This window comes from Planococcus citri, chromosome 1, assembly GCF_950023065.1.
Source record: "Planococcus citri chromosome 1, ihPlaCitr1.1, whole genome shotgun sequence".
NCBI classification, from domain to species: domain Eukaryota; kingdom Metazoa; phylum Arthropoda; class Insecta; order Hemiptera; family Pseudococcidae; genus Planococcus; species Planococcus citri.
This window is the reverse complement of record NC_088677.1, coordinates 11,022,672-11,311,029: the sequence shown is the minus strand read 5'-3', so window position 1 is coordinate 11,311,029 and position 288,358 is coordinate 11,022,672. Positions and strand designations below refer to the sequence as shown.

The following is a 288,358-nucleotide window of genomic DNA, read 5'->3' as shown; positions in this document are numbered from 1 at the left end:
AAATTCCTATTAGAGGAAACGACAAACTTTGAGATACAGTCTTTAGCGGTTGGTGGCAAAAAGTTCACACAAGTGTACCTACCGATCAATCCACCAATTTGGGACCCCAGAAAAAGGAAACCCAGATCGATGGTTCCGCCTGTTTCTTTAGCAGAAGGTAAATAATTTAGCCTGGTTAATATGTAAAATATTCCTTTATTCATGCTTTGCTGTCCATAGATCTCATGAAGGATGGGCATGGTAACGCCGCAATTGATCGAAAAAAGCTCTCGATAATGGAATTCAAGATGATTGTGCATAACGGTATCAAAATTATGTTTATATGCTGACGACCTGCTTCCACGAGTCATTTTCTGATTGCGAAAGGGTCTGTGTTTTGACGCCGAATACTTTCAAGTATGAGTAGCGTGACGAGTTAAAAATAAATAATCACGTTAGTTTAAAATGAGCACAACGTTCATAAAATGGCGGCACAAGAAGTACATATTTTGAGTTCATATTATTCCACGTACGAGAAATGAATTCTGGGTGGTGAGTCATTCCAGAAGGGAGTTTCAGGGGTTCCCATTATTTTTAACTTATTACTATAGGTGAATCGATGTAATCTGTAGGTTGATCTGAGGTTAAAAAACGTGAAAAATGACATGAAAACCGACTATAAATATTATACACTCGAGGTTAATGGTCAAGATTTGAAAAATACGCATTTGTGGCACTCTTCCATTTACTTAACCGACATGGTCTCCGTGGATTTTGAATTGGTGTGTTGAAAACATATTATCCCAAAAGAATCCGGAAAATCTTGCAGACATGGATATGGATTTGCTGATTGCAAGAGGGTTTCTGTTTTGATACGGGATACCCTAGTTTCAAGTTCAGATTAAAGTGAGCGGGGAAAATCCACTATTTGACAAGATGTGTATTGAGTTCATATTATTATACTATGTAGAAATGAATTCTAGGTCGGTGAGTCATCCCATCCCAGAAGGGAATTTCAGGGGTTTCCATTATTTATAACCTACTATAGGTCAATGGGTGTAAGTTGCAGATTGATCTGAGGGTTAAAGAACGCTCAAAATGGCATGAAAATCGACCTTACAGTCAAAAAAAAAAAAATTACAAGGTCAAGGATCAATTGATCTGCGGGATACACATTTATGATACTTAAAGAACCAAACTGACTTTGATACAAGAACTTCTAAACAAATAGAGAAACCATTATCTATTCGCTGATTGCAATAGGGTTTATGTTTTGACACAGATGGGATTTTCAATCAGTGGAAGGGGGAGAGCTACAGTCCAGTCTATGAAGTCATTGAACATGAGAATAGATTCAAGAATGGGGTTTATTATCAATCCAGGATCAGGATAAGAATCAAATAGTGTCTGAAATATGTACATATTACTTGTGTGTATAAAAAATGAGCCAGTTCTATTTGAAACAGATCAATTTGAGTAAATTTGAAATTTTTCAGAAATTTATCTGTTTCAAAACTTCAAGGTTGCATAGATCCTTCAAAAATGAAGATAGGCCAATCCCAAAAATTGCAATTTTCAACTAAAAACATTCTCTATACTATGTAGTTTCCTAGGTCAAACTTTTCATTTTGACAAATTTTCATTTTTTGGTTTTGCTCATTTTCTAGACTTTAGACGCCCGTAGTTTCTTCCCATGAGTAGATAGAGGGGCTTGTAGGTAGCGCGCCGTGTTCGCCTCGACGAAAGCTACAAAATGGAACTACTCCCTGGAAAAAATTTAAAAAGAAACCGCTGTTTAGTTTCTTCATAGGTAACTGAGAAGCAACAAATTGAGTCACCTCGCCCTACTGGAGAAACTATCATCTATTTGCTGATTGCAAGAGAGTTTCTGTTTTCACGAGAAATTGTTCCAAGCGAAGAAATTGAAGGGGTATCCACAATTTGAAAATTCAACATTTTTAATATCTGTGGGATCACAAAGTTCCAAGAACATTTAAACATCACAATAACGTCGAGAAAAATCTTTTTTGGAAAATTGAAAATAACTGATAATTATTATATTTAAGTGATCTGTATATCTGTGCAACATTAAGTAGGTGCATAATAAAATAACTACAGTAAAACTCGTGGTTACATTTTTCAGAGACCAGAACGGATCATTTATCCTGCAGCAATCTACCCTACCAAAACTAGGCATTAGAGGTTTCAATGTCATCAGAGCTTTTAAAATAATTCATCAGAAGCTGCAAAATATTCGCTGATTGCAAAAGGGTTTCTGTTTTGACGCCGAATACTTTCAACTTCAAGTAAAAGTAATACCTAATCACGTCAGATAAAAATGAGCAGGAAAATCTTGAGATTTTCAACGTTCATGAAATGGCGGTACATTAAGAAGTATTTTGAAGTTCATATTATTCCACGTACGAGAAATTAATTCTGGGTGGTTAGTCATCCCAGAAGGGAGTTTCAGGGGTTTCCCATTATTTTTAACTTGTTACTATAGGTGAATCGATGTAATCTGTAGGTTGATCTGCAGGTTAAAAAACGCTTAAAAATGGTATGAAAACCGACTTTAGAGTCAGAAAAACATAGAATTACAAGATGAAGATTTGCGGAATACGCATTTATGTCACTCATCGATTCTGCACTCCACAATATTATGGAGAAGACATACCATATTTTAAATTAAATCGTCTATTCGCTGATTGCAAGAGGGTTTCTGTTCAGACGCGGAATAGTTTCCAGTGAGGAGCGAGAAAGAAATATTTAATCACGTAATTTGAAGATGAACAGGAAAAACCCAAGATTACTAAATTTTATGAAACGGCAGTAAGTAAAAGACGTATTTCAAGTACATACTTTATTATTCTATAAAATGCAGACATTTTTTCACATTAAAAGAATTTCATATTTAGGTAAGTATTAAATTGTGAAAAAAATTGAGAATTTCAGCAGGTTGTCCAGTTGGAGCAATTACATAATAGAGACAAATACTGCCGAATGTTCGCCTTCCATTCCATGTAGATCAAATTAATATGTAGGTATTGTAAGGCGTTTCAATTATTGTATGCAGCATGCTACAAATCATTCAATTGACTCATCAGACACAGTAAGTTAACATACTTACGAGTAGATTGATGAAAATTTTAAAAAACCGAGCAAAATTCTAGTAAAATTGCTTAAAAACTCTTCAAATTTCCATTGAGTATGTACCTGAAATTATTAAAAATGACTGATTTAAAAATTAAATGTAGTTATGTACGAAAGTACATATCATTATGAAATTTTAGCAGATTTCTACAAAAAATTTCCAAAAATGATCGAAATTACGAGAAAAAAAATCAAGTATTATCAAAGCGGAATATTAAACGTTGCAAAAATTGAATTGTTACTAAAAGTGTTTAAAAATAAAATCATCCATTCGCTGATTGCAAGAGGGTTTCTGTTTTGACGCGGAATAGTTTCAGGTGAGGAGCGTGATGGGTAAAAAAGAAATAATCAAGTTATATAAACGTGAGCAGGAAAAAGCTACGATTAGGTATACCAACTTTTATGAAATGGCAGTAGGTACAAGACATATTTCTATATTTCAAGAGGGTACATATTATTCCAATAAGGTGTAGACATTTTTTCACATAAAACGGATTTCATTTAAATTGTGCAAAAAATTGAGAATTTCAACAGATTGTCCAATTGGAGTTCAGTAAAAGAACGTAAAACAGCATCACCATTTGATAGAAATGCTCAATCTGAGAACAAACTCCCATATAGATCAAATTATGTATTGTAAGGCGTCGTTTTCATTTTTATTATTTCTTTCTTTCCATTTTTGGGAGGGGGGATTATTGTACATATACCTACTTTTACGAGTTGATTATGAAGTGATTCGATGTACTTAATAATTAAAGTAACATGTTACGTACATGTTTGTCTTTACTTTTTATTTCACTTCTTTAGCAACTGTTGAAATTACTCATAAAAACAATTGCAAACAAAACTAGATCATTGAAAATCACCAACAATCAATTTGTATGTAGTGCGATACAAATCATTCAACTGACTTATCAAATCAAACACTGTAAGTTATCGTAGATCGATAAAAAATCAAAAAAAAAAAACGAGCAAAATTCCAATAAAATTGCTCGAAAACTCTACAAAATTTCCATTGAGTAAGTACGTATGTAGGTACCTAAAATTGTTTTTTTTATTTTGTTTTTAGGTATTAAAAATGACTAGGTATTTTCAAATTTTGTGCTTCTCAATTGTAAAACAGCATGGCCTTGATGAACAAAACATAAAATTGACCAACGATTGACAAAAAATTTATAATTCGCATAAAAAAGGGGGAAACCATCGTCTATTCGCTCATGGAATTCCAGTTAAATCATCCAATTGACAAAAATGAAGAAAAAAACGATTTTCTATTCTACTCAGAAAAAAAAGTGATCTACCAGCACAACAAGAACCCAATACTCAGACCAACCGTCATCTATTCGCTGATTGCAAGAGGGTTTCTGTTTTCACCACAAATATGTACCTATTTCAAGTGAGGAGCGTGATGGATTAAAAAGAAATAATCACATTAGATAAAAATGAGCATGAAAAACCAACGATTTTCAACTTTTATTAAATGGCAGTATACAAGATGTAACTACCTATTTGGAGTTGATTTATTCTTTGTAGAAAAGAATTCTGGGTTGGTGAGTGATCCCAGAAGGGAGTTTTTGCCCATCATGTGAATTGAAAGAGTCACGTGCTTCACAAAACTTGAAATTTACTAATTTTTGAAAATTCATCGCAAATGAGAAAATATTTGAATTATTATTCAAATCATGCTCATAACCCAAAGCCAAAGCACTCGAGTGGAGGAACAAAAAACATTTTTAAGACATATTGCACATCTTCAAAATTGAAGGGGCAAACTTGTTTCAAAATTTCCAAATTTGGGAAGCTCCAAATTCTGAACATTTTGAAGTTTCAAATTCTGTTTGCTGCTATAATTTTGAAGATAAGCGATTTGTCATAATAGCATTTTTTGTTTGTCCATTTGAGCACTATAGGTTGTTGAAGTCAATTTTATGATGCAAATATTTTCTTACTATGTATGAATTTGAAGTCCCGCCGTTTTTGGCCATAAATTTACAAATTTTGAAAAATTTGCTAAAAATGAGAAAATTTTGGATCACTCGAGTGACTTCACCAACTCATAGTACTCGAGTGGACGAACTAAAAAAGTTACTATGGCAAATTGCCTACCTACAAAATTGAAGGCGTCAACACAATTTGAAAATTTGAATTTTCAAAATCCAGGGCACAACAAATTCACAATTTTTTCGATTCGAGTGCTCTTGTGCTAGAACACTTGAGGTCACCTGATTTTCCTAATAGCGATCGAGACGCATAATTACCTTAAATTATGTACTAATATTGTAAAGCGTTCTTTTCATTTTTAATATTTATTTGGGTGGGAGGTAATTATTGTATGTACTTATATAGGCACATTTACAAGTTGATCATCAAGTGATGGCAATAAAAGTATAACACATTATATTACTTTCCTTTACTTTTTTTCACTTGTACGTACTTATATGCCATTGTTGAAATTATCCGTAAAAACAACTGGAAACAACACGAAATGAAACACATCTCGAAATTTGAGCAAAATCTCCTCCAACCCCCCGAAGAAGTCGCCTCATTAATCATTGAAAATCACCAACAATCAATTACATGCAGCACACTACAAAATTAATCATTCAACAGATTTATCGCACACTGTAAGTTATCGTAAATCGATGAAAAAAATCACAGTTGTAGATCCTTGAAAGTTGGCGAGAACATTTTATGAAGATTTCAAAGTCACCAGATCTTTTTAGCTGTAAAATTTTCCCAGATCAAGAATTATAAAATGGAATTTTTGTCAGCAAGAAGTAAGGAGCTATATCACAGATTCGAAAATTCATTAATTTTAATTACCTAATCAATCCCCATTAGTTAGGTACAGTTCTTTTCTTCTTCCATTGTGTTTTAGGAATAGTCAAACTTTATACATTTCCAAGTCGCCTTTACTGCAGTGGAAAGAATGCCCACAATGCTGAGAAACAAGTGGAACTACAGAACAAAACAAACCTTTGGTAAAACACGTCCAGAGTACTAGAAGCACTGAATATGCTGCATGTGGATTTGGTAAAGTTACTTTAGTGCATCAAAGACAAAGACATGATCGAAAAAGTTTACTGCCAGGAAGATATCAAATAGGTACATGAGCGAGCGTCAGAGTAAGACATTACTTTCCTTTTAAATTGAACATGGTAAACTGTTGTGGACATTTTTTAGGGTTCCCCCACCAAGGGGAACCCTATTAAAATCGCTATGAAGAATTCGTTGACGCGCCACGTTATCAAGAAAGATGTCTCAAGTGTTGCGTATTACACCACACATAAGACACCTTTATACTTGCCAAGTCACTTTTGCGTTCTTCATCAAAGCTGTCTGCTAAGCATTTTCATCTTCGGTTTTATCAGCCAACAATTTCTAGGGTTCTCCCAATTAAAATCGAAGATAATTAGTATTTTTTAATTATTGTTTCGAACGTTTGTTTGAAGGTTTGAAGTCAAATAATTCGATCAATTCTTTGAGGTCCTAAGAGGACGCCGTATAATGTTGAAAAAAATTATACCTACTACAGATTAAAAAAGGAATATGAATTCAGCGTTCAGAAAAATAAGGTTTGGGTAAGTATTCATTTCTGTAATTAATCGTATACCACATTTTTATTATTTTATTGGTATTAAGTACTTAATTTAGCAATCAGTGTGTACATGAGACGCCATAATTCCCACCAATGATTTCCGCAATTAAGCACAAGGATGATGATTATGATATTAGTGGAGAGGAAAGTGAGGAAGAGTAATGTGGCAGGAGGTTGGACCATTCTAAACTGACAAATGAGGTTTCTTAGATTTTTTTTTAGTAGGTAAGTTTACTTTTAAATTAATTTTATTAGGTATAGGTAACGAGTATTATTGTTAAAACAAATTTATTGTCGAATCGTTTTATAGACAAGCCATCTTCAGATCCAATCGGCTCACTGAAGCTGGAGGAACTGGTGAACACATAAGAGAACACCTTTACTGCGTTGTACTACGTAACGACTAAAGTAATATGTAAATACTAAATAAGTACATACATAAAAGAAATTTTTGTAAGTAACTTTCATCACTGAATTTGATCAAAAATTGACGTTTCTTTGGGGTCAATCCGCCCAAACTGAGAATTTGAATACAACAGAAGGCAAGCGAAAAAACATCGGAGTAGTCAATCAATATCTGTGAATCACATTTGTGTAGTAAAAGCATGGAGATTATTGAATGATTATCTACGTCAATATTTCATACCTAATCATTCAAATTCACAGAAGTAATTTTTTCCCTGGGTAGTTTCTATCGCTTCATTCTGATCTCTTCTCTACTCTATTTGAGTGGCTCAACTCAGAGCTCTTCTTTTGAGTATTTCAACATACTGTGGCATGCGTGCATTCAGATTATAAAAAGATCAGATATTTGCTGATTGCAAATTGGCGGGTTTCGCTGTATCATTGTTTGTCGGTTGCTTTCATTCAACATCTTTTTCTTAGAAGCTTTTGCTCCAGTATCAATTTCATTTCATGATAAAATGAATGATGTTCTACCAATTACCGTATTGAAAATTATCATCAACTGATAATAAATCAACGCAGTGTAGTTGAGCCAAGTTCTGGCTAAACTCATTTGAAATTACCAAAGAAAATGAGTAAAATACCAAAAAAATGCTAAAATATACTCACATTAAAAATTGTCCATGTAAGTATTTAAAAAAAAGACATCAGCTATTCGCTGAATGCAAGATAGTTTTTGAATTTGCTTTCACCATATTATGTTGATGGTTGCATTAGTTGCTAAGTTTGATTTTAAGTATCAACTTGAAGCTGATTTTTCATTTCTTGATCTTTTTTTATAATTCATAAAGTAGAATGTACCTAGACCTACTAGGGTACCTACATAATCTCATCGATGAAAAATAAAAAAAAAAACGAGCAAAATTCTAGTAAAATTCAAATTTACATTGAGTAATAGGTAGGTACCTGAAAGTGTTATGAATGACTACGGAATTTTAAAGTTGAGGCACACTCCATAGTGCAATTTCAGCAGATTTCCACAAAAAACAACAAAAAGTATTTAAATTACAAAAAATAAATAAAATACCCGGGGAAAAAATTTCAAACTTGGCCATACATGATCATGTATGACGACTTCATACATGATCATACTAAAAAATTGTCCCCCACATGCTCATGTATTGATCATTTGTATGAAATTGCATGTTTTATATCATACATTTTATTCTATAATCTGGAAAAGTGTCTATAATCTGGAAAAATGTCTGAAATTCATTTATCCACATTTGTCTTGCATTCTTAGCACATCTTATGTACTTATACCATTCAGCAAATCATCTCATATATTTTATACTGACGTTCATTAATCAATATTTTTATTATAAAAATTCATACATTCTCGAATTTAAAGTATGATCATACATGTTCATGTTAAAAAAAATCCCCGCATTTACACATGATCATGGTTACCTACACTAAATCATACTTGATCATACATGATCATATATGACATGTATGATCATGTGGGGGACAATTTTGTAATATGAGCATGTATGGAAACATCGGTTTGTGTTTGATCAAAATTGATCATGTATGATGATGTATGCTCGAACATACGTCATCATACATGATCAATTTCGATCATGTATGGTGGATGAACTCGAGCATACATGATCATACATAAACAGAAGTTTCCATACATGCTCATGTTACAAAATTGTCCCCCACATGATCATACATGTCATATACATATGATCATGTATGATCAAGTATGATTTAGTGTAACTATGATCATGTGTAAATGCGGGGATTTTTTTAAACATGAACATGTATGATCATACTTAAAATTTGAGAATGTATGAATTTTTATAATAAAAATATTGTCAGTATAAAATATATGGGATGACTTGCTGAATGGTATAAGTACATAAGATGTGCTAAGAATGCAAGACAAATGTGGATAAATGAATTTCAGACATTTTTCCAGATTATAGACACTTTTCTAGATTATAGAATAAAATGTATGATATAAAACATGCAATTTCATACAAATGATCCATACATGAGCATGTGGGGGACAATTTTTTAGTATGATCATGTATGAAGTCGTCATACATGATCATGTATGGCCAAGTTTGAACTTTTTTCCCCGGGCGGGTATTATCAATGTTGCAAAAATTCAATAAAGTAGGAACGTATTTGCTGATTGCAACAGAGTTTCTGTAGGTATATTCATGAGAAATAGTTTCAACCGAGGAAATTGAAGGGGTATTCACAATTTGAAAACTCAGAATTTTCAATATCTGAGGGACAACAAATCCCTATTAGGTACACTTGTTTTTTTCTTCCTTGTGTTTTGGGAATAATAGTCAAACTTTCTACATTTCCACGTGGCGTTGCCTTTACTGTAGTCGAAAGAATGCTCAGAATGCTGAGAAACAAGTGGAACTACAGAACAAACCTTTAGTAAAACACATCCAGAGTACTAGAAGCACTGAATGTGCTGCATGAGGATTTGGTAAAGTTACTTTAGTGCATCAAAGACAAAGACACAATCGAAAATACAAAAAGAAAAATAACTGAGCAAGCATCAGAGTAAGACATTACTTTCCTTTTAATTTGAACATGGTAAACTGTTCTAGACATTTTTTTTTTTTTTTTTTAATGAAAAACATCAGAGAACTGAAAACACATCTCTAATTCAAGCAAACTATTACAAAAGTCATTTATATTATTGAAAATTACCAATTCATGAATTGCATAATACATAAAAATCATTCAACAGAACGTCAGATAAAATGTACCTAATAATTACACATTATCTATGATCGAGAAGGGATAGTGACTTCTTCATGAATGCTTGAACATTATGAAATGCCAGGGAGTGCTGCAATTTGACTGTGTAAAGCTTTTCAAAGTGGTTGATAAACCTATTTCGATATTTCTGCAGAAAAACAATCGTACTGCTAACCTTTGTAGGATGTAACTATTTGGTGACAAATATCGAGAAAGAATATCCACGGAGTGATAAACAGATTTGATGGGTGGATTGTAGATTATCTGAACTTATGTGCTGTTAAAAGCATCTGTGTTCCTTTCAATTCTTGTTTCTGTCATTTCAAGCCTACTTGATAATATTTCCCATATTATGTACTTTGCGTATTCATGCTCTGTTTTTTCGGGTTTTTATCGAGACCAGCGAATCAAATTTTCAAAAAATCGCTCTGGTCCACCATTTTCACACCTTTCATGATTTCATTTTGTGAAGGGTCTACCATCAATATGTTTATCCAAAAATGGAGCATGGGTCCAATTTTTTTATCACAACTTTTTTGAAAATTTGCCCCCCAAAAAGGGGTGGGGTGCTCTTTGGGCATATGCTTTCACTCATTCAGTACACCTAATGATACTATATCATTCAGTTCCATGATTGACCTCATTGGGGTTTTTGCTTTCTCGGTTTTCAAGGAAAATTAAATAAATTGGTATGGCTTTTACGAGACGGCTTTAAGGGGCTGGGGGGCAAACTGTGGGTTAAAGTGATGCTTGTGATGATCTAATTCAGGAAATTGAAAGCATTTTCACACAACATCTCAGGATTAGCCTGGGTCTTTAAGGGTTAAAAATGAGCAAAAAAAAACCTAATTGTAAGATTTCCACAACTCTCATTGAATGGTGGTACAAGAAGTATTTTGCGTTCATATGTATTATTCGACGTACGAGAAATGAATTCTGGGTGGTGAGTCATCCCAGAAGGAAGTTTCATGGGTTCTCATTATTTTCAACTTATTACTATAGGTGAATCGATGTAATCTGTTGGTTGATCTGAAGGTTAAAAAACGCTTAAAAATGGCATGAAAACCGACTTTAGAGTCAGAAAAACACAGAATTACAAGATGAAGATTTGCGGATTACGCATTTATATCTTTAGAAGCCAGAATAGGTATGTTTAAAATTGAATCGACTATTCGCTGATTGCAAGAGGGTTTCTGTTCAGAGCCGGAATAGTTTCAAGTGAGGAGTGAGACGGGTTAAAAAGAAATATTTAATCAGGTAATCACGTAATTTGAAGATGAGCAGGAAAAACCCAAGATTACTAAATTTTACGAAACGGCAGTAAGTACATGACGTATTTCAAGTACATATTATTATTCTACATAGGTACCTATATAAGATGTAAACATTTTTTCACATTAAAAGGATTTCATTTAAGTATTAAATTGTGAAAAAAATTGAGAATTTCAGCAGGTTCCCCAATTGGAGCATTTAATAGAGACAAATACTGCCGAATGGACTTCTGTAGCTATTGTAAGACGTTATTTTCATTTTTATTATTATTTCTTTCGTTCTTTCCACTTTTTTTTTTTTTTTTTTTTTTTTTTTGAGAGAGGGCAGAGAATAATATTTTACTTTTATGAATATATTTTTTCGTTACTTTTCATTTCACTTCTTTACCCATTGTTAAAATTACCCATAAAAACATTTGGAAACAACACAAGGTAAAAAAAACAGCTCGAAATTTGAGCAAAATCTCCTTCAAAAAATCGCCTCAATCATTGAAAATCACCAACAATCAATTTGTATGCAGTACGATACAAAGTCAATCGGTGTAAGTTGCAGGTTGATATGTGAGGGTTAGAAACCGCAAAAAATGGCATAAAAATTGATCTTGCGGTCGTATACGTAGCATTACAAGGTCCAAGTCTTGAACAATGACGATCTACCAACTAGATGATTGGATGAGCAACGAATTTGGAGGCAGCTTCATTTCCAGCAACAAACTATCTCATGAAGTGTCCCTTCTGGATTTGGATGGAAAGTGGTCTCACTGGTAACTCTTGGCCCAAGTACCACACCATTTAAACTTCAGCTGACAGTTTTGAGTTTAGGCTCCCACAGTAAAATGTTAATCAATTAAGAGAAGAACTTTTTGGAGGAGTTTTGGTCGCTGGAAATCCAGCAAGAAGCATTAAATTTCTTTAGGGAACATTTGACAGTTGCAAAGAACATTCAAAATATGTCAATGATTTTTTAAAAATGGATCGATTCCATGGAATACATGGAAGTTTTTGCTTATATCCAGGGTATTATCAAAACTACCTAAGAGAACTGGTGAGTAAGTAACTTTCAAAATTCTTCGACTTTTTTGTGGTGGGGGGGGGGGATGGGTCGATCCACCCGAACTGAGAATTTGAATTCAACATTGGCGGGTTTCGCTGTATCATTGTTTGTCGGCTGCTTTCATGCAACTCTTTTTCTTCATAGCTTTTGCTCTGCTATCGTTTCATTTCATGATAGAATGAATAATGTTCTACCAAAATTATTGAAAATTATCGCTCATCAACTGATGAAAAATTAACGCAGCTTAGTTGAGCCAAGTTCTGGCTAGACTCATTCAAAGTTACCAAAAAAATTGAGCAAAATACCACAAAAATGCTCAAATATACCTACTCACATTTAAATAAATTTTTGCATCTATCTACTTACATAAGTATTAAAAAACAAGCCATCAGCTATTTGCTGATTTCAAGATCTTTTCTGCATTTTAAATATCAACTCGAAGCTGATTTATCATTTCTTTATCTTTTTTTATAATTCATAAAGTAGACTAGATATCTACTTTTATTGAAATGAAGTCAAAGTAATTCCAGTTAAATCATATAATTGACAAGAAATGAAGAAAAAAACTGCTTTTAATTTTCTTTTCCACTCAGAAAAAAAAGTGAAAGACCAGCAGAACGCAGAACAAGAACCATATTGTGTAAATCAACGCTAAGAGGAAAAACATCATCTATTCGCTGATTACAAGAAGGTTTCTGTGTTCATCTGAAAAATGTAGTTTCAAATGAGGAGCGTGATGACGGGTTAAAAAGAAATAATCATGTCAGATGAAAATGAGCATGAAAAACCTACGATTTTCAACTTTTTTGAAATGGCAGTAGGCTACAAGATTTTGAGTTCATGTTACTCTATGTAGAAAAGAATTCTGGGTTGGTGAATGATCCCAGAAAGGAGTTTCAGGAGATCCCATCATTTTTAACTTACTTGAGCATGAAAGACCTACGATTTTCAACTTTTTTGAAATGGCAGTAGGCTACAAGATTTTGAGTTCATGTTACTCTATGTAGAAAAGAATTCTGGGTTGGTGAATGATCCCAGAAGGGAGTTTCAGGGAATCCCATCATTTTTAACTTACTAGGTATAAGTAAGTAAATCGATAATATAAAGTACTAGATGTACTGAATATGCTGCATGGGGATTTGGTAAAGCTCGTACTTTAGTGCATCAAAGACATTAAATTCACGTAGAAAAATACCGAAATGTAGGTACATGAACGAGCGTCAGAGTAAGACATTACTTTTCTTTTAATTTGAACATGATAATCTGTTCTCAATAGTCAACATTAAAAAAAATTGAAAACATCAGAAAACTGAAAAAACACCTCTGAATTCTAGAAAACTCCCGCAAAAGTCACTTACATACCTAAATTATTGAAAATTACCAAGTAGGTACCAGAGTGCGAAGCGAATGGTTTTTCTTCTTGGTAATTTACTTCTCAGTCACACAGCCTATAACGATTGCATTCGCCAATACCATAATCTATTCGCTGATTGCAAGAGGGTTTTTCTGTTTTGAAACAGATGGGATTTTTTTATCAGAGGGGGGGGGGAGCTACAGTCCAGTCTATGAAGTCATTGAACACAACGAGAAATGATTCAAGAATGGGGTTTATCAATCCAGGACCACGATAAGAATCAAATAGTGTCTGAAATACAGACCACAAAGTTCTAATAACATTTAAACATCAGATAACGTCGAGCAATTTTTTTTTGGAAAATTAAAAATAATTGTTAATCACTTTTTTTATTTTCAAAATATAATGTTTTAATTTAAGCTATAAAAATTAAAGATAAAAAAAATATTTTAATTTTAAGTTATAATTACCTATGTTTAATTGATCTGTATAGCTGTGTAACATTAATTAAGTAGGTAGTATAAATAAACCACAGTAAAACTTGATCATGGTTAAATTTTTCAGACACCAGAACGGATTTATCCGGAAGCAATCTACCATACCGGAACCAGGCATTAGAAGTTTGATCAACAAAATTTCAAAGTCACCAGAGCTTTAGTTGTAAAATTTTCAAGATCGAGATTCAAAAATGACAACTTTTTCCAGCAAGAAGTAGGTAAATACTTACATCACACATTCTGAAATTTGTTTGTTTAATTAATCGATCCCTATTACATATGGGTAATTCTCAAAAAAAGTTTAAATTTCGGTACTAAAATTTTTCAAAAATTAAAACCTTTTTTTGATTTTTTTTCAAAAGGGACTTGATTGTAGGCATACCCAGGACCCCTAAAATGACTTCAGGCCCAAGTCATCCTCAAAGGGGGCGGGGGCAGGGGCTTCAAAAAATCGGTGTCACGCATGTTGGAAAAAAAGGCTGTTCACTACTTTTGGGTTGGTATAGGTATAATTGGAGCAGTTATTGGTAGCTTTAGCTCACAAAAAGGTCATCAAGTAGGTACCAGGTACCTTTTAATGGGAGTATTCGAACACAATAGGGTAGGTATTTTCCTTCGCCGTGGACAAAAAATCACGATAGCCACGACGAAATACCAAACTGTACTATCCACGACGTAAGAAAAAAAAACTAAAATTTGTTTTACTGGTAATGGAATCAATAATTTTTCAATTTTCAAAGTTGTGTTCATCAAATACTTACCATTTGAATGTTTTCTTTTTTTCAAGAAAAAAAAATGTCTCTTTTAAAGTGAGAATGATAAGCCACGGAGATGGATCTGAAAAATGGTAATCTGTACAATTTTCACAGATTACCATTCGGAGAAGGGGTTACTGTATTTCCTTGATGGTTGTGAAATGGGCACAGCATTGCTATCACTGAAACAATACAGTGTAGCCTTTTCACCGCAAAAAAAGTCGAATAGGAGAGCCAGGAAAAAACAAACAAAAATTGGCCACGGCGATGGACAAAAAACTGATTACATCACTTTATGACCTCGGTTTCAGGGTATTAAGTATCATTCCAAAAATTTATATCAGTTCTGTCATTTACTCTCATATCATATAATAATATGTACCATTTTTTTTTTTTTTCAGAAAAAGTGATAGTGTAATTCACTTCTTAAGATGAAGTTGAAAAATTTAAGTCATTACAGGCCACGACGATGGAGTTTTCAGGGTTTGGGGGGACTTGACCCATAGTGGAGGGGGGTTGGGGAACGTTAAACTATATGCACGTGACCCCTGAGTTGGTATCTACACAATACCACTGAAAAAAAATTTCAATTGTCAATAGTATTCAAGTAAACCACCCATTACATGATTTTTAAACTTTTTTTGAGAATTACCCTCATGCTTCTTTTCTTCTTCCTTGTGTTTTAGCAATAGTCAAACTTTATACATTTCCACATTGTCTTTTTCTGCAGAGCCAAACATTATGAGCGTAATACATGAGCGAGTGTCAGAGTAAGACATTACTTTCCTTTTAATTTGAACATGGTAAAAATATTCTAGACATTAAAAAAATGAAAACATCAGAGAACAGAAAACTCATCTCTAATTCAAGCAATTTTCTTTACGTTTTTTTTTTTTTTCACTTCTATATAGCATGCGCAAGACAGACTTGAAACCAGTCAGAATGATACAAAAGTTGTAGATCCTTGAATGTTGGTGAGAACAGTTTATGGAGTGCTACATAGTTTAGTTATTCAATACTTAATTGAAAAAATAATTGGAAAAAATTTACAAAGAAACTGCTGTTTAGTTTCTTCATAGGTAACTGAGAATATGAACTTATCAAGTTGATTCATTACTGGAGAAACTATTAGCTTTATTTGCTGATTGCAAGAGAGTTGCTGCTTTCACGATTCAAGAGGAATAGTTCCAAGCGAGGAAATTGAAGGTGTATTCACAATTTGAAAACTAAAAATTTTTCAATATCTGGGGGACCACAAAGTTCCAAGAACACTTACACATCTTGATAACGTCTAGAAATTTTTTTCAGGAAAATTAAAACTGATTGATAATTACTTATATTTAATTGATCTGTATAGCTGTGTAACTATATAAGTACATATAAACAACCACAGTAAAACTCGTGGTTATTTTTTCAGAAACCAGAACGGGTATATTTCTCTTTTTCTTTTATGTGTTTTAAGAATAGTCGAACTTTATACATTTCCACGTCGCGTCGTCGCCTTTACTGCAGTGGAAAGAATGCTCAGATTGCTGAGAAATAAGTAGAAGTACAGAACAAACCTTTGGTCAAACACATTCAGAGCACTCGAAGCACTGAATAATGCTGCATGAGGATTTGGTAAAGCTGCTTCAGTGCATCAAAGATATCATGTGAAATTTGAAACAGTTATTATTATGAGCATAATACATAGGCGAGCGTCACAGTAAGACATTACTTTCTTTTTAATTTGAACATGGTAAACTGTTCTCGACATTTAAAAAAAAATGAACACATCAGATAAATGAAAACACATCTCTAATTCAAGCAAACTCTCGCAAAAGTCACCTAAATGATTGAAAATTACCAAAACTTGAATGGCATAATATCATAAAAATCATTCAACAGAATGTCAGATATTGTAATAATACGTTTCTTTACTTTTCCCCACACTTTCATAGCCATTTGTTGAAATTACCCATAAAAACAACTGGAAACAACAGGAAGTGAAACACATCTCAAAATTTGAGCGAAATCTCAACAAAAAAATCGCCTCAACCATTGAAAATCACCAACAATTTGTAGTATGCAGTACACTGCAAATCATTCGAACAACTTCTCAGACACTCTGTAAGTTATCGTAGATGGATGAAAAATCAGAAAAACTAAGCAAAATTCTAGAAAGTTGCTACCTGAAACCGTTAAAAATGACTAATTTAAAAATTTATGTACGTATATCATCACGAAATTTCAGCAGATTTCTGCTAAAAATTTCCAAAAATGATTGAAATTACAAGGGAAAATAAATAACAGAAACGGTATTAACCGCTGCAAAATATTCGCTGATTGCAAAAGGGTTTCTGTTTTGAAACCGAATAGGTACTTTCAAGTGAGAAGCGTGACTGGTTAAACAGAAATGATCACGTTAGTTAAAAACGAGCAGGAAAATCCTAAGATTTCCACAAAGTTGATAAAATGGCGGCACAAGAAGTATTTTGAGTTCATTATTCCCTGTACGAGAAATGAATTCTGGGTAGTGAGTCATCCCGGAAGGGAATTTCAGGGATTCCCATTGTTTTTAGTTTAGGTGAATCTATGTAATCTGAAGGTTGATCTGAAGGTTAAAAAACTCGAAAAATGACATATAAACCGACTACATTATACACTACAGGTTCAAATTATGTATTTTGTAAGGCGTTGCTTTCATTTTTATTACTTGGTTCTTTCTGGTTTTTTTTTTGGGGGGGGGGGGGGTGAAAATGATTGTACTTATACATTAACGAGTTTATGATGAAAGTAATATTTATTCTACTTCTTGATTTTACTTTTTTTCACTTTCATAGTCATTGTTGAAATTACCAATAAAAACAACTGGAAACAACAGGAAGTGAAAAATATCTCAAAATTTGAGCAAAATCCCCCCCCCCCCCCAAAAAAACACTGATCACTGATCATTGAAAATCACCAACAATCAATTGTATGTAGTACGATACAAATCATTCAACTGACTTATTAAAGAATGCAAGTTATCGTACCTACAAATTTTGATAAAATTGCCAAAAATGAGAAAATGTTTGGAATATAGTCAAGTGACTTCATCAACTCATAGTACTCGAGTGGATGAACTATAAAAGTTACTGTGACGAATATTTCCTACCTATAAAATTGAAGGGGTTAACGCAATTTGAAAATACAAAATTTTCAAAATCTGGGGCACATAATCATAAAATTCACACTCATTACCTTATATTACATAATGTACTAATATTATTGTAAGGCATTCTTTTCATTTTCATTATTTATTTGAGGGAGAGGTAATTATTGTATGTACTTATATAGGTACATTTACGAGTTGATGATCAAATGATGGCAACAGAAGTAACGCATTATATTACTTGTCTTTACTTTTTTTTCACTCTCCTACATATATACCATCGTTGAAATTATCCATAAAAACAACAGGAAACTTCACAAAATGAAGCACATCTCGAAATTTGAGCAACCCCCCCCCCCCCCAGATCGCCTCGATCACTGAAAATCACCAGCAAACAATTGCATGTAGTATGATACAAATCGTTCAAACGACCTATCAGACACTGTAAGTTATCGTAGATCGATGAGAAATCACAAAAACCGAGCAAAATTCTAGTGAAATTGTTCAAACCTCTTCAGAGAATTGCCCTACCATAAAAGAAATCATCATCTAGATATGCATTTGCTGATTGCAAGAGAGTTTCTGTATTCACAAGGAATAATTTCAAGCGAGGAAATCGAAATGGTATTCACAATTTGAAAACTCAAAATTTTCAGTATCTGAGGGACAACAAATCCCTATTAGGTACAATTCTTTTCTTCTTCCCTGTGTTTTAGGAATAGTCAAACTTTATACATTTCCACGTGGCGTTGCCTCTACTGCAGTAGAAAGAATGCTCAGAATGCTGAGAAATAAGTGGAACTACAGAACAAACCTTCGGTTAAACACATCCAGAGTACTTGAAGCACTGAATAGCATGCATGGGGATTTGATAAAGTTACTTTAATGCAACAAAGACAGAAGACATAACCGAAAATATGTACATCTACAGGATAACAGAGTAGGTAAGACATTATTTTCCTTTTAAATTGAACATGGTAAACTGTTCTGGACATTTTTTTTAAAAAAATGAAAACATCAGAGAATTGAAAACACATCTCTAATTCAAGCAAACCCTCACAAAAGTCATTTTAATTATTGAAAATTACCAAAACTTGAATTGCGTAATATTATAAAAATCATTTGACAGAATGTCAGATAATTGTACCTAATAATTACTTTTCTTTGCTTTTTTTCCCACTTCTACAGCCATTGTAGAAATTACCCAAAAAAATAACTGGAAACAACACGAAGTGAAACACGTCTCAAAATTTGAGCAAAATCTCATTCAAACGCGACCATCAGACACTGTAAGTTATCGTAGATCGATGAAAAATCAGAAAACCCGAACAAAATTCTAGTAAAATTGTTCAAAAACTCGTCAAATTTCTATTATGACTAATTCAAAAATTCATGTACGTATCATCATGAAACTTCAGCAGATTTCTGCGAAAAATTTCCAAAAATGATTGAAATTACAAGAAATAATTAAAATGAAGGGAGGTTTTTCAAAAGGGAATACGTCAATTTTTTTTGAAAATTGAGTTTTTCACACCATTGTGTTCTATAGGTTGTATCTCACCTATTTAATGCGTAACCTACCCAAAATACCTATTTATTTACGCGAAATCCACCTTTTCCATAAGTTGCGGATTGCAATCGTTTTCCAAAAACACAATAAGTCATGATTACTTCGTTTTTGTTACTTTTATAGCCAAAGTAGAGCTGTGAACATTGTTTTTTTAATGGATAGTGCTGTAATATCGCACCTCGAGAGTAATAAGGTTACATCTCAAAAAAAATTGATTTTGACGTTTTTGTATTTTTGGGGTTTGTATGACCCCCCTCAACCAAAAATAACAGTTTAAGTTGGGTACATTATCTAGATATTGTAAAAAACGCAAATGGCCTAACTCAAAATCCCAACAACATTGCAAGTTGTTTGGAGTTATAAGGGTACATCTCAAAAAACTCCACCTTTTTTGAGCAAATTTCATACATACAAAGTGTTAACAAACAGTTTTGATTGTTTTGAATGTTTGTCAGTTAGAAATACAGTAAAACCTCGATAAGTGCAACCTCGATAACTGCAGATTTACGTTAAGTGCAACAAAAATGTAATCCCTGGTCCCTACAGTCAATTTATCATGTTTTACTTTTATAAGTGCAAATAGTAACCTCGATAAGTGCAACAATTTTTTGGCAGTAGAAAGCACTTTCACCTCTATAAGTGCACGTTGCTGTATGTTTCACCTCTATAAGTGCAAAATTACCTCTATAATAAAAATTGTAGGAGAATTTAACCTCTATAAGTGCAAGTTGCTGTACGTTTTGCCTCTATAAGTGCAAAATTATACCTAGACAATAGAAATTGTAGGTGAATCAAACCTCTATAAGTGCAAGTTGCTGTACATTTTGCCTCTATAAGTGCAAAATCAAGTTTGCAATGGAAATTGCAGGAGGATTAATTAATCCTTTGTGAACTCAGTAACTTGATAAGTGCAAGTTATAGAAAAATAACCTTGCTAAGTGCAAACCTTTTTAAGTAAAAAACTTGATAAGTGCAATAATTATTCCACTCCCTTATTTGCACTTATAAAGGTAAAACATGGTAAATTGACTGTAGGGACCGGGGATTACATTTTTGTTACACTTAACGCGAATTTGCAGTTATTGAGGTTGCACTTATCGAGGTTTTACAGTAGGTAGTCACAAGGTGTGCATTTTTAATTGGTTTGTACCAAATGGAAAAATTTTTTTAAATTTATCACTTTTCTTAAAAATGAATTTGCACATATAATGAAATTTTAGTTTTTTGAGAAAAACTCAAAAACTAAGCACTCTAGAAAAAACCCAACATTATGTCGATTGGAAATTTAATTCTCTACAACTTTGTTATCATGAATTTTTTTTGGATGCTTCCTTTTGCCTCCACATCAACTTTAATGAAAGGTTATAACTCAAAATGTTTTCCAAACATTGAAATATTTCCTCTTTAAGATTCTATTTTTCAAAGTGTTCTTATGCTAAATGAAGGTAGGATACCAGATCTTTAAAATGAGGTGCTATTCATTCCTCACAATTAATTATAAGTTGATAAAAATAATGAATCAAGTTTAAAAAAAAAAGAAAATCACTCTCCTGTAAAATTTCACTTTTTAGAGATGTGAACTTATTACTCCCAAGGTGCGATAAATACTTAATTTTTGTCAATTTCATCACTGAAATGATGATAAACAAAATTTTTCACTCAAATTTTTTTTTGGTAATTTTATTGCCGAAATAGTAGTAAGATTTTTTTTTTAAATCAAAAATCTTTTTTTTCAATTGATAGTAGGTATTGTAATAGGTACTTAATTTTTGTTAAAAATGCAGGTAAAATTTTTTGTAATCAATTTTTTTGGTCATATACTTTTGTATTGTGAATTAGATTTGACTTACATCGATTTGCAACACTGGTTCTATCATATAAATGAAAACAAGAAAAATTGTTTTTCCAAAAGGCGATAAGTCAGTTTACTTTTTCTGCCGCAGAAGCGCTGCAAACTTGAGTTACACCATGAAAGCAACACATATGTGTTGAGGTAGATCCTATACAACATGCAGGATAGGTGGCATACTCCAAGTGCATCACGCCTTGGAATGGGCACTAAAAATGTCATTTATCTCGAAATCATAATTTTTGAATTATTGCTTTTTGGAAAACACCCTTCAAATAGTGAAATAGAATTAACTGAGCTGCAAAATGTTCGCTGATTGCAAAAGGGTCTCTGTTTTGACGCCGAATACTTTCAAGCATAAGGAGCGTGATGGGTTAAATAGAAATAATCACGTTAGTTAAAAATGAGGACTGAGGAGGAAAACCCTAAGATTTCCACAACGTTCATAAAATGGCGACACAAGAGGACAGCGATAAAAAGGAAATAACTCCCTTGTGAATCAAATTATGTAATGTAAGGCGCTGTTTTCATTTTTATTATTTGGTTCTTTCTCTTTTTTTTTGAAGGGGGGGGGGAGTTGAAAATTATTATACTTATACATATATTAACGAGTTGATGATGAAAGTAACATTTATTATTACTTGATTTTACTTTTTTTCACTTTCTTAGTCATTGTTGAAACTACCAATAAAAACAATTGAAAACAACAGGAAGTGAAAAACATCTCAAAATTTGAGCAAAATCCCCCCCCCCTCCCAAAAAAAACACTGATCAGTGAAAATCGCCAGCAATCAATTGTATGTATAGTACGATACAAATCATTCAACTGACTTATCAAGCACTGCAAGTTAATGTACTTGGGTCGATAAAAGTCTTTTTAAAAAAACGAGCAAAATTCCAGTAAAATTTCTCAAAAACTCTGCAAAATTTCCATCAAATATGCACCTTTAAATATTGTTTTTTTTTGTGTGTTAAAAATACTAATTCACTAATTTAAAAATTTATGCTTTTCAACTCAGGAAACAGACCCCCGGGTGTAAGTACAATTTGAGTAAAAGGAGAAACCAGCATCTATTCGCTAATTGCAAGAGGATTTCTGTTTTCACGCGGAATAGTTTCATGTGAGGAGCGTGGCAGGTTAAAACAGATAAAAATGAGCACGAAAAACTTAGGTACCTACGATTTTAAATTTTCATGAAATGACGGTATCAGATGTAGGTACCTATTTCGAGTTCATTATTCTATGTTGAAATGAAATCTGGATCGGTGAGTCATGCCAAGAGAGAGTTTCAGAGCTTCCCATTATTTTTGGTGAGTTGCAGGTTGAACTGAGGGTTAAAAAACGCTTAAAAATGGCATGAAAATCGACCTTAGAGTGAAAAAACACAGAATTAAGAGGTCAAGATCTGCGAAATAAATGTACGTATTTATGTAGACTCTGCGGATCTTGGATCGGGGGGAAGGGGGAATTACTACACTTATATAAGTACGTTTACGAGTTGATGATCAAGCGATGGCAATAAAAGTAACGCATTCTATTCCTTCTCTTCAATTTTTTTCCCATGCCTACGAGTATGTTCAAAATTGAATAATCTACTCGTATTCGCTGATTGCAAGAGAATTTCTGTTTAGACGCCGAATACTTTCAAGTGAGGAGCGTGACTGGTTAAAAAGAAATATCTAATCACGCCATTTGAAAATGAGCGAGAAAAACCCAAGTAGGTAAGTACAAGACGTATTTCAAGTACATATTATTCTATAAGATGTAGACATTTTTTCACATTAAACGAATTTCATTTATTAAATTGTGAAAAAAATTGAGAATTTCAGCAGGTTGTCCAATTGGTGCATTTAATACAGACAATTAAGTATCCACTACCTAATGAACAAAATAAATTGAACTTCCATGTAGATCAAATTAATATGTAGCTATTGTAAGGCGTTATTTTCATTTTTATTATTATTTCTTTCGTTTTTTTTACTTTTTTTTTTTTTGAGAGAGGGCAGGGAATAATTTTACTTTTATGAATATATTTATTCTTTACTTTTCATTTCACTTCTTTACCCATTGTTAAAACTACCCATAAAAATATTTGGAAACACCACGAGGTGAAAAAACATCTGGAAATTTGAGCAAAATCTCTTCCAAAAAATCGCCTCAATCATTGAAAATCATCAACAATCGATTGTACATGATGTAGTACGATACAAATCATTCAACTGCCTTATCAGATACTGTAAGTAATCGTAGATCGATTAAAAATCAGAAAAACCTAATAAAATTCTAGTAAACTTGAAATTGTTAAAAATAAACCAATTTAAAAATTCAGATACCTAAGTACGTATCATCACAATATCTCAGCAGTGATGTCAGCGAAAAATTTCCAAAAATGATTAGAATTACTTACTTACGAAAAATAAATCAAATATTGTACATAAAAGCGGAATTAAATTCTGCAAAAATTCAATAAAGTATCCCAATAATTTGTTAAAACTACAAAATTTGCACAAAAATCACAAATTCGAGAGTGAAATAGTGCGATTAAAACTTGTCAAAACCATACACAAGATGTAGATCCTCGAAACTGGAGGGGGGAGGATTCATACAACTCCAGTTAAATCATATAGCTGAAAAAAAAAAATGAAGAAAGAAACTGCTGTTAATTTTCTCTTCAACTCAGAAAGGGAACCGATAAACGCCAACCAAGATGGAGTTAGCGCACTGAAAATGGAGAAACCATCATCTACTTGCTGATTGCAAGAGGGTTTATGTTTTTACCCGGAACAGTTTCAAAATAAGCGGCGTGGCGAGTTAAAAGAAATAATCCCGTCAGATGAAAATGAGCAGGAAAACCCTATGATTTCCAACTTTTCTAAAATGCCAGTACTAAGTAGATGTATTTTGAGTTCATATTTATCCAGAAATGAATTTCGGACCAGTGATTCATCCCTCGGAAGGTTGTTTCAGGGTTCTTATTATTTTTAACCTACTGTAGGGTCAATCAGTGTAAGTTGCAGGTTGATATGTGAGGGTTAAAACGGCGAAAAATGACATAAAAATTGACCTTGCAGTCGAATGCGTAGAATTACAAGGGCCAAGTCTTACAGAATGACGATCTACTCGATGATTGGATGAGAAACGAATTTGGAGGCAGCTTCATTTCCAGCAACAAACTATCTCATGAAGTGTCCCTTCTGGATTCGGATGGAAAGTGGTCTCATTGGTAACTCTTGGCCCAAGTACCACACCATTTAAATTTCAGCTGACAGTTTTGAGTTTAGGCTCCCACAGTAAAATTTTAATCAGTTAAGAGAAGAATTTTTCGATGAGTTCTGGTCACTGGAGATCCAGTATAAGAAGCATTACATTTCTTTACGGCAAAACTATCTCAGAGAACTGGTGAGTAAGTAAGTAACTTTCAAAATTCGTCTGGTATCGTTTCATTTCAACGCAGCTTAGTTGAGCCAAGTTCAGGCTAGACTCATTTAAAGTTACCAAAAAAATTGAGCAAAATACCACAAAAATGCTGAAATATAATCACATTTAAATAAACTTTTTCATCTTTCTATGTACAGAGTATTAAAAAACAAGCCATCCGCTATTCGCTGATTTCAAGACAGTTTTTGCATTTTAAATATCAACTTGAAGCTGATTTATCATTTCTCGATTTTTTTTTATAATTCATAAAGTAGACTAGATACCTACTTTTATTAAAATGAAGTCAAAGGAATTCCAGTTAAATCATCCAATTGACAAGAAATGAAGAAAAAAACTGCTTTTAATTTTCTTCTCCACTCAGAAAAAAAAAGTGAACGACCAGCAGAACGTCGAACAAGAAGAATGTATACAACAACGTAAAGTGGAAAAACATCATTTGCTTTACAAGAAGGTTTCTGTTTTCACCCGAAATAGTTTCAAATGAGGAGCGTGATGGGTTAAAAAGAAATAATCACGTCAGATGAAAATGAGCATGAAAAACCTACGATTTTCAACTTTTTTGAAAGGGCAGTACAAGATTTTGAGTTCATGTTTGTGTATGTACTCATAGAAAAGAACTGTGGGTTGGTGAATGATCCCAGAAGGGAGTTTCAAGGGATCTCATCATTTTTAGGTTACTATAATAAGTAAGTGAATCGATAAGGAGTACTAGAAGCACTGAATATGCTGCATGGGGATTTGGTAAAGCTCGTACTTTAGTGCATCGAAGACGTAATGTTTATTCGGAAATATCCGTAAGTAGGTATACATAAGCGAGCGTCAGAGTAAGACATTACTTTCCTTTTAATTTGAACACGGTAAACTGTTCTTAACAGTCAACATTAAATAAATGGAAAACATCAGAGAACTGAGAACACACCTCTAAATTTCAGCAAACTCTCGCAAAAGTCACTCACCTAAATTATTGAAAATTACCCAGTACTAGAGTGCGAAGCGAATGGTTTTCTTTCGTAGTAATTTACTTGACATTACCGCCCTACCAATTGTATTCTCCGAAACCATAATCTATTCGCTGATTGCAAGAGGGGTTCTGTTTTTACACAGATGGGATTTTCATCAGAGGGGGAGGGAGCTACGGTCCAGTCTATGAAGTCATTGAACACGATGAGAAATGATTCAAGAATGGGGTTTAATTTTTTCCCCATTTTTCGTCAGAACAAACACCCTGAATCGTTGAAGATCGTCAACAATCAATTTGTATATATGCAGTACGATACAAATCATTTAACTGACTCATCTAACACTGTAAGTTATAGTAGATCGATGAAAAGTCAGAAAAACTCGATCAAAATTCTAATAAAATTGCTCAAAAACTCTTCAAATTTCCTTCAAGTAGAGCGTTAAAAATGACTAATTTAAAAATTTATGTATGTACGTACGTACGTACCATCGCGAAATTTCAGCAGATTTCAGCAAAAAATTTCCAAAAATGATTGAAATTCCGAAAAATCAATCTAATATTATCAAAGCTGGATTAAATGCCGCAAATGATAGATTAATGTTTAAAATTGAATAATCTATTCGCTGATTGTAAGAGGATTTCTGTTTAGACACAGAATAGTTTCAAGTTAGGAGCATGACGGGTTAAAAAGAAATATTCAATCACGTCATTTGAAAATGAGCAGGAAAACCCCAAGATTACCAACTTTTATGAAACGACAGTAAGTACAAGACGTACTTCAAGTACATATTATTCTATAAGATATAGGCATTTTTTCCACAATAAACGGATTTCATTTATTAATTGTTGAAAAAATGAGAATTTTAGGAGGTTGTCCAATTTGAGCATTTAGGTAATAGAGACAAACGCTTCCGAATGGCCTACTATACAGATCAAATTAATATGTAGCTATTGTAAGGCGTTATTTTCATTTTTATTATTATTTCTTTCGTTCGATCTACTTTTTTTATGAATATATTTTTTCTCCACTTTTCATTTCACTTCTTTACCGATTGTTAAAATTACCCATCAAAACATTTGGAAACAACACGAAGTGAAAAACATCTCGTATCATCACAAAATCTCAGCAGATGTCTGCGAAAAATTTCCAAAAATGATTAGAATTATTTACGAAAAATAAATCAAGTATTGTAAAAGCGGAATAGAATTCTGCAAAAATTCAATAAAGTATCCCAATAATTTGTTAAAACTACAAAATTAGCTCAAAAATCACAAATTCGAGAGTGAAATAGTGCGATTAAAACTTGTCAAAACGATACACAAGATGTAGATCCTCGAAACTGGAGGGGGGAGGATTCATTCAATTCCAGTTAAATCATCGAGCTGAAAAAAAAATGAAGAAAGAAACTGCTGTTAATTTTCTCTTCAACCCAGCAAGGGAACCGAAAAACGCCAGCCAAGAAGGATGAGTAGTCGGGTCGGAAGTGGAGAAACCATCATCTACTTGCTGATTGCAAGAGGGTTTATGTTTTTACTCTGAACAGTTTCAAAATAAGCAGCGTGGCGAGTTAAAAGAAATAATCGCGTCAGATGAAAATGAGCAGGAAAATCCTATGATTTCCAACTTTTCTAAAATGGCACTATTAAATGTATTTTGAGTTCATATTATTCTGAAAATGAATTTCGGACCAGTGAGTCATCCCTCGGAAGGTTGTTTCAGGGTTCTTATTATTTTTAACCTACTATAAGGTCAATCGGTGTAAGTTGCAGGTTGATATGTGAAGGTTAAAAACCGCGAAAAATGGGATTTCCGAAATGGAAATTTCAAATCTAATTTTTCAGCACAATCTTAAAGTATATGGAGACATGGACGATAAAAATACAAGCCATCATGATATTCGCTGATTGTAAGATAGCTTTTGCATTTGCTTTCACCATAAATTGGTTGATGGTTGCATTAGTTGGTAAGTTTGCTTTTAAATATCACCTTGAAGCTGATTTTTTATTTCTTGATCTTTTTTTTATAGTTCATAAAGTAGAATGTACTACATTTTTAATTTTATTAAAATGAAGTCGTACGGGTAGATCGATGAAAAATCAGAAAAACTGAGCAAAATGCTAGTAAAATTCAAATTTACATCGAGTAATAGGTACCTGAAAGTGTTAAAAATGACTATAGGTAATTTAAAAGTTGAGGCACGCTCCATCGCGAAATTTCAGCAGATTTCAGCGAAAAAATCTCCAAAAATTACTTAAATTACAAAAAATGAATAAAATATTATCAACGTTGCACGAATTCAATCAAGTACCCCTATTGGCTATTATTTGTTAAAACTTCAAAAATGGCGCAAAAGTGCCTAAAAAAGGATTACAAGTGAGATCAGTCAAAACGATACACAAGTTGTAGATTCTCAATTTTGTTGGTGGGGTGGGGGGATGGGTCATAGAATTCCAGTTAAATCATCCAATTGACAAAAATGAAGAAAGAAACTGCTGTTAATTTTCTTTTCCACTCAGAAAAAAAAGTGAACGACCAGCAAACTGCAAAACACAGATCAAGAACATTACAGCACAATAACGTAAAGTGGAAAAATATCATCTATTCGCTGATTACAAAAGGGTTTCTGTTTTCACCCAAACTAGTTTCAAATGAGGAGCGTGACGGGTTACAATGAAATAATCACGTCAGATGAAAATGAGCATGAAAAACCTTCTGAGTTCATATTCTTCTATGTACTCGTAGAAAAAAACACTGGGTTGGTTAATTGATCCCAGAAGGAAGGTTCAGGGGCTCTCATTATATTTTTCAACTTGCAAACCGTCATAGACTCGTGTGGATTGTGAACCCTGTGGAGGGGGCAGGGTGAGGACTACAGTTCAGTTCGGAAGTCAATACTCAAAAATGTGGAATGAAGTAACTCCCTTCTGGATCAAATTATATATTGTAGGGCGTTTTTTTCATTTTATAATTTTTAGTGTTTTTTTTATGGCGGGGGGGGGGATTACATATTGTATTTATACATTTACGACTCGGTGATGAATGTAACATATGTACCTATCTATTATATTTCTTGACTTTGTATTGTTTTTTTATGTTGAAATTACTATCACATAAAAACAATTGGAAACAACAGGAAGGGAAAAACATCTCGATATCCCCCCCCCCCAAAAAAAAAACCACCTGATCATTGAATTGAAAATTACCAACAATCAATTGAATGTAGTACGATACAAATTATTCAACTGACTTATCTAAACACTGTATAAGTTATAGTAGATCGATGAAAAATCAGAATAGTCGAGCTGAATTCTTCGAATTTCTATTGAGTAAGTACATCCTACCTGAAACTGTGAAAAATGACTAATTTAAAAATATCGCGGAACTTCAGCAGATTCCTGGGAAATAATGTAGCTAGCTAGTTACCTACAACACAAATGTAGATCAAATATTATGTAGCTATTGTAAGGCGTTATTCTCATTTTTATTATGTCTTTCTTTCTATTTTTTTTAAGCGGCCGAAATTTTGAGACAACTGCTTAAAACTTGTTGAATTTGTCGCAAGACCTGTTGAAAAAGGCTCTAAAAAATTGAAAACTACAGAGAACAGAAAACCTACCTATCTTTAATTTAAGCAAACTCTCCCAAAAGTCACCCGAATTATTGAAAATTACCAAAACTTGAATGGCATAATATCATGAAAATCATTCAATATGTAGAATGTCAGATATTGTAATAATTACTTTTCTTTACTTTTTCCCTCACTTCCATAGCCATAGTTGAAATAATTTACTCATAAAAACAACTGGAAACAACACGAAGTGAAATGCATCTAGAGATTTGAGCAAAATCTCCCCCCCCCCAAAAAAAAATCACCCGATCATTGAAAATCATCAACAATCGATTGTACATGATGTAGTACGATACAAATCATTCAATTGCCTTATCAGACACCGTAAGTGATCGTAGATCGATGAAAAATCATAAAAATCGAGCAAAATTCTAGTAAAATTGCTCAAAAACTCTTCAAATTTCCATTTAGTAAGTAAGTACCTGAAATCGTTGAAAATGACTAATTTAAAAATTCAGGTAGGTACGTAAACGTATCGTCACAAAATTTTAGCAGATGTTTGCGAAAAATTTCCAAAAATAATTGGAATTAGGTACACAAAAAATGAACCGAATATATTAGGCATTAAAGCGGAAGTAAATTCTGCAAAAATTCAATAAAGTCCTCCTATAATTTGTTAAAACTACAAAATTGGCACAAAAATCACAAATTCGAGAATGAAATAGTGCGCAAAATACAATTAAATTTTGTCAAAACGATACACAAGATGTAGATCATCGAAACTGGAAGGGGAAACCGCTGTTAATTTTCTCTTCAACTCAACAAGCGAAGCGAAAAACTCCAGGCAGGAACAAAAGCACGAGGACATGAAGTGGAGAAACCACTTGCTGATTGCAAGGGGGCTTATGTTTTCACTCGAAACAGTTTCAAACAAACAACGTGGTGGGTTAAGAAGAAATAATCACGTCAAAAGAAAATGAGCAGGAAAACCCTATGATTTTCAACTTTTCTAAAATGACATTAGACATCACAAGATGTATTTCGAGTTCATATTATTCTAGAAATGAATTTCGGACCAGTGAGTCATCCCAGAAGGTAGTTTCAGGGGTTCTTATTATTTTTAACCTACTATAGATAGTAGCTATTGTCAGATTGTTAGTTTACATACTTTATTTGTCTAAGGTTTAGTTTATTATGTTTGTTGTGCATCTTAGTTTATAAACCAAAGTGTAAGAAATTTGATGTGATATTCCCCCTAATAAACTTGCCATACCCCGCCAGCAGGTTGGGGATTGGGGAACCCCCCCCCCAAAAAAAGGCTAATCAGTGTACCATAAGTTTCAGGTTGATCTGTGTGAGGGTACAAAAACGTGAAAAATTGCATAAAAATTGACCTTTCAGTCGAATACGTAGAATTACAAGGTCCAAGATCTGTAGAATACTCATTTTTGACACTCTTCCATTGAAGTGTCCATTGTGGATTTGGATGGAAAGTAGTCTCACTGGTAACTCTTGACCCAAGTACCACAACATTTAAATTTCAGTTGCCATTTTTGAGTTTAGCTACCACAGTAAAATTTTGAATTTTTAAATTTTCAAAAATCGCTACCCCGACGCTCAAGTTTTTTCCACGGTACTGTCGTGGGAAAATTCTAATCTACGCGCTGGCACGACGGACTTGTTTCATTTTCCCATTCAACTGAATTTTTCAAGTTACCATATTTTTATCGCAAATAAAGAATTTGAATAATCTTCGAAAAATATAACATGAACAATTTAGTTATGATGGGAAAATAAAACATGCCTTCTGGTCAAGCACGTGGGTCTAAATTTTGCCACGACAACGCCATGGGAAAAACCTCACCATCGAGGTGGTGATTTTGAAATTTTAAAATTCAAAATTTTACTGTAGTTAAACTCAAAACCGGCGGCTAAAATTTTAATGGTGAGGTACTTGGGGCCAAGGGCTACCAGTGAGAGCAGTTTCCATCAATTCTTAGAGATTCATAAAGTAGAATGTACTACCAGATAATTTTATTAAAATGAAGTCGTAGATCGATGAAAAAACAGAAAAACCGAGCAAAAATCTAGTAAAATTCAAATTTACATCGTCGAGTAGATAATAGGTACCTGAAAGTGTTCAAAATGACTACGTATTCTAAAAGTTGAGGCACGCTCCATAGCGAAATTTCAGCAGATTTCCGCAAAAAGTCTTTGAAAATTATCTAACCTTAAATTATTACAAAAAATAAATAAAATAATTATTATCAATGTTGCAAAAATTCAATATAGTACCTCCTATCATTTGTTAAAACTGCAAAAATGGCACAAAAGTGTCTAAAAAAGAATTAAAATCAGTAAAAACGATACATAAGTTGTAGATTCTCAATTTTTTGGTGGGGCGGGGAGTGGGTCATGGAATTCCAGTTGAATCATTCCAATTGACATCAATGAAGCACAATAACGTAAAGTGGAAAAACATCATCTATTCGCTGATTACAAGAGGGTTTCTGTTTTCACCCAAAATAGTTTCAAATGAGGAGCGTGACGCTGATGGGTTAAAAAGAAATAATCACGTCAGATGAATTTAGTTCATATTAGAATATTCTGAGTGGGTGAATGATCCCAGAAGGGAGGTTCAGGGGCTCTCATTATATTTTTCAACTTGCTATAAGTAACTGAATTGATATAGAGTACTAGAAGCACTGAATATGCTGCATGGGGATTTGGTAAAACTCGTACTTTAGTGCATCAACGACTTTAGACAGGAATACTCAATTAGGCACATGAACGAGCGTCAGAGTAAGACATTACTTTCCATTTAATTTGGACATGGTAAACTGTTCTCGACAGTCAACATTAAAAAAATTGAAAACATCAGAGAACTGAAAGTACACCTCTAAATTCCAGCAAACTCTCGCAAAAGTCACTTACCTACCTGAATTATTGAAAATTACCAAGTACTAGAGTGCGAAGCGAATGGTTTTCCTTCGTAGTAATTTACTTCCCATTATGACCGCCTTTATGGACATTGTATTCGCCAAAACCATAATCTATTCGCTGATTGCAAGAGGGTTTCTGTTTTGACACAGATGGGATTTTTTATCAGAGGGGGGGGGGAGCTACAGTCCAGTCTATGAAGTCATTGAACACGATGAGAAATGATTCAATAATGGGGTTTATCAATCCAGGACCAGAATAAGAATGAAATATAGTGTCTGAAATACAGACCACAAAGTTCCAATAACATTTAAACATCACTTTAGTTTACTTTTTTCCCCACTTCTATAGCCATTGTTGAAATTATCCACAATAAAAACAACTGGAAACAACACGAGGTGAAACACGTCTCAAACTGTGAGAAGAATCTCTACAGAAAAAAATTACCTCAAATCATTGAGAATCACCAACAATCGATCGTATGCAGTACGCTCCAAATCATTCAAACGACTTATAAGACACTGTAGTTATCGTAGATTGATGAAAAATCACAAAAACCGAGCAAAATTCTGGGGAAATTGGTCAAAAACTCTTCAGATTTTCATTGAGTACGTAGTACTGTAGAAACCGTTAAAAACGACTAATTCGAAAATTCGTGTGCGTATATCATCATGAAATTTCAACAGATTTCTGCGAAAAATGTCTAAAAACAATTGAAATGACAGAGAAGGATTCACCAACATTATGGAAAAAGAATTAAACGCTGCAAAATATTCGCTGATTGCAAAAGGGTTTCTGTTTTGACGCAGAATACTTTCAAGTGAGGAGGAGCAGGAAAATCCTATAATATTTCTAACTTTGATGAGATGTCGGTACAAGAAGTATTTTGAGTTCATATTATTCCACGTATGAGAAATGAATTCTGGCTGGTGAGTCATCTCAGAAGGGAGTTTCAGGGGCTGCCATTATTTTCAACTTATTATAGTATAGGTGAATCGATGTAATCTTTAGGTTGATCTGAGGGTTAAAAAACGCGATAAATTACATGAAAGGGTCAAGAGCTGTGAAATACGCATTTGTGGCACTCTTCCATTCACGTATAACCGTCATAGACTCGCGTGGATTGTGAACCCTGTGGAGGGGGCAGGGTGAGGAAGTAACTCCCTTCTGGATCAAATTATATGTGACCGTCCGCAATAAAACCGACCATCTGTCGCAAAAAATTGAAAATTTTTTTTTCGCGAATTTTTGTTCCCTAAACCATTTAAGGCCCAAAAATAGGCGAAAAAACATTTTCGATTTTTTGCGACGGATGGTCGGTTTTATCGCGGACGGTCACATTATATTGTAAGGTGTTTTTTTCTTTTTATAATTTTTAGTGCTTTCTATTTAGGGGCGGGGCGGGGGAAATTACATAATTGTACTTATACATTTACGAGTTGGCGATGAAAGTAACCTACATATTATATTTCTTGACTTTACTTTTTTCACTTTTTTAATCAATGTTGAAATTACCTACTTACACATAAAAACAATTGGAAACAACAGGAAGAGAAATACATCTCGAAATATCCCCCCCCCCAAAAAAAACACCCGATCATTGAAAATCGCCAACAATCAATTGAATGTAGTACGATACAAATTATTCAACTGACTTATCTAAACACTGTATAAGTTATAGCAGATCGATGAAAAGTTGGAAAAACCTAGCAAAATTCTAATAAAATTGCTCAAAAACTATTCAAATTGTAGGTACATGAACCGTTAAAAATGACTAATTTCAAAACTTGCGAACGTAATACATATATCACTAATTAAAGTGGAGAAACCATCATTTATTCGCTGATTGCAAAAGGGTTTCTGTTTTGACGCCGAATACTTTAAAGTGAGGAGCATGACGGGTTAGAAAGAAAATAATCACGTCAGATAAAAATGAGCAGGAAAAACCTAAGATTTCTAACTTTTTTTAAATGGCAGTATAGAAAGCATTTTGAGTTCATATAGTTCTAGAAACGAATTTAGGGGTGGACCGGTGAGTCATCCCAGAAGGTAGTTTCAGGGCTTCCCATTATTTTCAACTCACTATAGGGCCATGGATGTTGCAGAACAAAAATGTAGATCAAATATTACGTAGCCATTGTAAGGCGTTATTTTCATTTTTATGATTTCTTTCTATCTATTTTTTTAAACGAGGTGGGGAATAATTGTACTTTTATGAATATATTTTTTCTTTACTTTTCATTCCATTTCTTTAGCCACTGTTGAAATTACCCATAAAAACAATTGGACAAAAACACGAGGTAAAAAAACATCTCGAAATTTGAGCAAAATCTCCTCCGAAACATCACCTCAACCATTGAACATCAACAATCAATTTGTATATGCAGTACGATTCAAATCATTCAACTGCCTAGTCTTCAGCCCAGTGGGCTCACTGAAGCTAGAGAATGCGACTTTGGGGGGGGGGGGGGGGGTCGATCGACCCGAGTCCTGAAGAACTGAGAATTTGAATTCAACATTGGCGGGTTTCGCTGTATCATTGTTTGTCGGTTGCTTTCACGCAACATCTTTTTCTTCAAAGCATTTGCTCTGGTATCGTTTCATTTCATGATGAAATGAATGATGTTCTACCATAATTATTGAAAATTATCATCAACTGATAAAAAATCAACGCAGCTTTGTTGAGACAAGTTCTGGCTAGACTCATTTGAAATTGCCAAAAAAATGAATACTTCATTCATCTACATTTAAAAACAAGCCATCAGCTATTCACTGACTGCAAGATGGTTTTTGCATTTGCTTTCACCATGGTGGTTGATGGTTGCACTGGTAGCTAACTAAGTTTGCTTTAAGATATCAACTCGCAGGTGATTTATCATTTCTCGGTCTTTTTTTACAATTCATAAAGTAGAATATACCCTAGACCTACTGGATACCTATTTTTATTAAAACGAAGCCAAATAAATTTCTCGTAAATTGGAACATTCGACTAAATAAAATGATTCGTACATGAATAAAAAAAAAATTAAAAATTGAATTCCACACAGCAGATTTCGGTGAAAAATTTCGAAAAATGATTGAAAATTACGAAAAATAAGTCAAATATTATCAATGCTGCAAAAATTCAATAAAGTACCCCCTATCAATTGATAAAACTACAAAATTGGCACAAAAGTGCGTACCTAAATAAGAATTAAAACTTTTCGAAATGATACACAAGTTGCAGATCCGTAATGTTTTGATAAGGGGGGGGGGGGGTCATGAAATTCCAGTTAAATCATTCAAATTGACATAAATGAAGAAAAAAAATGCTGTTAATTTTCTAATCCACTCACAAAAAAAAAGTGAACGACCAGCAGAACGCAGAACAATTAAGAAAATCGATGGCAGAACAACGAAAAGTGGAAAAACATCATCTAGGTATTCGCTGATTACAAGAAAGTTTCTGTTTTCACCCATCACCCGAAATAGTTTCAAATGAAAAGGGGCGTGATGACGGGTTAAAAAGAAATAGTCACGTCAGATAAATATGAGCATGAAAAACCTACGATTTTCAACTTTTACTAAATGGCAGAACAAGATGTATTTTGATTTCACATTATTCAATGTAGAAAAGAATTCTGGGTTGGTGAATGATCCCAGAAGGGAGTTCATCCGGTTCCCGTTATATTTTTCAACTTGCTACATATAAGTAAGTGAATCGATATGGAGTACTAGAAGCACTGAATATGCTGCATGGGGATTTGGTAAAGTTACTTTAGTGCATCAAAGACATAATGGAATAGGTACCTATATACTCGGGGAAAACGCAAATAGGTACATGAGCGAGCGTCAGAGTAAGACATTACTTTCCTTTTAATTTGAACATGGTAAAATGTTCTAGACATTGAAAAATTGAAAACATCAGAGAACTGAAAACACAAAGTCACCTAAATTATTGAAAATTACCAAAACTTGAATTTGCATAATATCATAAATATTATTCAACTGAATGTCAGATATTATAATATGTAATTACTTTTCTACTTTTTTTCCCACTTCTATAGCCATTGTTAAAAATAAATTACCCATAAAAACAACTGGAAATAACACAAAGTAAAACACATCTCGAAATTTCAGCATAATCTCATGAAATGACGATACAAATTGTACCTATTTTGAGTTTATTATTCTATGTTGAAACGAAATCTGGATCAGTGAGTCATGCCAGAAGGGAGTTTAAATGCTTCTCATGATTTTCAACTTACTATAGTAGGGGAATAACGGATTTCATTTTATTAAAATTGTGAAAAAAATTGAGAATTTCAGCAGATTGTCCAATTGGAGCATTTAACCTTGTTATAATTTATTCGTTTTGATTTGTTGAATTTTGAATTTTGTTGATCTTTGTTAAATCATGTTATTATTTTTGTTGAATTTTCGTTATATATTTATGAATTTTGCTATATTTTTGTTGAGACTATTTTGTTGTTATATTTCTATTATTTGTTAATTTAATTTCTGTTGTTGGTTTGTTGACGTTAAAGGGCAAGATGCCGGACGTCATAAAATAAAACTTTTTGATGATGATGACAAAGACAATTATCCACCAGCCCATTTGAACTTCCATGTAGATTAAATTAATTGTAAGGCATTATTCTCATTTTTATTATTTCTTTCGTTCTCTTTATTTTTTTTTTTTTTTTGTTTTTTTTTTAGGGGACAGGGAACAATTGTACCTTTATGAATATATTTTTTCTTTACTTTTCATTTCACTTCTTTATAACCACTGTTAAAATTACCCATAAAAACAAATTGGAAACAACACGAGGTAAAAAAACATCTCGAAATTTGAGCAAAATCTCCTCCAAAAAATCGCCTCAATCATTGAAAATCACCAACAGTAAATTTGTATGTAGTACGATACAAATCATTCAACTTCCAAGTCGTCAACCGAATGGGCTCACTGAAGCTAGAGAGCTGTTGAGTAAGTAACTTTCAAAATTCGTCGACTTTTATTTGGGAGGGGGGGGGGGGGTCGATCGACCCGAGTCTTGAACTGAGTGACGGTTGCTTGCATGCAAAATCATTTTCTTCAAAGCTTTTGCTCTGGTAACGTTTCATTTCATGATGAAATGAATGATGTTCTACCATAATTATTGGAAATTATCATCAACTGGTACAAAATCAACGCAGCTTAGTTGAGCCAAGTTCTGGCTCAACTCATTTGAAATTGCCAAAAAATTGAAATTTTTTCATTTGACAACATTAAAAAACATGTCATCAGCTGTTCGCTGACTGCAAGATGGTTTTTGCATTTGCTTTCACCATGGTGGTTGATGGTTGCACTGTTAGCTAACCAAGTTTGCTTTTAAATATCAACTCGAAGCTGATTTATCATTTCTTGATCTTTTTTTACAATTCATAAAGTAGAATGTACCTAAACCTACTAGATACTTTTATTAAAACTAAGTTGAATTTTCTCGTACATTGGAACATTCAACTAAATAAAATCAATCGTAAGTACATGAATAAAAAAATATTAAAAATTGAATTCCAAACAGCAGATTTCGGTGAAAAATTTCCATAAATGATTGAAAATTACGAAAAATAAATCAAATATTATCAATGCTGCAGAAATGCAATAAAGTACACCCTATCGTCAATTGATAAAACTACCAAATTGGCACAAAAGTGCGTACGTAAATGAGAATTAAAACTTGTCAAAATGATACATAAGTTGCAGATCCTTAATTTTTTTGATACGGAGGGGGGTGTCATGAAATTCCAGTTAAATTATTCCAATTGACATAAATGAAGGGGGGGAAATGCTGTTAATTTTCTTTTTCACTGAGAAAAAAAAGTGAACTACCAGCAGGACGCATAACAATTTAAAGTGAGTGGTACGACAATGCAAAGATGAAAAACATTATCTATTCGCTGATTACAAGAAGGTTTCTGTTTTCACCCGAAATAGTTTCAAATGAAGAGCGTGACGGGTTAAAAAGAAATAGGCCTAATCACGTCAGATAAAAATGAGCATGAAAAACCTACCATTTTCAACTTTTATGAAATGGCAGGACAAGATGTATTTTGAGTCCATTATTATTCAATGTAGAAAAGAATTCTGGGTTGGTGACTGATCCCAAAAGAGACTTGAGTTGCAGAGGTTCTCATTGTTTTGAACCTACTATTGTCGAATCGATGTAAGTTGGCACGTTGATCTGAGGGTTAAAAAACGCAAAAAATATTGTGCAATTGATTTTTCAATCGCTGCTTCTGGTTCCGACGATATTAAAAAACACGTTCAGAGTAATTGGTCACTTGAAAAAATGTTTCGGGCTCTGAAAATGTGTGCCAAATAGATCAAATGCCAAAAGTTTGCTGAGAAAACTAACCAAAAAAAGGCGAGTTCGAGAAGCTGAAATTAGGCTCACATCGTTCTTATAGTTGAACATAACATTTCCTTCAATTCTGCTGATTAACTAACAGAGTGTAGTGAAGAAAATTGCTCCTGATTCAACCATTTGCATTATTAAAAAAAAATAAAATTGTGAGGAACGAATAAGGCAACCCAGGTTACTCGTCAATCTGTGAAACTTGAAAGGTGCCGAGTGATGAAATATCTCAAAAACTTTGCAGATCCGAATCCGGATTTTTTTCAATAAATAACGTGGTTTATTTCGATTATTTCAATCAATAGACACCGATTAACCCAAAAATGTGATATAAAACGTCATTTCTCGAATCCGCGTCACATTTTCGGATTCGAATAAGTAATTAATTTTTTCCCATCAAAGAATAGGTTTGATCCTTGGACCACCAGCAAACCTGTCCTGTATATACGAAGCGTCGGAGTAAGTTTTTTTTTCTTTTTATTTGAACATGGTAAAAGATTCATTGACATTAAAAAACTTGAAAACGTCAGAAAGTTGAAAACATAGCTCAAAATTCTAGCAAATTCTGGCAAAAGTCACCTAAATTATTGAAAATTACCCAAACTAAAATTGCATAATATCATCATAAAAATCATTCGAGGAAATCTCATATATTGTAACTTATCGTGGCTTGATGAAGATTCAGAAAAAATTTAGCAAAATTTTGGGACAACTGCTCAAAACTTGTTGAATTTGTCGCAAGAACTGTTGAAAAAATCTTTTAAAAGGAGAGCCAGGGCTGGTGAGACAATGAATCAAATATTATCAAAGCGGAATTAAATTCTGCAAAAATTCAATAACGTCCCCCAATAATTTGTTAAAACTACAAAATTGGCACAAAAATCACAAAATCGAGAGTGAAATAGTGCGCAAAATACAATTAAATTCTGTCAAAACGATACACAAGATGTAGATCATCGAAACTGGAAGGGGGAGGATTCAATTATTCATAAAATTTCAGTTGAAAAAAAAATGAAGAATGAAACCGCTGTTAATTTTCTTTTTAACTCAGCAAGGGAACCGAAAAACGCCAGCCACGAAAAAGAACAAGCACTCTATCTCAAGTGGAGAAAACCTCATCTACTTGCTGATTGCAAGAGGGTTTATGTTTTTACTAGAAACAGTTTCAAATAAACAACGTGGTGAGTTAAGGAAGGAATAATCACGTCAGAAGAAAATAAGCAGAAAACCCCTATGATTTCCAACTTTTCTAAAATGGCAGTATTGGACGTATTTTGAGTTCATAATATTCTAGAAATGAATTTCGGATCAGTTATTCATCCCGAATGGTTTTTTCAGGGGTTCTTATTATTTTCAACCTACTATAAAGTCAATCGGTGTAAGTTGCAGGTTGATATGTGAGGGTTAAAAACCGCGAAAAATGGCATAAAAATTGACTTTGCCGTCGAATACCTACGTAGAATTACAAGGTCCAAGTCTTAGAGAATGACGATCTACTCGATGATTGGATGAGCAACGAATTTGGAGGCAGCTTCATTTCCAGCAACAATACTATCTCATGAAGGGTCCCTTCTGAATTTGGATGGAAAGTGATCTCAGTGGTAGCCTTTGGCCCAAGTACCACACCATTTAAATTTCAGCTGCCATTTTTGAGTTTAGCTCCCACAGTAAAATTTTGAATTTTTCAATTTTCAAAAGTTGCTACCCCGACGCTCAAGTTTTTTCCACGGTACTGTCGCGGGAAAATTCTGATGCACGCGCTTGACTAACGCACTTGTTTCATTTTCCATTCAACTAAATTTTTCATGTTACCATATTTTTATCGCAAATAAAGGATTTGAATAATCTTCGAAAAATATAACATGAACAATTTAGTTGCATGGGAAAATAAAACATGCCTCTCGGTCAAGCGCGTGGGTCAAAATTTTCCCACAAAAACGCCTTGAGAAAAACCTCAACGTCGGGTACGTACCATAGCGATTTTGAAAATTTTTAAATTCAAAATTTTACTGTGAGACCTAAACTCAAAACGGGCTGCTAAAATTTTAATAGTGTTGTACTTGCGCCAAGGGCTACCAGTTAGACTACTTTCCATCAATTCTTTCAGGTTCTAAGAGGATGCTGTAATACTGGAAAAATTATACCTACTATACTTAGATTATAAAATATGAATTCAGCATTCAGAAAAATAAGGTTTGGGTAAGTATTCATTTCTGTAATTAATTTTATACCACGTTTTTATTATTTTATTGGTATTAATTTAGCAATCAGTGTGTACATGAGACGTTGGAATTTCCACCAATGATTTCCGCAGTCAAACACGAGGATGATGATTATGATATTAGTGGAGTGGAAAGTGAGGAAGAGTGGTGTGGCAGGAGGTTGGACAATTTCAAACTAAAAAATGAGGTTTCTTAGGTTTTTTTTTGGAAAATTAACTTTTAATTTCATTTTATTAGGTTATTAGTATTATTATATTAAAACAAATTTATTGCTGAGTCGATTTATAGATGGCGCGGCGTCTTTAGATCCAATTGGCTTACCCAAGCTGGAGAAACCAGTGACCACATAAGAGGACATGTTTACTGTATTGTACTTCGTAACGCCTATATTGTAAATCCATTACATAAAAGAAATTTTTGTAAGTAACTTTCATCGCTGAATTTGATCAAAAATTGACCTTTTTTTGGGGTCGATTCGCCCAAACTGAGAACTTGAATACAACAGAAGGCAAGCGAAAAAACCTCGGAGCAGTCAAGCAATATCTGTGAGTTCACATTTTTGTAGTAAAAACTTGGTGATTACTGAATGATTATCTACATAGTTACGTCAATATTTCATAATCATTCAAATTCACATGGGTAAGTAATTTTTTCCCAGGGTAGTTTCTGTCGCTTCATTCTGATCTCTTCTTTACTTTATTTGGATGGCTCAACTCAGAGCTCTTCTTTTGAGTATTTCAACATACTGCATGCGTGTATTCAGATTATAAAAAGATAAGATACCTATTTGCTGATTGCAAATTGGCGGGTTTTGCTGTATCATTGTTTGTCGGTTGCTTTCATGCAACATATTTTTCTTCGAAGCTTTTGCGCCGGTATCGTTTCATTTCATAGTAAAATGAATGATGTTCTACCAATTACTGTATTGAAAATTATCATCAACTCATGAAAAATCAACGCAGTGTAGTCGAACCAAGTTCTGGCTAAACTCATTTGAAATTACCAAAGATAATAAGTAAAATACCACAAAATGAAAATCTATTCACTCTGGATTCTGGATTTTTAAAAAACCATCAGCTATTCGCTGATTGCAAGATAGTTTTTGAATTTGCTTTCACCATATTAGTAATGGTTGCATTAGTTGCTAAGTTTGATTTTAAGTATCAACTTGAAGCTGATTTTTCATTTCTTGATCATTTTTTATAATTCATAAAGTACTAAGTAGAATGTACCTATGAAGTCGTAGATCGATGAAAAATCAAAAAAATCGAGCAAAATTCTAGTAAAATTCAAATTTACATTGAGTAATAGGTACCTGAAAGTGTTAAAAATGACTAGGTAATTTAAAAGTTAAGACACGCTCCATAGCGCAATTTCAGCAGATTTCCACAAAAAAACTCCAAAAATTATTTAAATGACAAAAAATAAATAAAATAAGTAAGTATTATCAATGTTGCAAAAATTCAATGAAGTACCCTTTCATTTGTTAAAACTGCAAAAATAGCACAACACTGCCTAAAAAAGAATTAAAATCAGTCAAAACAATACATAAGTTGTATATTCTCAATTTTTTGGTGGGTGGGGCCGAGGGTGGGTCATGGAATTCCAGTTAAATCATCCAATTGACAGAAATGAAGAAAAAAACTGCTGTTCATTTTCTATTCCACTCAGAAAAAAAAAGTGAACGACCAGCAAACTGCAAAACGCAGATAACATCATCTATTCGCTGATTACCAGAGGGTTTCTGTTTTCACCCAAAATAGTTCCACCTGAGGAGCTTGACGGGTTAAAAAGAAATAATCATGTCAGATGAAAATGAGCATGAAAAACCTACGATTTTCAACTTTTTTGAAATGGCAGTACAAGATTTTGAGTTCATATTCTTATATGGACCTACTAGTTGAAAAAAACTCTGGGTTGGTGAATGATCCCAGAAGGGAGGTCCAGGGGCTCCCATCATACTGAATTTATGCTGCATGGGGATTTCCTAAAGCTTGTACTGTGGTGCATCAAAGAGTTTACGCAGAAATAACTACACCAAATAGGCACATGAACTAGCGTCAGAGTAAGACATTACTTTCCTTTTAATTTGAACATGGTAAACTGTTCTCATCAGTCAACATTACAAAAATTGAAAACATCAGAGAACTGAAAACACACCTCTAAATTCCAGCAAACTCTCGCAAAAGTCACTTACATAAATTATTGAAAATTGCCAAGTACATACTAGAGTGCGAAGCGAATGGTTTTCTTTCGTAGTTAACTTCCCATTGCCGCCCTACCAATTGTATTCTCCGAAACCATAATCTATTCGCTGATTGCAGGGGTTCTGTTTTGACACAGATGGGATTTTCATAAGAGGGGGGGGGGCTACGGTCCAGTCTATGAAGTCATTGAACACGATGAGAAATTATTCAAGAGTGGGGTTTAATTTTTTCCCCATTTTTCATCAGAACAAACACCCTGAATCGTTGAAGATCGTCAACAATCAATTGTATATGCAGTACGATACAAATCATTTAACTGACTCATCTAACACTGTAAGTTATAGTAGATCGATGAAAAGTCAGAAAAACTCGATCAAAATTCTAATAAAATTGCTCAAAAACTCTTCAAATTTCCTTCAAGTAGAGCGTTAGAAATGGCTAATTTAAAAATTTACGTATGTACCATCGCAGAACAGCAGATTTCAGCGAAAAATTTCCAAAAATGATTGAAATTCCAAAAAATAAATCTAATATTATCAAAGCTGGATTAAATGCTGCAAATGATAGATTAATGTTTAAAATTGAATAATCTATTCGCTGATTGTAAGAGGATTTCTGTTTAGACACAGAATAGTTTCAAGTTAGGAGCATGACGGGTTAAAAAGAAATATTCCATCACGTCATTTGAAAATGAGCAGGAAAACCCCAAGATAACCAACTTTTATGAAACGGCAGTAAGTACAAGACGTACTTCAAGTACATATTATTCTATAAGATATAGGCATTTTTTCCACAATAAACGGATTTCATTTATTAAATGTTGAAAAAATGAGAATTTTAGGAGGTTGTCCAATTTCAGCATTTAGGTAATAGAGACAACCGCTTCCAGATGGCCTTCTATATAGATCAAAGTAATAATATGTAGCTATTGTAAGGCGTTATTTTCATTTTTATTATTTCTTTCGTTCATTCTACTTTTTTTTTGTGAGCGAGAGGGCAGGGAATAATTTGTACTTTTATGAATATATTTTTTCTCCACTTTTCATTTCACTTCATTACCCATTGTTAAAATTACCCATAAACACATTTGGAAACAACACAAAGTAAAAAACATCTCGTATCATCACAAAATCTCAGCAGATGTCTGCGAAAAATTTCCAAAAATGATTAGAATTATTTACGAAAAATAAATCAAGTAGGTATTGTAAAAGCGGAATAGAATTCTGCAAAAATTCAATAATGTATCCCAATAATTTGTTAAAACTACAAAATTAGCACAAAAATCACAAATTCAAGAGTGAAATAGTGCGATTAAAACTTGTCAAAACGATACACAAGATGTAGATTCTCAAAACTGGAGGGGGGAGGATTCATTCAATTCCAGTTAAATCATCTAGCTGAAAAAAAAAATGAAGAATGAAACTGCTGTTAATTTTCTCTTCAACCCAGCAAGGGAACCAAAAAACGCCAGCCAAGATGAAGTTGCCGGGTCTGAAGTGGAGAAACCATCATCTACTTGCTGATTGCAAGAGGGTTTATGTTTTTACTCTGAACAGTTTCAAAATCAGAACACAGAACAAGAACAGATGGTAAGTTCGGGTCATACCTATCTGTGTATCTAATAAATATTAATTTGCGTGTAATGTATTGCTTCAGTGTTTTTATTCAAACTCACACACGCGTTATAATTCTACTTCTTTTAAACAACGCAAAAATTTTTAAAAACAACGTTAAAGTGGAAAAACATCATCTATTCGCTGATTACAAGAAGGTTTCTGTTTTCAGCCGAAGGCCGAAATAATAATATGTAAGTATTTCAAGTGAGGAGTAGGTATGACGGTTTGAAAAGAAATAATTATGTCAGATAAAAAGGAGCATGAAAAACCTACGATTTTCAACTTTTATGAAATGGCAGTACAAGATTTCAAGTTTGTATTATTGTATGTAATGTAGAAAAGAATTCTGGGTTGGTGAATGATCCCAGAATAAAGTTTCAGGGGTTCTCATCATTTTCAACTTACTATAAATAAGTGAATCGATATACAGTACTAGATGCAATGACTGAATATATGCTTCAACATTGAAAAAATTGAATAAGTAAGTACATCAGAGAACTGAACAAAAGTCAAATCTATTTGCGGATTAAACAAGGATTTCTGTTTTCACCCAAAATAGTTAGTTTCAAATGAGGACTGTGCTGGGACGGGTTAAAAAGAAAAAATCACACCAGATAAAAATGAGCATGAAAAACCTATGATTTTCAACTTTTATGAAATGGCAGTACAAGATTTTGAGTTCATATTATTCTATGTAGAAAAGAATTCTGGGTTGGTGAATGATCCCATAAGGAAGTTTCAGGAGTTCCCATTATATTTTTTAACTTGCTATAATTAAGTGAATTGATATAAAGTACTATAAGCACTGAATATGCTGCATCGGAATTTGGTAAAGCTCGTACTTCAGTGCATCAAAGACATAATAGAAAAATTACGCGGAAATGAACAAATGAAATACACATAGGCACATGAACAAGTGTCAGAGTAAGACATTACTTTCTTTTTAATTTGAACATGGTAAACTGTTCTAGACATAAAAAAATTGAAAACATCAGAGAACTGAATGACACTCTACTGGATGATTGGATGAGCAACGAATTTGGAGGCAGCTTCATTTCCAGCAAGAAACTATATGATGAAGTGTCCCTCCTGGATTTGGATGGAAAGTGGTCTCACAGGTAGCTCTTAGCCCAAGTACCACACCATTTAAATTCCAACTGCCATTTTTGAGTTTAGCTCCTGCAGTAAAATTTTGAATTTCTAAATTTTCAAAAATTGCTACCACGACGCTCACTAGTTTTTTCCACGGTAATGTTGTGGGAATATTCTAATCTACGCGCTGGCACAACTGACTTGTTTCACTTTCCATTCAACTAAAATTTTCATGTTACCATGTTTTTATCGCAAATAATGAATTTGAATAATCTTTGAAAAATATAACATGAACAATTTAGTTGAATGGTAAAATAAAACATGCCTCTCGGTCAAGCGCGTGGGTCTAAATTTTCTCACAACAACGCCGTAGGAAAAACCTCAGCGTGAGGGGTTGGTTTTTTGAAAATTTGAAAATTCAAAAGATTACCTACTGTGGAAGCCTATACTCAACACTGGCGGCTAAAATGTTGATAGCGTTGTACTTGGGCCAAGAGATACCAGTGAGTCCACTTTCCATCAATTCTTTGAGGTCCTATGAGGACGCCGTAACGTTGAGCAAAAATTATACTACAGATTAAAAAATAGTCTATTGATGAAAAAGCAACGCAGCATTGTTGAGCCAATTCGCTGATTGCAAGATAGTTTCTGCATTTGCTTTCACCATATTGGTTGATGGTTGCATTAGTTGCTAAGTTTGATTTTAAATATCAACTTGAAGCTGATTTTTCATTTCTTGATCTTTTTTGTACAATTATTTTAAGTACATACCTCGAGATTTTACATACATACATCTAGTGATTGATAATGAAGGCAGAAAAAAAAAATGCATCGGAATCGCTGATTGCAAGAGAGTTGTTGCATTAACTTGTTGCTCATTGACTGCTTTAATGGTTCACACTTTTTAATTTTTGTGGAACGACATGGAAGGCATAACCAACATGCTGATTGGCCATGTGTTGACATTGACAATGTACCACTGTAAGAGTAGGAATTATATGCCTTAAAGCCACTACCGATATATGCCAATATATGTGTTTGCGAATGTCAACCCTTTACCAATTAGGTAACAATAGGCGTGGTCAAGGTATTCTTTTGGCTAAGTAGCCAAATTAACTACCTAGAGTCGTCGCAGTTCTACAATGACAAGTCGCGAGCTGACAAGTTAATAATACCAGTAAATTCTTGGGAGCTCAGGCCCTAGGTTAAAATGGTTTTCCAATAGGTTTAATATTTTATTTTGATTAACCTGAACACAAATCTGAATTGAATCGTTTAATTACACAAGTGAAGAATGAATTAGCAGAATTCAGGTATGAAAAATTTCAAAATTATCTCTCTCAGATCGGTACTGATAATAACGAAATTTGGAAGGCTACCAAAAATATCACAAATCCTAAAAAACCTTCTTTTCCTATAACTGTTGACAATAATGTAATATCCTCAGATTCTGAAAAATGTGAAGCTTTCGCAAATCACTTTGAAAAAGTTTTCCAAAACAAATTGTCTTCTGATCCTCTTCGTGATATTCCTTCTTCAATAGATAATTTACCGACAGAAAAAATTAAAAGAACAAATGAGAGGGAAATTAATCACTTAATTAAAAAATTAAAAATGAGAAAATCTCCAAGTTGTGAAAACTGAGCCAAATAAATGAAATTGATTGATTGATTGATTGATTTTGATTAAGTTTTAGTTGTGTTAAGTTTTTTCTTTGTAATAATTCGTTATTGCACTGTATATTTCATTTGTGTTAATACAAGTGATCAGTATGTGTGTATGTGTATTGATTTACTAATCTATGATAAATAATCGCGGAGTGAATCGTTATTCTTGTGCCTTTTTGGTACGTTTACGGTAATTACCATTTAGAGTAAAGTAGGATTGTATACGTTGATAGGTAATTGTAACGTTATTTTAAGTTATGGTTACTGTTAACGTTTAATCTGTATATATGTTCGACTTCAACTTTTTTTCAAAAGTTGAACTTTGTAAATTGTTATATTTGTTGTTGTATTGTAATTTGCCTGATAAAGATGGTAAATTGTTCGTGTCGTCTACGTTATTAATTCTAGTCATTTCTGAGTATATTTTTTGCGATTTTAATTTGATGAATTGAGAATCTGCGGTAGGTAATTTGAACTTGTATTTTAACATTTTTAACAGTTATTACGTGCCTTGCTGGGGTAAGTGTTGTTTGATAGCTTAGCGCATCTTGCAATTACGTGATAGGGATTCCGGTGTGTTTACTACTCTATGTGTTAACCCCAATCGTATGTAGTAGATACACTGTTAGCTATGTTGCTTTCACAACAACCATTACAATTTTAGGTACCTGCAGTTTCAAGTTCAACTCCCACACTAGAATTTCAAATTTTCAAATTTTCAAAAACCTCTAGGTACCTCGATGCTTAAGATTTACAGCGGCGTTACTGTGAGAAAATGTTGACCCCACACGTATTGACCAACGAGTATGTTTTATTTCCCCTTTCAACTAAATTTTTCATGTTATATTTTTCGAAGATGATTCATGTTTTCTATATTCCATGAAAATTTGAATAATACTTGAGAGATGTAATATGAAAAATTTAGTCGAATAGGAGAACAAAAAAAGTCCTAGTGCAAACGCGTGAGTCGGAATTTTCCCACGAAAACACAGTGGAAAAAACTTGAGGGTCGGAGTAGCGGATTTTGAAAATTTTAAATTTGCAAGCGACTGCCTGACGATTTTTTCAAACGATTCTGAAGACGCTGTCATCAACATAGAAATATTCATAATCCGATTATACTGTTTGTAAGTAATTTTTCTCTTTTTTGTGTGTATTTTATAGAATGGAATTGGAAGGTAAGTAATGAAAAAAATAACATACCTAATTTGGTATTCTGGGTAAACCATGCATTCTAACAATACAATGTCGATATTGCATATTTCGCATTTTTCGGCTTATAAATGCATTATAAAGGACCAATATTTCAGGCTTTCTGAATGCATATCTACATATTATTTTATGCGCATAATTCGAGATTTTTACATCTAGTAATGATAATGAAGGCAGAAAAAAATGCATCGGAAGCAGACGCATCTAATTTCTCTGCAAAAAAAAAAAATCTCGTTACCTGTTTATCGTTAAGGTGGACGAAACGTCACAAAATGATGAAATATTTTAAAGGGGAAATAGGGTATTTCAAAAATATTTTAATAACAATTTTTTCAAAAAAAAATTTTCAAAATTTTGAAAATTCTGTATATTTTTCTTCTTTTAGAATCGATTTCCCAAATGGAAATTTCAAATCTAATTTTTCAGGATTTAAAAAAATAAACGGTGAAAAAAAAATTCTAATTTGTTTTCCAGGCCCCTATTGACAATTTCAAGTGGCAGAATGCTAGCAACAGTGCTAGCATGTTGAACACCTTTCCTAGCATATCTGCTAGCAAACTGTTGCCAGCACAATGCTAGAAAAATAGTACTAGCACCACGCTAGCAGCATTTTTCTAGCATTATGCTAGCGACGGTTTGCTAGCAGATATGCTAGTACAGGTGTTCAAAATGGTGCCATGTGAGCTAGCATAGTCATGCTAGCATATTTCTAACATATGCTGGCATACAATTGGCATAATTCTAGCAGGGGGACTAGCATTATGCTAGCGTCAGTTTGCTAGCAGATATGCTAGTGCAGGTGTTCAAAATGGTGCTACTGGTGCTAGCATGATCTTGCTAGCTTTTTGCTAGCATGTGTATAATAAGTATAATGCTAGAATAAGTGCATTAATTTCCTTATGTAAAAGAATAGGGTATTTTTAATTATGGTACAGTATGTTCCCCAAAAATGTCCAAAAATGGGCAATTGCCCTACAATGCTAGTTTAGAACTAGCATTGCACTAGCATCTTGTGCTAGTATAAACTGAGTGATTAGTTTGCTTACTTCACTCTTCTTAATTTAAACAGGAAACTGTATTGAGCTTATATTCGACTTGACTACATACTTCATCTAAGAGAAGTTAAGTGTATCATGATGAAGAACAAAGCTAGCAAGTTGCTAGCATTATGCTAGCAACTGGATAAGAAGTCTTTTAACAAAAATCCAGCACCATGCTAGTACTTTGACTGCTAGCATTACTAAGGTTAGAATAGCACTAGCAGTAGACTAGTGCAGGCATGTGCAGGTATACCCGTGATTGTATTTCTAGCATGTAACTATCAGATTGCTAGCATGCCGTTTGCTAGTTCACCTCATGCTAGCGTCATTACAGGGTGCTAGCAATGCACTAGCAATATGCTAGTATTGACTGCTAGCTTTACTAGGTGGTTATGCTGCTAGCATGTAACCACCAAATTGCTGGTCTGTCTTTTGCTAGTTCACCTCATGCTAGCATCATACTAGTTCTATGTTAGGATGAATTTTCCAATAAAATGTCTGCTGGCAAAGTGCTAAGTGCTAACACCATTCTAACTGGTAATCTGCTAGTTGATTCCATGCTAGTACTGTGCTAGTATTCTGCTACTAATGCTAGCATTCTGCTAGTAAAATTGTTGATAAGATAAATATTCTGCTAGGATTAACTAGTGTATGGATAGTGTACTTTTTACTAGCTCATATCATGCTAGTAACATGGTAGCTTTATGCTAGGAGAAACTGCCAGCATCGCTCAGTAATTATGATGCTAGGATATAACTAGCATGTTGCTAGCGTACATTGTGCTGGCTCATCTCAGGCTAGTATTATGGTAGAATTTCGCTAGCAGGAATTGCTGGGATCACTCGATAATTATGGTGCTGGGTTTTAACTAGCATATCCCTAGTATACATTTTGCTAGATAATCTCACATTAGCAATATGATAGCATCATGCTAGCAGGGACAACTGGCATTACTAGGTAATTATGAGGCAAGGGTTTGACTAGCACATTGCTCGCATACATTTTGCTAGCTCACCCCATGCTAGCGATATGATAGCATCATGCTAGTATGAACTGCTAGCACCTCTTGGTAATTAAGGGGCAAGGGTTCAACCAGCATATTGCTAGTATGCATTGTGCTAGCTCATCTCATACTAGATATATGATAGCATTTTGCTAGCGGAAAATGCTAGCTTCATTCGGTAGTTATGTTATGTTGCTAGCATGTAGCTAGCTCATTGCTAACATACTTCTTGCTAGTAATAAGCTGGCATTATGCTAGCATGTTATGCTAGTTCATTTCATGCAAGCATAACGCTAGTATCATGCTAGTTTCCTGCTACTCATGCTAGGCGGGTGCTACTAATGCTAGCATTCTGCTAGTAAAATTTTCCCTAGGGGCTACGATTTTCAAATTTTCATCGATGAAAACCACTTACAGCATGAAATAAATTCCATTAAGTAGAAAAATGAAACGTGAATTTCAAAATTTTCATTTTGAAAACCTGATTAAGAAACTCATTTTTTTAAAAGCTCTTGTAAAATATACTTAGATAAAAAAAAATAAACCGTTGGTAACAATAATTCTAAAATCGATAAGGTATGATTTTTAGAATTAGTTATTAATATGCTGTTTGTAGCTTTGTAAGTAAGTAATTTTTCTCGTTTATTTTTGTTTTATACAATCTAATTGTAAAATATGAGAAAAAAAAACGAGATTTATTTGATAGGGAATACAGAAATGACCAATTTCAATGAAACGATACAATTTTGATTATTTTTTTCAAATTCTTGCAAATGCTGATTTCAAAATTTCAATACACAAAACTCTGAAGCAAATGTGACCTCTCTTAAGCGAGAAGGTACCACAAGTCGAATTTTTGAAAATCGAGTTCATCATGTTTGTGACAGTTCATTTGATTTTATCAACGGGTTCGATGAATTTTACGATGGAGTAACAGTCCAAAAATATAATTATGGTGTGCTGGCCATGCGATGACTTGCTCATCTGCCTCGACTTAATGGTGTGAATCTCGTCTTAATGCTATAAGTAATTAGATTCAAGTCTTCAATATAGTCGAGGTAAATGACTCAAGTATTCAAAAACAATAATTTAAGTGATCAAGGTAATGATTCGTAATAAAATTTATTATTTGAAATAGGAGGATGCAACGAAAAATTGCGAATAGAAATATGTAATCGAGGTATCGATTGATACTCATTGCAAGAGAGTTTCTGCATATACTCATTGCTTCTTGACTGCTTTAATGGTTCACGCTTTTAAATTTTTTTCGTTCAATAACAAACTTTTGTTGGCATATCCGAAATGATTTGGGCATTTAGTTAGCATCAATTTGAAAATTTAATTATTCTGATTTTTTAGCTCCGCGTCTTCTTCTTGTTCATAGAATGATGTCTGATTTCAAAAAATAATTTATTGTACCATTTAAGGCAATTTTTGTTACGAATCCTACCTCAAAATTTCAATTCATCGTTGACGAAAACAACTGCAGGTAGCTTATTCGAATTCGGTTCAAAAATATTATCGCTTTGCATTATAAAAATACCATACTCGTTAATTGGCTATAAAAAATGAAATGAATCCTGAGAAAGAGGACGGATTTTCGATGAAAACTTTCAAAACACAACTTTGAAAATGTGTATCAGAATTAAATGCCGAAGATAGCGATTTGAAATTTATGATTGAAGATGCGAATAATAAAATTTCTCTAGATACGTACATTCAACAGATAGCTGAAATCCTATAGCTCCAGTTTTTCGATGTAAGATCAGCAAAGTGAGAAGTAAGTAAGTCGCCATGTAATCATTTTATTCTATAGAAAATTCATCCGAACTCATCATTATTGTACTGTTAGGTGTACCTACCTGTAAAAGAAGAAAAATTGACATTTTATCATGAGAAATTGAATAGTCATAGGTAAGTGTAAATAAAAATAGGTATATTATAAATAGGTAAGCAGAGAAATTTGATGAGGTGTTTGTTTGTTTTTTAAGAATCGCAGAGATCAGATCAACGATCATCCAGCTGGAAAAAAGACCCGGTTTCGATTCCAAAATTCTACAACAGAGCAGGCTCACAAAAAGTTCAACTTTACACTATTGAAACACTAAGCGAATATACTTTTAAACCCACTCTCAATCACCTTCTCAAAAATCTACAAACATTTACAAATTGCAGCAGCTCTCTCTCAGCAATTCTGGCCCCAAAGTTAGGTATCAAGACGTGAAACTCCGATCGCTAGGAACGAACACAACTTCACCTAAACCTGTCCCAAGGGTGGCGAGGATCAACGAAAGCGATGTACAAACTTCTCAAATGTAAAGAGCATTAAAGTGTACAAAATTGTAAGTATTTTTTCGTTTTCAAATGGAATGTTTTGGCACAAAACGAACAGAAGAATTCCCAAAACCTGAGAATTTTACAGTAAGGGCCACGATGAAAATCAATGTTACCGCTACCGTACACAATCTGCAATATTCAGAATTCGATTACACTTTTGTAAGTAATTTTTCTCTTTTTTTTGTGTGTGTTTTATAGAACCTAATTGAAAAAAAATAAAATTACGTAATTTATGACGACTATTGAAAATTTTTCTTTCGTAATGTCTGATAAAACAACGTAAAATTCAAATACCGCAAAAAAAAACTGAAAATATCAAGATGACGAGTCAATTTTTTTCAAAAAAAAAAAAAAAAAACTCTCACGCAGTAAGCGTGAGAAGACCGACTTTTCGTGAAATAAATATCTTTTACAAACGAATTGATCCACTTTTATTTAAACAGTGATTCGCGAACGAAACTGATTCGTATAAGTGACTTGTTCGTGAACAAATTGATTTGTACAAGTGACTCGTTCGTGAATGAATCGATTCGTATAAATGACTCGTTCGCGAACGAATCGAATCATACAAGTGACTCGTTCGCGAACGAATCGAATCATACAAGTGAATCGTTCGCGAACGAATCGATTCGTACAAGTGAATCGTTCGCGAACGAATCGATTTGTACAAGTGAATCGCTTCGCGAACGAATTAATTCATACAAGTGAATCGTTCGCGAACGAACCGATTCAGACATGTGATTCGTTCGCGAACGAATTGATTCATTTACTCAATTTTCAATGAATCATTCGCGAACGAATTGATTCGTATTAGTGACTCATTCGCGAACGAATTTATTCATAAATTGAAGATTCGTTGGCGAATGGTTCTTTCAAAAAATTGATCAATTCGTTCACGAATGATTCACAAAAAATTGAGGGTCGTATACTTAATAGGAATCGAGCAAACCTAGTGAGATTTCAAGTTTCATCGAAATCAGTACAGCCATTTCCTAGGTAATGAGTTTTGAAAAATTCTGAAAAAAAATTTTGTCGCTCGACAAATTTGAAAGCTTTGAGCTTTTGAAAATTTTGTTTTCGATTACGCGCGAAAGCTACGAACTTTTGGATCATGTTGCAAGTCTGGCATCATAGGAATGGTGATGGACTTGTGATACTTCAAGTTTCAGAAAAATTGGTTCAGTCGTTACTCAAGGTAATGATTTTTAAGTGAAAAATGTCGAAAAAAAATTTTGTCGCTCGATAAACTTGGAAGCTTTGAACTTTTGGAACTTGATGATGATGGCGAAATCTCCGCTAAGTAGTGTAGTTCTTAAATTTCAAATTTGATCAAAATCGATTCAGCCGTTGCTGAGAAATTAAATTTTATGTGTAAATTCACCTCATCACATACGAGTACTTAAATATTTAAGTAAAGACTTGGCACACGAATTCATTTAAAATTGAACTTTTAAAAAATCATTTCTCAGGAACGGTTGAACCGATTTTGATGAAACTCAAAATGTCAGCCCTTGGATACTAGCCGGACAATTTGTCACCATCATCGTGTTTCAAAAGTTCAAAGCTTCCAAGTTTATCGAGCGACAAAATTTTTTTTCGACATTTTTCACTTAAAAACTCATTTAAAAATTTATTTCTCAGGAACCTTTGAACCGATTTTGATGAAACTCAAAATGTCAGCCCTTGGATACTAGCCGGACAATTTGTCACCATCATCGTGTTTCAAAAGTTCAAAGCTTCCAAGTTTATCGAGCGACAAAATTTTTTTTCGACATTTTTCACTTAAAAATCATTACCTTGAGTAACGACTGAACCAATTTTTCTGAAACTTGAAGTATCACAAGTCCATCACCATTCCTATGATTTCGCACTTGCACCATGATCCAAAAGTTCGTAGCTTTCTTACGTAATCGAAAACAAAATTGAGCTTTTTCAAATTTTCGGGGGGTGACTTTGCACAAAATTTTTTAAAAATTTAATTTCTCAGCAACGGCTGAACCGATTTTGATCAAATTTTAAATGTCACAACTAGGCTACTAGCCGAACATTTTGGCATCATCATCAAGTTCCAAAAGAACGCAGCTTCCAAGTTTATCGAGCGACAAAATTTTTTTTCGAAATTTTTCAAAACTCATTACCTAGAAAACGGCTGAACCGATTTTGATGAAACTTGAAATCTAAGTAGGCCTCTACGATCTCTATAATTTCGCATATTCACTTCGATCCAAAAGTTTGTAGCTTTCGAATTAAATCAAAAATTCAAAAAAAAATTGTATATATATATATATATATATATGGACCTAAGTATCCTCGACGTCACCGTACATAAACAGTACCTTTTCGTCACCAGGCTTTAAAATGCCTCCAGCGGTGTATTTACAGCATATTCTTAACAGGCACAGTTGTTATAGTGCTTCCACTCTTTTCCCCACTTGATTTAGATGAATTTAGTTTATACAAAAAAATTCACAAAAATGGTAGCAATTCACCTCCGATTCTAAAGCGATCTCTTCCGTGACCTTGTGTATTTAAAAATATATTGACTATACGTCTGTGTCACCTGATGCCTTGCCTAATAAATTACAACTGTGCTGGCTACGAATACGAAAATACAACACAACTGGAGGCATTTAAAAAGCGGTGACCAAAAGGTACTGTTTATATACGGTGACGTCGAGGGTATGTCGGTGTTGATGGAACAAAAATTTTAAAATCTGTATACAGTAGGTGTATACAGTACCTTTTCGTCACCGGACAAAGTTTTGCCCTTTTACGTTTCAGGGGAAAACAAACCGTTTGAACTTGTTATACACAGGGAAACGTCTTCGTCACCGGCAAAACGCCTCCGTCACCGAATTCGGTGACGAAGAGAACGCGTGAGTATATAAAAGGTGACGTAGAGGTACCATTTGCATATCTATATATATATATTTGCTAGCGACCAGACATGTCAACTATGCTTGGCATATATGCAGAAAAGTGAACAAAACTTTAAAATTGGTATAATTTCTGTTCTAAATCACTTATTACCCAGTTGACCAAGTGCTAGCGGATTGCTAGCATTTTACTGACGTTTTGGGAAAGTGCTAGCATTTTTCTAGCTTTTTTTAGCTAGCATTAAATCTTTCGCAAAAAGCTAGCAATTTGCTAGCACTTTTTTTCTGGCAAATTATGTTCTAGCAATTCTTTAGCAATTCTCTCGCTTTTTTCAGCTAGCATTTGTATCACACTAATTGTGCTTGCTTAATGCTAGCGTTTTACTAACGGATAATTGCTTGCTTTTCTACACTAGCAATACGCTTGCATTTATCTGCTTACATTTATCTAGCAATCTAATGCTAGCAAAATGCGAGCAGATCTCTAGTCTCTCTCGTCTAGCTTTTACTTTGCATTCTAGCAATAGAAAAACGCTAGCTGATTGCCCTCACTTTTCAGCTAGCTTTCTGTATGGAATTAGATTCTAGCAAAATGCGAGCAAGTATGTGGCATTTTTTTCCTAGCATGTTTTTCACTGGCATTTCCTTCATAGCCTACTCATGCAAGTACAGAAAAACTTCAGTGAATCTCTTTCACCCATTTTTCAGAAAAATACTTCCATATCTTCATTTTTTAAATGGAATTTTTAAATATTTCTAACAGATACCTAAATACGTAATTTTTCGTTTCTCAATGATTTTTTTATTTTCATTTTTAAAAAAATTTCAAATTTGTTAATGCTTTTCATTTTAACAGGTAGGTATTTTTCCTTTCCATTTTGGCTACTTTTCAACTTTGAACAATAATTTTGAAGAATATTCCATTATTGAAAAATCATTCTTGTAATTATTTCATTTTTTATAATGTATAATTTGTTCATTAAAAATGTTGTTCAAATGTTTTTGAAATTTCTTATTTTTAGTTTGTTTGATATTTCATTTTTAAATTTTAAATTTTGGCAATTTTTTAATTAAAAAAAAAAAAAAACTTTATTTTTCAATAAAGAGACTTCTAACCCAAGCGCTAGCTTAATGCTAGCAAATTGCTAGCGTTGTTCTCTCTCATGGTATACTTTGCTACTCTTAGATAAAGTATGTAGTCAATCTGAATATAAGCTCAAGGTAGTATTTTGTATGATAGTAAGAAGAGTGCTACCACTCTACTTACTCTGGCACACCTCACTAGCGCTATGCTAGCGGTGAGCTAGCGTAGGAGGTCAGTTGCCTATTTTTGGATATTGGAGAACTACCTTGACCTGATTGAAAACACCTCCTAGTATTTTTAAAAGTTAATTAGTAAAAATAATTTTCCTGATAATCAAACTTTTCCTGCGCTAGCAAAATGCTAGCCTCATGCTAGCAAATTTTACGCTAGCACGAATGGTGCCGGAATTTGAGACACTTTTTTTAAAAATGCTAGCAAATCAGTCGCGATTTAGTCGCATTTACGTAGTAGAATTGCAAGCAAAGTGTTAACAAAATGCTAGCTTTTCGCTAGCTTTATGCTAGCTATACCCTAGCTGTTTGTGCTCAATTCTGCTACGCTAATGCGACCTAATCACTACTGATTTGCTAGCATTTTTAAAAAAAGTGTCTCAAATTCCGGCACCATTCGTGCTAGCGTAAAATTTGCTAGCATTTGGTCAACTGGGTAAAATTTTATTTGCAGATTCAGTCTAATATTAGAAAAATCTATGTTTTGAAAAAAATAATCAGATTTTTAGGCTAAATTTTGAAGAAAATTTTTGAAAATGGAGTCAAAGTAATTTGAATTTTAGGAAAGTTAAGACACCAAAAGAAAGCTTGAACAGCATAAAAATTTTTGATGTTTTTAAATTTTCCATAGGCCAATAAAATACTGAAAAATTTCAAGTCAAATTTGTTGTCGTGTACACTCAGGATCGATGTATTTGCATACATCTCCACCAGCACATCACATTCTACTCACTACAAATTGACTGTAGACCCTGCGTTCGTCCTCGCGCCTTGATTTCTAAGCCATGCGCCCTCTGGTGGAAGTTTCTGAAAACTCATAGTTGACTTGTATAGTAAAATTAACCCATGACTTGTCAACTATAGTTGAGAAGTTGGTCAGTCCACTTGTATAGTAAAATTAACCCATTCAATAGTTGACATGTCTGGATACTAATACCTATATATATATAAGTATATAAACCTTATATAAGGAAACCTGAAATTTTGGGAATGAGCCTATCGTGATCCCAGACCCTCGAAACGCAAAGAAAAGTCACTCCCCGACCCAACTTCCACTATCGCAACAAATCGCACCTCGGGAGTAATAAGGTGACATCTCAAAAAAATTGATTTTGATGTTTTTGCATTTTTGGGGCTTGTATGACCCCCCTCAATCAAAAATAACACTTTGAGTTGGGTACATTATCTAGATCATGTAAAAAACCCAAATGGCCTAACTCAAAATCCCAACAACATTGCAAGTTGTTCGGAGTTATAAGGTGACATCTCAAAAAACTCCACCTTTTTTGAGCAAATTTCGCACATAAAAAGTGTTAACAAACAGTTTTGATTGTTTTGAATGTTTGTCAGTTAGAAATAGTCACGAGGAGTGCATTTTTTATTGGTTTGTACCAAATGGAAAATTTTTTTTAAATTGATCACTTTTCAGAAAAATGAATTTGCACATTTACTGAAATTTTAGTTTTTTGAGAAAAACTCAAAAACTAAGCACTCTAGAAAAAAACTAACAACATTATGTCGATTGGAAATTTAATTCTCTACAACTTTGTTAACATGAAATTTTTTTTGGACGCTTCTTTTCGCCTCCACATCAACTTTAATGAAAGGTGCTAACTCAAAATGTTTTCCAAACATTCAAATATTTCCTCTTTAAGATTTTATTTTTCAAAGTGTTCTTATGCTAAATGAAGGTAGAATACTAGATCTTTAAAATGAGGTGCTATTCATTCCTCACAATTAATTATAAGTTGACAAAAATAATGAATCAAGTTTTTAAAAAAAAGAAAATCACTCTCCTGTAAAATTTCACTTTTTTGAGATGTCACCTTATTACTCCCGAGGTGCGAAATACAATACTCCACTTTTCTCCGAAAAGTCGGTAAAAGGTAACATCAGTAACCAAGAAAGTTTGAAAAAGGTGATCTTAAAGCAACCAAAACAAGTTATTAGATGTGAGCAAAACATTTCAATGTTCACAAAAAATTCAGAACATTTCAACCTCATGTACAACACATTGAAAATGGGTTTGAGAAGGAAAAAATCACAGGTGCAGTATTTGTTGGCCTAACTGCTGCATATGATACCGTGAATCACCACCTACTGTGCAAGAAACTATATGAAGTCACCCAGGATCACAATTTCACCACCATCATTAAATCTATGCTCAGTAACAGGATGTTCTATGTAACCCACATGGGAAAGTCTGGTTGATGGAGAAGGCAAAAAAATGGACTGCCACAGGGGAGTGTTCTTGCCCAATCCTATTCAATATATATGCAAATGACCAGCCAATTGGAGACCAGACCAGACACTTCCTGTATGCAGATGATCTAGCAGCAACAGCTCAGGGGCATACACACATAGAGGTACAAGAAATGTTGCAGGAAACTCTGAACAGACTGCAGACCTACTATGTGGATAATGCCCTCAGACCAAATCCATCCAAAGCTCAAGTGTGTAGCTTCCACCTGAAGAATGCAAAGGCAAAATGCACATTGAAGCTGGTGTGGGAAGGAGTGTAGCTGGAGAACTGTGAAAATCCCAAGTACTTAGGAATCACACTGGATCGAACCCTCACATATAAGAGACACTGTGAGAACACAAAAATGAAGGTGGAAGCAAGAAACAACTTACTGAGGAAACTACGTAGTATCAACTAGATGGGGAGCAAAGCCAAAGACACTGAGGACAACAGCCACGGCACTGTGCTACTCTACAGCAGAGTATCCCATACGACAATGACCATGCTAATTTCAATGTGAATGTCGACCCATCCACATCCGTCACTTTTGGATGCCACATGTTGATGTGAATTTTGACCCTGTGTCAAGCGAATTGTTGATGTAATTGTTTACTGATGTTGATCTGCATTCATGTCAACAATTGGCTCAACACAAGGTCGAAATTCACGTCGACATGGGGCATCCAAAAGTGACAGATGTTGATGGGTCGACCTCCTGCTTCATAAAATTATAAAATTTGAGTTTAAAAATTAAATTTTTTTTTCCAAAAATTATTTCCCTGATGAAAATGAACATGGGGTCATGGAATTCCAGTTAAATCATCTAACTGAAAAAAAATGCGGTTAATTTTCTTTTCCACTCAGAAAATGAAGTGAAGGACCAGCAGCACACTAAACGCAAGTGGAGAACCATCATCTGATTGCAAAGGAGTTTCTGTTTTCACCCAAAATAGTTTCAAGTGAGGAGCGTGACGCCATGACGGGTTAAAAAGAAATAGGTAATTATGTCAGATAAAAATGAGCAGGAAAAACCTACAATTTTTAAGTTTTATGAAATGGTAGTACACGATTTATTTGGAGTTCATATTAGGTATTCTATGTACCTACCTATGTAGAAAAGGATATTCTGGGTTGGTGATGAGTGATACCAGAAGAGAGTTTCAGGGGTTCCCAATACTTTTAGGTTGCTACATGTGAATCGATATAAGCTTCAGGTTTATCTGAGGGTTTAAAAACCGCTAAAAAAATGGCATGAAAATCAACCTTACAGTGAAATACATAGAATTACAAAGTCAAGATCTGCGGTACTCGCATTTGTGATACTCTTTTATTGGGCGGGTAACCGACTTAGACTCTGTGGATTTTGGTTTGGGGGGGGGGGGGAGGATTTAACAATCCAGGACAAGGATAAGAAAGTTTAATGATGCAAACATTTTCCTATCGACTACATATCTGTAAATTGAAAAAGTTCCACCATTTTTGGCCAAAGTGACTTCATCAACTCATAGTACTCGAGTGGACGAACTAAAAAGTTATTATAACAAAATGCCTACTTATAAAATTGAAGGGGTTCAACACAATTTGAAAATTTAAAATTTTCAAAATCTAGAGCACAACAAATTCTTAATTTTTTTCGATTCGGGTGCTCTTGCGCTAGAACTCTTGAGGTCACCGGATATGAGAATAATCGCTGAGTTAGGTTCCCAGAATTATGTATCTACTAAAGTATCTACTAATATAGTAAGGCGTTCTTTTCATTTTTATAATTTATTTAAAGGGGGGAGTAATTATTGTACTTATACAGGCACATTTACCAGTTGATGATCAAGCGATGGCAATAAAAGTAACGCATTATATTACTTTTCTTTACTTTTGTTCACTTCTATATGCCATTTTTGAAATTATCCATTAAAAAAAAACTGGAAACAACACGAAGTGAAACATATCTCGAAATTTGGCCAAAATCTTTCCCTAAAAATCGCCTCGATCATTGAAAATCACCAACAATCAATTGCACGCCGCACACTACAAATCATTCAAACGACCTATCATAGATCGATTAAAAATCACAAAAATCGAGCAAAACTCTAGAAAAATTGCTCAAAACCTTTTAAAATTTCAATTGAGTAGGTACCTGAAACCGTTAAAAATGACATTTAAAAATTTATCCACGTTCCATCAAGAAATTCAAGCAGATTCTGCGAAATATTTCTAAAAATGATTGAAATTACGAAAAATATGGTACACAGTACTTAATTCATCATCAAAGCGGAATTAAATGCTGCAAAAATTGAATGAAGATTCCAACATCCAACATCCCCGAATATAGAACATAAAGTATGGGTGAGCATTCGTAAGGCGTTATTTTCATTTGACTAGAATAGTTCTTCCTTTTTTTGGAGGGGGGAGGGGGTCATAATTGTACTTATACATTTACGAGTTGATGATGAAAGCAACATTTATTATTATGTGCTTCTTGACTTGACTTTTTTTCACTTTTTTAGTCATCGTTGAAATTAGGTACCAATAAAACCAAATCGGAAACAACAGGAAGTGAAAAACATGTCAAAATTTGAGCAAAATCTACCCCCAAAAAATTACTTGATTATTGAAAACCACCAAAAACAATCAATTGTATGCAGTATGATATAAATCATTCCAAAATTCTAGTGAAATTTCTCAAAAATGCTTCAAATTTCCATTTATATAGTAGGTAACTACTTGAAATTGTTAAAAATAAACTAATTTAAAAATTCAGGTACCTACCTACGTATCATCACGAAATCTTAGCAGATGTCTGCGAAAAATTTCCAAAAACGATTTAAATTACGAAAAATAAATCACATACTCGTACATGTTATCAAATCGGAATTAAATTGTGCAAAAATTCAATAAAGTTCCCCAATAATTTGTTAAAACTACAAAATTGGCACAAAAATCATAAATTCGAGAGTGAAATAGTGCGCAAAATAGAATTAAATCTTGTCAAAACGATATACAAGATGTAGATCGTTGAAACTGGAGGGGGAAGGATTCGTACAATTCCAGTTAAAAAAAAAAATGAAGAATGAAACCGCCGTTAATTTTCTCTTCAACTCAGCAAGCGAACCGAAAAACGCCATCGAAGAAATAGTTCGTGAAGTCCAATGGAGAAAACCTCATCTACTTGCTGATTGCAAGAGGGTTTATGTTTTCACTCGAAACAGTTTCAAATAAACAACGTGGTGGGTTAAGAAGAAATAATCACGTCAGAAGAAAATGAGCAGGAAACCCCTATGATTTTCAACATTTCTAAAATGACATTAAACATTACAAGATGTATTTCGAGTTCGTATTATTCTATAAATGAATTTCGGACCGGTGAGTCATCCCAGAAGGTAGTTTCAGGGGTTCCCATTATTTTTAACCTACTGTGAGGGTTAAAAAACGCAAAAAATGTCATCAAAATTGACCTTGCAGTCGAATACGTAGAATTACAAGGTCTAAGATCTGTTGAATACTCATTTTTGGCACTCTTCCATTCACCCATCTAACTTACAAAGTTACAAGGCAACCTCACGAAGTGATCTCTTTGTGGATTTGGATGGAAAGTGGTCTTAGTGGCAGCCCTTGCCCCAAGTACCACACCATTTAAATTTCAGCCGCCAGTTTTGAGTTTAGCTCCCACAGTAAAATTTGGAGTTTTAAAATTTTCAAAAATCGCTACCCTGATGTTCAGGGGTTTTTTCCACGGTTCTGTCGTGGGAAAATTGTGATTCCACGCGCTGACACGACGAAGGGCTTGTTTCATTTTCCATTTAACTAAATTTTTCATGTCACCATATTTTTATCGCAAATAAAGAATTTGAATAATCTTTGAAAAATATAACATGAAAACTTTAAGGCCAATTTAGCTCACCAAAGCTAGAGAATCGGTGAGTAAGTAACTTTCAAAATTCTTCGACTTTTTTTTTGGGTCAATCCACCCAAACTGAGAAATTGAATACGACAGAAGCAAGCGAAAGAACATCAGAGCAGTCAAGCAATATCTGTGAGTTACATTTTTGTAGTAAAAACCTGGTGATTACTGAATGAATGCCTACGTCAATATTTCATAATCATTCAAATTCACAGACGTAATTTTTTCCCTTGGTAGTTTCTATCGCTTCATTCTGATCTCTTCTTTACTCTATTTGGGTGACTCAACTCAGAGCCGTTCTTTGAGTATTTCAACATACCTACTGAACGCGTGTTTTCAGATAAAAGATCAGACTTAGTTGAGCCAATTCGCTAATTGCAAGATAGTTTTTGCATTTGCTTTCACCATAATGGATGGTTGCATTAGTTGCTGAGTTTGATTTTAGATATCAACTTAAAGCTGATTTTTCATTTCTTGCTTGATCATTTTTTATAATTCATAAAGTAGAAACTAGAATGTATACTAAGGTAGATAATTTTATTAAAATGAAGTCGTAGATCGATGAAAAATCAGAAAAACCGAGAAAAATTCTAGTAAAATTCAAATTTAGATCGAGTAATAGGTACATGAAAGTGTTAAAAATGACTAAGTAGGTAATTTAAAAGTTGAGGCACGCTCCATAGCGAAATTTCAGCAGATATCCGTGTAAAAACTCGAAAAATTATTTTAATTAGGTACGTACAAAAAATAAATAAAATATTATCGATGTTGCAAAAATTCAATAAAGTACCCCTATCATTTGTTAAAACTGCAAAAATGGCACAAAAGTGCCTAAAAAAGAATTAAAATCAGTCAAAACGATTCACAAGTTGTAGATTCTCAATTTTTCGGTGAGTAGGGGGGGGGGGTGGGTCATGGAATTCCAAATGCAGAACAATAACGTAAAGTGGAAAAACATCATCTATTCGCAGATTACAAGAGGGTTTCTGTTTTCACCCAAAATAGTTTCAAATGAGTAGCGTGACAGGTTAAAAAGAAATAATCGCGTCAGATAAAAATGAGCATGGAAACCTACGATTTTCAACTTTTTTGAAATGGCAGTAAGTACAAGATTTTGAGTTGATATTATTTTATGTACTCGTAGAGAAGATCTCTGGGTTGGTGAGAATGATCCCAGAAGGGAGTTAAGGGGTTCCCATATTATATTTCTCAACTTGCTATAAGTAAGTGAATCCATATAGAATACTAAAAGCACTGAATATGCTGCATGGGGATTTGGTAAAGCTCGTACTTTAGTGCATCAAATACGAAACTAAAAATTCACTCAACCATAAATAGGTACATGAGAGAGCGTCAGAGTAAGACATTACTTTCCTTTTATTTGAACATGGTAAAATGTTCTAGACATTAAAAAATTGAAAACATCAGAGAACTGAAATCACGTATCTAATTCAAGCAAACTCTCGCAAAAGTCACCTAAATTACTTATTGAAAATTACCAAAACTTGAATTGCATAATATAATATCATAAAAATCATTCGACAGAATATCATGTACTTTTCTTCGCTTTTTTCCCACTTCTATAGTCATTGTAGAAATTACCCATGAGAACAACCGGAAACAACACAAATTGAAACACATCTCGAAATTTCAGAAAATCTCTACCAAAAAAATGACTAATCATTGAGAATCACTAACAATCAATTGTATGCAGTACACTACAAATCATTCAAACGACTTATCAGACTCTGTGACTTATTGACTATCATAGACCGATGAGAAATCAGAAAAACCGAGCAAAATTCTAGAAAAATTGCTCAAAAACTCTTCAAATTTCCATCGAGTAGTTATGGTACCTGAAACCATTAAAAACGAATAATTCAAAATTCATGTACTTATCATTATGAAATTTCAGCAGATTTCTGCGAAAAATATCCAAAAACGATTGAAATTATGAATATACTTAAATCAAATATCATCAAAGCGGAATTATTGAATGCTGCAAAAATAGAATAAAGTAAATACCCATATCATTAGTGTTAAAACTACAAAATTGGCACAAGAATCACCAATTCGGTAAAAAAAAATGATGTGTAAATTATTGTAGATTCTTGAAAGTTGGCCAGAAAATTTCATGGTGGAATTCCAGCTTAATCATCTGACTGAATGAAAAGGTGTGAAGAAACCTTAGATGATCAAGAAGTGCTGAAACAATCATCTATATGTATTCGCAGAATGCAAGAATGTTCCTGTTTTCACGCGCGATACTTTCAAGTGAGGAAGGAAGCAAAACTGATAGAAAATGGAGGAAAATCCTACGATTTTCAACTTTTATTCGCTGATTGCAAGAGGGTTTCTGTTTTCACCCGAAATAGTTTCAAGTGAGGAGTATGACAGGTTAAAAAGAAATAATCACGTCAGATGAAAATGATCATGAAAAACCCGCGATTTTCAACTTTTATGAAACGACAGTACAAGATATTGTAAGTATTTTGAGTTCATATGTAGGGAGTAAAAATGAATTCTGGGTCGGAGAGTAATCCCAGAAGGTAGTTTCAAGGGTTCCTGATTCCCATTAAAGGTTGATCTGACGTGAGGGTGGCAAATTGACAAATGAGGTTTCTTCTTCATCAGGTAAGTTAATTTCTAATTCAGTAATTTTTAATAATTATTCAAAAAAATGTAGGTAAACACAAGTAAGTAATTTTTGTAAGTGACTTTCATCGCTAAATTTGATCAAAATTTGTCATTTTTTTTCTTTTTTTTTTTTTGGTTGATCCACTCAAACTGAGAATTGGAATACAACAGAACGCTAACGATTTGAATACCTACAACAGAACACCATAACGAAAAAAACACTGGAGCAGTCAACCGGCGCAAAATCAACACAGCCTAGTTGAGCCAAATTCAAATTTGCAAACTTGCTTTAAAAAATGATCGAATATTTTCTGTGCTTTTCAACTCCAAAAAAACATTTATAAAACACAGATGGATAAGAGGAGAAGAGAAATGAGAAACGAAAGAAACCATAATCTATTCGCTGATTGCACGAGGGTTTCTGTTTATACTCTGAATAGTTTCAAGTGAGGAGCGTGACGGGTTAAAAAGACATATTTAATCACATCATTCAATTGAAAATGAGCAGAAAACCCCCAAGATTACGAAGTAGGTACATATTATTCTATAAAATGTAGATATTTTTTCACAATAAACGGATTTCAATTATTAAATTGTGAAAAAAATTGAGAATTTCAGCAGGTTGTCCAATTGGAGCATTTAATATAGACAATATTATCCAATGAACATCAAAGAAATGTAATGTAGATCAAATTAATACGTAGCTATTGTAAGGCGTTATTTTCATTTTTATTATTTCTGAGCCATCCCGGAAGGTTGTTTGAGGGGTTCTTATTATTTTTAACCTACTATAAGGTCAATCGGTGTATGTAGGTTGCAGGTTGATATGTGAGGGTTAAAAACCGCGAAAAATGGCATAAAAATTGACCTTGCAGTCGAATACGTAGAATTACAAGGTCCAAGTCTTAAACAATGACGATCTACTCTATGATTGGATGAGCAACGAATTTGGAGGCAGTTTCATTTCCAGAAACAAACTATCTCATGAAGTGTCCCTTTTGGATTTGGATGTAAAGTGGTCTCACTGGTAACTCTTGGCCCACGTACCTCACCATTTAAATTTCAGCTGACAGTTTTGAGGTTAGGCTCCCACAGTAAAATTTTAATCAGTTAAGAGAAGAATTTTTCGAGGAGTTCTGGTCGCTGGAAATCCAGTAAGAAGCATTAAATTTCTTTAGGGAACATTTTGACAGTTGCAAAGAACACTCGAAATATACCAATGATTTTTGAAAAATGCATGATTGCTACCAAACTCATATCGAATGTATTATCAGAATTGGTGAGTAAGTAACTTTCAAAATTCTTTGACTTTTTTGGGAGGGGGGGGGGTCGATTCACCCGAACTGAGAATTTGAATTCAACATTGGCGGGTTTCGCTGCACATATCATTGTTTGTCGGTTGCTTTCATGCAAAGTCTTTTGCTTCAAAGCTCTTGCTCTGGTATCGTTTCATTTCATGATGAAATGAATGATGGTCTACCAAAATTATTGAAAATTATCATCAACTGATAAAAAGGTAACGCAGCTTAGTTGAGCCAAGTTCTGGCTAAACTCATTTGAAAATTAACAAAAAAATTGAGTAAAATAACCCAAAAATGCTCAAATATACTCACATTTAAGCAAATTTTTTCATCTATCTATACTTATTCTACCTATACTTGATAAATTAAAAAACAAGCCATCAGCTATTCGCTGATTTCAAGATAGTTTTTGCATTCATTTTGCTTTCGTCATATTGGTTGATGGTGGCATTGGTTGTCAAGTTTGCTTTCTAGTTTTAAATATCAACTTATAGATGATTTTTCATTTCTTGATCTTTTTTTAAGATTCATAAAGTAAAATTCAAAATGAGGTCAAATTAATTTCTTGTAATTTAGAACATTCTATTGAATAAAATCATTTGTACATGAATACAAAAATGTTAAAAATTAAATTTCAAATCAGTTCCAAATTTGGTTTTGAAAAACAGCAATTACTGATTGCTTTTATGAAGAAATACTGTCGTATTACCTAGGTATATACATATTGTATTGTTTTCTTTACTTTTTTCATTTTCCATATGCATTTTAATCATTGTTTAAATTACCCATATAAAAACAATTGGAAACAACACGAAGTGAAACCCCTCTCGAAGTATGAGCAAAATCTCATTCAAATGCCTTACCAGACACTGTAAGTTATCATTAGGGCAGAAGAACATATTCTCCAGCATATTTTTTTCTGTGCTATTAGGCAGGGAATATCAAACACATCTTTGCGAATCAAGAGAATTCAAGTCGACTGAGCCAATGTTATTTTGCATATTTTAGCATATTTTGACTAAAAATGCACGTTTTAGCATATTTTCACCTGTTTTAGCGCATATTTTAGCATATTTAGTCAATTTTCACAGTTTTTCTCTATTTTCAGGGAATATTTTTAAAAATCTTCAAAATTTGCTATTTTTGTAATTTTTTGAAAACAAAATTTTTGGAAAACGTAATTTTTTGAACACAAATTTTTATTTTTTTCTCATAAAACTTTGAAATCGATATCCTTTCCTTGCAAATACATCCAGGAATTTTCACTTTATCAAACTATCAAGGTTACCATTGAATTCGCTTTGTTTTTCCCTGTAAAACGATACCCATATTGTGTAGGAAATGGTGGGAATATTTTGGCATATTTCAACTTTTTAGGAAATTTTTTTGCATATTTTCATCAAAATGAGCGCATAAAATATGCGCATATTTTGGGTTTTTTAGAGCATATATTCTTCTGCCCTAGTTATCATAGGAGGTCTAGCAATTAAGTTCCGGGAAATGCTTCTGGGAGGTAGAAGATACAATATATACTGGTGTGCTCGCAAACACATTGTTGTGTAGATTAGACCTTCCTTTAATACTGTTAAAAGTTTCAATGCCGTAGGTTGTTCCATTTTCTTGATAGAAGTTTTTCAATGACTTTTTGTAGGACGTTGTGAAAAGGAGTGTTACAAATCACTTCTTGGAGGAATGGTCACCTCCTCAAGACATCTTAGTGTCTACTCACTATTTCTACACCCCAGATTTGACTCCTACGGACCTTTACTTCATTCTCAGTTGGTTTTTACCTGAGAATCAACACCCATTGCATTTTTGAGGAGTACTCAAAAACCTCCACTCAAATTTTGAAGAATTCATCTCTGAGAGACACAAAACAGTTTTCTAAATGGGAGCATTGAGTAAGAATATGATGCACTGAGTTGAAGGAAGACTACACTAACGACTTATGAGGTCAATCTCCTCTGAAAATTATTTTTTACTCACCTCAGAGGACATTTCCTCACAGCCATTTGGCAACAAGAATCTCATGGCCTACTTTTAGTGAGGTTTTGATCACCTGATCTTCCTCAAACATTTTTTTAATTTTTTTAAACATCGCGTTTCACCTTTCAAGACATTTTCCTTGTTCACTTTCGTCGTCGTCGTTGTGGTTCCATATCCTTTACAGGACATTGGAAATCGCATTAAGTGGTACCCTAACAGGGTGAGGCGAATGCCTATATGCCACTGCGATTATTCTAGGGAATCAACATTTTTTGAGCTAACACGTAGTAGTTTCCCATTGCTTTCTACGCTATCTACAAAGTAGCTCATACATCACTAGCCGGGTTTTTACAACCCTGAGTTCAGTAATCACTGCTACCTATAGGTGCTCAACCAGTTACAGCTTTTTGATACTGGCAACAGATTGCATGCATTTTTGTTACCTCTGCTGTACTGGTGCTCGGAGCTTAACGTGTAATAGATGTTAAATGCACTATAATGTATACATTACACATTAACGTGTTCACTTTAAACAGCTATAAATCCTGCAAAATTCACCCAATTGGCTTGAAACTTATACCAGTATTAAAGGAAGGTCTAATCTACACAACAACGTGTTTGCCAGCATACCAGTGTTGTATCTTCTACATCTCAGAAGCATTTCCTGGAACTTGATTGCCAGACCTCCAAGATTGATTTCAGCAGACAGAACTATGGAGCAGAATTAAACGCTGAAAATATTCGCTGATTGCAGAAGGGTTTTTGTTTTGACACCAAATACTTTCAAGTGAGGGGTGTGACTGGTTAAAAAAAATGAGTAATCGCGACAGATAAAAATGAGCCGGAAAATCCTATGATTTCTAACGTTCATAAAATTGTGGCACTCTTCCGTTCATGTAACTGACAGGGACTACGTGGATTTTGAATCGATCGGTATAATTATCATAAATTCAGACCTGTATTGCAAAGATCCTCTTAAAGAGTGCTCCCCTCAAAAAAGTGATAACCCTCATACCCTGTGTAGAGGTTTTGACAGTGAATCACAAGAAAAACAAAACCAAAGTAATTCCGTGGTGTCAACTTCTCGTTAGTTGGTTGTTTACGTAAGTCGTGGGAGATTTGAACTCATATACTGTTTAATGCAACACATTATCTGCTAATAGCAAACTGACTTGTCAGATTGCAAGAGGGTTCATGTTTCTACGTGGGACAGTTTCAAAATAAGCAGTGTGGCGGGTTAAAAGAAATAATCGCGTTAGATGAAAACCCTATGATTTCCAACTTTTCTAAAATGACAGTACTAGATGTATTTCGAGAGTGAGTCATCCCGGAAGGTTGTTTCAGGGGTTCCCATGATTTTTAACCTACCAATATTTTTATCGAAAATAAAGAATTTGAATAATCTTTGAAAAATATAACATGAAAACTTTAGTGTTGAACGGTAAAATAAAACATGCCCCTGGTCAAGCACGTGGGTCAAAATTTTCCCACGACAACGCCATGGGAATAACCTCAGCGTCGAGGTAGAGATTTTGGAAATTTTAAAATTCAAAATTTTACTGTGAGAGTTAAACTCAAAACTGGCGGCTGAAATTTTAATGGTGTGGTACATACTTGGGCCAAAGGCTACTATAGTGAGATCACTTTCCATCAATTCTTTGAGGTCCTAAGATGATGCCGTAGAGTGTTGGAAAATGTATTCAGCCTTCAGAAAAATAAGGTTTGGGTAAGTATTCATTTCTGTAATTAATTTATATATCATGTTTTTATTATTTTATATTGGTACTAATTTTAGCAATCACCCAGCATAAAAGGTACGTTAGCATTTCCACCGATGATTTCCGCAAGTAAACACAAGGATGAGATTATGACATTATTGAAGAAGAAAGTGAAGAAGAGTGGTAGCAGGAGGTTGATATTTTTAAATTGACAAAATAATAAGGTTTCTTCTTCAGGAAATTAATTTTTAATTTACTTTTGTTAGGTATTATCAAGTATATTCAAACAAATTTAGCATTGTTGAATCACTTCATCAACAAACTACTGTCTTCAAACCAATGGGCTAACTGAAGCTAGAGAACTGGTGAGTAAGTAACTTTCAAAATTCTTCTTTTTTTGGGAAGGGGGGGGGGGAGGTCGATCAACCCGAACTGAGAATTTGAATTCAATATTGGCGGGTTTCGCTGCATCATTGTTTGCCGATTGCTTTCATGCAAAATCTTTTTCTTCAAAGCTTTTGCTCTGGTATAGTTTCATTTCATGATAGAATGAATGATGTTCTGCCAAAATTATTGAAAATTATCATCAACTGATAAAAAATCAACGCAGCTGAGTTGAGCCAAGTTCTGGCTATAAACTCATTTAAAATTACCAAAAAAATTAAGCAAAATAACACAAAAATGCTCAAATATACCTACTTACATTTAAGCAAATTTTTCCAGCCATCCGCAATATATTGGTAGTAAAAAAACAAGCCATTAGCTATTCGCTGATTTCAAGATAGTTTTTGCATTTGCTTTCACCATATTGGTTGGTGGTTGCATTGGTTGCTAACTAAAATTGCTTTTAAATATCAACTCGAAGCTGATTTATCATTTCTCGATATTTTTTTATAAATTCATAAAGTAATAAAACGAAGTAGAATAAATTTCTCGTAAATTGGAACATTCAACTAAATAAAATCAATCGTACATGAATAAAAAAATATTGAAAATAGAATTTCAAACAGCAGATTTTGGTGAAAAATTTCCAAAAATGATTGAAAATTACAAAAAATAAATCAAATATTTAAATGCTGCAAAAATTCAATAAAGTACCCCCTATCAATTGATAAAACTACAAAATGGGCACAAAAGTGCGTAAATAAGAATTAAAACTTGTCAAAATGATACACAAGTTGTAAATCCTAATTTTTTTTGTTAGGGGGGGGGGGGTCATGAAATTCCAGTTGAATCATTCCAATTGACATAAATGAAGAAAAAAAAAATGTGTTAATTTTATTTTCCACTCAGAAAAAAAAGTGAACGACCAGCAGAACGCAGAACAATTATAAGGATGGGGTAACTATGTACAACTGGGACAACAATCAAAAGTGGAAAAACATCCTCTATTTTGCTGATTACAAGAAGGTTTCTGTTTTCACCCGAAATAGTTTCAAATGAGCTGAGCGTGATGACGGGTTAAAAAGAAATAGTCACGTCAGATAAAAATGAGTATGAAAAACCTACGATTTTCAACTTTTATGAAATGTCAGTACAAGATGTATTTTAAGTTCATATTATTCTGAGTAAAAAATATGAATTCTGGGTCGGAGAGTAATCCCAGGAGGGAGTTTCAGAGGTTCCCATTATTTTGAACCTACTATTGTCGAATAGATGTATGTTGGCAGGTTGATATGAGGGTTAAAAAAAGCGAAAAATATTGTGCAATTGATTTTTCAATCGCTGCTTCTGGTTCCGGCGATATTTAAAAACAGGTTCAGAGTAATTGGTCACGTGAAAAATGCTTCGGTCTCTGAAAATGTGTGCCAAATAGATCAAGTGCCCACAGTTCCTGAGAAAGCTAACCAAAAAACGAGCGAGTTCGAGAAGCCGAAATTACGCTCACATCGTTCTTAGTTGAACATAACATTTCCTTCAATTATGCGGGATCAACTGACAGAAGTAGTGCAGAAAATATTCGGCGAACCTGAACCCTGTGCTGTATTAGTACAAAGCGTCGGAGTAAGACATTATTTTTCTTTTCGTTTGAACATGGTAAATGAATCATTGACATTAAAAAACTTGAAAACATCAGAAAGTTGAAAACATATCTCAAAATTCTAGCAAATTCTCGCAAAAGTCACCTAAATTATTGAAAATTACCCAAACTTAAATTGCATAATATCATAAAAATGATTTAACTGAATGTCATATATATTGTAAGTTATCGTGGATCGATGAAGATTCAAAAAAAATTTAGCGAAATTTCGGGACAACTGCTCAAAACTTATTGACTTTGTCTCAAGAACTGTTGAAAAAGGCTTTTAAAAAATTGAAAACATCAGAGAACTGAAAACACACCTCTAATTTAAGCAAACTCTCGCAAAAGTCACCTCCAATAATTTGTTAAAACTACAAAAGTGGCACAAAAATCACAAAATCGTGAGTGAAATAGTGCGCAATATAGAATCAATATCTTGTCAAAACAATATATGTAGATCGTCGAAACTGGAGGGGGGAGGATTCATACAATTCCAGTTGAAAAAAAAAATGAAGAATGAAACCGCCGTTGATTTTTCTCTTCAACTTGGCAAGAAAACCAAAAAAAAAAAAAAAAACAGCCGTGAAAAGGAATCTGCAGTTTTTGAAGTGGAGAAACCCTCATCTACTTGCTGATTGCAAGAGGGTTTATGTTTTTACTACGAACAGTTTCAAATAAACAACGTGGTGAGTCCAGAAGAAATAATCACTTAGGAAGAAAATGAGCAGGAAAATCCTATGATTTTCAACTTTTCTAAAATGACATTAGACATTACAAGATTTATTTCGAGTTCGTAATATTCTAGAAATGAATTTCAGAACGGTGATTCATCCTAGAAGGTAGTTTCAGGGGTTCCCATTATTTTTAACCTACTATATTAGGTCAATCGGTGTAAGTTGCAGGTTGATCTGTGAGGGTTAAAAAACGCGAAAAATGGCATACAAATTGACCTTGCGGTCGAATACGTAGAATTACAAGGTCTAAGATCTGCGGAATACACATATTTTTGGCACTCTTCCATTCACCCATCCAACTTACAAATTTACAAGGCAACCTCACCAGTGGCAATAAACGGCAAATCATGATAAAGCTATGAAATTTGGTATGATGAACAAGTACAACAAAAGGAAATTTGTGAGCCCGGGAGCCAATCGCCAAGTCCCATAGGAAGGGAAGGAGGATGATTTGGGGGGGGGTTCAACCCCCATTTTTCAAAATGGGGCTATCGGCGCGATATTGGTATCAATTCCATATGATTGAACCCCGCTGAGTTCGAAAATACCATTACTTTCAAAATCTGAGGAAGAGGCATGCCTCAAATTTGAGATTTTCTGAGTAAAGTTTTTGCATTTTTCTCAAAAATACCCCAAAATTACAGTTTTTCAACCCTAGACGACACGCTGACCTTCCATCGGCATTTTTATGGTAATTTTCGGATTCTACAGGTCAATTACAATGCGAATCGATCATCAATACTTTCGCATACCTCTACCGCGAGTGCACAGAGGGGGGTCAAAAGGGGTTAAAAATTGGCGGTTTTTTGGCATTTTCTTACAAAAATCACGGTTTTTGAACTGTGCACCAGGTACAATTGGCGGAAGAAGGTTCTAATGGTGATTTTCGAATTCTACAGATCCAATACTATCGAATAAGGCTCAGAGGCACTTTTTATACCCCTCCTGGAAGATAGTAGAGGGGGTCAAATTTGACTCTGATCTTGCTTATGTGGAATTAATTTTAGAAATGTAATTATTATAAGTATACATTTGCTTACCATCGTGATAATAATGTTTGTATCGATGTTTTTCGTACCGCCGGACCCCAATTTTCAATTATTTTTTCGATTCCAGCCACGGGGGGGGGGCCATATGATGGGTGGGTCCATTTTTCACAAAAAATCGACATGTATATCAAAATGTAGGTTTTCGAAGACGCTGATTTCAAAAATGCTATTGATTTTTTATTGGTTCCGAGCCAAGGAAGATTCTGAACAACCACCTTCAAAAACTTACTATAAAAATCTACCATGTCTTACATTTTTTTATGATAGTCGGAACCTTACAAAGAAATATAAAACTTATTTTTTTCAAGTAAGAAAACACCCGCAAATTCAAAACATGAAGTGGAAAAACATCATCTATTCGCTGATTACAAGAGGGTTTCTATTTTCACCCAAAATAGTTTCAAATGAGGAGCGTGACAGGCTAAAAAGAAATAATCACGTCAGATGAAAATGATCAGGAAAACCTGCGATTTTTAACTTTTATGAAATGGCAGTACAAGATGTATTATGAGTTCATATTATTCTGAGTAAAAAATATGAATTCTGGGTCGGAGAGTAATCCCAGGAGGGAGTTTTAAGGGCTCCTAATTCCCATTACAGGTTGATCTGATGCGGGAGTTGCAAATTGACAAATGAGGTTTCTTCTTCAGTAGGTAAGTTAATTTCTAATTCAACAGTCTTAGATATTATTCGAACATACGTAGGTATAGGTAAATAAAAGTAAGGAATTTTTGTAAGTAACTTTCATCGCTGAATTTGATCAAAATTTGTCTTTTTTGGGGGGGGGGGGGAATTGATCCACTCAAACTGAGAATTGGAATACAACAGAACGCTAACGAAAAAACACCGGAGCAGTCAAGTTACATCTGTGAGTCATATTTTTTCAGTAAAAACCTGGTGACCACTAAATGAATACGTCAATATTTCTCAAAACATTGAAATTCAGAGACGTAATTTTCCTCTGGGTAGTTTCTATCGCTTCATTCTGAATTCTTTGTTACTTACTTTATCTATGTAAAAGGTGGCTCAACTCAACTCCGAGCTCTTCTTTGGTTTCACTATGCTGCATGCATATCGCATTCACTCAGATTATAAAAAGATCGGATATTCGCTGATTGCAAAATGGGTTTCGCTCTATCATTTTTTATCTGTTATTATTTCATGCTAAATCTTTTTCTTCGAAGCTTCGGTGCTCATATATCTAATGACCCATAATACTCGAGTGGACGAACAAAAAATGTTATTATGACCATTTTCCAAGAGGCAAACTTGATTCAAAATATCCAAATTTGGAATGATTCAAATTCTGAATATTTCAAATTTCCATATTGTGTTTGCTCCTTTAATTTTGAATAACGCAATTTGTCATAATAACAATTTTTTGTTTGTCCATTTGAGCACTATTGATTATCGCAGTCAATTTATAATGATACAAATATTTTCTGACTACCTATCTATAAATTGAAGAAAGTAGGTCATTTTTGAGCAAAAATTTATCAATTTTGAAAAATTTTCCAATATGAGAAAATGTTTGGATCATTCAAGTGACTTTACTAACTCAAAGTATTCGAGTGGAGTGACAAATGGCATACCTGCAAAATCAAAGAGCCAAACACAATTTGAAAATTCGACAATTTTCAAAATCTACCTTTTATTTTTCAACTCTGTGTTCTTTTATACCATCCCGAAAAGAAAATCGGTCAAATAGACGACATCAAATTCCACAAGGAGGAGCCAAAAAGAATCGATCAAGCCAGAATAATCTACGATAGTATTTTAGCGGGTTCAGTGGGTTGTTATCAAAAGTAAGTAAGTCAGGCATTGAACAAGTTATCGATGGATTCATTCATTTATTTACCTAATTCAAAATGTTTCATTCACCCAAGTTCAAATCAGAGATAGTGGAGCTGTGAATCTCTACAACACATCTGTTCGAGCCTCCCTACCAGGCGGCATTTTAGCTAGTAGATTTTATTCAAACGCATTTTTGAGCACAAAGATATTCTCTTTTCATTTCTCAACTCTGTGTTCCTGTACCATGCTGAAATGAAAATCGGTCAAATAGATGACATCAAATTACACAAGGAGGAGCCAAAAAGAATCGATCAAGCACCCATAATCTACGATATTCCAGCGGGTTCAGCGGGATTGTTATCAAAAGTAAGTAAGTCAGGCATTGAACAAGTTATCGATGGATTTATTCATTTACCTAATTCACAATTTTTCATTCACGCAAGTTCAAATCAGAGATAGTTGAGCTGTGAATCTCTACAACACATCTGTTCGAGCCTCCCTACCAGGCGGCATTTTAGCTAGTAGATTTTATTCAAACGCATTTTTGAGCACAAAGACATTCTCTTTTCATTTCTCAACTCTGTGTTTCTGTACCATGCTGAAATGAAAATCGGTCAAATAGATGACATCAAATTACACAACGAGAAGCCAAAAAGAATCAATCAATCCAGCATAATCTTTGATGCATGGATCAGAAGGTAAGAAGGCGAACATCTATTAGCTAAAATAAATCAAATATTACCTACCAAACCGGAAGCAAACCCCGTAATAATAGAATCATCAATAATATTTAATATTTAAAATACATAGAATCATCTATTCGCTGATTGCAAGAGGGATTCTGTTTTGACACGGAATAGTTTGAAGTGCGAATCGCTGCCAAAATTGAATAAAGTACCCCATCATTGGCTAAAACTACATAATTGGCACAAAAATCACCAATTCGGAAAGAAAAATTGTGCAAAATAGTCTAGATCCTTGAACGTTGGCGAGAAAAGTTCATGGAATTCAAGTTCAATCAATCTGATTTAAAAACAACGTAGTGTACCTTGAATAATTAATGGAGAAACCATCACCTATTCGCAGATTGCAAGAGGGTTTCTTGCAATATTAAAAATGAAATAAAATTGTGCGGAACGAATAAGGCAAACCTGGTTAGTCAATCTGTGAAACTTGAAAGGTGCCGAAAGATGAAATATCTCAAAAACTTTATAGATTCGAATCCGGATTTTTTTTTCAATAAATATAACGTGGTTTATTTCGATTATTTCAATTGAAATACACCGATTGAGCCATTTTCAATGAAATATCCCAAAAATGTGATCTAAAACGAAAAGTGAAAACATTCGAATCATTTCACAAATCCGCCTGGTTTTTTCTCGGATTCGAATCATTTCTCGAATCCACATCAGATTTTCGGATTCGAATAATTAATTCCATTATTTTAACGAACATTTTACCTGTCCTGTATAGTGAAGCGTCATAGGAAGACATTATTTTTCTTTTTATTTGAACATGGTAAAAGATTCATTGACATTAAAAAACTTGAAAACATCAGAAAGTTGAAAACATAAATCTCAAAATGCTAGCAAATTTTCGCAAAAGTCACCTAAATTATTGAAAATTACCCTAACTGAAATTGCATAATATCATAAAAATCATTTAACCGAATGCCATACACCTATTGTAAGTTACCTATCATAGAGTGGTGGCAGGAAGTTGACATTTCTAAATTAACAAAAATGAGGTTTCTTCTTCAGTAGGTTAATTTCTAATTTAATTTTGTATCCCATCCCAGAAGGACTATAGGTCAATGGGTGTAAGTTGCAGATTGATCTGAGGGTTAGAGAACGCGCATCTGTCATTAAAAAAATGGAGAAACCATAATCTATTCGCTGATTGCAAGAGGGTTTCTGTTTTGACATTTATGTAGATAGGATTTTTGATTGTGGGGGGGAGCTACAGTCCAGCCTACGAAGTCATTGTCATAGAACACGCGAAATGATTCAAAAAAGGGGTTTATCAATCCAGGACCAGGATAAGAATCAAATAGTGTCTGAAATACATATTATGTAAAAAAAAAATAGCCAGTTTTATGCATTGCCTTGGATGAGTAAATCCAAACCTGTACATGTTTTCCAATCAACTATTTCAAGAAGTATCTATATCACTCATTTAAACATTTATTTACGTAGGTATTTTAATTACCCAATCAATCGTCATTATTACTTCTTTTCTTCTTCCTTGTGTTTTAGGAATAGTCAAACTTCACACATTTCCACGTCGCCTCTCTACTGCAGTGAAAAGAATGCTCAGAATGCTGAGAAACAAGTGGAACTACAGAACAAGCCTTTGGTAAATAAAACACATCCAGAGCACTCGAAGCACTGAATATGCTGCATGAGGATTTGGTAAAGCTCATTCAGTGTATCAAAGATATCATATGAAATTCATCAGGAAACCGCAAATATCATTACCAAAATACCTACATGAGCGTGAGCGAGCGTCAGAGTAAGACATTACCTATTTTCTTTTTAATTCGAATATGGTAAAAATGTTCTCGACATTAAAAATATTGAAAACGTCAGAGAACTTGAAACACATCTCTACGTAAATTCAAGCAAATCAGCTCTCAAAATAAATCAAATATTATTAAAGCGAAATTACACAAATGCTGCAAAAATCAAATAAAGTATTCCTATAATTTGTTAAACGTACAAAATTGCAACTTATAATTTTCTGCCCAACTCAGCAAGAAGCCCGAAATCCGAGGAAGGACAAACCGGAGTGGAGAAACAGAAACCAGCTTGTTGATTGCAAGAGGGTTCATACTTTTACGCGGAACAGTTCCAAATAAACATCATGGTCGGTCAGGAAGAAATAACCATTGCCAGATGAAAATGAGCAAGAAAACCCTATGTTTTCCAATAACTTTTCTAAAATGGCAGCATACGATGCATTTTGAGTTCATATTATTCTACGAGCGAATTTAGAGGACCGGTGAGTCATCTCAGAAGGTAGTTTCAGGGCTTCCCATTATTTTCAACTCACTATAAGTCCATCGATGCGAGTAACAGGGTTATTTTCGAGTTTAAAAATACTAAAAATGGCATGAAAATGACCTTACAGTCGAATACATAGAATGAGGACGCCGTAACGTTGAAAAAAAATTACGTAGGTAAATTGGAAATGAATTCAGCGCTCAGAAATAAGGAATCCGTTTTTTTTTTTCAATAAATAACGTGGTTTATTTCGATTATTTCAATATTAAAAGGCACCGATTGAGCTATTTTCAATGAAATATCCCAAAAATGTGATCTAAAACGAAAAGTGAAATTATTCGAATCATTTCACGACTCTTCCTGGTTTTTTTGCGGATTCGAATAATTCATGCGATTCATGCAAACTGCAAACCTGTCCTGTATTAGTACAAAGCGTCGGAGTAAGACATTATTTTTCTTTTTATTTGAATGTGGTAAAAGATTCATTGACATTAAAAAACTTGAAAACATCAGAAAATTGAAAACATATCTCAAAATTCTAGCAAAATCTCGCAAAAGTCACCTAAATTATTAAAAATTACCCAAACCCAAACTAAAATTGCATAATATCATCATAAAAATCATTTAACTGAATGTCATACACATACATTAATTGTAAGTTATAGCGGAGTGGTGGTTTCTTCTTCAGTAAGTAAATTAATTTCTAATTTAATTTTGTTAGGTATTATTAAGTAGGTATTCAAACAAATTCAGTAGGTATTGTTGAATCGTTTCACAGAAAAGCGCTAATATTGCTAATATTGCAAGGGGCTTTCAGTTTTGACAATGAATAAGTTACCTTCTCATATATATGAAACACGATTTAGAAATTTGGCCATATGTGAAAATTTAAGAATGAAAAATATGCAAAATAACATTGATTTCATGGCCTCAAAAATTTATAACAAAATGCCACAGGAGCTAAAAAATATAGTACTCAAAAAAATTTTTTAAAATAAACTCAAATATTGGCTACAGAGATATGCGTTCTACAGTGTTGAAGAAATGTTGCAGCTAGATTATTAAGTTGTTTTCCTACTGTAATTTTTATAATTTCTTGTTATTTAAACTTTTTTTTTGTGTGCTATTTTATTTCAAACTTTCTATTGTTCTCACAAAAGAGTATTTTACTGTTTTTTCATGAGCTGTATCTCATAATATGTTTTTTTTTGGTTTTGTGTTAATTTTCCCCCTTTTTTTTATCATTTCATACTTATTTTCTCACAAAAGAGTATTTCTTAATATCTTGTATAATTTAATTACTTATCTGTATTTTCCATCCCCCCCCCCCCCGGCAGTACCTACTGTGTTGATATTGTAATTAATACTATTGACATTGTAAATACAGCTAAAGCTGTCCACTGCAATAAACGATTTGATTGATTGATAGTTTCAAGCGTGACCAGTAAAAAGAAATACAGTAAAAGCTCGTTATAACGCTCTTCAAGGGACCGAAAAAAAAGAGCGTTATAAGCCGAAACGCGTTATAAGCAAAAGTCTCGTTTTAACGCTGATGAGCGTAATACCGCGAATTCTCATTTTAAAGTAAAAAGAGCGTAACAAAAGAAGTGGAAACGTTGACTTAATTTTAAATTTTGAACAACTGGGGTACATACGTAGACCAAAATCCTTCTTAAATGCAGAGAATTGATAAAAAAAAAACTTTTGGTGACATTAAAAAGTTCAATCAGTTACCTGCAGTTGTTTGAAACAATTCAATTTTCATTATTTCAATCATTACAATTTCTTCTTTTAAAAAAACACATTCCTCAGTCACTTACCTGCCTTTTTTGTTAGAATTGAAATCAAGTTTCTATTGAAGTAGATTATCAAAAAATCTTACTTTTTTTTGGCCAAAATCGAAAATAATTTTACTGTAAGTTGAAAAACAAATTTTTTCACAAAATTTTGTAATAAAAGCTTTTTTTTACTTTTTAAAAAATCAAAACTGCAAAAATTGCAAAAAAAACTGTTGTTGCATCCAAAGTTTTCAGAAACTGAGAATTTTTTACTTGAAAGTATGCTTTTTTGTCGCAAAAAATTGGGTTTTTGTTGTCAAAATTGTAAAAAAAAGTGTGATTTTTTCTGTATTTTAGAGCGTTAAAACGCGATTTATAATCACTCATGAGCGTTATATCGCGATTAATTTTACATTGGTTTAAATGGGGTTGTCTAGGGACCAGAGAAAATCAGCGTTATAACGAAATCAGCGTTATAACCGAAAGCGTTATAACGAGCTTTTACTGTAATCAAGTCAGATAAAAATGCAATAGCAGTACAAGATGAGTTTTGAGTTCGTATTATTCTATGTAGAAATATGAATTCTAGATCTGTGAGTCATCCCATCCCAGAAGGGAATTTCAACGGTTCCCATTATTTATAACCTACTATAGGTCAATGGGTGTAAGTTGCAGATTGATCTGAGGGTTAAAGAACACTAAAAATGGCATGAAAATCGACCTTACAGTAAAAAAAAAACAGAATTACAAGATCAAGATCTGCGGAATGCGCATTTTTGGCACTTGAAGAAACAAACCAACTTAATCATCTATACGTATAGAAAAAAATGGAGAAATCATAATCTATTCGCTGATTGCAAGAGGGTGTCTGTTTTGACATTTATGTAGATGGGATTTTTGAATTTGGGGGGGGGCCTACAGTCCAGCCTACGAAGTCATTGTCATTGAACACGAGAAATGATTCATGAATCGTATCAATCCAGGACTAGAATAAGAATCAAATGGTGTCTGAAATAGGTACTTACATATTATGTGCATATAAAAAATGAGCCAGTTTTATGCATTGCTTTGGATGAGTAAATCCAAACTTATACATGTTTTCCAATCAATGATTTCAAGAAGTACCTACCTACGTATATCACACATTGAAACATTTATTTAAGTAGGTATTTCAATTACCTAATCAATCCTCTCATTATACTTAATTTCTTCTTCCTTGTGTTTTACGAATAGTCAAACTTCATACATTTCCACGTCGCTTTTCTACTGCAGTGAAAAGAATGCTCAGAATGCTGAGAAACAAGTGGAACTACAGAACAAGCCTTCGGTAAGTAAAACACATCCAGAGCACTTGAAGCACTGAATAAGTGAATATGCTGCATGGGGATTTGGTGCGAGTATAAAGCTACCTCAATATACCTATATCAAAGATATTCTCTATTATGCTCAAGGTTAGAGTAAAACATTACTTTCCTTCTAATTTGAACATAGTGAAATGTTCTCTAACATTAAGCAAATTGAAAACATCAGATAACGATAACGCTGATGTACCGGAAACGGAAGTGGAGAAACCTATCATCTATTCGCTGATTGCAAGAGAGTTTCTGTTATCACGAGGAATAGTTCCAAGTGAGGAAATCGAAGGTGCATAAACAATTTGAAAATTCAAAATTTCCAAAATCTAGGGCACAACAAATTTAGAAATTACGAATCAAGTTTACCCCTTCAATTTTGAAGATGAGCCATTTTTCATCGTTACATTTTTTTGTTCTTTCACTCTCGAGTACTACGGGTTACATGGGCCTTCTTTTGATTCGCGTAGGTAAAACAGATTCATTCGTTCGAATGAATGATGCATTTTCTTGATATAAATCGTATTGAATCTTCTTTGCTGATTGAAAGAGAGTTTTTGTTTTCATGATGAATAGTTTCGAGTGAGGAAATCGAAGGGGTATAATAAATTTGAATTTTCAAAATCTAGAGCAAAGCAAATTCACAGATTTTGAATCAAGTTTACCCCTTCAATTTTGCAGATGCGACATTTGTCATTGTAACATTTTTTTGAACGTTCACTCGAGTACTACAGGTTATGGGCCTTCTTTCGATTGGTTCGAACATTTTCTTATTCTTGGTGATTTTTTTTCTAAAGTAGTAAATTTCGAGTTTTGCGAAGCACGTGGCTCCTTCAATCATGTGAAAGTAAGGCTTTCGTGAACGATTCCTGAACTGATCCAAATCGTTTGTGAACGAATGGATAATTTTCTAAATATGCTGCATTGGAAGAGCTGAAGTGAGAGGCTTCGTGGAATAGGGGCCACAGTCAATTTTTTTCACTGATTTTTACAAGTTCAAATAGACTTTAAATTTTTTTCTACAAGCAAACATTTTCCAAATCTTTTTTTTTTTTCATGGAAGAACACTTCAATATCATAGCCCAGGCAAATAGCAGAAAAAAATGGGCGAACCCAAACATAATTCCAAACAAAGGTTTTTTTGGTGAATATTGTATAGGGTGGTGTGCTGAACAACATATGTACTAAAAGTCCCCGCCCCTACCCCACGAGCTAACCCCCCCCCACAGTGGATCAAAGCCCCCCAAAATCAGTTTTTCATGAAGAACTCCTGAAATATTGAATTTTGAGTAAAATGAGCCCAGTGATCATTTCATCTCCTCCCCAATACCTATCAAATGAGCTATCGACCAACACCCTAGCCGCAAGGGGGTGGCACTGCGACCTCTCAAAGTGATGTGATTTCAATAATTTTACATTTTATGATTTGGGACTTGTAACCTGTTCTAATTGATAAAATGAAGTCAAACTTGGGGAATGGGATTCTTTTGGGAGCTAGAGTTGACCTCTGGAGTGGGAAGGGTCAAAGTTGAAAATTACAGAAAGGTCATTTTTTTGGAGGGGCATAACATGACCCCAAATAGATGAAAAGGGTCCAAAATCATACCATCGGACAGTACCTTATCTGTGATCAACATATCCAAATTTCAGCTTCCTAGGTCATCCCCACCCCATTTAAAGCGGAATTAAGCTAAAAATCCCCTTATTTTGCCCCTATTTTCGGGTGTTTCCATCTGAAAAGGAGTGGGGATGACCTAGGAAGCTAAAATTTGGATATGTTGATCACAGATAGGGTATCCAATTGACAAAAATGAAGATAAAAACTGCTGCTAATTTTCTTTTCCGCTAAGAAAAAAAAGTGAATGTTCAATAGAACGCAGAATCAGAACCCGCAGCACAATCCAGCATAAATTAACATCATCTATTCGTTGATTACAAGATGGTTTCTGTTTTCACTCGAAATATAATTTCAAATGAGGAGCGTTACGAATTTCAACTTTTGTCTTTTATGAAATGCCATTGAGTACATACGTATTATTCTATGTAAAAAAGAATTGTGGGTTGGTGAGTGATCCTAGAAGAGAGTTTCAAGGGTTCTCATCGTTTTTAACTTACTATAGGTAAGTACCTAAGTGAATCGATATACAGTACTAGAAGCAGTAAATAGTGAATAAGCTGCATGGGGATTGGTAAAGTTACTTTAGTGCTCAAAGACGTAATGGAACATAAAACCAAAAATAGGTACATAAATGAACAAGGGTCTCAGTAAGACATTACTTTCCTTTTAATTTGAACATGGTACACTGTTCTCAACATTAAAAAATTTGAGACAATTGCTCAAAAGTTGTTGAATTTGTTGTAAGAACAGGAGGGTTTCTGTTTTGACGCAGAATATAATAGTTTCAAAGTAAGGATCACTGCAAAAATTCAAAAATCGCCAATTTGGTAAAAAAAAAAATTGTATAAAATTGTAGATCCTTGAAAGTTGGCAAGAAAAGTTCGTGAAATTCCAGTTTAACCGTCCAAGTGGTAAGTAAGCACAAAGATGTACTGGATAAGGAGAACCCTATAGGTTTGATATATCATCTATTCGCTGATTGCAAGAGAGTTTCTGTTTTCATGCGGAATACTTTCAAGTGAGGAGCGTGACGTGTTAAAAAGAAAATATTATGATGAGCAGGAAAAACCTACGATTTTCAACTTTTACAAAATGGCGGTTCAAGATGTAAGTATTTTGAGTTCATATGTATTATTCGCTGTACAAAAAGTGAATTTCGGGTTGGGTCGGTGAGTCATCCCAGAAAGGAGTTTCACGGGTTCCCATTGTTTTTAACCTACTATAGGTGAATCGATATGATTGACACGAGGTTGATCCACAAAATTTAAAAGTCACACCAGAGCTTTAATTGTAAAATTTTCAAGATCAAGATTTAACAATGGCATTTTTGTCAGCAAATAATTTTGTAAATTTATCAAGTAATTTTAATTAATCAATGATCCTGCGTCATCCCCACAGTGGAGAAACCTTCATCTACTTGTTGATTGCGAGAGGGTTTATGTTTTTATGCGGAACAGTTCCAAATAAAGATCGTGGCCGGTCAGGAAGAAATAATCACGTCAGATGAAAATGAGCAAGAAAACCATCGATGATTTCCAACTTTGCTAAAATGACAGTATACGACGCATTTTGAGTTCATATTATTCTACGAGCGAATTTAGGGGACCGGTGAGTCATCCCAGAAGGTAGTTTCAGGGCTCCTCATTATTTTCAACACACTACCTATACTTAGGTCAATCGATTCGAGTAACAGGGTTATTTTCGAGCTTACAAATACTAAAAATGGCATGAAAATCGACCTTACAGTCGAATACATACAATAAGGACGTCATAACGTTGAAAAAAATTACGTAGGTACGTATATTACAGATTGGAAATAAATTCAGCGCTCAGAAAATAAGGCATGGGTGAGCATTCATTTCCATAGGTAATTAATTTCATATTAGGTTTTTATTATTTTACACATTTTTATTAATGTACATTTGTACAAAAGACGTTAGAATATATTCACTGATTACAAGAGATGGTCTGTTTTGACACGAGTGAAGACTCTGTGGGTTTTCAACGGGGGGGGGGGGCGGTAACGTCCAGTCTTAGAAGTCATTGAACACGAGAAAAGACTCAAACATGGGGTTTATCAACCCAGGATCGCGGTATCAGAATCAAATAGTGTCTGAAATACATATAGTGTGTTCCGGAAATCATCTGCGAATTATTATGACTGGTTATCTATCTTGTGAATTGAAAGAGCCACGTCGTTCATAAACCATGCGGATTGCTTACAACCCATAATACTCGAGTGGACGAACAAAAAATGTTATTCTGACTAATTGCCTATCTTCAAAATTGAAGGGGCAAACTTGATTCAAAATTTACAAATTAGGGATGCTCCAAATTCAGAAGATTTCAAATTTTGAAATCTTCTGAATTTGGAGCATCCCTAATTTGGAAATTCTGAATCAAGTTTGCCCCTTCAATTTTGAAGATAGGCAATTTGTCATAACATTTTTTGTTCGTCCATTTGAGAACTATTGGTTATCGAAGTCAATTTAATGAAGCAAACTTTTTCTTACTATCTGTAAATGGAAAAAACTCCACCAATTTTAGGCAAAAATTTACAAATTTTGAAAAATTTGCCAAACATGAGAAAATGTTTAGATCGTTCAAGTGACTTCACTAACTCAAAGTATTCGTGTGGACAACCAGAAAAAGTTCATTATGACAAATTGCCTGCCTTCAAAATTAAAGGGGCAAACACAATTTGAAAATTCAACATTTTCAAAATCTAGAGCCAATAAATTCATAATTACTTCAACCAGGGTGCTCTTGCGCTAGAACTCTTGAATTGTAAGGCGTTCTTTTCATTTTTATTATTTATTTGGGGAGGGGGGTATTTATTGTCGCAAAGGTCTCCTAAATTATCGAAAATTACCCTAATCAAAATTGCATAACACGTACATATCATCATAAAAATCATTTAACTGAATCTCATACACCATACACCTATTGTGAGTTATCGTAGAGTGGTGGCAGGAAGTTGATATTTATAAATGGACAAATGCGGTTTCTTCTTCAGTAAGTTAATTTCTCATTCTATTTTGTTAGGTATATTAATAGTTGAGACAAGCGCTGATTGCAAGGGGCTTTCTGTTTTGACACCGCGAATAGTTATAGTTTCAAGCGAGAAGCGAAATAATCAAGTCAGATAAAAATGAGCAGGAAAAACTAATGATTTCTAACTTTCATGAAATGGCAGTAGGTACGATATGTGTTTTGAGTTCATATTATTATTCTATGTAGAAATGAATTCTAGGTCGGTGAGTCATCCCATCCCAGAAGGGAATTTCAGGGGTTCCCAGCATTTATAACCTAACATAGGTAGGTCAATGGGTGTAATTTAAATGGCAAGAAAATCGACCTTACAGTAAAAAAAAAACAACAAAATTACAAGGTCAAGGATCAAGATCTGCCGGATACACATTTATGGAACTTAAAGAACCAAACTGATCTAAATACGAGAAAGATGGGATTTTTGATCAGGAGAAGGAGGAGAGCTACAGTCCAGTCTATGAAGTCATTGAACATGAGAAATGATTCAAGAATGGTGTGTATCATAAAAATCATTCAACAGAATGTCAGATATTGTAATAATTTCGTCTTTTCTTTACTTTTTTCCCCACTACCACAGCCATTGTTGAATTTACCCATAAAAAACAACTAGCAACAACACGAAGTGAAATACATCCCGAAATTTGAGCGCAAAATCTCCTCCAAAAAAAAACACCTCAATCATTAAAAATCACCAACAATCAATGTTGCATACAGAACAATTACAAATCATTCATCAATGACTTATCAAACACCAGTTAGGTAACATAGAGATTGGTGAAAAATCAGAAAAACCGAGCAAAATTCTAGGAAAATTGCTCAAAACTCTTCAAATTTCCATTAGGTTTCCAAAAATTATTGAAATTATGACAAATGAATCGAATAATCATCGAAGCGGAATTAAATACCCTACTGCAAGAATATGTATACCAGTACACAAATAATCAGTTTATGTTAAAAATAGGATCATCTACCTTATTCGCTGATTGCAAGTGGGTTTCTGTTTTGATGCGGAGTACAGTTTCAAGTGAGGATTGCCGCGAAAATTCAAAAATCGCCAAACAAAATCGAATTTACGAGAGAAGTGGAGAAACCTATCATCTATTCGCTGATTGCAAGAGAGTTTCTGTTTTCACACAGAATACTTTTGAGTGATGAGCGTGACGGGTTGAAAAGTCCTACGATTTTCAACTTTTACGAAATGGCGGAACAAGATGTAGGTATTTTGAGTTCATATTATTCGCTGTACAAAAAGTGAATTTCAGGTCGGGTCGGTGAGTCATCCCAGAAAGGAGTTTCACGGGTTCCCATTATTTTTAACCTACTATAGGTGAATCTATATAAGCTGCAGATTGACACGTGGTTGATCCACAAAATTTAAAAGTCACACCAGAGCTTTAATTGTAAAATTTTCAAGATCAAGATTTAACAATGGCATTTTTGTCAGCAAATAATTTTGTAAATAAATTTACCAAGTAATTTTAATTAATCAATCCTCATTACCTAAGTAAGTTATTTTCTTCTTCCTTGTGTTTTAGGAATAGTCAAACTTTATTGTTACGACTTTTGCAGTTGCAAATTCGCGAATTTTATTTTTAAATAAAAATAAAAAAATACGTTTTTGACGCGAATTGTTAGGTAGAAATATTCGGCTGTAAAATTACGATTATTTTAGCGAATACAAGTGTATTTCGCCAAATCTCGCGATATTTACTGGCTGTGTCCAGTTCTAAAGAAAAATACGCGGCTATGTTAGAATTTAAGCGTTAAATTTTTGATTCTGTCATTGTATACGTTTAGGGTTATTACTCCTTGAATTTTTGATGCGTAAACATCTTCGTTCGTTATGTAAATCGCTATACGTATGAATTTATGTTTTGAATTTTTTATTGAAATTTTTTATTTAAAATAAATTTCTATTTTATCAAATTGGAAAGTCTATCCACGTCTGTTAATCAATTTGATCGATTGTTTCTTGTTACGTTACAAGTGAAAACGTAAGATTTATACATTTCCACGTCGTCGCCTCTACCGCAGTGGAAAGAATACTCAGAATGCTGAGAAACAAGTGAAACTACAGAGCAATTAAACCTTCGATAAAACGCATACAGACCACTCGAAGCACTGAATAATGCTGCATGGGGATTTAGTAAAGCTACTTTCAGCACATCAAAGATATCATGTAAAATTCATTAACAAGCAGCAAATTTTCATCATGAGCGTAATACATGAGCTAGCGTCACAGTAAGACATTACTTTCTTTTTAATTTGAATATGGTATGTAAAATGTTCTCAACATTAAAAAAATTGAAAACATCAGAGAACTGAAAACACACTTCTAAATTCAAGCAACCTCTCAAAATAAATCAATAATATTATTAAAGCGAAATTACATAAATGCTGCTTCAAAAATCGAATAAAGTATTCCTATAATTTGTTAAAAGTACAAAATTGCCACTTATAAGTAATTTTCTGCTCAACTCAGCAAGAAAGCCGCCAACCCAGGAAGATCCTGTGCCAAGTGGAGAAACCATCATCTACTTGTTGATTGCGAGAGGGTTTATGTTTTTACGCGGAACAGTTCCAAATAAACATCGTGGCCGGTCAGGAAGAAATAATCACCGCCAGATGAAAATGAGCAAGAAAACCCTATATGATTTCCAACTTCTCTAAAATGGCAGCATACGATGCATTTTGAGTTCATATTATTCTAGAAACGAATTTATGGACTGGTGAGACATCCCAGAAGGTAGTTTCAGGGCTTCTCATTATTTTCAACTCACTATAGGTCAATGGATGTGAGTAACAAGTTTATTTTCAAGTTTAAAAATACTAAAAATGGCATGAAAATCGACCTTACTGTCGAATACATAGAACGAGAAAAAAATTACATAGTTTGGAAATGAATTCAGCGCTCAGAAAATAAGGTGTGTGTGAGCATTCATGTCTATAATTAATTTTATATTAGGGTTTTATTTTTATTAATTTGGCAATCAGTCTGTACAAAAGACTTCAGATTCGCCAATGATTTCTGCAATTACATGCGAGGATGATGATTACAATACTTATTATTGGAGAACAAAGTGAGGAAGAGTGGTGGCAAGAGGAGACATTTCTGAATTGAAAAATGCGGTTTCTTTTTCAGTAAGTTAATTTCTAATTTAATTTTGTTAGGTACCTATTACTACTCAAACAAAATTAAATTTATTGCATGCTAATCGTTTTACAGACAAGTGCTGACCAGCTGATTGCAAGAGGGGTCCTGTTTTGACACCGAATAGTTTCAAGCATGAAGCGAAAAGCGTGACCAGTTAAAAAGAAATAGGTAGGTAATCACGTCATATAAAAATCAGCAAGAAAAACTATTGATTTCTAACTTTCATGAAATGGCAGTACAAGATGTGTTTTGGGTTCATATTATTCTATGTAGAAATGAATCCTAGGTTGGTGAATCATCCCATCACAGAAGGGAATTTCAGGAGATTGATCTGAGGATTAAAGAATGCTAAAAATGGCATGAAAATTGGCATTCCAGTCAAAAAAACAGAATTACAAGGTAAATATCTGAGCGGACGCGAGTTTCATTTATCCAGAAATGGAGAAACCATCATCGCTGATTACAAGAGATGTTCTGTTTTGACACGAGTGAGGACTCCGTGGATTTTTGTTTGTGGGGGGGGGGGTGTCTGAAATACATACAGGATGTTCTGGAAATCATCTGCCAATTATTATGGCTGGTTATCTATCTTGTGAATTGAAAGAGCCACGTCCTTCACAACACTCGAAATTTACTAATTATGAAAAAATCATCAAAAATAAGTAAATGTTTGAATCGTTCAAACTACGCTTATTGCTTCTAACCCATACTACTCGAGTGGGCGAACTATTAAAAGGCTATTCTGACTAATTGCCCATCTTCAAAATAGAAGGGGCAAACTTGATTCAAAATTTCCAAATTTGGGATGCTGCAAATTCAGTAGATTTCAAATTTTCAAAATTGTGTAAGTAAGTAATAACATTTTTTGTTTGTCCATTTGAGCACTATTTAATGATGCAGACATTTTCTTACAATCTCTAAATTGAAGAAATTCCGCCATTTTTGGCCAAAAATTTACAAATTTTGACAAATTTGCCAAAGATGAGAAAATGTTTGGATTAGTTGAGTGGTTTCACTAAATCATATCTACAGTAGGTATACCTACTCGAGTGGACGAACTAAAAAAAATATTTTGACAAATTGCCCACCAACAAAATTAAAGGGGACAACGCTATTTGAAAATTCAAAATTTTCAAAATTTAGGGCACAACAAATTCACAATTTTTTCGATTCGGGTGCTCTTGCGCTAGAACTCTTGAGGTCACCTGATTTGCGAACCACCGCAATCAGCTTTTCTTTCTAAATATGATTGTACCTATCTAGGTACTATACTACTATTGTAAGGCGTTCTTTTCATTTTTATTATTTATTTGGTGAGGGGGGGGGGAAATCATTTGTACTCATACAGGTACATTTACAAGTTGATGATCAAGTGATGGCAATAAAAGTATCGCATTATATTACTTTTCTTTACTTTTTTTTTCACTTTTACATGCCATTGTTGAAATTACTTGTAAGAACAACTGGAAACAACACGAAATGAAACACATCTCGAAATTTGAGCAAAATCTCCCCCAAGAAAACGCCTCATCGATCATTGCTAATTACCAACAATCAATTGCATGCAGCACACTACAAATCATTCAACTGATTTATCGCACACCGTAACTTATCGTAAGTTGATCGATGGAAAATCACAAGAATCGAGCAAAATTTTAGTGAAATTGCTCAAAACCTCTTCAAATTTCCAGTGTGTAAGACAGACTTAAAACACTCAGTCAAAACTATACAAACGTTGTAGATCTTAGAAAGTTGGCGAGAACAGTTTATGGAGTTGTAGTTTAATTATTCAATAATTTGGAAAAAATTTACAAAGAAACTGCTGTTAATTCCCTTCATAGCTAGTAACAAAGAAATCATCATCTACGTGTTTGCTGATTGCAAGAGAGTTTCTGTACTCACGAGGAATAGTTCCAAGCGAGGAAATTGAAGCAGTATTCACAATTTGAAAACTCAAAATTTTCAATATCAGAGGGACAACAAATTTAGAAATTTTGAATCAAGTTTTCCCCTTCAGTTTTGAAGATGGGCAATTAGTCATAACAACATTTTTTGTTCGTCCACTCGAGTACAATGGGTTATGGTCGTCATTTGAATAATTCAAACATTTTCTTACTTTTTTTTATTTTTATTTTCAAAATTAGTTAATTTCGAGTTTTGCGAAGCACGTGGCTCTTTCAATTTACAAGATAGGCAACCAGTCATAATAACGTAAACAAAAAACATCTGAAAATTTGAGCCAAATCTCGCCCCAAGAAATCGTCTCAATCGTCGAAAATCACTAGGGCAAGGATTTTTATGATAATGTTTTTTTTTTGTAGCTACACCCCATAAATATATTTTCTTTGCGTTTCATCTCATTCTGAGGCGAATGGTGAAAGTTGATAGTGCTTTTTTTTGCTTTTTTTGGGTGTAAATGCTTCAAAATGCTTATTTTGGGCCAAAAAGGCGGAAATTTTGCTTTTTTGGGGCTTAAATTGAAGAAGTTGGTTCCAAAAATACAAATCAACTTTTTGCACATTTTTGAAAAAAAATAATTGTTGAAAAAAAATAAGTTTAAAAACACAAGGGAGGAAAAACTGAAAAATAACAGATTCAGTTTTCATTTTCTAATTTTTATTTTATTTTCTAATCTGTAGTTTCAGTTTTTCCTTTTTTTTTCATTTTCTTCTTTTCGTTCATTTTGGTTCAAGTTGTACATATATTTAAGGGAGGTATCTTGCTGGGTTTGAAAAACCGTTCATTTTGATACGTAACATGGTAGGATTTGATAGCGCTTGTTTTTGCTTTTTTCTTACATTTTTATTGCTTTTTTATAGCGCTTAAAAATCCTAGCCCTAAAAATCACCAACAATCAATCGTATGCAGTACGCTGCAAATCATTCAACAGACTTATCAGGCACTGTAAATCATCGTAGATCGATGAAAAATCAGAAAAAGCGAGCAAAATTCTCGTAAAATTCAAAATTTTCATTGAGTAGTAAGGACCTATATACCTGCAAGTACTTATTAAAAATGATGGCGAAAAATTCCAAACTATAGTGGCAAAACCATCATCTATTCGCTGATTGCAAAAGAGTTTCTGTTTTCACGCGGAATTATTTAGAGTGAGGAAATTCAAGGGGCATACACAATTTGAGAATTCAAAAATTTTCAAAATCCAGGGCACAACAAATTTAAAAATTTTGAATCAAGTTTGACCCTTCAATTCTGAAGATGAGCCATTTTTCATCATAACATTTTTTTGTTCGTAAACATTTTCTTATTCTTGATGATTTTCTTCTAAAGTGCACAGTAAATTTCGAGTTTTGGGAAGCACGTGGCCCCTTCAATGTTGAAAGGTGGTATGCAGATATTATCGAAGATGTCAAACCTAAGACGTCTATCTTGGTATGAAATCGTTGGTGCAACCTTACAGCGGGCTGTTATCAAAAGTAAGTCATGCATTAAACAAGTTAGATATGAATTCATAAGAAATTGTTGTAAGTAGGTAAGTAAGTAAATTTCAAAATTCGTTGACTTTTTTTATTTGGGATCGATCCACCCAAATTGAGAATTTGAATACCTACAACAGAACACCATAATGAAAAAACACTGGAGCAGTCAACCAGTGCAGAATCAACACAGCCTAGTTGAGCCAAGTTCAAATTTAGCAAAATATCACGAAAGTGCTCAAATGCTTGCAAACTTGCTTTAAAAAAATGATCGAATATTTTCTATGCTTTTCAACTCCAAAAAAGAGAGAAAACATCATCTATTCGCTGATTGCAAGAGGGTTCCTGTTTAGACCCAGAATAGTTTCAACTTTCAAATGAGGAGCGTGACGGGTTAAAAAGAAATATTTAATCACGTCATTTGAAAATGAGCAGGAAAACCCCAAGATTACCAACTTTTATGAAACGGCAGTAAGTATGTACAAGACGTATTTCAAGTACATATTATTCTATAAGATGTAGTCATTTTTCATTTTTTCACATTAAACGGATTTCATTTACTAAATTGTGAAAAAATGAGAATTTTAACAGGTTGTCCAATTGGAGCATTTAATAGAAACAATTATCCACCGCCTGTTGAAAATAAATATAGATTAAATTAATATGTAGCTATCGTAAGGCGTTATTTTCATTTTTATTAAGTATTTCTTTCGTTCTTTCTATTTTTATTTTATTTTATTTTTTTTTGAGAGGGCAGGGAATATTGTACTTTTATGAATATATTTTTTCTTTACTTTTCATTTTACTTCTTTACACATTGTTAAAATTACCCATTAAAACAATTGGAAACAACACGAAGTAAAAAAACATCTCAAAATTTGAGCAAAATCTCTTCTAAAAAATTGCCTCAATCATTGAAAATCACCAACAATCAATTTGTACATATGTATACGATACAAATCATTCAACTGACTATGTAATCTTCAGCCCAATGGGCTCACTGAAGCTAGAGAACCTGAGTAAGTAACTTTCGAAATTCGTCCACCTTTTTGTTGGGGGGGGGGGGGGGGTGATCCACCCGAACTGAGAATTTGAATTCAATATTGGCGGTTTTGGCTGTAGGTATCATTGTTTGTCGGTTGCTTTCATGCAAAATCTTTTTCTTCAAAGCTTTTGCTCTGGTATAATTTCATTTCACGATAAAATTAATGATGTTCTACCAAAATTATTGAAAATTATCATCAACTGATAAAAAATCAGATTCGAATGGCACCATTTCCTATTTTTACCATAGACTCAAGTTGTAAAATATGGTCCACTGGACTTTGGATTTTTCAAAACTGTCATCCAAATTTGAAATTCGTCCATTGACAAAAATGTCAAAAATTATCAATTTTTTACAAGAGTATTTAAAATAGGATCATCTATTCGCTGATCACAAGAGGTGTTCTGTTTTGACACTAGTGAGAACTCTGTGGATTTTTGTTCGGGGGGGGGGGTGTCTGAAATACATACAGGGTGTTCCAGAAATCATCTGCTAATTATTATGACTGGTTATCTATCTTTTGAATTGAAAGAACCACGTCCTTCACAAAACTCGAAATTTACTAATTTTTGAAAAAATCATCAAAAATAAGTAAATAAGTAATAAATGTTTGAATCATTCAAACCATGCTTATTATTGCTTATTGCTTAGAACTCTAGTGGACGAACAAAAAATGTCACCTATTTTGACTAATTGCCCATCTTCAAAATTTAAGGGGCAAACTTGATTCAAAATTTCCAAATTTGAGATGCTCCAAATTCAGAATATTTCAAATTTCCAAATTGTGTTTGCTCCTATAATTTTGAAGATAGGCGATTTGTCATAATAACATTTTTTGTTCGCCCATTTGAGAACTATTGGTTATCAAAGTCCCATTTTCGGGTAAAAATTTACAAATTTTGAAAACTTCGCCAAACTTGATGAAATGTATGGATTGTTCAAGTGACTTCACTAACTCAAAGTATATTCGTGTGGATAACCAGAAAAAGTTCATTATGACAAATTGCCTACCTTCAAAAATGAAGGGGCAAACACAATTTGAAAATTCAACATTTTCAAAATTTAGAGCCAACAAATTCACACTTTCTTTGATCAGGGTGCTATTGCGCTAGAACTCTAGAATTGTAAGGCGTTCTTTTCATTTTTATTATTTATTTGGAGGGGGTATTTATTGTAGGTACTTACATATTATATATGTACTTTTCACTTCTATTTGTCATTGTTAAAATTACCCGTAAAAACAACTGGAAACAACACAAAATGAAACACATCTCGAAATTTGATCAAAATCTCCTCCAAGCAATCGCCTCATCAATCATTGATAACCACCAACAATCAATTGCATGCAGCACACTACAAATCATTCAACTGACTTATCAGACACTGTGAATCATCGTAGATCGATGAAAAATCAAAAAAGGCGAGCAAATTATTCTCGTAAGAATCAAAATTTCCATTGAGTAGTAAGGACCTATGTATCTGAAAGTACTTATTAAAAATGACTACGTTATTTAAAAATTTATACCCGCTGTGTAGCGAAATTTCAGCAGATTTCCGCGAAAAATCTCCAAACATTATTCAAATTACCTACAAAAAATAAATCAAACATTATCAATGCTGCAAAAATTCAATGAAGTACCCCTACCATTATTTGTTAAAACTGCAAAATTTCCATAAAAGTGCGTAAAAAAGAATTCAAACTAGTCAAAACTATACACAAGTTGTAGATTCTCAATTTTTTTGGTGGGAGGGAGGTCATGGAATTCCAGTTAAATCATCCAATTGACGAAAATGAAGAAAAAAAATGCTGCCAATTTTCTTTTCCACTCAGAAAAAAAAACGTTAACGACCAGCAGAACGCAGAACAATTAAGAACCGGTGTAAAACAATGCAACGTCGAAAAACATCATCTACATATTATTCGCTGATTACAAGAAGGTTTCTGGTTTCACCCGAAATATGTAGGTATGTCAAATGAGGATCGTGACTGGTTGAAAAGAAATAATCACGTCAGATAAAAATGAGCAAGAAAAACTTAAGATTTTTAACTTTTATGAAATGGCAGTACAAGATTTCAAGTTCATATTATTGTATGTAGAAAAGAATTCTGGGTTGGTGAATGATCCCAGAAGGTAATTTCAAGGATTCTCATCACTTTTAACTTACTAAAAGTAAGTGAATCTATATAGAGTAATATGCAGAAGCACTGAATATGTCGCATGGAGATTGGTAAAATTACTTTAGTGCTCAAAGACATAATGGAACATTTAATCGAGAAACCACAAATTGGTACATGAACGGGCGTCAGAGTAATGACATTACTTTCATTTTAAGTTGAAGATGGTAAACTGTTCTCAATATTAAAAAAATGTAATACCTAAGTACATCAGAGAACTGAAAAAACATCTCTGAATTCCAACTAACAGTGAGTTAAACTCTCGCAAAAGTCAAAATATTCTATTCGCTGATTACAAGAGGGTTTCTGTTTTCACCCGAAATAGTTTCAAATGAGGACCGTTACCGAACGGGTTAAAAAGAAATAATCACGCCAGATAACAATGAGCATGAAAAACCTACGATTTTAAACTTTTATATGTAAAATGGAAGTACAAGATTTTGAGTTCATATTATTCTATGTAGAAAAGAATTCTGGGTTGTTGAATGATACCAGAAGGGAGTTTCCGGGGTTCTCATCATTTTTAACTTACTTTAAGTACTGAAGTGAATTGATATAGAGTACTAGAAGCACTGAATATGCTGCATGGGGATTGATAAAGTTACTTTAGTGCTCAAAGACATAATGGAACATTTAAGGGGAAGGTCGGGTAAGTTGGCAACTGGGCTAAGTTGACGAATTGCAAATATCTGCCACAAAAATGTGGATAGACGCACCAAATTTTGATATGTGATGCACCTTGTATGTACACAGACCTTGGTGAAGTATATTTTTGAAAAAATCCACACCAAAAAAAGTAAATGCGGAAAAACGTGTTTTCATATATGTTGATGTAATTTTCAAGGGATAAAAAATAAGGTTTCATGAAAATATTTATTTAAAAAAAGTTATTCTTAAAAAAGTTATTCTTAGATGATCAAATCAAATAGGCAAGCATTACGTTCAGTGTGCTGCAATTTCCATGTAATAATTACATGCAAATTTGAATGAGAAAAAAATTTCAAAATTTTTTTTGCATATTGGGTAAGTTGGCGAAATTGTATTAGTGAATTTTTTCAGTAAGTTCTACGGTTTCATTATGTCGCTAGTTATAAACAAATGACCACTAATAAATATGACAGTAATATCTCCGCAGTTGGCCCCTAAATTTTGACAAAATCTCAAAAATTGTGTGATATAGGAGAGAATTGATTGATTTGGTGGAGGGTAAGTTGGCGAATTACAAATATCTCTCAAAAAAATTTTGATAGCGTTGACAAATTTGTATGCATGATTCATCTCGCAAGTACACTTAATGTTTTAATCCTTTTAATGTGTTATCATTCCTTTTCATGACTTTTTTGGGCACTGTTTTCAACATTTTCCAACATGCCCTCAAACATTCGCCAACTTATGCGACATCGCGGGTAAGTTGGCGAATTTGAGTTCTTCTACAATTTTGAAAATTTTGATATGAAAAAAAAATTGTTAGATCCTATTTTGATGGGATTGAGATAGCCAAAGGTTGGGGCTACCATTTGCTGTCGAAAAATTTGTCGTACTTGTTGTAGAAAATGAGATGCAGTCATCCAAACCTTAAGGTCGTCAACTTACCCGCCTTTCCCCTAAATAGGTACCTACATGAACGAGCGTCAGAGTAAGAGATTACTTTGCTTCTAATTTGAACATGGTAAACTGTTCTCAACATTAAAAAAATTGAATACATCAGAGAACTGAAAACACACCTCGAAATTCCATCAAACTCTCGAGAAACTCACCTAAGTTACTGAAAATTACCAAAAGGAGAATTGCGTATCATAAAAATCATTCAACCGAATGTCAGGCATTGTAAGTAATTACTTTTCTTTACTTTTTTTTCACTTCTATAGCCATCGTTGAAATTACCCATAAAAACAACTGGAAAGTGGAAACAACACGAAGTGAAACACATCTCGAAATTTAAACAAAATCAACCAAAATGATAAATCAGAAAAACAGAGCAAAATTCTATAAAATTACTCAAAAACTCTTCAAATTTCCATCGAATAAGTAGTACATACCTGAAACCGTTTTTAAAAAATGACTAGGTAATTCAAAAATTCATGTAACTATCGCATCATGAAATGTCAGCAGATTTCTGCGAAAAATTCCCAAAAACAATTGAAACGACGAAAAAAATTCAAGAAATGGAAAACGAATTAAACACTGCAAAATAACTATTCGCTGATTGCAAAAGGGTTTCTGTTTTGACGCCGAATACTTTCAAGTGAGGGGCGATTATTGTACTTATATAGGTACATTTACGAGTTGATGATCAAGTGATGGCAATAAAAGTAACGAATTTTATTACTTTTCTTTACTTTTTTTTCACTTCTATATGCCATTATTGAAGTTACCCGTAAGAACAACTGGAAACAACACGAAATGAAACACATCTCGAAATTTGAGCAAGAACTCCCCCCCCCCCCATATCTGTAAAAATCATTTGACCGAACGTCGTAATATATTCTAAGTTATCGTGAATTAATGATGATTCATGATTCATGATTCAGAAAAAATTGGGCGAAATTTTGGGACAACTGCTCAAAAACTTGTTGAACTGTAAGTTATCGTACCTAGATCGATGAAAACTCAGAAAAGACGAGCAAAATTCTAGTACAATTGCTCAAAAAACGCTTCAAATTTTCATTGAGTAAGTAAGTATTAGTACCTACCTAAAACCATTAAAAATGACTAATTCAAAATTTATGTACGTATCATCATGTAATTTCAGCAGAGTTCTGCGAAAAATTTCCAAAAGTAATTGAAATTACAAATAATGAATCAAATATCATCAATGCGAAATTAAGTAAATGCTGCAAAAAAGGAATAAATTAGGACCCTCAAACAGGAAACAGCCAAAAAAATGTAATATAGAATCATCTATTCGTCGATTACTAGAGGGTTTCTGTTTTGATGCGGAATAGTTTTCAAGTGAGGATCGCTGCAATAATGGAATAAAGTACCCCTATCATTGGTTAAAACTACAAAATTGGCACAAAAATCACCAATTCGGTAAACAAAAGTTGTGTACAGAACGCCTACCATTTGTTAAAATCACAAATTTGGCACAAAAATCACAAATTTGGTTGCGAAAAAGTGAGTAAGACAACATGGTACAAAAGTTGTATGTAGATCCTTGAAAGTTAGCGAGAACATGTTCATGGTACAGTACTGTAGTTTAATCACTATTCAATTGAAAAAAAAAAATAAGAAAGAAACAGTTGTTAATTTTCATCTTATGAAGTCAGCAAAGATTTAAATCGCGAGTCAAGGAACCATCGATCATCTATTTTCTGATTGCAAGAGAGTTTCTGTTTCCACGAGGAATAGATTCAAGTGAGGAAATCGAAGGGGCATAATCAATTTGAAAATTTAAAGCATTCAAAATCCAGGGCACAACAAATTTATAAATTTTGAATCAAGTTTACCCCTTCAAGTTTGAAGATGAGCTACCTATTTGTCATCGTAACATTTTTTTGTTCGTTCACTCGAATAATACTCATACTATGAGTTATATGGGCCTTCTTTTGAGTGATTCAAACATTTTCTTATTCTTGATGATTTTTTTCCAAAGTAGTAAATTTTGAGTTTTGCGAATCAGGTGGCCCCTTCCATCATGTGAAATTAAGGCGTTCGTGAACGATTCCTGAACTGATCCAAATCGTTCGCGAACGAATGGATAATTTTCTGAATATGCTGCATTAGAAGAGCTGAAGTGAGGGTCTTCGTGGAAAAGGGGTCTTAGTCAATTTTTATTCACTGATTTTTTCAAGTTCAAATGGACTTGACATTTTTTTTTTATGAGCTAACATTTTCCAATTCGTTTTTTATTTCATGGAAGAACACTTCAATATCACTGAATATGGTGGAATTGATGAAAAAAAAAAATTAAATATAATTATTCAGAATTGTAAAAATAAAAAAAAAAACAAAAAAAATAATTAAGGCTCCTTTTCCATGGAACATCTCAAGTAGATTAGTTCTCCTGTTCTCGCATCTACTGAATATAAGACGTTTGTGAACGATTCATACTGTATTGATTCAGTCAGCGCAAATCCGTTTAACAAATCTCAAATACAGTAGATCATTGAAAATTGGCGAGAACAGTTTTATGGAGTTCTAGTTTAATTACCTATTCAATATTTGGAAACAATTTACAAAGAAACTGCTGTTAATTTTCTTCATAGGTACTTAACGGAGAAGCAACATATTAGTCATCGTCTTCCTGCAGAAATCATGCATCATCTATTTGCTGATTGCAAGAGAACTTCTGTTTTCACGAGGCGAGGAATAGTGTTCCAAGCGAGGAAATTGAAGGGGTATTCACAATTTGAAATCTCAAAATTTTCAATATCTGGGGGACCACAACTAAAGTTCCAAGAACATTTTAACATCACGGTAACGTCGAGAAATTTTTTTTCAGAAAATTAAAAATAATTGATAATTATATTTAATTGATGGTCAGTATAGCTGTGTAACATTGAGTATAGAATAACCACAGTAAAACTCGTGGTTAAATTTTTCAGAGACAAGAACGGATTCATCCGAAAGCAATCTACCACACCAGAACTTCTTTTTCTTCTTCCTTGTGTTTTTGGAATAGTCAAACTTTATACATTTCCACGTCGCCTCTATCGCAGTGGAAATAATACTCAGAATGCTGAGAAACAAAAACTACAGAGCAAACCTTTGGTAAAACACATCCAGAGCACTCGAAGCACTGAATAATGCTGCGTGGGGATTTGGTAAAGGTACTTCAGTAGGAATCAGCCAATGTCATGAGCGAAATACATGAGCCAGCGTCACAGTAAGACATTAATTACTTTCTTTTTAATTTGAATTCATGGTAAAATTTTATCGACATTAAAAAAATTGAAAACGCCAGAGAACTGAAAACACACCTCTAAATTCAAGCAAACTCTCAAAGTAGGTAATCAAATATTTTATTAAAGCGAAATTACATAAATGCTGCAAAAACCGAACGAAGTATTCCTATAATTTGTTAAAATACAAAATTTCCATTTAATTTTCTCCTTAACTCAGCAATAGAACCGCCAACCGAGGAAGAAAGTGCAGCCACAATGTTAGTGCAGAACCCATCATCTACTTGTTGATTGCAAGAGGGTTTATGTTTTTACGCAGAACAGTTCCAAATAAACATCGTGACGGGTCAGGAAGAAATAATCACATCAGATGAAAATCAGCAAGAAAAACTATCGATTTCTAACTTTCATGAAATGGCAGTACAAGAAGTATCATTTGCGTTCATATTATTCTATGTAGAAATGAATTCTAGGTTGGTGAATCATCCCATCACAGAAGGGAATTTCGGAAGATTGATCTGAGGGTTAAAGAACGCAAAAAATGGCATGAAAATTGGCATTCCAGTAAAAAAAAACCATTCAGAAATGGAGAAAACATCATCTATATTCGCTGATTACAAGAGGTGTTCTGATTTTGACACGAGTGAAGACTCGGGGGATTTTTGCCGTGGGGGGGGGTTACAGTCCGGTCTAGAAGTCATCGAACACGAAAAAAGACTCTCCAGGACCGTGAGATCGGAATCAAATAGTGTCTGAAATACACACAGGATGTTCCGGAAATCATCTGCCAATTATTATGACTGGTTATCTATCTTGTGAATTGAAAGAGCCACGTGCTTCACAAAACTCAAAGTTTACTAATTTTGAAAAAAAATCATCAAAAATAAGTAAATGTTTGAATCATTTAAACCATGCTTATTGCTTATAACCAGGGCTCGGATATTCTTTCCCTAAAAAACCCAAAATATGCGCTTAAATATTCCCTAAAAAATGCCAAAATATGCTCTAAAAAGTAAAACTATTCCCTAACGATATGGGCATTGTTTTACAGGAAAAATCAATTCCTATACAATTTTACTAATAGTGATGTGTAATATCAAGAATTCACGAACAAAAACGCAAAACAGAGTTTTAAAATCACGAAAAGGTAATTCTAATTCCATTATTAAAGGAATAAAAAACAAATAAAATGAACAGAAAAGAAAATAAGTAGGTAGGAGTGAGTTATTGCCAGTTTCACAAATTTTTCGGGGAAAAAAATTGAAAATAGCCAAATACTAATTTGATACAAAAATTTGAAATTGAACAAAATAATCCCTAAAAACTGCTAAAAACGTAAAATATGCTCTAAAAATGCAGAATATTCCCTAAAAAATGGCAAAATATGCTTTTATATGCTTTTATGGTGAAATATGCCAAAATATGCTCCAACGAATTAGGCTCATTTTACTTGAAATTTCATGAATCGTGGAGATAATTAAAAAATTCTCTATCATCTATGCATACAAAAAATATGCTCCAGCATAAAAATCCGAGCCCTGCTTATAACCCATAATACTCGAGTGGACAAACTAAGAAAGGTTATTATGACTAATTGCCCATCTTCAAAATTGAAGTGGCAAACTTGATTCAAAATTTCCAAATTTGAGATGCTCCAAATTCGGATGATTCCAGATTTCCAAATTGTGTTTGCTCCTATAATTTTTATCATAACAACATTTTTTGTACGTTTATTTGAGCACTATTGGTTATCAAAGTCAATTTAATGATGCAAACATTTTCTTACTATCTATAAATTAAAGAAGTCCCACCATTTTTGGTCAAAAATTTTCCAAACATGAGAAATCGTTTGAATCACTCGAGTGACTTCACTAACCCATAGTACTTAAAGTAGACGAACTAAAAAAGTTACTATGACAAATCGCCTACGTACAAAATTGAAGGGGCCAACACAATATGAAAATTCGAAATTTTCAAAATTTGAGGTACAATCAAATTCACAATTTATTCGATTCGGGTGCTCTTGCGCTAGAACTCTTGAGATCACCTGATTTTCGAGTATAATCGCTGATTGACCGATTACACTTTAAATTATGTATATGTATACTAAAATATTGTAAGGCGTTCTTTTCATTTTTATTATTCATTTGGGGGGGGGGGGATAATTATTGTATGTACTTATATATAGGTACATTAACGAGTTGATGATCAAGTGATGGCAATAAAAGTAACGAATTATATTACTTTTCTTTACTTTTTTTTTCACTTCTATATGCCATTGTTGAAATTACCCGTAAGAACAACTGGAAACAACACGAAATGAAACACATCTCGTAATTTGAGCAAAATCTCCGCCAATAAATTGTCTCATCAATCATTGAAAATAACCAACAATCAATTGCATGCAGCGCACTACAAATCATTCGACTGATTTATCGCACATCGATCGTAAGTTACAGTATAGATCGATGGAAAATCACAAAAATCGAGCAAAACTCTAGTAAAATTGCTCCAAACATCTTCAAATTCTCAGTGCGTGAGACAGACTTAAAACCAGTCAATATGATACAAAAGTTGTAGATCCTTGAATTTTGCGAGAACAGTTTATGGAGCAGTTCTAGTTTAATTATTCAATAACTGGAAAAAATTTACAAAGGAACTGCTGTTTAGTTTCTTCATAGGTAACTGCAAAAAAACCAACTGAGAGGACGTACTTACTGGAGAAACTATCATCTATTTGCTGATTGCAAGAGAGTTTCTGTTTTCACAAGGAATAATTCCAGGCGAGGAAATTAAAGGGGTATTCACAATTTGAAAACTCAAAATTTTCCATATCTGCAGGAGGACAACAAATTTAGAAATTTTAAATCAAGTTCGCCCCTTCAGTTTTGAAGATGGACAATTAGTCATACCAACATTTTTTGTTCGTACACTCGAGTACAATGGGTTATGGTCGTCGTTTGAATGATTGAAAAATATTCTTCTTTTTTTCAAAATTAGTGAATTTCGAGTTTTGCGAAGCACGTGGCTCTTTCAATTTACAAGATAGGCAACCAGTCATAATTACGTGCTTTGATCGTCTCCTCGAGTACTCTCTACAGTTGAATTTTGGCAAACGGTGCCCGGAACACCCTGTATAAAAAATTAGTCACTTTTTATGCATTGCATTTAGAGACCTAAATTATTGAAAACTACCAAAACTTAAATATCCATAATATCTGCATAAAAATCATTCGACTGAAAGTCAGCTGATATTGTAATCATTATTTAATTGATTTTTCAATCGCTGCTTCTGGTTCCAGCAATAATAAAAAACACGTTCAGAGTTGATCACGTGAAAAATGCTTCGGGCTCTGAAAATGTGTGCCAAATAGATCAAATGCCCAAAATTGCTGAGAAAGCTAACCAAAAAAAAAGCAAGTTCGAGAAGCTAAAATTTACGCTCACATCATTCTTTGATCATAACATTTCCTTCAATTCTGCGGATCACCTAACAGAAGTAGTGAAGAAAAGCATGGTTAAAAAAATAAAATTGTCCAGAATCCAGAACGAATAAGGCAACCCAGGTTACTCAATCTGTGATAGGTGCCGAGTAATGAAACATCCCAAAAACTTTGTAGATTCGTTTCCGTATTTTTTTTTTCAATTTTGATTATTTCAATTAATATTTAGTACACACCGATTGAGCTACTCGTATTCGCAAATGTGATCTAAAACGAAAAGTGAAAACATTCGAATCATTTCACGACGGACGCGCGTCAGATTTTGCGGTTCCGATACTTCAACATGTCCTGTATTTATACATACGAAGCGTCAAAGTAAGACATTATTTTTATCTCATTTGAACATGGTAAAAGATTTATTGACATTGAAAAACTTGAAAACATCAGAATGTTGAATACGTATCTCAAAATTCAAGCAAAATCTCGCAAAATGCACCTAAATTATGGAAAATTACCCACATTTAAATTGCATAATATCTGTAAAAATCATTTGACTGAATGTCATATATTGTAAGTTATCGTGGATTGATGATGAATGATATTCAGAAAAAATTGAGCGAAATTTTGGGACAACTGCTCAAAAACTTGTTGAACTGTAAGTTATCGCAGATCGATGAAAAATCAGAAAAGACGAGCAAAATTCTAGTAAAATTACTCAAAAAACTCTTCAAATTTCCATTATTGATTAAGTAAGTACATTACCTAAAACCATTAAAAATTACTACTTAATTCAAAATTTATGTAGGTACCTAGACCTACGTATCATCATGTAATTTCAGCAGAGTTCTGCAAAAAATTTCCAAAAATAATTGAAATTACAAATAATGAATCAAATATCATCAAAGCGGAATTAAATGCTACAAAAAAGGAATAACGATCGAGAAGATCCACGAATTAAAAACGTTTAAAATAGAATCATCTATTACCTGATTGCAAGAGGGTTTCTGGTTTGACGCGGGATAGTTTTAAAGTGAAGATCGCTACAAAAATTGAATAAAGTACCTCGTCCTCTATCATTGGTTAAAACTATAAAATTTCCACAAAAATCACCAATTCGGTAAAATTGTAGATCCTTGAAAGTTGGCGAGAAAAATTCGTGAGATTCCAGTTTAATCGTCCAATTGAAAAAAACAAAAGAAATATTCCTAATCAGCGGTGCGAAGTAGACAACCCATCATCATATTCGCTGATTACAAGAGAGTTTCTGTTTTCACGCGGAATAGTTACTTTCGAGTGAAATTGCAGTAAACGATAAAAAAAACCGACGAAATGATTCTAATACCAATCTCAAATACACGAGTGAACGTCAGAGTAAGACATTATTCTCATTTCAATTTGAACATGCTAAAAAAGTTCTCGGCGTAAAAAAAAATTTAATTACACCAGAGAACTGAAAACACATCTCCAATTCAAGCAAAATCTCGCATAAGTCGCCTAAATTATTATTGAAAATGACCAGAACTTGAATTATTGCACAATATCATAAAAATCTTTCAACTGAATATCATATATTGTAAGTTATCGTGGATTGATGATAAAATTTCGAGACAATTGCTCAAAAGTTGTTGAATTTGTCGTAAAAACCGTTTTAAAATGTTTTTAAAAAATCACCTCAATAATTAAAAATCATCGACAATCAATTGTACATAAACATATATATGCAATAACTTTGAGCATTTTTGGAGCTTTAAGGGAGTTTTAGCAGAAATGAAGTCAAAATTGATGAACACGGTTTTTTTTTATGGAGAACACATTCGATGATTAGAGATGTAAAACGTGTTTTTCGATACCTAGCCATAATTTGAAGGTTCGAATCAACAAAAATGATGAAATGTGAATCCGTATACGAGCATGCTGTTCATTGTGGCCAAAATATCCAAATTTTAAAATCTCAGGGTAAAAAAAAACTCAGGTTACCCATCATTTGTGAAATTATTAAGTCGTTCAAGAACGATTCCTGAACTGATTCTAATCGTTGGCGAACGAATGGATAATTTTCTGAATACTTAATATGTTGCATTGGAAGAGCTTACGTGAAATTAGCTCTCCTGTTCTCGCATCTCTACTGAATATATAAGACGTTTGTGAACGATTCATACGGTATTGATTCAGTCGTTCGGAAACGAAAGAAAATCATTTTCTCAATTAATCGAATTTAATCACCTCAATTATTACCCATCGATTTTCCGATTAAATGTAACGTCGCGAGACCGGAAATTAAAACGTTCGTGAACGATTCATACACCATTGATTTAGTCGTTCGGCAACGAAAGAATCATTTTCTCAATTAATCGAATTTATTCACCTCAGTCACCCTCGGTTTTCCGATTAATTTTAACGTTGCGAGACGGGAAATTGAAACGTTCGTGAACGATTCGCGTAAAACAGATTCATTCGTTCGAGAATGAATGATGCATTTTCTCAATAAGTCGTACCTATTCACCTATTGAATCATCCTGTAGGTATATCTAGTCGAAGAAACCATCGCCATTATGTACATAAGCAATCACATATTAGACGAAATCACAACGATCGTGAACGATTTATCTAAAATTTATTCGATCGTTCACTCGCGAATTTCTTAACTTACATCAGTAGATATGAATCAATTTTAAATACGAGGGAATTTTTAAAGTTTCTTGGTATTTGGAAAATCTAAAATGTTACCGAACCAATCTCAAACACACGAGTGAGCGTCAGAGTAAGACATTATTTTCCTTTCAATTTAAACATGGTAAGTAAAAAGTTCTCGACGTAAAAAAAATTGACAACATCAGAGAACTGAAAATACATCTCTAATTCAAGCAAAATCTCGCAAAAGTCACCTTAATTAAATTGAAAATTACCACAACTTGAATAATTATTGCATAATTATCTAATATCATTACCTAAAATCATTTAACTGAATATCAGATATTGTAAGTCATCGTGGATTGACGATAATTCAGAAAAACTGAGCAACATTTTGAGACAATTGCTCACAAGTTGTTGAATTCAAATTTGTCGTAAGAACCATTGAAAAAAGCTAAAAAAAAATCACCTCAATCATTAAAATTCATCAACAATCAATAATTGTGTGCAATACCTATTGATACAAATCATTCAACTTATACCGCTTGAATTCAACAGACAAGTGACTGAACTAGCGCTGCAAGTTGACAGGGATCGGTGAAAAATCAGAAAAACCGTCAAAATTCTAGTAAAATTGTTCAAAAACTCTTCAAATTGCCATTGGGTACCGTTAAAAATGACTAATTTGAAAATTTACGCTTACACCATCGCGGAATTTCAGCAGATTCCTGCGAAAAATTAGCAAACAATTGGTAGAAATTACAAAAAATAAATCAAATATTATCAAACCAGAATTACCTAAACCCTGTAAAAATCGAACACCAAATTGGCATACCCCCATCAATATAATGTTTAAAATAGAATCATCTATTCCCTGAATCCCTGATTGCAAGAGGGTTTCTGTTTCGACTTTCGACGCAGAATAGTTTTCAAGTGAGGATCGCAGCCGAAATTGAATAGAGTACCCCTATCATTGGTTAAAACTACAATACTGGCACAAAAATCGCCAATTCGGTAAAAAAAAATTGTTTAAAAATGTAGATCCTTGAAAGTTGGCGAGAAAAGTTGGTAAAATTCCAGTTTAATCGTCCAATTGTAAAAAAGAAGTCCCAGAAGCATAAGACCGGAATTGGAGAAACCATCATCTATTCGCTGATTGCAAGAGAGTTTCTGTTTTCACGCGGAGTATTTTCGAGTGAGGAGCGTGACGGTTCAAAAAGAAATAACGAGCAGAAAAAACCTACGATTTTCAACTTTTATGAAATTGCAGTACACAATGTATTTTTAGTTCATATTACTCCACGTAGAAATTAATTCTGGATCGGTGAGTGATCCCAGAAGGGAGTTTCAGGGGTTCCCAATTCCCATTATTTTTAACCTACTAGATATTACTTTTAGGTGAATCGTCGATATTAGCTGCAGGTTGATCCGAGGGTTAAAAAGTGCTATAAAAATGGCATAAAAATCGACCTTACAGTCAACTACATAGAATTACAAGGTTAAGGGTCACGATCTGCGGAATATGCATATGTGGCTCTTTTCCATATTCGCATAACTGTCTTGGACTCTGTGGATTTTTGATCGAGGGAGGGGGGCTGCAGTCCAGTCTAGAAATGATTGAACATGAGAAATGACTTGAAAATGGGATTTATCATGCCGGACCTGCATAAGAATCAGACGTCTTCAAAATTGAATGAAGATTGTCAAAAGTGTATCATCATCAACTGATATAAAATCAACACAACCAACTGAGCCGAGATCTGGCTAAACTCAGTTGAAATCACATAAAAAATTGAGCAAAACTTCACTAAAATTCTCAGATAGGTAGGTATACTTACATACATTTAAAAATTGGATCAAAAAACTCCAAAAATTATTAAAATTAGGTACCTACAAAAAAGAAATAAAATATTATCAAAGCGGAATTGAACGCTGCGAAAATTGAATAAAGTACCCCTATCATTAATTAAAACTACAAAATTGGCCCAAAAATTACCAATTCGGCAAACAAAATTGTGTGAAATAGTAGATCCTTGAAAGTTGTCGAGAAATTGAGTTCATGGAATTACAGTTTAATCATCTAATTGAACGAAAAATAAATAGTTTCAGAAATGTTGGTAACCTCTTTTGAAAGTGTGATTCATCCTGTAAGAGTTGGCCAAAATATAAAATGGCGACCGAAAATCCGCTTTGGGAATCAGTCAATCCCCCTGCAAATAAACAATCATTTCTCGTTGAGACCATTGCCATTTGCCTTTTGCCTTTCATACTTGCCAAGATGTTCCGCACATGGAAATGGAGAAACCATCATCTATTCGTTGATTGCATAAGACGATTTCTGTATGGAAAAAATGGAGAAACCATCATCTACCTATTCGTTGATTGCAAGAGGGTTTCTGTTTTGACACGGAATAGAATAGATTCAAGTGAGCCAAGTGAGGATCGTGATGGGTTTAAAGGTATAATACAAGAATTAGGAGGCAGTCACAGTAATGGAGAAACCATAATGTATGGATTAAATTCAACGTCGCGAGACGAGAAATACATTCGTGAACGATTCGCGTTGGCAAAACAGATTCATTCGTTCGAGAATATGAATGATGCATTTTCTCAATAAATCGTTTTCGATCAACCTGCATACGAATAGTCGAAGAAAACATCGCCATCACATTAGCAATCACATTTGACAAAATCATACAACGGTCGTGAGCGATTTATACACAACTTATTTGATCGTTCACTTGCGAATTTCTAAATTTTCATCGGTATTAATCATTGTTTAAATACTAGGGAATTTTTAAAGTTTCTTGGTTTTTGAAAAAACCTCGCAACTTACCACAACTGGATGCATATCTAAAATACACGAGTGGGCGTCAGAGTAAGTCATTATTTTTCTTTCAATTTGAGCATGGTAACGATTTATACACAACTTATTTGATCATTCACTCGTGAAATTCTAAAATTTCATCAGTATGAATCATTTTTTAAATACCAGGGAATCTTTGAAGTTTCTTTGTTTTTGAAAAAACCCCGCAACTTTCGAAAAGTGGATGCATATCTAAAATACACGAGTGAGCGTCAGAGTAAGTCATTATTTTTCTTTCAATTTGAGCATGGTAACGATTTATACACAACTTATTTGATCATTCACTCGTGAAATTCTAAAATTTCATCAGTATGAATCATTTTTTAAATACCAGGGAATCTTTGAAGTTTCTTCGTTTTTGAAAAAATCTCGCAACTTTTGAAAAGTGGATGCATATCTAAAATACACGAGTGAGCGTCAGAGTAAGACATTGTTTTTCTTTCAATTTTAACATGGTAAATAGTTCATCTCGATGTAAAAAAAAATTAAATGCATTTCACAACTGAAAACATATCTCCAATTCAAGAAGAATCTCGCAAAAGTCACCTAAATCACTGAAAATTACCTAAACTTGAACTGCACATTATATTATCATAGAAATCATTCAACTGAATACCTATCAGATATTGTAAGTCATCGTGGATTGATAACTCAGAAAAACTAAGCAAAATTTTGAGACAGTTGATTAAAAGGTTAGGTAGATGTATTGAATTTGCCGTAAGAACTGTTTAAAAAAGCTATAAACAAAAAAAATCACCTCAATCATTGAAAATCATCAACAATCAACTGTGCGCAATACAATCAGACACTGTAAGATACAAATCATACACTGATGAAAAATTAGAAAACTGAGCTTCTTTTCTGATTGCAAGAGAGTTTCTGTTTTCATGAGGAATAGTTCCAAGTGAGGAAATCGAAGGGGCGTAAACAATTTGAAAATTCAAAATTTCCAAAGTCTATGGCACAACACATTTAGAAATTTTGAATCAAGTTTGACCCTTCAAGTTTAAAGATGTTCCATTTTTCATCAAAGGTAACCATTTTTTGTTTGTTCACTCTCATAATTTTCTGAATATATGCTGCATTGGAAGAGCTGAAGTGAGGGTCTTTGTGGAGAAGGGGTCTAAGTCAATTTTTTTCACTGATTTTTACAAGTACTTAAATCAAATGGACTTGAAATTTTTTTCTATCAGCAAACATTTTCCAATTTATTTTGTTTTTTTTTTCATGGAAGAACACTTCAATGTCACTGGTGGAATTGATAAGGATAAGTGTACCGGTAGGTCGTGCGCCTGCAGCTACCACCATAAGTGGAAGTTGTGAGCCCATATACGTAGCATCGCGCAGCTCCATTAGCGGCGCGATCTAGCGGTGTAGTTTGAAGAAGCTTCACCGATCGGATGCTGTGAAAGCAGCATCAGTATGTTTTTCGTTAGCTTTGCTACACAACGTTGAGACTGAATTCCTGCGGTGCAGATGAGTAAGCTCAACTTAGGGACTTGTTTATTTACTTACTGTAGTAATTGTGTCTTTACTCATTCGCTTGTATACGAGGGGCGTCTCAAAAGTAAGTTTCCCTATTTTTTTTCTCCGGAACTACTGGACCAAACTGGATGAAATTTTGGGGATATTTAATTTTTGAGTTGCTGGTAACACTGTAATTTTTTCAAGTCTCTATGTTGAAATGATCGCGTGCAGTAGCTTCTCAAACATAGAGCGATGATTTTAAGCGTCCTTGTCTCTAAATACCTTACATGAAACGATTATTCAACGTCTATTGGAAAAAATTTGGTTCAAATTCACGAAGAAATGTGTCGAGTGCATGAACCAAACGTCGCGAGTGTCCAAACGATGCGTTGACGGTGGAAATATTCCTCGGAGCGCTCACTTATGCTTTGAATGTTGTCAAATGACGTCAGACTGTCGTTGAGGCGATCTTTTCCCGTCAAATTGTGAATTTTCTGAGCGTAAGTTCATTTTGGCAAATTCTTCCGAAGATTTCCTCCACCAACGCACCATTTACACACTCACAACGTTTGGTCTATGCACTCGACACATTTCTTCGTGAATTTGAACCAAATTTTTTCCAATAGACGTTGAATAATCGTTTCATGTAAGGTATTTAGAGACAAGGACACTTAAAATCATCGCTCTATGTTTGAGAAGCTACTGCACGCGATCACTTCAACATAGAGACTTGAAAAAATTACAGTGTTACCAGCAACTCAAAAATTAAATATCCCCAAAATTTCATCCAGTTTGGTCCAGTAGTTCCGGAGAAAAAAAATAGCGAAACTTACTTTTGAGACGCCCCTCGTATTTTGTGTAGTCGTGTATATATTGTAATAGAGCAGCGTAACTTAGAGAAGCTGTCTCTGACTCACATAATAAAGCGTCTTAAAGTACCACCAGTATCAACTTTTATTGTGTCGCGTTCATTCTACGATCTTAGCAGCTGTACCTCAGCCTTGGCCTAGTATAAGAGTGTTTCCCGACATTCTTCCCCATCGGAGTTTGCTACCCTTTCAACGTCACCCCTAGTAGCATCTTCGATACATGTAGCAGGTTAACACCCAGGTGGCAAGAACGGATACCCTCCACACCTCTACATAAGAAAAAAATTTAATATATTCAGAATTTTTAAAATCAAACCGTAGAAAATGACTAATTTAAAAATTTATGCAGGTAACATCGCGAAATTTAGGCAGATTTCCGCGAAAAATTTGCAAAAATGATTGAAATTATGAAAAGTTATGTTTGAAATAGGCCTAGGTATGTATATTTCGTAATGTGAATAAATGGCCATTGTTCGCTGATTGCAAGGGAGTTTCTGTTTTAAACGAGAAGCGTGACAAGTTTAAAAGAAATAATCACGTCAGATAACTTTCATAAAATGGCAGCACAAGATATGTTTTGAGTTCATATTACCTATTCCATGTAGAAATGAATTCTGAGTTGGTGAGTGATCACAGAAGTATAGGTTTCAGGGATTCTCATTATTTTTAAATTATGTATTATATGTGAATCAATGTACGGCTGTAGGTTGCTCTGAGGGTTAAAAAACACGATACAGTTGAATAAGCACATAAAATTTCAAGGTCAAGGGTCAACATCTGCAGAATTCACATTTTTTTGGCACTCTTCCATTCACCCAACCGACTCAGACGCTGCGGATTTTGGATCCGAGGGTCCAATCCAGAAGTCAATTTGCAAGAATCTCAAATACTTTTATTTGAGACTGGACCATTTTCATCAAAATGGGTTGGATTAATATTACAGATTAGAATTAATGAATTCAGCGCTCAGAAAATAAGATATGGGCGAGCATTCGTTTCTACTTATCTTATAATTAATTTTATACCAAGTATATGTTTTTATTATTTTATTGTTATCAATTTACCAATCAGCTTGCACAAAAGACGTTAGAATATTTGCCAATAATTTCAGAAATGAAACACAAATAAATGAACATGAAGATAATTAGGTACCTAAGTATTATGAGAACAAAAATATGAAAAATCGACCAGATATTTTATTACCTATGCTATTATTGGGGAAGTCAGGTAAGGTTTCTTCTTCAGTAAGTTAATTTCAAATTTAATTTTGTTAGGTATTATTATATTCAGACAAAATTTAGCATTGTTGAAACGTTTTATAGACAATAAGCCAGTCTCCAACTCTCCAGACCCAATTGGTTCACCAAAACTGGAGGAACGGGTGGCCACATAAGAGAAACACTTTACTGTGATGTACCGACGCCGACGCCTAAATATGAGAAATTTTTCTACTGAGTAACTTTCAAAATCCGTCGATTTTTTTTTGAATTTAGAATTTGAATACACAAGAACGCTAACAAAAAAGTACTGGAGCTGTCATGCTGTAGCCTATCTGCGAGTCAAATTAAATTAAGTCGTTTGTGAATGATCCCTGAACTGATTCAAATCGTTCGAGAACGAATGAATGATTTTCTGAATATGCTGCATTGGAAGAGCTTCTAATGGATTAGCTCTCCTGCTCTCACATCTACTAAATATGTATAAGACGTATTAGGTAATCAAACTGAGTTAACTCAATTAGGTACTGTCAAAAATTCTGAAACGACAGCTAGTTTCAGTTTCATTATTTTGACTCTGTGAAAAATCACAAATTCGGTGGTGAAAAAATGCGTTAAACAGACTTGAAACCCTTCAAAAAAGAAACTGCTGTTGATTTTCTTTTGAACACAGAAACAGTAGTAGGGATACCATCATTTAGTATTTGCTGATTGCGAGAGAGTTTCTGTTCTCACAAGGAATAGGTTGGTTTCAAGTAAGGAAATTGAAGATGATACACAATTTGAAAATTCAAAATTTTTGAAATTTAGGACAACAAATTTAGAAACTTTGAATCAACCCATCATAATAACGTTCTTTTATTGTCTCCTCGAGTAGGTAATTTTTACACTTGAATCTTGGCACAGGGCAAACGATAAGTTGTAGATACCTGAAATTTGTGAAGATCAGTTTATGGAATTCCAGTTTAATCATTCAATTGAAAAAATTAAGAATAATAAATTGCTGTTAAATTTCTTTTGAGCTCATAAAAGACATGAACTGCTACCAATTGCGGTCACAATAGGGATGGAGAAACCATCGCTCATTAATATTGCTGATTGGGTGATTGCAAGAGAGTTTCTGTTTTCACGAGGAATAGTTTCAAATGAGAAAATCGAAGGGGCGTAAAGAATTCAAAAATTCAAAATTTTCAAAATCTAGGGCACAACAAATTTAGAAATTTCGAATCAAGTTTGACCCTTCAATTTTTAAAACAGGAACTGTAGTCATAATAATATTTTATGTTCGTCCACTCGAGTATACAATGGATTATGGACGTCGTTTAAATGATTCAAACATTTTCTCATTTTTGATTTTTTTTTCAAAATTAGTGAATTTTGAGTTTTGGAAAGCACGTAGCTATTTCAATTTACAAGATAGACAGTCGTAATAACGTTCTTTGATCGTCTCCACGAGTACTTTCTACAATTGAATTTTGGCAAAGAGCAGTCAAAAAAATCAAATATGTACTGCAAAAGGCACATCTGTGGCAACGTTGTACATCGTACCCAACTAAATTCGAAATTCGAATCTTCTAGCAATCCCAAAATACAAAAACTTTGAGCATTTTTGGAGCTTTAAAAGGGTTTTAGCAGAAATGAGTTCAAAAATTGGTGAACAAGTTTTTTTTTCTCAGGAAAACACATTCGATGATGAAAGAGGTAAAAATGTGTTTTTCGAGAGCCATAATCGAAGGCTCGAATCGATAAAAATGATGAAAAGTGAATCCATCTATGAGCACGTTTTTCATTGTGGCCAATATTTATCCAAATTTTAACATCTCAGGGTAAAAAAAAAACTCAAGTTTCCCATCATTTGTGAAATTAAGTCATTCGTGAACGATTCCAGAACTGATTCAAAACGTTCTTGAACGAATGGATAATTTTCTGAATTTGCTGCACTGGGAGAGCCACCAACGAAATTGAGAATCCATCATCTATTTGCTGATTGCAAGAGGGTTTCTGTTTTGGCAGGTGGAATAGATTCAAGTAATCCAAGTGAGGATCCTGACGGGTTGAAAAGTAATGAAAGAATTAGCGGACAGTCACTGTAATGGAGAAAATACGTTCGTGAACGATTCGCGTAGGTAAAACAGATTAATTCGTTCGAGAATCAATGATGCATTTTCTCAATAAATCGTTTTCGATCATCCTGCATTATTATATAGTCGAAGGAAACATCGCAATAACATTAGCAATCACATTTGACAAAATCACAACGTTCGTGAGCGATTCATACAAAACTTATTTGATTGTTCACTTGTGAATATCTAAAATTTCATCAGTATGAATCATTTTTTAAACACTAGGGAATTTTTCAAGTTTTTTGGTTTTTGAAAAAAAGCTCGCAAGTATTCCAGAAGTGGTTACACATCTAAAATACACGAGTGAGCGTCAGAGTAAGTAATTATTTTTCTTTCAATTTGAACATGGTAAATAGTTCTCAACGTGGAAAAAAAAATTAAATGCATCTGACAACTGAAAACACATTTCCAATTCAAGAAGAATCTCGCAAAAGTCGCATAAATTACTGAAAATTACCAAAACTTGAATTGCACATTATATCATAAAAAATATAAAAATCATTCAACTGAATGTCAGATATTGAAACTAGACAAAATTTTGAGAAAATTGATCAAAATGTAAGGTATTGAAATTTGTCGTAAGAACTGTAAAAAAATCACCTCAATCATTGAAAATCGCCAACAATGAATTGTGTGCAATACAATAAAAATCATTCAACCAACTTATCAGACACTATATTAGGTATTCCAGCAGATTTATTCGAAAAATTTCCGAAAATGTTTGAAATTATTAAAAATAGTTCGTTATCAAAGCGGAATTAAACGTAACAAAAATTGAATAACGTATCCATGTCATTTGTTAAAACTACAAAATTTGCACAAAAATCACCAATTCGGTAGTGAAAAAATTCAAAAAAATACATAAGACAAAGACAGACTTAAAACCAGTCAAAATGATGCAAAACTTGTAGATCCTTGAAAGTTGGCGAGAACAGTTCACAGAGTTCTAGTTTAATCATTTAGGTAGGTACATTGAAAAAATTAAGAAATAAACTGCAGTTAAATGATTTTCTTTGCTGATTGCAAGAGAGTTTTTGTTTTCGTGAGGAATAAGTATTAAGTGAGGAAATCGAAGGGGCGTAATTAATTTGAAAATTTATAATTTTCAAAATCTAGGGCATAACAAATTTAGAAATTTAGAATCAAGTTTACCCTGTCAATTTTAAAGATGAGCCATTATCATCGTAACATTTTTTTGTTCGTTTACTCGAGTACTGCGAGTTGTTGGACTTCCTATGAGTGATTCAAACATTCTCTTATTCTTGATGATTTTTTTCCAAAGTAGTAAATTTCGAGTTTTGCAAACCACTGAATATGATGGAACTGATGAAAAAAAAATTTTTTTTAATATATTCAGAATTGTAAAAATCAAAAAAACAAAAAAAAATTGACTAAGACCCCTTTTCCATGGAACTCCTCAAGTGGATTAGCTCACTTGTTCTCGCATCTACTGAATATAAGACGTTTGTGAACGATTCATACAACACTGATTCAGTTGTACAGCACAAACTCACTTGAAAATGCTACAATAATCGAGCGAGCGTCAGAGACGTCTGAGTAAGACGTTATTTTCCTTTCAATTTGAACATGGTAAAAAGTTCTCGACTTTTGAAAAAAAATTGAATGCATGAAACATCAGAAAAACCGTGCAAAATTCTGGTAAAATTGCTCAAAAACTCTTCAAATTTCCATTGAATACCAACATAGGTACCTGAAACCGTTGAAAATAGGTAATTTAAAAATTTAAGCACGCATCACCGCGAAACTTCAGCACATCTCTTCGTAAAATTACCAAAAATAATCGAAAATTTCGAAAAATAAATCATTACCTATCAAAATGGAAAATTGAATAATGTACTCATAGGTATGATTAGGTACCTAGTTAAAACTACAAAATTGGCACAAAAATAACAAATTCGGTGATGAAAAAGTACATACGTGTAAGACAGGCTTAAAACCTGTCAAAATGATAAAAAAAAATGAAGAAAAAAACTGCTGATTAATTTTCTTCTGAACTCGTAAAAAGTTTCCCCGATGCAGAAGTGGAGAAACCATCATCCGTTTGCAGTGAGGAAATCGAAGGGGCGTAAACAATTTGAAGATTCAAAATTTTCAAACTCTAGGGCACAACAAATTTAAAAATGTTGAATCAAGTTTGACCCTTCAATTTTGAAAATAAGCAATCCATCATTAATAACATTTTCTGTTCATCCACTCGAGTACTAAGTATGGATTATGGTCTTTGTTTGGATGACCCAAACTTTTTCTTATTTGTGATTATTATTTTTTTTTTTTTCAAAATTGGTGAATTTCGAGTGTGGCTCCTTAAATATACAAATAGATAACCAGTCATAATTTAACGTTCTTTGATCGTCTCCTCAAGTACCTACTTCTTACATTTGAAATTTCGACTTTTGAAACACCCTGTAGGAATCGCGCAAAAAGCACATCAGGGGTATGCTCCCGTTACATGACCAAAATTCGAGCCCCTTTCCATCACATCAAGGAGAAGAGAGACTTCAAGTATAGGTCACAAAACGAGTTTAAAAATGTCTCGAAAATTGACCAAAATAAACCACCCTGAAAAATGATTCAAAACTCGACTTCATTGAACCTAGAGAGAAGGTCAAACAAATCAACCTACTGCAAAAGGCACATCCGTGGCAACGGTGTACAGTGTGCCCATCTAAATTCTGAATTCGAATCTACCAGTAATTAAAAAATACGACAACTGTAAGGGTGTTTTAGCAGAAATGAAGCCCAAAATTTGCTGAACAAGGTTTTTTTTCTTCTGGAACAGTATTATGCTCAAATACACGAGTGAGTGTCAGAGTAAAAGCATCATTTTCCTTTCAATATTTGAATATGGTAAAAAGTTCTGAACGTAAAAAACAAAATCTAGTTTAATTACTTATTCGATAATTGAAGAAAATTTACAAACCAACTGCTGTTAATTGTTTTCATAGGTAACTGAGGAGGAAATGAATTCAGCGCTCAGAAAATAAGATAAGGGTGAGCATTCATTTCTTCTTATAATTAATTTTATACTAGGTATACGTTTTTATTATTTTATTGTTATTAATTTACCAATCAACTTGTACATACAAAAGACGTTGGAATATTCGCCAATAATTTCAGAGATGAAACACAAATAAATGAAGATGAAGATAATTAGTTGAGCAAGTATTATGAGAATAAAATATGAAGATCAGCTTCACATTTTAAAATTGATTGGATATTTTATTATGATATTATTGGCGAAGTCAGGTAAGGTTTCTCCTTCAGGAAGTTAATTTCAAATTTAATTTTGTCTTTACTGTGATGTACCGACACCTAAATATGAGAAATTTTTCTACTGAGTAACTTTCAAAATCCGTCAATTTTTTTTTTAAATTGAGAATTTGAATACACAAGAACGCTAACAAAAAAACACTGGAGCAGTCAAGCTGTAGCCTATCTGCGAGTCAAATTAAATTAAGTCGTTAGTGAATGATCCCTGAACTGATTCAAATCGTTCGCGAACGAATGAATACTTTTCTGAATATGCAGCATTGGAAGAGCTTCTAATGGATTAGCTCACCTGCTCTCACATCTACTAAATATGTATAAGACATATTAATCGAATTGAGTAAACTCAAGCAGGTACTGTCGAAAATTCTGAAACGACAGTTTCAGTTTCATTACTTCGACTCTGTGAAAAATCACAAATTCGGTGGTGAAAAAATGCGTTAAACAGACTTAAAACCCTTCAAAATGATACAAAAGTTGTAGATCTTTGAAAGTCAGTGAAAACAGTTCGTGGAATCCGGGTTCAATCATTCAATTGAAAAAAAATGAAGAAAGAAAACCACTGTTAATTTTCTTTTGAACATAGAAAAGAGGATGGCCGACGACACAGTAGTAGGGGTACCATCATTTAGTATTTGCTGATCGCGAGAGAGAGTTTCTGTTTTCACAAGAAATAGGTAGTTTCAAATAAGGAAATTGAAGAGGATACACAATTTAAAAATTCAAAATTTTCGAAATTTAGGACACAAAATTTAGAAACATTGAATCAACCCGTCATAATAACGTTCTCTGATCGTCTCCTCGAGTAGGTGATTTTTACATTCGAATTTTGGCACAAGAACAGTTCATGGAACTCTGGTTTAATTATTCAATTGAAAAAATGAAGAATAATAAATTGCTGTTCGTTTTCTTTTGTGCTCATAAAAGACGTGAACTGCCGCGACATTGATCATCATGGCGGAGAAACTATCATCCATTAATTTTGGTGATTGCAAGAGAGTTTCTGTTTTCACGAGGAATAGTTTCAAATAAGGAAATTGAAAGGGCATAATTAATTTGAAATTTTCAAATTTTCAAAATCTAGGGCACAACAAATTTAGAAATTTTGAATCAAGTTTGACCATCCAATTTTTAAAATAAGCAATTATACAGTCATAATAATATTTCATGTTCGCGTCCACTCAAGTATACTATGGATTATGGGCGTCGTTTTAAATGATTCAAACATTTTCCCATTTTTGATTTTTTTTTTTTTTCAAAATTAGTGAATTTTGAGTTTTGGAAAGCACGTAGCTATTTCAATTTACAAGATAGACAACCAGTCGTAATAACGTTCTTTGATCGTCTCCACGAGTACTTTCTACAATTGAATTTTGGCAAAGAGCAGTCAAAAAAATCAAATATGTACTGAAAAAGGCACATCTGTGGCGACGTTGTGCATCGCAACCAGCTAAATTCGAAATTCGGATCTTCTAGCAATCCAAAAATAAAAAAACTTTGAGCATTTTTGGAGCTTCAAGAGAGTTTTTTTTAGCAGAAATGAGGTCAAAAATTGGTAGTGAAAAAATTCAAACAATGCGTAAAACAAAGACAAAATTAAAACCTCTCAAAATGATACAACAGTTGTAGATCTTTGAAAGCTGACGAGAACAGTTCATAGAATTCTAGTTCAATCGTTCAATACAATTATAAGAAGAAAAGTGAAGCCAGAAACTGTAGTTAATCTTCTTCTTTGCTGATTGCAAGAGAGTTTCTGTTTTCACGAGGAATAGTTTCGAGAGAGGAAATCGAAGGGGAATAAACAATTTGAAAATTCAAAATTTCCAAAATCTAGGGCAAAACAAATTTAGAAATGTTGATTCAAGTTTACCCCTTCAATTTTGAAGATGAGTCATTTGCCATTGTAACATTTTTTTGTTCGTTCACTCGAGTACTACTGGTTATGGGCCTTCTTTCTAGTAATTCAAATTCATTTTATTATTCTCGATGATTTTTTTTTCCAATGTAGTAAATTTCGAGTTTTGCGAAGCACGTGGCCCTTTAATCATGTGAAATTACGGAGTTCGTGAACGATTGCTGAACTGATCCAAATCGTCCGCGAACGAATGGATAATTTTCTGAATATGCTGCATTGGAAGAGCTGAAGTGAGGGGTTTCGTGGAAAAAGGGCGTTAGTTAATTTTTATTCACTGATTTTGCAAGTTCAAATGGACTTGAAATTTTTTCTAAGTACACTTCAATATCACTGAATATGGTGGAATTGATGAAAAAATTAATTTTAAAAATTTATACCTATTCAGAATTGTAAAAATCAAAAAAACAAAAACACACCTCTGTTCTCGCATCTACTGAACACCTACAAGACGTTTGTGAACGATTCATACAGTATTGATTTATTCATTCTGCGCAAATTCGTTTTACAAACTTACAAATCTCAAATACACAAGCGAGTGTCAGAGTAAGGCATTATTTTCCTTTCAAATTGAACATGGTGTAGGTATAGAAAGTTCTCGCCTTTAAAACAAATTGAATGCATGAAAAATCAGAAAAACTGAGCAAAATTCTTGCTCAAAAACTTTTTAAATTTCCATTCAGTACCCAGGTACCTGAAAACGTTGAAAACTGGTAATTTAAAAATGTAAGCACACATCATAGCGTAATTTCAGCAGGTCTCTTCGTAAAATTCCCAAAAACAATTGAAAATTTCGAAAAATAAATCAATATCAAAGGGGAATTAAACGCTCTAAAAATTGAATAAAGTTAAAAACTACAAAATTGGTACAAAAATCACAAATTCGAATGTGAAAAAGTACGTAAGACAGATACCCAAAAACGCATGTTATGGAGGAACCATCATCTAGTATATTTGCTGATTGCAAGAGAGTTTCTGTTTTCACGAGGAATAGTTTCACGTGAGGAATTCAAAGGGTCGTAAACAATACAAAAATTCGAAATTTTTAAAATCTAGGGCACAACAAATTTAAATATTTTGAATCAAGTTTGACCCTAATACCATTTTTTGTTCGGCCACTTGAGTACCTCTACCTACTATAAGTTATGGTTGTCCTTCAAATGATCCAAACATTTTCTCATTTTTGATTTTTTTTTTCAAATAGCGAATTTCAAGTTTTGGAAAGCATGTGGGTATTTCAATTTACAAGATACACAACCAGTCATAATAACATTCTTTGATCGTATCCTCGATTACTTTTTACATTTGAATTTTGGTAGAGTGCAGACGACTTTCGGAACACCCAGTACAAATTGCGCAAAAGGCACATCTGGGGCATTCTCCAGTTCCATGCCCAAAATTCGAGCCCCTCTCCATCACATCATGGAGAAGAGAGACTTCAAGTATAGGTTAAAAAAACGTGTTAAAAAATGTCTCAAAAATTGACCTTTTCAACCTCAAAGAAAGGCCTTTGTGGATATTTCGAAAGATAATACGTACCTAGGTACAATCTCTACAGGCTAATGCCTGCAGACAATGTATGTAAAATAAACCACCCTGAAAAATGATTCAAAAATCAACTTCATTGAACCTAGAGAGGTGAAACAAATCAACCTACTGCAAAATGCACATCATGTGGCAATGGTGTACATTGTACCCATCTAAATTCGAAATTCGAAACTTCCAGCAATTAAAAAGATATGACAACTTCAAGCATTTTTGGAGCTTTATGGGTGTTTTAGCAGAAATGAAGTCAAAAATTGCGGAACGAGGTTTCTTTCTTCTGGAAAACTTTTTTGATCATATCGTGTACCATTATTCAATATATTTTAAATTATCCTCAAATGCACGAGTGAGCGTCAGAGTAAGACATTATTTTCCTTTCAATATTTGAATATGGTAAAAAGTTCTCGACGTAAAGAAAAAATTAAAAGGAAGGTCAGAGAACTGAAAAACACGATCTCTTGAAACCAGTCAAAATGGATACAAAAATTGTGGATTTTTGATTGGCAAGAACAGTTTATGGAGTTCTAGTTTAATTATTCGATAATCGAAGAAAATTTACTAAGCAACTGCTGTTAATTTTCTTCATATGTAACTGAGGAGGAAAAGAGAGTTGCACATTCGCCATACAGGAGAAATCCGCATCTACCTTTTTTTTTTTTGGTTGGTTCCTATTTGCTGATTGCAAGAGAGCTTCTGTTTTCACGAGGAATAGTTCCAAGCGAGAAAGTTGAAAGAGGTACTCACAATTTGAAAACTCGAAATTACCAAAATCTAGGGCACAACAAATTTGGAAATTTTGAATCAAGTTTTAACCCTTCAATTTTGAAGATGGGCCATTTTTCATCCCAACATTTTTTTGTTTGTTCACTCGAGTACTACGGGTTATGGGCCTTCTTTTGAGTGATTCAAACATTTTCTCATTTCTTGATTATTTGTTTCCAAAGTATTAAATTTCGAGCTTTGTGAAGCACGTGGCCCCTTCATGTTCAATTGAGAGGCGGTAGGTATGCAGATATTATCAAAGATGACAAACCTAAGACATCTACTTAGTGTGAAATCATTGGTGCAACCTTTCAACGGGTTGTTAACAATGATAATGTCGTGAAAAACAAGAAACCATCATCTATATTCACTGATTGCAAGAGGGTTCCTGTTTTGACACCGAATAGTTTCAAGTTCAGATTAAATTGAACGGGATAAGCCCACGATTTATAACTTTAATGAAATGGCAGGACAAGATGTATTTTGAGTTCATATATTAACTATTCTGTGCAGAAATGAATTCTGGTCGGTGAGTCATCCCAGAAGTGAGTTTCAGGGATTCCTACGGTTTTAACCTACTATATGGGTGAATAGAAGTACCTAACTAAAGTTGATTTGTAGTATTTACATCATTCGTCATTGACACGTTAGATGATTTCAGGTGGAAACAAGCTAGAATTTTGAATTGAGGAGGGTCCACCATTTTTAAGAAATATTTACCAATTTTTAAAAATTTGCCAAAAATGAGAAAATGTTTGGATCATTCAATGTGACTTCGTCAACTCAAAGTATACGAGTGGATGAACAAAAGAAGTTATTAGCACAAATTGCCTACCTTCAAAATTAAGGGGGGCTAACGCAATTTGAAAATTCAAAATTTTCAAAATCTACAGCACAACAAATTTAAAAATCTTGAATAAATTTGACCCTTCAGTTTTCAAGATGGATGATTAGTCAATAACACTTTTTGTTCGTCCACTCGAGTACTAATGGCTATGGCCGTTGTGTCGTTTGAATGATACAGATCATATAATATAATCTTAACTTATTTTTAATTTTCCAAAAAACATTCTTCTCAAAGTTATCATAATGTTTAAATGTACATGTAAACGATTACTGTTATAGACTTTCGAACACCTGTTGGATGAAATTGAGTGGTTCATTTTTTTATAGACAGTAAGACATTATTTTACTTTCAATTTGAACATGGTAAATAGTTCTCGACATAAAAAAAATTGAATGCATCTGAGAACTGAAAACACATCTCTAATTCAAGAAGATTTAAAATTACCACACCTTGCATTGCATAATGTACATAAAAATCAATCAACTGAATGTATAAGATATTGTAAGTTATTGTAGATCGATGAAAAATCAGAAAAACCGAGCAAAATTCTAGTGAAATAGGAACTCAAATACTCTTCAAATCTCCATTAGGTAAGTAGATAGGTAGGTACCTCAAACCATTAAAAATGACTCATTTGAAAATTTACGCAAGCATCATCGCGAAATTTCAGCAGTTATCTTCCATAAATAACCAAAAATGGTTGAAATTACACAAATAAATCATTATCAACGCGAAAACAATTAAGAAAGAAACTTCTGTTAATTTTCTTTTGAACTCATAAAATAAAATAACTGTTTGGTACTACAAAAGGTGGTGGATCCTTTGCTGATTGCGAGAGAGTTTCTGTTATCACGAGGAATGTTTCAAGTAAAGAAATCAAAGGGGCATAAACAATTGGAAAATTTTAAAATTTTCAAAGAAATTTTGAATCAAGTTTACCACTTTAATTTTGAAGATGGTCCATTTATAATCGTAAAATTTTTTTGTTCATTCATCTGGAGTACTACGGGTTATGGGCCTTCTTTCCAGTGATTCAAACTTCTTCTTCTTCTTGATGATGTTTTTCTAAATTAGTAAATTTCGAGTAAAATCAAGGCGTTTGTGAACGATTCCTGTACTGATCCAAATCGTTCGCGAACAAATGGATAATTTTCTAAATATATGCTGCTTCGGAAAAGCTGAAGTGAGGGGCTTTGTGGAAAAGGGGCCTTAGTCAATTTTTTTTCACTGATTTTTACAAGTTCAAATAGACTTGAAATTTTTTTCTATAAGCAAACATGAACACTTCAATATCACTGAATAAGGTGAAATTATTTAAAAAAATTAATTTAAAAAACTTATATTCAGAATTGTAAAAATCAAAACAAAAAAAATTGATTAAGGCCCCTTTTCCATGGAACCCCTCAAGTGGATTAGCTCACTTGTTCTCGCATCTACTGGATATAAGACGTTTGTGAACAATTCATACAGTATTGATACAGTCGTCCAACGCTAATCCATTTTCTGAATCTCAAATACACGAGCGAGCGTCAGAGTAAGACATTATTTTCCTTTCAATTTAAACATGGTAAAAAGTTTTCAACTTAAAAAAACCCTAGCAAAATTCTAGTAAAATTGATCAAAAACTCTTCAAATTTCCATTGAGTAGGTACCCAGGCACCAGAAACCGTTGAAAATAGGTAATTTGAAAATTTAAGCACGCATCATTGCAAAACTTGAAAAATAAATCATTATCGAAGGGGAATTAAACGCTGCAAAAATTTAATAAAGTACCCATAGGTATATCACTAGTTAAAACTACAAAATTGGCACAAAAATCGCAAATTCGGTGATGAAAAAGTACATAGGTAAGACAGGCTTAAAACCTGTCAAAATGATACAAATGTTGTAGATCCTTGAACGTTGGCTAGAACAGTTAATGGAATTTTCCATTCAATTGAAAAACCCATCATCTAGTATTTGCTGATTGCAAGAGAGTTTCTGCTTTCAAGAGGAATGTTTCAAGTGAGGAATTCGAAGGGTTGTAAACAATTTAAAAATTCAAAATTTTCAAAATCTAGGGCACAATAAATTTTAAAATGTTGATCCAAGTTTGACCCTAATGCCATTTTCTGTTTGTCCACTTGAGTACCTACTATGAGTTATGGTTGTCATTTAAAAGATCCAAACATTTTTGATTTTTTGATTTTTTTTTCAAAGTTAGCGAATTCTGAGTTTTGGAAAGCACATGGCTATTTCAATTAACAAGATAGACAATCTGTCATAATAACGTTCTTTGATTGACTCCTTGAGTACTTCTTACATTTGAAATTTCGACTTTCAGAACACCCTGTACAAATCACGCAAACCACACATCTGGGACATTCTCCCGTTACATGCCCGAATTTCGAGCCCCTTCCCATCATACCGTGGAGAAGAGAGACTTCAAGTATAGGTCAAAAAAATGTGTTAAAAAATGTCTCAAAAATTGACCTTTTCAACCTTGGAGAATGGTCTTTGTGGATATTTTGAAAGATAATACGCACAATCTCTACAGGCTAATACCTGCAGGCGAGGTAAGTAAATTACCCACCCTGAAAAATGATTCAAAAATTGCTTCTTTGAATCTAGAGAGAGGTCAAACAAATCAACCTACTGCAAAATGCACATCTGTGTGATCTGTGCCAACAGTGTACATTGCACCCATCTAAATTCTAAATTCAAAACTTCCAGCAATTAAAAAGATACGACAACATCGAGCATTTTTGGAGCTTTATGGGTGTTTTAGCAGAAATGAAGTCAAAAATTGGTGAACGAGGTTTTTTTTCTTTTGGAAAACATTTTTGATCATACGAAATATGCTCAAATACACAAGGGAGCATCAGAGTAAGATATTATTTTCCTTTCAATATTTGAATATGGTAAAAAGTTCTCGGCGTAAAAAAAATAATAATAAAAAGGAACATAAGAGAACTGAAAAACACATCTCTTGAAACTAGTCAAAATGATACAAAGGTTGTAGATCCTTGAAAGTTGGCGAGAACAGCTTATGGAGTCGTAGTTTAATTATTTGATAATTGAAGAAAATTTACGAAGCAACAGCTGTTAATTTTCTTCATAGGTAACTGAGGAGGAAAAGAAAAGAGAGTCGCACAGTCGCCATACAGGAGAAATCCGCATCTACCTTTTTTTTTTGGTTGGTTCCTATTTGCTGATTGCAAGAGCTTCTGTTTTCACGAGGAATAGTTCCAAGCGAGGATACTGAAGAGGTATTCACAATTTCAAAATTCAAAATTTCCAAAATCTAGGGCACAACAAATTTTGAAATTTTGAATCAATATTTTACCCCTTCAATTTTGAAGATGAACCATTTGTCATCATAACATTTTTTTGTTTGTTTACTCGAGTACTACAAGTTATGGGCCTTCTTTTGAGTGATTCAAACATTTTCTCATTCTTGATGATTTTTTTCTAAGATAGGTACATATTATTTCAAATTTTGCAAAGCTCATGGCCCCTTCAAGTTCAATTGAAAGACAATATGCAGATATTATCAAAGATGGCAAACCTAAGACATCTACTTAGTATGAAATTGATGGTGGAACCTTTCAGTAGTCTGTTATCAAAGATACTCAAGTTGATAGATGAACAAGAAACCATCCTATATTCTCGCTGATTAAACAAGAAACCATCATGTATTCGCTGATTGCAAGAGGGTTTCTGTTTTGACACAGAAAAGTTTCAAGTTCAGATTAAATTGAGCGGGATAAGCGCACGATTTATAACATTAATGAAATGGCAGGACCAGATGTATTTTGAGCTCATACCTACTATTCTGTGCAGAAATGAATTCTGGTCAGCAAGTCATCCCAGAAGGGAGTTTCATCAGAGTTTCCTATATGGGTGAATATAGAAATACCTATAACTACATATAGTTGATTTGTAGTATTTAGGTCATTCGTCATTCACACGTTTGATGATTTCAGGTGGAAACAAGCTAGAATTGTAAATTGACGAAGTTCCACCATTTTTGAACAAAAATTTACCAATTTTGAAAAATTCTCCAAAAATGAGAAAATGTTTGGATCATTCAAGTGACTTTGTCAACTCAAAGTATATGAGTGGATGGCCAAAAGAAGTTATTAGCACAAATTGCCTACCTTCATAATTGAAGGGGGCTAATCTATGGGTAAAACTGGCTCATTTTTTTAATACAGGGTAAGACATTATTTTCCTTTCAATTTGAACATGGTAAATAAGTAGTTCTCGACTTGAAAAAAATTGAATACATCTGAGAACTGAAAACACATCTCTAATTCAAGAACAATCTTGCAAATGTCGCCTAAATCATTGAAAATTACCGCAATTTGAATTGCATACCTAATATAATACATAAAAATCATTCAACTGAATATAACAGATATTGTAAGTTATTGTGAATTGATTATAAATTCAGAAAACCTAATCAAAATTTTGAGACAATTGCTCAAAAGCTGGTGATTTTGTGGTAAGAACCGTTTAAAAAAGCTTAAAAAAAACATCTCAATCATTAAAAATCATCAATAATCAATTACATGCAATGTGTCTGATGCAAATTATTCAACTTACTCATTAGACACTGTAAGTTATCGTAGATCGATAAAATATCAGAAAAACCGAGCAAAATTCTAGCAAAATTACTCTAAAACTATTCAAATCTCCATTAAGTAGATAGGTACCTCAAACCATTAAAAATGACTCATTTGAAAATTTACGCAAGCATCATCGCGAAATTTCAGCAGTTTTCTTCGATAAATAACCAAAAATGGTTGAGATTACGCAAATGAATCATTATCAACGCAAGTACAATAATTAAGAAAGAAACTTCTGTTAATTTTCTTTTGAACTCATGAAAGAAAAAAGAAGAGAACTGCTACCACAAGAAGTATAGTGAAGAAACCATCATTCATTTGCCGATTGCAAGAGAGTTTCTGTTATCACGAGGAATAGTTTCAAGTGAGGAAATCAAAGGGGCATTAATTTGAAAATTTAAAATTTTCAAAATCTAGAGCAAAACAAATTTAGTAATTTAGAATCAAGTTTACCCTTTCAATTCTGAAGATGAGCCATTTGCCATCGTAACATTTTCTTGTTCGTACACTCGAGTACCATGGGTTATCGGCCTTCTTCTGAGTGATTCAAACATTTTTTTATTCTCGATGATTTTTTTTTCCAAAGTATAAAATTTTTGAGTTTTGCGAAGCATGTGGCCCCTTTAATCGTGTGAAATTGAGGCATACGTGAACAATTCCTGAACTGATCCAAATCATTCACGAATAAATGGATAATTTTCTGAATATTCTGCTTTGGAAGAGCTGAAGTGAGGGGCTTCGTGGAAAAGGGGCCTTAGTCAATTTTTTTTTCACTGATTTTTACAAGTTGTTTTTTTTTTCATGGAAGAACACTTCAATATCACTGAATATCGTGAAATTGATTTTAAAAAATAATTTTAGAAATATATATATTCAGAATTGTAAAAATAAAAAAAATAAAAAAAAATTGACTAAGGCCCCTTTTCCATGGAACCCCTCAAGTAGATTATCTCACTTGTTCCCGCATCTACTGAATATAAGACGTTTGTGAACGATTCATACAGTATTGATTCAGTTCAGTGTATTCAAATTTCGTTTAACAAATCTCAAATTCACGAGCGAGCAACAGAGTAAGACGTTATTTTCCTTTCAATTTGAACAATGGTAAAAAGTTCTCGACTTGGAAAAAAAATCAATGCGTGAAACATCAGAAAAACCTAGCAAAATTCCAGTAAAATTGCTCAAAAACTCTTCAAATTTCCATTGAGTATCTAGGTACATGAAACCGTTTAAAATAGGTACCTACCCAATTTAATATTTGAAGCACGCATTATCGCGAAACTTCAGGAGATCTCTTTGTAAAATTATCAAAAATATTTGAAAATTTCGAAAACTAAATCATTATCAAAGCGGAATCAACCGCTACAAAAATTGAATAAGGACCCATATCGTTAGTTAAGATTACAAAATTGGCACAAATAATCACAAATTCGGTGGTGAAAAAGGGTGTAAAACAGACTTACATCCTGTCAAAATGATACAAAAGTTGTAGATCCTTCAAAGGTGCCAAGAGCAGTTCCTGGAATTCTGGTTCAATCATTCAATTGAAAAAACTGAAAAAATGAAACTGCTGTTAATTTTCTTTTGAAATCAGAAAAACCAATCACAAGTACGGTTGAGGTGGAGGAACCATAATCCATTCGCTGATTGCAAGAGAGTTTCTGTTTTCAGAAGGAATCATTTCAAGTGAGGAAATCGAAGGGTCGTAAGCAATTTCAAAATTCAAAATCCTCAAAATCTAGGGCACAACGAATTTGAAAAGTTTGAATCAAGTTTGACCCTTCAATTTTGAAAACAAGCAATTAGTCATAATAACATTTTCTGTTCGTCCACTCGAGTACTAGTTGGATTATGGTCGTCGTTTAAATGATCCAAACTTTTTCTTATTTTGTGATTTTTTTTTTCAAAATTGGTGAATTTCGAGTTTTGCGAAGCACGTGGCTCCTTAAATTTACAAAATAGACAACCAGTCGTAATACTTGACGTTCTTTGATCGTCTTCTTGAGTACCATTTTCATTTGAATTTTGGCAGGGGGCAGACGACTTTCGGAACACCCTGTACGAATTGCGCAAAATGCACATCTGAGGCATTCTCCAGTTACAAGGTCAAAAAACGTGTTAAAAAAATGTCTCAAAAATAGACCTTTTCAACCGCTTGCATAAAGGTCTTCGTGGATATTCTGAGAGATAATAATTAATAATATACACAATCTCTACAAGCCAATACCTGCAGACGAGGTAAAATAAACCACACTGAAAAATGATTCAAAAATCTGCTTCTTTGAACTCAGAGAGAGGTCAAACAAGTCAACCCACTGCAAAACGTTCATCTGTGGCAATGGTGTAAGGTACCTCTCCTACTACCTAAGTACCTACCCATATAAATTCTAAATTCGAATCTACTGGCAATTAAAAAATAGGTACCTATGACAACTTCGAGCATTTTTGGAGCTTTGAGGGTGTTTTAGCAGAAACGAAGTCAAAATTTGGTGAAGAGGTTTTTTTTTCTGGAAAACATTTCTGATCATTTCGAGTAGTTCAGTCACATTAAAGTATCCATCATTATATAATGCTCAAATACACGATTGAGCGTCAGGTAAGACATTATTTTCCTTTCAATATTTGAATACGGTAAAAAGTTCTCGACGTAAAAAAAAAATAAGTAATTGAAAAGGAACATCAGCTGAGAACTGAAAAACACATCTCTAATTCTAGCAAAATCTCGCAAGTTGCCGATCAAATTATTGAAAATTACCAAAACTAAAATTACCTATATAATATTTTAAAAATCATTCAACGGAATGTCAGATATTGTAATATGTTATCATAGATCGATGATAATTCAGAAAAAACTGAGTGAAATTTTGGGACAACTCCTCAAAATTCTTGTTGATTTTCCTAAAAGCCATTGATTCAAACTGTACGAAAAATACATCCGAAAAATGTTTTCTCAAGTGAAATTAGTAAGTATACCCTAAATCCAACAAAAATTAAGTGCAATAAGGTATCATGAAAAATGTAAGTAAAACACACGAAGATTAACAAAAATCAGCGATACGAGAAAGTATTTCATCAAAATTCCTACGAATTTTAGTTGGAAAAGTTTGTCAAAATAACATCACGTGCTACCAATTTATCAAAACATCGTTCAAAATTACTCGTCAAAAATCAAAATATAAAATATGCTCAAAAACGTGCAGAAACTCACCACTTAGTTACGATGCTCACCATCTGGATACTTAGCTTTTACTCTACCATGGAACCATACACCGAGAAATAATGCAACGATGAGTCGATCAACGATGAGTCCATCAACGATGAGTCGATGAACGATCGAAGATAAATTCAGCAACACCGAAAAACGACCGAAAATAGCGACAAAATTAAACGAATTTGAGAAAAAATAAAATCGCGACAATTCGTGCACTTCTAAACTTGCACCAACTCCGACGAGCACTTTCTCGAAAAATAGCGATATTACAGAGACCAATGTATCACGAACGAATCGAACTAACCGAACCAAACCGAAGACCAACAGCCACGAGATTCAATATTATACCTAGACCTACGATGCGAATGCGAAATACTTCACGCCAAGTCGTCGAATGCCAAACTGAACCGGACGAATTGAAAAAATTAAGCAAAATATTGCATTGCATCGAACGATAGGCTTATTCTACGAAATACGAACGTTTATCTCACTCTTCTCCTCACCAGCTAGCTGTCTTTCCATTTCAATTGCCTTCCATAGCGATAAAACCAGATAACAGATAAGAAAACTGGCAAGTCAAACTCCGCTCGACTCATTCGTACGATGAACAAAAGGGAAAAAAATACTCGTACGTAGAATGAAACCGAACAGGGCTTTTAGCAAACTTGCAATGTAATTGCATGTAGAATACGTAGACTAGAACTACACAGACGTACTAAATGTACGAGTACGTAATAAATGCATTACAATCGGGTTGATTTGAAAAAAATATGAGAATTTTGACCAAATTCGGTGGAAACTTCAATTTTGAAATGAAAGTTACCGTACTTGGAAAAATTCTAGCTTCGAAGATACTCATTCAGAGACGACGAAACTAAAGGATTTTGTGTGGGGCAAGGGAGATCGAAAATTCACCCACTGATATGAGAAAAAAATGTCAATTTTTTTAAGAATAAAACGATAGTGATGAGAAAATAATTCTGTCAGTTGACATCAGGTAGGTTGTAGGTCTTCGTATAGCCATTACCATGACTTATGAAAAATGTTAGCTTTCTTTGTTCAATTTTTAGAAACCTCAAATATGGGATTTTTTGTTTTGTAAAAGAGTAACAAAGAACGAGGGCAAAAGCTTTCGAAAATTCGAACTTTGGTAGATGAAAACGCCATGTTTTTTATGCGAAGAGTTGGATTTTTTCGGTTTCAAAATTTTCTAGAATTTAACATGACATTTTTTTTTTTAGAAATTCCAAGTTCGAAAAAGGAAAGCAAACAGACACAAACGAACAGAGGGGAAAAGTTTTCGAAAATTGGTACATATTTTAATAAGTGAAAAATCAATGTTTTTTATGCGAGTTGTTTTTTTTTTGGTTTCAAAGTTCTAGAATTTAAAATGATGATTTTTTTTTAGAAATTTCAACTTCGAAAAAGAAAAGCAATTTTGAATTCGTTTGGCAAAAGCGTTCAAAAATATTATTTTCGAGATATGAAACAAAACGTTTATTTTTTACGTGAGGAGTTTATTTTTTGATTTGAACATTTTTAGAATGTGGATATAATAGGTACTTACTTAGATAATTTGAAAAAGTTACCATTTTCTAACCTGCGATTTTGAAAAATCCTGATTTTTTGCCACAACTTTAAAAAATTCCGATTTTGGTCGAGTTTTTAAAAAAGTCAAGATTTTTGGCCAGAAATTTAAAAGAGCCCCTGTTTTTTTGCCAGAGGCGAGAAAGTTCTGATTATTTTTTAGAATTTTAAATAAGTCGTGATTTTTGTCAGAAAGAAAAACTCTTGATTTTTTAGCCAGAGTTCGAAACAAGTCCTGATTGTTGCCAGAGATGCGAAAAAGTCTAGATTTTCTAACCACAGAGATTTTAAGAAGTCCCGATTTCTTTCCAGTAAATTGATAAAAGTTCTGATTCTAGCCGAGAAAATTTTCTTTTTTATACCAATTTTTGTCAGAAATTTGAGAACATCTTGCTTCCTTTTTAAGCGAGAGATTCTAAAAAGTCTTAATTTTCTGACAGAATTTTTAAAAAGTTTCGAGATTTTGTCAGGAATTTAAAAACGTTTTGATATTCTTTTCAGAATTTCAAAGAAAACATGATTTTAATAAGAAATTTGAAAAAGTCCTGAATTTTTACCCAGAATTGGAGAAAAGTCCTTATTATTTTTTTTTACAAAAATTCGAAGAAAGTACATACTTATCAATTCTGAAATCGACCTGATTTTTTTCTGAAGTCTATGAAAATAGAGTAATTAATCGAGGCTAATTTTCATCATAGTTTGAAAAAAATGCTATTTTTTCCCTAAGAATTCAAAACAGTTCCAGAAAAAGTGACAATTTTCATCAGAAAAAGGTCACGATATTTCAGAGTTCCAATATTTTCCAGTAGTTTAAATTTCTAACCGTCCTGATTTTTTATCAGAATTTTTTTTTTTTTTTGAAAGTCTTAATTTTTGTCTAGATTTCAGAAAAGTTTTGATTTTCTCATGAAATTCAAAAATGTCCAATTTTTGGTAGAAATTTGGAATTTGTTCAGTTTTTTGGTAAGAGATTCAAAATAAGGTTAGTCCTTATTATTTTTATACAGGAAATTCAAAAGAAACGTATCTATCAATTCTGAAATCGACCTGATTTTTTTCTGAAGTTTATAAAAATATGGTAGTTGATTGAAGCTAATTTGTAATAAATAAGTAAGTAAATCTGTTTTTTTCCTAAAAATTCAAAACGGTTCCACCAGTTTGAGAAAACTTTGATTTTCAAGCGAAAGATTCGAAAACTTGTGAGAGGCACAGGCCCGTAGCCAGAATCTGGCTGTAGCTGGGGCGAAGGAAATATCAGCTGGGGCAGCACTTTTTGAGGCTCGAACATCTGTGAAACATCCCCCCCTTTAACCCACCTCAACCATCCGTTATTCCAAAACAATTTTTTAAAAAAATGAACATAATGCGTGATGCTGGGGTTGAGTCTAATACTTACAGCTGTAATCTGCGCGATTTACTGTGAAACTCTTGTAATAATTCTTTGGCTGTGACTGTTTCTGTTTAAATTTTGTCATGAGGTAAAATAGTCAAATTTGACTCGCGTCCAAACAACATTAAAAAAATATATTATTCAAATTTTTAAAGAAATGTTAAGACAAAAAACGCTCTTTTCACCTGAAAAAACTTTACTTCTCGAAACAAACTTTTGCCCTCACTCAGGGCTCGTACTTGGTCACTTTTCAAGAAACTAAGTTACTAAATTGGGTTACTTTTTCGATAAGTAGCTTTGGTTTTCCAAATTATTATTATTTTTTTTTAATTTCAAAAATTCAATTTTTGCATTTAACTTGATGAGAAAAAAATGCTAGTAATATCCATAAGTGAATAATTTGAGAAAGTTGGCCTACTTATACATACACTTTTATCGCCAAAAATAGCTCAAAATCTCACTTTTTGTCAACATTTCCAAAAATATCCTCGTTTCTTGCCAAAAATTGTTACTTTTTGGTAAAAAAAATTCAAGAAATATCCATTTCCCTTTCTAAAAATTACCACATAATTTCGCTTTTTTGCTTGAAAAAAATGTCAATGACCGAAATTTCTCCCATTTTTAACCGAAGGTTGCGAAAAAAATAATCATTTTTTTGGCCTATGATTGCCAAAAATTCGTGGTTTTCCTCAAAAATAGTCCATCTTGCTTTTTGCTAAGATTGTCAAAATTCTCAGTTTTTCGCAAAAAATTATAAAAATTTTCGTTCTTTCTTAAAAATTGTCCATAGGTCTTCCCTATTGCTGAAAATTTTAGCTTTTTCGTAGTGTAAAAGTCTCAATTTTTTATGTAAAATTGCCATAAATTGCACAAAGTGAAAGTCTCACTTTTCGAAAAAAATTGCAAAAAGATGTACTGGATTTCTAATCCTCACAAATTACTAATTTTTACTCAAATTACATATCAAATTTTTGATTTAAAATTTAGTGAACGCATCGAGCGAGCCATCGAGCTATCAAATGCAATTCATGCTAGTGTAGCCATTTCATGAACGTAACCATAATTTTACATTGTTCAGTTTTTGGTTTTTTGCACTTTCTGATTTTTTTTCTGATTTTGCTGGTCTGGGCAAACGTGTTTTTTTTTTTTTTTGATTTTGCTACCTGGGGCAAACAGCCTTTCTAGCCGGGGCATTGCCCCGGCTGCCCCTATGCTGGCTACGGGCCTGAGGCAGGATACCCGTAACCGCCTTAGCGATTATTAGTATAACTACCTTTTTGCACAATATTACTCGATCTATTTATAGGGAGATACTTCGTTACTTGCTCTCTCTAAAATTATACCTATACTGGAAGTAAGGGGAACGTGGGGGATTCTCTGCTCGTGGATCCGGCAGCAACTGTTGCAAGATCACGAGCAAGGCTCTTCACTTAGCACCGGAATCTCGAGCTCTCTGGAGCTAAGTCAATGTTGTAAATATGTATTCTTGCTTCGGCACCGGAAAATGTGAAAGTGCATGGTCCTTAAGACAATGCACCATTTATCGTGTTTTACCCACTTCTAACGTGGTAATTAGTGTTTCTCTGAACGTATTGATTAATTCTACTTAATCAATATGGTTCTTTTGATTGCACATTTGATCACCCCGGGCATCAAAGGCATTTCTCGCATTACATCGAACCTCGTGAAGTACATACCTATCAAGTGCCAGGAATTAGTGAGTACATCGATTGGATGGGTAATATGTACAGTGTCTTTGTTAAGTATTGAAAAATACTTATTTGGGCCTAATGGTTCCCTCAATTAATTATAGTTTAGTTTTAATTAATTGGGTTAGTCGAAGTAGGAATATTATATTTATGAGACCTACCCAAATTACCTCGTAATAATTGTAACTTCATCTCAATTATTGGTGTCATTCTGATCAATTACGTATTAGGTACTCACTTAATACGTAATTAATTGGAATTCTTTCCTTATCCAGGTCGTAAGTGGCAGGTAACGCGCCTGATCATTTCATTATGCTCAAATTGTGTAGTTTGTAATTGCTCTCTACTTACCTTCTTATACGAGTATGTAACTAATATTTAATAAAGACATTTTAGTAGTCATCACAAATGTGTTTTATTATTATTAGAGTACATACGTGATTAGTTTGATAGGATTATCTACCTCACTTCATCTCTAGAGCTATCCAGGCAAGTGGTAATTATTCCCCACTTAGGGAATAATTGTGTTATTTTTCTTTCTTTTTTCTACTCTAAAATTTGAAACTTGGTTCTTTTCTAAATGATTTTTTTGAACATTACTTTAATTATTGTCCCGATCCAGTAGGAATTAAATACAACGATTCCCACCATCTAGATAATACCTAAATATACCATATCAAACTTTTTATTTTTTTCAGGATTTTAATTAATTCACAACTTTTATCAGGAATTTGAAAAAGTAACGATTTTTTAGTCAACATTTGGAAAAACGTACCAAATTTTTTCCAGTAGTCTAAAAATATGTCAATTATCCAACCGTACTGATTTTTTGTCAGAATTTTTCTTCTTTTAAAAGTGTCAATTTTTTCAAGATTTCAGAAAAGTTTTGATTTTTTTCCTAAAATTCAAAAATGTGAAAATTTCAATGTTTTTTGGTAAGAGGCAAAAAATTTGTTTTTTTTTGTCAATTTTTTTACTAGTAATAAAATCCTAATTTTGTATCAGAAACTCAAATAAGGAGCAGATTTTTTTGCAAAAGTACATTTTTAGAATCTTGATTTTTGGTAGAAATTTAAGTTTTGATTTTTTACTTAAACCAAAAATTAAAAAATGGTATGATTTTTTGCTAAAAATTCGAAATATGATTCAAAATATGTAGTCCTTGAATTATGAATACATATTTGGGACTTTCTGGCACTTTTGACTGAAATGTATTGGTGAGGCCTTTTTCTGAGGGGGGGGGGGGGGATTTCAAGTAAAATAACATTCAAGAAGTAAAACCCATGGTTTTTGGTAATTTTCACTCAATTTTCCTCAAATATACACAACTTTTCTACTACATTTTCTGGGGGAGGGGGAGGCATCATTTACACCTCCTCCCTCCCTCATTCCTTCCCTCTCTTTTGGCACATCTCTGAGTCGAGTGCATCTTGCAATAAAATACTGTTTTCACAATTTCACGCAATATGATGAAATTCCATCCAAAATTTGCCATCATGCATCGCAGATGAGACGAAGGAGGCATGCAGGGCTATATAGAACATATTTTTCGTTCATTTCGTCGTCATAACACGTGTAGATACCTTCTGTATAATATAAACGACTATGATAAATTCGCCTTCGATGAAAAAATTTCAGCTTCAGCCAACGTAAGTATATGTAATACTTAGAACGAAGTTATATAACGAAATCGCGAGCATAAAATGTTAACCGCGAATCTAATAAAATGCAAGAATAAAATTTAATATTGCATCGTGTAAGTTTATACCACAGTACGTCTAGTCTACGTAGGTACACTGGTATATCTATAGGGTATATTACTATACGTATATCAGCGTGGACTATCTAATAAAAGTTGCCATCGTTTGCGCTTTGCGCTGCACCTTTCGAATTAAGATAAAATCTTCGTTTATTAAATCTTTTCTACGTATCTAAAAATGATACTAGGTACCTACGTGTATCCCACCAACGCAGCCTTTTATACATAAAGGATTTGTCGAAATACTGCGAGCTTCTCTCCTTCTCATCGTAGGTAGGTATTCACGCGCAATAGAAATTTGGTCTCACAAGAAGCGTAGAGAGTCGCCACCAGCCGATGAGGGAATTTCGCTTTTGATAAATAAAAAAAGAAGAAAAGAAAAAGGAGTCCTTCGTAGTACAATTCCCTTTACGATAATTACCGCTCGCGCCAAAGGCAAACTTGCTCGTGCTGATAAAGGTTGTAATTTATAGGCGCGCTTGCGTTCGTCTTCGACTCTTTCCTTTCCATTCCTCATCCCCCTGTCTGTGTGGTTCGCTATGGTTTCCTTTTCGGCTGCCTTTTTTTTTTTTTCACCAACAACGATGAGGGATTTTTTCCACCTCGCGGAATGGCTCGCTCGTTTTGGTCATTCAACTCGTTCACTCGATTAATCAACACTGTATTCGGATATTCGGTGTATAAGACGGACAATCCAGCCAAGGATTCAGGTAATAAATCCTTTATGGTGAAACCATCCTTAAAGGCTTGCCTGTGAATTACTTTGCGACGACCCGAGTTTTATAGATATCTACCCGAGGTTTTGCAATTTAATCGAGTAAAATACTTTTACGTACTTAGTTACCTATCTCTTTCATCGATGACGCGTGTGTATGGCAGACTACCTGCGTGTATCGATGAGATGAGGTTTTTTGAATGGGAAAGGTTTCACGATAGGTTATTTCATCGGGGATTTTTAATTTCGGTAAAGGGAAATTGTTGTGGTGTTGTTTTGGCGAGTGAAGAAATGGAATGAGGATTTTAATTTCTTTGTTGGAAATGCGCGTTATTCAAACAGTTTGGAAATCAAATTACCTACCTACATACGACAAAGCAAAATGAAAAATTCTCTAATGAGACCTAATAGGTATGTAAGTATGTAGATGTACAATGTACATACTAATACATCAATGAACCTTGCAAATGATTCCTTCGCGAACGAGTTTTCCCCTCTGAGCAAATCGTTCACGAACGAATGAATAACTGAAAACTCAAATTGGATTTGCATAACAAGACGAATCTCTGACAGTTCATAATCTCATCCTCAAAAACTAGATTCAATTCGTTCGCGAACGATTATCTCAAGTCAGAATCGACAAGGCAAAATTTGCCTTTTAAAATCCATCAATAGAACCGGAGATGATTCGTTCAAGAACGATTCGATCAGATGCGAAAAATCGATCACAATAAAGCTTTAGTTGGGTAGTTGATTCGTTTGTGAACGATTCGCTCTGAGACGATGAATCGTCGAGAACGACAAAATCACTAGGTACCAAATACCAATCAAATCAAGAATGAGAAAACGTACTAAATGCTTATAAAACAATAAACAATTATCTATGATTCGTTCGCGAACGATTTGCTCAGAGGATAAGGATCGTTCGCGAACGAATGAATCACAATAATGACATGACTAAGCTTTGAAAGTATCAATTTCAATCATATCATCAAAAATTGGACTCAATTCGTTCGCGAACGACTCGCTCATAGGGAAAAATCGTTCGCGAACGAATGAATCACTGAAAACTTGAACTAGAAATAATAACATGACCAAGCTTTGAAAGTATCAATTTCAATCATACTACCAAAAATTTGACTCAATTCGTTCGCGAACGACTCGCTCAGAGGGAAAAATCGTTCGCGAACGATTGAATCACTGAAAACTCGAACTAGAAATAATGAAATGACTAAGCTTTGAATGTATCGATTTCAATCATATTATCAAAAAATGAACTCAATTCGTTCGCGAACGACTCGCTCAGAGGGAAAAATCGTTCGCGAACGATTGAATCATTGAAAACTCGAACTAGAAATAATGACATGACTAAGCTTTGAAAGTATCAATTTCAATCATATTATTAAAAATTGGACTCAATTCGTTCGCGAACGACTCGCTCAGAGAGAAAAATCGTTTGCGAACGATTGAATCACTGAAAACTTGAACTAGAAATAATGACACGGCCAAGCTTTGAAAATATCAATCACCATCATATTATGAAAAATTGGGCTCAATTCGTTCGCGAACGACTCGCTCATAGGGGAAATCGTTCGCGAACGAATGAATCGTTGAGAACGACAGAATCACCAGCAAATCAAATCAGAAACGAGAAAACAAAATTAAATACTCATCAACCGAACAAAAAAAAATCATCTGCGAATCGTTCGCGGACGTTTTACTCTGAGGATAAGGATCGTTCGCGAACGAATGAATCAATGAAAACTCGAAATTCCAAGATAGTGACATGACCACGCTTTGAAAGCTTCAATTTCAATCGTGTTATCAAAAATTTAACTGAATTCGTTCGCGAACGACTCGCTCATAGGAAAAAAATCGTTCGCGAACGACTGAATCACTGAAAAACTCGAATTTCAAAATAATGATATGACCACGATTTTATAAAGTTTCAATTTCAATCATATCATCAAAAATTCAACTCAATTCGTTCGCGAACGAACGGATCATTGAAAACTCGAATCAGATTTGAATAACATAAACTCTCAGTGGATTCGTTTGTGAACGATTCGCTCTGAGACAATGAACCGTCGAAAACGATACAATCACCATAAAATCAAATCAGAAACGAAAAAACAAAAGTAAATATGTACTCATCGAACAATAAAAATTATTTACGAATCGTTCGCGAACGATTTGCTCAGAGGATACGAACGAATGAATCAAATTACAAAATAATGACATGACCAAACTTTGAAAGTAGATAGGATTGATTTCAATCATGTCATCAAAAATTGAACTCAGTTCGTTCGCGAACGACTCACTCAGAAGAGGAAATTGGTCACGAACGAATGAATCACTACAAACTCAAATCAGATTTGAATAACAAGAGTCAATAAGACAAAACTTCGACAGTTTATAATCCCGTCCTCAAAGTCTGGACTCAATACGTTCGCGAACGATTATCTCAGAATTGATAAACCGAAATTTGCTTTTTCAAATCCATCTAATATCGTCAATAGAACTGGAGACGATTCGTTCGAGAACGATTTGATCGGATGTGAAAATACTGAGATCAAACCAGGTGGAAAATTGTACCATCAAACTTACCATTACGAACCTATCAACACAATAAATCTTTAGTTGATCGATTCGTTTGCGAACGATTCGCTCTGAGACTGAGATAATGAATCGTCGACAAAGACAGAATCACTGGCAAATCAAATCAGAAACGAGAAAACAAAACTAAACATTCATCGAACAATAAAAAATCATCTACGATTCGTTCGCGAACGATTTGTTCAGAGGATAAGGATCGTTCGCGAACGAATGAATCATTGAAAACTCAAATTACAAAATAATGACATGACCAAGGTTTGAATCATTGAAAGTATCAATTTCGATCATATCATCAAAAATTGAACTCAATTCGTTCGCGAACGACTCGCTCAGAGTGGAAAAATCATTCGCGAACAAATGAATCACTGAAAACTCAAATTATTGGATCAAATCAGATGTAGAATTGTACCATTTAACTTGACATCACGAACCCACCAACACAATAAACTCTTGGTTGGTTGATTCGTTCGTGAACGATTCGCTCTGAAACGATGAATCGTTGAGAACGACAGAATCACTCACAAGTCAAATCAGAAACGAGAAAACAAAACTGTACACAAAATATCAAACACTCATCGAACAATTAAAAACCATCTACGATTCGTTCTCGAACGATCCTTATCCTCTGAGCGAATCGTTCGCGAACGAATGAATCACTGAAAACTCAAATTACAAAATAATGACATCACCTAGCTTTGAAACATTGAAAGTATCAATTTCAATCACATCGTCGAAAACTGAACTCAATTCGTTCGCGAACGACTCGCTCAGAGCGGAAAAATCGTTCGCGAACGAATGAATCACTAACAAATCAAATCAGAAACGAGAAAACAAACCTGTACACAAAATATCAAACACTCATCGAACAATAAAAAACCCATCTACTATTCGTTCGCGAACGATTCGCTCAGAGGATGAGGATCGTTCGCGAACGAATGAATCACTTAAAATTCAAATTACAAAATAATGACATCTGACATCACCAAGCTTTGAAAGTATCAAAATTTCAATCACATCGTCAAAAATTTCACTCAATTCGTTCGCGAACGATTCGCTCGGAATCGATGACCGAATCACCGGACTCGTGACGAATTTCAACTTTCGCAAATCCATCAATAAAACTGAAAAGTGAAAATGACACTGATAGTTTTTTCTTCAGCTATAAGTATTGGCTCTCATTCAAAAAGTATATGAACTTTACTGCCTCAAACAGCTAAATCATTCCATCTCGAGATAATTTTTTTACTCTATTCGCACGCCTTTAAAAAAAATATATATTAAAAAAAATTGCCCCATATTATCCCTAATACTATATATTTCGACTACGGAAACAAGAACTGAACATTCGAGGAAGAAAATCTCAATGTGCGTTTTACGTCATCGGGTAGCAGCGACTGGCGAAAGCAGGCGCCACACTATAGGCAACAACACAATGTATTTCGGACGTATACGAGTATAAGGAGGCATACGTATAACCTTATAGCGTAAAAATCAGCGCCGGATTTTTCATTTAGTTGTTCCACTTTCAATAAACATGACAAGTGATGAATACGTTGCGTTTAAATTGCGATATGAAAAAAAAAAAAAAAAAAAAAAAAAAAGGAACACCCTCTCAATGCAGAATACTTGAAGCAACGCAACAACAATACAACGATAAATTCAGACGCAAAAAGTCTCATAGCGAAGTCATAAGCGTTTTGAGGGGGAGGGGGGAGGGGGCGTGGGATAGTTTCATACATAAACCGAGAATATTTCTTCATCTTGATCTTCTTGCGATGCAATTAGTCGAATCGATTCTTTATTCGATTGATAGAAAAAAAATAGCAACATCTGAATCAATTTTTGAGTATTGTTTTTCATCGAAAATGAAAACTAATCGATATAAAATGTGATGAGACGAGGGGGAGGGGGATTACGATCGAAAATATACCAAAAACAACGATCAATCGTCAATTGAGAACTCGAGAAGCAATAATCTGAGACATTGAGATATAGTAGAACGATAAAAGTGGCTTTAATTCTATCCAAAGAACCCAAACGGCGCCAATAATTTCAGTGTTGTGAAAAATTTCGTGATTTACGTCAATTTATAAGTTCAAATTTGTCCCTATAATGAAATTGCCAGCCGGAAACTACGATTTGGTTCGACGAATAGTTACCTAAAAGAAGCTACTTCGTATTTTTACTTAAAATTGGCGCCAGTTTATTTATTTCACAGTTTAATCGATCTTCTTTAATAATCATAAAAAGAAACGTATTGGCAAAAAAAAAAAAAAAATTAGGTAGATAATATTTGGTACCTAAGCCCAAGTGTTCGATGAACTGATGAAAATATTTGGGTTCATTCTTCAATTTTAACCTTGAAAAAAATAACTTTTTTCATTTTTTCCCTCTCACTAATAAAAAAAAAAAAGACGATAAGTTCCTCAAACAGATTTGCAAAACCGTAGATTAAATAAGGCAAAAAATTACCAACAATGTTTGAGGTTATACCTGCGAAAGGATACGAAAGGATAGGTACATAAGATATATGCGTGTAATTTTCCAAGACAACACGTTCGCGAATAAGATAGACGATAAATATGAGAAATTTATTAAACCGCTGTCTTTCAATGTTCGCTAATTTGAATATATTCTCGGTAATAAAACAAGTACTTCCATTACCCGGCCAAAACTCTCGGGTCAAGGTGAAAATGGCAATCTTACGAATTTTTTGATTCTATTTTTCATTTCGATGAAAATAAAAAGTAGGTATTTAGTTTCCGACGAGAAAAAATATGTAAAGGTACAAAAAAAATTTAGGGGTTGTTTTCTGAACATTTTTTAAAAACGAAATATTCGATTCAAGCACAGTAGAATTTGACGAAGGATCAGAAAATGGAATGAAACAAAAAATTCTTTCAATGAAAAAAAAAAAAAAAAAAAAAAAATTCAAAATATGTATAACTTAAACGAAATTAAATCGACGATTTCTCCACCTAAAACTCTCTCTTTTATACTCGGTTTCATTCAACTATAACTCAAAAAAATATGCTAAACACAGCATTGCACCTCAGCATCACTATAGCACTAGCAGCACTAATAAATTGCATCTCCGCTCGTACACGACGACGAGTTCAAATTGTGTAATATATACAAAAGAGCATACCCGTACTCGAAAAGTTCTTCTACATTGAAGATAACAAGATTGGAAAACTATCGAGAATATTTTTCGCTATACGAGTAGAGTACGTGATGTAAAACAATTTACATATCGCAAACCATACCATATAAAATACTTTAAAAAGATGCTACTGAAAGCTCGAACGTCATTGAATGTGATTTCTCTTTTCGTGCTTCCCTGCGAAACGTTGCTGGAAAAAAGAAGCTGTTATAGAGCTTGAAAATGAAATTATCGTTTGTTCGATGGCGGCGAATGAGAGACGTCGACGTCGTCGTCGTCGCTCTATGTACGACAGAGACTGCATGAGAGAGATGTGAGGTATTTTTCTTTACCGTTTCATCGTTTTAAGCAAAGGAAGCTGATAAGTTAAAGGTATTTATGAGCGAAAGGTATATGTACGTATACACGAGAGCTATTACGAGTACGACGATATATATAATGCATTCGTTAGTAAATGTCGTAAAAGTGAAACGGTCTTATGCTTTGAAGTAGGTATACACCTAATAACATTTTATATAAATTAAACGCTCGAAGCTACGTTACGACGACGATGGTGAGATATAAACCCCTAAAACCTGCCACCCTATATCATAAGTTACGTAGCTAAATTCGTTTATATGCTGCAATTCTCTCTTCTTTTTTTTTATTTTGCTGGAAATATAGGTGGGGATGTGTCTGTCACCCAAAGTTGTCAGATTTCTTGAGAGAAATTTTTCCAGCCATGTTGGTAAAAATAAGTCGTGCCAAGAAGCCCCCCTCGATCCTCTCCCTCCAGTTCTCAAAATATAAAAGAAATCCAAAAAATTTAAATTTTTACGTTTTTTTTTTCACCTTTCAATTCTTAAATTTGGTTTATTTTCGATGCAGAAATTGTTGAATTTTTTTCACCCCCCCCCCACACGATGAAAAAGTAAAACTTGTCCCATCCTCAAAAAATGAAAAAAAATAAATGTATCTTTTTAATTTTAATCCTTGGATTTGATCTATCTTTGTCAGAAAAACACCATTTGATGTTTTCAAATTGCCTCCAACCATCTTCAAGATGAAAAAGTGGATGAAAAAAATTTCAAAAATATCGAAAAATTACCATAAAAGTGACAAAAAATCAAAGAATTTGAGAGAGAAAATGTGATTAGACATGTAAAAAATAGAACTTTTGTCAGGCAAAGTTTGAAACGAAAAGAGGACTTTTTGAGCAGGCAAGACACCTCCTCCCCCAAAAAAAAGACAGAAATCAATGCTTTTTTGACGTTCTGGCAAAAAAAAAAAATTTGAATTCTGATCAATTTTGGCAAAAATTACGACAGGTTGTCTATTTTAACCAAAAATTACCTACGGAGAATGTTACCGCCGAAAAAAAAATGAGTATTTTTATGATTAGGTAAGACAATTATTTTTGTTTATTTTAATTCTTGGATTTGGACTATCTTCATCAGAAAAGCACCATTCGGTTCGGTGTTTTCAATTTATCTCCCCCCACCCCTCGTACTGTCATCTCCACGATGAAACTAAGTTTCTAAAAATGATTTGATCTGTTGACAAAGTACGAACTTCATTTCATTGTTATAAATTATTTTGATTTTTCAGGTTTGACTACTTACCTTTGAAAGAATTTGAAGGTAAAATAAAATTTTACAAAACAAGAGAGATTTTTAAGCAAATTTGTAAAGGCAAAAAACAAGAATTGCTAATCAATTTTGGCAAAAAGTATGACCATTTGACTACTTATTTCACCCCTCTCGCCCTTTCACTATTCCAGGTCGCATATAAAAAATCCGAAAAATTGACATTTTTACATTATTGTTTTACTTTAATCTTTGAATTTGATCCACTTTCAATAGAAAAATCGTTGAATATTTTTCATCCCCCACCCCTATAATACACGATAAAAAAGTAAAACTTGTCCCATCCAAAAAAAAAAAAAAATTTAAATGAACAAGTATATCTTTTTCATTTTTAATCCTTGGATTTGATCTATCTTTGTCAGAAAAGCATCATTCAATGTTTTCAAATTGCCCCCACCATCTTCAAGATGAAAATGTGGATGAAAAAAATTTGTAAAATATCGAAAAATTGCCATAAAAAGTGACAAGAAATCAAAGAATTTGAGAGGGAAAATGAAATTTGACATGTACAAAATAGGACTTTTGTCAGGCAAACTTTGAAACGAAAAGAGGTCTTTTTGAGCAGGCAAGACACCTCCCCCCCCAAAAAAAAAGACAAAAATTAGTGCTTTTTCGACGTTCTGGCAAAAAAAATATACATTTCTGAATTCTGATCAATTATGGCAAAAGAGGAAGCCCTAGAAAAAAAAACAGTTCTTTGTGACCATATTCTTGGATGTCAGCCAAGCATTTGACAGGGTCTGGCATAATGGACTTCGCCACAAACTAGGTTTGATTCTTCCAGCACAACTGTGCAACATTTTTGCATCGTATCTTAAAAATCAAAGATTTGCTGTCCAATAAGGTATAATGATGCTACATCATATGAGCAAGAAATTGAGACTGGATATTACCTACCTCAAGGTAGCAAAACTGGTCTGATATTATATGTAATTTACACGGCCGATTGATCCAGATATCATCAACGCCACATTTGCCGATGACACAGCTCAGCTGGCGATACACAAAAATCATAACTCAGCAATCAACAAACTACAAACAATGTCAACCAAAGTTGAAAAATGGGTAAAACGATGGAAGATTGAAATCAACAACAACAAATCAGGAGTGGTTACATTCTCAAATTGTAAATATGGGTATCAACCAATTATCTTGAATGGTAGGATCATCCAGCAGACAGATAAAGTCAAATACAGTAAAAGCTCCTTATAACACTTTCGGATATAACGCTGATTTCGTTATAACACTGATTTCTTCTGGTCCCTTGACATCCCCATTTAAATCAATGTAAAATTAATTGCAATATAATGCTCATGAGAGATTAAAAATTGCGTTTTAACGCTCTAAAATTCAGGAAAAATCACATTTTTTCATAATTTCAACAACAAAAACCCAATTGTTGCAAAAAAAGCTTACTCGTGTGTAAAAAATTATCACTTCCTGAAAATTTTTGCCGCAACAACAGTTCTTTTTTGCAATTTTTATAGTTTTGATTTTTAAAAAAGCAAAAAAAAACTTTTATGGCAAAATTTTGCCAAAATATCATTGATATTATTATTATTATTATTATAGCAGACCTCAAAATCAATGTAAAATTTCAGATTTTTTTAGTTCCAACTGGAATATTTTGTTCAAATTTAAAATAAAGTTTGTGTTTCCACTTCCTTTATAACGCTTTTTTTGCTTTGAAATGAGAATTTGCGGTATAATGCTAATCAGTGTTAAAACTAGAGTTTCAGTTATAACGCGCAATGGCTTATACCGCTCTTTTTCTCCAGTCCCTTGAAGAGCGTTATAACGAGCTTTTACTGTACCTAGGTATGATCTTGGACTCAAAGCTAAGCTGGAGTGAGCATGTAAAAAAGAAAAGAAAGGAACTTAACCTATGCATTAGAGACATTTATTGGTTAATCGGAAGAAATTCTAAATTAAGCGTTGAAAACAAAAAGCTCATCTACTCATCAGTACTACATACATCCAGTATGGATGTATGGTGCGCAGCTCTGGGGATGCGCAAAAAAGTCTAACCTGGATATAATCCAGAGGCTCCAAAAAATAAAACACTACCTAATGGCGAAGGCCCCATGGTACGTTAGAAATGAAACATTGCATACAGATTGGAATTTACTATAAGTATGTGGATGAAGTTATTAGTCATGTGGCAAAAGCTCACATCCGAAGACTCCATCTGCATCCAAATGTCAAAGCCATCCAGCTCTTGGATACTACCACCTTCACAAGATGGCTAAAAAGAGATAAACCTACCAACCTAGTCGCGTAATTAAAGATCATCATGAATGGAGTGAGACGTTGGTCAACCCCCCCCCCCCCTCCATTACACCTGTATAGTAGATTAACTAATATAATGTAGATAAGTTAAGCAGTGAATGCCAGTAGGCAGTTCTGTAAACTTTATATTAAAATGAAAAAAATTTTACAAAAATTACAAACATTTGTCCATTTTATTAAAAAATTACTTCCTGAGAATGTTTATGACAAAGGGTAACAACACCTTCAAAAAAAATAAATATTTTTATGATTAGGTAAGACAATTATTTTTGTTTATTTTAATTCTTGGATTTGGACTATCTTCATCAGAAAAGTACCATTCGGTGTTTTCAATTTGTCCCCCCCCCCCTCCTACTGCCATCTTTACGATGAAAAAGCGAAACTTGCTTCTTCATCAAGTTTTTAAAAATGCTTTGATCTGTTGACAAAGTACAAATTTCATTGTTATTTATGAACCTAGATTATTTTGATTTTTCAAGTTTTATTATGAAAGAATTTGGAGGTAAAATGAAATTTTACAAAACAAGAGAGATTTTTAAGCAAATTTGTAAAAAAAATGGACTTTTGCTTGGCTAATCCTTGAAACAAAATGAAGACTTTCTAGGCAGGCAAGGCAAAAAACAAACAATTGCTGATCAATTTTGGCAAAAATTACAACCATTTGTCTATTTTATCAAAAAATTAGGTACCTTCTGAGAATTTTAACAAAGAACATCACAAAGTACACGTCCCACGAAAAAAAATGAGTATTTTTATGATTGGGTAAGACAATTATTTTTGTTTATTTTGATTCTTGGATTTGGACTATCTTCATCAGAGAAGCACCATTCGGTTCGGAGTTTTCAATTTATCTCCCCCCCCTCGTACTGTCATCTCCACGATGAAAAAGCGAAACTTGATTCTTCACTAAGTTTCTACGTAAAAATGATTTGGTCTGTTGACAAAGTATGAATTTCATTGTTATAAATTATTTTGATTTTTCAAGTTTCATTACCTTTGAAAGAATTTGAGGGTAAAATGAAATTTGACAAAATAATGGAGATTTTTAAGCAAAAAAATTTGTAAAAAATTGGATTTTTGCTTGGCTAAACTTTGAAACAAAATGAAGACTTTTTAGGTAGGCAAGGCAAAAAACAAGAATTGCTAATCAATTTTGGCAAAAAGTATGACCATTTGACTACTTATTTCACCCCTCTCGACCTTTCACGATTCCAGGTCACATATAAAAAATCCGAAAAATTGACATTTTTACATTTTTTAATCTTTTAATTTGACCCACTTTCAATAGAAGAATCGTTGAATATTTTTCACCCCCCCCCCCACACGATAAAAAAGTAAAACTTGTCCCATCCTTTAAAAAAAGATGAAAAAAAATGAACAAGTATAATACCTATCTTTTTCATTTTTAATCCTTGGATTTGATCTATCTTTGTCAGAAAAGCACCATTCAATGTTTTCAAATTGCCCCCACCATCTTCAAGATGAAAAACGGGATGAAAAAAATTTCAAAAATATCGAAAAATTGCCATAAAAAGTGACAAAAAATTAAAGAATTTGAGGGCGAAAATGAAATTCTACGTGTAAAAAATAGTACTTTTGTCAGGCAAACTTTGAAACGAAAAGAGGACTTTTTGAGCAGGCAAGACCCCCCCCCCAAAAAAAAGACAAAGAATCAATGCTTTTTTGACGTTCTGGCAAAAAAAAATAATTCTGAATTCTGACCAATTTTGGCAAAAATTACGACCATTTGTCTATTTTATTAAAAAATTACCTTCTGAGAATTTTGACGAAAAGACAATACAAAAAAATTATACATCTTATGAAAAAAATCAATATTTTTATGATTAGGTAAGACAATTATTTTTATTGTTTATTTTAATCTTGGATTTGGACCATCTTCATCAGAAAAGCACCATTCGGTGTTTTCAATTTGTCCCCCTCTCCTATACTACCATCTTTACGATGAAAAATTGAAACTTGCTTTTTCACCAAGTTTCTAAAAATGATTTGATCTGTTGACAAAGTACAAATTTCATTGTTATAAATTATTTTGATTTTTCAAGTTTTATTAGGTACTGAAAGAATTTGGAGGTAAAATGAAATTTTATAAAACAAGAGAGATTTTTAAGCAAATTTGTAAAAAAGTGGTCTTTTGCTTGGCCAATCCTTGAAACAAAATGAAGACTTTCCAGGCAGGCAAGGCAAAAAACAAGAATTGCTAAATTACTTACTGTGAATTTTGACAAAAAAACGTTACAACCTGTCGCCAACTCGCCAACAATTGACCCTTTCTTACAATTTTGAAAAGAAAACGGAAATTTTTTGGCAATTTTGACAAAAAAAGCAGTGGTCTTTTAGCCAATCCTGGCACGAGAACAGGGTTGTTTGATAATTTTGGGAAAACATGAACCAACAAATACGAAAATAATTCTCATTCTCATCAAAAGTCCTTTTTGGTAAGTTTTTTTTTCATCTTCACATGTTTTGCTCTACAAGTAGTATTCTTAATTTCTTAATGATAAAAAATATATTTTTATATAATGTCCCAAAACAGAGAAACAGTTCTAGGATACAAATTACCCAGATTTTCGCAACAAACTCGACTAAATATGCCGAAATTTGGGGTTGCAAGGGTCTCGTCATTCAAACGATAAAAATTATATAGTGAAAAACTTGACGAACAAGAACGCTGGGCAAACTGAGTGGGAAAAAACCACCCACCTGAAAGAAAAGGTTTTAGTGATAGGTAGGCCGAAGAAGCAGGCGTTCATGTCATCGTTAAACTTTTTCTAGTGGTTAGTTTAAGTTACGAGTAGTTCAAACACGTGTACATGATTACAATGAACGTGTACTTGTACGCTGAGAATTGCGCTCCAGCAACGCAAACTTGCCACTGTGATTACGCCTGACGGTGTACTTTGTTGCGAATCGTCGTTCAATTTCGCTAGATAGCAAAGCTGTGGGGAACGATGCAATGTGCTGGAATTTTCAACGTCCCTGGAGATGGGTATAAGGTTGTTTGGTAGGATTTTTCCCCTTATTGCAGGCTTACAGGACTAATCCAACTGTATTCCCACATAATTAAAGCGTCATTGATCACAGAAAAAGTAAGGAATTTTTTAAAAACTTTTTTCGGCTTTATATGAATGATGAAATAATTCTTATTCTTGCACATATATCTCATCACGTCATCGACAAAATTTTTTAATTGACTATGGTTTGAAAAACATCCATTTTAAAATATCAATACAGTAGACTTCCGCTTATCCGGCTTCCGCTTATCCGGACAGCCGTATTATCCGGACGAAAATAAATTCTCCTTATTATCCGGACTTCTCGGTTATCCGGACAAAATCCGTATTATCCGGACAAGCATTCACGAATTACTCACGAGTACATGGTCAAAATTTTTTGTAATCTTTGTTTTTGGTTTGTTTTTCTCTATTCTGTGAAGAAATAAGATTTATCCTTAGCACTTTTCATCAAAAATAACAAAAATACATCATCATTATCTAAAAAACAGTCATTTTCTACCAAAAATTCCACCAAAAAAATAATAATCCGTATTATCCAGATTTTTGCTTATCCGGACAACCAAATTCCCCAGTTAGTCCGGATAAGCGGAAGTCTACTGTATTTTGAAACAATGAAGAAAATATCATTTTTATATGTACATATCGCAATTTTTAGATTATTCGTTACTTAATGATACAGTAGGTAAGTTGTAATTAATTACCCATTGTAGGTACGTAAAAAAAGTCACAGGATTTTGACCAAATTGCAATAAGGAAACCTTCATTTTGAGTTTAAAGTCACTCAGGAAAAATTTCAACCCTCGAGCTGTGCTCCTAAAGGGGAAATATGGGTCCTCAAATAGATATAATTTTCGAAAAAAAACGTGTTTTTTTTCGCTCTAGACCTTGCCAACCTGTTTTGGAAAAAAATTATCAAGTTCAAAAAATATTATTCGAAGTTCTTCATCAGATTAGGCAATTTCCATCCAAATCCTAGACTATTTCTGAATTTTATTGAGCGATTGAGAATTCGCAAAACGCTTCTATTTTAAGGTAAGTAAATTTGTGTTTTGAAAATGTTTTTTTTCCAATATCTTTCATTATTTATGCCAAAAACATGGTTACTGATTTTCAACCGATCAATAGATCCTTAAAGTAGCCTTGGATTTTGATGGTAATGGTCTAAGACGACGCAGAATCTCAAATACATACTATCTCTTGAAACTGGAGCTTTCTTTTCATAAAAGGTTGGGTAGGGACAAGAGCGAAAAAACCAAGATTTTTGCGAAAATGTTCCCTCTTTGAAGACGAATATGTCCTTTTTAAGCCCACCTCTGGAGTTGAGAATTTTTCTGGCTGACTTTCAACTCAAATTAAAGGTCTCTAACAAATATGGTCAGAATGTTTCGATTTTTTTTTCGCCCTATGGTACCTATAGTACGTATTTTTCACACCACAGTGGTACCTAAATTAAAATATACTTAAAATAAGAGCGATCAGACCGAGGTGATGTGATTGAAAAATTACAGATTAACGGTCTATCGAAAAAGTGGGAAAGGGAGGTATGAATCATAAAATCGAAAGGTCTACAGTGCAACCCAGAAAGAATAAGTACATAGTGGTATTGTATCCACAACTAAAAAAAAAAAAAAAAAATAGAAGAAATGGAGAGGAACGAAGGCTGAATTGACAACAGCTACAGTAAGTAATCCTTTATGTCTCTAAAACCCAACTTTAAAACAAACAATCACAAATAACCAAAACAAGGTCAAATACTACTTACACGTACATATTTCAAGAATTACAGATTATTTCCGCGAAAACTAGCCCCCTCCCATCATCAATGCTAAAAATCCTGCAACACCTAGCAACGGGTAAAGCCACGTAAAACCACTCGCTCCATTTGAAACATATGGGGAAGAAAAAATTATAAGGGAGGTATCTCTATGTACACAAATTTTTTGAAATCGACAAAACTGCATGGGAAGAGCAAGCGAAAATATTAACCAGCCAAAATTCCAGGTGCTTGGGTACATTTTTGGATTTCTTGGTGAATTTTCAGAAACCAAATTTGACCTAAAAATCGGGGGGAAATCTAAATTTTACCCAACTTACCTGAAAAGATAGCATTAAGCATAATATACCCCATTTACAATCCACCAAATCTATTTGAAACCGTTTTGAGCCATTTTGAATAGTTCTGGAGCCTCCAGCAGATTTTTAAAAGTCGAAGTTTCCAAAGCTAAAATTCACAATTTCAACATGCTGAGTTGACTAAAGGTGGTTTTAGACCATTCAGGAGGTTGTAGCTGGTTTTCCAAAAAAATACCATTGAAAAAATGCTGAGAAAATTCAAACTTGCAAAAATCTCCAGGAGAGAGGCTCCAGAACTGCTCAAAATCTGAACTAAAGAAAGACTATGAAGTAAAGAAAGACTAAATTGACACCAACTGCAGTATAAGTAATGCTTTATATCTCTAAAACCCAACTTAAAAGCATACAATCACAAATCAGTAATGAATAACAACCAAAACAAGGCCAAATATTTATGTACCTATTTCAAGTATTGCAGATTAAGTATTTCCGCAAAAACTACCCCCTCCCCCAAACACCACTGCTAAAAATGCTGCTTTCGCGCGTTCAAAGTCGAATAAAATAGGGAACAAATTTCAGATTTTCAGGTCAGTTTGGTGAAATGTTGATTTTTCGACCATTTTTGGTACAAATTTAAATGTCAAAACCATACCTGATAAGATTGACCTCGGTGCTCGTGTAATGCACATAAAGGTACATTACATAATATAATGTATAAATATTTGAAATACGAGTGTTGGGAACGGATTCAACTATTTTTGAAAATTTCAGGATTTGTTATTTAAATTTCTACATCGAACTCGCTACTCAAATGTATGTACCGCAGATATCAATTTGACGATCCAACGATCGACATTCTGAAATTGAAGCTTGCTATGCTATCCGTGCTCTGCATTCAATTGCTCCGCGCCATATCTCATCCTGAACACCTTGATGTAAAATAAGTTGCATATTTAATGTGACGAAAGGCGCTGTGGTTCGTGGTCGCGCCCATGATTCGGTTTTTAATTAGAAATATTGTTGACTATGGTACTTTTGACCTCTCTACATGGTGATGAAGTGGAAATTATCCCCCTCATGTCCCTTAAAAAAACTTCGAGAGATTGATTTTTTTTTTTTAAATACCAATTTGTTTAATTTTTAATTTTATCAACTCTGAATTTCTTTATGTAAGTGGCCAACATTGTTGGGAGAACTGAGGGAAAGTATTTCTTGGAAAATAAATCATCTAGAAGTAAGTATTCAGTTCAAAAATGAAAAATTTTCAAAGAATTTCAAAATGTCTGTAGACATCAATTTTTCATCTGTTTTGGTATTTTTCAACTTTGGAGGCCTTATGTATGTACAAGGAGGCCACTGGCCAACTCCATTTGGAGCACCAAGTGAGAGTTATTCTTGAAAATGTGGTTATTTGAAAGTACCTACTCTGCCTAGAGGTGAAACATTTTCAAAAAATTTGCACAGATATCAATTTCTTATTTAAAATTTTTTTTTGACTTTTGAGGGGCTTCATAAAAGGAAACCAACATCATTTGGGAGCCAGAGGAAGAATTTTCTATGAAATGTGCTTATTTAGAAATACTCTGCCCATAAATAAAATGTTTTCACAAAATTTCCATAGAAATCCATTTTTTATTTTTTAAATTTTTCCCTTTGTGAGGCTTTATACAAGAGAGCCAACATCATTTAGGGGTCCAATAAAGGCTTTTTCTTGAAAATGGGGTTACATAGAACAACTCTAATATTGAAATGAGATACTTCCAAAAATTTCCCAGATTCTGATTTACTTATCTACTTACCAATTCTCATTTTTTAAAACTTTTTCAATCGGGTGGAGGGGAGTCCCTAATAGGGTGCCAGACCTCCAGACTAGCACACTACTGCGGGATAATCTAGACAAAATAAAAATGAAGTGAGTGTTTTAAAATGTTCTTAGTTGAAATTTGAGCTCGTTTTGGCAATCATTTATAAGAGTTAAAACCTTGAAGAGTGATAATGGTACTTGAGTATGCAGGAGAAATAAAATAAATTTGTGAGTGTGAAAAGATAAAGCAAGATTTCTCTGGGCCAAATACACCTCGTCAACATAATATTGTATTGTACGAAGGTCCAACGATTTAAGCGTACATTGCAGGAACATGTGAGGTAAGTAATCTTTGATTCTGGGGTTCCGAAATCATTTTGGAACTATGCAGTTGGTTATGTTGTGCATACATATATTATAATCAAACCCCTCATGATAGTGTAGACTACCAGCTTCCAACTCAGCTTTTGACAAGTGATGAAAATCCAAGGATTGAACAGTTGAAAAGGTTTGGCTGTGTGGTATATGTGCACTTGAATAAAATGATATTCAAGAAATTAGACAAACAAGCTGTTATTGGAATCCTGATTGGATATAGGTACATATAAAAACTGAATATAAAATACTTTTACCTGAAACAAAGAAAATAATTCGAGCCAAACGTGTGCGGTTTGTTGAGAATAAAATCTATAAAGATTTAAGCGGGATTCAGAAGGATGAATCTGTTCTGAGTGAAAAGGACTGGTTTAAGTTTTGTAAAGAGAAAAGTAAAGATCCTTATTTTTTTTCTCAATGAAGAAATCAGATAAAGTGAAAAACTAATATATTTTCAGAAACTACATTCTTTCGGCTATTTTTTGGCATAATTACTTAAGCGATTATCACATTTTGTCACATCTTGATATGAGTTTTAAAATATCTCCTCCACAGAATAAGCGTCCAACAAAGTAGTTCCCAGTATCATTCAATTTTTGAAATTTGACGGCATCCCCCCCTGAAATGCATCCACAGTTGGCCCAGAGGTATGGATGTAAGGGTACACGTGTTCAACATGTGCATAAGTGGTGGTCTTTAGTCCATGAAAGGGCCATAAAGTTGAAAGACAAAAAGGCGCCCAGGTTGTCTGTTTGGGCTTGCAGATGCACTTGTGCTAAAATGGTTAGAAAGAACTTCAAAATCACTGTATCTGATTTGGAGGATGATTTACTGGTGAATTAGACGCGTTATTCGCACTTATTCGCCACATAGCGGGGAAAAATAGCAATATTGAAAATTGTGTGCCTTATGGGGTTGGACAAAAATTTGGTGGAGGAGATATTTTAAAACTCTCAAGATGTGACAAAATGTGTTAATCGCGCAAGTTATTATGTCAAAAAATAGCTGAAAGAATGTAGTTTTTGAAAATATATTAGTTTTTTACTTTATCTGTTTTCTTCATTGAGAAAAAAAATAGGGATCTTTACTTTTCTACCGACCCTCGTTGAAGACTTGAAAATATCTCAGAAAAGGAGGGAGCAGATGCTGAAAAGGATTCTGAGGAGGTTGATCTATAGAAGCAGAATTTGCAGAACTAAAAGTTGCTTTTTTAAGTGCAATGGACGAGCTACTGCATCTTTTTTCAAAATTTTTTGGTTAAAATGTACGGTTTAGGGAGTACCTACATAATCAGCAAATCACTTTAACCAAAATAAAATTTCGTGTTTTTGGTAGGTAAGTAGTTATTTTTCAACGTTGGAGGCTTTATACATATAAGGGAGCGAACATCATTTGGAAGATCAATAAACGGGTTTGTCTTGAAAATGTGGTTATTTAAAAGTACTCTGCCTAGAAATGTTACATTTTCAAAAGATTAGTAAAGATGACAATTTTTCATTTTTTTGTTGATTTTTCTCGACTTTGAAGGGCTTTATACAAGAGAACCAACATCATTTGTGAAACTAGCGGAAGATTCCATACAAGAGAGCCAATATAATTTGGAGGTCTAACCATGATTTTACTTGATACAGGGGTTATGTAGGGCAATTCTAATGTAGAACTGAGATACCTACTAGTGGTCTGCACGGGCCTGTCCAAAAGCCCGCGGGCCGAGCCCGATAAAAGTTGGGTCGGGTCGGGCCGGGCTTGTCGGGCTTGTCGGGCTTTCTCGGGCTTGGGTTTCAGTACTAACTGGTACTCAACGCATGCGCATTAAATAAAGAAGTGTAGCACCATGGTCACGTCACAACAATGCCTATTGTTGGGAAAACCATCTCGTCGCATCACGCCAATGTTGCAACAAAATTTATCGGAAGTGTTGAAATATTATTGTCGGGTCCGGCTCGGGCCCGTCGGGCTTGTTTCGGGCTTTCGGGTCGGGTCGGGCAAGCCCGCGGGCTTACCCGACCCGCGCAGACCACTAATACCTACGTATTTTCAAAAAAGTATCTCTAATTTTGATTTATTCTCATTTTTTCTGATTTTTTCAACTTTGAGGAGCTCCTTACTAAGTACAGGGCCAAGGTGATTTGTAGAGTCTGGAGAAAGTTTTTTCTTCAAAAGACATTACCGGAACACGAAACACTTAATTTTCTCTGTTTTTTCACATACAGAAGTAAGTAATTTTTTTAACAGGGAAATCACGAAAATAAGGGCTTGAAAAAAGACTTCCTAAAAAAAAGAGTCTTTCAAAGACCAAAATTGAAAATAAGGACAAAATCATTAAAAAATGACCATTTATAATGTCTGTATTCTGCAAAGTAGATGTACTCGCCTGGATTACTTATTAACGTGGAGATGTGTCGCTTCAGTCGCCTTTCGGAGACATGTTGCTTGTTGCTCGTTATGATACGCTTATCTGGGCGATAATTGTGACAAGTCGATCAGACTGTGCAAACCGTGTTTGTTTCACGCTTTGCAGCGTGCATCGTTTTTAAATCGGATACGCCCACGTACTCGAGGCAGACGTATTGTGTACAAAACATATCAGTATAAGCGAATTTTGGCCAAAAATATAAATACGAATATCATCGATCGAGTGGCTGACGAAAAATAATGGTGATGAAGCGATCCATAGCGACAGCTGGAGGTTGCTGCATCTGCGAAAGACGAAATCAGAAGTGAATCTTTTGTTTGTCGAGATGAACCAGTCGTATATTCTATTTGGCATGACAGTTTTTTACTCAATGGACTCAAAACTTTCTGCATGGACTGTGGACCTAAACTTACTATTTGTACAACAGACAGAGTCATATGTGTGTGTACGTAGATATCTATACCTTCAAATTCAGAACGAGTATGGTTACCTAACAATATGTGGTACGCAATTACACACACTTCACCTGCACCAAAAGTCGACGAATATCGGAACTGACCACCTCCAACACCGAATCAAATGAGTACAGTTTTTGTAGATACTCGTATAGGTATAGGCATATATCATCATCGATCGAGTTGTGGTTGGAGATGGAGATTGCAATTGCGGCGTCCGCGAAGTAGGTAATAAGAACGTCGCGGTCGCGTGGCGCGTCGTCTTATCCACACCAAGCTAATAGCGCTACACCGAATCATTTTTTTTGTCTATTTTGCAGATCGAATAACATACGAGGAAGTTGACAACCCACGAATATAATGTCATCGTCAACAAAAACCACCGTTACGGTGCCATGGCTGCAGATGGGTAATTGTTTCGATGATTTAAGTGCGATAGGATGGTCGCTGGTGAAATATATACCTATCGGTGCAGGGGCAATTACATGCTAGTAGCTAGTATAGGTGCTTACTGCGTAGTGCGTACGAAATGTGAATTGCATCGTACTACATACTCGTAAATGACCAAACTGAAATAATATTTGGTTTACTGGTGACAGTCGTGACTGAGCCAGTAGGTACTTGAAGAACGTCTCTATCACACTCTGACTCGTATAGCGCTTCTAATTAGATACTGTAAGAGATGTGTGCACACTACTCGTAATTATTACAACGCCTTCTGCAGCGATCTAAAGTTGATGAAGAACAAGTCAACTTTTGATGGAGGCTCCAGATCGGTTTAAAAATTCTGGCAATCGATTAGAGGGGGGTCGAATATAGGAACCTAGACGAAGTTTCGGACGATTTGTTACAAAAATTGACAATTCTGCATTTTTCTATCGGTAAACTTTGATAATTTTTAGAAAAATTATCAATATAGATAGGTAGTTAGAAAGTTGAGAATTGATGTCGAATACTCGTAAAATAGAATTTCAGATCTCTCATTTCCGGAGTTTTTTCGGTTGATTTCAAAGTTTCCAAAAATTTCAATTGAAATGTGAATGAATAGCATGACCAAGAGAATGCTCGAATGAATCAGTTTTTCTTCAACAGATGTACATATTAGTAAGTTATCAATTATCATACTCCAGAGAACGATTAGCTTCACCCTGCGATCAGCTGGAATAATAAGTAATTCATTTACTGGAAAGTATAGAGCTGTCTACCATCGAGATTGTTTAAAGTACGAATTATATAAGTTCATTGTCTTTAAATACCTTTTATTAGCATATACCTATAAGATTTTATTTGATAAAATGTGGTGTCTGGATTACCTACTCAGAAACCAATTTTATTTCATCGAAGTTCAAATCATCCAACAAGTAGTTTAAAAAGTAGGTAATTATTTTTTCAAGTTTTCTAGAAAAAAAACTTTCCGCGGCTCTTCAAATCATGTTGGCCGCATAGTTAATAGGTAAGGAGCCCCCTAAGAGTTGAAAAAATCAGAAAAAATGAAAATACCTGAATCAAAATCAAGGAAATTTCTGAATTTATACGTGTCTCCTTTCCACATTAGTATTGTTCTACATAGGTAACCTCTTCATCTGGGAAAAATCTTTGTTGGGCTCCCAAATTGTGTTGACTCTCTTCTATACAGAGCCTCTTAAATTTGAGGGGAGAAAAAAAGACTAAATTGATGATTGTAAGAATTTTTGAAAATTTTTCAACGAGCAGAATCTTTCTAAGAAATAAGCACATTTTCAATAAAACCCTTCCTGTGGCACCCAAATGATGTTGGATTATACATACGTATAAATGGTATAAAGACCCTCAAAATCGAAAAAATTCTGCCGAAAAAATGAAAAACTGTCATCAAACGAATCAATTAATTTACCTTTTCTTTCTAACGCATACGTACATTTTATACCTAGGATGTATCGGCATGTCACGTGGTTTTTTTTATTGATGACGAACTGATGCAGTTTTCAAGTGAATGATTCGTGAACGAATTGATTCGGTTTCTGTGAAACTTTTGGACAGGAATTTATCTGTGTTCAAGCGAAGCGAAAGGAATCGAATCGAATCATTCACGAACGATTGGTGATTCAACAAATTCATTGATTTCTAGGTGAATCATTCGCGAACGAAATGATCAATTTTTGGTGAATCATTCACGAACGAATTGAATAACTTTTGGTGAATCATTCACGAACGAATTGAAGAGTTTTTGGAAATCATTCGTAAACGAATAATGGTTCGTATAAGTGAATCGTTTGTAAACGAATCGATTCATTTATTCAATTTCAGATTAATCCTTCTTCATTCACGAACAAATTGAAAAAATACTTGTACGACACATTACACGCTTTATTTATTAGTAAAGTAGTACCGAACGTTTCGGCTAAGCTAGTAGCCTTCATCAGCGGCGTACAGAAACATACTGAAAATATGTACAATACACGAATATGATGAACGAAGAGTAACAACGAGATAAAAATAAATACATGTAAATACCAGATAGACAAACGACATACAGAGAGAGAACTAACTTATAACAAGGCGATATATTTCGTTAATGCTCGCCAGATCAGTTCTGAAATTTATGGCATTTTTATTTTGATTTATGAAAATAATTGAGTAAGTAATTTTTGATGAGTCGTTCGCAAACGAATTGAATAATTTTTGATGAATCATTCACGAACAAATCGAGTAATTTGTGGTGAATCGTACGCGAACGAATTGATTCGTATAAATGACTCGTTAGCTAACGAATCGATTAATTTGATAAATTTTTGGGGAATCATTCGCGAACGAATTAAATAACTTTTGGCGAATCATTCCTGAACGAATTGAATAATTCTTTATGAATCATTAACAAACAAATTGAAAAATTTTTGGTGAATCATACGTGAACGAATTGAACAATTTTTGGCGAATCATTCGCAAACGAATTCAATAATTTTTGGTGAATCGTTCGCGAACGAATTGAATAAATTTTTGATGAATCATTCACGAACAAATTGAGTAATTTTTGGTGAATTGTTCGTAAACAAATCGATTCAAATAAGTGATATGTTCGCTAACGAATCGATTCATTCAATAAATTTTTGGCGAATCATTCGCGAACGAATCGATTAATTTTTGGTGAATCATTCGTGAACGAACTGAATAATTTTTGGTGAATCATTCGCGAACGAATTGAACAGTTTTTGGAAATAATTCGTAAATGCATAATGATTCGTACAAGTGACTCGTTTGTGAACGAATCGATTCATTTATTCAATTTCTTCACATAAATCCTTCTTCATTCACGAACAAATTGAGTAAGTAATTTTTGATTTTTGATGAATGATTCGCGAACGAATCGAGTAATTTGTGGTGAATCGTCCGCGAACGAATTGATTCGTATAAGTGACTCGTTCGCGAACGAATCGATTATTTTGATAAATTTTTGGGGAATCATTTGCGAATGAACTGAATAACTTTTGGTGAATCATTCGCGAACGAATTGAATAATTTTTGGTGAATCATTCGTGAACGAATAATGATTCGTATAAGTGAATCGTTTGTGAACGAATCGATTCATTTATTCAATTTCAGATGAATCCTTCTTCATTCACGAACAAATTGAGTAAGTAATTTTTGATGAATCGTTCGCAAACGAATTGAATAATTTTTGATGAATCATTCACGAACAAATCGAGTAATTTGTGATGAATCGTCCACAAAGGAATGGATTCGTATAAGTGACTCGTTCGCGAACGAATCGATTAATTTGATTAATTTTTGGGGAATCATTTGCGAAAGAATTCAATAACTTTTGATGAATCATTCGTGAACGAATTAAATAATTTTTGATGAATCATTCGTGAACGAATTGAATAATTCTTGATGAATCTGAATCATTAACAAACAAATTGAGAAATTTTTGATGAATCATACGTGAACGAATTGAATAATATGAATAATTTTTGGCGAATCATTTGCGAACGAATCGATTTGTATAAGTGACTCGTTCGCGAATTAATCGGTTAATTTATTCAATTTTTGGGGAACCATTTTCGAATGAATTGAATAACTTTTGGTGAATCATTCGCGAACGAATTGAATAATTTTTGGTGAATCATTCGTAACGAATTGAATAATTTTTAAAGAATCATTTACGAACGAATCGATTCATTTAACCAATTTTTGATGAATCATTCGCGAACGAATTGAATAATTTTTGGCAAGAAGAATCATTCGTGAACGAATTGAATAATTTTTGATGAATCATTTCACGAACAAATTGAGTATAATTCTTGGTAAATCATTCTTGAACGAATTGAATAATTTTTGGCGAATCATTCACGAACAAATTGAACAATTTTTGGTGAATCATTCGTGAACGAATTGAATGATGAATCATTCACGAACAAATTGAATAATGTTTGGTGAATCGTTCGCGAACAAATCGAATAATTGTTGACGAATCATTCACGAACAAATTGAGTTATTTGTGGTGAATCGTTCGCGAACGAATTGATTCGTATAAGTGATTCGTTCGCGAACGAATCGACTCATTTAATCAATTTTTGGTGAATCATTCGCGAATGAATTGAATAATTTTTGGCAAATCGTTCGCAAACGAACTGTTTCATAAATTAATGAATTGATCAATACATTGTCGAACGATGCGCTGAAAATGAATCTATTCGTACGCGAATAGTTCTTTCAAAAAATTAATCAATTCGTTCATGAATGATTTCCTTAAATTAATCGATACTCTCACGAGCGATTCACTGAAAAATGAATCAATTTACACGTAAACAATTCGTTTGAAAACAGATCAACTTGTTATTAACAATTGTCGTTCAAAATAATCGTCGTCACGTGTCACGTCAAGTTGAGTTATATGTACCTACCTACTATAAATGTAGTTTAAAACACACTGCATCATGAATTATTTACCTATCATCGTACTTATCATCATACAAAACAACAATAGACCACGTTTTTTGACGTGCAAATTCGCTAGTAAGTCTGTGTAATTCGCATATGGGGTGAAATGGCACACAAAAATATGTAAGTAAATCATTACAAATTAAAACGACAAAACGAATTTTTATGAAACACAAAATCCCATAGATAAGTCTCCCACCTTTTCTACAATCGACTATTATCACCACAGTACAAAACTTTACAACTTTCGAGTCTTGAAGTAGAAAAAATCAGATATGTAAAAAATCCACTTAGGGTGAATTGGCTCAAAAATTCATTAAATAAATGTCTATTGAATTTCTCAGGAATGTTCAATTCATTTCTTGCGTATTTTGAGACCTGAGGATATGAGTTGATTTCACCTAAGTAACTTGGAGACTTGACTGAGGTGTTGAAACTAGAGATAGCTCCCTGTTTTAACAATTTCGATTTTTTCATAAGTATTTTGTAAATTTTGAGGGCTCACCAGCACTACTTACTCTTCACCAAGAGGACTGAAATTTTCATGACGTGATTTTTTCACTCGAGGTATCATCTTAAGAAGGTGGGAGTGGATAAAAACGAAAAAAAATGCCACCATATTCACGTAGGTACCTTATAAAGAGACCTAGACCTATCACCTGACTGCGAGCGACATTGCGATAAAATAGTCGAGGTCGAGGTCGAAATTCAAGTGCCCGGTATGGTGTCAGGCTATACATAAACGTATCGCTAGATGGTTTCTTCGATATATACGCGTGTGATTGAATAAAATTGATCTACGCGACGACGACGACTTCTATACATTGTATACAGCAACAAAAGAAGAAAGCAAGAAAGCGTCAATGGCTGCGGCGATTGCACCGCGGTGGGCTCCATAATTCGCAGTATGATTCGGTTGTCGTTTTCTTTTGCAGTTGGTTTCTCATCTTTGACGTCAACCGACGACGCGACGTTGACTTTTTTGGCCAATTTTCTATTACCTACGAGAATTAATTTCTTTTAGCTAGAAAAATTCATTTTTCTCGTCGAGTCACCAACCAAGAATGTAGAATGTTGAATTTTGAATTTCTAATATGCGGTTAAAAAGCTCGTAAAATCACACAAGTGAATCACCCAGTCATCGGGCGCAGCTGATGGACGATTGAAGGGTGTCCAAGCGCGATGCCCGAGACCGTTCCGGGTTCACCAGTCCAGTCGAATTGTTGTGCTCGAGTTATAGAGGCAGGTATATGAGGTATCGCTCCGCACCACTTCACCATCATATCGTTATTTCAACAACAATCGACTCTTGGCGAAGACCAAGCCGCCAAATGTTCGGGCTAATTCAACTATACCAGCTAACACGTTTCGTACCAATTAACGAGATGCCCACTCGCCTGCGATAAATTGCCATTATATGTATTATTATGTACCTATAGCAGAATAGAATACACATACGACACGATGCGATGGCTGGATATGTAAATCGGTCTCACATCGTATGGGAAATGCGCGACCTGCAAGCGTCCGTCGCGTTTTCTTCTCGTTACGCGTCATCTTTTCTACGAATCGTACGAGATTTCGGACCAACCAGTCCAGTTTAATAATGCAAATACGTATTAAATTTGATTGAAAGACCGAACAAGGCAGGTATAAGTATGATGGGCGATTGGATGCATCGGTACGATGGAGCCTGAATATAACTAGGTAGATATAGTAGCCAACAAGATTTCAAAATGACTCAAGCACTATCCTCAATGGTCTTTAACCCCCCCCCTCTTTTTAAATTTTGTAACTGATCAAATTTTTTTTACACAGACGTATTTTCAATTCAGCAGACTCTCTGTTCCTGATCGTTATTTGGTAATGAAAAGGCAAAAGAGATACGGGTACAGTAAGATAACATTTTCCTGATATTTTCGCAAAGCTGATTTTCAATGCTAACTCTTTCAGAGCTACAGGGTCCATCAGTTTTCCCATTTCATCCAGCAAAAAGATGAACCAAACGATGACAAACTAGAGTGTAAATTGACTTACCCTGCTGTATTCATTCGCACAAGTGCTGCATTCTTAAATACATACTTAGGTAGTTCATAATCATAACCAAAACTGGTACTCACCTAAAACATAAACAAAAAATGAGTTAAATACACAATTTTAAATTATCTCACAATTTTATTAAATACATATTATTATATTAGAGGTTTGGCTCAAATTGCATGAACAGTATTGAATGAAAATACTCGCAGGTAGAATACTAGCAACCAGAGCCAAAGATTTGGAGACATCGAATTCTTGTCTTAATACGAACAATAAAAATATTCTGGCAACGGAGAAGAGAATTACCCATTTATAAGAAAGGAATGTTGAAAATGAGAGAAACCAAAGTTATTCAAGTCTGTCAAGAGAGGGCAAAGGGGGCAGTTTACCCCGGGGTCGCGCTTTATGGAGGACCCGGCAAAAGAAGGACCTGTAATGAAAGAAACCTCTGTTTTTTCACTTCTCAAAACACGAATTTTCGAAAGATATTGCCCTCGCTTCGCTCGGACTTGTTTCATTTTTTTTTTTTTTGGAATTTGGAATTTCTAAAAAAATGAATAAAAATCATTCAACTTTTAATGTTTCAAAGTGAAAAAAGTAAACTTGCATAAAAAGTATCGTTTTTGATCCTCTTGAAATACAACAAATTTTCAAGATCTTTCACCCACACTTGGGCTTGTTTTCTTTTATTTTTCAAAATCAACATCCTGAAAAAAATTCTTGAGGGGTAAATATAAATATGAAGGGAGAGGGGGGAGGTAAGAATTTTTACGGGGTCACCTCTTAAGGGTGTCTCTCTAATACATACTAAAAAATAAAAAATAAATCGATTCACATGCTGCTGGAAAAAAATTTCCATTGTACATAATTTCAGAGAATGGGGGATTTCTCAAAAAGGGCTGAAAATGCAGGGAGTCTGAAACTTTTTACACGAAAGTTTTTACATGGCACCCATCCATCTTCCATGCAAATTTCAAATATCGACCCCAAAGCTCTCTCAGGGGCCATCTCACCCTTCTGAACCACCAATGGATTTTACTTGAGAAAACTTGACGTTTGCTGGAGGCTCCAGAATTGGCTGGAAAATGGTGACATTTGATTCGAGGGGAAGGGGGTTGACTTCAGTATACGAACTGATTTTCAGATTTTTATCTCTATGTTTGCTCTTTTTGTAGGAATTATTTTCTATACGTCAAATTTTTGCAATTCACGAACTTAGTCTACCACAACATTTTGAAAATACTAAAAAACAACCACAAACATAAGTTATAGAATCCACAGTTTCTGTTGAAAATTTGAACCATTTTGCCTTCATGGGGAGGGGCAATCTGTATACAAATATGTAATCCTCAATTTCCAAATTGAACGATGACTTGATAAGCATCAATTTTTTCCCCAAATGTCGTCATCTTTTCAAGTTAAACTTTTCTCATGAAAATTTTAGGAACTTGTCCAATATTTCGAAATTTCAATATAATTTATTTTCGAATAAAAATAATCTATAGACTGAGATATTTTGATTTTTTTTTATTAGGTATGAAAAATCACTATAATTATGATGAGTGAATTTCGAGCAATCAGCTAATAACATAAAGGCAATTTTTGGTCCAAAATTTATTCGCTGTTTCCAATTTTATTTAAATAATTAAAAATAGAGATTTCCGGATTTTTGAAATATTTCAAATAAAAACAATATGCTTAGATACATTTTTAACTGATGACATATCGTAAGTATAACTTTAAAGTGTTAAAATGTTGATGAAATATTTTCAAAAACATTTTTTTTTCAAATTTGAGGGGCAAGGCTTGCTTTAAAATGAAATTTTTTATTGACCTGAAATTTTTGATTGGGTTCCAAAAAATTACTTTTAGTTAAACATTTTTTTGATTGGAACAGTATTTGTATTTTTTTCGTGGGGGGGGGGGGCTGGATGCACTTGGATGAGCGAGAGGTTAGAAAAATTGTCAGTATACGACTCTTTCGGAAAGAAATTTCATCCTGAAGACAGTGTGATAAATGTTGCTCAATTTCTAAAACTTTTTGTAAAAACACATAAAACAAGAATTTTAATCAATTTTTGAGAGAATTTTTTCAAATTTTAGGGGAAAACCAGCGCCTTAAAGAACCGAAATTACACACAGAGATAACAGATAACTATTATTAAGGAAGGTTTTTCGTTGAAAAATTTTTTTTGTAAGAGTCAAAGGGAAGACGATCGCAATTTTTAATATTGATTGTGAACTCTTGGAAAAGGGGGACAGGGAGGAAAAATGAGCATTATGACTGAATTTCTTTGTAATAGTATCATTTAGGATGAGAATCAATCATACCAGGTGTCCAAGAATGAAGGGTTTTGATACACTTTGATAAGCCAACGTGGGAAAAAAATTTCCCCAAGTCAAAACTGAAAAATTGATTATGGGCTTTTTTTGTGGGGAGTGCAGGAGGACGCAGTACCCCCCTCCCCCCCAAGAAATGTTGAAAATATTGGAAAATTGTCATATACTCAAACTAAAAAATGAAAGAATTTTTAAAAAATGTAAAAAAAATAATTTTGGTAAATTTTTTTTTAAATTTTGATTTTTTTTTCTAAATCAAAAGTATCAAAAATATATAACATTTATCAAGATTGCTACATTGAAATATTGCTGAAATTACTTGAAGAGCAAAAAATTGATCAAAATTTTCTCATTTCAAAAAGCTTCATATTTCTAAAAATATTTTTTTAAACAATAAAAAAATAATTTAGGTAAGTATGTACTTTGATTTTTTCTCAAAACACAGTTTCCTAGGGGGGGAGGGGGTGAAAATTAGGTACTTGCAATTTCAAGTTAGCGTCTCACACCCCCCCCCCCGGAAGTAAATACAAAAAAAAGACTGAATTATAACAATCTAAAAAATGTGCTTTTGAGTTATTGTTTTAATGCAAAATAAAAGATTCTCTCCTGTTTCATTGAAATAATCACTCTAACACCCATTTTTCAAAATGGTTATTCAATTTTCCTATTTTCAAGATGAGAATTTTCTCTTCTTTTTTGATAACATCAAAATTCCTCATTCTTGGACACCCATTAATCTTCAGAAAATTGAGTGTAGACCCTCATTTTTAGTTGAAATTCACTCAGAAAAAATTTCAGCTCAGAGAATTCCCCTTGAGATAAGATACGAGTCCTCAAACAGTACAATAAATATATGTACTTACACATTATAGAGTGAAGCGAAAAAAAAAAACATAACTTGGATTTGGACCAAGAATGCGAGAACGTGTACTTTGAATCGAAGACTCTCTGGAAAAACTTTGAGCCCTCTATCCATTTAGGAGGCTGAACCAGGAATCCTCAAAGTAGAGTCATTTTTTTTAAAAACATAGTTTTTTGCGTTTTTTTTTTTGGTACCTAGTACAACCTGTGTAAACCTTCGGACACCTCCTTCAAAAGTTGCGATTTGAATTTCTGAACCTCTCTGAATCATTGAATTTAAAATTCAATACCACTTTTAGCCCTTTACCAAACTCTTGAAGACTGATGGATCGTAAAAATTACATTTTCTTATCAACTTGGAGAACTTTTCCACCATTAAAAATCATTTTATGAAAAAACAACGTTGCATTCCTGTTCAGGAGGTCAAAATATATTCCGATTAACACACTTTTCACAATCATTTTGAGCAAATCGTCCAAATTTACTTTTTTTGATTGCATTTTTTTTTTTGCATCTACTGAAATATGAGTGAAAAAATACATTTTGACAATTTTATCGAAACGATCGTGAAAAGTGAGAAAATCAGGGTATTTTGACCCGCTGAGCACGAATTCAGCGTTGGTTTTTAATAAAAAGAATTTTTAATGGTGGAAAAGTGCTGTTAAAGTGATAGAAAATTGTAATTTTTACGAACCGTCAATCTTGATCGCTTAATAGAGGGCTAAAAGAGGTATTAAATTTTGAATTCAATGGGTCAGGGGGGTTCAGAAACTCAAATCACAATTTTTGAAGGGAGTAACTCAAGTGAGCGAATGATTGCACAGATTTTACTCCCCAAAAATGGCGAAAAATCACGATTTTTTCGAAAATGTTCCAACTTTTAGGACACCTGGCTCAGTTTCTTGAACTGCTGGGGGGCTCAAAATCTTTCTGGGTAGTCTCTCACTCAAAGTAAACTTTCCCATCAATTTTCGTCAAAATCCAGAATAGATTTTTTTTTCTCATCCATCACCCAAATGCACGAGTACTTATACGTAGAGAATTGCTAGTTGAAAGACAAACATTGACGGTGGTGGTGCTTCATTGCTACCGATGGCCCTTGATCAAAGTATTCGTAATTCGTATTTCGTGCAGCCAATACCAATACCAAATATCCATCGTCGTCGTCGTCGGTTCATATTACCTATTCATAGATGTGTAATTTCGTCTTTAGTACCGGTTCGATATACTCGCGTTTCGGTTTCGGCCGCTACCTATCTGATTTTTGTTCGCTTCTCCTCCATCCTCCATCGTCATCATCTCCATCACCATTATCTGCAGGCCACCATGCACCGCCGCACCGCGCCTAGCCAGTAGCTCTATGTATACTCTAAACTCTATAGCCGGTCACTGTTGGTCTTAAGTTAGTGCGTTGTCTTGTTTTGTCTTACTAATCGTATCACATACACACATACGACTCCTCTCGTAAAGTTGAAACAACAACCACCAGCTGACCAGAAGCTATTCTACCGCCACTGTTTCCATCGCCATCACCATCACCATCGCTCTCGCTATAGCAGCCAGCCTGAGCCTGTGCCTGTGTATCGTGTGTTTACGCTAACGCAGAGTGCACCGTAAGAGCCTATACAACTGGCGGAATTTCCTTAACCTTGACTCGGCTGTGACTGTCGCTGTGGCAATTAATCGCGCGTTCCAGTGTCCGTCTTCATCGATCCAGAGTGTAAAAGTGATTTAAATCCCATCATGGTTCGTGACTATTGTAAGCCGGTAAGTGTTTTTTTATTCTCACAATTCGATCGATTCGATTTTTATTTTTATCGAGACGGTAATCGCGTATATTCTCGAGGTACTTTATGTGTTATGTGTGTATTAGGTAGTATTTCCTTTTTGGTTCCATAAATACCTTCGTATTTGTTGCTGATGGATTTTTTAGATTGTATTTTCGCTCTTTCGATTCGGTTTTGTTTTAAATTTCGTCCAAATGGTAGCCCTTTTTGGGAGAGGTTACTCGAGTAATAATGGTAATAGAAGATGCATGTTGAATGTAGCCTTTTTTGTCGTATAGAAAAGGTTACAGATTTTGACCAAATTCAGCATAGACTTTTACTTCGAGTTCAAGGTTACTCAGAAATTTTTTTAGCTTTGGAGGTGTCCCTGGAAGGAAGGAATGAGCCCTCGAAGAGAAGACTTTTTATAAAAAATTGTGGTTTTTTCGCTCCTGTTGCTACCCAGTCTGTCTTGGGAAAAAATGGCCCAGTCCCAAATGAAAGTATTTGAGATTCTGCGTCGATCTATGTAATTGCAGTCAAAATCCAAGACTACTTTTAGGCTTCTAATGAATGGTGGAAAATTTACAAATCTTTTTTTTTTTTGATAAATTCGTGTTTTGGATTTTTTTTCTACTGATATTTTGTACCTATCTATGCTGCCAAAATTTTGGAAGATAACTCCTGAAACTGGGGAAATATTTTGGAACACAGTGGTGCCAAATTTTTAAGTCATTAGGGCAAAGTCCTCAGTTGTTGACACTTTTTGAACCGAATTTCAATATAAAAATTTCTATACGTTGCCTACATTTTTTTTCTAACATTTTTTTTGTAGAACATTTGGGATCAACCTTCTGCTGCATTTTGATCGACATTTCACCCAAATTCATCAGTTATTACTCTGTGAAATTTTTCATTAAAAAAATTGTCGTTTTCCCCAATGATTGACACAAGATTTCCATTGGTTGTCACATTTAGAATCTAATTCCCATAGCCTACCATAATAATTATGCTCTCTGCATTTTTCTTTTTTTTTTTTTTTTTTTTTTAGTAAAACTTTTTGGACTAATGACTCACATTTCACCTAAATTCATTAGTACACCATTTTTTACACTTTTTTTTGCCAAAATTGTCAAAAAGACCAGAAATGTTCTCCTCAATCTTCGAATAAAGAAAAAATAAAAATTCTGAAAAAAGAAGAAAATTGTTGTAAAATTTCAAAATTTGATTATTAGAAAAAAAAACATGAAAAAATATGGTTTGCAATTTTGGCAAAAAAAGCAGAACTTTGCATAAGACATTTTTTCAAATATTTTTAAATTCTTTGAAATCCAAATTTTTATATTTTCAATTCATTATTTTTCTGCTTCCCTTTAAAAATGTAAAAATTTCGACTTCTATGCACTTGAACAAATCAACTCCCCATATTTTGAAAATTTTAAAAACAATTTCCTGCTAAAAGATATTTTTTTTGCCAAAATCATAAACCTGTCTTTTTCTTTCCATTTTTCAAATCAATCTTTGAATTTTTTGTCAATTTTTTTCTTATTTCAAAATTTTTAGTTTTTTTAAATTTTTTTGTTGTTTTTTTTTTTGAAAAATATATAGAAATTTTGACGTCAATATATTATTCGAACTCGGACTCCACTTCACTCCCCTCCCCTCATCTAAAAATTTGAAGAAATTTCTTGTTCAAAGTTCTGCCTTTTCTGCCTAAATTAAAAACCGTCCTGCTTCGTTTCATTTTTTCAAATCAAACTTTGACATTTTTTGTCAATTTTTTTTTTAGGTACTTCAGAATTTTTGAACTTTTTTTCATTTTTTGCTTCTTTTTGAAAGTATAAAAATGTTGACTTCGATGAAATTAAACTCGACTTCCCTCCCCTCCCTCTCCCTTCCTTCCTTTGATCTAAACGTTTGAATAAATTTCTTGTAGGGTACTAAGTTTTTCCTGTCAAAATTGTAAACTGTCTTGTGTTTTTTTAAAATCAAATTTTGAAATTTTATACCTACCAATATTTTTCCCTCTTATTTCAGAATTTTCATTTTTTTCTTCATTTTTATAGTTCTTTTTTCTCACTCCCTTTTGAATTGAAACATTTGAAGAGTTCTCCTACCAAAAGTTCTACTCTTCTCCATTTTTTTTCATACAAATTCGAGTATAAATTTTCCATTCCTTCATTCAACATTTTTTCTAGTCATTTTTCAAAATAGAAAAATGTTGACTAGTAAAAATTTGGGCTGGGATACATTTTTGACCAACCCCCCCCCCCTCACTCCATGTTCCCTTGAAAATTTGAACACACGAAAAAATTTCTGCTCAAAGCCTGTTTTTGCTCTACCTATTTGTAGTTGTCTTGATTGTGAGACATTTTTGTCTTTTCTTTTTAAAAATATGAGTAGGTACATTATTGTCATTTTTGAAAAATCGAAAAAATTTCACGATCAAAAAATGGCAACACTGCGTTCAAAAAATGGCACCACTGCGTTCAAAAATATTTCTCCAGTTTCTGGAATGCTATTTTTTCCGAAATAAGTTGAGTAAGGGCAGAAGTGAAAAAACATACGACTTTTTCAAAAATATCCTTTCCTTGAAAGCCCATTTCTCTTTTCCAGGGGCATCTCTGGAGCTAAAACTTTTTCTGAGTAACTTTCAATTCAAAATGAAAGCCTCTGTTGAACTCTTCGATTTCAAAATCTCAGATTAAGATGCAAAAGAGGACTTCAAAAAAACTTCATCCTCCAATTTTTCAGCGTCTGAAGTTGATTTTTCGATTTTTGGAATATTTTTGAAGTTTCTGTTCAGAGGATAATGCTGCCTTAAAATGTCAAAGTTGAAATTGAAAAAACAAAACGGATCAACTGATGTGTACTTCTATTTGTCGAATCCTTCCAATAGTGACCAAAATTTGAGCTTTGAAAAATTCCTGTGGTGGAAAAATATGACGATTTTTTGAAGGGAAAAAATTGTTTTGTGACCAGAATTCTAAATTCGGTCACCCCAGGAGTGGTACGTATCAATCAGTCGATTAGATATGGTATCGAACACACACTCATCGAGAAAAATTTCAGCTGTTGAAGTTCCTGTAGTGGAAAAATTTGCTGACTTTTTAATTTTTTTTGAATTCCACGATCATATAAAAACAGCATTGAGCTTGCCTGTGGAATAAAAACTCGAAAAATTCTCCAAAAATCAACTTCAGAAGCTAAATTTGGTGGATTAGGATTTTCTGAAATCCTCTTTCTATCCACCCAGGATTTTCGTTCCAATCGGATCTCTCGAAGTGAAAAAGATTCCCTTTTTAATCTACAAATATTACACCGCTTATTGCCCATGTACACTTCAATCATGTATAGGTACGTTTTACTCATAGATATATTCAGTATCCAGCCAGGTACGATATATAATACGTGCGTGGTTATCGTATACATATTACTACTCGGTGCTCTGCAGATGATCATCGGCCATCCGCGTTCGCATGCACACACGTCAATAATCGCTTGTCATCGCGTTCATTGACCGGCCGCAGCAGTCTTGGATGAAGCGCCTGTTGCGAGGGCAAAAACTTAGCTTTAAATTGTGTAAAATGTCTTCCAAAACGAGTTCTAAAGCGAATAACATAATTTATTTTGCACGCTTCACCGCAAATTTATTCGCATTGCGTTCGCGAAAACTAGTTTTTTTTGCCGATTTTTTTCTGCTTACAGGTAGGTATTGCTCTCACAAATCGCGTCGTATATAGCTACGAGTGCTGTTTCCTTTTCCTTTCTTCCATTATTTTCAACTTTTTTCTGGTTTAGTTTTATTTTTATTATAAAAATGCAATCTGGATTAAATTGTACCTACGTCGTGTTCTGTCTGATATCGCAACCAAAATTTATGCAGTTGGATTTGAATTTTGATAGTTGAGCTGAGAGGTATGTTTCGCGAGCCACAGATACGAGTACATCGTCATTTGAAGCCCTAAGGGGGTAATTAATTTATCTACCTGTTCGTTTACGCTTGATAGTTGATATATGTATGCAGTTAATATTATTCGTCATACTCGAGCGAGCAGATATTTTTCATATAATATGTATAACTCGTACGTCTCTCAGTCTCACGTGTTCGAAGAATGGTCCATCCGAACCCGAAGCCCTCAAGGCCCCCCGCCCTCAACGTTCAAAACACAAAATCCGATGCAAAAGTTCATTCCTTGGTACACCTACATAAATGTAGAGATACCTATGCTTACGAGCAGATAGGTCTGGAATATGGTATACGTATTGGAAGAAGAAGAAATTCGGTGAAATGAAAGATGTGTAAGTAGCAGGGTGTCTCAGTGTCTGCCTCTGGTCGTGGTTTTGTAGGTACGAATGCGAGAACGTTTCCCGGTGCTAGAATACCAGACGCGTGATTACTGATTTGATTAGTCAAGTTAACGGTACCTCTGTCATTTACCTTTATCTCTCTCCTCTCATCGTGTAAGACTTGAGACCAGTATGCCACGACGTGCTATGTTTGTCAAGTTATCATCTAGTACAGTACAGTCAAAAGTGTCAACAGTTGGCTCGAATTACTTCAGTGTGCGTTTGTTGGTTACTCGTAGTCGACTAGTCGTAGATTGGTAGCCAACTGCATATTCGGCTACAGGTATCGATGGCAGATTTTGACCAAATTCAGCATGAGCCTTGATTTTGAGTTGAAAATTACCCCCAAAAAAATGTAGCTCCGGAGGTGCCTCTGGGGGGGGGGGGGAGATTTGGGCCCTTAAAGAATGGGAAATTTTCGAAAAAGTCATGGTTTTTTTCGCTCCTGTCCCAGGCCAACCTGCTTTTAGAAAAATGACAAGAGTCTCAAATGAAAGTATTTAAAATTCTGCATCGACCTGTGATATTGCTGTCAAAATTCAAGAGCACATTTAAAGGTCTACTGAGCTTACTTTCAAATAAATTCGTGTTTTGAAAATTTTTTCTTTGAAGATAGGTACTTCACATTAGGTAATATTAGACTTGTGCTAAAAATAGAAAGATGTCATTCCTGAAACTGGGGAGATATTTTGGAACACAATGATTCCAATTTGACATACCTAGATATGTTTTTTACGTGGGGGGGGGGGGGTCTGTCCAAAATGTTTCTAAGACACTGCACGTGACGCTGAATTTTAAGACAATGACTTTTAAAAGCATGGGAGAAAAATTCTCGAATTCTTCACTTTACGTTTGACTTTTAAGAAGAAATTTCATAAACGAGATGCTGACCCATGTCAGCTGATTCGTACAAAACATTGGCTGACATTCAAAAACGTAAAAAATTATACAAATTTTGTTTGACTTCCAAGAACTTGGAAGAAATCACAATAAATTCTTGACATTATGTCAGAGGCTCTTAAAAACTTTGATAAAAATGACCACGTTCTACAATTTTTATAATTTGTTGGACTTTTACAAACTTGAAGACGGGTCAATGACCTTAAGAGGGTAGACAGACAGACAGACAGACAGACAGACAGACAGACAGACAGACAGACAGACAGACAGACAGACAGACAGACAGACAGACAGACAGACAGACAGACAGACAGACAGACAGACAGACAGACAGACAGACAGACAGACGATCTTGGAAAGCTAGACTTGTTGGTCAGTTACCTCAATTCAAGGGACTTGAAAGGCAGGTCAATGACTTTTCAAGGTCAGACAGACAAACGAACTTGAAAAGTTGAACAAAGAGGTCAACGACCTTCAGAGACCAGACAGACAGACAGACAGACAGACATACGACCTTGAGAAGATAGACAGATGACCTTGGAAAGTCAGACTAACAGGTCAATGACCTTGAGACCAGACAGACAAACGACCTTGAAAAGTTGGATGGTAAGGCCAATGACCTTCAGAGACCAGACAGACAGATAGACATACGACATTGAGAAGACAGACAGATGACATTGGAAAGACGGACTAACAGGTCAATGACTTTAAGAGAGAGAGACCAGACAGGCAGTCAGACAAACAACCTAGAAAACTTGGACTAACAGGTCAATGACTTTAAGAGACCAGACAGGCAGTCAGACAAACAACCTAGAAAACTTGGACAAACAGGTCAATGACATTCAGAGACCAGACAGACAGACAGACAGACAGACAGACAGGCAGACAGACAGACGGACAAACATACGACCTTGAAAAGACAGACAGATGACCTTGGAAGGTCAGACTAACAGGTCAATGACATTGAGACCAGACAGACAAACGACCTTGAAAAGTTGGATGAACAGGTCAATGACCTTCAGAGACCAGACAGACAGATAGGCATACGACATTGAGAAGACAGACAGATGATATTGGAAAGTCGGACTAACATGTCAATGACTTTAAGAGACCAGACAGGCAGTCAGACAAACAACCTAGAATACTTGGACTAACAGGTCAATGACATTCAGAGACCAGACAGACAGACAGAGACAGACAGAGACAGACAAACATACGACCTTGAAAAGACAGACAGATGTCCTTGGAAAGTCAGACTGACATATCAATGACCTGGAGACCAGACAGACAAACGACCTTGAAAAGTTGGATGAACAGGTCAATGACCTTCAGAGACCATACAGACAGACAGACAGACAGACAGACAGACAGACAGACAGACATTGAGAAGACATTGAGAAGACAGACAGATGACATTGGAAAGTCGGACTAACAGGTCAATGACTTTAAGAGACCAGACAAGCAGTCAGACAAACAACCTAGAAAACTTGGACGAATAGGTCAATGAACTTCAGAGACCAGACAGACAGACAGACAGACAGACAGACATTGAGAAGACAGACAGATGACATTGGAAAGTCGGACTAACAGGTCAATGACTTTAAGAGACCAGACAAGCAGTCAGACAAACAACCTAGAAAACTTGGACGAATAGGTCAATGACCTTCAGAGACCAGACAGACAGGCAGACAGACAGACGGATGGACAAACATACGACCTTGAAAAGGCAGACAGATGTCCTTGGAAAGTCAGACTGACATATCAATGACCTTAAGAGACCAGACAGATAGACGGGTCAATGATCAATGACCTCAAGACTCCGATACAGGCGTGCAGACAACCTTGAGAATCTATATTAATGGGTCAATGACCTTCAGAGAAAAGATTTAGTCAGACCGCAGGTGCGGACTGGGTCGATTGGGAGCCCATCGCAGATGCACCGAACGTAGCCTTCAGAATTCCCCCCTCTGTTCCCTCCTTGAGGATCTTTTTCTTCCTGCTTTTTTCTCAGATTCGGATGCTTAAATGCAAGTTGTGCACTTCATTTTTGTTTTTATCTTTTTATTCAATTTTTCAAAGTTAGTCAATCTGTCAGAAACAAAACTAAAGATGTTTTTTTTGAGGGGGGGGGGAGTTAAAAATTTGCCATGAGAAAAAAATAGGTTCGGATACTTGAATGCAAGTTGTGCACTTCATTTTTGTTTTTATCTTTTTACCTATTCAATTTCTCAACAATTAGTCAATCTGTCAGAAACAAAACTGAAGGTGTTTTTTCTTTGAGAGGGGGAATTAAAAATTTGCCATGAGAAAAAAATACTCACAAATTTTGCCGCATAAATTGACGAGTTTTCAAAGTGAAATACAAAATGAAAATGATAATTTTGTCAATTAAAATATGTAATTTCGTATCGGGGCTTATAAAAAAATTGTTATTTTTTTCCTTTTGAATTTATGAGAGTTTCAAAAATGGATTTTTTTGGTTCAGACAAAAGATAGAAATTGACCCGAGCAAAGCGAGGGCAAAAGCTTTTGAAAATTTGTAAGTATTTTGAGAGATGAAAAAAACAACGTTTTTGAAAAAAAAATCACTGTTTAGCTCAAAATTTTGTAATTTGAATGATTGGTTTTGAAGAATCTCAATTTTGAAAATGAAAAACAAACAGGCTCAGCGGAGTGAGAACAAAAGCTACAGTTTCAAGAAGTGTAGAAAAACAATGTTTTTTCTCGTAAAATTTTTTTTTTTGTTTTTTGGTTTTAAAATTTCTCAAAATTTGAGTCCATACTTGAAAGATTTTCATAAAAATTAAAAATTTGATCTCAATTTGAAAAAAAAACACAAGGTTCCATGGGATGAGTTTATTATTTTAACAAGACAATTTTAGAATTTGGATGTAGTTGAAAATTTCAATTTTGAGTGACCTTGAGAGTCCAGACACGCGGCTCAATGACCTTAAGAAGCCAAATCAGGGAGAGAAGATCCGGTCCGGATAGTCATGTCTTATCAAGTATAACTTGACCGAAAAACATATTCATGATTAGAAACGTTCCTTGGAGAGGAAACATCGATATCCAATCTTTAAAATGAGGTACTATTTCATTCCTTAAAATTTAAATTACAAATAAGTTGATAAAAGTAATGAATCAAGCAGACACATATTTAAAATTAAATAAAATCGCTTCCTGTAAAATTTCACTTTTCTGAAATGTAACCTTATTACTACGAAGCCTTCGAAGGTGCGATATATGGGTAATAGGCGTAGGCAATAAAAATACCTGGCTTATGTTACCTACCTATACTTAATATGATCTTTCGAACGCTTGCTTATAGTTATAGCATAGCAGTGGCAGCTATTAAAAATCCTCAACTACGTAAATACATATTTTTTTAAAACACAAATTTCCTCGCGTAGAGGTATCCATCCAATTAACAAAGCTACCTACATAACGATGCACGATGATGGTTAAGTGTCATAAATGATGTGTGAAGTGTGAAATGGCAGTCTTCGAATCGTATAATTGGTATCAAAGCACTTACTATTAGTCCGGGTACCATTACCATTAGGTAGGTCGTTCAATCTGCAGAGACAGCAGCAACAGCAGCGTATAATTATGTAGGTGTGATCGTATAACAAATTCTTTCGATCGTCATCGTGTCTGATGTTTGTTTATTATTATTAGTTAGCTACCTATAGGTAATTTCGGAGGAAATTTCTGATATCCTTCGGAGTCCTTTTCTCATAGGTAGGTACTCTAAACGCTGAAGTTGATTTTTAGTTCATGTCCTCACTATAATGAACATCAGTAGCTTAAATTTTGACCAAAGGGTTTGTGTTTGATACCAATTATTGACTGATGAGACAATTGGCCAGATCAGGTGATTTTTTGAATTCATCGAGGCACAGGTGAGAATACACGTTTTCTGATCAGAAACACAGATCTGGCTAATTCTGGTATCAATCGATCAGGTTTCAAACACACGCTCCACTTCGATAAATATTGTAGGTACAAATAGACTGCAGAACAATAACTTCAAAAATTCACCAAAAATCAACTTCAGTGTCTAAAAATAGGAGAATGAAGGGTTTTTGAGGTCCTCTTTCGATACATTCAGGTTTCATTCCAATTGGAAACAGTTCCCTCGTACGTAAGTCTCTTCTTCGGTTCGAACAATACTTATTCATTATTTACTTTGCTACGTAGCTACCTAACTCATTTACATGAGTACAGCTTAGGTTAACGCTCAATGATGATGAACCAGAATCATCATCCACCGTTTGTAATTTTATCCTCTGCCCTTTACTCCTGCCTCGAGTTCGCTATACCATCTTATAAGTAGTCTAATCTAAATGCGAAGCCTTCGATGATGGGATTAAGCTCGTAAGCTGATATTGTATTGTAATTTTTTCAGGCACTATTTGGCATTTTGGTGGGCGTTTTAATTTGCGTGGAAGCTAGACCAGCTGAGAACAATGCGCACAGCATCGGGATTCCAAACAAATCCGATTCCGTTCAAATGTGAGTAATAAACCTTATTTTAAAGTACCTACGTAGATAGACGACTAGACGTAGATATCCTAAACCTGTGCATAAAAAATGTACCTATAGCCAGGTAGTTGTAGTTGTAGTTATAGTGATGTATAAACGCGCTACTTTCATGTTAATAATTCGTATACACATGTGAAATGTGTATATCACACGCTTTAAAAATTTATTAATGAGCAATAGCAATTAGTAACTGGTAACTTCCTTTAAATTTTCGCACGATTTTGTGCACGGTCTAGGGTTTCGTTTCGGCGAATTCGCAAATTGTATCAAACGCGTAACAATTTTAATACACACCAGAGAGAAACTGAAAATTCAGATACTTAAGTAGGTACAAATATTGAGAGAGTCCTTTTGGCGATTTAAGATTTCTTTTCATTTCGAACCTTCGAACAGAATACTGATAAGCTCATTTATAAGTTGACGTCGTGAGTATAACGTCTGATCTGAGCAAATTGCAGAAATAATCTCAATTTCGGGCATCATAATAATTGAATTTTGGGGGGAAAAGGACTTCAAAGACCAATTTTTACCAAAAAAAAAAAAAAAGAATCAAAAAAGGACATTAAATAAATTATCAGCTATCGATTTCTAATACTTAATACGAACAAGAGTCTAACTTTAGTTGTACATATTTATGGTGAATTTTTTTCCATTTTTTCACCCCCCCCCCCCGCCTGCTATTTTCAACCCCCTCGGTGAAAAATAAGTGGTGCCGGTGATCCCGCCCCCCCCCATCTTACAAAATATGGAAAAATCGAAATATCAAGGGAGATTTTCAGTTGTGAACTTTCTGATTCCAACACCTCACTCAAATCCCAAGTTAGCTTAAATCAACTTATATACCAATTTTAGCCCCCTAGGTGGCCCCGAAATCCGAAAAATTGAAATTTTTACGTTTTTTTACCTTCTAATCCCTAAATTTGGACCATTTTCAATAGAAATATTGTTGAATATTTACCATTCCTCCTCCCCCTAAGTACATGATGAAAAAGTGGATTTGGATTTGGTATATCTTCAGCAGAAAAGCACCATTCAATGTTTTCGATTACCCACCCCCCTCCCCACAACCTCCACGATGAAAAAAAGAAACTAGCTGCCTCTCTGCGTTTCTAAAAATAAGCTGATCTGTTGACAAGTTGATTTTATCGTTATAAGATACTTTGATTTTTCAAGTGTTATTATGAAAGAATTTGAAGGTAAAATGAAATTTATCAAAACAAAGGAGCTTTTTAAGAAATTTCGTAAATAAATTTACTTTTGTTTGGCAAACTTTGAAACAAAAAGAGGAATGCTTTTTGGACGTTCTGGCAAAAAAATAAAAATTCTGATCAATTTTGACAAAAATTACGACCAATTGACTATTTTATCAAAAAATTACTTCTTAAGAATTTTTGACGAAAAAACGTTAGAAATTTTCGTCAACTTGTCAAAAACTAACTCTCTCTGACTATTTTGACAAAAAACAGAAATTGTTTAATAACTTGGGCAAAAAAAAAATTGTTGGACAATTTTGGAAAAAATTGGCCCCTTTGAGAATATTACCAAAAATGGACACCTTTTTGACAATTTTCACAAAAAATGGGCACTTCAGGACTATTTTGTCAAAAATTGACGCTTTTTGACATTTTTTGACTTGGGCAAATTTGCAGAAAAAAACCTAAACCTTCATTCTCTTAAATTTATTGTTTTGTTACCTCAAAAAAATACCAATTTTTTTCATTTTTTCGATTTTTTCAACTCCTGAGGTCTCTATGTAAATGGCCAACTTGTTGAGGGAGGGGACTGAGGGAAAATTTTTCTTGAAAAAAATATACAATCATCTAGAAATATGCGATTCAGAGATGAAGAGTGTTTGAATAATTAGACATCAATTTTTCTCATCGCTTTCGGTGTTTTTTTAATTTTTGAAGGTTTTATCTAGAAGGAAGCAAACATATTTTTTTTTGAAAATGTAATTATTTAAAAGTTCTCTGCCTAGAAATGAATTGACTTTGAGGAGCTTTTTACATGATTGCCTATAAGGGAACCAACATCATTTGGGAGATCAGGGTAAGATTTTTTTTTTGAAAATGTGCTTGATTAAAAAAATTCCTCACATAAATGAAAAATTTTTCAACAAATGTCTACAGACATTGCTTTTTTTATTTCATTTTTCCCTAACTGGGGAGGGGGGAGAGTAGGAGCTCAGCACAAGAGAGCCAACATCATTTGTACGTCCAACAAGAGTTTTTTTGAAAAGTTGGTTATGTAGAACAGCTCTAATGTGGAAATGAGATGTTTTCAAAAAAATTTAAATTTCCCTGATTTTGATTTTTTTTTTTAAATTTGAGGGTTCCTTACTAAGGAGTTGATGATAATATAGTTTGAACAGCCGGGGGAAGTTTTTTCTTGAAAAAGGAATTATTTAGAAAAATTTGGACACATGCAGGGACAAAAATATTGATAAATTGAAATTTTTCAATTTTTTTCAATTTTTCAACGGGGCGGGCTACAGGCACCACCACCACTTGTTTTTACAGACAGAAAGAAAATAAAAAATTAAAGAATTATTTTCTTATCTGAGGTAAAAACTTTTTGAAGGGGAGGGGGTGGGAGAAGAAATGTTTAAATTTTACAAAACCAAGGAACACCCTATCGACAGGTCAGGCAACCTAAGTAATCAAGGTGACCTTATGGAAAATTGAAAACGTCGCCGTAATTTTTCAGTTTCTTCACAATTTTCCCAATTTTTCTACATAAATACGGGCATAAGTAATTCTCTTTTTTTTCCAAGGAAATCATGGAAATGAGGGCTCGAAAAAAATTTTCTGTAAAAAAAAAGAACTCCAAGGACTAAAATTGAAAACGAGAACAAAATTATACCATCATAAAAATGGCCAGTTATGATGCCTGTTTTTTCATGCACAATTCGAGCATTTGAGGGAAAACTGTCTCAATGCTACAGACCAGACATCCTACCACATTAAAATAGATTAGAAACATATGACTTATCTCGTTCTCGCCAAGTTTTCTTTTGTTGGCGAATATAGTTGTAGGTAGACGAGGAACTTTAACAAATCTAACCTAACCTAACCTATTTTTGCAAACAAATAATACGCCTCTTGAATTTTTTTAAACATCCTAGCAGCAAGTAGCTAACCAATAATAACCGCTCTTCGTCTTGGAATAATCAAGAGTACCGATCTACATAGTACGTCAAAAGGATAATAGAACGTATAGGTATAAAAACACGTGTTTGCATAAAAAAAATTTGTCTGGGTGGGTAAGGATTGAAATAGATTTCGATGATGCCGAAACAGGGTCCTATTTTCGGACCCAAATTAATCTTCTGGTTGAAATACGGGAAATACCAGGCTTGATGGGCCCGATCATTTGATTAGTACGTTTCAATGAATTAAATCTACGTATTTTTTTTTTTTTTTTTTTTTACAATTACTCGTACATGTCCGACACGATCGAGCTACTAAAAAGAGATGTTGATCGGATGTGGATACTCGAGATGCACAAATTGTTCTATTCTATACGCGCATATTACTCGTAGATACAGGTAGGAACTGTTACGACAGTATCCAGCCTGCTTATAGCCGCGTATTCCCTATAATTAGTCGACTCTCTGCTGGTCTATACGAGTAGTTCGGCCTTACTTATACTCCAAGGTACACACGACACCACACAGATGAATCTGCGGTCGCCGACTCCCGACTCCCGGTCGAGTATATCTACTACTGCCAACACCGTACCCATTATTTACCTATCCCATACTCTCTGCTGCCAGATACACTGCAGAGAGCCGAGAAGAGAACGAGATACTCGTAGTACATAGGTATACTCTTAACCTCTGCCAGGGCTATTAATAAAACACTCGTCAAATTATACCGCCAGTGCCGGGCGATGAAGACCTCGTTTTCACGCTACAAAAATTCAAACCAGTCGTAAAAAAAATTTCCACGATAAAAAGGGCAAAAAGCGGAGCGTGGGGGAGGGGGGTGCGACGTGCCAGTCAGACTGGCACATGGCAGTGGCACAGGCACACGTATTGTACCGTAATGCACCTACTCGTCGTCGTACGTATATGCCAACGTAGACGTACAGTTGTAGGCTACCTAGATTACACAGACTGGCAGCTTTAAATACTCGTAGAATACTCGATTACTCGTAGATATAGCGATAACGCTGGATGAAGACGTAATGGAAAATGCCGATGCCGAGATGATTTTCGAGCGAAATTCAGTTTCGTGACTTGTTTTACGGGCATATAGGCAAGGCACACTCCACATGTTCCTGTACCTACTACCTACGTAGACGGAGACGTATAGGAAAACAAGAAACAAGGGCACTGGATATGGCGCTGAGGCTGATGCTGGAGCTGGAATATTCAACGCGTGGGTACTTCTACGAGTAGTTATGGCTTTGGATACGATGGTCATTGATAACAATACATGTATATGACATCTAGCAGCTGTTAGACTACTACAGGGTCTTGGAAAATATTCATTACTGCCCTCCCTCTTTCCCTCCTCCCTCTTTCATCGCCATCATTATTCCGATTCTGGAAACCGACCGACCCAGGAAATCAAAAATACTCGACTAGGAATCCTTTTGAACTCACAGCTTCCGATTTGAAGATAAGGAAAACCAAGCTCTTGCATATCACCAAACAGCTCAAGTTTTCATTTTTGGATTTTTTGACGAATTTTTGAGACAGTAAAATTGTTTTTAAAAAGGCTACTTTAATTAAAAATTATTTTCAAACCTTTTCAAATACATAAGAGGTATGTACATTGTGTACCTAAGTATGTAGATACGACGACAAAGTTTTCATTTTTTCTTAAAACTTATCATCCATAAATTACATACACTTGGGGTGATGACGATTTCTAGAGACGTATTCTACTCGTATTTGCGTTTTGTATATTTACAAATAGATCTGTCTATTCGTAAGTATCTGAACCCAAAGCCATATTTATACCCTATTCCCACTCTATATGAACCGATATGGTAACCTACATTCGATTGAATTATAATGTATCTGTGCTCTCGTAAAGCATATCCGTATTATTCGTCTGATTTGCAAATATATAGGTAGGTACTCGTAGGAAGAAGGTCTACGTTCTGGGTGGGACTTTTGTGAATTTGTATTGTATTATAATATTATGTTGATTGTATAGTGAAAGAGTTATTATCACCTTAGGATGTGGATCGTGAAAAAAGGGGGCCGTTAAATTTTGAGCAAATTCAGCAGAGACCATAATTTTGAGTTGAAAAGTAGGTACCCAGAAAATTTTTCAACTGCGGAGATGCCCATAATGGGGAGAAATGGGTTCTCAAAGAGAGGACATTTTTGAAAAAAAAAATGGTTCCTGTCGCTATCCAGCCTTTTTTGGGGAAAATGGTCCAGTCCCAATACCTTATGAGAGTATTATTTCAGATTCTGCGACAATCTAGAGTATTGCTGTCAAAATCCAAGACTACTCATTTTAGTGCTGGAAGCTCTAGAACACCTTAAAACCAATAAACCATCATAATTTCGATTGGAAGGTCCAAAAGTAAGGTACTAACCGGATTCGAGGCGTTTTTATTTATTTGCTCGATGAATTTTTCATTTTTTTTTCTCGAAAATATCCAATTATATTTCAGGAGAAAATGTTGTAAGTATCTAAATCAGTGCAAACTGATTTTGAAAATACGTGCCAAAATCTATCGAAAGGGTCACAAAGATATAGTGAACCCAAGTTTATACCCACTAAATTTCATTTTGACCGTTTTTATGACATTTTTCTGAAAAGGAACTAGAAAATCTGAAAATCCACTGGAAACCCTATAATGGCTCGAAACCATCACCAGTCATGTCAGAAGATCGAAAATAGGGTATATGCCGAATTTCAGCACTTTACCCCAATTTGATAAATTTTTTCATTTTTTTCATCTAAAATAATGAGACTTTGAAATTTCAAAAATTCACCAAAAGTCGAGAAAGGGATTTCAGCGACTATGTTTTGAGTATTTGGTGTATTTTGGGATCCCTTTTTGATCTCTTCTTGTCAAATTCAAAAAAAAATTGAGTTAGTTGGCGGCTTGTTGAACGTAGAATCTGAGAATTTATGTCTTTTCACGTTCTACCCACTTACTTAGACTACAAAAGTAAAGCAAAAGCAGGACTTTGAACAGGAATTTTTTCGCATTTTTAAATTTTTAAGGGAAGAGGGAGAAAAGGGGAGAGGTTGAGTCAAAATTTATTCCTGTCCAAATTTTTACGGGACAACATTTTTCTATCATCAAAAAAGACTGGAGAAATTTTTAAAATTCAAAATTTTGAATGAGAAAGAAAAATATACCCATCTTAAGATTGTACGAAAAAACGGAGAAGAGTAGAACTTTTGGCAGGAAATCTTTTCAAATTCAAATGTTTCAATTCAGAAAGAAGGCGACAAAAAGGGAGATAAAAATGAAAAAAAAATTAAAATTCTGAAAAAAAAGAAGAAACATAATATAAAATTTCAAAATTTGGATTTAAAAAAAAACAGTTTGTAATTTTGGAAAAACACAGATCTTTGGGTTAGAAATTTCTTCAAATGTTTTGGTGTGAGGAGGGAAGGAAGGGGAAGGGGAAGGAAGTCGAGTTTGAATTCATTGAAGTCAAAATTTATAGAGAAACATAAAATGAAAAAAAGTTTTAAAATTCTGAAATAAGAAAAAAATTGACGAAAAATTTCAAAATTTGGATTAAAAAAACAGTTTATAATTTTGGGAAAACACAGATCTTTGGGTTAGAAATTTCTGCAAATGTTTTGTTGTGAGGAGTGAAGGGGAGGGGAGGGGAAAGGAGTCGAGTTTGAATTCTTTGAAGTCAAAATTTATAGAGAAACATAAAATGAAAAAAAGTTTTAAAATTCTGAAATAAGAAAAAAATTGACGAAAAATTTCAAAATTTGGATTAAAAAAACAATTTATAATTTTGGGAAAACACAGATCTTTGGGTTAGAAATTTCTGCAAATGTTTTGTTGTGAGGAGTGAAGGGGAGGGGAGGGGAAAGGAGTCGAGTTTGAATTCATTGAAGTCAAAATTTATAGAGAAACATAAAATGAAAAAAAGTTTTAAAATTCTGAAATAAGAAAAAAATTGACGAAAAATGTCAAAGTTTGTTCAGAAAAATGTAGGTACCTAAAGAAGAAGGATGGTTTGTAATTTTGGCAAAAAAAAAAGAGATCTTCAAGTTGGGAATTTTTTCAAATGTTCAGAATAGGAGGAGTTCAGTTCAAGTGCATAGATGTCAAAATTTTTACTTTTTCGAAGAGAAGCAGAAAAATGAGGGAAAAATTTAAAATCCTGACACAAGAAGGGAATTGATAAAAAATTTCGAAATTTGATTTTAAAATGGAGAAGGAAACTTCTGAAATTTTGGCAGAAAATACAGGTTTTTTCAACAATTTTTGCAAAAAAAAAAAACTGACTTTCTTCAAATGTTTAGATGAGTAGAATGGATGGTAGGGGAGAGGGGAGGGGAGTCGAACTTAGATACGCTGAAGTCAAAATTTAGGATACTTATAATTTTTCGAAGAGAAGCAGAAAATGAAAAAAAAATGGAAAAATTTTGAAATAAGAAAAAAATTGACAAAAAATTTCAAATCTTGATTGGATAAATTGAAAGAGGCTGGACGGTGGGTAATTTTGGCAAAAAACAGATTTTCTCAAATGTTCAGAAAAAAGGGGAGTTGAGTTTTTCAAATTTATAGAAGTCAACTTTTTTCCCATTTTTGACCCAAGTTTGGTTTTTTAAAAATTCAATAAAAATCAAAATCGTTCGTGAACTCAAAAATTTGATCTACTGTTTCCAAATTCGTATTCAGAAAATCATATCAACGAATTCAAATCTAATGGACAATTAAGTATTTCAGCTGATTTTCAAATTCTGTGATTTCAGATTTTTTTTTTGATTTACCATTGAAAATCAAAGGTCACATGTGTATAGAAGTGACTTATGTAACTTTCTTCATAAGGGTTATAAAATTACTTACTTATTCTCAGATGCAAGTTCATATTCTATCATTATTGGAAGGAAATTTGTACTCACCTGAAACAAAGAAAAATTAGGGTGGATTAGTTAAAATTATTGATCAATCAACAGATATATAAAATAATAATGGTCGAAGACCACAGTAAAAATGCTGATAAAAAAGCCAGAAATGAATATTCACAAATAAAGTACCATAAAAATTGTAAAATTGAATTGTGAAAATCACTCAAAAATATCAAAAATTGATGAACCATCAAAAAACGACCCAATTTTGAGAAAATGTCTCATTTCGGTTGAATTTTACACAGACTGCTTAAATTATTGAAAAATACCAAAAATTAATAGGAAATTCTCAAAATTGAATGATGATGTGGCCAAACTGCCGAAAAGTGTCATAAAATTTGTCAAACTGACCCCCCCTCTCCACTAAAAAAAGAAATCGAAAATTACCAGAATTTGATCATGGTCTCTATCAGAATTTTTTGTTGAAAAAAATCACCACCTTTTTCACTAGGTACCTACCTTTTTATAACCAAATTTTCAGAAAGCATATCTCCACTCGTCTCCCCCCCCCCTCACACACAAATCGAGGACTCATTTCTTCCCTCCAGAGGCACCTCCAGAGCTAAAACTTTTCCAGAGTTACTTTCAACTCAAATTGAGGATCGCCCTGCTGAATTTGGTGGGGGGGGGGGTAATCCACCCTAAACACCTATTTAAACCAAAAACTGTAAAATACATATGCCTAACGAGTAGCCATACTTCATAATTATGATGTACTTCGATCGAAACAACGCGTAATATGTAGATATCTGTTTACTCTTTTTGAGGTGAATATCCTGCTAAAAATTATGGTTTTTCTTAACATTTATTTTATTATTTAATCGCTGTGTTTTTACGCTTTTTTATTTGATATTTCGATTGTATTATACTCGAATACCTACGTTTGCGTAGAATGTAGACGTAGACCTGCATTGTATAGTAACATATCTACGTTGAATCTCACGCTGTAGATGGCTTTAAAAACCCTTTAATACGAGGTAAGTACCCACTAACATTTGTACAAAATTTCACTTAGATTTACATTATAATTAATTTTAATAGTCTATAATCGTTGGAATAGGTTTGTATTTTTCTAATTTGTAATTTTGTATCGTCATCGCACGAACGTACCATGCACTAGATGTCCATTGTCCCCTCCTCCTCCTCCCTCAGTGCACTCACCTTTCTATCGACGATTGACATTAGAATGGTCGATGGTTTCTTAATGTTTGATTCTTTCAACAAATTTCGGATTTTGATTTTGATAATTTCGTATTACGAGTTGCTAAAACATTCTCGTAAGTCAAAGGTAGGCGTCCTAGCAAATTTATCAATGTACATAGGTTCATCTAGTATCTTCCAAATTACGATTATTACGTTGACCTACCGCGTGGCATGTATGTACTTGATTACATGTCTGTTTTTACCTACGTGCCGCTGTTCAATTACACAGGTAGAAAAAATTTCAATACTTTTTGTCTGTAGACTGTAGCAAAAAGTAAAGTAAGTTATTAATCGCGGCCAAATTGTAATCGAATTACCCGCCCTTCGAGTTGAATCGACCGACAATTATTGGATAATTCGAGATTCGGCAACCTATCTGGCTCGTGCTTCCAAAAGTTTCCAATTCTTCCAGGTTCCGTCTCTTTCTTCGTGCAAAGATATAAAATTATCTACACGAACTTGTAGTATGCCAATTGCCAACCAACCGCATTATAAGATTGCCTCACGAATACCAACTTAATTACAATCATTCTTTTGTATGTATAATAATATTTTATACTTGAAAAATTACAAGTACGTTTCACTCGCACCTTCATCGTCGTTGAAGAAAATAAAAAGAGAATTTACGACTTTTTCACAAAGTTCCTGACTGTGTCTCCCTATATGTATATAGTTCGTTGAAACAAACAGAGAATGATTGAACGACAGTAAGCGAGAAAAAAATGTTAATCGGTTTAATCATCGCATTTGTCATCTGGGCTCAATTTTACTTACATGTATGAGCAGTTAATCATTATTCATTCATTATAGACTGAGTTTTGGTACCGGTTTTGTTTTTATAGATGACTGTCGAATCTTTTATTTGCTCTTTGTTCTTTCATATCTGGTTTATACTAATTCGTTGTTGTCTTAGGTACTTATATATTTTTGTTTATTTTCACATTTGTTTGTTTGAATGTTGGAGTGTGTGATTGGTGTTGGTCGGGTCTCTCTCTATGTAGTAGAAACAATTGATTTTAAATCCGGTATTCGACTGCTCGTATAATGTGTACCTACCTATTGCCTAAAGAAGTGAGAGTTCGTGACTCGTGTAAGTCGAACCATATGATACAAAATACAAAAAAAATTATAAACAAACAAACGAATAAATTAAACATTGGTAACCAGAGTCTGTTTTGTCAGCTCGCAGGTGTATGGGGTGCACTGAATAAATTCGACTTATAGTTTGCTGATCGTGTTTATCAAATGGAGGGGGTGTTTATGACTATTAGGCATTGCCCTCACTCCGAATGATATGTTTACTTCAGCTTGACAGTTGCACAGTTGGACTCCAATGCCCCTCAAGTGTAATTTTTAGGCAATTTTAGCGCAAAAATCGTTTTCTGGAAGGCCCAGTAAAAGAAGAAATTTTTGAAAACTTTTGCCCTTAATTTGCCCAGGTCTGGTTTCTTTTTCAAAATTGAAATTTCTTTTAAAAATATCATTCAAATTTTAAAGTTTTAAAATGAAAAAATAAACTTCTCGAGTAAGAAATATTGTTTTTATGTCTCTCGAAATATAAATTTTCAAGACTTTTCACCCTCACTTGGACCTCTTCTCTCTTTTTTTTTTCAAAATTAGCATCCTACCAAAAAAAATTTGAAAATTTGAAAATTTTAAAGGTCACAAAATAAACTTCTTGCAAAAAAAACATCATTTTTGCGCCTCTTGAAAATATAAAATTTTCAAAAACTTTCGCCCTTGTTTTGCTCAAGCCAATTTGATTATTGTTTTTATATTAAAATATTCACATTTGGACCCCCCCCCCCTCCAAAATCCAAAACAGAAAATGAAAATTTTTATAAGTCATATGAATAAGATAATAATTGAAAAAGTTTGTATCATCAGTTTGCAAATTTTCAGTCGATCCCCTCCCTCACCCCCTCCCCTTCAAAAAGCCTCTAAATAGGCATTTCCTTAGAAATGGGGCCAAATTAGAATTTGTACCTGTCCCACATTGACTCTCGACAGTCCTGACGCAGGCAAGAAATTCACGTCCACAGTTTAAGGCGTTCGTATCAAGAGGTATCAAAAATCATAACCCAAATTTGGAGCTCAAAATTCCTCAAAATTGGTCAAAAATGCTTGAAAAACATCTTCATTGAAATATTCGAATTTCTGACGAAATTTCAACGGATTTTGATAGGTCAGTCACATGATACTTTTTAGAAATCTGAAAAATCATGTCCCAATTTGGAGCTCAAAATTCGTTAAAAATGCTCAAAGTACATTTTCGTTGGAATAGTTGAATTTCTAGCGACATTTTAACACATATTGATAAGTCACATGATACTTTTTTAGAATTTGAAAAATCATGACTCAATTTTAGAGCTCAAAATTTGTAAAAAAAAAAAAAAAAAAATGCTCAAAAGTCGAATTATACTTTTGTCGAAATAATTGACACTTTTTTTCAAAAATCCCAAAAATCGTGACCCAATTTTGGAGTTTAAAATTCGTCAAAAATGCTCAAATCTCAAAATATAATCCTCGTTGAAAGGTTTGAATTTCTGACAAAATTTCAACACATTTTGATAAATGGAATTTTTTTCAAAATCCCAAAACATCACCCAAATTTGAAGTTCAAAATTCGTCAAAATGGCTCAAAGTACATTTTCGTTGAAATATGTAGTTGAATAATTTTTGACGAAATTTTGACGCAATTTGATAGTAACATGAAACTTTTTCAGGAATCCTAAAAAAATCATCACTCAACTTTAATTCTCAAAATTCGTTAAAAACACTCAAAATATATATTATTTTCATCGAAAATTTCTGGCGAGATTTTAATACATTTTGATAGGTCACATGACACTTTTTCAAGAATCCCAAAAAATCATGTCCCGATTTCGGAGCTCAAAATTTCTTAAAAATGCTCAAAATATATTATAGCCGAAATAATTGAATTTCTGGCGAGATTTTGATAGGTCACATGACACTTTTTCAATAATCCCAAAAAATCATGCCCCGATTTTAGAGCTCAAAATTCTTCAAAAATGCTCAAATAACAAACTCGTCGAAATATTCGAATTTCTGACAAAATTTGGACACAATTTGATAGGTCACGTGATACTTTTTTAGGAATCCCAAAAAATCACCAGATCATCACCCAAACTTGGAGTTCAACATTTTTTTAAAAAGCTCAAAAGGCATTTTTATCGAAATAATTGAATTTCTAGCAAAGTTTTAACACAGTTTGATAAGTCACATGACACTTTTTCAAAAATCCCAAAAAATCATACCCCGATTTTGAAGCTCAAAATTCTTCAAAAATGCTCAAAAAAATTACAAACTCGTCGAAATATTTGAATTTCTTACGAAATGTGGACGCAATTTGATGTGGCACGTGATACTTTTTTAGGAATCTCAAAAAATCACCAGTTCATCACCCAAATATGGAGCTCAAAATTCTTCAAAAATGCTCAAAAGGCATTTTAATCGAACGGATTGAATTTCTGGCCTAATTCTAACACCTTTTTGATAGGTCACATGACACTTTTTCAAAAATTCCAAAAAATCATGCCTAGATTTTAAAGTTCAAAATTGTTCAAAAATGCTCAAAAAAATTACAAACTCGTCGAAATATTCGAATTTCTGACGAAATTTGGATACAAGTTGATAGGTCACATGACACTTTTTCATAAATTTCAAAAATCATCACCCAAATTCGGAGCTTAAAAGTCAAAATTTGTTAAAAATTCTCAAATGGCGTTTTTTAATCGAAATAATTGAATTTCTAGCGAGATTCTAACACACTTTGATATGTCACACAACACTTTTTCAAAAATCCCCAAAAATCGTGACCCGATTTCGAAGCTCAAAATTCTTCAAAAATGCTCAAAAAAATCACAAACTCTTTCGAATTTCTGACGAAATTTGGATGCAATTTGATAGGTCACATGACACTTTTTCTCAAAAATTTCAAAAATCATCACCCAAATTTGGAGCTAAAAAGTAAAAATTCGTTAAAAATGCTCAAAATGCGTTTTTTATCAAAATAATTGAATTTTTAGCGAGATTTTAACACATTGATAGGTTACATGGCACTTTTTCCAAAATCCCGAAAATCATCACCCGATTTAGGAGCTCAAAATTCGTAAAAAAAAAAATGCTCAAAGTACCTACATTTTCATTGGAATAGTTGAATTTCTGATGAAATTTTGACGCAATTTGATTAGTCACGTGACATTTTTAAAAATCCCAAAAAATCATGTCTCAATTTTGGAGCTCAAAATTGCTTAAAAATGCTCAAAACATATTATTGTCGAAATAATTGAATTTCTAGCGAAATTTTAACACATTTTGATAGGTCACATGACATTTTTTCAAAAAAAAAATAATTCCAAAAATCTTGACCTAGGTAATTTTAAAGTTCAAAATTCGTGAAAAAAAAAAAAAAAAAAAAAAGCTCAAAATACATCCACGTTGAAAGGTTTGGCTTTCTGACAAAATTTTAACACATTTTGATGGATGTCATTTTTTCCTAAACCCCAAAACATCTCCCAAATTTAGGGCTCAAAGGTCGTCAAAAAGACTCGAAGTACATTTTCTTGAGAATAGTCGAATTTTTGGCGACATTTTAACACATTTTGATAAGTCACATGATACTTTTTCAGAATCTGAAAAATCACGACCTAATTTTGGAGCTCAAAATTTGTAAAAAAAAAAAATGCTCCAATCCCAAAAAATTATGACCAAATTTTGGAGTTCAAAATTCGTCAAAAAAGCTCAAAATACGTCTTCGTTGAGAGATCTGAATTTCTGAAAAAATTCTAACACAATTTGCTGGATGAAATAATTTTTTCCAAACTCCCAAAATATCTCCCAAATTTGCAGCTCAAAGTTAGTTAAAAATGCTCAAAGTATATCTTCTTGGGAATAGTCGAATTTTTGGAAACATTTTAACACATATTTTTGATAAGTCACATGATACTTTTTCAGAATCTGAAAAATCATGACCTAATTTTGGAGCTCAAAGTTTGTAAAAAAAAAATAATACTTAATGCTCCAATCCCAAAAAATTATCACCCAAATTTGGAGCTCAAAATTTGTTAAAAATGCTAAAAATATATTTTCGTCAAAATATTCGAATTTCTAACGAAATTTCAACATTTATTTTGATGGGTCACATGATACTTTTACTCAAATCCAAAAAATCATGACCAAATTTTTAAGTTCAGAATTCGTCAAAAAAAGCTCAAAATACGTCTTCGTTGAGAGATCTGAATTTCTGAAAAAATTCCAACACATTTTGATGGATGAAATTTTTTTCCAAACTCCCAAAATATCTCCCAAATTTTGAGCTCAAAGTTCGTTAAAAATGCTCGAAGTACATTTTCGTTGGAATTGTCGAATTTTTGGCGACATTTCAACACATTTTGATAAGTCACATGATACTTTTTCAGAATCTGAAAAATCATGACCTAAATTTGGAGCTCAAAATTTGTAAATAAAAAAAAAATGCTCCAATCCCAAAAAATGATCAGTTATTACCCAAATTTGGACCACAAAATTCGTTAAAAATGCTCAAAATATATTTTCGTCGAAATAATCGAATTTCTGACGAAATTTCAAAATAGGTATTTTGATAGATCTCATGGTACTTTTTCAAAAATCCCAAAAATCATTGACCAAATCATGGGATTAGCTCAAATCTCCTTCACTAAAGTGCATGGTACGTGAGAGAGCAAGTAAGTACCTAAGTAAGTTAATAATAATTGAGTAGATAGGTACTTAGATAGTATAAGGGTATCTGGATTAATCATGGTGAAGAAAAACGTGCTCTCTACTTCGTCATCTAAACCTCGTTTTATATTTTTACAGATTAGAATTCAACGTCGTAGACTCAGCCGGCGATAACGAACGCAAAGAATGGTATTCTAAAAAAGTATCGTACAATTTGACAGATGGACGCCAGTCGTCAGCAGCAGCCATCGCCGGTTCGCATATTCCAGTCCAGGTCATTTACGATGCTCCAGTGCTCGAGTACGCAGCATCCAAGAGCGCTGCTAAAGTAAATTTACTACGACCTAGGCCGCCATCGTCGTCACCTTCTTCATCATCATCATCATCATCATCGCCCATCAGACGTAACTCTAAACAGCGAAATTTTCCTGACGACGATGAAAACGTTATCGAAGACGAGTCGCCAAAGCACGATGACAAAATCAAGAAGGATTCGATTGAAGGCCCCACAACAACATCAACAACAACAACAACGTCATCAGTCAAGTCTAACGCAGCAGTGGATTTTCTTTCGATGATTTTGAACGAGCAGCGTCAACGTATGCAACAAACCAACTCCAAGTTTCCAATCGTTTTAAATCTTCTGCCAACTACCAAAGTGTCCAACGAAGACGGCGACCAACGTCCTGATACGAGTAATACTTCCATCATCGCCTCCATAGCTCCAGCATCAACAACAGATCAAAAAAACAGCACCGCTTTGACCAGTAATAAAATCCCCGAAGAATACATTAATCCAATTCTAGAGAAATTGAAATCGTTAACCAATCAAAACGCAGGCTCTTCTGGATCCGAATCTGCAGCTGCAGCTTACGCAAACGTTCTAAGATCCGCGTATCTGAGAGATTCTGCATCTTACGGGTCATTTGCACCATTTCCATGGCCAATGGCACCTCCCCCACCCTCCTCTCCATTCCACCAACACCCCTACTACGAGTATTACCTGCCAGCTGACGCATTTCAAAGACAACAATGGGGATCTCCTTTCGGTCAGTACTTCCCGATCATCATTCGCGATCCATTCCAGTCAGTTTTGAATTATTTTTCCGATCTGGTCGAGTATGGACCGGCAGCCGACGTCTGCCAACAACGTAAACGAGCTATTCTGCAAATGGATCCGATGACGTTGAGTGGTCATCGAAGTGCTCGGTCTCTGAATCGTCGCTCTAAAAGGAACACTCAGCACAAGAAGGAAAATCGAGGCAAATACCATTACGCCGATGCCAAACGAAAAGATCTATCCACCAATGTAGATGTGAACGAGGAAACTAAAGCTAAAGCGTCGCCAATGCCTCAGCCCAAACAGAGTCATCAGAGCCATCTTGGTATTGGTGGCAGCGAATACCCAAACAACGTTCGAGGCACCGATGTAGGACCCCAAATATCAAAACTGATCGTCAGAAGGGGAGGTGTAGCCATAGCTGGAGCAGGAGGAATCGCGACTGCTGGCTCTGGAGGTACAGCCATCGTAGGTCCTGGAGGCACCGCATTCACCACTCCTGCCTCATCCGGCGGCGTAGCAATGGTCGGTCCTGGAGGAAAAGTAGTCAAAGTGCCCGACCTGACGAACGTGCTCTACGGTCGTACCAATACCGGAGGCAATATAGCAGCCACAGGGGCTGGACACGCTACCTTTACCACCAAAGACGGTCAAGTGTTCACCACATCCGATAATACAGGCGGCGTAGCTCTGGTCAATCCGGGTGGAGGTTTACTGGGCGTTTCGGACGAACAAAATTTGCAATTGTTGTTCCAGCAGCAACAGCAACAACAGCAGCAGCAGCTGCAACTGCAACAAGAAGACCAGCAGCAAGAGGCGAAAGCCAAACAAACCAACGAAGTACAGTTACCGGCCGGAGCAAGATTGTTGACCACAGGCCCGATTATTTATTATAATCCGGTTTACCCGGCGGCAGCAGCGGCCACCTCTGAGGTGCGCCGTCGCTAAGTCGATAAACTGTTCACCCTATACACGAGATACCGCATACACGACCAACTAGTTGTCGTGTCCGTGTGGCGACAATTTTATTTTTCTCATATCGCCAGTGTCAAGTTCCTTACTCGGATTAGGGCGTCGTGATGTCGTCGCCACAGATCTGTCTCTGCTCATATATGTGAGCTTAAGTGCCTTCTACTTAATACGAGTACATATACGATGTACCATAATCGTACTTAAAAATACCTACGTATGTTATTATTTCGTGTATTTCGTACATATAATAGGTACCTATACTTACTGATTCGTTACGTAGACAAAGTAGAAAGATTTTCTTGTATGTACCAAATTGTGGATGCGTAAATGTGTGAATTCAATCATGATTATCCGACGACGTGACGACGTCGGGTTACCTCAGAGAGATGATCACTAACCCCCCTCCCTCCTCGTTCTTGCCTAGTTACGCTAATCGAGAATGACAGCCGCTGTGATATACTTTTCTACTCGTTCGAAGCAATTCGTCAGTAGGTCTAGGTACTTGAGATTGATTTGGTATTGGTACGCGTAGACAGATAGACTTTTAGCTGGGAACCTGGTGAAGTGCTCCTCAGGGGTCAGGGATTTGGATGGAAAGTGGTCTCAGTGATAGCCTTTGGCCCAAGCACCACACCACTAAAACTTTAACCGCCAGATTTGAGTTTAGGTACCTCCCACAGTAAAATTTCGAGGTTTATAATTTTCAAAAATCGCTACCCCGACGCTAAGGTTTTTTCCACGGTGCTGTCGTGGGAAACTTTTGACTCACGCGCTTGACCAAGGAGCATGGTTCATTTTCCCTTTTGACTAAATTTTTTGCATTAAGTATCTATTATATTTTTCGAAGATTATTCGAGTTCTTTATTTTGGATGAAAATTAGAATAATCCTTCAAATACCTGTGACTGCGTACTCGCAATACAATATATAAAAAAATTCAGTTAGTCGGGGGGCCCTCATAAGGATCAATTGCACCCCTCTGCCGATCCTCCGTGACAACTTTTTTCTTAAAAGGGGAGTACTAAGGAACATTTCTAGCCCTTGTCTTCAGAAAAAAAGTGGCCCTACTTACAAGATGGCGGCCATTTTGATTGACAGGTCAGCCGAAATCGCAGATTTTGCGTTCTAACATAGGACTAGCATGAAATTTTTTAAAACGAACAAAAGTAGATCGAAAGAGCAGGCAAAAATTCATCACTTGTCAAAATTTCAAATGCTAAAGTGCCTTTTTTTCGATTTTTGGTGAATTTTAAAATATCAAATTTTGGCCAAAATGTGAGAAAAAATCAAAATTTTACCAAATTGTGGTGGAAAGCTGAACTTTGGGATATACCCTATTTTCAACCTGCCAAATCGATTGAAAGAGTTTCAACCCGTTTTGAGCAGGTCTGGAGCCTCCAGCAGATTTTTGAAACTCGAAAGTCCCACAAAATTTCATCAAAAATGGAGTTGGAAAGCCAAAATTAATTCTGCAAATTAATTTCAATACGCTATGAAGTTGACTGCAGGTAAATTTCAAGTAATTTTGGAGCCTCCAGCGATTTTTTGAAAATTACTGGAACCTCCAGTAAATTTTTGAAATTTGAAATTTCCCCAAAATTTAATCAAATGGAGTTGGAAAGCCGAAATTAATTCTGCAAACTAATTTCAATACGTGAGTTGACTGCAGGTGAATTTCAAGTCATTTTGGAGCCTCCAGCGATTTTTTGAAAATTACTGGAGCCTCCAGTAAATTTTTGAAACTTAAAATTTCCCCAAAATTTCATCAAATAGAGATGGAAAGCTGAAATTAATTATGCACAGCAATTTATTCACCCTCTGATGACGATTCAGGTGAGTTCAAATGATTTTGAAGCCTCTAGTGACTTTTTGAAAGGTTTAATGGAGTTTTTAGGAGAATTGAAATTTCCAAAAAATAGCTAACCATTTGAAACTACCGTGCAGTTGACTTCATATTGTATTGAAATTATTTTCAGAGTGAATTTCGGCTTACTAACCCCATTTGATAAAATTTTGAGAAAATTTCAATTTTGAAAAATCTGCTGGAGGCTCCAGCAATTTTCAAAAAGCCGCTGGAGGCTCCAAAATGACTTGAACCCACCTGACGTTGTCTTCAGATGGTGTTAAAATTGGAGTGCATAGTTAATTTCATCTTTCCATCCCCATTTGAAAAAATTTTGAGGAAATTTCAAGTTTCAAAAATCTACTGGAGGCTCCAGTAATTATCAAAAAACCGCTGGAGGCTCCAAAATGGACTTCATAGCGTATTGGAATTAGTTTACAGAACTAATTTCTGCTTTCCAACTCCATTTGATGAAATTTTGTGGGAATTTCGAGTTTCAAAAATCTGCTGGAGGCTCCAGAAGTGCTCAAAACGGTTTGAAACAGTTTCCAAGTGATTTGGCAGGTCGAAAATAGAGTATATCCCAAATACGACTAAGTTGAATGGGAAAATGAACAAGTCCCTTGTGCAAGTGTGTGGGTCAGAATTTCCCCACGACAGTACCGTGGGAAAAACCTGAGCGTCGGGGTGGCGATTTTTGACGATGATAAAATTTAAAATTTTACTGTCAATGAGATAACTTTTCATCCAAATCCACGGGAAACACTTCATGAGGTTCCCAACACGATGGAAACCCCTACATTCGAGTTGGATGAGCGAAGAATGCCATTTTGATAGGTTTTTCGTAAGAAGCACCTCTTGAAGGTCCTTCAAAAAGACCTCGCGATTATCTACTCTGTTCACAAATCGTCTAGTGTGTAGTGTGAGGGACAAAACTAAAGGTTTCCTTGGGTAGAGGGGGGGGGGGAACCAAAGACTTGCCGACTGATATGAGAAAAAAAATATGTACCAATTTTTCCGAATAAAACAATAGATGAGAAAACAATTCTGCAAACTGACATAATTGTAGATAGGATCATGACTTAAAAACAATTTCAGTTTTACCTGTTCAATTTTTAGATGCCTCAAACATGGAATTTTTCATTTTGTAAAAGAGAAACAAAATTCAAAAATTTGTAAGTATTTGGATAGCTGAAAAAACACAATGTTTTCTATGTGAAGAGTGTTTGATTTTTTCGGTTTCAAAATTTTAGAATTCGAATAGTGCTTGATTTTTTAGAAATTCCAAGTTTGAAAAAGACAAGACAAGTAAGGGTAAAAGCTTTCGAAAATGTGAATTTCGAACTCGAGATTTAAAAAAAAAACGATTTTAAATTCAAAGAGTAAATTTTTGTGTATTTTTTTTTTTTACAAAGAAGTCAATTTTTCACATTTGGCATTTTTGAACCCCTCCCCCCAGCACCATCTCTGTGCGTAATCCAAGGTGTTAAGAACGGAATAGAGACCTAATTATTAAAGAATCTATTTTAACTCGAAAAAGTACAAGAACCGAATCCAAAAATTGACTCAGACCGTCTAGAGAATCGAATCAAAAAATCCAAAAATTGCGAACTGATAATACCTAGAACCGAATCAGAACCCGCAAAAATTGAGAACTGATTTTTGAAACGGACTGTTTTCAAAAACAAAATGAAACCTGAAAAAAATTTGAACCAAACCCAAGAACAAAATAGAGAACCGAAAACAGTTTTGAAAGAGTCCCAAAGAAGAAAAACAAGAAACAGAAAAATATTTGAACCAAACTTAAGAACGAAATCAAAAACCAAAAATATGCAAATTATGATAAGAAAATTCAGGTCTTTTTGGAATTTTTTCGGTCTAAAAAAAAAAACAAAAAACTGACGTAGTAAGTACCAAATTTGGCAAAAATCCGTTTTTTGACAATTTCGACAAAACCTGTTTTTTTTCTTTTCTCCAATTTTTACAAAAACGCTAGTATGATTTTTTGAAAATTTGGACAAAAAATCCAGATTTATTGATACATATTGTGTTGATAAAACCTGATTTTTGTTTGCAACAATAACTTTCAAGCAATTTTAATGAAAAAGTTTTTTTTGAGACAATTTCTGACAAAAAAAAAGAGTTTTTCTGATACTTTGTACAAAATACTGAAATTTCCTTCTTTTTTTTTGCTGATTTTCAGCGATTTTATGCTTTTTTTGAGCGTTCTTACATCAACAGATATAGAGTACTGTATGCTTGATGTACGGATTTCGCAGCCTTTCGAAGCCACTTGAGGCCAATGTTTTCATACGCTGAGGTATTTGCGTATATTTTTTTTACTAGATTACCTATTTGGCGAAATTTTTGCGATTCCGATGAAAATAACCTCGGTCAGGCTGCGTAGAACGCGACGAAGAAGGACGAACTACCTTCCAAATGACGAATAACAAAAGAATATCGAATATTTCACGTACCTGTGTAATGTACTTAACTTACCAACGAGATGAGCAATGACAATACCTATTACCTATGTACGTACGTTTAACTGCCGCAAAAATTTCAAACTTGAAACTACTCGTACATCTAACTATTCTACTCATACCATATTGTAATGTAGGTAGAGGTACGCGATACGTGATTGTAATCGAATCAGGTATACCGGTCCGCTGACTATTTGATGCATTAATTTTTGCGTCAATTAAGACATGGGCAACTAGTAGTAGGTCTACAAGTCTGCACAATAACACTAGGACTAGGTGCATCGTGTACTCGAATATACGAGTAGGTAGCTATAGGTACATCTTTGTCCGATTCAATCTGTTAAAAATTGTCATTTGTCAACGGTGGCAAGGCACGAAGATGGCGTAACTAATACTCGTACTCGTTCTGGTACCTCCTGTATCTATGTACTACCTAATATCTACCTATTTATTTACAGTTGTTGTAGTTTATACGATTATAATTGTATGTGATTGTGATTGCGTAGGTGTATCATGTTCGTAAATATTTACTTTGACAAATGTATGTATGTAGACCTACAATGTACACGCGTACAGATAGTCAAATAGGTGAATAAAAATCTCAAGTACCTACCTGCCTATCAATTTGTGTTGTAGTACCTTCGTGTGCAATTTATTAGCACCTACTCATAGGTAATAGGCATAGATTGTTTGGTGTATCGCTATGTACCTAATTAGTTATTACCTAAACGTGTGTATTAAAATAAAACAATTGTACCGTATTGTGTATTTTATTTGATTCGAATTCGAGTGATTAAAAAATAGGTATGTATCTACTTTCAGAATGACTATATTATTAGCCTATGCTTCAGTTTTATTCTACATAACTAAGGAGGGAGCTTCTCGGTGACTCGATAACCAATTTCGATCCTTTCTTTTTTTCCCGCCGTAGTTCCAAAAAAAATGTCAGCTGCTCGACCGGAAAATACTAGTTGGTTCACGATTTTAAAATTTCCAAAATATTCGTAAATTTACATGATGAAATTATGAAAACATTGAATGATCAATTCCAGCGGCGGATCTAAGGAGAAAGGGTCCGTTTCGAGAATGACCGTTTTTATCCCCCCCCCTTCAGTGCTTTAATATCAAAAATTGAGTCATCACTCAAAATAACCATTTCGTCGAATAAATTTTTCTCGAACGTTATTTCCCTGACTTTCACACCAAATTCTCGAATGCAGTTTGCTGAATTAATCTTTCCTAAACACTTAATTTTGAAAATGTAAGAATTTACACCAATTTCAGTAACAAAACTTTTGATGAAAACGTAATTAGGATTTTTTTGCAATTTTAGTAAAAAAAAAAAAAAAAAAGGAAAACTTTTTGGTGAATTATAACGAGAAAATTATTTGGCTATTCAGTTACGATTTTTTGCCATTTTGGTAAAAAAAAAGTAAGATTTCTTCGGCCATTTTGATAAGAAACTGATTTTTTGGAAGTTGACAAAGAGAGGAGATTTTTTGCGATAACAAGGCAAGGTTATGTTCTTTCAGGTAATTTTGACCCATAAAAATAGGGTTTCCGGCGATTTTGGCAACATACTTAGGTAGTCTACCTTTTTGACAATAATTTTGATAAAACAATCGGGCTTTTTTGGAAATTTTGAGAAAGAATGGGAGTAAAGGTCTCTTCACCAAGAAAAGGTTTAAGGATATTCTGCAACTTCGACAAAAAAAATTTTCTATAAATTTTATTTTTATCAAGCAAGCATTTTTCTCAATTTTGAAAAAGAATACATAATGGTTTTACACTTTTTACGAAAAAAGTGATTAAGTATTTTAGGCAATTTTTGGCAAAAAAAAATATTTAGATTGGTTTAGTAATTTTGATAACACATTTATTTTGTTTTTTGTTTTTTTTTTTGTTTGCAAGTTTGACCCAGAAAGCAGGTTTTTGGGCAACAAAAATGCAGAACTCGAAGAATTTTTAATCAAAAAAAGACTTTTATCATCAATTTTTATTTTTTTCCAAAAAAAAAACCAACAAGATTTTTGACGATTTCAATTTTAGAAAAAGCAGAGTTTCTTGGGAATTTAAACCAAAAATGGCTTCTCACTTGCCATTTTACTCAAAAAACAGATTTTCTGGGGATAAAAAACAAAACTTACTGTAAATTTTGGTCAAAAAGAAAGTAGACTGATTTTCTTTGGCACTTTTTACACCTAATAAAACCGATTTTTTTGTGAACAAAAAGCGATATTATGGAAATTTCGATCAGAAAGGGGGGAGTCAACAATTTTGGTAAAAAAAACACACACACAAAAGATATTTTGAAAATTTGATAAAAAGTACCGGTCATTTTAGAGGCTTATTCCGACAGCAGACAGATTGTTCTTGGTAATTTTGATGAAGCAGGATTTTTTTGAAATTTTGGCAAGAAACTGAACTTACCTATTCTTAGTTACTTTAGGACATTTCACATCAGTGGGATTCGGGAAGCTATGGGGCAATTTTCATTGATTTTAATACATTTTTAACAGTTTTTACATCATTTTAATTTTCAGCACGTTTTCAATTTTAGCAGTTTTTGGGCATTTTTAGTGATTTTAATGCTCTTCTTGAGCGTTTTTCGATTATTTCAATACGTTCTTTGAAATTTAAGGATTTTAGGGCCAAAAAATAGGAAAATCACTGTTTTTTTTTCTCGCGAAATTTCAACTTACATTATTGATACGTCAAGCATTAATTTTTCGTTTTTTTTTTTCATGTAGATGAAATTTTGAGTCCCAATTTTTTTGGAAATGGTAAAAAGAAAAAAATCAATTTTTTTCAATTTTTTTAAAATTTTGGGCCCGAAATTTTGAACGTTTTCAACATAGAAAATCAATGGTATTTTCGTTTTTTTTTCTTTTGAAAAATGTTAATCCACAATAATAAGTAGGATTTCGTGATAATTTTCATTTTTTTTTTCAATTTTCATGAAATTTTTTTTTCAATTTTCATGAAATTTTAGATTCAAATTTCTTTGAAAGTGGTCAAAACAGAAAATCACATGCATTTTCGTTTTTCTCGCGAAATTTTGACTTATTTTGATAGGTCACAAGGCGGCTTTTCCCAGACTTACAGGGGGACACTTTTTCTGTTGAAAATTCCTCGGATGCGAAACTTCAAAAACTCACAGCGGCCTATTGTGTCAGCGATTTTCACGAATTTTGTCTTTATCGAAGCAGGATGGAGAATGGAAGTGTGAAGCAGTTTATTTTTTACCTCCACGAAATATTAAGTTGGAGGGATGGAGGGAGGGGGGGTGTTTTTGAACGAAAAATGAAGGAAATTCGCCAAATATCGCATTCAAAAGGACGTAGCCCACAATTTTGTCTGCATCCCACTGTCAGAAAGAAAACACATATTATCGAGACTCGTAAGAGTGTCCATGGTCCCCTATCGACCTATTGAAAATATTCCCCCTCCCCCACCAACCTTCAGAAAATGAGGGTTTCAAGGCTCTAGCCCCCTGACACTCTAAAATATATATTTTCTCACATGACCAACTGACCCTTACATGATGCCATCTCTCCCCCTCCCCTCCCCACCACGAAACTGTCCATTGTTTTCAGCTTCTAGAGCACGTTTCCTATAGTTCGGACTGTCGACTATTCTTGCCCAATTTTGTAGGCTACCTATCTTTACCTAATCGTTGTACGTCTACGTAGAGAAAAACTGAATAAGCCAACGTGATCCTAATACGGGTATATATCTTCGTTGTGCGTAGGTTAGGTGATGAGACTCGGAATCGGAATCGAAATTCGGACGTGTGGCCCTGGCGCTCGTTCTCGAAACGTACCAGTGGAAACGAGCCTTTCACGCGACCATCTCCGGCACCGGCGGCCCAAGCTAGCGAGGCGAACGCCGATTCTGCGATAGAAACGCGAAAACTATCTTCGGTGGTCACAGGAGCCGAAACAGACGTCGAATGCAAAAGCCAAAGTAAACCGTTGTACTTCAAGAGTATCTTGAACCGTTTGAGATGGTCAGATTCGCCACCTTCATCATCTTCGTCTTCACCATCGCCAAACCATCTAGCGTTAAAATCGTCGCAGTCGCAATCTCCAACCTTTATCGTATCCGAAGAGTCGGCCCAGCCGCCTCAACCATCTTCACGTCTGGAGTGTCGCAGTCAGAGTAACGCTTTGAATGTGAAAAACACCAATTCCAGGCCAGTGTTCGAGTATTTGCGCAACGATAAACAGTACGAGCCGGAGACGGGGGCTTTCTCTGCACCGAGGCCTTTGTGGTTTCATCATCCGGGCCCTGATCCGGAGACGGGGCCTGCCTCTGGACCGGGACCTTTGTCGCACTTGAACTTACCACAGTCGTTAGCTTCGCATCAGCGGGGCACTGATTCGGAGATGGAGCCTGGCTATGAACCGGGGCCTATGTGGAGGGTACGCTTATTACAAGAATCGTTAGCTTCGCATCAGCCAGGCCGTGATGCGGAGACGGTGCCTACCTCTGGACCGGGACCTTTGCCGCACTTGAACTTACCACAATCGTTAGCTTCGCGTCAGCCGAGCCCTGATTCGGAGACGGAGCGTGCGGGGCTTTTGTCGTACTTAGGTATATTAGAATCGTTAGTTTCGCTTAAGCCGAGCCCTGATCCGGAGATTGGGTCTGCCTCTAGACCGGGGCCTTTGTCGCACTTGAACTTACCACAATCGTCAGCTTCGCATCAGCTGGACCCTGATCCGCGTGCGGGGTTTATAGGTATGTTAGAATCGATAGCTTCGCAACAGCCGAACCTTGATCCGATGATGAAGCCTGTGGCGCTTTTGTCGAATTTCTATATACTAGAATCGTTAGCTTCGCAAATGCCAGGCCCCGATCAGGAGACGAAGGCTGCGGGGCTTTTGTCGTATTTCCAAAAACTACAACCGTTAGCTTCGCAACAACTGGCTCGTAATCCGGAGACGAAGTCTGCGGGGATTTTGTCGAATTTAACAATATTAGAATCGTTAGCTTCGATAATGCCGGGCCTCGATCCGAAAATGAAGCCTACGAAGTTTTTGTCGTATTTCAAAATACTAGAATTGTTAGCTTCGAATCAACCGGGACGTGATCCGGAGACAAAGGCTTACGAGCTTCAGTCGAATCTCGAAAAACTACAAACGTTAACTTTGCCACAGCTGTTGGGCGCTATTCGGCATCCGCTCGTTCAAAGGCCAACTGAGACTGATGAGGATGACTCGAGTGAGGCTGATGAGGATGACTCGAAAGAGACTGATGAGGATGACTCCTCGATCCGTAAATTTCCTCCTTCGGTGCCGACCTCAGTTCTGCCAAACAGTTTCGCGTACTACCCGTATGCGTCATCTTTGGATAACGATTACTATCAAGCGGTTGCTGCGGCCGCCGCAGCTGCTGCTGCTACCTCATCGACTCGAAAACCATCAACTACTTCAGAAAAAGTCGACTTTATACCCAACAAGGCTGAAAAAACCGATATAAATGCCAGTACGAATGCTGCCGAAGATCAAAGTTCCATCGTAGCTGGTGACCTGACGGTGAAAGTGAAAAATACTCAAAATAATGAGACTCGACAACAATGGCAGCAGCCTTTGACCAAGATCATTCTGAGACCGAAAGCGAGCGCCACAGCTGGCAAACAAGGTATCGCTATTTCATCTCCTATATCGGCCGCATATGTCAAACGAGGCGATTACGTCGAGATCGAATATTTACCCGAATCCGCAGCGAACGTCGGCGAAGGTGGAGTAGCCATATCGAGACCCGAATTAGTCATACATTTCATCGATAGAAGGAAATAGGATGAGATATCGTCATGATCAGCTGATGATCATAATGACCTATCCAGTGTCTTGTGTTGTACCTATATAGACGTGCATTTAACTACTCGTATTTTAAAATCTTTCATTTTTATATATTTTCGCTATAGTCCTATGAAGAGAAATACGCTTTGCCCTAGCGATAGATACCTATTATTCGTATTTTTTTTTTTGTACCTATATACGACTTGCTCTCTTTTGATTTTTCAATTTTTTTTTTGTTCGAGACGAAATTTTCTCTCATTCTCTTCGTCGACAGCATGTTGCTCGATCAATCTGCTTTGATGTGACCCATTCGAACGAGGATCTGTTTCTTTTAGTATTGTATGTGCCAAATCAGGCTATGCCCCTAATACGAATTGAAAACACCTCAAATTTGAATCAGCAAATATCAAAAAAATATGGTTTTTTCCCATCCCATGAATGATCGAATTCGGTCACTAATATTTTTTTTTGGGGATTTTTTTTGATGGGGGAGGGGGAGGGTAATTTGGAGTGAAGCTCCTGTGTTCAGATTTATGTAGCTGAACACTTCAGTGTGAAATAATTCGCGTGTTGCTTCTAATAAAGGTGGTCACTCGGTTATCGAGATCGACGGATTGTGTAAGAATAAGTAGAAAATTAGCAAAAGATGATACGACGAGCGTCCGCTTATGTGTATATGAGCACCTATTTTATACCTCTAACCTAGCTTAGAGATAGTACATAAATAGTCAATAAATTCTATCTATTTCATTGTAGTGTCGTACGCCAATAAAATATTTGCATATTTACTTAAATAGCTTGTTCGTGTAGATTTTTTTCATTATTTCCATAGGTAGACTGAAATGTGCCCGAATAGGCATCGTAATTGAATTTTAAGGACTTCGAGGACCATTTTTCACCAAAAAATGGACCTTAAAATAACCTATGTTTGCGCTTTTATGCATCGATTGAGCTTTTAGACTTTCATTTTGAGTTGAAAGTTACTCTGAAAACAGTTAGTTCCGGAGGTCAGCTCTATGGAGCGGAGAAATAAACTCTCAAAGAGGGAGCATTTTCGAAAAAATCCTGTGCCTGTGTTTTTCACCCCCTGTCGCAACCCAACTTATTTTGGGGCTTTTAGGGTTCTACTGGGTATAGTTGAAAATTTGCAAGTCGTCAATCTTTGGATAAAATCGTTTTTTGAAAATTTATTTTGCATTGATTGAGCCAAAACATCAAATTATCATAAATTTTCAAAAATCGAAAAATTTTTTGGCTATTTTTCTCAAATTTTCAAAATTGGCAAAAATGATCCATGAAAATTCTGCAAGAAGAGGATAAAATGTCAAAATTGGATTTTTTTTAAAAACAGGATGGTCTAAAATTTTAACAAAAAAAAGCAGAACTTTGGACAAGAAATTTTTTCAAATGTTTATATGAGGAGAGGGGAGGAGAGGAGAGGGGGGAAGGAAGTTGAGTTCAAATTAATTCAAGTCAAAAATTTTTATACTCGTATGTGTATTTTCAAAGAGAAGCAGAAAATGATAAAAAGTTTTAAAATTCTGAAATGAGAAAAAAATTTACAAAAAATATCACAGTTTAATTTGAAAAATGGAAAGAAGTGGAACGCGGTTTGTGATTTTGGCGAAATAGTACAGATCTTTAAGCATGGAAATTTTTCAAAAGTTCAGAATAGGAAAAGTTGAGTTCAAGTGCATAGAAATCAAAATTTTTAGTTTTCCAAATACTTGGACCCAGAAAAATTAAGAAAAAATTGAAAATCCTGAAACATAAAGATCTGCTTGACTTCCCATTTTTGACCAAAAAAATAACTTTTTAGACAATTTTAGATGATTTTGGAACAAAACACCACTTTTCTAAGATAATATGCTTAGAAAAAAGCAGGCAGAACCAAGATTTTTTGGCATTTTTAACATAAATGAAGACATTTTCGAGATATAGTTGAGCTTTTTGAGAAAAGGAAAAAAAGTACCTAGGAATTTTTGTCAATTTCGACCGAAAATTAGAAATTCTTGACGATTTTGAACAAAACAACAAAAAAGTTTGACAATTTTGACCAAAATTATCATAAATATCCAATTCTGATCAAAATTGTCAACAAATTTTAATTTTTGTCAAAACTATTCAAAATATCCAATTCTGTGCAGAATTGTCAAAAAAATTTATTTTGGTCAAAAATATCAAAAAATTTTCACTTCTAGTCAAAACTGACAAAAAAATTGAAATTTTTGTCAAAATGGTCAAAAATATCTAATTCTGGTCATAGTTGTCAAAAATTTCTTATTCTGGTCAAAATTGTCAAAAATTTCTAATTCTGGTCAAAATTGTCAAAAATTTCAAATTTCGGTCCAAATTGTCAATAATTTTCAACTTTAGTCAAAATCGTCAAAGTTTTTCAATTGTACCTAGCCAAATTTATCAAAAATTAATTCTAATTTTGGACAAAATGCTCAAACATTTTTAATTCTTGTCAAAGTTGTCAAAAATATCTAATGTTGGTAAAAATTGTTAGAAATTCCTAATTTTGGTCAAAATTGTCAAAATGTTCCCCTGGTCAAAATTGTCAAAAAATTTCTAATTCTGGTAAAAACTGCCAAAAAAATTTTAATTCTGTTCAAAATGGTCAAAAATTTCTAATTCTTGTCACAGTGGTCAAAAATTTCTAGTTCTGGTCAAAATTGTCAAAAATTTCCAATTCTGGTCAAAAATATCAAAAATTTTTAATTCTGGTGAAAACTGTCAAAAAATTTAAATTCTTGGTCAAAATGGTCAAAAATTTCTAATTCTGGTCAAAGTTGTCAAAAATTTCTAATTTTTGTCAAAATTGTCAATAATTTTCAACTTTGCTCAAAATTGTCAAAGTTTTTTAATTGTAGCCAAAATTATCAAAAATTAATTCTAATTTTGGACAAAATGGTCAAACATTCTTAATTCTGGTCAAAACTATCAAAAGTTTTTAATTTTGGTCAAAATTGTCAGAAATATCCAATTTTGGTCAAAATTGTCAATTAAATCTGGTAAAAATTGACAAAAATTCCTAATTTTGGTCAAAATTGTCAAAAAATTTTTAATTCTGGTAAAAACTGTCAAAAAAATTCTTAATTCTGGTAAAAACTGTCAAAAATTATTTCTAATTTTGGTCAAAAAATATTGTCAAGAAAAAATTATTCTTTTCAAATGTGTCAAAAACTTTTAATTCTGGTCAAAATTGTCAGCAATTTCTAATTTTGGTCCAAATTGTCAATAATTTTCAACTTTGATCAAAATTGTCAACGTTTTTTAAAATTGTAGTCAAAAATGTCAAAAATTTCTAATTTTGGTCAAAATTGCAAAAAATTTTCAATTTTGGTAAAAATTGTCAATTATTTTTAATTCTAGGTAGTTAAAAGTCAAAAATGTCTAATTTTGGTCAAAATGGTCAAGCATTTTTTTTTTTTTTTTTTGAAAAAATTAGCCAAAATGACTAAATTGAATGAAAGTATCGCATTCGCATATTATATTGGTTAAACACATGTATTTAAGACCATTTCAGCTCATAAAGTTTTAAAAAAGTTGACTTCAGGACTTTTTTCAGGGGTTCTCAAAGTTCGTCACCCCCGAAAGTGATCTGCAACAATGAAGTCAGAAATTGACTTGAAATAAAAATTAAAGCATGCCAGTCGATTAAGAAGTAAAATGCAACATATTCGCCGCAAACTGGACCTCGCGAGCTTTTCATGGTTTCCTAAAATATGGACCTCAAAAACAGATAAAAATTGAATTTTTCGATATGAGCCAAGTTGATGAGGGGGTTACAAATGATATCAATTGAACTTACTACTGGTAGCAATAAACCATGAAAACAGCATCACCGGGGCTCGAAGGGAAGTGACAAAACGGGGGTTCCAAAATTTTCAAAAATTTAAAATATTCCCTCCACATCCCCCAAAAAGGTCAAAAATGAAAAAAAAAGTTGTACATAGGTATGCTGCATTGCTTACCCTTAAAGCAACGTGTATTCGCTACTTTCAATTTTTTACATTTTCGAGCAGTGGTTCTAAAAATTTTAGAATTTTTCAACTTTGGGGCCACCCCACAACCCCCCTATGGGTTGTGGGGAGTGGCATGAAATTGACCCTCATTTTGATCAAAAATAAGAAGTTTTTGACAATGTTGAACAAAATTAAAAAATTTGGACAATTTTTAACGCTTTTTCACAATTCTTTCAATTTTTTTCTACACGAAGGCATACGATTTTTTTAATAGAAATCATGAAAATAAGGACTCAAAAAGGGCTTTCTGAAAAAAAGGACTTTTGAGGACCAAAATTGAAAATAAGAATAAAGTCATTACTTCATTAGTTCCTTACAATACCGACCATTTACTCATATAAAATGCTTGTCCGAATCATCACGTTACTACGGTTTCGCATCGTATCAAACAATCATGTTGCAAGTGTTGCATATCATTTCTAACTAGGCGCGGACATGTGTCTGATTAGTTCTTACACCGCTATTTTTGCACGAACCATAGTTCCATGGAAGATGAACAATCGAACATGTTTTCAAGTTTTAATTTTAAGTGTTGATTTTCAGGACTGTAAGCATTTCACTTTTCTGGAAAGATGATCTGTGGGACTTAATTAGTTGTAGGTCCTTCTAATCATTTCCGAAATTTAACAGAAATAATTTTCCAACGTATCATTTTATAAATTTTTTTGCCAACTGAATCATTTCGATATTTATGTACTTGTATTTACCTATCATTTTGTATGGATACTAAAAATGATACTTTCCAGTTTTTTTTAATCGTACACTATAACCAGTAAATTTAGACGAATAAACGTGAAAATTAATACAGACGTTATTCTGGCATTTTGTTTGTCTCAGAGCAGAACATCGCGCCGCCGTCGAAGATGACGCACCCATCAAAAGTCTACCATTCTACGGAGGCGCTAAAGGTAAATATCTGCTTATACACCCTTCGGGCCGAACATCAATAACCCATAGAAATCCTTCATTTTACGGTCTAAAAGGAGACGACGACGACAGCAGCAGCAGTGGCGGCGAAGAAGACGTTGGCATGGAAGGCGAAGGCGAGCCCGACGAATCCGAGTCATCCAACACCACAAACGGTTCCGGCGGTCCGGACGAAAGCGTATCCGTAGGTTTGCCCCCTGATAACGCATCCGTAGCTGAAGCCAAACCTGTTGGACTAGCAATCGCTGGACCTGGCGGCGTAGCGTCTTCCAGACCCGTGGGCACTGCTGTCGTAGGTCCAGGAGGTCTAGCTTTGGCCAAGCCAGTCGCCACCGCTATAGCCGGAGTCCAGGGATCTGAACAACTCGTTGGGTTGCCCGGTGGCAAGAAGAGGTACGATAAACCTAAACTTAATCCGGCCAATTCGGGAGCAGGAGCTGCTGGTGGAGCTGGAGGTACCGGAGGAAATGCGACTCATAGTAAAATTAGGCAAAATGAACACATCTTGGGCAATGGCCGAAGTTACGGCGATGATTTCGATACCTTCGAGTATAACTCGAATGCCATTCCGCAAGGTTATAACGTAGTCTATATTCCTCTGTATTTACCCGGTAATAATTGATATTTTTATCAATTATCATCCTGCCAGGTACCAAGTACGTTCGTGAATTAAGTATACTAAATTATTATTCGTTCAAAATCGTACCTTCAAAATATAAGTAGGTGAATAATTCGCCAACTTATCCATCATCTGTGTCTGTATTTAGTCAACGATATGTAGACACAGGTAGGTACATACTAAATACAAACACAGAGTTATCCTTTAGTAAATTTGTGCGGTGGACGATTAATTTTCACCCTCCCCTCTTTACTGGAATTTTTGCTTTCGAATATGTACCCAAAATGTGTCGAACTTCAACCGGTTTCTGTTGCAAAAATACTAAGGGGGCAGGGGGTCAGAAATAATCGAGCAGCTAATTTTTTCCCAAGACACTTTCGTTTGGCTTGTGTTAAAAAAAAAGAAGGCTCGTTTTACTTTATGCAGAAAAGTTATAGAAAATTCGCACATCATTTTTTTGTTTTTAGTGCGGATGTTTAGGTATAATATTTTATTAATTTTCTAGTATGGTTAAAAATATTTTTTTAAAACATTTACGAATGTTATAAGGTACAAAAAAAATACACGTACGTATGTTTTTTTTCCTATTTCTTGTTTTATTTTTTTTTAGAAAAAATCGTAAAGCCCTTCATGTTGATTCCCACGAGTAAGAAGTGCGAATAATCGTACGTGAAGAAGGTTTGAGTGAGAGAAGGGGCAAGATGACGCCTCCCTGGGTGATAGATACCCAATTCGACATTGACGTTAATAAAATTGCCTAACGTTTGCGCCGTAAAAACACGTTCACTTTGTTCGTTGTTGGACGATTCGTGCGGTGCCCGTTTCTCATGTGTGGTCGATTGATTGCCTATCTTGTGAATTGAAAGAGCCACGTGCTTCGCAAAACTCGAAATTTACCAAGTTTTTAAAAAAAATCTTCAAAAATAAGGAAATCTTTGATTCACATTGAAATTTTGAATGAATCAAACATTTCCTGATTAGGTACCTATGTATTTTGATGGTTTTTTAAAATGAGTAAATTTCGAGTTTTGCAAAGCACGTGGCTCCTTTACTGCTCTTTTTTGGATGGGAGCTAAAATTTGAAAATGAAATTGGAGCGATCGTTAGACACAGGTGACGAATTGCAGTTGAATTTCGATGTTTGTACAGAGTGGTTGTCATGTAAGCTTATCTTCAATTTATGCCTGGAGTGCATATTTTGTAACGCTTTTTTTCTGTCCATTTTATTTTTTATGTTAAATTAATTTACCAATTTGAGTTTTGATTTCTAGAAAATGTGAGTATTCGATTTTTTCATTGGGGGGGGGGGTTACAAAATTTTTGAAACAAATACTTGATGAGTGATGACTTAATTTTTGGACGATTTGAGTTCAATTTTTGTTGAGATTTTTTTTTTGAACTATAAAGTTGATTTTTTTCAATTTTCAAAATAATTTTTGAATTTGAAAAATTATTAATTTTGAGAATACCAAATCAAATTTTTAGAAATATTTCAAAATACGAGTAATATTAATGGTCGAAAATTGTGCTGAAGTTTGCATTTGTTTGACCGTCTTGATATTAGTTCTAGGGCCAATTTTAATCATTCGTGCTGAATAAATACCGAGGTAAGTAAATAAGTAGATGTATATTATTATACCTACATATAAAAAAAAACCATGAATCACCGAAAATGATCAATTTTGTAACCAAAAATCAAAAAGCTGATTTATGGGCACTTAAAATTTGGTTTTTGAAATTTCAGGTCATGCTCTTTTGAAGAATTTCGCTCATGTCGTTCAAATCAGAGGTAGGCACCTCGAGAGGGAGATCTCAAGGACGGTTATTTCTCATTTTTAGTCGCAGAATTTCATTTTGACCCCTCAATAATGACAATTTTTCAAAACTGAAAAGTGCAAAAATTCACTGGATGATCTAAAATGGCTCAAAATTGCTACCAATCAACTTGGGTGATTCAAAATGAAGTAAAAAACAAATTAGGAGACTCCTGCCTGAGTTCTAACAAATTTTACTCTTTTTTTTCTTAAAAAAATAAGATAGGTACTTATATTATGATCAATGATTTTTTTCAATGATTTTTTTGGAGAAATTTTTTTGAAATATACTCGTGGAATTTGATTTTTTTCTCGGTTTTTGAACATACAAAAATGTTGATTTTGGGTATATTGAATCAATTATTTGTTAAAATTAAATTAGGTTACAAATATTCATTTTGGAAATTTTCAAAATAATTTTAATTAAGTATAACTTTTTGTGAATTTATGATTTTTTTTTCAATTTATTCTCACCATGGATTTCTTCAACATTGACATAGAAATTTTCAAATCATTTTTTTGGAATACATAAGTGAAATTAAACTTTTTTTTCCAAAATTTGCACAATTTATCTATGTAAGTAATTTTTTTCAGATAGTGAGAGCCAATTTTGTTTTTTGGGGGATAGTTGGAAATTTTTTTAGAATAGGTAATTGATGAAAAAAAACTATTTTTTTTAGAATAGGTACCTAGACCTACTTAATTGAAGAAAATTGTTGGATGATTCGAGTTAATGTTTTGGAGAATTTTTTTTCTTTTTTGAAATAAGAAATTAATTTTTCCCCTAATTTTCAAAATAATTTTTGAGTTTGAAAAATGTTTGACAACGGTAATATCGCATCACATTTTTTTTAATTTCCAAACCACCCCCCCCCCCAAAAAAAAGACTAAAAATACTTGATTGTTGTTTTTCAATATATTTTTCTTCTTTTCATTTATCTGGAATGAAGTTAGTCTTATTTGGAGATGATAAAGTAAGAAACTTGATTTTCAATTCAGATAAGAATTTTTCTGTGGCGATTTCGAGAGGAATTTTCTCATTTCAAATAAAAGTTTTTGTTGTGTTTTTAATTCATGTTGATTTCAAACAATTTTTCTTGCAGCAGGTAGCTTTGAATGAATTTTTCGTAGCGATTTCAAATAAATGTTTTTCTTGGTGATTTGGGGAAAATTTTTTGTGAGTAAACTTGGATTAAACCTCAAATAAGGCCTAGATAAATCCTGAAATGCGATGTAAAAATACTTTCGATATCTTGAATTAGATCACACAAGTTTCACTTTGAGTCACAGAAGCACTTTCTCAAAAAAATGAATAAATAAATAAATTGAAAAAAAAATTTATAATTTTGTTTTTTTATTTTTTTTTTAAATCAATTTTTTATTTCATTTGTTTTGAAAAACTGCTTTCGACCAATGTTTTTGGTCACTTTTCTGGAAAAAAGAATCCTCATAAATAAGCTACTTATTCGTGTTTTTTGTTGGAAATGTCATATTTAAGCTTTTTTGAAATTTCAATTATCCAACTAGATTTTTTTTCAAAAGCTCAAATTTTTTGTGATTCCTCCGATTGGAAAAGGCGTCCTATCACACTGATCAAAAAAAGTAATGAGGTGTTTATCCAAAGTATGCTTTTACTCATTCATTACATCGAGTGAAACCACATCCCTTACAGTTCCAAAATTGTGCCAATAAGATTTTTTGTCTTTTCGGATTTGAAGGATAATCAAATAAATGAGCACATTATTTCCGAAATGGTTTCAAGGGACTGAGGGGGGGGGCGAACTATGAGTCAAGGTGAAACTGGTGTGGATCTAATTCAAGATATCGAAAGCATTTTGACATCGCATTTCAGGATTCGCCTGGGCCTTTAAGGGGTTCCTAAGTAAAGTTTTTAGTGATGATTTAGAAATTTTTTTAATATCTATCAACATTTGTTTGTGATGAGTTGAGTAAGAGAATGTTTTTGTACAGATTTCGAAGAAGTTTTTTTGATTCTGGTGAATTTAATTTAGGGGAGGGGGTGGGGGTGGGGAGAGGGAAATATTGCGAATAAATATTTGAGATTATTTTGAATACATTTTTTGGTGTGATTTTGCATTAAATTATTATTTGTTTTTGATTCAATCAATTTTTTGACAAATTAATTTTCAAATCAACCCGCAAATGAAATATCCGACTCGAAAACAAAACAGCCAAGTTTCAAAAATCTACTAGAGGCTCCGGTAATTTTCAAAAAATCGCTGGAGGCCCCAGAATGACTTGAACCCACCTGAAGTCGTTTTCAGAGGGTGTTAAAATTGGATTTTTGATGACATTTTGTAAAAACTCAAGGTTTAAAAAATCTGCTGGAGGCTCTAGTAATTTTCAAAAAATCGCTGGAGGCTCCAAAACGACTTGAAATCCCCCTGCAGTTGACTTCGTAGCGTATTGAAATTAGTTTGCAGAGTAAATTTCTGTTATCCAACTCCATTAGATGAAATTTTGTGGGAATTTCGAGTTTTAAAAATCTGCTGGAGGCTCCATGAACTGCTCAAAACGGCTTGAAACAGTTTCCAATCGATTTGGCATGTCGAAAATAGGGTATATCCCAAATTTCAGCTTTCTTGGTCAATTTGGTAAAATATTTTGATTTTTTCCCTCATTTTGGCTTAAATGTGATTTTCAAAAATTCACCAAAAATCGAAAAACGCACTTTAGCACTTGAAATTTTGACAGGTGATGAATCTTTGCCTGATCTTTCGATCTATCTGTGTACGCGGTTTGAAAAATTTTGTGCAAGTCCTAATCTGCGATTTCGGCTGACCATGTCAATCAAAATGGCCGCCATTTTGTAAGCAGAGGGCGGGTGCAATAGATCCTTAAGCGAGCTCCTCGACTAATCAAGCCGTATTTACAAATTATTACAACTTTTGAACTCTCGCCGGAGAAGATTGGGTGAATTCTTCACTCGAAATTTTGAAAATTTTTCCCATACACCTTGTTTAGGTCATTTGGCTTTGATTTTTTGATATGGTTTCGGTTCCAAATCAGGACAGTATTCATTCTTTTAAATCCTCATTTTGGAATTTCTTCTCAGTAAAACGTCAAAAATGAATCCAAAACACCTAAGCTATCAGAGTTCCTCCCAACCATAGTGAAAAAGTTACACAATTTATCGAACTCTTGCAAATGAACTAACTAGGAAAGTAGTAAATACGTGTAAATAAGGTTCGGAAAAAGTTTAATAATACAAACAAACAAACGAGAAAAACCCCTTCGTACATTCACCCCATGACCCGAGCTTTACCTTAGTATAATTTCAAGTTTGAAAATTAATCCATTTCGTCGATACGCAAAGTCTCGTACCTGTTCAGATATACCTACGTACTCGAGTCGAGTTATTTTGCAAACTACAGTACGATACGATACGTTGTGAAAAAGCTGCTGCAGAGACCGAGATGCGAAAATACGAATCCGAACTAGAATTACTATATTTTGTTAAAAGTTAGTTTTCTATGCCACTGGAACGTAGAGTGCAATGACCCAGTTTAAAGTTCCCTTTTTTTTTCGGTTTGTTTATTCGAACGTGAAACAAAGAAGAAGGGTGGCTGAGGGGGGGGGGGAGAGAAGGAGTAAAGACGCGAAAAGCTCGTTTACTACGTACGCTGAGATAGTTGAATTTCCTTTTTAATTATTTAATTTGGAAACGATGCCGATTACTTGCCATTTTCCCCCCATCTTGCATCTATAGTACTCGTAACTGCAGGGGTAGGTAAAGGTAAAGGTATTATAAAGGTAAGTCGTGAGTTTATTTGCCAAGATTGAGGTTTGAATTGAAACAAACGACGAGATAGGATAGATTTCCGTTTAAAGTACTTTGTCTTATTGAATATACTCACTGACTCGAAGATGGCTCCGATATACAGTATAATGTGATTCGCCTTGAGCATATCGAGAGAATGATATGTGTAATGCTGGAGCTTTTTTCGATTAGCTGCCGTATCGAATAATTCGCATTGTGTATAAAGTTCAGTTCACTACAGTCGAGTCGAGATTCTTATTCTTCAACAATATACAATATGTGGAGTACACCTCGCCTCGTATAGTTATTCTGAAGAGTCGACGATCTCTTCAGTGTAAAATTATAGGTAGGTACTACCTACGTACACGTCGAAAAATATAGAGTAATTACATCGCAATATAGCGTATATTCTCCGTATCATTTCCGGATCCGCGAGTTATCGTCGCGTTTTTTTTACCTCTTTTTTCTACCCCATTTTCGAGAGATTCGTAAACAAAAGCTTCGTACTATAACTTGGAACTATAAACGCGAATATCTCGAGAGTACGATATTAATTCACGACGTTTTTTCCCTATCTTGCTCCGCGCTTTCGTTTGTTGAAGAAGAAAGGAAAAAAAACTGCTCGAGGATGGAAAAAATCCACTTTCAGGCAACGTGAAATTACAAGACTCGACGTACAATTAAAAATATTCATTCGACCGGTGCACTTTTTCGAGTTGGTAAATGATAGGTAAGTATTTTTAGTTTATGTATTCGACGACGAGTGGAGTGGAGGATGAGAAAAGTGTGCTATAGATGATTTATCACGAGTCAGGGTCGTATGTACGATAAAGGTATACAAGTTGGGAAAAAAATCAACGAATGAGTTTAAATGGGCACGATGTGCAGAAAAAGTTTTCGAATTTCAATGTTGCAAACGACGTCGAAAATATTATCAATTCATTTTAGTCCAGTAAATTATAAGTAGGTAAGCATTTCCTTTTCAATTTCACATCTTGAAATCGAATCGAATCAATACCCAAATTAAATGCAGTGTTGACAATTGAAAGCCCCATGACCAGTGCTTTTTGAACCTTTTATTTGAATTTAAAGAGACTACAGACTGGTCCATGTAAAAGTCAAAAAAAAACCGCAAAAGAAACTGTTTGACTCTGGTAAGAGATGAAATAGGGTGGGTTGATTGAGAACCACCAATCAGCCCCTCTATGAGGTATTTTCTCATTGCAAGTGTCAAATTTAGACATTCTAGTTGAATTTGAAGAGGATAAGGGCAGGTCTAAAGATCAGAAAACACGAAAAATGGTTCAAAAGTGAAATTGTGTCGACTCTGGAGAGCGGTGAAATAGGATTAGATGGTTGAAACTGCCAATAAAGACATCTGTGTGGCATCTTTTCTTTGCAAGTGCCAATATTGGACCTTCTAGTTGAATTTGAAGAAGTTAAAGGCTGATCCAAAGGTCAAAAACACGAAAAATGATTAAATAGTGGAATCGTTTAGATCCTGGAGAGGGGTGAAATGAGGTCAGAAGATTGAAACCACCAATAAGGATATCTTTGGTATCTTCTTGTTACATATACCAAATTTAAACATCCTTAGTTAAATTTGGAGAGGCTATAGGCTGGTCCGAAGGTCAAAAGATTGAAAAATGGTTCAGAAATGGGCAGAGCAAGAAGGGTGAAATAGGATTTCGAGGTCAAAACCTGAAGAAGGAACATATGTGACATCCTTTCATTGCACTTGCCAAAATTTAAATCTCCCAATTCAATTTGAAGGGGCTGCTGGTCAGTTTAGATGTCAAACACCCAACAAATCTATCAAAAATTGATTTTTGGAGAAAGGTGAAATATGTACTTAGATAGGTAGATTCAGAACGTTAAAATCAGAAAAGGCACATCTGTGACAACTTCCCATTGTAGGTGCTAGTTCTATTTAGAAGAGTTAAAGGTTACTCTACTAGTCAAAAATGTGAAAAAAAAGGTCAAAATTCAACTTTTTTGACCCTGGAGATGAGTTTAATAGATTTGGAAGGTCAAAAACTGTGAAAAGCAGGTTTGTGACACATTTCCAAAATTGTGATCTCCCATCAGGTTAATCTAAGATTCAAAAAAACAAAAAATTGTTCAAAAATGCTCTATTCTGAATCTAAAGATGGAGTCAAATGAAGTTAAGATGATTTAAAAAACATATTCCAATGAATGTGTCAATTCTTATAATTCAATTCAGAGATAGTCAACCAGTATAAGCCGTTCTTGAAATGGAGCAAGCTGTCACTGAAATAAAACAAGCCATTAGGTATATCTATTCACTGATTGCAAGAGAGTCTTTGCCTTTTACTGTTTGCTAATTGGATGCTTTAATGCTTCAAAGTTCAAGCTTTCAAATTTTTTTCCAAACAACAACTCTACATTAGTACCTATGATGAAAATTAACTTAGGTACACATTTATTAGCATCAATTTAGAAATTAATTTTTCACTTTTCAATAAAAAAAATGCCTCATGAAATTAAATTCAGACTTTTTTTAAATTTCAAAATAAAGAGATGCAAAATACAGCATAGCAGTTTTCTATTTTGTATTATCAGTTTGCAGTTCTATATACTTACTTGGAAGCAAAAGAAGGCCAAAGAACACTCCCCATTGGAGGAAAATCTGCCCATATGCTGAAAAAGATGCCAAAATCAACTGGTTTATTGACGTATTCTGAATATATGCATGAAAAAGCACTGTTCAGAAGGTGGATTGGTGCACCAGAAAAAATCTGCGAAAAAATACACTATGTGTGAGCGTATTTTTCTCATGTAAGGTGTGTTTCTGGAAGAAAACAACTACAAAATCTGCCACTAACCTATTTTTTTGGTGTTTTCTTTGCCATATTTGCTGAATAACACGCGTAAATGTGGTAAGTATTTTACACGAATGTTTTAGCATAGTATAGAAGTATTTGCATTCAATCCATCACATGTCCCAGTGGTAAGGTAAGTAGAAAAGTCGCTCTCCAACTCAGAGACCTGGGTTCAGTCACCAGCAGAGCCAAAAAAATTTTCATGAATATTGGACATTGGCAGAATTTATCACTTAAAAAATACGTGTGCTCATTAATGAGCAGAAAAGTATTGCAATTCCTGCGGAATTTTTTGTTGTGTACCATCGGCAGGTTTTCACTCAATGATGGGTATACCACCCTATTGACAAAAAGTAACCGCGTAAACACCGCCTAACAATGGGACAGCATTAGACATGTGCGCCGTTAGGAAATTGCACGGCGGCGGCGTAAGGTCAATTTTTACCAGCGCGGCGGCGTTTTAACGGCGTGCGCCGAAATTCACGCAGGTTCTAAATTAATGGCGGCGCGGCGGCGTGAAAATGGCGTACGATAATTCAGATGCAATATTTAGCCTAAAAACCAATAGTTTTCCCTGTAAAATAGAGAAAATTTGGTAACAGAGATTTTGAGGGCCCCACTTCTATCTTTGATCTTTATTTGACTCAAAAGCTAAAAGCATAAAGGGACTTCAATTGGAGAGAATTGAAATTTTTTTTTTTAATTCGACATTGGTACCAAAATTTGGGGTTTTAAGGGCTCTAAGATCATTTTTAAAGATAAAGACCATTTTCCGCGCCGTTTCACGCCGACAAGACATCTGCGCGTCAAAATTCAAATTATCGGCGGCGGCGCGCCGGTGTGAAATCGGCGGCGCACATGTCTAGACAGCATATTTTTGAGCTTTTTCTAGACTATTCTCATAAACTCAGTGCGGATTTAATTGTTAAACTCCAAATCATTAATCAATGGTCATTAACCCATGCAACAATTGTCGATGTCGACATTTACATTGACTATGTTTTTTTCCAACATGATGATGGAAAAGTGACCAATAAGTTATTTAATAGGAATCTTCTGTCCATAAAGAAGCCAGGTTAATGAAAATTTTCAAAATTTTTTCATTTTCTCATTATTTCTGATACCTCGACATGTGATGTCGACATGTTGATGTAAAATTTGATGCTTGAAATTTACATCCACAACTATGTCGACCAATTTTTCAGAATTAAAATGTCTGTTTAAGTGTTTAAAAGCTCAGAAAGATGATCTTTGTAAATTTTTTAATGGCCTTGATAAAATTATTCACTTTTCCATAGTTTGGAGTTGTCAATGTTATGTCGATGTGAAAGTCAATCATCCACAAACACATCGACACTAACATCGACCAAATTTTCAAAGATTTCTCAAATTTGAAAAATTGAGTTGATATTGTGGATGTATTTGTTGATGTCAAATTTCACATCAACATAAACATCGACATGGCGTCGACATGAAAATGTATTAGTTTAGTACTCTTACATAACCTATTGCACCTTTCAGTATAAAGAGTATAATGTTCAACTGTACTGAATATGGACTTTCTGTCTGTACTTCTCTTAGGTGGCCTCCGCGTTGATACTGCTTTCGCTTTCAGCATGAGCAATGGCCACCTAAGTGTGTAAGAGAAAATGATTTTTGGAAAAAAATTTCAATTTTGAAACTAAAATTTAACAATTTTGCGTAGTTGGAGGTCGATGTAAATTTTGATGCCAATGTCGATCCATCCACATCCGTCACATTTGGACTCCACATGTCGATGTAAATTTCGACCCCGTGTCGAGCCAATTGTCAACATAAATGCCGATCAACATTGATCAACAATTACATCAACATTTGGCTCGACACAGAGTTGAAATTCACATCGACATGTGGCATCCAAAAGTGACGGATTTGGATGGGTTGACATTCACATCGAAATTAGCATGGACATTGTTGTATGGGAATAATTTGGAGTTTAAAAATCAAATCCACAGTGTGTTTACACAAATACACGGGAAAAAGCGCAAAAATACCGGGTCCCATTTTTAGGCAGTGTTTACACAGTTACTTTTTGTCAATAGGGCAACAGCTAGACATTTTTAAAATCAATTCCGCTCATGTGAAGATGAAGAAAGGGGTATCAAGGAAAAGTGACAATAATGGAAGCGATAGGTGAAAACATAACCATTGCATTTTGCATTAATGAGCCACACATTAAAGCTGCTACTTACTATCATAAATGCCAGAATGGAAAAGAAGATTGATGAGAACCTCAGAGAAACTTAACATGGCCTTATAGCAAAGAAAGGGGCCAAAGATGCAATAGCCCTACTGAAAGTGATCATTCCGAGATCACTGAATGCTAACAGGGAAATAATTGCATGTTTTATTGATTATGAAAAGGTATTTGATTGTGTTAGCCATGAGAAGATCTTGAAGATCCTAAAGAAGTACAACGCAACGTTGATGCCAAAGACCTGCAAATAATAAGGAATCTGTCCTGGGAACTGAGTGTAAACATCAAAATTGGAAATGTATACTCAGAGAATGGATGTGCTATAAAAAGAGGTGTGAGACAGGGATGCTCACTATCACCTAGGCTATTCAAATTGTATGCAGAGGAAATTATGAGAGAAGCAAGAATTGAGAGAATGGGAAAATAAACACAGGCAAGACCAAGGTTATGAAATTCACCAAGGACTCTTGTCAAAATTCAAGGAAAACCAATAAGTGGGAGAAGGCATCAGAGCTGATGAATAATGACAAACTCGCCAGCTAACTCTGAACTCTCCCTGCAAAACCCTGAAAGAAACCAGCAAATACAATAGAAACTGAGTGATACAAGAGATATAAGTAGGTGTATGCTACTCGTATCTCCTGTAAAGGAGCTGCGACTATGACGATGACAATGTTTGAGAACCACCAACAAACCTCTTTGTGTAGTATCTTCTCATTGGAAGGGCCAAATTTGAACCTTCTAGTTAGATTTGAAGAGGATACAGGCTGGTTCAAAGATCAAAAAACACGAAAAATAGTTCAAAAGTGGAATTGGTTAGACTCTGGAGAGGAGTGAAATACGATGACTGTGATGTAGCAATATCTAGGTAAGTATATTCAAGGCTCGTACCTAATTTTTTTCTAAAACAAGGCATCTTTCGTAACCAAAAAGTTTGAAAAAGATATCAGATGAGAGCCAAACATTTCAATTTAGAAGAAAACTAACAAAAAAAGCCACAACATTGCACTGCAAAATTACAAACAAAAAGACTTTTTGGTAAATTGTTGACATAAGAGGGAGAATTTTTGGTAAAAATTAAGACAAATTATGGATTTTTTTTTTGTAAAAAACAAAAAATTTTCTGCAGGTAATTTTTGGCCAGAAAAGAAACGACTTTTTAGGAATTTGTGGCAATTTTCGACATTTCAAGGAAAAGAGCGAAAAAGCACTTTTTTTGGAAAATATTTACAAAAGGTTAAACTTTGGAGAAAAAGAAAGGTTTTAAAACAATTTTTAGCGCAAATTGACTGTTTGAGATTTTTATTGTACAAAAATAAGGAGACAATTTTCTGTAATTTTCGGCCAAAAAACTGAGACTTCTTGGAAATTTTATGGTAATTTTTGACATTTTTTTTTTTGTTGGAAAAGAAGGCTTTTGAGCAATCTTGAACTCTGAAGTGAGAACTTAGGGCCTTTTTTCTGGCAAAAAACGCGAATGTTGACAATTTTGGAATTTTTTTTGCAAGAAACATGACCATTTGTATAGTAAATTTTTGCTCTCAAAAGTTGAAAGTTTTTGAGAATTTTACCTATGGCAATTTATTTTTGGCAATTGAAAAAGTACGCAAGCTTTTTGTTGAAAAATTGAGACTTTTGCAGCTTTTTTCTAAAAAAATGGGATTTTTTTTGGTAAAATATTAATTACAAAAAGTAAAACTTGGACAATTTCAGAAAAAAATTAAGGCTTTTTGAATATTTTGGAGTTTGGACATTAAAGTGAGAATTCTTGGCATTTTCTGGCAAAAAAAAACGTAAGATTTTGGCAACTTTAGTAAAAAGCAGTTTTTTTTTTTAGAAATTTTTGGCAAAAAACCAAGACTTTGAAGCAATTTTTGGGAAAAGAGACTTTATTCGCATTTTTTGCAAGTTAACGACAATTTTCGGTCATTTTTGGTCGGAAAAGTGAAATCGTTTTAGAAAATTTTTTGATGATTTTTGGAATTTTTAGGGAAAAATCAAGATTTTTTTTTGAAGCAATTTTTATTTTAAAAAGTACCTAGGTAAGACTTTTTGAAACTTTTTGTGAAGAATGAGCTTTTTTGGATCATGTTGACAAAAGATGAAACTTTGACAATCCTAGCGAAGAAGAGAAGCAGGGCTTTTTGACAATTCTTCGGCAGATTTAGAACATAAAAACATGATAATTTTGAACATTTTCTGGCAAAAAATTGGAGATTTTGACAATTTCAGCAAAAGGCAGAGCTTTTTTGAAATTTTTTGATGCCAAAAAAACAATACGTAATTCAAAGCAATTTGGTGGAAAAATTGATCTTTTGAAATTTTTTGCAAAGAAACGACAATCTTTGCTAAAAAAAGTGAGACTTTTTGGTAGCTTTTGGCAAATTCAACGAGAAATACGATTTTCACATCGATTACTCTTCTGAAATTTTTGCTGAAAACTTGGAACTTTTTTGCAACTTTTTTGTGAAAAAATTGACTTTTCTTTCGGCAATATTTCAGCAACACAGCAAAGCTTTTTAGCAATTCAATGCCAATTTCCAATGCGTTGGCATTTTCTGGAAAAAACGCTATATTTTGACAATTTTAGCAAGAGACACAGCTTTCTTGGTACCTATTTTTTTACAAAAGAATCTATAGACTTCAAAGGAATTTTTACTTAAAAATTGAGGTTTTAAAATGTTTTGCCAACAAACGACAATTTTTCAGTAATATTTGATGATAAAATGAGACTCTATGGACAATTTTTGGCACTTTTTGGCGTTTTTAAAAACAATTTGGTAAATTTTTCCAATTTTTTTAGCAAGAAAGCAAGGTTTTAGAATAATTCTTCGGCAGTTTTGGACATCTAACTTCTCCCATGAAAATTCTTGAAATTCATCAGTTGAACATGAACTCAACCTAGACGTTAAAGGGTTAAGACTTGAGAGACACTTGTAGCGATTTTTTTGAATCGAAATCAACGTACTTCGAATTTTTAACGTTTCCGATGAAGTGAACACTGCTCTGTCGAATGCCGCAAACCGTAAGTCGAACCGACCTTCTCTTGTAACTCTTCATACTAATCGTTAGCCGCCGCAAAATTGGATTTTACTCCGACCAATGAAAACGCATTCCCACACACATAAGGATAATCATGTTAACAGACTTACAATTTTTACTTGAAAATGGATTCATACTGTCTAATTTCGCTATTTCCTGTGATATTAATTTATTAATTGTTTCAATTATTATTCATTACAAATGACTAATGAGTAATTTTTCTATGCAGTACCTATGCAATCATGTCATTTCATTTCTTATAATAACTGTATGCAAATCTTGCTCGCGATATTGCAACTCATTGCAAAAATTTTCACGATATAGGTACCTACTTAATTCTTCAATCTGAAAAGAATAAATTTTGATCGAGGTACATTATACAAATACGAATGATCAGTTGATCACTCTGATCTAGAAATCGATTAGATTAGAAAGAATGAATTGACTTTTCAAAATGCCGAAGAGTGTATGCTAAAAAATGATATGTATTCTCACTCTCTTATTATTTTTCTTCTCATTACTTATTTCATTTTGTTTTTTCTCCTCATCTAAAGTAGTAGATACGAGTACTTAGTTTTTCAGAAGTAAATAGTTCTCAAAATTTCTAATTAATAATACGTATTCTCCTTTCTAGACCAGGAAATCAGTCTACTCACTACTGTGTAAAAACAAAATAAGTAAATTAGCTCAGAAAATGTTGATAGTTAACTAAATAATATTCATCGAAGGAGTTCGTGAATCTGTTATGGACGATATTCAACGAGTGCATATTTTATTTCACTCTCCTTTTTTTCGCAATTCTAAAATTGAAAATTGAAACTTACAAAAATAACACACAACACTCACAACAGTGTTATCACAATTTCAGTGGGAGGTTACAGAAACGTAAAACACGTTTTCATTGGTCGGAGTAAAATCCAATTTTGCGGCGGCTAACGATTAGTACTCTTCATGTCCTAATTGAGATAAAAGTGAATACACCGCGCCTCACACATGCTGTTTTAGTAACCATGGCAACCGATGGCAATGATGACGCTACAGACGACCGAATAAACTGGTACGAGTATACGAGTATTGCCGCAGCTGCGCTCATGCGTGCAATCGTGTATGTGCATTTATTTTTACGATGTTACAAAAAAATTCGTCGACATGAAACATACATTTTCAGCAAATTCTTCAACGACATGCATCAAGTCTCGTCATACCAAGAGGCAATGAAAGTGTTACAGGCGCCAAAAATCAAAAAAGCAAGTTCATATTCGTATTCAATGCTCTAGAAAACCAACAAAACGATATTTCACTCGATTTTTTTCAATTTTCGAGATATTTGGGAGACCAATGCGGGCGTTGGAGGATCCTAATCGAAAAAATAAGGTAATATTCGTATTCAGCACACTCAAAAACGTAATAAACCATATGTCACTCGAATTTTCAATTTTCACGAAATGTGGAATGATCAAGGGAGGGGTTGGAGGAGTCTAATCGAAAAAATTACCTGATATTCGTGTTCAGCGCTCTCATAAATATATGAAACGATATGTTACACGATATTTGATATATTTTTTCCATTTTGACCAAAATTTTGGGGCTACGTACCCCTCATGGTTTTTTGCAAATCACATTACGAGAAGTTCATGGTTGCAAATATCGTAAAAATGAACGATTATTGGAACTTTTTCAAATTTTCAAATCGTAGCTTCACAATTTGGCAGGTTTCAGAGAATTGAGCTCTTAAAAAAAAGCTGTACTTGGAATTGTTGGAACTTTCTCAATCACTTTTAGTCCGGCATATGACAATAGGAGTAATTGCACCCCCCCCCCCCACCGATCCTCTGGGACAACTTTTTTCTAAAAGGGGACATCCTAAGGAACATTTTAAAGCAAACTTGCCAAAAAAAAGTTGGCCTTACTTACAAAATGGCGGCCATTTTGATGGACAGGTCAGCCGAAATCGCAGATTTTGCGTTTTAACATAGGACTTGCACGAACTTTTTCAAACTTTACAAAGGTAGATCGGGAGATCATGCAACAATTCATCACCTGTCAAAATTTCAAGTGCTAAAGTGCGTTTTTCGATTTTTGTTGAATTTTTGAAAATCGAATTTAGGCCAAAAATGAGGGGAAAAATCAAAATTTTACCAAATTGACCAAGAAAGCTGAAATTTGAGATATACCCTATTTTTGACATGCCAAATCGATTGGAAACGGTTTAAACCACTTTTGAGCAATTCTGGAGCCTCCAGCAGATTTTTGAAACTCGAAATTCCCACAAAATTCCATCAAATTGAAGTTGTAAAGCTAAAACTTATTCTAAAAACTAATTTCAATACGCTACGAAGTACTGCAGGTGAATTTCAAGTCGTTTTGGATCCTCCAGCGACTTTTTGAAAATTCCGAAGCCTCCAGCAAATTTTTGAAACTTTAAATTTTCACAAAATTTCATCAAATGGAGATGGAAAGCTGAAATTTACTCTACAATCCAATTTTAACACCCTCTGAAGACGACTTCATGTGGGTTCAAGTCATTTTAGGGCCTACAGTGACTTTTTTTGAAAATTATTGGAGCCTCCAGCAGATTTTTTAAACTTTGAATTTTCACAAAATTTCATCAAAAATGGAGATGAAAAGCTGAAATTTACTCTACACTCCAATTTTAACACCCTCTGAAGACGACTTCAGGTGGGTTCAAGTCATCTTAGGGCCTCCAGCGACTTTTTTGAAAATTACTGGAGCCTCCGGTAGATTTTTGAAACTTGAAACTTCCCCAACATTAATAAAATTTATCAAATGGAGTTGGCAAGCTGAAATTTACTTCGCGGACTACATGGTGGTTTCAAATGGTTTTGAAGCTTCCAGCTACTTTTAGGGAATTTCAATTTTCCCAAAAAACTTCATACAACCTTTCAAAAAGTTGCTGGAGGTTCCAAAACAACTTGAAATTCGCCAGCAGTCAACTTCGTACCGTATTGAAATTAGTTTGCAGAATGAATTTCGACTATCCATCTTAGTTTGATGACATTTTGAGGAAATTTCATGTTTCAAAAATCAACTGGAGGCTCCAGTAATTTTCAAAAAAGTCGCTGGAGGCCCTAAAATGACTTGAACCCACCTGAAGTCGTCTTCAGAGGGTGTTAAAATTAGATTGTAGAGTAAATTTCAGCTTTCCATCTCCATTTGATGAAATTTTGTGAAAATTTAAAGTTTCAAAAATTTTTTGGAGGCTTCAGGAATTTTCAAAAAGTCGCTGGAGGATCCAAAACGACTTGAAATTCACCTGCAGTCAACTTCGTAGCGTATTGAAATTAGTTTGCAGAATGAATTTCGACTATCCATCTTGGTTTGTTGACATTTTGAGGAAATTTCATGTTTCAAAAATCAACTGGAGGCTCCAGTAATTTTCAAAAAAGTCGCTGGAGGCCCTAAAATGACTTGAACCCACCTGAAGTCGTCTTCAGAGGGTGTTAAAATTGAATTATAGAGTAAATTTCAGCTTTCCATCTCCATTTGATGAAATTTTGTGACAATTTAAAGTTTCAAAAATCTGCTGGAGGCTTCAGGAATTTTCAAAAAGTCGCGAGAGGATCCAAAACGACTTGAAATTCACCTGCAGTACTTCGTAGCGTATTGAAATTAGTTTTTAGAATAAGTTTTAGCTTTACAACTCCAATTTGATGGAATTTTGTGGGAATTTCGAGTTTCAAAAATCTGCTGGAGGCTCCAGAACTGCTCAAAAGTGGTTGAAACCGTTTCCAATCGATTTGGCATGTCGAAAATAGGGTATATCCCAAATTTCAGCTTTCTTGGTCAATTTGGTAAAATTTTGATTTTTCCCCTCATTTTTGGCCTAAATTCGATTTTCAAAAATTCAACAAAAATCGAAAAACGCACTTTAGCACTTGAAATTTTGACAGGTGATAAATTTTTGCATGATCTTTCGATCTACCTTTGTGAAGTATGAAAAAGTTCGTGCAAGTCCTATGTTAAAACGCAAAATCTGCGATTTCGGCTGACCTGTCAATCAAAATGGCCGCCATTTTGTAAGTAAGGCCAACTTTTTTTTTGGCAAGTTTGCTTTAAAATGTTCCTTAGGATGTCCCCTTCAAGAAAAAAGTTGTCCCGGAGGATCGGCGGGGGGAGGGTGCAATTACTCCTATTGTCATATGCCGGACTAATACGTCACACGATTTTTTCAATTTTCAGAAAATATGGAGGGATCAAGGGAGGAGTTGGAGGGGTCGAATCAGAAAAATAATCAAATATTTGCATTCAGTGCTCTCAGAAACGTATGGAACGAAACGTCACACGATACTTAACACATTTTTTCCATTTTGACCAAAATTTTGGGGCTTCATACACCTCATGGATTTTTACAAATCCCATCACGAAAAGTTCATGGTTGCAAATATCGTAAAAATGAACGATTATTGGAGTTTTTTCAAATTCCCAAATCGTAGCTTCGAAATTTGGTAGGTTTTTGAAAATAAAAGCTCTATCTACTTCGAATTTTTGAAACTTTTCTCAATTACTTTCAATTATTTTAAAAATACTGTAAAACAAATTGCCTCCATTTTGCAGCAGTTTCGAGCAATTCAACTCCAAAAATTGAGCATCACGACGAGAAATTCTAACCTTCTGAATAACAAAAAAAAAATCACCAAAAAATAATCATCGAGAACCTGTTCGAGTCAAAAGGATGAAACTGCCCTCACAACGCAGCCTATTCCAGGTATTTTATTTCCACACATCCAAATACACGAGACCAGCTAGAGGTTGAAAATTATTCAATTTATTTCCACATTACTGGCGACGAACTGGATGCAATTATTACTCACGATGATATTGACACGACTGACTAATCCGAGCCCACTCGGAACAGCAAATTATATCCCCTTCTTTCCTGCTCGCCTCCTCCACTCGATTCTACCTACTATTTGTATTTACTGGAGTACTGCATAATGGACATTCAACAGTACGGATTCATTCACGTCTTGGTGTTGTCGTTCTCGTAAAGAAGGTCATAACTGTAGTCTTCATTGGTGGTTGGTGGGAGAGTTGAACTATACCAAAGCAGCTGATGGTTTTATAAATCTATTCCAAGTGAAACTTTTTTCCGTTTCGATTTGTTTCGGTTTTTCGTTTCCTATTACTAAAAGTATATCGACTTTGGTGAAAAGTGATGATGTGATACGATTCGTTTACGACGATGGAGACATCAATTTTAATTTTTTATTCGGATATAGATGTAATTAACTTTCTTATATACGTTAAGTAAATCAAGTTACCTTAATTATTTCACCTAGAAGGTTCGACGTTTGGAGAACTGAACGCTGGTGAGTTAATACAACTATCTTGGTGTTTGATATTTTTAGAACTGCTTAAAACAATATCGATTCATTTCAGTGTATTGTAATGTATCGATAATTATGCTACGTTTAACTCGTTTAGTTAATTTGTTTTTTCCAACAGCTCATTTATTAACCATACAATCTCTTTCGATGTGTTTTCACGTGTGAGAATCTCGGTAAAAGCGTATTAATTACGAATGATTAATTCGCAACCGCTGAGGTGAAATTTTTGCAGACGTGCATTTTTCTTCGTTTATACTCGAATGCAGAATGCAGGTGTCAAATAAGCGAGATTTTAAGATGATTGAAATTCGCCAACATGTTTTAACCATATTTGGCGTCCGCAATTTGAAAACATATTCTTCGTCATCGTACTTGTTTGCCTCGTCGCTTCCTACACAGACAATAATAATGTAGAAATCGAAGCATACATACGTTGATCTTGCGCGATTTGTAGGATTTTTTAAGCTTTATATTTTTATTTATTTAGCAGCCGGAGTTGCGTAACAATGAGAAAATATTCCTAAAAAAAAAAGGTGTGGCTATGTTTCCTGTACGTGTAGGTAAATTACTCGTATGTGTATGACGCTCCTCGTATGCACCGAATATTTTTTTTTTTTTCGAATACTGAAATGTGTGATAAAGGTAGTAAAAAAAACTGCGATGAAAATATGTCGAAAAGGATTATGTAAAGTGTGAGATAAACATCAATTTGTTGACAAATTGTTATATTTTGACATACGTACGAGTCGTAACAAAGAAGAAAAAAAATGTGTTGAAAAAATAATTACTTATGCGAAGAGAGATTATATGTACATTAAAGAGAGTGAAGATACAGTCGTTGACGAATTGTTCTTTCGATGTGAATCACTTGAGGAAATGTTGCCAGTAATAAAATAACTGACAAAGAATTCACGTCCCCGTACGTCCTTTCCCACGATGACTAACGAGGGAACTTCTTGGAGTGTATGTCTCTAATTTAAAGTTGACCAAAATGATTATTCGATTTTTGGTGAATTTTTTGTAAATTTTAAATTGACCAATTTAGTAGAAATGGTGAAAAATAGTTCCGAATATCGAACCAAATTTCATAATTTTTGGTCATTCTGGAGCCTCCAGTTCGATTTTAGGTTCCGCCAGAGGTTTAAAATTTCTCCAGGGGGAGTGGAAATCAATTTAAAGAGCTAAAAATCGAGTTGTGAGTTATGCTCGGCTAGTTTAAAGGATTTGTCCACATTTGAGCCAATTATAAGTACACCTCAAGTGTGCTTTTTGATCAGAAGATTTGTGAAAAAAATTCCAAAAGTCAAAACTTTTCTCTTGGAGGGGAAATTTTTGAAATTTTCACGAATTGCTGAATCTTATCCAAACCCAACCCTTTGAGGTCAAATTTTTCATTTCAAAGCCATTCTGGATCCTCCAGTGTGATTTTAGATTTCTTCAGAAAAATGTTTAAATTCCGGAGAAATCAAAAATACGGCTGGAGGCTCCAGAATGTTCAAAAATGATGAAAAATTTCAGCTATCTGAATTCATTTTTTATGGATCATTTTCGACTATAGAATTATTCTTTTTCAAAAACTGTAAAGTTATTCGGTAAAAATTTAAAATAATTGTTTCGAAACTGATATAAACTCTCTCGAAGCGAATTTCATTATTTTTGGACATCCTGGAGCCTCCAGTGGGATTTTCGATTTCTCCAGAATTTTAAAATTTCTCCAAGAGAAGTGGAAATCAATTTGGAGAGCTAAAAATCGAGTTGCGACTTATCCTCGACCTGTTTAAAAAAGATTTATCCACATTTGAGCCGATTTCCAGACACCTCAAGTGTGTTTTTTGACCATAATATTTATGAGGAAAAAATTCAAAAAATCAAAAATTTTCTGTTTGTGAGGAAATTTTTGAAACTGTCACGAATTGCTGAATCTTGTCCAAATCCAAACCCTTGCATTCGAATTGTTCATTTCAAAGTCATTTTAGACCCTCCAGCGTGATTTTCGATTTCTCCAGAATTTATAAGAGGACGTGAATATCAATTTGGGCAGCTAAAAATCGATTTTCAGATCATCTTTCACTTTGAAATCGATTTTTAGCTGCCTGTAGAATTGATTTCCACATCCTATGGAAAAATTTTAATTTTTTGGAGAAATCAAAAATCACGCTGGAGGCTCCAGAATGTCGAAAAATTGTGAAATTCGGTCCGATGAAGTTGATATCAGTTTCTAAACTATTTTTCATCATTTTTAAGGAATGAGTATAAATTTTTCTGAAATGCATAATTTTCCATAAAATAGTCGATTTTGTATTTTCGAAAATTTTCCAAAAATCGAAAAATATAAATTTGAGCACTTGAAAATGTAATCCTATCCCAAAAAATCGACATTGCAAACCTACATGAAATATCGATCTAGAGGACTCCTCATTTTTAAAAAAATCGATAACTATCGACAATCGATTACCTATTTGAATCACAAAATTCGATTCATTTGCAATTTTTCATTCTACATGATCGATCATGTTCAAAATGGAAGATCGATTTTAACCTCAAAAATAGACTTTCTGATCAAAAAATCGATTATGATCGATAATCGATTTATCTAATTTCAAAAATCGATTTCTGGGGAAATTTTTGAAACTGTCACGAATTGCTGAATCTTGTCTAAATCCAATCCCCTGTATCCAAATTTTTCATTTCAAAGCCATTCTGGACCTTCCAGCGTAATTTTCGATTTCTCCAGAATTTCTAAGAGGGCGTGAATATTAATTTGGGCAGCATTTTTAGCTGCTCGCAAAATTTATTTCCATCACCCTTTGGAAAAATTTTAAAATTCTGAACAAATCAAAAATACGGCTGGAGGCTCCAGAATGTTCAAAAATGATGAAAAATTTCAGCTATCTGAATTCATTTTTTATTGATCATTTTCGACTAATTATTCTTTTTCAAAAAAATGAAAAGTTATTCGGTAAAAATTGAGAAAAATGGTTTCGAAATTGATATCAACTCCAACGAACCGAATTTCATTATTTTTGCACATCCTGGAGCCTCCAGTGGGATTTTCGATTTCTCCAGAATTTCAAAATTTCTCCAAAGAGAATGGAAATCAATTAATTTGAAGAGCTAAAAATCGAGTTGTGACACATCCTCGACCTGTTTAAAAGGATTTATCCACATTTGAGCCGATTTCCAGACACCTCAAGTGTGCTTTTTTGACCATAATATTTATGAGGAAAAAATTCAAAAAAATCAATAATTTTCTCTTTGTGGGGAAATTTTTGAAACTGTTGCGAATTGCTGAGCCTTGTCTAAATCCAACCCCCTGTATCCAAATTTTTCATTTCAAAGCTATTCTGGAGCCTCCAGCGTAATTTTCGATTTTTCCAGAAATTTTGAAGAGTGCGTGAATATTGATTTGGGCAGCTAAAAATCGATTTTCGGCTCATTTTTTACCTGAACTCAATTTTCAGCTAACTGCAAAATTGATTTCCACGCCCTTTGGAAAAATTTTTAAATACTGGAGAAATCAAGAATACTACGCCTGGAGGCTCCAGAATGTTCAAAAGTGGTGAAATTCGGTTCGATGGAGTTGATATTAGTTTCAAGACTATTTTCCATCATTTTTACAAAACGAGTACACATTTTTTTAAAATACCTATCAAAATTTTTCAAAAATATTCGATTTTGTATTTTCAATTTTTTTTTAACTCTAAAAATAAATTTGAGCACTTGAAAATGAAATTCAAAAAATCAGAACTTTTCTGTTCGTAGAGGAATTTATGAAGTTCGTACGAATGGCTGTATCTTGGTCCAAAAACAATCTAAATTCGAATTTATCAGTTTCTAGCACTTCTGGAGCCTCTAAGGTAATTTTTGCTTTCTCCAAGGGGGGGAGGGGAGTCGTGAAAATCGATATGGGCAACTAATACTCGAGTAATGACTTTGTCTCGAATTGTTCAAAGGATTTTTCCAAATTTAAGCCTATTTCCAGACGAACATCTCTGGTGTTTTTTTAATCAGAATATTTTGAAGAAAAAATTCAAAAAAATTAAAACTTTTCCATTTGAAGAAAATGTTTTAAAATTGGCACGAATGACTTTATTTTGTTTAAAATCAACCTCTTAAATCCAAATTTCTGAATTTCAAGCCATTCTGGAGCCTCTAGCGTGATTTTACATTTTTCCAGAATTTTAAAAATGCTCCAGAGAGCGTGGGGTAATTAATTTGGGCAGCTCGAAATCGAGTCGTGACTCATCATTGACCTGTTCGAAAGAACTATCCACATTTGAGCCGATTTCCAGACTTTTTGAACCAGAATATTCAAGAGGAAAAAAATTCAAAAATATAAAAACATTTTCTGTTTGCAGGGAAATTTTTTCAATTCGATCGAATGGTCTATTTTTTATCTAAAATCAACCACCTGAATCCGAATTTCTCAATTTTTAGTCATTCTGAAGCCTCCAGTGCGATTTTCATTTCTTTAGAATTTTAAAATTTCTCTAGGTGACGACGTGGAAATCAGTTGGGCAGCTAAAAACATCGAGTTGTGACTTATTTTTGATTTATTCAGTCGAGGATTCATCCACATTTGAGTTACCAAAATTGCAAAAAAAAAAAGTATCTTCAGATCAATAAAAAGTTTATTTAATGACGTCCGGCGACTTTTGTTGTTTAACGTCAAAAATTCAACAGTAATTAAACTAAGTAACAAAAAAATTATCTGTTTTGCCAGCAATCGTCATAAAACTTGGCTTTTTGCGTAAAATTGACAAAAATTCCCCTTCTAGCAAAATTGCTAAACAATTTCACTTTTTTCCAAAAATTCCAAAAAGTCTCCCTTTTTTTCGACAATTGTCCAAAGTTGTGGTTTTTTTGCCAAAAATTGCCAAAAGTGGACAAAGCTAGACCGAAAGAACTTGCAAAAATTTATCACCAGCTAAAATTTAAATAGCTAAAGTGTACCTATTTTTCGATTTTTGGTGAATTTTTGAAAATCAAAATTTAAACCAAAAATCAGGGGAAAAATCAAAATTTTCCCAAATGGGTCTAGACAGCTGGAATTTGATATACATTCTATTTTCGACCTGCCAAATTGATTGGAAATCGTTTCAAACCGTTTTGAGCAGTTCTGGAGCCTCCAGCAGATTTTTGAAACTTGAAATTTCCTCAATATTTCATCAAATGAAGTTGGAAACCCTAAATTCACGCTGTACTCCAACTTAAACGCACAATTGAATCGACTGCTGGAGGTTTAAGTCATTTTGGAGCCTCCAGCAATTTTTAAAAAATTCTTGGGGTCTCCAGTACATTTTTGAAACTTGAAATTTCCACAAAATTTCATCAAATGCGGCTGGAAAGCCAATATTTATTCTGTCAACTGATTTTAATACGCTATGAATTCAACTCCAGGTACATTTCAAGTGGTTTTGGAGCCTCCAGTGACTTTTTGGAAATCACTGGAGCCGCCAGCAATTTTTTTGATGGTCGAAATTTCCGCAAAGTCTTACCAAATGGAGCTGGAAATCCAAAAGTCACTCTGCACCCCGATTTCAACACGTCATTAAGTCGACTGCAGGTCGGTTCTAGTGGTTTTGGAGCCTCCAGCGACTCTTTGAAAATTCTTGGAGCCTCCGGCAGATTTTTAAAACTTGAAATTTCTACAAAATTTCATCAATTTTGAATTTTGAACTGCATTTGATGAAATTTTCTAGAAATTTCTTGTATGAAAAATTCACTGCAGGCTCCAGAAATTTCCAAAAAGTCACTGGAGACTCCAAAATGACTTAAAATCTACCCGCAGCCAACTTCGTAATGTATTGAAATTAGTTTACCGAATTGATGAAATTTTGGAGAAATTCAAAGTTTCAAAAATCTGCTGGAGATTCCAGAACTGCTTAGAACAGATTGAAACCATTTCCAATCAATTTGGCTGGTCAAATTTCATTGGATGAAGTTGAAAATTAGAAATTCTCGCTGCACTTCCAACTTATATTTTGGAGCCTCCAGCGACTGTTTGATCAAATGCAGTGGAAGATCGTAATTTATTCTCTGAACTAATTTAAATACGCTGTGAAGTCGAATGTGAGTCGATTTCAAGTCGTTTTCAAGCCTCCAGCAAATTTTGGAAATTACTCGAGCCTCCAGTGAATTTTTGAAACTTGGAATTTCTACAAAATTTCATCGAAGGGAGTTGGAAATTCGAAATTGATGAAATTCTGTGGAAATTTCAAGCTTCAAAAATCTGCTGGAGGCTTTAAGAATTTTCAAAAAGTTGCTGGAGGCTCCAAAACCACTTGAAATGCTCCTGAATTCGAATTCATAGCGTATTGAAATTAGTTTATACAGTAAAATTTTGCTTTCCAAGCGCATTTGATGAAATTTCAACTTTCAAAAATCTGCTGGAGGCTCCAAGAATTTTCAAAAAGCCACCGGAGGCTCCAAAACCGCTTGAAATGCAGCCGAAGTCGATTTAATAGCAAGTTTAGGATGAATTGCAGCGTAAATTTTGCATTTCCAACTTCATTTTGATGAAATTTTGTGGACTTTTCAAGTTTTAAAAATAAATTCTGGAGACTCCAGAACTGCATTAAACGGTTTGGAACAGTTTCCAATCGATTTTTCAGGTTGAAAATAGAGTATATGACGCACACGTATGCTTCGTATTATTATACCTAAACCTATATCTCGCAAACTCGACGAATCACAGACATAGAGAGAGGCAAAGAGTAGAGTTGATGGAGGAGGAAGAGTATAGAGTAGAGGTGTACGCACACAGGTACTACAGTACGCTAGGTATATTATATGTAAGTACACATATATACAAGAGTGACGTAAACATTAATGTGCACAGGTATGTCTACCTCTACCCGCTCCTGTCGACTCATTCAGGTGCCCCCTGCGCCCCTCCAAATCCATCGTTACTGCCGTGGCTGCCCAATTGCCCATGTACGGTTGAGGAGTATCTGTACGCGATTATCTGTTGTAGTACCGCGATCAAGATCCCACGTGTGTTTTAGATGTTCGAGAATCGTATTGAACAGTGACGAGATTTCGTGTTCGTGTTAATTTTTTTTTTTTTTTTGAAAATAAAAAAATTTCGATGTGAATTTTCTGGTATAATAAATTGGTGCATATTTTAAAAAACGATCGGTATATTTTTTTCTCGAAAATCGAAGCGCGAAGTATCGCGAAAGAGGTGATTTGATATCGTGGATGAAGATGCTCTGAGTGTGGGTGAAATTGTGGACCTTGTGAGGTGATTTTTTTCTCAATTTTGAGAATTGGAATTGCTGGGTTGGGATATTTGTACGACGTATTGTACCAGTAGGTACGTGTATCTGGATGGGTTAATTTTTGGTGAATTTTTTGTAAATTTTAAATTGAGGAATTTAGTAGAAATGGTGGAAAATAGTTTTGAATATTGAACCGAATTTCATCATTTTTGGTCATTCTGGAGCCTACAGTGCAATTTTAGGTTTCTCCAGAATTTTAAAATTTTTCCAGGTGGAGTGGAAATCAATTTGGAGAGCTAAAAATCGAGTTGTGAGTTATGCTCGACTAGTTTAAAGAATTTGTCCACATTTGAGCCAATTATAAGTCGACCTCAAGTGTGCTTTTTGATCAGAAGATTTGTGAAAAAAATTCCAAAAGTCAAAACTTTTCTCTTGGAGGGGAAATTTTTGAAATTTTCACGAATTGCTGAATCTTATCCAAACCCAACCTTTTGAAGTCAAATTTTTCATTTCAAAGCCATTCTGGATCCTCCAGTGTGATTTTCGATTTCTCCAGAATTTTTAAAAAGAGCTGGCGTGATGAATGTTGATTTGGGCAGCTAAAAATCGATTTTCCGCTCATTTTTCAGCTAAACTCAATTTTCAGATGCCTGCAAAATTTATTTCCATCACCCTTTGAAAAAATTTTCAAATTCTGGAGAAATCAAAAATACGGCTGGAGGCTCCAGAATGTTCAAAAATGGTGACAAATTTCAGCTCATTATCGACTAATTTATTCGGTAAAAATTAAGTAAAAATGGTTTCGAAACTGATATAAACTCCCTCGAATCGAATTTCATTATTTTTGGACATCCTGGAGCCTCCAGTAGGATTTTCGATTTCTCCAGATTTTTAAAATTTCTCCAAAGGGAGAGGAAATCGATTTGGAGAGCTAAATATCGAGTTGTGACTTATCCTCGACCTGTTTAAAAGGATTTATCCACATTTGAGCCGATTTCCAGACATCTTGAGTGTGTTTTTCTGACCATAATTTATGTAGATATTTATGAGGAAAAAAATTCAAAAAATCAAAAATTTTCTGTTTGTGAGGAAATTTTTGAAACTGTCACCAATTGCTGAATCTTGTCCAACTCCAACCTCTTGCATTCGAATTTTTCATTTCAAAGCCATTCTGGACCCTCCAGCGTGATTTTTGATTTCTCCAGAATTTTTAAAGAGGACGTGAATTTTGATCCGGGCAGGTAATCGATTTTCGGCTCATATTTCACGTTTAACTCGGTTTTCAGTTGCTTGCATAATTGATTTCCATGCCCTTTGGAAAAATTTTAAAATTCTGGAGAAATCAAAAATACGGCTGGAGGCTCCAGAATGTTGAAAAATGGTGAAATCCGGTTCGATGGAGTTTATATTAGTTTCAAGACTATTTTCTACCATTTTTACAAAACGAGTATCTATTTTTTTTAAATAGCAAAATTTTTCAAAAATTTTCAATTTTGTAGGTAGATATCTACTTATTTTGAAAAATTTGCCAAAAATCTAAAATATGTAAATTTGAACACTTTAAAATAAAATTCAAAAAATCAGAACTTTTCTGTTCGTAGAAGAATTTATGAAATTTGCACAAATGGCTGTATTTTGTTCCAAAAACAACGTAAATTCGAATTTCTCAGTTTCCAGCACTTCTGGAGCCTCTAAGGTAATTGTTGCTGTCTCGGGGGGGGGGGGGGTGGTCGCGAACATCGATATGGTCAACTAATACTCCAGTATTGACTTTGTCTCGAATTGTTCAAAGGATTTATCCAAATTTAAACCAATTTCCAGACGAACATCTCTTGAGTAACAGTTTCAAAAATGTCCCAACATTTTACAAAACGAGTATACATTTTTTTAAAATACCAAAATTTTTCAAAAATATTCAATTTTGTACTTTTTTTCAAAAATTTTCCAAAAATCTAAAAATAAATTTGAGCATTTGAAAATAAAATCCAAAAAATCAGAACTTTTCTGTTCGTAGAAGAATTTATGAAATTTGCACAAATGGCTGTATTTTGTTCCAAAAACAACGTATGTAAATTCGAATTTCTCAGTTTCCAGCACTTCTGGAGCCTCTAAGGTAATTGTTGCTGTCTCCGGGGGGGGGGGGGTGGTCGCGAACATCGATATGGTCAACTAAAATACTCCAGTATTGACTTTGTCTCGAATTGTTCAAAGGATTTATTCAAATTTAAACCAATTTCCAGACGAACATCTCTTGAGTTTTTTTAGCCAAAATATTTGAGGAAAAAGATTAGTTTTTTTCTTGGATGGGTTCAAGTTACGTAGAAAGAAGGTTCTGACGTTATTGTATAGTACTCCATTCGCAGTTTCGCGGAAGTAGATTAATACCTACTGCAAATACAGATCATCTTATAGGTATGGTACACAATGAGCAAAATAGCATAACTAATATATAACTTACTAATTTTACTGGAAAATTATGAGTCGAATTTTCATTACTCACCTGAAACAAACAAAAACACAATTCATTTTAGTCAACAGCTTTTAAAATATCGTTCCTAATTCAGCTTGGAAACAATCCGAGTATTTTTTCCTCTTAAGCACGTCAACTGGTTTCCTAATCGAGCTCATTACACTTGAAATAGATGTATCTTAACTGCATTCATCATCACTACTGACGATTATTTTAAATAAGTATTTAAATTATGCATTGTTAACAATTCGATACGTTTTAAAATCGCGTTTCTCATTAAATCTACTCGTCTAGGTACGTCATTTTTTAATGTACCTAAATTTCAGTAATCCTTTCATTAGCAATGGAAATAAACAATGGGAAATAAAATTCGAAGAAAAAAATCAACTGGCTAAGGCAGAAAATTTTTTAAACTGGATAAAACAATAAGAACAAAATAGCACAAAAAACACATCATCTGCTAAAACTTCAGATGCTGATGATTTTGGCAATTTTTTAAAAACTAGAAGGCCAAAACTTGAAAAAAAATCAAAATTTCGCCAAACTGACTCATAAACCTGAGGATTGATAATCTTCCAGCATTTCATGTCCTCTCCCAATCGATTGGAAGTATGTGTACCTAGTTTTGTACCAGTTTCGAGCAGCTCTGAAGTCTCCAGCATGTTCCAGCTGATATCTGACAATTTTACTGGAGGCTTCTAAACGGTTTGAAGAAACGATCTTCAATCGACTCGTCAGGTCAAAAATAGGGAGCACGTTGAATTCCAGCCTTTTTTGGCTACACTACAACAAACCTCGATCGCGATCATAAGTGCTAAGGTTTATTTGAACAGATTTTATGAAATTTTTCGAGAAAGCAGAGCACCTTAAAAAAATGCAGGAGGTTCCAAAACAGCTTGAAACTTCTCGCAAATGACTTGGTATGTTAAAAATAGGATGTAAACTGAATTTCAAGTAAATTTTTTAAACTTTCAATTATCATTTTGAGGAAATTTCAATTTTTTTAAATATGCTGAAGGCTGAATAATTGCTCAGAATTAGAATTTGGGGGGGAGGGGTGGTAAAATTTTGCAAAAAGGGAAGCTTTTAAACAATTTTGTAAAAAAAAAACAGGAATTTTGTTGTTTTTTTTTTGATAAAATGTGAAACAAAAAGAGTAGTTTTTAAGCAGGCAGGGCAAAAAAAAAACATTTCTTAGCAATTTTGACAAAAATGACGACCATTTGACTATTTTATCAAAAAATTATTTCCTCGGAATTTTGACAAAAAATTCACATTTCGAATCAAGTCGACAAAAATTGACACTCTAACAGACCAAAAAAAAAAGATTTTTTTGACAATTCAGACAATTTTGGCAAAAATTGACAATTTTTAAAATTGTTGACAAAAATTGACACTTTTTGATAATTTAGACAAAAATTGAGACTTTTTGACAATTGAGCCAAAAATGGACACTTTATAGACTATTTTGACAAAAATTGACACATTTTGACAATTGAGCCAAAAATGGACACTTATTGACTATTTTGCCAGAAACTGACACTTTTTGACAATGAAGACAAAAATGGACACTCTTTGACAATTGAGCCAAAAATGATCACTTATTACCTATTTTGGCAAAAATAGACACTTTTTGACAATTGAGCCAAAAATGGACACTTTATTGACTTTTTTTGACAAAAGTTGACACTTTTTGACAATTGAGCCAAAAATGAACACTTATTGACTATTTTGGCAGAAACTGACACTTTTTGACAATGAAGACAAAAATGGCCATTCTTTTACAATTGAGCCAAAAATGGTCACTTATTGACTATTTTGACAAAAATTGACACGTTTTTGACAATTGAGCCAGAAAAGGTCACTTATCCACTATTTTGACAATTGAGCCAAAAATTGACACATTATTGACTATTTTTCCAAAAACCAACACTTTTTGACAATTTTGACAAAAATTGACATACGAGTATTTTGACAATTGAGCCAAAAATTGACAATTATTGACTATTTTTCCAAAAACCAACACTTTTCGACAATTTTGACAAAAATTGACACTTTTTGACAATTGAGCCAAAAATGGTCACTTATTGACTGTTTTTTCCAAAAACCAACACTTTTTGACAATTGAGCCAAAAATGGACAATTATTGACTATTTTTCCAAAAATCAACACTTTTCGACAATTTTGACAAAAATTGACACTTTTTGACAATTGAGCCAAAATGGTCACTTAATGACTGTTTTTTCCAAAAACCAACACTTTTTGACAGTTTTAACAAAAATTGACACATTTTGACAATTGAACCAAAAATGGACAATTATTGACTATTTTGCCAAAAACTTACCCTTTTCGATGATGTAGACAAAAATGAACACTTTTTGACGACTGAGCCAAAAATGAACACATTTTGACAATGGAGCCAAAAATGGACACTTTGACTATTCTAACAAAAACTAACACTTTTTGACAATTGAGCCAAGAATGAACACTTATTGACTATTTCGCCAAAAACTGATACTTTTTGATGATGTGTAGACGAAATTGACACTTTTTGACAATTGAGCCAAAAATGGACACTTATTGACTATATTGCTGAATTTTGACATAACTTTACACTTTTTGACAACAGAGCCAAAAATGGACTTTTCTTGAACATTCAGCCAAAAATGTAGGCTTTTTGACATCTTCCTCCAAAAAATTGCACCTTTTGACAACTTTTTCAAAAAATGACACCTCTTTGACCAGATCAAATTTGGCAACAATAAAAAAAACAAACAAACAAACAAACAAACAAAACTAGAACCTCATTAAGTAGTAAACAGGACCTTTTTTGTGCCAATTTCGGATCAAAAAGAACCAAAAATCCATTCTTTTCGGATCTCTGGGAGGGGGGAGAGGGTAAAAAAAACACTTTCGAGAATCAGCGATGCCCACAAAAAAGAATAGATCATACAAAATTTCAGCGTTTTAAGTCAATTTGGTAAAATTTTGATTATTTCCTATTTTGACCTCAAATTTAATTTTCAAAAAAAAATCACCAAAGATCGAAAACTATGCTAGATGGCGATATATCTCGCATGCTCTATCGATCTGGTTTTGCTGGTTTAAAAATTTTTCCACTGATACCCCCCCCCTCCTCCCCATTATGAAGACCCCAGATGGTTTCGAATCCAGATTTCTCACGTGAGATGTAGGTATTGAAACGTTTGTTTTTTTTTTTTCTGTCCAGATCATTATGTATAATTGTGGAATGAAGAAACATCAAGTATTGTATTGGTTCAAAGGAAGATTAAAACATCAAATAGGCATGATGAACATAATTTTTTACGGAATATTCTTATTATTGAGTAGTTCTTTCGTCCATTCAGCGGATAACAAGTAACTAGATACATTTTTAGCCAGATCTATCTACATAGCTGACTAATCAGAACATGAAAAAAAATTAATCGGTATGTTCTGCGATTGATTTTCAGTTATTATACCATCGTATCTCCCAAAGTACTGAGACCGAATAGCGATTACCTTATTTCAGTCAGTATTCAATACGCTGATTCGCCAACTTTGGTTAATTTAGAAATCAATGGTCAACAAAATAGCGGGGGTGTTTTCAAAGCTACGCAATCGGTTACAGTTGATCCATTTTCTACGCGAATTGTTCGCCTGGAGGTATGAACAACTTCCTCTTCTTATACTCTTGTATCATAAATAATAGCGGCCTATTTAACGTACGCGATTGTTTATTTTTTCCAGATCAGCGATACAGGTCCAGGCTCGTACAGTTTGATTGCTCAAGGAACAGGAGGAGTTAATTTTAGGAACACAACAACGTTAGAATACATGCATAAGAGTTATTCGGTTTTCATACAAACAGACAAAGCTATTTATAAACCAGGTCATAAAGTATTGTTCAGGGTTATTGTGTTGAATCCTACCCTTAGGCCAGTCTCGACGACATTTTTAGATATTTACTTCACGGTATATTAATTTTTCGTACAACGATAAGCAAATGCGATTTTTACATCATTTTCTTATGGCGATGGTTTTTTCTCTTCTCAACAGGATGGTAAAAATAACCGAATCAAGGAATGGAAACGCCAGGTGACAACTTATGGCGTTTATTCGTCAGAGCTACAACTGAGCGAGCATCCGGTGCTTGGTCATTGGAACATTACGGTCAGCATACAAGATCAGCTGTTCAAAAAAAGTTTCGAAGTTGCCGAATACGTTTTGCCTAAATTCGAAGTGTCGATTAGTACACCTTCTCATGCTATTTTCAAAGATAATCGTCTCGTGGCCACGATTCATGCCAAGTGAGTTTCAAATTTGAAAATTGGATCGTCGAGTGATTCTTGGACTTATTGACGGTATGATTTTTTTCTGCAGGTATACTTATGGTAAACCTGTTAAAGGAGAAGCGACTATTTCGGTGAATCCGAATATTTACTCGGGAGTTATACAGCCATTTTTGCTCAACCCTATTTATAAAGTTGTCCCCATCAATGGAAAAGCAGTCGTTGAATTCGATTTGACCAAAGATCTGAAGTAAGTCACGTTTCAAAATTTTTTGCACGAAAATTTTCATAGACTGATTTAGGAAAAATTTACGTTCTAGGTTATCGGATGATTACGAACGTATTATTCAATTGGACGTAGCTGTAGAAGAAACTCCAGGAGGTCGTCGACAAAATAACTCCATTCAAGTTGTATTGCATAGACATAGATATAAAATGGAACTAGTCAAGACGATGGAGTACTTTAAACCTGGATTAAAATACACCGCTCATGTAATGATTTTTAATTCTATTGTTTTATTTTCACTTTTAATAGGTGTAGGTATTGAAAAAAATAATACTCTTGATTTTTATTCGTTTACTTACAGTTGAAGCTGCTGTATCATGATGGTAAACCGGTTACCGATAATGTAAATTACGTCAAAGTGAAACAATTTTATTCCTATAATGACGATGAATTTACCGAATCGAAACATAGACTGTCGGAAGATGGTATCGTGGATTTACATTATTATCCTCCTCGAACGAACGTCACTATTTTGCGAATAGAAGTAAGTACATAGATTGTTTGTACCTACCTATCTTCCTGATGGACTCTCGACCAGGCATGACTTGAAGTGTCCGTTTCCGATTTAAACGGTTTAAGGGGGGGGGGGGGGTTTAAAAGAGCCAGGTCTGAAGTAGCCATAGCAAAAATTTCAGCAGCTTGGATTCATTTTTCGATTTTTGGCGAATTTTTGAAGATTCAAAATTGATCGTTTTTGACGAATTATGCTTTTTTGAAAAAAAAAGTTGAAGTTATTTGGTAAAAATTATTGTGGAAAATGGTCTCGAAACTGATATCAACTCTCTCGAACCGAATTTTACCATTTTTGGACATCCTGGAGCCTCCAGTGCGATTTTCGATTTCTCCAGAATTTTAAAATTTCTCTATGGGGAGTGGAAATCAATTTAAAGAGCTAAAAATCAAGTTGTGGCTTATCCTCGACCTGTTTAAAAGGATTTATCCACATGAGCCAATTTACAGACACTTCAAGCGTGTTTTTTGACCATAATATTTATGAGGAAAAAATTCAAAAAATCAAAAATTTTCTGTTTGTGGAGAAATTTTTGAAATTGTCACCAATCGCTGAATCTTGTCCAAATCCAACCCCTCACATTCGAATTTTTCATTTCAAAGCCATTTTGGACCCTCCAGCGTGATTTTCGATTTCTCCAGAATTTATAAGAGGACGTGAATATCAATTTGAGCAGCTAAAAATCGATTTTCAGATCATCTTTCACTTTGAAATCGATTTTTAGCTGCCTGTAGAATTGATTTTCACATCCTATGGAAAAATTTTAATTTTTTGGAGAAATCAAAAATCACGCTGGAAGCTCCAGAACGTCAAAATATTGTGAAATTCGATTCGATGAGGTTGATAATAGTTTCTGGACTATTTTTCATCATTTTTAAGGAATGAGTATAAATTTTTTTTGAAATGCATGATTTTCCAAAAATGATCGTTTTTGTATTTTTGAAAATTTTCCAAAAATCGAAAAATATAAATTTGAGCGCTTGAAAATGTAATCCTATTGCAAAAAATCGACATTGTAAACCTACATGAAAGATCGATCTGGGCGACTTCTTATTTTTTAAAAAATCGATAACTATCGACAATCGATTACCTATTTGAATCACAAAAGTCGATTCATTTGCAATTTTTCATTCTACATGATCGATCATGTTCAAAATGGAAGATCGATTTTAACCTCAAAAATGAACTTTCTGATCAAAAAATCGATTATGATCGATAATCGATTTATCGAATTTCAAAAATCGATTTATATATTTGGGATTTTGTATTCTTGATGATCGATCATATTCGAAATGGAAGATCAATTTTAACTCTTAAAGTAGACTTTCCGGTCAAAAAAATCGATTATGATCGATCATCAATTTATAGAATCTCAATAATCGATTAATTTGAATTTTTTTATTCTATAAAATCGACCATGCTCAAAATGGAAGATCGATTTTAACCTCAAAAATAAACTTTCTGATCAAAAAAAAATCGATAATGATCGATAATCGATTTATCGAATTTCAAAAATCGATTAATTTGGGATTTTGTGTTATTGATGATAGATCATGTTCGAAATGGAAGGTCGATTACAACTCTAAAAGTAGACTTTCCGATCAAAAAAAATCGATTATGATCGATAATCGATCTATCGAATCTCAATAATCGATCAATTTGAAATTTTTTATTCTGTATAATCGACCATGTTCAAAATGGAAGATCGATTTTAACCTCAAGAATAGACTTTCTGATTAAAAAAATCGATTATAATCGATAATCGATTTATAGATTTGGGATTTTGTATTCTTGATGATCGATCATATTCGAAATGGAAGGTCGATTTTAACTCTAAAAGTGGACTTTGCGATCAAAAAAATCGATTATGATCGATAATCGATTTATCGAATTTCAATAATCGATTAATTTGAAATTTCTTATTCTATATAGGTAATCGACCATGCTCAAAATGGAAGATCGATTTTGACCTCAGAAGTAGACTTCCCAGTCAAACATTGGTTTTGGTTATAATCGATAATCGATTTATCGAATCTAGATTTCTTTACAATTTTTCATCCCATAAGAACGAGCATGTCAACAATCGAACTTCCTATCAATTTTTAGCGATTTGGGCTAGTTTTTTTTTTGGAATTTCACAAAAAAAACAAGAAAGGAAAATACTTTTGACAAAAAAAAGAGACTTCTGGCTGATTTTTGGGAACAAGTGATACGATTTTGACAATTTTCAACAGAAAAGGGAGGCATTACCTATTGGAAATTTTTGGTAAAAAAGGGTTTCTGAAAATTTCAGGCAAAAAATGAATTTTTGAAAGTTTTACCAAAACAACTACTTGTATTTTTTATACAATCAATGAAAAGAAATGAGAATTTTTCAAGGATTAGGTACTGAAATTAGAAATCAAAAATTCAGACTTTTTTTCAATTTTTCGTTCGTTTTCTTCTTCATTTTTTCGGTTTTTCATCTTTGAATATAAATTTTTAAACAAGAGAAGGGAACATCGCAGTTTTTCAAAATTTTATTCGAAAAATGACACCTTTTTGTGATTTTTTGGTGAAAAACGAGACCTTTCGGTAATTTTTACTAAAAAGTAAAACTTTGACAATTTCAAAGAAATTCAGCAAATTTTTGAAAAAAAAACAAGACTTAGGAACAATTGCATAAAAAAATACTTTTTCGGAATTTTCAGCAAAAAAGCAAAAATTTCAACCTGTTTTCAACAAAAATGAGAATTTGTAGCAATTTTGACTTAGAGCGAGACTTGGAGCTATTTTTGGTCGAAAACAACTCTTAATGGGCTTACTTTTGGGTAGGTACTTGAAAAGTAACCGATTGTAAGCCCTGAAAATAGTCAATTTTGGATTTTCAAAAATTCGTCAAAAAATTGAAAAATCAATTCGAGTAGCTGAAATTTCAGCTATTGGGGTGCCAGATCATGCTCTCTCCAAAAATCGTAGTCCCTCCAAATCGCAGTCGGATATCTCGAAATGTTCCTTGATTAAAAAGGGACAGAAGCGAGGAGGATCTCAAACGACAAATTCTTTTGAAATTTACGCTTGTATTTTTTGATTTCCAGGCCGAATACTTGGATTTGAAAGAATCCCTGCCATCAATCGCTGCAGCAGTATCGCCCAGCAATACATTCATTCAAGCTGTGCTCAAAACGAAAAACCCAACAGTACGTTTCAAAATACCAAGCATTTGCGATACAAGTACAGTAATTAGTAATCACCAAAAATGCATGCTAAAATATGTGTAAAATTTCCAGGTCAACCAGTTCGTCGAAATCGATATTAACTGCACGGAGCAAATAGAATTCGTCCATTATGAGGTATTCGGACGAGGAGGTATCATTACAGCGAATACTTTCGTTTTACCGAGGAACAGTTCTAGCGCCACAATTAAGGTAATGACCACAGCTACGATGGCTCCAGCTGCACATTTCGTCGTCCATTACGTTAACGACGCTGGAGAAGTTATAGCCGATGAAATAGATATCGAATTGAACGAGCTACTACAAAATTACGTAAGCTGAGTCGCGATTTAAGTTTTCAAAATTCAAAGAATTTTTTTTTGAAACTATTTTGTTTGTATTGTAGGTTCATGCCACATCTTTGCAAAATGAACTAGAACCAGGTAACCCGGCCGAGGTACTTTTGGAAGCCAAGCCCCATTCTTTCATCGGTGTATTAGGTGTAGACCAAAGCGTTCTACTGCTCAGGACTGGTCATGATATTACTCACGTAAGTAGGCTATATTTATTTGTACCACGTTATATGTACCTACTATGTAGGTAATGGTGATTTTCTCACACCGTAAAATCTTACAATTTGGTCATCCAGGATACCGTGTATAATGAATTAAAATCGTACGATACCGGTGACGCGTCCAGTTTACGATATATCCGCGATATAGCCGATGAAAGGTCAATGCATTTATTGCCAAGTTCATTTACTGCTCAACAAGCCTTCACGGTAAGTTAACCTTGATTCATCCAGATATCGTTCAAGGACGCTGTAGTAATAGCAATTGTGGGTGATTTTAATTTTTTTTTTTTTTTGGTGCAGAAATCCGGAGCTGCTGTCATGACCAATGCTTACGTACACGAGCATAACCCTTGGGGTGAGTTTTTCTCTGTTTTATCGCCTATTTTATGATCTAATTTTTTTCACTGGATAATAATTTTATAGCCTTTCTAAACAACTAAAAAAAAAATATATGAGCACACAAGCTACAGATAACATAATAAATAACTGAATAATATCTGCAATAGGATGGAAAAAAAGAATCAGTTCAAATTTGAAATAATCTGTACCTAGAGTGAGGGGAAGGGGGAATACGAATGAATTTTTTCTGCTGGCTCAAAAAATTTCATCGAATGTCAAACTTTGAGAATTAAATTAAATAATTATGTTTTTTTTTTTCATTTTTAAATTTGTTTTCTTTTTTCCATCCGCCCTCTCGATTGCAAATTTGGAACAATAATCAATTAATAATTCTACCTAAACTGCTGTCTTTTAACCACTGATGTCTTTTAACAATTTCACAAGATACGAATATACGAGCACTTGTCACTTAATGAAAATTTGGGTTTCGTCAACTAGCTTAGGGTGTTCTTTAATCTGCTAACTTGGAATTTTCCACCTCCTACCCCGCAAAGTTGTCACTTCGGGTGAGAAAATAATTCTCTATTTTCTTCAAGTTGAAAAAAATGAAAAAAAATTCAAATTCATCAAAATTCTTTTTTTTGCGTCAGAATTTTTATAAATAATCTCCTTTTCAAGAAATTTTTTTTTCGACCCTTCAAACCATATCGACCCCAGGTTTGGAGCCCCTTGAAGTTGAAAAATCAGAATATAAATCAAAATGGGGGGGGGGATTTTTTTTACAATATCTCATTTCTTTCTAGATTATTAGTCCATCATTGGATCTGATATGATATTGGCTCTCTTGTACCGAGCCCTGTCCCCTCCTCCCCTTTCCCCAAATTAGGTAAAAATAAAAAAATATGAAAAATTGATGTTCAGTAGAAATTTTTTGAAACTTTTTTAATGTGTAGAATTTTTCTAAATGAGCACATTTTCAAGAAAAACGTGCCCCTGATCTTCAAAAAGCCATAAGAAAATGACAAAATGAGAGCAAAACACTTCTGAATCATAAAAAAATCATTTTAAAAAAAAACTGAAAATCACAAATTGAAATTCCTTTGCAAATTTTTAGCAATTTTTGGCAATCAAGTGAGAATTTTTGCAATTTCTGGAAAAAAGACGGATTTTTGACAATAAGTGACAATTTTAGCAAAATAAAGTGTTTTTTTTTTGGAAATATCATATGGCAGAAAATTAAACAGCACTTCTGGACTATTTTTGCAGAAAAGTGAGACTTTGGAACTTATTGCAAACGAACGACAATTTTCAGCAATGTTGCTAAAAAAGCACAAATTTTTGTAAATTGAAAAAAAAAGAAAAAAGCAACAAGAAATTCTAAATGTTTTCGACTTTCTGAGAAAAATCCAATTTTTGGCAAAAACTAACAGTTTTGGGAAGTAAGGCTTTATTGACAAATTCTGGCGAAAAATTGAGACTAATGGATAATTTTTGAAAAAATGTGACACTTTGGGATTTTTTGGCTGAAAAACGCCAATTTTTTAATAATCGTGGTAAAAAGCAAAAAAAAATTTTCGTCAAAAAGCAAAACTGACAATTTTAGCAAAATGCAGAACTTTTGGACCATTGGCTAAAAAATTAATTTTATAGAAATTTCTGGTAAAAAAAAAAACGAAACTTTTGAGGAATTTTTGGAAAAAGGTTAAAAATTACGAGCACTTTTTGGAAACTTCTTTTTGGTAATTTTTGACAACTTCTGCTAAAAAAGCAAGACTTGGCAAATTCGCAGAAAAGCGAGAAGAATCTATGTCAATTTCTGGTAAAAAGTCGAGACTTCTGGACATTTTTGGTGAGAAAAGACTAGGAATTAGGATTTGCAAAAAAAAACACAATTTATTTAGAAATTTTGCTAAAAAATCAACACTTTTTGGACATTTTTGACAAAACAAGATTTTTTTTGAAAATTTTTGCCAGAAAGCAACGCTTTGAGTGATATGTACTTTTTGCCAATTTCTGACAGAAAAGACTTTTGGGCCAAGTTTTTGGAAAATGAGTGAAAATTTTTGCAGTTTTGCTAAAACGAGAAAATTTTTGTCAAAAACCAAGAACCTGACAATTTTAGCAAAAAAAAGGCACTTTTTTGAGAGTTTCTGGCATAAAAATTATCTATGCAATTTTTGTCAAAAAGTGAGTTTTTTCCAACTTCATGATACAAGCTGAGAATTTTCGGTAATTTTTGGCAGTTTTAGCCAAAAAAGCAAGACTTTACCAATTTGCTGAAAAAACTCGGAATTTCTACCAAATTTTTGGCAGAAAGCAAGACGTTGGAAAATTTTAGCAAAAAGCAAGGCTTTTGGGCAATTTGGCTTATAAGTGATATTTTTTGGCAATTTTCGGCAAAAACACCAGATTTTTGGGCAATTTTTAGAAAAGCAGTAAAAATCTTTCACAATCTACTCGTATTTTGAAAAAAAAACTTTTTTGCAATTCTCTGCGGAAAAAGTGAGACTTTTTTTCACAAGTTGTTGGTATAAAATAAGAGACTTTCAATCAATTTTAGGCAAAAAAAGCAAAACTTTTAGATAATTTTTGGAAAAAATGAAGACTTTTCAAATCTATCTGCGAACTTATTTGGAAATACAAGGCGAAAAAACGATACGTTTTAGCAATTTCTGCCGAAAAAGCGAGACTTTTGGGCAATTTTAGAGTAAAAAGTGATTCTTTTTTAAATATTTTTTCGCAATTTTAGTCGCAATAGTGAAACTTTTTCGCAATTTTTGGGTAAAGAGATGAAGCTTACAAGTAATTATTGGCAATTTTTGACAAAAAAAAACATGTCTTTTGAGCAATTTTTCAGCAATTGTACTAAGAAGTGATTTTGTAAATTTTTAACAATCTGGAAATTTTTGCCGAAATGTCGAGCCTTTCTATTCAATTTTTAGTCGAGAAAGCAAGATATTTGGGTACCTTATGTTTGAAAAAAAATTTAACAAGAAACGAGTTTTTGTTTTTTGATATCAAATTCTCTAAAATTTGGATTCTGGATTTTGGAAGATTTTTCAATTTCTGAGTTTCATTATCAATTTTCTCCAAGAGTAAGATTTCTGTCGAAAAAAAAATACTGATAAAAAATTCAAAATCCAAGTTCAGAAATCAAAAAAATTAATTTTATAGTTGTTTCAAAGCGAAAAATTATCTATTCGATTTGTTAATTTTTCAATTCACCACGATTCATTGGCAACACAATCTCGTGAGAAAATTTATAAAACTCTTCTTCAAGTGCTTGATGTACCTACTGTAGGTAGATCACCTTGAGTACACACGAAGAGTTTCCTTAAATAGGTAACAGAGAATACTTATCGGAAACACCCCGGAAATGTCCAATTTAAGAATTCACGGTGCTCTAGTCTCTTGATTCTTGAATCACCACTGCATTAAAAATTTGTCACGGATAGGTAATCGATGACATTGCATATAGATAAATACCGTTGCTTTATTAGGAAAAGGTCGTAACTACAATTTTTATAAAAAATGAGATAGTGGTATCATTGGAAAGAGAATTTTGTCCTCTACATGATGCAACACTTGAAATTGAATTTCGATGTTTTTTGTTCTCGTAATAGCCGAAAACAAATGGTTTTAAATACACGTTTTCAAAACCGTTACAATGAAAAGGTTCTAAATGATATTGTTTCTCAGATTGAACCTATTTCTTTTGATTTTTGTAATTTGTTGGTAAGAAAAGTCATTAAAAACAAATAATTTCACGTTATTTCACTGACAAATTGGAGAAAATCAACCTCATCACCTTAAGGATATCGTTCCTGTGTATTTCTTATGGGCTTTTGATGAAAAAAGCTTGACTTAAGGTGAAAGTTCCTTTGTTGAATTTTACTTTTTTCAGTTCAGAGTTCCTCAAATAAAAATATGAAAAATCAGTGCTACCAGGATGTTTATTTTGAAAATTAGCAGGAAAATGATTGCAATAACCAAATGTTCTCTTACCTCATCTAAAACTATCAAGTGTACTTGATAGAATGCTCTTTAAAAATTAAAATGCGTTTTCTGAGAAATCAACTTTCATGTAGTTACGACCTTTTCCTAATAGAGCAACGATACGTACCTTATACTCGGACTCGCACATTTATTTACCCACCTATTATAATACTTACAAATACTTGGACAACGAATTAAATTTAACTCGTTTTATAAATACCTAATCGTTTAATTATACCTATTATCTATAATTTTTAAAAGCTTTTGGATGTTTTAAATTTACCTACCTAATCGTAAACTGAAAGCTTAGCCTATAGCTACTCGACGCTTTGTCAATTAACTAACTTAACGGGTTATTCAGTATACTACAGGACTAATATATTTGACGAGCTCGACGCTTACGTGCAGAATGAGAATTCAACTTGGACGTCGCCAAAATCCAGCGGAGTAGTTCGGAGTAATTTCCCGGAAACTTGGATTTGGAATACTTTCGAAACTGGGTACATCATTTTTAAAAAAATACAATACTTGATTAAGTATGCAGACGCACGCATGAGACATTACCTATGTATTTATATAATCACAAGCTGTATTTATCCATCTGCCTGCTTGCTTTCTTGCATATTAGTTTTGGAGAATGGTTTCAAGCGTTTGCTTATTTGGCTGCAAGGTGCGAATGATCATTGCTATGAGGCTTCAAAGTGGTATAATTCAATGCTTGGGTTGGATATTGGGTTTTTAATTTCATCCATTTTGTATTAAAATTATAGGGTATCTTTTATGAGACGGAAGTGAAAATTTGTGGATGTTTATTTGGTGAATTTTGTGCATTGCATTTGACCCTAGAACAGGAGCTCGAAATTTACATTTATGTTCGTGGTTTTTTTCACCACTACCCCCCCCCCCCCTCAATCCTCTAGCATACTTTTTCACTAAAGTAGGCATTCTGAGGAACATTTTAAAGCAAACTTGACAAAAAAAATTTGCTTTACTAATAAAATGGCCGCTATTTTGATTGACAAGTGAGACGAAATTGCAGATTTTGCTTTTCCAAATAGGACTAAAGCGACATTTTTTGAACTGGACAAAGCTGCATCGAAAGAGAACTCGAAAAGTTATCATCAGCCAACATTTCAATTGCTAGAGTGCATTTTTCGATTTTTGGCGAATTTTTGAAAATGAAATTTAAGCCAAAAATAAGAAAAAAATCAAAATTTTACCAAATTGACCTGTACAGCTAAAATTTGGGATATACCCAATTTTAGACCTGCCAAATCGATTGAGAACGGTTCCAAACCGTTTTGAGAAGTTCTGGAGCCTCCAGTAGATTTTTGAAACTTAAAATTTCCACAAAATTTCATCAAATGAAAATGGAAATCCAAAATTCTTGCTGCAATCCAATTTAAACACGTAATTAAGTGTACTACTGGTAGGTTTTAGTCATTTTGGATCCTCCAGCGACTTTTTGAAAATTCCTGGAGCCTCCAGTAGATTTTTGAAACTTGACATTTTCATAAAATTTCATTAGATGCAGTAGGAAAGCCGAAATTAGCTGTTTTGTGGCCTTCACTAAATTTTTGGGATTTACTGGAGCCTCCAGTAAATTTTTTAAACTTTCAATTTCTGTGTAATATCATCTAATGGAGTTGGAAAGCCGAAATTCACTGCATTTATTGCCTTCTGTAAAAATTTTAAGTTTCAAAAATATACTGGAGGCTCCAGGAATTTTCGAAAAGTCACTGTAGGCTCCAGTAAATTTTTTAAACTTTTAATTTACACGTGATATCATCAAATGGAGTTGGAAAGCCGAAATTCACGGAATTTATTGGCTTCTGTGAAAATTTCAAGTTTCAAAAATATGCTGGAGGCTCCAGGAATTTTCGAAAAGTCACTGGAGGCTCCAAAATGACTTGAACCCATCTGCAATCGACTTGATAGCATGTAAAACTTGGAGTACAGCGTGAATTTTGGATATCGAACCCTGTTTTGTAAAATTTTATGGAAATTTCAAGCATTGAAAAATTTGCTGGAGGGTCCTGTTATCTCCAAAAATTCACTGGAGGCTCCAAAACGACTAGAAATCTACCCGCAGTCGACTTCATAGGGTATTGAAAATAGTTTATAGAATGAATTTCGTCTTTTCAACTACATTTGAAAGTTTCAAAAATCTGCTGGAGGCTCCAAAATGACTTGAACACACGTGCTATCGACTTGAAGACGTGTTCAGATTGAAGTGCAGTGTGAATTTCGGATTTCCAACTCAGTTCTGTAAAGTTATGAGGAAATTTCGAACATTGAAAATCTGCTGGAGGCTCCAGTAGTTTCCGAAAAAGTCGCTGGAAGCTCCAAAACGACTTGAAATCTAGCTGCAGTCGATTTGATAGAGCATTGAAATTAGTTGACAGAATAAATTTTGGCTTTTCAACTGTGTTTGATTTTGATGAAATTTTCTGGAAATTTCAAGTTTACAGAATCTACTGGAGGTTCCAAGAATTTTCAAAAAGTTGCTGGAGGCTCCAAAACGACTTGAAATCTACCAGAAATCGGCATTGGTAAAATTTTAAGGAAATTTCGAGCATTGAAAAATCTGCTGGAGGCTCCAGTAATTTTCAAAAAGTCGCTGGAGGCTCCAAAACGATTTGAAATCTACCTGCAATCGACTTCATATCGTATTGAAATTAGTTTACAGAATGAATTTTGGATTTCCAACTGCAATTTTGGGGAAATTTCAAGTTGACAAAATCTACTGAAGGCTCCAAGAATTTTCAAAAAGTTGCTGGAAGCTCCAAAACGATAAGGAGAGGAGTTTTTCACTTTCAGTGCTTGACATAATTGAATAAAAATAAAAATAAAAAATCACGTTTACAAGAAACACTGGATATATTGTTATAATTGTGACGGCCGTTTCGGTACAACGTACCATCATCAGACAAAGATTAAAACACAAGTGATTGCAGAAAGTGCATACATGAAACAGAATAGGTGAAATACGTCGAAGTTGGGTACTACCTTGTTCCGTTTGCATGTGTTGTTGAAATATAGATGCTGTGAGCACTCGCGAAATTTTAACTTGTATTTTTTGAACAAAAAACATAGTTTGGCCGTATTTGCCGATTCTAATAAGGAGAGGAGTTTTTCACTTTCAGTGCTTGACATAATTGAATAAAAATAAAAATAAAAAATCACGTTTACAAGAAACACTGGATATATTGTTATAATTGTGACGGCCGTTTCGGTACAACGTACCATCATCAGACAAAGATTAAAACACAAGTGATTGCAGAAAGTGCATACATGAAACAGAATAGGTGAAATACGTCGAAGTTGGGTACTACCTTGTTCCGTTTGCATGTGTTGTTGAAATATAGATGCTGTGAGCACTCGCGAAATTTTAACTTGTATTTTTTGAACAAAAAACATAGTTTGGCCGTATTTGCCGATTCTAATAAGGAGAGGAGTTTTTCACTTTCAGTGCTTGACATAATTGAATAAAAATAAAAATTTTTATTCAACTCCAAAACGACTTGAAATCTACCTGAAATCGGCATTGGTAAAATTTTATGGAAATTTCGAGCATATTGAAATCTACTGGAGGCTCCAGTAATTTCCAAAAAGTCGCTGGAAGCTCCAAAACGACTTGAAATCTACCTGCAATCGACTTCATAGCGTATTGAAATTAGTTTACAGAATGAATTTTGGATTTCCAACTGTATTTGATGCAATTTTGGGGAAATTTCAAGTTGACAAAATCTACTGGAGGTTCCAAGAATTTTCAAAAAGTTGCTGGAAGCTCCAAAACGACTTGAAATCTACCTGAAATCGGCAATGGTAAAATTTTATGGAAATTTCAAGCATTGAAAAATCTGCTGGAGGCTCCAGTAATTTCCAAAAAGTCGCTGGAAGCTCCAAAACGACTTGAAATCTACCTGCAATCGACTTCATAGCGTATTGAAATTAGTTTACAGAATGAATTTTGGATTTCCAACTGTATTTGATGCAATTTTGGGGAAATTTCAAGTTGACAAAATCTACTGGAGGCTCCAAGAATTTTCAAAAAGTTGCTGGAAGCTCCAAAACGACTTGAAATCTACCTGAAATCGGCATTGGTAAAATTGTATGGAAATTTCGAGCATATTGAAATCTACTGGAGGCTCCAGTAATTTCCAAAAAGTCGCTGGAAGCTCCAAAACGACTTGAAATCTACCTGCAAAATCGACTTCATAGCGTATTGAAATCAGATTTTCAGAATGAATTTTTGATTTCCAACTGCACTTGAAATTCTGTAAAAATCAGAAATTGTACTGGAGGCTCCAAGAATTTTCAAAAAGTCGCTGGAGGCTCCAAAATGACTTACACTCTCCAGCAGTCGATTTTATAGCGTGTTTAAGTTAGAGTGCAGTGTGAATTTCGAATTTCCAACTTCATTTGATGAAATTTTGTGGTAATTTCAAGTTTCAAAAATCTGCTGGAGGCTTCAAAACTGCTCAAAACGGTTTGAAACCGTTTTCAATCGATTTGGCAGGTCGACGATGGGCTATATCCCACATTCCAGCATTCTAGATCAATTTGGTGAAATTTTGACTTTTTTTCTCATTTTTGGTTTTTTGATTTTCAAAAATTCATCAAAAATCAAAAAATGCACTTTCGCACTTGAAATTTTGGCTGATGATGAATTTTTGAGTTCTTTTTCGATCCAACTTTGTCCAGTTCAAAAAATTTCCCACAAGTCCTATTTTGTAAAGCAAAATCTGCAATTTCGTCTTATCTGTCAAACAAAATGGCCGCCATTTTGTGAGTAAGACTAACATTTTTTGAAAAGTTTGCTTGTTCCTTAGGACGTCCCTTTAAGAAAAAAGTTGTCCCAGGAGATGGAGAGGAGGGTCGCAATTATTCCAAATTTCAATCGTCATAATTATGCTAGACTATATTGCGAGTTTGGTTCAAAATTCGTCCACAATCCACAAATCGCCACTTTGGTAAAATAAAAGATACCCTGGACCGTGGTCCATGCCAGCATGCATATATGATAGCTATATCGTTTGTGTGTTTTTCCATTACACAGCTTCTAAAAGGAAAGAAAAAGCGAGTAGTGTAAATTCGGACCGAGTTATAACAGTGAAACCGGATATCGGCCCACCTGTTGTATATAAATTAGTTACTAGACGACCGCTCGCTGGCCCTTATGCATTTTCAAATATTCCCACCCCAGCGTGGAATCACCCGAGAGTTTTTCTTTCGCACGATGTAGCGGATACGTGGTTCTTCGGTAACTATACCGTTGGGTATGCTTGATTGTACATAAATATACCTATACTTAAATATACGAGTAAAAATATAGGCTTATCGGTATTATTTTTCACGCTTCTATGTATACCTTGTGAGTATATAAAATTAAATTGCATGAATCGCGGCTTGCCTCGATATGTGTGAGATGCTTATTCTCAGTTTGTGCAAGAGAGCTTCGTATAAGTATTAGTACCTACACTTTGCAATGAGAATTTTTCTCCACTTCTGAGCGAGGTGATTGATCTAGAAAGTACATGATTTTATTACGTCTACAGATTTGACGGAAAAGCGACGCTGAAGAAGACTATACCGGATACCATAACGTCATGGGTTATCAGCGCTTTTTCCATTGATAACGTCAACGGCTTCGGATTGCTAAATGAACCATTGAAAGTAAGTCGAGCATAATTTAACCGTTAGTTAATTGGAATCTAATCCTGGAATAGGACTATGGTAACATCGTTGTGTTCATTTCGCGTGTTTACAGCTAAAAAGTTTCAAGTCGTTTTTCATTTCGTTGGATTTACCGTATTCGGTAATGAGAGGAGAGGTGATCGCCGTTCCTGCCATGATATTTAATTACCTGAATAGCGACGCGTTTGTCGATGTTACCATGGAAAATATCGGAGAATTCGAATTCGCTGATTATTCCAATGAAATCGAGGCGCCAGTTGGTGAGTAGTAGTTTCATGCAAGAAACCCCCATGACAAAAAAATTATTGATTTTTTGTTTAGTTGTGGCTTATTCTCGACCTGTTTAAATATTTATGAGGAAAAAGTCCAAAAAAATCAAAACTTTTCTGTTTGGAAGGGAAATGTTTCAAATTCGCACAAGTGGCTCAATTTTGACTAAAAATACCCCCCTCCTTCCAACCCAACCAAATCTAATCCGAATTTCTCAATTCCGAGCCATTCTGAAGTCACCAGCGTGATTTTTGATTTCTCCAGAATTTTTGAAAATTCTCCATCGGGCGTGGAAATTGATGTTTTTTTGACCAGAATATTAGTGAGAAAAAAATTCAAAAAATCAAAACTCTTCTATTTGTAGGAAAACTTTGACGTTTTCACGAATTGCCGAATCATATCCAAATCCAACCCCTCGCATTTGAATTTTTCATTTCAAATACATTATGAACCCTCCAGCGCGATTTTCGATTTCTCCAGAATTTTTTAAGAGGACGTGAACATTAACTTAAGCGGCTAAAAATCGGTTTTCGTCTAATCTTCCACTTTCAACCCGATTTTTAGCTGCCTGAATTGATTTCCACGCCCCCTGGAGAAATTTCAAAATTTTGGAAAAATCAAAAATCACGCTGGAGGCTTTAGAATGCATAAAAATAGTGAAATTCAGTTCGAGTGAGGTTTAGTTTCAAGACTATTTTCCGCCATTTTTACAGAATGAGTAGGTATACATTTTTTTAAAATGCATAATTTTCCAAAAATGGTCAATTTTTAATTTCCAAAAATTCGCCAAAAATTGAAAAATGAATTTGGACACTTGAAAACGGTGATTTCCACTTGCGCTTTTCCTTCAATTTATTTTGACCAGTTGCGCTTTTCCAAGCCTGCTTCTTTAAATACCACTTGCGCTTCTTAAAAACCAATTTCAGGGGTTCTTAAAGTTTGGAAATTTTGATAGTACGAGTATGTTTGTGCAAAGTCGTTCTTTTATGGCGTTGATATTGGATTACTGTGCGGAAGAGGAACATTCTCGTGATGTTACGAATGCCAAAACAACGAATCGAGGCTTTTTTTTTGAAAAATAATGAAAAAAATCTGTAGGTAATGTGTTGCATGAATTCATGTTTTATTCCTTTTTTTTTTGTTTTCTTGAGCAAGGAGCAAGAATATGCCATAAAATACAAAGTATAACATTCTATAGCTGCAGTTACCAATGCTTTTTAAAAGCAAACTTGAAGTAGTTAGATACTGTTCCAAATGCCATGGGGTGACCATCATAGAATCTAACTACCTCATTTTTTGCTATAAACAAAGCTTAATACATATGTGTGTGTAGGGATGGTGCAGATGCAAGGCGATGGTCTCGGCGCGCCCGCAGCCCCCCCGCGACCGGCGCCCCACGAAATTCCCCCGAGCGAAGCGAGGGGGAATTTCGGGGGGCGCCGGTCGCGGGGGGGCTGCGGGCGCGCGCCGCGCAAGCGCGGCGCATCTCTTCTGCCCGTTTAGTCACATTGTCTCAAATTCCTGAATTTTTTTTGGTCATGAATACTTGAACAGAGTTCATAATTATGGGTCTGTCTAGATGTAAGGAGATAGCACCAGTCCACCGGCGCGCCCCCAGCCTTCCCGTGCCCGGCGCCCCCCCTAATTCCCCCGAGCGAAGCGAGGGGGAAATACGGGGGGCACCGGGCACGGGAAGGTTGGGGGCGCACCTCTTCAAGGTCGCTTTTCTTAAATTTTAGCCTCATTATTTGAAATTTCTGATATTTTTGGTTATGAACAGAGTTCATATGTGTCAGTCCTCTCCGTGTGGATGTAAGGAGATGGTCTCAGCACCTCCGCAGCCTCCCCGTGACCGATACCCCTCGAAATTCTCACGAGCAAACGTGAACTTGACATCAATTCATAGTTTTACTCAGTATTTCTTCAAAAAAAAAAAATGAATAAAAGTATAATTAATCACGTAATGCTGAAATACAGCGTAATTAGATTCATTTTTCCAGTACATATATTGAATATTCACGTATGAATCAAGGTAGTTAGATATTATGGTAGATACCCATGGTGCATAGAACAGTATGTAACTACCTCAATTTTTTCTTTGATTGATCACAGGTAACAGCTATTCACATTATATTCGTCTGTGTTCCTCATTTTCTACTAGTTTACATCAAAAAACACGTAAGAAATGCAATAAATTGCTTCAAATCTAGTGTTCACACTCTGCTCGAATATTCCCCAAAATTATAATAGGTACTAACTACCTGAGTATTTTCCTCAAAATTGAGGGAACCGCAAAAATTCTGTTCCCTCACCACATTTCTGGCAATTTTACATTTTCAAAAAAAAAAATTGCAAAAATTGCGGGTAGTTAGATTCTGTTATATTACCCCATTACCGTGTATGTAGGTAGACAGTACCTACGAGAGTATAATAAAAAAAAAATGCTCCCCTTGGTGAGATCAGACGGATTAGGTATGTTAGGTATGTAATAATAATAATTCGTTCGTTCGTTCATCAGTTTGTATCTTTCAATTCTTTCAATTTTGGGAACACATTCGGAATTTTAAACAACCGAAAAGCGCAAGTGGGTAAAAATTATTGTTTCTACTGAAAAGCGCAACTGACCAAAAAAAAATCGAAAAAATAGGGGGAAAAGCGCAACTGGTATAGAGCCCTTGAAAATGCAATCTTATTACAAGAAATCGACATTGTGAACCTAAAATTCGAAGAGGTGGATTAGAAAGCAGGTTTTTTTACAAGTTGAAAATCTTGTACATACCTACTATTTTTGAAAATCCACAAAATCGCATACTTATTCCAGATTCCTGGAGAAAATATTTCAAATTTTTCCAATTTTTGGGCTCAGAAATTACCGAAAAAATTCATCAAATTTTGCATTTTTAATGACGTTTCTTGACCAATCTGAGATTGCTAAGCACAAAAATAACTTTCATTTTGCTTTTCGACTTGTAGTTTTTGAAATAGTCGTGATTTCTTACTGAAGCAGCGACCCATGACTCAACTGGGTACCAGATTCGGACTCGACGGCCTAAAATTAGCCGAAAACGACCTTTTATTCAATTTTTTTGGAGATAAAAAAGAAATCCAGGACCTTGAAAGACTACATAGTTGGGTCAATGGCCTTAAGAAGCAAGACGTAGAACGCTAGACGAACTTCAATGGCTAGATAGATAGGTCAATGACTTCGGGAGGCCAGACTGGAAACTAGACGGCCTTCACAAACTAGATAAACCAGTTAAAATGACCTTAAGAGGTCAGACAGGACGCTAGACAGCTCTCAAGTGACAGGTCAATGACCTTCCGGAGGCCAGACGGACAGGTCACTGACCTTTGGAAGTCAGACTGTAAAGCAAACGGCTTTCAGAAACCAGACAGACATGTTAATGACCTTAGAGGTCAGACTAAACGCAAGGTAGGGAGGTCAATGACCTTGGAAGTCAGACCAGCCGGCATACAGAGAGGTCAATGACCGTGGAGGGCCATATTGAGATCCAGATGATCTTCAGAAACCTACATAACAAACAGGTCAATGACCTTAGAAGGCGAGACAGGTCTCCACACAACCTTCAAAGCTGAACAGCCAGGTCAATGACCTCAGGAGGTCAGACAGGAAGCTAGATGGCTGTCTAAAAAGCTAGACAATAGGTCAATGACCTCCGAAGACTAGACAGGGCTCCGATCCGAACAGCCGTGTCAATGAGCTTAGCTGTCAGACTAGTAGCCAGACATGAAGTTCAATAACTTTGGAGGTCAAACTAGAAGCCAGACAGAGAGGTCAATGACCTTGGACGGTCATATGGGAGCCAGACGATCTTCAGAAACCTACATAACATACAGGTCAATGACCTTAGAAGCGAGACCAGCCTCCAGACAAAACTTGAAAGCCGGGCAGTCGGGTCAATGACATCAGGAGGTCAGACAGGAAGCTAGATGGCTGTCTAAAAAGCCAGACAGATAGGTCAATGACCTTCGGAGACTAAACAGGACTCCGTACAGTCGTCTCAATGACCTTAGCTGTCAGACTAGAAGCCAGACATGGAGGTCAATGACTTTGGAGGTCAAACTAGAAGCCAGACAGAGAGGTCAATGCCCTTGGACGGCCATACTGGGAGCTAAACTATCTTCAGAAACCTACATAACAAACGGGTCAATGACCTCAGGAGGTCAGACAGGAATCTAGATGTCTTTCCAAAAGCCAGACAGATAGGTCAATGGCCTTGGATGGTCATACTGGGAGCCAGACAATCTTCAGAAATTTGCATAACAAACAGGTCAATGACCTTACAAGGCAAGACCGGCTTCCAGACAAAACTTAAAAGCCGGACAGTCGGGTCAATGACCTCATGAGGTCAGACAGGAAGCTTGATGGCTGTCTAAAACGTCAGACAGATAGGTCAATGACCTCCGGAGACTAAACCGGACTCCGAACAGCCAGGTCAATGACCTTAGCTGTCAGACTAGAAGCCAGACATGTAGGTCAATGACTTCGGAGATCAAACTAGAAGCCAGACAGAGTGATTAATGACCTTGGACGGTCATACGGGGAGCTAAACTATCTTCAGAAACCTACGTAACAAACAGGTCAATGACCTCAGGAGTTCAGACATGAAGCTAGATGTCCTTCCAAAAGCCAGACAGATAGGTCAATGGCCTTTGGAGACTAGACAGGACTCCAGACAGCCAGGGCAATGACCTTAGGAGGCTACACTGGAAGCCAGACGACCTTTAGAAGCCTGGAAAACAGATCATCGGTCAATGACCAAGGTTACATTCTTGAAAATCTTGGGATTGAAAGCCTCCTGTAAGGGACTCAATTTTGTTGACGTAAATTTACAACTTTATGTTGGATTTTTCAAAATTTTCAGCTACAAGCCAACCCCTTGACCCTGTCCCCTTTCCATTCCTTCTTAACCCGTGTCTTAAAAATGATCGAAGTTCGATAAAAATGTATTTAAATATTTATTTTTCGAATACAACCCCCCCCCCTTCCCTCTAATTCTGTAGAAAGGCGCAAAAAATTATAAAAATATTAATGATCACATGTTGGTCGACTGATTCCATCCTTTGTACCTACCTAAAACAAATTTCCAGAGATGAAAACGATAACGATGACGAATTGTTTACAGGTTTAGAATTATACAGAAGAAAGCGAATCAGCGTTGCTGCTGGTACCGGAAAATCCATATCGTTTTTGATCAAGCCTATTGCTTTGGGACACATTAGTATTAAACTCGTTGCCAACAGCCCGATTGCCGGAGATGCCATTGAAAAAAAATTACTAGTCAAGGTAAGCTTTCAATTTTCGCAATTCCTACGTATCTCAGATTAGGCAACCTATTCTTGTATTTATGCAAATATCATCTTTTTTTTTTTTTGAAATTTATTGAGGCGAATTTTTAATTTTGTAATTTTTGATTTTTCAGCCGGAAGGTGAAACTATTTATAAAACGAAATCCATGTTTATCGATTTGAGAACTAATACGTTGTTTGAAAAACAACTCACGTTGGATATTCCCAAAAATATTATTTCAAGTTCCGAATACATCGAAGTATCAGTGATTGGTTGGTATTTGAGATCATCAAAATAATACTAATTCAAATTTTTTTTTAAATTTGGATGGGTAAATTACGTTTTTTGAATTTTTCAGGCGATGTCATCGGATCGAGCGTATTGAATGTTGGTAACTTACTTCGTATGCCTTTCGGATGTGGTGAACAGAATATGCTTAACTTTGTGCCAAATATTGTCGTATTGGAATATTTAAGAGTAAGTTGAAACCTGAACCTATCTATACCTGTAGACCTACCTTAAGTGAATCAATTCGAGTGAATTAATTTTCATAATTATTGATAAATTGTATCGTTCTAGAATACCCATCGCTTAACCCAAGCCATCGAATCAAAAGCCATTCAATTTTTAGAAAGCGGTTACCAACAAGAATTAACATTCCGTAGATCGGATGGATCGTTTAGCGCATTCGGATCATCCGATCCCAGTGGAAGCACATGGTTTGTATACAGAAAATCACAATGTGTATTCCAATCACAGATTTTTTGTGTTTTGCTTATGTTAAGTATTTATTCCCTCCAGGTTAACCGCCTTCGTGGCTAAATCATTCCGTCAAGCTGCCCTATTCATCAATGTGGAAGAAAGCGTCATTATGGATGCCCTGCAGTGGCTTTCGGAACACCAAAGTAGACTGGGCAGTTTCCCCGAAATGGGCAAAATCTACCATACCGAAATGCAAGGCGGATCTACGAACGAGATTTCCCTCACAGCTTACACCTTGATAGCTTTCCTCGAGAACGCCAAAGCTACATCGCAATTCAGAACGACCATTTTGAGAGCTACCGAATACATCGTGAATAATTTGCATAAAGTTGCCGACGATCCGTACGCGTTGGCTATTTGCACTTATGCCTTGGCCTTGGCCGATCATCCTGAGAGAAATGCAGCTTTCGATGCTCTAGAGTCGAATGCTCAAACTGCTGGTAAGTTTACGTCAAATTGCAGAGTCAAAATGTGGCCATAAGATTTTTTTTAGATAAATATAAATCACACTAATTGGCTTCAAAATCACATCAATTGAAAGTAGCACGAATTAAGAATTTTTTGGACACCTTATTTTCGAAAAAATGAATTAAAAGGGAGGAATTTCTTTTCAAAAATTGCAACTTTTTCCCCAAAAATGGTCATTTTAAAAGTACAAAAAATGTTTAAAAAACGAAAGTATTGAAACTTGATTGAGACTTTGACAATTTCAACAGAAAATGCAATTACTGGCGAAAAGGGGGGTAGGGTAATTCGCTTTGAATCTACGTTTCTCACAAGACCCACACTGAAAAAAAAAGTTTGTGAACTTCACTTTCAAAGAAGAAATGTGATCGTCATTTTTGAAAATAAAATGAAAACTTTATTTCGTTTTTGAAGAAAGTAGGTAAGCAAACTTCAATTTTGGAGGAAAAATGTAGGTGACCTTTATTTTCAAAGAAAAAAAATGAAAACTTCATTTTAAAAACACATAATCTTAAATTTTTAAAGAAAACCCCAAAACTTCATTTTGAAGAGAAAATTGAAACTTCATAAAATAGAAGCTATAAACTTTGCTCATGAAAAAAAAAATAAAAAACTTTCTCGGACATCAGCTCCCTTTAAAAATTTTTTGTTCTTGACCTCAACTTTTGAAATTACATAAATACTTTAAATTTGAGAAAGTCTCTTTTTGAAAAAATTTTCTCTGAAGAAACTTTTTCAGAAAACTTTTTTTTGGACACCAAATTATCATTTTGAGGGGAGGGGAGGGCGGGCTTCTTCATAAAGTAAAATTTGTGGAAAAATTCTGTTTTGAAAAAAAAATCATTTCCGACTTCAATTTTTTGGAGAAAAAAAACGTATGTACTTGCCTCGGTGGAGGGGAGGGGGGTAATGACCAATTTTACGGTGGCTCCCATTTTTTTGTCCCCCGGGCCACATTTATTGCTCCAAAAAGTGAGACAATTTCGCAACTTTTTGGCAATAAAGCAAGACCTTTTGGAAAACCTTGGAATAAAAGTGAGAATTTTTGGCAATTTTTGGCAAAAAAGAAAGACTTTATTAGCAATTTTTTTTAAAAAAAATAAGACTTGGAATTTTTGCAAAAAAGCGATAAATTTTTAGACATTTTTGGCAAAAGAGTAAAACTTTTTAGCAACTTTATTAGCAAATCATCTAAAAAAAAAGTGAGACTTTTTGAAATTTTTGGCCATTTTTAGGTAAAAAAAGAAATTTTTTTGGAAATTTGGGGCAAAGAGAGAGTTTTTGTTTAATTTTTGGCCAAAAAAACACACAGAACTTTTTGCAACTTTTTTGGGAAAAAATACGTTTGTTGGACAAATGTTTAAAAAATGTGAGACTTTGACAATTTAAGCCAAAAATTAAGAAGTTCCTTTGCAATATTTGGCATTAAAGCGAGGCTTTTGGGCAATTTTGAGGAAAAAGTGAGACATTTGGCATATATTTGCAGATAACTGACTATTTTCAAAAAATTTTGGCAAAAGGGTGAAAATTTTCAGCAATTTTTAGCAAAAAATTGGGTTTTTTGACACTTTGCTTCTGTCATATTTAGGTAAAAAAGCGAGATGTTTTGAACATGTGGTAAAAATGTGACAACTTTTTTCAATTTTTGGAAAAAAATGTAATGGTTTTTTGGAATTTTTCCCAAAAAATGCTTCTTTTTTGAGACTTTTAGGTGAAATAAAATACATTCGTTGGGAAAATGTGAGACTTTGACCATTCTAACAAAGTTTTTTTTTGCGATTTTTGGCATCAAAGCGAGATTTTTGGGTACCTAATTTTAGGGAAAACGTGAGACATTTGGCATTTTTTTTTTTTTTTTTTGAAAATAAGTGACTATTTTCGGAAAATGTTGGCAAAAAGTGAAAATTTTCAGCAATTTGCAGCCAAAAATTGGGGGTTATTGACAATTTTTGTCATAGTTAGGTAAAAAAACGAGATGTTTTAAAAATTTGGTAAAAAATGAAAGCTTCAATGACTTTTTGGAAAAAAATGTGATTTTTTGAAAAATTTCGCCACTTTTTGGCAAAATAAAAATAGGTACATTTGTTTGGAAAATGTTTGCAAAATGGAAAAATTTGATAATTTTAGCAAAGAGTCGAGATTTTTTTACGATTTTCGGCATCAAAAACGAGGCTTTTGAGTAATTTTTAGGAAATAAAGTGAGATATTTGGCATTTTTTGCAAATAAACGACTGAGTTGAAAAATAATAAAGAAGTAAATACTTTGGCAAATTAAGAATTCATTTGTTGCTTTACAAACATTTTTTTTTTTTTTTTACTTCAAAAAGTAGGTAGTGGTAAGATTTTGGAAAATTGAATTTTTGAATGGCTCCTGATTTCTCCACTTGAACACCAAAGGGACCACTTCAGTATAGATGGCCATATTTGAGAAATTGACCTTCAAAATAAAAAATTTTAAGCAATCTCATTTCAATTTTTTGTTTTTTGCAGAGAATTTGAAATTCTGGAAACGAAAAGATCGCGAATCCGATAAAAACAATCCATGGACCAAGGTGCCCAATTCGTTGAATATCGAGATGACATCGTACGCGTTGTTGAGCTACGTTAAAAAAGGACTTTACGAGGATGCCATTCCAATTCTAAATTGGTTAATTACTCAGCAAAATGACCAAGGTGGTTTCGCTTCGACTCAGGTAAGCCACACTTCCTATCTAAGTAGGTACCTACATCTACATACGTATGTAATTTTTGTGAAATCCCTAACTTTTCATCTTGGTTTTGGTTTTTTTTTTCAATAGGATACCGTGGTAGCTATTTATTCGCTATCGAAATTAGCCGAGAAGATAGCTTCGAAACGTACCAACCTGATTGTAAACATAACCTCGGACGATTCGACCCATAAAGCGACGATTAACGAGGGCAATTCGCTAGTTTTGCAAAAATACGAAGTAAAAAATATGATTAAAATTGATACATACAGCGAGAGTATTCCGATACGAAAGGAAGTTGTAAATTATTTATTGTTATCAAATAGATGCATCGAAACATCAGGAACATCAGTATAACCTCATACGGTACCGGTTTCGCTGTAGTTCACGTATCGTACAGATATAACGTCAATGTTACCGGAGAATGGCCATTATTCATTTTAGATCCGCAAATTGATAAGAATTCTAACAGCAATCATTTGCAATTATCTGTTTGCACCTCGTTAGTATACCTACCTACTAATTTCTTTCAATCAATATGGTATAGGTATAATAATTGATAGGTACCTATAATAAATGTTCAAATTGTGATTGATTTCAGATTTGTTGGAGGGAACGAGAGCAATATGGCTGTGATGGAGATAAATCTACCTTCTGGGTTTACCGCAGATATGGATTCATTACCTAGTTTATTGTTATCAAATTTGGTTAAAAAAGTCGAAACCAGAGATGGCGATACAGCTATAGTTTTATATTTTGATAAAGTAAGTTTCTAGCCATCATAACGTGCTGACTTGAAAGCAGCCTAATTAAAATCGACTATTTTTTTCAGATGACCAAGAAAGAAATTTGTCCCACTATTTCAGCCCATCGTGTACACAGAGTAGCCCATCAAAGATCAGTTCCTATAGTCGAATACGATTATTACGATCAAAGTAATAAGCCACACGTGAAAATATTTCGAGTAAAATATTGCGAATGGAGATGAACTAAATTTTTTGTTTTTCTAGCTCGAAGAAGTAGAGTATTTTACGAGATACCGGGACCGCATTTATGTGATATTTGCGAAGAAACAGACTGCGCGAAGATTTGCGACGGAAAATTGAAATTCCAGAAAAGTGAGAAAGAAGGAAATTCCGCTAATCTTTCAGCCTCGTGCGCTCACCTAACATTAGTCTTAGGGTTAATTTGTTTTTCCATTGTTAAACATTTGTTATGTAACTAAGTCAATTAAATTGTTTTTTATTTATTTATTATATTTATTTTTTTGAAGGAAACGCAATGGTGCTTTGGAAAATTGGAAATTCCATAAAGTAGCCAGTGATTTCGGTATGTTGAAGTTATTGAAATTAAAGCATAGAATGAATTTTAGCTTTTCAAATTCGTATGGTAAAATTTTGAGGAAATTTCAATTTTCAAAAATTAATTGGGGGAGCTCCAGAACTGCTCAAACCGGTTTGAAACTATTTTAACGAGATTCGAGGAGTCCGAAATAAATGTCAGGTTTTTACTTCTATTTTATAAAATTGTGATTTTTATTCATTTCCCATTTTTTTTTTCTTTCAAAATTCACCAAAAATAAAAAAATGCATTTTGGCTTTTGAAAATTTTTGTCGATGATATTTTTGAATGCTCTTTCGATCTAGGTATAGATCCACTTCAGAATCTTGTATGTATACCAGTTGGGAACGGGATACCCCCCCCCCTTACAATAAAACTTTTTTTTTGGATTTAAAATTACAACTCGCTTCTTTGAATCACGTGAAAAAACTTTACCATGTGATTTTTGAAAAGTTGAAAAATATTCCCAATTTTTGAAGGTATGTTTTTTTTTCAAAAATTCAGATCGGAAATGAATTATTACTCACAGAACAGAACTTTTCCACAAGATTTCCCTAATGGAGAACCTCCCCCCTTCTCACCCCCACTCCAAAATGATAATTTCGTTTTCAAAAAAGAAATTTATTCCAAAAAAACATTTTCTCAAATGAGAAATTTCGTTTAAAAATGAAAACTTCAATTTTGAAAGTTGCGAGGAGTCAAAAACAAATTTTGTTTGACGATAAAAAATTTTGCAAAAAAATTTTTTCTCTTGTAGGTTTTTTTTTGAAAAATTTTTCACAAGAGACTTGAAAAAAAACGAAGTTTAATAGCTTTTGTTCAACGAAGTTTTCATTTTCCCTCCAAAAATCAAGTTCACATTTTCTTTCAAAAAATAAAGATTGCATAGTAGGTATAGGTACCTACTCTCTTCAAAAACGACACGAAGTTTCCGTTCAAAAATGCAGTTTTCACGTTTATTTCTGTTTGAAGTTTTCATGTTCTTTTCAAAGATTAGGTAGTTATGTATTTTCATTCATTTTATGTTCAACAATGAAGTTTTTATTTTTTTTCAACGATACAGTTTTGTTTTGTTTAAAAAATGAAGTTTTTATTCATTTATTTTCTGTTATAATTGAGGTTTTCATTCTTTGTTCAGAACTATTTTCATATTTTGCTTATTTCAAGATCAAAAATTAGATTTTCATTCATTTTATGTTCAAATTGAAGTTTTCAATTCCTGTTCAAAAATGAAGTTTTCATTTATTTCCTATTCAAATCGAAGTTTTCTTTTTTTGTTCGAAGATGAAACCTTCATTTCATTTTACATTCAATAATGAATTTTTCATTTATTTTATTTTCTGTTCAAATTGAAAAACTTCATTTTTGTACTTACCTAAGATTAAAATTGTACATATCTTGAAACAAAAAAAAAAAAAAATAAAACTTTGATTTGAACAGAAAATAAATGAAAACTTCATTTTTAAACAGAAAATGGAAGCTTCATTTTTGAACATACCAGTGAAATAAATGAAAAGTTCATCTTCGAAGAAAAACAGAAAACTTCATTTTGAACAGAAAATGAATGAAAACTTCTTTTTTTGTATGAAGATGAAATTTTCATTTATCTTATGTTCGAAAATGAAGTTTCCAGTTTTGGGCTCAAAATTGAAGTTTACATTCATTTTCTGTTCAAATCGAAGTATTCTTCTTATATTCGAAGATGAAATTCATTTATTTTGTGATTCAAAAATGAAGTTTTTCGACTTGAACTTCAAATAAAATATATGAAAACTTCATTTTTGAACATGAAACGAACGAGAATAATCATTTATCTTTGAAGAAAGAATGAAGTTTTTATTCATTTTCTGCTCAAATTGAAGTTTTTACTTCCTGTTCGAAAGAATAAAATTTCATTTTTTGTTCAAAGATGAAATTTTCATTTACATAATTTTCGAAATTGAAGTTTTTATTTTTTGTACAAAGATGAAATTTTCATTCATTTCCTGCTCACGTCGAAGAATTTTTTTTATTCAAAGATGAAATTTTCAATAATTTCAAAAACGGGTTTTTTGATTTGAACTGAAAATAAGATACCTACGTGAAAACTTCATTTTGAACAAGAAATGAATAAAAATTTCATCTTCGAACAAAGAATGAAGTTTTTATTCATTTTTGGGTAATTTTTGGTTCAAAAATTGAGGTTTTCTTTTTTTTGTTCAAAGATGAATTTTAATCAATTTCAAGTTCAAAAATGAAGTTTTTGTTTTCTGTTCAGAAATGAAGTTTTTATTTTTTGTTCAAAGATGAAGTTTTCATTCATTTTCAGTACAGATCGAAGTATTCTTTTTTTACTCGAAGATGAAATTTCCATTGATTTTATGATTCAAGAATGAAGTATTTCGATTTGAACTGAAAATAAATGATATGAAAAAACTTCATTTTTCAACATGAAATGAATGAAAATTTCATCTTCGAACAAAGAATGAAGTTCTGTTCAAAAAAATGAAAATTTCGTTTTTCGTCCAGAGATGAAATTTTTACTTTCATTTTTATTTTCGAAAATGAAGTTTTCATAAATTTTTTGTTCAAATCAAAGTTTTTTTTTCGTTCAAAAATGAATTTTAATCAATTTAAAGTTCATAAAATGAAGTTTCCATTTTATGTTCAGAAATAAAGTTTTTATTTTTCGTCCAAAGGTGAAAATTTCATTTATTTCATTTTCTAAAATGAAGTTTTTATTTTTTGTACAAGGATGAAGTTTTCATTCATTTCTGTTCAGATCGAAGAATTCTTTTTTTATTCATAGATGAAATTTTCAATCATTTATGATTCAAAAATGAGTTTTTCAATTTGAACTGAAAATAAAATATAATTGTGAAAACTTCATTTTTGAACACGAAATGAATGAACATTTCATCTTCGAACAAAGAATGAAGTTTTTATTTATTTTCTGTTAATTTTTTGTTCAAATTGAGGTTTTCTTTTTTTTTTTGTTCAATGATAAATTTCAATCAATTTCAAGTTCAAAAATGAAGTTTTCGTTTAAGTTTTTATTTTTTGTTCAAAGATACAGTTTGTATTCTTTTTTCTATTCAAAGATCAAGTTTTTATTCATATGATTCAAAAATGAAGTTTTTCGATTTGAACTGAAAATAAATATGATATGAAAAACTTCATTTTTGAAAAGGAAATGAAAACTTCATTTTTGAACATGAAATGAATGCAAATTTCATCTTCGAACAAAGAATGAAGTCCTGTTCAAAAAAATGAAAATTTCATTTTTCGTCCAAAGATGAAATTTGTAGGTATTTATTTTTATTTTCAAAAATGAAGTTTTCATAAATTTTTTGTTTTAATCGAAGTTTTCTTTTTTCGTTTAAAAATTAATTTTAATCAATTTAAAGTTCATAAAATGAAGTTTCCATTTTCTGTTCAGAAATAAAGTTTTTATTTTTCGTCCAAAGATGAAATTTTCATGTATTTCATTTTCGAAAATGAAGATTCCATATTCTGTTCAAAAATGAAGTTTTCAATTATTTTCCGTTCACCCCCCCCCCTCCAGGGCCACCTCCGGAACTAAAATGTTTTCTGAGTAACTTTTAAACTCAAAATAATGAACTCTGCTAAATTTCGTCAAAATCTGTTCATTTTTTTTTTTACAAATCTACCCTTATATTGTAAGTTTTTGCGAGATGCTGTCGAAGGTAAGTAAAGAAATGCCTCCTTATATGAATCTGTATATCTTCCAGTTGGTCTGCAAACTAAATTTCAGCGGGTTTCGTTCACTCGTTCGCGAACAATAAATTTTTAATTTTTTTCAGAATATTCCGAAATCGATAAAACTACACCCTGACATGGAAAATCCACGTCTCAGATATCTTTCAAGCTCAAAAATACCCATACAAACCAATAAGTACATTCAACGAAGCAGTAAGGTACAAATTAGACCCAGAGACAAACATCAAATCAAATCAATTTTTAAAATTCCGCTTCCCCAATCGACTTGTCCAAACACTCGTAAAATAAGTCAAAAAAAAAAACAGAGTGCTCGTTACTGGCATCTCTGTACAAGCCAAACCCCTAGACCCGAATACATAATCATATTCGTCGAAAAATACTACCAACGAATGAGAGAAGAAAGTCTCGAATGAAAAGGTTTGAAAAAAACATTCGAAATAGCGGCGCAAAGTTTACAATAATTTAGGTACTCGTATAGGAGTAGTACGTCGTAGTACAGGGCGCGTTAAAAGGAGACGCAATTTATATTCTCCCTAATGGCATTATTCGAAGCAGTTATTGTAAATTGTGTATTCAACTTTTTAAATAAACTATTTCATTTAGGATTGCAAACGAGAACGACGACGATGCCGCCATTGCCATCGCCATCGTCGTAATATTAGAGAGTATGGTCGACGGTGGTCGTCCAGTTATACCACTATGTGCTTGAAAACGAATTTAATTCAATGCTTTTCTACTGAGAGAGCTGCGTGGCCTAGAGGTAGTGCAGAGTGCAGGGGTCTGCTATTGTTCTTAGCATTTGAAAAATGCTTTTCGTACAAGGCGATGAAGAAGTGCGAACTGCGAAACGATGCGCGAGCTTTTGCCTGAATAGTTTTTAATGATTTAGCGATGTCTCATAAATTACGCGGCGAGAACTCGGTTCTTTTGAACCAAAGTGCGCGGCTGTATATACGAACGAGAAGTTGAAACCGCCGAGAAGTAAATATTATCGAGTAAACAGAGCTTGATTAGGGTAAATTGACATTTAAAAAGTTTGTCAACGAAGTAAAAGCCAAAAAGTCGACGAGTTTGTCTTAAAGCGTTTGGCTTTGGTTGTTGCGTTGCTTGCTTGCTGCTTTCTTTGTATGAGATGAAAATTCTTCATTGTCATGAAATATCTACCTCCCGAGTAAGTATACGGTTCAAAGGCAAAGGCGGCGTTATAGCTTATAATTTTGATTTTTTTAAAACCCTCTTTTCTAAGACTAAGTATTAACTGTTTGCTCTTTTACGCATTGATTGTGCTTTTGGAAAGCAGGGGTTCCCAAACTTGTTAGTAAGTACACATACATTAACATCTATACTTACAGGAAGATTATAAAGATTCATGCGGAGGCAAATATTGTCATTTTTTTCACTCCTGTCGATATTTTAAGACCTTAAGAGTTCTAATTGAAAATTTTGTTCCTCTCCAATATAGAGAAAAAAAATCGCAGAAGGAACCCTTCCCGTTTTTTTACGAATTTTCAAAATTTTCAACCCCTCCCTCCCCTCCCAAAAAAAACAAATTTAAATTTATTTGAAACAAATTTTCCACACACACCTGCTTAGCGAATATTTTTTGTGAGATTTTCAAAATTTTTGGACCACCTGCTCCTTAAAACGAGAATTTTGAATTTTGAGGGTTGGGGTGGGGAGGAGGGGGGGGGGTCCGACTCAAAATTTACATTTTGGGCGCGTTTCGTTAAAATCAGAGAAAGTGCGGATTTCACTATTTTATCCCCAAAGGCTCTTTTTGGCTATTTTTCTCACAATTTTCAAAATTGGCAAAAATGATCCCAAAAAATTGGCACCACTGTATGTCGGCGGGCCCGCATAAGGATCACTTGCACCCCCTGCCGATCTTCTGGGACAATTTTTTTCTTGAATAGGGAGTCCTAAGGAACATTTCTAGCTCTTGTCCTCAAAAAAAAGTGGCCATAGTTACAAAATGGCGGCCATTTTGATTGACAGGTCAGCCAAAATCGCAGATTTTGCGTTCGAACATAGGACTACTGGACTAGCATAAAACTTTTTAAACCGTACAAAGGTAGATCGAAAGAGCAGGCAAAAATTCATCACCTGTCAAAATTTCAAGTGCTAAAGTGCCTTTTTCGATTTTTGGTGAATTTTCAAAAATCAAATTTTGGCCAAAATGTGAGAAAAAAATCAATATTTTACCAAATTGACCAAGAAAGCGGAAACTTGGAATATACCCTATTTTCGACCTCCAAAATAGATTGGAAACTGTTTCAAACCGTTTTGAGCAGTACTGGAGCCTCCAGCAGATTTTTGAAACTCGAAATTCCCACAAAATTAAATCAAATGGAGTTGGAAAGCCGAAATTAATTCTCCAAACTAATTTAAATACGCTGTGAAGTCGACTGCAGGTAAATTTCGAGTCGTTTTGGAGCCTCCAGCGATTTTTTGAAAATTACTGGAGCCTCCAGTAAATTTTTGAAACTTGAAATTTCCCCAAAATTTCATCAAAATCGAGATGGAAAGCTGAAATTAATTATGCACTGCAATTTTAACACCCTCTGAAGACGACATAAAGTGCGTTCAAGTAATTTCGGAGCCTCCAGTGATTTTTTGAAAGTTTTAATGGCGTTTTTAGGAGAATTGAAATCTTCAAAGAGTAGCTGGAAGCTTCAAAACCACTTGAAACCACCATGTAGTCGACTTCATGGCTTCAGTAATTTTCAAAAAATTGCTGGAGGCTCCAAAACGACTTGAAATTTACCTGCAGTCGACTTTATAGCGTATTGAAATTAGTTTGCAGAATTAATTTCGGCTTTCCAACTCCATTTGATGTAATTTTGTGGGAATTTCGAGTTTCAAAAATCTACTGGAGGCTCCAGTAATTTTCAAAAATTGCTGGAGACTCCAAAACGACTTGAAATTTACCTGCAGTCGACTTCATAGCGTATTGAAATTAGTTTGCAGAATTAATTTCGGCTTTCCAACTCCATTTGATGTAATTTTGTGGGAATTTCGAGTTTCAAAAATCTATTGGAGGCTCCAGTAATTTTCAAAAATTGCTGGAGACTCCAAAACGACTTGAAATTTACCTGCAGTCGACTTCATAGCGTATTGAAATTAGTTTGCAGAATTAATTTCGGCTTTGCAACTCCATTTTGATGTAATTTTGTGGGAATTTCGAGTTTCAAAAATCTACTGGAGGCTCCAGGAATTTTCAAAAAAATCGTTGGAGGCTCCAAAACGACAAGAAATTCACCTGCAGTTGACTTCATAGCGTATTGAAATTAGTTTTCAAAATTAATTTCGTCTTTCCAGCTTCATTTGATGAAATTTTGTGGAAAGTTTGAGTTTTAAAAATCTAATGGAGGCTCCAAAACGACTTGAAATTCACCTACAGTCGACTTCATAGCGTATTGAAATTAGTTTGCAGAATTAATTCAGACTTTCCAACTTCATTTGATGAAATTTTGTGATTTTGTGGGAAGTCCGAGTCTCAAAAATCTACTGGAGGCTCCAGTAATTCTCAAAAAATCGCAGGAGGCTCCAAAACGACATGAAATTCACCTGCAGTCGATTTGATAGAGCATTGGAATTAGTTGACAGAATAAATGTTGGCTTTTCAACTATATTTGATTTTGATGAAATTTTCTGGAATTTCAAGTTTACAAAATCTACTGGAGGCTCCAAGAATTTTCAAAAAGTCGTTGGAGGCTCCAAAAAGACTTGAAATCTACCTGCAATCGTCATTGGTAAAATTTTATGAAAATTTCGAGCATTGAAAAATCTCCAGGAGGCTCCAGTACCCAGTAGTTTCCGAAAAAGTCGCTGGAGGCTCCAAAACGACTTGAAATCTAGCTGCAGTCGATTTCATAGAGTATTGAAATTAGTTGTCAGAAAAAATGTTGGCTTTTCATCAACTGTATCTGATATTGATGAAATTTCTGGAAATTTCAAGTTTACAAAATCCACTGGAGGCTCCAAGAATTTTCAAAAAGTCTTTGGAGGCTCCAAAAAGACTTGAAATCTACCTGCAATCGTCATTGGTAAAATTTTATGAAAATTTCGAGCATTGAAAAATCTACTGGAGGCTCCAGTAATTCTCAAAAAATCTCTGGAGGCTCCAAAACGACATGAAATTTACCTGGAGTCCACTTCATAGCGTATTGAAATTAGTTTGCAAAATTAATTTCGGCTTTCCAGCTTCATTTAATGAAATTTTGTGGGAATTTCGAGTTTTAAAAATCTGCTGGAGGCTCCAGAACTGCTCAAAACGGTTTGAAACAGTTTCCAATCGATTTGGCAGGTCGAATAAAATAGGGTATATTCCAAATTTCAGCATTCTAGGTCAATTTGGTACAATGTTGATTTTTTCTCACATTCTGGCCAAAATTTGATTTTTAAAAACTCACCAAAAATCGAAAAAAGGCACTTTAGGACTTGAAGTTGCCTACTCTTTCGATCTACTTTTGTACGGTTTAAAAATTTTTATGCCAGTCTTATGTTGGAACGCAGAATTTGCGATTTCGGCTGACCTGTCGATCAAAATGGCCGCCATTTTGTAAGTTGGGTCACTTTTTTTTGAAGACAAAGGCTAGAAATGTTCCTTAGTACTCCCCCATTTTAAAAAAAGTTGTCCCGGAGGATCGGCAGGGGGTGCAAGTGATCCTAATGCGGGCCCCTCGACTATAGGTTCCAAAATATTTCCCCAGTCTCAGGAACGACATCTTTCGATATTTTCACTAAATTAATGCGAAATATTTACGAAGAATTTTTTTTTTTTTTAAACACAGTACAACCTCAAGAGTGGTCTTGAATTTTCGCTGACCCTTAAGTAACTATTTCTATCTAAGACTGGATCATTTCTCCTAAAACAAAGTGGGTAGTGACAGATTGAAAAAACCACGATTTTTTCGAAATTGCTCCCTCTTTGAAGGCTCATTTTTTCCCTCCAGGGGCACCTTCGGAGCTAAAACGTTTTCCGAGTAAACTTTCAACTTAGAATGATGGTCTCTACTGAATTTATAGTCAAAAGTCAAAATCGACTTACTTTTACTTCGGACGTCCCCCCCCCCGAACCTAAGAGTAAGTGTAAGTACATTGCTCTTCCCTTGAAACTCAAATTATATACGAGTACATTTCGAGATACCTACATACTTTTAATCAGAATACGAAAGAAATGATACCAAACTATAGATATTTTCATCCACTACATACGTACTTCGGTCAATATTTTTATTTTATTCGACTTCCTTTTCCAAAAAAAAAAAAAAAAAAAAAAAAAAAAAAAAAAGAGCCAGGTAAGTAGAATAGAGATATTAATAAAACAAAACAAATATCCACCAAACAATGAAGATCCGTTATTCTGCATCGTATCGTATCTATCGCTGCCTAAGGGCAACATTATTATTACATCGTTAAAACTTACATCATACCTAATACAAAACATTGCTTTTGTGCAAATAGTTTTGAATGGTGGTATTCGAACTGGATACATTTGACGTCATAAGATTTAATATAATTTTCAATCCCCAAAATATCAGTTTAAATAAAAACAATTTTTATTAAATGTATAATATACAATTATTATTAGTGGGCATAATAAATCGACTATTGCGAGAAATCCTCCCATTAATGCGAATAATTATCAAAAAATGTTGGTGATACGTGAAGCCACCCTCCCCCCTCCTTCAGCTTGAATTTATAAAAATCGTTCTTTTTTTTAATGCTTCAGTATTTTTTCGCTCATTGGATTCGTAATACGAAATTTCAGCACATTTCAAAAAAATATTACGAAGTCAAGAAGTACATATATCCAAGCATTAAGTAGACGACTTTCAGCAGAGACGTTTCGAACCCCCCCCCCCCCACCAGGCATAAAATTTAGTCAAAAAGTGGGAAATTTTGGGGAAAAATTGTGTAAGCAGGGGAAATGGATTTTGACTTCTTGAATTATAAAATGTTCAATATTTTTTTCTCCCTAGAGGTATCGCTTCACTCGAGCCAGATCGTGTTCTTTTTCCCATCTCAGATCAAAGCTGGAGAGGAAAAAAATTTATTTTTCATACTAAAAATAATATGTTGTTTCACTTGAAATTTTTTTTTTAAAAAAAAAAAAAAAAAGGTCTCTGATGCATTTACTCTAGTCGAAACTGCCATAGAAAGTCCCAACTTCTGCTAAAATATCAAAAAATGCCCTATTTATTTTATCCAAAAATTCGAAAACAAGAATCTCTAGTTTTTGCCAAAATTGTTTGTTTTTCAAAATTCATAAATAAAAATAATGTCCTGAAAAAATGAAGAATTCTAAAACCATGAAAAAATCAACTATTTGCATCGGTTATTTTACTTTTCGAAGTGACAATTTTTTCGAAGCTTAATTGCTTTTGCTTTCGCTTTCGGTCGGTCAGATTTTAATTCTGGTGTGCAATTTTTCAAAAATTTTCAAGAATGAAAAATCAACTTGAGAAATTCAAGAAACATAACCAAATCAATATCTACACCCCACACCACAGGGTTAGTACCAGTTGCAAAAAACTGCGAAATAACGAAAAAAAGTAGCGAAATTTCATTCAAAACTACTAAAAATCGCAAAAATCTGGCGTTGAAATTTCTAATATTGAAGATAATTCTTTCGTAATACCTCACAAATTGAAAATTTTCCCAAGTTTTCGCCCTCCGTTCACTCACTCGAGAAAAATCGAAAATATTCCGGTCTCTTTTTGAATAAGATTTTCAAAGGCCAAAAGGCTAAAAAAAACACGAAAAAATTGCGAATTTTTGATTTTGGATTTCAGTACCTACCCCAACTTTGCCATAAAAAAATTCAAAATTTTTTGTCAAGTACCTACGTACATACGAAAAATACACGAACGGCAGGCTTTTTTTCATCCTTTCATTCAATTGCTAGCTATCCTGTACGAATCGTGTAGAATATGTAGTACGAAGGTGCGCATCATAGAGAGCAGCACCTCCTGGGCACCACTATAAGAGTATCGTTTTCGAACATTCAAACAGTATATTTCGAAAACACCTCGATGTTTTTTTTGTGTGATGAGTTATTATTATAAATTTTGCTTCAAAATTTTAAAATTCGAACTACGATTACTTTTTTTTTTCGAAAAATTCAAATCGAAAAAGAAAATCAAACTTGAAAAAAAAGAGCAAACGAGCCCGAATAAAACACGAGATTAAAAGCTTTCGAAAATGCATGTTTCGAAAAATAGAAAAAATAAAATTTTTACGCCAGAAATGAGTTCATTTTACTTATTCAAACTTCGAACATTTCTGGAATTTGCACAACAAGTTTTTTTTTTATTCGGAAAAAAAGCAAATAGCTCGAGCGAATCGATGCATGAAGGAAAAAGCTCTCAAAAAAAGTGTAATTCAAGTCGACAAAAATGAGCCCTTTTCTTACGAATTTTTTTTAAAAATTCCGAAAAAAGTAGAAATTAATTTGATATTTTGAAGTCTGATTGATAAAAAGTAGGACTTTTCGACGAAAAGTGATGAAAATCAGGACAACTGTAGGACCTTAAGACACCTTGCAAAATTTGTTCTAACCATAATCTGGCTAATTAGCATGAAAAATACTGGAGGGAAGGGTCAGTTTTACCCCCACCCCCTCCTCCCTGAACACATCGTACCTTCTAACTTTCGGAAATTATTCGTTCTATTTTTTTTTTTTTTTTTTTCAAAATAGGCACCAAGCACGAGACGCGTTTTCAGCATAAAAATGCACAAAATTATTTCAGGAATACACGTCACAAAATTATTCACGAATTCACGAATACGAGGAATTCTTCGCCGAAAAAAGCAACTTCGAAACAACCAAAAAAAAAAAAGATACCTTCGCAACAATTTTTCGTGATGTTCATTTTCAACAATTATTTTATCGCTGTTTTTATCGCATATTTCAAACGCACTGCCGAAAATGTTGGAAAATATCAGGGTTGAATTAGAACACTTGGATTAAAAAAAAAACATGAAAATTATCTCGACATATCTGAACCCCCCCCCCCTCCCTTCAGAATAAAATATCGCGAAATTCGTCGAAATTACTAAAAAAAAAAAAAAAAAAAAAAAAAACACCAAATTTCCACATATGAAAAAAATTATCACCTGGAAGGCCATTTTTGCGAATAAACAAGCAAAATATAAAAATACACTCGCGAATCGTCACCAAAGACGACGAATAAATATTTTCAAAACACTTACATAAAAATAAAAAAAAATGAAAAACTCACCTCATTCAAACAACATTAAACAATCTCGGGCACTCCGCGAACTTTCCTATGAATAAAATGGAAAAATCCATCCTTTTAGGTCACATTTCACTAACGAACAAATAAAACCATTACACTATTGAAAAGAAAAAAACCCGAACAGAAATCAAACACAAAAACACCGAAACCGAACAATTTCGCGATCGTTTTTCATTTCCGATCAAAATCCACCGGATTTATACTAAGTATAAAATACCATGAGAAAGTCGAGCGATAAAATTACATCTTGTGGATGCAATTTCCAATCAAAACGTGAAAAAATACACTATTAGGTTAATATATCACTACGACGAGTATGAAAAAATCCGCGAAAAAAATTATGCCTTATTTGTAAAAAAAAAAAAAAAAAAAAAATGAAAATAAATTTAAAAAGCAAAAAAATACGGTATTTTACGCGAACTCGAACTCACACCGGCCGAAATGCGTAAAAAAACGATATTTTAAAGCCACTCTAAGAGCAGGACGAACACGCACTACCGAGCGAATAGTCGAAGCCAGACTTAACTGTAAACAACCCTATTCCCTATATTAAGTAATAGAACTCGAAAGACATGCGCTTTTCAACTTTCATTATTGTACGTGTACGCGTAGTCGTAGTTGTACGATATTTTTCTTGGCCGATTATTTCGTCGACTATTACCCTATACAATTGACAACGATATTTTGTACTTTGTTGGAGCATGCACTATAGTATCGAACTGAGCGTAAAGAAGAAATAGTTACACGATCGAACGTTAATTTTTAATTTCAACCGATGTACAATATTATGAAATAACCGACAGGGTAGGTAAAGGTATAAAAATATCGCACAAGAGAATGCGATACGACCGAAGAATGAGACTGAAGAGTGAGAAACATGAATTTTTAGCTTACTCTCGGATCCAAGACCAAGTTTAGTCTTGAATAATTCGATGATAATTCGTCTACGTTGGTTTATCTTTCGAGAATCATGTTCTAAAATGCAACAAAATCGCTCGATGAGATCGATAAGGAAACGAACGTACACTTATATAAGTACTGGGTAGATAAGGCTGAATTGTCTGTCAATTCTGGGAAATCCAGTATTCGAGATATGCAATTGTTCACAAAACGAGCAAATATATACGAGTAATTTCTGGGAAAAGAAATGTCGAGCAAAGACTTGCCTTGGATATGGGGTTTTTACGTATAGATTTCGAAATATTTGTAGTATGTAAAGGTACCATTTCGTAAGTGAAAATTATGCCATGTTTGGCTCGATCGTTACTTCATGCTCAAATTGATAAGTTATTTGATTTCTCTCGTTTGATTTGTAGGGAAGCGTCCCTCACCTCATTCTTAAAGTACAAGTAGGTAGGTAAACGAAAAATGGAAAAAAGAATGGAATTTTTACGCTGATTATCATTTCCTAATTACCTACCTACGAGTATAGATTTGGTTCATTTTCATTTTAAAAAATACAATAATTTAATATTTCTCACTCCTCTACAAGATGAAAAATTGGCAGCATGTTTTTTGAGTAAAAATAAATTCATTTAAATCTATATTGAAAAAAAAACAAACGAAGAATTTAGAATAAAAATGAATTACAATTAAATTTAAATAAAAATAAATAAATAGATAGATAATTACTTACCTACATATATCAACTTACATGATGAAATACATAAAATAAGATGCATTAAGTGCATTAAATTAAGTGAAAATGAATTCAAAACCAAAACACATTATTAAAAAATGAAAATTAAAAAATCAGTACGTAGGTATATCTAAAAATATAGAAAATCGTAACAAAAATTATTTTATTTTATGCTATTTTTATTATACCTATTCTCTATTGATTCAATACCAGGTAACTATATTTTGTATATTTTTATTTTTATTGTTTGATCATTGATGTAAATTACTCGTACATATTTCATTACAATCAATTTAAATTTAATTCGATGAATTTTCGGTACCTATTTAAATTCAATTCACTTTTTGAATCGATTTCGTTTTTTGATTTTATGATCATCATTATACCTAGGTACTCTCAATTGTAAGTCCTAATTGAGAACACTGATAGCAGTGATAGCAATTTTTGAAAAACTTGAAAATTGGATGATTTGCATGAGAGGATAACTTCAATATTGGAGTGTTCGAAGTTCTCATTCGAATGGACCATGTTTGAAGTCCATCTAGAGAAGTTGTCGGATTTTTTTGGTTTGAAATTGAAATGTTCTTAATCTTATTTGAGATAGGTACCTACGTAGCTATGTTCTCCATCAAGCATGAATTGATCGGTATAATTGAGAACACAACCATGTAAGTAAGTAATATTAATCAGAAATTTATTTTAAAATCAATTTGTTTTAAAATGTAACCTAAACTACAATAAGAAGGGGTTCAATTCAAAAAACGTCTGTATACGAGACCTATAAATCCCAAAATCATAGGTACACCAAAAACCTAAATTTCTTGCAACCGACTTTTTTTTCCAAATTTTTCAAATTTCTCTCGATGAAATGGGTATTTCTGAAACTACACTTCCCAGAGAAATACTGTCCACTTTCAGCAGTTGAAAAATTTTACGATCTACAACTTTGGTTAGGCATGTGAAATTTTTTCATAACACTTTTCAAGTTTCAAAGGTGGTATTTTTCTATCCATTAATACTGCAAAATAATACCAAATTGGTGATTTCAAGATTTCAAGATTTCAAGAATGGTATTTCCTACGTAGAGAAACAGATACAGACACAGAAAGATTTCAGTTACAGATTCAAATGATTTAATTTACGCCTACTTCGTGTTTTTAATTTTAATGAAAATAAGTTTACACTTGAAAATGAAAATTATTCCCCGAATAATATCACTTGTGCTTCAAGAAAAAAAAAGGTCAATTGAAAACATGTTACGAATTTTTTGAAACCTGTTCATTAATTTGCATCAACTTGACAAAAAACATCCAAAAATTGTAGATAGAGAAAAAAGCTTAAAACAAAACTTGTCGAGCGTGAAAAATTACACAATTCTGTCTAATCATATTTTGAAGCTGTTTCATTGGTTTGCATTTAGCAACCAGTTTTTGAAAAATCACTTAAAAATTGAAGATAGAGAAAAAAGCTTGAAACAAGAGTTGTAGAGTGCAAAAAATTGAACCATTTTCGCAGATTAGATCTTGAAACCGGTTGAATAATTTGCAACCAGTTGATAAAAATTAACCTGAAAATTGAAAATACAGAAGAAAGCTTGAAACAAAAGTTGTGGAGCGTAAAAAATTGAACCATTTTCCACGATCAGCATTTTGAAACCGGTTCATTGGTTTGCATTTAGCAACCATGTTTTTGACAATCACCTAAAAATTGAAGATAGAGATAAAAATTTGGAACAAAAGTTGTAGAGCGTGAAAAATTACACAATTCTGTCTAATCACATTTTGAAACCAGTTCATTGGTTTGCATTTAGCAACCAGTTTTTGACAATCACCTAAAAATTGAA

General features: G+C 34.0%; 2 protein-coding genes across 6 annotated transcripts; both read left to right on the top strand.

The window, feature by feature from the left end:
• Positions 1-156,943: 156,943 nt before the first annotated feature.
• On the top strand, positions 156,944-272,800 carry LOC135847597 (CD109 antigen-like). Of its 4 annotated transcripts, none has more exons than XM_065367209.1 (27): positions 233,054-233,432; positions 246,373-246,521; positions 246,617-246,809; positions 246,894-247,118; positions 247,203-247,453; positions 247,527-247,685; positions 247,756-247,927; positions 248,023-248,205; positions 251,310-251,411; positions 251,502-251,759; positions 251,833-251,976; positions 252,076-252,207; positions 252,301-252,355; positions 261,398-261,617; positions 261,897-262,014; positions 262,109-262,295; positions 267,453-267,613; positions 267,750-267,888; positions 267,975-268,093; positions 268,196-268,335; positions 268,418-268,818; positions 271,334-271,536; positions 271,642-271,791; positions 271,878-272,053; positions 272,153-272,315; positions 272,384-272,486; positions 272,562-272,800. In XM_065367209.1, exons 2-27 carry the CDS (start codon positions 246,379-246,381, stop codon positions 272,774-272,776), a joined length of 4,512 nt encoding a protein of 1,503 aa, XP_065223281.1. In that variant the 5' UTR covers positions 233,054-233,432; positions 246,373-246,378; the 3' UTR covers positions 272,777-272,800. The 4 variants fall into 4 exon arrangements, with proteins under 4 accessions (XP_065223304.1, XP_065223281.1, XP_065223295.1 ...); XM_065367223.1 differs by lacking the exon at positions 261,398-261,617 and adding an exon at positions 256,697-256,835; XM_065367214.1 differs by lacking the exon at positions 233,054-233,432 and adding an exon at positions 242,928-243,085.
• LOC135847586 (uncharacterized) lies at positions 171,215-209,603 on the top strand. 2 transcript variants are annotated; one of them, XM_065367195.1, is made up of 3 exons: positions 171,215-171,849; positions 181,507-181,613; positions 196,784-203,763. In XM_065367195.1, exons 1-3 carry the CDS (start codon positions 171,826-171,828, stop codon positions 198,651-198,653), a joined length of 2,001 nt encoding a protein of 666 aa, XP_065223267.1. In that variant the 5' UTR covers positions 171,215-171,825; the 3' UTR covers positions 198,654-203,763. The 2 variants fall into 2 exon arrangements, with proteins under 2 accessions (XP_065223267.1, XP_065223259.1); XM_065367187.1 differs by lacking the exon at positions 196,784-203,763 and adding an exon at positions 206,754-209,603 and having other exon boundaries at positions 171,223-171,849.
• Positions 272,801-288,358: the final 15,558 nt, after the last annotated feature.

What these genes read in the sequence shown, in the direction of transcription:
- LOC135847586 (XM_065367187.1), top strand. Translation starts at nt 171,826, where the DNA reads ATGGTTCGTGACTATTGTAAGCCG. An exon ending in TTCGTGACTATTGTAAGCCG is followed by an intron (nt 171,850 to 181,506) that starts GTAAGTGTTTTT and finishes TAATTTTTTCAG; the next exon opens with GCACTATTTGGCATTTTGGT. An exon ending in AAATCCGATTCCGTTCAAAT is followed by an intron (nt 181,614 to 206,753) that starts GTGAGTAATAAA and finishes CGTTGTGCGTAG; the next exon opens with GTTAGGTGATGAGACTCGGA.
- LOC135847597 (XM_065367209.1), top strand. Translation starts at nt 246,379, where the DNA reads ATGTATAATTGTGGAATGAAGAAACATCAAGTATTGTATTGGTTCAAA. An exon ending in CTGCTCAACAAGCCTTCACG is followed by an intron (nt 252,208 to 252,300) that starts GTAAGTTAACCT and finishes TTTTTGGTGCAG; the next exon opens with AAATCCGGAGCTGCTGTCAT. An exon ending in TTCGGTAACTATACCGTTGG is followed by an intron (nt 261,618 to 261,896) that starts GTATGCTTGATT and finishes TTACGTCTACAG; the next exon opens with ATTTGACGGAAAAGCGACGC.